Here is a 259,823-nt window from a genome sequence, read left to right on the forward strand (position 1 = left end):
GAGGGATGAAACCCCGAAACCGGTCCTAGGATGCTTGTTTCCAGTCCAGGGAGGGCCTTGCCTGGCAGTTCGGGCTCGACTGTCCCCATTGGGCGCAGGATCAAAACTGATTTTCATATGGCTGGGTCCAAACTGGAATGGCATGGTGAGCAAAAAAACGATGGAATTAGGCCCAGATCTCTGTACTGTGGTGAATTTATGGCATTGTTCTGCATTCTGTCCATCAATAGTTCTTTTTGCATTTGAGGATGATCGATACATCAGTCATCTTTCTGGACACTGGTGGTCTAATTAAATTCAGCACAGGGGCAATACAGCAGGCTGTTAGGGTATACCAGCCTCCCTGTAACTTTGGAGTCCATGAAACCTGCTAAGTTATTTACGGCCATATGTATCAAGGTACCAATTTGCGATTCATTAAAAGCGATTTTTAAGAAATCGCTATTTCAGAATCGCAAATTGGTATGTATCAAGAAAATCGCAATTTTTTAACGATTTCTTGATATTCCTTAATTGCAATTAAGGAATACTTTCCCATTCATTTTTATGGGCCAGGAGGCCCATAGGAATGAATAGGAAGTTATTCTCAATTTGCGATTCACAATTTGCTAATCACAAATTGAGAATAATTTCAAGGGTGCAGGGGTGTCCAAAGGACACCCTGTTGCAGCCCTGAAATATGCATGGGTGCACATGTGGCGCACATACAGGCTCTAAGGGCATGTATGTGCGTCACATGGCACTTTGAAAAATGCAAAAATGTGCATTTTTCAAGGAATTCACAACTTACCACCAACTAGAAGTTGGTGGTAATTTGCGATTCCTTAAGGGAATTTTGCAAATTTTTTGGACTACATAAATTGCATTTAAGGAATCGCAAAATTTGCGATTCCTTAAATGCAATCGCAAAATAAGGAATCGCAAATTGTGCGATTCCTTATTTTGCATGCAGATTTAGGTGATACATACCATTTTGCGAAAATGCGTTCGCAAACGCCAAAATTCAGCGAATTTCGGCATTTGCGAACGCATTTGGGCATGATACATATACTTACTTCTGCAGCAGCTTTGTCAGAGGTTCTGCCAGCTCATTGAGAGTAGCAGAAATGTCCTCAAATTTCCCAAAGTGAGAAGAAAGCACGGTTCAGGTCCTCTCGTGCTTCATCTTAACTTTCCTGGGTAACAGCATGAAATGATCCACCATGTTCCCAATGTAGAGGATCTCAATCGTCACTGAACCCTGAGATCATTCTCCTAACCTATAGAAACGCAAGGCTTTCAATTGAAAAGTTCATTAACAGCCATGCTTAACCAGTAACCTCCACAATCCACTGGCTGGTGCCAACCATCACTACAGTTCCCTAGAATGTCATTGCATTTCTATCCAGCTGCCTCTGCATATATAATAGTCTTTCCAGTTCCTAGCTATCACCATTACTATACAGAAGAGAAGAGTTTGCCAGAAACAATCTCACTGATTTAAAATGTCAATATTGTGAGTTTGGCTATGTACCTACAGTTTCCAACATAAACTGTTCTCTGATTAAAGTAATTCCTGTGTGCCCTTAGCCCATCTGTCAAAGAAAAGTCAATTTTGATTCATGGCTAGCGAGTGAGCTTTACTTGCCAATACTTCAAGGTTAATGCTATTGTTGAGATGCGAGTGGACGACCGAGCTTGTTCATCTACTGTGAGAATTGGGTAGACATTACCGGCAATACAAGTTTACGGGGTGCACATTATACATTTTGTGCTCCACACTCTACATAATACATGTTCAGTTACTAAGCAGCCATTTCAGTTTACTGTTATAGGATCCTCTGAACTTTGAGGAGAACACTACTCTGCCCACAAAGGGAGATATATTTTATATGACATTTTTTGTGTAGAACAGCATTTCCAAATTATGTGGCTCCTTGGCGATAAAGTTCTCAGGGACATACAGATGTTTTTAATTTGTTGGTTTTCCAGAGGGACCCAGTGATGATCTGAGCGGAAGTAGTCCTCAGAAGTGGATTCTGTTGTTCATTTCGACCTTTGTCTGTTTCAAGGTTTTTCAAAACGAAGTTTAGTGTCTGCTGCAGCCTGCCCTCTGCACACATGTACCATATATGTTGTAGAATTGTAGTAAGGACCCAATCATCATTAAAGCACAGAATCTCAAAGCATCAAGAGCCTCATTTATGAGAAATGATGCATTGCTGCCTGAAAGCAGCGATGCGTCACTTCTCAGTGCGCGCTCCTTGCGACATACCTGATGCTTCATATTTAATGTATGACGCATCATGTCACAAGGAGTTACAGATACATCAGTATTTCTGACGTATCTGTAAGTGCAAAAGTGACGTATTGCTGGAGTGTTTCACAAAAGTGATGCAACTCCAGCAATGCGTCCTTTCACATGGGGCAAGCCCCATGTGAAAGGGCCTGTGTCAGTCTTACACCTGCTGTGAGGCAGGCGCAGGATTTTGACACAACGGCGACCTAGAAGTGACGCAGTGAAATCTCATAGATTTCACAGCGTCACTTCTACAAGGCTTTTTGCGGGGGAACGCCCCCCTGTGTACAATATACCTGATGCAGGTATAATGTAGCGCAGGGGTTTACAAAGTGACACATCTGCTTAGATGAGTCACTTTGTAAATAGTGCGTAACAGGAGGCATGTTTTACGCCGCCGATGGGTCACAAAAAGTGACACATCGGAAGCACAAAACTGACTCAAGGCCTCATAAATGAGGCCCCGAATATTCCTAAAAAAGTGACAACTGGTTATAGGAGGACCAACTGCCATGAAATGCAGATGTGTGATTAAATGTTTTTTATACTTCGTTTACAAATTGAAGTTGTTTCTGGAGTGTGAATAGCTGACTTCTCAGGTTCGGTTTACTATTTGTAATGTGCACACAGATTAGCACGAACGATAGTTTCTATCACACAGCAAATCCCACAACATATTAAACCAAACAACATACAAGACCAAACTTCCCAAAGGCGTCCCGTGAAATAAAATGTCTGAATACAAAAGCAGTCAGAATTCTTTTCAGAGAAGATACGTATTCAACAACCTTTGAACTCTGTGAAGTATGAAGAGCGGTGGGACAAACAGCACTTTATTCTAGACCTTAGCCCGAGGAGGAATTTGAGCATGTGAAAGTTGAAGATGGAGGACACTGGGCTAGTGAAGATTCCAGACAGGTATTTGGTAGGATGAGAGATTTTGTTGACAATGGCTAGGTCTCTCTGATCTTTTTATTGGACTATTTCAGACACGTATCTTAAAAGCTGTTACTATGGGCTCTTGTAGGATAAATGCCTCATTGTCACGCCCCCTGATTTTAGTGATGAACAGCAAGGCAGGGCTAGAGCCTGATATAAATTCTTGAATATTCATAGATGTTGAGAGTACTTTTGTTAATTGATCTCTCACTCAAAGCTATGCGAAAGGAAAACAGGACTTTGGAGGTGGGCGGGAGTATATAGTGGAGAGAGTTCAAGGAGAACGCTACCAGATGTTTCATATATCGGCTTGAGGATGCTCCATAGAGCTTACAGAAAGATGACATCTAGAGCGGCAGGAGATCAGCTTCCAGGGGCATCTTCTAATGTTAGATGTCTGTCCTTTAGACAAGGCTTCTTTCTATTTATTTTAGTAGCATGGGGTTACCCATGCGGCCTCCACTCCACTGAGTAGAGGGAACTAAACCTCCAGGCCCCCTTGCGTTCCTTTCATCCTAGGTGTATAAGGTTTCGAAGAAGGTCTCTCCAATATATTAGCACCAGTGCTGCTTAACCAGGAGAGTCAGGAAAGGGATTTCTATGAATAATGCCATCCAAGCTTTGTCAGTAAATAATCAGCTCAAGTGTTTTAAAGAGTCACCCATGGGCAAATGAATGGTGTGGCCACTGCTATATATGCTCGATGGAGTCCACTAGGGAACAAAGCAGGGAAGCATAACATGGGGAGCACAGTGGGAGCAGTAGAATAGGTGCTCTGTTGACTGCCCCCAGGAGTGTAGGGGTTCAGCCCAGATAGAAGGCAGACCTAGTAGTAGAGTGGGCACTATATAAGAGCCATAAGGAATCAACTCACGTAGAACAAAACTATACCAATAGGGGGCCTGCTTTATCGGAATAGCCACGGAGTGACAGTAGAAAACCCCACAGAGACTGAGACCACAGCTATCACAGTTACTGCTCTGTGGGGTGCACCCAGGGAATATAGGAGAGTGATCCATAGGGTAGATGCTCAGTGGAGTTCACCCAGGATTGCTAGAGGAGCACTTTGGGGTACAACTGGAGACTGCTAAGAAGAAGGAAGGAAGAGGCGTGAGCAGGGCTGGAGTTCTGGCTCTATCAGACCAAAAAAGAAAAGACACCACAGGAAGGCACACTTCACCTCTCTGCCCTTTATCTGGATCACTGGGGCTGTAAAGGGTAAGCATATACTGTGACATGTGGGCAGTGCTATCTAGCCACAGACACAGATGGAGAATACTAAGTCTTAGCTGTGGCCATGCAGCTGCAGCGTCAAGTGGAAGGGCTTCTCAGAGTCTCTAGCCGTCCCTTCTAACCTCTAGTGGACAGTCAAGTATGAGAGAGAGGGAGGATGGCTGTGGAGAACCACGCGTCCGTGCAGCCATAGGTGACGCTGCTCCGCCCTCAGCAATGGAGTCCGGTGTTTAGGGTGAGCACCTTGCGAAGTGTTCCCATGTCATGCTTTGGGACCCGCTGAAGTGCTGCTGGTGTCCTGACCGCGGTGCCCGCGGAAGTGGCGCCCTCCTCCTCTTAGCGTTCGGCTGGTGATGCGCCGACAGTGAACCGAGGCTTGCGGACTGCATGGCGGATCAGGTGTCTTGAGTGATGCTGCAAAAAATCTGAAAAAGGCTGGAAAAAGCTGCATGAGTTCCCGGTGAGTGGAAACTTTGGTGCACAGTACAGTGCAGTGTTGTGGTCGTGCCTGCCTTTCGCTTCAGCGGGCACTGGGTGCTAGGTTCTGCCTTCCTTGACAGGAGACTTGTGATGCCACGCAGCTCACATAGATACATGCTCAGGGACGTCTCGGCTGGATTGAGCCTTGTTTGCTGAGCCAGCAAAGTGGTACTAAGGTGTGATGGTGGGCAGCTGGCCTGGTGCTGAGGTGTACCAGTGGATATCGGAGATTTGAGGTCTTCAGCCATATTAATGAGACCGGAGCAAGACTGGGGGAAGCTATCAGATGCTAATAGACGCTATTAGATGCTGTCAGATACAGTAAAAGGTCTATTGAACTGGTCTGAGAGTACTGCTTATGGGAAAAGGCTTCGGAGGCATCGGAGGTGTTCAATCTAAACTGATAGGATTTTTAAATACCATATGATCCTACAATGCAACGCTGACGCCCAGCCTTTGAGACCTCTGACTTCTTCTAATGTGCCTAAAAGCTAAAATTCGTTTAGCTCAGGCAAAGGCCACTGCGTTAGTAGCCAGAAATGAACACGGTACAATTTTTCCCGGCCTGAACTCTAGCTTTGAAAGTTCAGAAGAAGAAGAAAATTTGTCTCCGGTTCAGTTAGATGGTGAGCCAACTGAGGTTAAAAAAAACATGGAAAACACACCCGCATCAGCAAAGGCACAACAAAGTGCCAAAGATTTTCCACTCTTCCTAAAAAAAAGGCATCTTTATTTGCGCTCCCTAACCCTTTAACAAAGTCTCAAGAGACATCAGGAGGATTATCAAAGGTTACATCTCAAGCTCTGCTGCCCGCACCAAGACCTCAAATGTTTGGGCAGGTCTATCCTGTTTCTTCAAAGGGAGGTATGGCAACGCTAGGCCAGGGTAACTTTTTGAATGATCTTGTTGCATCATCAGCCTTAAAAACATGCACAACGCAGAATCATACTCAACTAGCGCTACTGCCAGAAGAAATAAGTTTACCTTCAATGGAGGCTCATAAACAGCCTCAGGCCCATCTACTACCTCAAATACAGAGGGGACTGTCAGGTAAAAGCAGCCCGGAGGTGGAGGGCTTACTAACCGGAAATCAAAAGCCTAAGCAAAATGCCTCTCAGGTCAGCTGTAATCCATTGGCAGAAGAGAGTTTTTCACAACAGATGGAGATAAAGGATATGCTAAATCTCATTCTGGAAGAGATTAGGGAGATGAAAAAAAGACAAGAATTTGAGTTTGCCTCACTCCATCAATGGCTCGGTAAAATTGAAGAAGCTGTGACTTGCTTTCCAGTCAGACTGCAGGAGGCGGAAACAAGAACCGCATTGTTAGAAGATCAAATGAGCGACATGTGTTTGAAGATGAGTGAAGCGGTGAAAAGTAAAACATTTCTAGGAAACAAACTTGAGGAACTCGAGAAACACTTTAGAAGATCGAATCTTTGAATAGTGGGGGTCCCTGAAAGAACTGAGGGGGCTCAGACTCTTCAATGAGCCGATACGTTCATTAAACAAAACATCCTACCAGAATTTAATGGAGATGTAACAATTACAAGGGCACATCGAGTTCCTGCTCACCCACAACCAAATTCAAATATACCACAAACATTTTTATTGAATTTTGCTGACTTTCGTTTTAAAGAGAGAATTTTAGCGAAGGCCAGCTCTGAATTTTATCACAGAGATAGCATGCTATCAGCAACGCTTATCTCCAAAGCAATAAAATTCAGAGCGCAAGCTGCCAATTGTGCGATTATTGCTGGAAATACAGCGATAATCACACAAGGTTTGGCGAAAGCTTGTTGATAGGGCAAGGCATACTTAGCCATAATATCCAACTTCCATAGGATATCATGACTAAGTCAGTTTTGAAGCAGGCGTAAGGAAAGTAGTGATAACAGAGGTTATTGCTACTTTGCTTGTCGCTCTGCAGGTTAGCGAGCCCATTGATAATTGGAGAAATGTCGCTTAGCGACATTTCCACAGTTATGTCAGGGCAGGAACGCCCACTTTGCATCTCATTAGAGATGCAAAGTTGGGCTTTGGGGGAAAGGGCGATAATGCAAGGATTTACGCGATAGCGTGACCTTGCGGATTAGGCAATACAATTATCGCCGCTTTCCGTCTGAAAACGTACGCTAAAGTGGCGATCCTTTTATCTCCTGGGCTTGATGATATGCTCCCTAGAGTGTAATTACATGACACCCAACAGGTGTGTAGGGTGGGCTGAAATGTGGCTAGCGTGGCTAGAGGGGTTTTCCACATTTCTTGGGGAGGGCGTGCAGGGTGGTGGGGGGTGAGAATATAGCAGTAAAATTGAGCAGGAGAAAAATTAATTGCATCTGTTATGTATACAAGTTATGAAGAGATTGTATAGAGAGGCGAGGTTTATTGAAGGAAATTTCAGAGCAGACAAAGTAGGGATAGATTAATGAGGATGGATCAAATGTTGAAAGATATAAAAATGATAACATGTAATGTCAATGGATTATTCAATCCATGTAAAAGTTCTGCTTTTTTCAACTGGCTAGCAATCCTTTCTCCCAAAATAATATTTTTGCAAGAAACACATGTTGTAGGCTAACTTTGTGTTTTCCTATTACACTTCTTGCTTGTATTTTTCTCTGGTGTTTTTTTTTCAGATGATGGTCATATTAAGGCTACAGATATGGTGGATGTGGTGGAGGGGTGAGGGAGCGGGAGGGGGAAGGCTGGGCAGGATATGGGGTGTTATTCCAAGACACCTCTATGGTTGGGGGCAAAACCCGGTGGCAAGCGTGGGGGAGAGTAGTAGGAGGAGGGCCATGGGTGAAGGGGAAAAAAATTGAAAAATTGAGGTTGTTTTCAGTAGATCTGAATGTGGTAAGAACTTACATGTTTTGTACTCTGGTAGATATTTTAGCATATATATGCGTAAATTAAGTTTTTTTTAGATTAAAACTTTTGTATTTCTTTCTGCAATTAATTATGCTCCATGTCGTTTAATACGGGGTTGAAATTGGTATCCTTTAATGTGAATGGTCTGAATAACGCTAGAAAAATGTGTGCAATAGAGTCCTGGATTAGAACTGAAAATCCAACAGTGATCATGTTACAGGAGACTCATATTGCTGTTTCTAAAAAAGAGGATTTCAAGATGTTTAAAACATGGGCTTCGTTACGGGACTTTTCGTGCGCTATGGGTTCACAACGAGGTGTCGCTCTATTTTTAAATAAAAATTTAGAGATTGTGATAGTCCAGACTGAAAATGATTCTTCAGGCCGTTGGTGCTGGGTTTCATGTAAAGTTAAAAACCATCACTCTTTAATTACTTTTGTTTGCTTCTATGCCCCTATAGAGGATAATCCCCAGATTTATGATGCTCTGTTTCAATCTCTGCTATTGGTAGGTGGAGATATCATTATAGGTGGCGATTTCAATATACTCATGAACGCTAATTTAGATTCCACATCATCTCTTAAGAGGCAGTCTAAGCCTAGATCTCTTAAGACTATTCTAAATTATATATATATTTTTGGTTTGTGTGACCCATGGCGTGTGAGAAACCCTCAGAAAATGGAGTATACCTGCTGGTCAGGAAGGTTTAAATCCTCATCTCGCATAGATTTTTTTCTAACTTATAGACAGCTTAAATTTAGCTCTCAGAGATTTTACCATAATGGCTTTTCAGATCATGCCATGGTAGTGGTTAATTTTGATTATGCTGAGATTACTAAGGTTTCGAAAAGATGGATGTTTAATAAAATTTATTTACAGAATTTGAACTAGATATTGGCATTAAAGCTGGAGATAGCGGAGTACATTAACCGAAATATAGGTACGGCCCCTCTTCATGTTATCTGGGATTCGTTAAAGGCTTTTTTACGGGAGATTCTTATTAGTAAAGATGCGGCTGAGTGGCACGTTGTGAAAAGTACAAGGAACTCTTTGAAAAATTCAGGATTTAACATTAAGCCATCATCGTCAACCAAATTATGCAGTTGTAAATCAATTGAGGGAAGCTAAACAAGCGCTTAGCGCTCATTACTATGAACAAAGTGAAATGGTATTTCGGAAACAATCACAAAAAGTGTATGAAGAGAGTAACTTCTCAGGGAAATATTTAGCCTGGCAAGTAAAAGAACAGGCGGCTTCAAATCTGATCCATTCCTTCAAAGACCCTCTTACTCATATTGATACATTTGACCAGGCTGAAATAAATACTATTATGCTTAAACATTATGATAGTATTTACTCTATAAAACATATTTTTGATCATCAAAAATTATCAGAGTTTTTAGACCAACATGAAATTTTTCCTTTGAAGATCAGCGGTATATGCAAAGACCTTTTTCTAAAGCAGAATTGGAAGAAGTTGTAAAAAACCTTCCATTAGGTAAGGCTTGTGGTCCCGACGGCTTCCCTTCAGAATTCTTTAAAGTTTTTTTAGTTCCTTCAGTGACTTATTTTTGTTATTGGTGAACTCAATGCTGGAAGGAGGGCAAGTCCCGGAATCCTTCCATGAAGGTACAGTTATTAGTTTTTTTTAAAAAGGGAAAGAATCCAAAGATCCGAACTCTTACAGGCCAATTACTTTATTAAACTCAGATTATAAAATAACTACTAAGCTGCTCTCACTCCGTCTTAATGATCAAACGGCGGATTTGATCCATCCCGATCAAAACGGTTTTATAACAGGCAGACAATTATTTACTAACATACACTTTTTAGTTGAAGCATTAGATCACTTTGAAGCATGTGGGATACAGGCCTTGGTTTTACTTTTAGATGCAGAGAAAGCTTTTGATTTGGTGGTATGGGACACCCTTTTTCTTATTTTATCTAAGTTTGCCATTTCTCAACGCATCATCAATCTGATAAAGAATTTGTATGTGGGCGCTAGCGCAAACATAATTATTAATAAATCATTAGCAGGCTCAATCGTAGTACAACGTGGCACTAGGCAAGTCTGCCCTTTATCACCCATTCTTTTTGCTTTTTTTATCGAACCGTTAACCATTGCTATCAGGAATTGTTTTCAAATCACATCACCAGTTACCTCCATGGCCAAAATCAAACTCTATTCAGATGATATTATGTTACTTATTAAACCTGATTTGGAATCACAGACATATATTTTTCAAATTTTTGAAGAGTTTGAATATCTGGGAGGTTATCAAATCTTTACGTGTGCAAAGGGGGCTGAGTTCGATGGAGAGAGTATTCGTGGTTGCCTGGGAGCGGTATTTGAATGGTTTCAGGGTAATAGTCTTAAGTGTAACCCTGGAAAATCTGAGGTGCTCTTTTTTGGGTGCCAATCTGACCCGAGTTGGCAGGAGTGGTGGCCGCATGACATGTTTCCACCGGTATCTTCCTCCACCGTGGCGAAAAATCTGGGGGTCAAAATTGATAACGGCCTGACGATGAAAGCCCAAGTTCTTGGCCTTGTGGGCGTTTGCTTTGGCCTGCTTAGGATGCTTCGGAGGTTTCTCCCTCTGCTCTCAATTGACCATCGCAAAATTACCGTCCATGCCCTCATTGGCTCGAGGCTGGACTACTCTCATGTTCTCTACCTGGGTCTGCCCGACTACCTGTTGCAGCGTCTTCAGGTAGTCCAGAACTCGGCGGCCCGCGCCATTTATGGTCTTCCCCGCCGTGCCAGTGCCTCTGACCTTTTATCCACCTTGCACTGGCTCCCTGTCAGAAAGCGCATTGCCTTTAAGACCCTTACTTTGGCCCACAAGGCGCTCTATTCTACGGGAGCAACCTATATTCGGAAAAGGCTAGCCTTTTACAAACCTACTAGGGCCCTGAGATCAGAAACTCTCTCTCTTGCGGTGGTGCCAGCGGTGAAGAAAGCCCGGACTGGTGGACGCTCCTTCAAACGGCTTGCTCCTCAGCTCTGGAACACTCTTCCCTTATCACTCCGCAGCACTGCCAATTTGCTTGCTTTTAGAAAGGGACTTAAAACCTGGTTGTTCTGTCTTTAGTTTTTTTGTTTTCTTTTTTGCCGGTCCTATTTCCTGTTGTGTTGTGTGTTAGCTGCTGACCTGTTGGTCTGAAAGCGCCGGGACACTCCTTTGGAGTAGCTGAGCGCTATACAAAACCCCCCTATAACATAACATAACATAACATAACAAAAAAAAAGACTGAAATTTTGGTCTGTGGGGGTGCAGACCCAGTTTTACACAAAGATTTGCAAGGTTGTATTAACTCAAAACCAAAAAGATATCTGGGGATTCTGTTCTCTTCTAATATTCTGGATTTATATACACTCAACTTCGTTCCATTAATAAAAAAAGTTCAATCAATGTTTGCTCATTGGGACCCCTGCCTTTAACTATTCTTGGCCGTATCAATTTAATTAAAATGTCAATCCTTCCTCTTTTTAACATTTTGTTCGCATCAATTCCAGTCTATTTGCCTGGTACTTTTTTTTCTAAAATAGAATCTATGTTTTCCAAATTTATTTGGGCGAAAAAAACACCCAGATTAGACGTACGGACTTTAACTGCAGAAACTGAATATGGCGGTCTTTCCCTACCAAATTTGAAAGATTATTACTATGCTTATTTTGCGCAGTACTTAGAGAGATTTAAGAATATAAATGCAGCAACTGGTTGTTTTATAAATTTTTTCTTTGATTTGATATGTTTAGAAATTCAAATTCCATCCCCTTTGTCTGTGCCGAAATCACTCAAATTCGTGTGGTATAGGATCCTAAACTGGTTTTTTAAACGACGTGATGCAATGCTCAAGAGATATTCACTTCCTCCCATTCAATTACTAACTCCTTTAATTGGCGTGTTTTCCTTTTTAAGGATTAAAATCAATCCCATTGTTATAGAAAATTGGGGCCGGGCAGGGTTTAAAACATTAGCGGATTTTTGGTTTAGTGGGACTTGGCTCACTGTCAATGAGATGTCAGGTCGAATTTTTGGCAATTTTTTGCTAATTGGTTCCTACACTAATTTAATTTATCCTATGTTGGCGCAATTAGATCCCGGCACCATTTCGAATTATACTTCTACTCTTGTATTAGATCTTTTTGTTAATAACTTGGAGAAGAAACCTGGAGCATGGAAACAGTGTCTGATACAAAGTCGGGAGGTAGAGCTGACTTCTAAAGCTATCCGTAAATGGTACACTCAGGAAAATTTAATATTGTCATCGGAAATATGGAAAACTATTAATCAGTTTAATTTCTGTGTACTGCGTGGTGCCAATTGGCGCCGGATGTTGTATTTTAGCAAATGGCTATTATATCATACACCAATAATAATTGCTAAAATGTATAACAATGTGTCTGCTATTTGTATGTTATCAGTTCCATGCAATGCAACAATGTTATTATTTGGTTATGATCCTGAATGTACATTTTCAAGTCACTTGGCAAAATTGATTTATATTATAATGGCCGTTGCTAGATCTTTATTATTGCAGAATTGGCTTTCAACCTATGTCCCGACGTTGCAGGAATGGTTGGAAAAAATGAAAAGGGTTAGGAAAAGCAAACTGTTGAACGCTCAAAGAGTTGGGTGTATTAGAAAATTCGATCAAATTTGTGGGTGTTATTTTGAGTAAATTGGTTTGATATTACGTTAAATTGAAAACTAATGTAATTATACTTTGTTGCGATATTTTTACTTTATGATTTGCGCTGCATAAATCTGAATACAACTTCAATAAAAAAAAAAAAATTAAAAAAAGACACCCCAAAAATAGCATTACCTAAGAAATATTAATTGGCGTATTTTTCATCAGCAAATTCAGCAGTACGTAGAGTGGGAATCCTCCTGTCAAATACACTAGATTGGGAGGTTGAGGAGGTTTTGCACAATGGATTGGGTTGAATTCAGTGAATTATTATGGCCCGTAGATGATGATACTGTAGCACTTGAGCAGACTTATCAACTCGCAGTAACCACAGAAGGCATACTGATTAGGCCTGGGTGGTAAATTCCATTCCGCTCGCGGAATGTAGGTAATTTTGCGTTCCGTGGAGATTGCGGACTTGCCAAAAATTCTGCGATCCGCGGCTTTGCAGAATTTTTTGCTTGTTTGCGCTTTAAAAATGCGTGTTCCCAGGATATTTCTCCCCGAGCACGCAAACAGCGTTCACAAACAGGCAAAAAAGCATTGCGAATGGGTGGAACAAGCAATTCTGCGTGTTCGTGCAACTTTTCTGTGCTCACAGAGATTTTTTACCGTTTCTCAGAGCTTTGCATAGAGCGACTACGCAAATTCTGCCCACCACGAATACTGATATTGGGGGGGGGGGATTTTAATTATATACAGAATCTGGCATTAGATACTTCAAATAAGATAAAACAACAGTTAAAATCTAAGACTGCAAAGCTAGTAAAAAGGCCATTAAAGGATTTTGCATTAACAAACCCGGAGAGGCAAGAACACCCCGGCGTCGCTCAATTTACAAGGTATAGAACCGCTTGGATTTTTTCTCATTGATAAACTGCTGGCTAACAGCAAGTCAGAGATAGTGGTTAACTCTTTTTCTGATCATTCCGTAGTTTCCTGTATACTAAAACTGAGGATGAATCCAAGAGAGAGAGCAAGATGGCAGTTCGATAAATCCTTATTGGAAGACAACATTTGGGTGGGGAGACAAAAAATGTTATCCATGAGTTTTTTCAGTTGAACATAAATACTGCCCCATTTTTTGCGGTTTGGGAGGCATTCAAATCCACCTTCAGAGGACAGACGATAGCCTATAAGCTCAGGTTAAATAATCAACGCAGGCAAAAGATCTCGGGATTACAGCGTGCAGTAGAGGAGGCAAGACAAAGCCTAGATTTGATAGGGATTCCAGAACATAGGTTTAAAATATTAGAGCACGAATTTATAAAAGCAAAAGATCGCTTGAAATATTTTTTTTTGTTAGAAGAGATCACAGGTAGTAAGGCATATCAACAAAAGGTCTATGAGGAGGAGTCAGCAAATTGGCAGGTTCCTGGCTTGGTCTGCGAAAAGTAAGAAAGCGACGCAGACTATCAGCCATGATAGAAATCCTTCTACCAATCCGTTAGAAAAGGATAAACAGGCAATATCTGGGGTATTCCTTTCTCATTTTAAACAAATCTATGCAGCCACAATAGTAGTTGAGGACTCAGAATTACAGTCCTATCTAGAATTACTGGAGTTACCCCAGATATCACAGCAGGACACTGAGGTGCTGAACAAAACAATAGAAAAATCTGATATTTTTAAAGTATTAGGGAGTATGTCTAACGCAAAGGCTAGAGGATCAGATGGGCTGCCGGTCGAAATGTTTAAGGCATTCCAGGAAGCACTAATCCCTTTTCTGAATAAAATGTTTAATCAAATTAAGGATGGGATGGATACCCTTAATAGTTTAAAGGAGTATGCTCTTGTACTTTTTCTGAAAAAAGATAAAGATCCTAGCGATCCAAATTCGCCCAATCAGTCTCTTAAATACAGACTACAAACTGTTTATGGAGATTTGGGTTAAAAGGATTGCTCTGTGTGCCCAGCAAGTAGTTCACTTGTATCAAAATGGTTTTCTTCCGGGACAGCTAATGGGCACTAATACATACTTTCTCATGCAAGCAGTTGATTTTTTTTCGGTTAATAAAACTAAAGCGGCTATCTTAATGATGGACGCGGAAAAAGCTTTTGATTTAGTGGATTGGTGTGCTTTATTTGCGATTTTAAATAAGTTTGTTTTTCTGCCCAGCTGAATGCTAAAAAATCTATATAGCGAGGCGGAAGCAAAAATTGGTGCAGAGGCCGGGAAAGTGAGTATTAAATGAGGCACGCGTCAGGGGTGTCCTTTATCTCCTGTTTTGTTTTCTCTGTTTATAGAACTCCTGGCTGCAAAAATAAGTAATAATTTGTTGATTGTGCCCCCTATCGAAAATATGCCCAAAATTAAGTTGTATGCAGCCGATATAATTTTATATCTTAAAGCTGAAGAGTCTTGCATACAGAATGCAATGGAGGAAATGCAGAAATTCACATGGGTAGGTGGATATAAAATCAATCAGGCAAAAACAGAGGTCCTTACATTTAATTCAGCTCCATCTGATCTTCCCGCATTAATATGTACTTGACAGCCACACCTTATCAGATACTTAGGCATCTATGTCACAAACAACTATGACCAACTCTTTTCCCTGAATTATACGACCATGTTAGGAAAAGTTAAAAAATGATTGGAAAAGTGGACCTTTCCGAATTTATCTCTGACAGGCAGAGTTTCTATGGTCACGATATCAGTGCTCCCGCTATTTCAGTTTCTTTTTAGTAATCTTCCCATGAAAATTCCAAGTGCCTATTTTAAAGAATTGGACGGAATGATTAGGAAGTTTGGATGGAATAATAAGCACCCCAGAGTCAAGCTGCCCATATTACATTTGGATGTAGCGTCCGGGGGATTAGCGCTGCCACATTTTCCAACTTATTATCAGGCTTCCCTGCTTAACTCACTTTCACAATTAGGAGAAGAGAATTCGGTTTTTGATAATTTCTTTCTAATACAAATGGTGAAAGAAAGCACTATAAAACTCCCCATTTTTCTGCGATCAGCAAAACTACCTAAAAAGAACAGGTATTAGATTAGTTCAGCATTGGTAACTAGGATTGCGCTGTTTTATAATTCAAGAAAAACTCCAGCATATCATGCTTATACCCCCATACAAGATTCTGTAGCTGGAAGTTTAGTGATGTCAAAAGAACTCTACCAAGAGTGGCAAGAATTAGGTTTTGGCCTACTTGGTGATTTTTATAACCATCAAACTTTATTTACATCGGACTCAATAAGTCTATAGTTTGGTAACTTAAATTCTGCTTTTTTTCTAAGTTATCTTCAGCTCACGAAATTTCTCGAAAATAACTATACTGTGTTGAGTGAAAAGTGCTTCCAATAATCAAGCAAATATTAAATAGAGTCACGGGTGTGGGAGTTTGGTATTGGCTTCTACATCTGTAAGCTCATAATGAACAGATTATTGAGAAGGATCTTCAGAAAATTCACTCAGAGACAGGTTGCAAGTTCAATATTCAAGAATGGCAACAATTAAGCGAAATCTCGAATAAAGCATTGCGTGGAGCAAATTATAAATGAATGAATTTACTATCAAGATGGCTAGCATATTATACTCCTCAGAGACTGCATAAAGTGTTTTCTACCTGCTTGAATCAATGTTTTAGATGCAATAAATGGGATGGAGGAGGTTGGGTTCATACATTTTATGGATGTAATAAATTGCAGCAATTTTGGAAGGATGTTTTTGTTATGATTTCTCAGTTTTTGTCATCAACTATTGATCCATCACCAAGGTTGGTTTTATTTGGTATCACGCCAGAAATGCAATGCTTTACGAAATATCACCTGTATTTTGTAATAATATCTATAGCTGTTGCCAGGTCGCTGGTGCTGCAAAACTGGAAAAGCAGTACACAACCCAGGATTAATCAATGGATCAGTAAAATGTGTAGGACCTATAGGTCCAAGAAGCCTACGCAAAATGTATAGGAGCTACAGTAAGATTTATAGCTGTCTGGCAGATATTCTGTATAGTGGAGTTAGAGTAGGTTTTGAAAAGCTCGCTGTAGTTGGCAACGAAGTATGGGATAATATTTAGTAAAATTGATGTTGACTGTCACACCTGCACTTTATAGAGTACCTGGACAATTGCATTATCTCCTTCTTTGTACTTAAGGAACATTTAATCCTAGTTGCACATGCACTTTAAATAATGCTGGATGACTGTATTTTCTTTTTCTGGGTATTTCGGAAATAGTTTTTCCTATTTGCGCAGGCACTTTAAAAAATTCGGCCAATAGGGTTGTGTAATTTTCTATTTAGATCTAGGCGATTGTATCATGCAGAAATAAGATACCATAGAATATAAGCTGCTACAGAACTCTGGGGCATTTTACCAAGGGCCTTATCGCCGCTTTAGTGGGAATTTTTTCCGCTAAAGCGGCGATAATTTTATCGCCCTATTACCTAGCTGTCGCTAACACCAGCTAGTAGGAGATAGCGAGCATCTTGGGGCCCGCTTTGCATGTCAGCGATAATTATCGCTAATGACATGCAAAGTGGGCGTGCCAAGATGTTAGCGACTGGAAACAGTCGCTAACATCGCTATCTCCTATTACCAACTTTTGGAAATATTCGCGCTAATATCTCCAGAAGCTAACGCCTGGCCAGAACAGTTCTTAGCCATGTTATCCAATGGTAGGTGGATACCATGGCTAAGAGCATTAGCTCGGTAATGCATGAATATCACTGACTTTTTAGCGATATTCATGCATTTTGGCCGATTTTTATCGCTTAGGAGATAAACCTTAATAATAGCAAGGGTCCTAGGCGATAAAAATAGGCGATGCACGGCGTTAAAATAATAGCCGCTAACCAAGCATAGCGATAATTATCGCTTATGCTTGGTAATATGCCCTTCTGTTTTTACATATCCCTCCAAAAATGTGTTTTTTAACCTTTCAATGTTAATTCCGAATAATATTGCTATTGTATGCATTGTGGTGTAATGGACAGTGTTTTCTTACTGCTCTTAATAAAAATAATATAAAAAAAAGTATGAGAGAGAGGTTCGACTAGGGTGGCATCGGCTGGACACAGCAGCAACTGGATACGGCACTAGAGTCTGGTGTCTAAATCTGCCACCTAAAACCAGTGCACAGAACCCAGTCAGTACAGTGGCAGAGAAACACCAAAATGTGAAAGAACATGTCATTTTATGAGGTTACTGGGCAGTGCCTGGTTACCACATCAATCTACGAGTTTGGCTTTGGGATAGGCAGCAACATGTCGAAATGCACTCAGTTTTATATGGATGCCTTCCATGGATATGAAATATTCAATTATTTTAACACCTAGAGTTGTTTGGTGTATATTTTCAAGTGCCTATTGTAAATCGCTCACCCATGATCCTTTCCAGCGAACAGCCAAAATTCCCAAATATGAACAGAGGACAACTGTACAAACACAAAACTGTTATTTTATTAGGAGGCAATATTCATAATATAATTATTAATAATACAGTTACGAGAATCATCTCCCAACAACAGAAAAAGGCATGAGCAGACCAAAATGAAAGAGACGCCACATTACGATTTTGTAAATAAAAATAGAAATCATAGAAAATATCTCCTTGTGCAACTTTGCAAAAAACAAATGAAAAAAATGTTGAATTTCCGAGTTTTGACGTAAACTGTCCAAAGCTGCGTACCATAGTTGAATGGGGTTCTTGAGTAACATATAACATAGGAGATTTCCACAAGAAAAAAATTCTTGAAACGGAGTTGGTCTGCAGCAGAGGGTGAAAACCATGGTTTCTTCCTAGAAAGTCCAGATGTTTCTATGTTGCAACCAATCTTTCGTTCACTGGACAAAGAACATTTAGAGTGTTCAAATATCAAATACATATGTACCCTAAATTAGGGGTTTTGGAGCCGAGCCACATATGATCAGTTCATTCTACTACTCGTATTATAAAATGTGATCTCCTACTTTATGGTAGTAGTATAAAGGGAAGTACTTAATCAGAAGGTCTCTACATCCAAAATTGTCCTACTAATCTGAAAAATCACAAATGTAAAACTCAAGACGGGAACTGTTCTCCATTTTGCTTTGAGCGGCAGGACTCAAGAAAGGCCTCACAGAGGAGAGCTGTTATGTCCAAATATGTTGGGTTCCTACACGTCACAAAGTGTTGCCTTTGTTGCCTCCTGCAGCTTGTCCTCTGTGTCCCTAATAGACTACGAAAAGGAGGTCAGGGGTGAACTAATTTTCCAGAATGCAGTATTTCAGTTCCAAGAAGCATCTGCCATAAAAAAAAAGAAAAAGTCTATAGGAACTAGGCTGAGTGACATTTATAATGCTTCTGAATATTTCCGACAATTTGCTTGATTTCGTTTCCATCCATCATGTCAATGCTGTCTCTTGCATATGTCTAGAAAGGTAACCTGAAGATGTTGGTGTGATGTCCAAAGCATCCTAGAACTGATGATCAGAGATTTTACAGAAACAGAAAAAACATTTCCACAACTGGTTATTCAGGACTGCTCTTTAAAAGCTACAGAGATGTTCTACTGTGTGTTTTGTGTACATTATGACCATCAATGAAGATTTTATGGCAGCAGAAGTGTCCAGTGCTGACAGGAGACAGCACATGGCATTTGATGATTGCCAGACCTACCCAAGTAAACTGGTTGGCTTCTAGCCTTCTCAATGTGTTTGGCAAACTAGGCACATCATACATCACAAAATCAGTGATCCTCAAAAGCCACACATCTTGGCAGCAAAAACAATTTTTTTCAGGGATCCTATTTGGGAATACTTTAGAGTTGAGTCAATTCTCAGGGTGGAAATTGACCTATGAAGGTCACGTGAAACAGTTATGCATCAAGCCTCAACCACAAGTCAAGTCCTGTGTGACTCTTATTGACAATTGTAAACTGGGCACTAGAAGCAGAAGGTCATATTATTTTTCAATATATTATTTTTATTATTGCTCAATGAAAGTCACGGGTTAAGAGATGAGCAAAGAATTATTTTCTTCATGTGCATAGGGGCTCAGACATTACTCTTTGCCTCAATTTTTACTTTTAGACATCAATCATGGGCACAATGGCAAGTGTAAAACACACACACTTGGTGGCCGACGATGAACTACAGGCAGACCATGACTCGAGTCACGTGACAGGACAATGTCAAGAGTATATTACTGTTTCAACAAGCATGCCCATAAATGGGGTCACTTTAACATATGTGCCTCTTTATTTGTTATAACAATATGTTTCAGGCTATAGTAATCTATAGAACATTATCACTACTATATTTCGATAACCTGGCACCAATACCCAGCTGCCGAAATCTTCAAATACTGTGTGTTTGTGATCCTAACAAAAAGGTGTGGTGTGGCTCAAAAAACAATATGTCCTCCGATATTTTCTCAAATGCCCAAAATTGGTACATTAAGAATAGCCCATGATCCAGTTTTTATGCTTCAGTCAGTCAATTTTAGTGCGAGCTTGATCGTTTTCTTATCTTAAATAAAAAAATTAAAATATATATACATTTATATATATACATCCAACGACAACTGAACAGTGCAAAAAAGAAGGAAGGAAGGAATGAATGAACAGGAGGGGCAGGAATATGCTTTCTTTACAATAAAAACTGTAATTAGAACCTTGGATAGACGGGAAGGATGGATTCCCTAAAAATAGCAAACTAGAGAGAGGGAGGGTCAGGAAAGATAATGAGGGGTGGGAAGAGAAAGAGAGAGAGAGAGAAGAATTTGTGAAACAAGGAGAAACATTTCTTCGTCGTTTTCCTCGAGCCAAGGCTTGTGGATGTTGGCCAACTGGAAAACTCCTCAGCTTCTCCGGGATTTTGAGTGCTGGATAAGCCACTGCAGAGTGATGTCTGGAATGAAATAAAGTGAAAAATGAAACTAAAGGAGCAATGACATCTATAAAAAAAGATATCAATTTTTCCACTCAGTTCTACGTGACCAATTGCTTTTTGATTAGAGCACAACTAATTTCCTCTGCCCCACTGTTTCTTAGCAATCATAGTTCTAGAGCATAAAACATTTCAGAACATCAGAATACCTCTTGCAATGCCAAAATGTTAAAGAAAATGGAAGCGCCTGATTCTAGAAGTATTTTGTGCCCTTCAATTCGACATAGGTCTGCAAACAATACATTTGTATGCTCACATTTTCAATTCCTGCTACATAATATCGAGATGATTAAAGTATCCTTGCAAACATAATTTGCTTTTGGAAAGCTCATTTAGACTTTGGAGGGTGAAGCACTGTGCCAAAATGTAGGTGGATATACCATATACAAACACTGTTATCTTCAGAGGAAGTGCTGTGTTTCTGATTATGGAGCCTATGCTTTCATCCTCTGGAGGAATCCTTTTATCAATGGCCTCTTGGACATTGGGTCGTCGGCCACATTACCTCGAACATCCTTCCCTATATTTAAGTTTATGTTCCAACATTCAATTTTTCCTGTTTTGCACTACCAGGAATTTCACAGTGTTCCCAAACAGGAGACCTAAACACTGACACCCACATTCAGAGTGAAAATTCCCAGTTTGACAGGGATATTTGATTTGTCTTTTTTAATAACAAACTATCATTTGGGGAGATTGTTTAAAAAGAAAAAAAATACTTTGCAGAGTGGGTGTATTAAACATGGCATCTGCTCAGCAAAGAGTTTGTGTCCTCAGCAGATCCACTGTAATGGGGGCTCTCCTGAAGGCACAGGGATGTCCAGCTGCCTTGCAGGAGGTCTCTAAGTATGGTAAATCGGTCTACCACCAGTGGAGTAAACCCCTTCCTTATCCTAAGGCTTCAATGGACCGGCCACCACACTCTAAATGTCAAAATCTGGAAATTGGGCCAGCCTGTGGGAACATTCATAATCAAAATGTTTAAGGTAAAGAGCATGTTTGCGGGCATTCCAGGGAAGTGGTACCTGCAAAAGTAGATAAACAAACACAAATGTGGGTACGTATTCCTATAACTCTTCTAGGCAGTTGCACAATCTTGAAATAAACTTAAATGTGCTCCAGTGCAAGGCCATACAAAGTGCACTTCAAGAGTGGAAATTGGGATGGTCAGAAGGGGGTTCCTGCACGACAAATATTTTTATCAAGGAGATACTTCAAAATATACACGCAATGCACAAATTCACATTTCTGCTGCGTTACTAACTGCAAGTGATTATTGTTACACCTGGGAGTACGGCTAGACATCTTTTTCTAGTGTAGTTTTCCAGGAGTACTGGGATTCTTTGTGAATCCATGAGAAGTCAAAAATTGGCAAACATGGATGTCTAATCGACACACACAGAATACTGTTTTCTTACTTTTGCTTGGCCTTTTAAATAGGACCAAATGTGTGCATTTATGGGCATGTATTGTATAGTTAGTTATTCATGGGAAATCAGTCTCAATTAACACACCTAGATTTGTGCCCTTGAGTAACCCGGTTGGTTTCCTTTTTGCTTCTGAGAGACTGAAAGGTTATGAAGGTGGAGCATTTTACGTTTGACTGAGCCCTCTTGTTAGAGATGTTATCTCTGATTTCTTTTTTCCCCAGTTTATGAAAGTTATTTATTTACAATTCCATATAAATGTTTTGCAGACACTGAAACCACCATGATTCTTAACTTTACTCCTGAACTTGATAAACAATGGGCCCAATTTACAATGAAAGTGATTCAGTGCATGCCGCAAGCAATTTGGCTGCACCCCACTGAGTCACTTTCAAAGCACAGGGATGTGACATATTTACAATAATATGTTGCATCCTTGTGCTTTCCCCTGCGCTGGCGCACAATTAGCTGCTCTGCGCTAACGCATGCACTCTTACACCATGGTGCAAGGATGCCTGCGTCACGGGAATGATAGCACACACAGAATTTGTGAAACGTCATTTATTTCAAGGATTGTTTATGTGCAGGAAAGGACACCTTCCTGCACATAAACAATCATGAGAGGTAATTTCCTCGTTCTATGTGTGCTGCAGAATGCAGCACGCATAGAAAGAGGAAAAAACGAGGAGAAATTAATACATTTCTCCTCGTTTCGCCTCCAATGGGGGGGGGTGTAGAATTCAGACACGTTTCCAGATTTACGATTTCTCATAAATCTGGAAAAGTGTCAGGTTCCATGGGTGTTGCGTGGGAGCACCCACAGGAACAACCATGGAACACCCCTTTCACGCAAAGTGCTGCTTGTAAAGGGGCCGAATTTACAAGGATAGGAAAAGCCACGCAGGGTGGGTTTTCCTGTCCTTGTAAATATGGTGCAGAAAAATGCACTGCTGGTGCATCACAAAAAGGGACGCACTGACGTCGCAAAGGACTTGTTGATCGGCCCCAATGTTTTTACGTGACTTAAGCTCGTTCTTGCACAGCTAACAAGTATCTCTGTCTCTACATACCTGGCCGCATGGCAGGAACAGAACAAATGCACTGTGCAAATATCTGTCATGTTAAATAAGGAGAGGCTTTAAAGTCACTAATGGTCACTTTTGGTTCAGAAGTCTATCAATCAAAGGGGGGGGTGAACTAGGAGCTAGTTGAGGTTCAGTACCCATGCTCCATGTAGCAATATAAATCCAAATAATGGGTTTCTGTTCCTATGAGGACACGACTAGAGTCCAGAGAAAAGAAAAATAGGGAAAGGAATTTCTAGGTTCTGTTATCTTAAAGTGAGACAATCACAAATTATGTCTTTTGTTGCCCGCTTCATCATTAGGAGTTGCTACTCGAACGGCCAGGGCTGCAATGCCCTATGGGACCCCCAAAGGGTCTCTTCAGCGGAGATCTTTTTATTTTGCCGTATAATGGGTGAGGGTGGGAATTTTTATGAGGGGTTGTGAAAGATGAGTGAGTGGGTATTTAAAACTGGCTAGGAGATACCTAAAGGAATTTTAATGTGTTACCCTAGTAAGTAAAAGGTCAACATGTTTTGCGCCCTGTAGTGGTCAAAACGATCCTTGGTGCTTCATCAAGACCTAAAACGGTTATTTATAGTTGTGAAATTCAAAAATAGATAACCCCTGTATACTGATGTGGTAGAGCGGTCCCCCTTGTGTTTAGTATAGGGTGGCGCCAGCTCGTAGTAAACATTGGTATTACTGACCTATTAATATTGTTCAATAGGCTTCAAAGGCTATCACATGGCCGCCCGCACCATAACAGGGGTTTTTGCCGGGTGCGCAAGTCTGCTACACCTACCTTCGCATGCGTGCCTGGATGTATAATATGAACAATAGTAATAGGGCGGTAATACCAGTGGTTCTTACGAGCTGGCGCCACCCTATACTAAACACACAGGGGACCGCTCTACCCCTGCAATATACATGGGTTATCTATTTTTGAATTTCACAACTACACATAACTGTTTTGGTCCTGAGGAAGCACAAAGGATCGTTTTTCCCACTACAGGGTTCGAAACATGTCGACCTTCTAGTTACTAGGGTACATAATTACCCCACCAGTAATAACAACCTACGTTTTTTTTTTAGTTGACAGGGGAACCAACACATTAAAATACATTTAAGGTATCTCCTAGCCATTTTTAAATACTCACTCACTCACCTTTCACAACCCCTCTTAAAAAACTCACACCCTCACTCATCATACAGCAAAATAAAAAGATAGAGACAGTTCGGGGGACCTGTAGGGTATTGCAGCCTTGGCCCTACGAGGAGAAAAACCCAATGAGGAAGCAAGACATCCCTTGGGATGTGTGAGGGCAACAAGAGACAATATTTGTGATTGTCTCACTTTGAGATAACAGAACCTAGAAACTCCTTTCCCTATTTTTCTTTTCTCTGGATACTAGTCATGTCCTCATAGGAACAGTAAAGCATTCTTTGGATTTACACGTGTGGTTCAGGACAGATGTCACTCTTGCGTACTGGAAAAAAACATCCTGACTCCAAATATATGTCCTGTATCAATAGTAGCAAACCAACACAAAGGAAGACAGATAACTGAAAAAAACAAATTTAGAGAAATATACTGTGTGGCAGATAACTGATTCGAAGGGCATCATCATTTTCCTTCGTTCTCAGCAGACATTTTTTGGGCACGTTTGAGGATACAATAAAGGTGGATTTTTAAATATTGTCCAGCAGATGGCAGTATAGCAACGCATTTAAATTTGCGGGCGCCTTGCATGCTTGAAACTATCTATTTTAGTACAAGAACAACACATACTGGTCGAACTGATGTTATTAATTTTTTTTAAGCCACATGAGGATATCAACAATTGAAGCCACTAGCCGCAAAATCCATCATATTCACATCAGGGAAAGTCTCACAAGACCTTCCGTTTCGGACCTTTTGGGCACCAAAGACTACCCGAAACCAGAAGACAACGGAACAGTTTCAAAGAGAGAAAAGTACCAGACTCCATCTCAAGGTTCAATTACCTTATTAAGACTCCCTTTCGTTACCATGGGCCGCGTTGACCCCGCTACCATCCAGGTGAGGAACCATCTTACCCTCCCATCTGCCCTACTCTTACTTGCCCAGTAGCTACCCTTACAAAGTTTGCTCCCTCATCTCCTCCGTTACTTCCGACTAAATTCTTGCTCCCCGTTTGTTTCCAAATCACAAAGACTCGAGAATGCCATCGCCAGACAGGGTTTTAGCCCGAACAGACACATAAATGCCATTAGAAGGGGGGGGGGGGGGGGGGGGGGGGAGTCTCGATGTTTATGCCTAAAGTAGCTTTATTCTAGCTGCTTAAAGCTTGAAATTATCCTGCTTCAATAGAAGTCAATGGGAAATACTGCAAATGCTACTTACCAGTATGCATCTGTTCTTGGCATGTAGGGCTGCTGACATTCATATCTGTGCATAGTCCGCCACCTAGTGTTGGGTCTGGATGATTGCACATTCTTGTCCTGGAAGAGTCTTCGAAGTATCACGAGATAGGTGGCTCCTCCCCTGGACTACAGTGCGCATGGGCATCGCCTCCATCCCCAGATTGTTTTTAGCCATTGGCAGAGATGGAGTGAAGAAAGTGAGTGATGACCATGCTATGAGCATATGTGTGTATATGAATACATACTGCAGCTGCTACAGGCACCGGGGAGGAGGGTGGGCGATATGAATGTCAGCAGCCCTACATGCCAAGAACAGATGCATACTGGTAAGTAGCATTTGCAGTTCGAGGCATGTGGGCTGCTGAATTCATATCTGTGCATAGAATACATAGCAGTCCCTCCATTAGCGTCGGCCGCCCGCGCCAGCTGCAGCAGTCTGAAAAAGCGTTTTTAGAACAGCCTGACCAACAGCTGCCTGTTGTTTGGAATGCACGTCTACACAGTAGTGCTTAGTGAAAGTATGAGTGGTAGACCATGTGGCTGCTCTACAGATGTCTTCTAAGGGAATGTTACCTAAGAAAGCCATAGAGGCCCCCAACTTCCTAGTAGAGTGGGCCCTCGGTGGGATAGTGAGAGTGCGCTTAGCTTTAGCGTAACAAATCTGAATGCACTTTACTATCCATCTAGCGATCCCTGCTTTGGAGATTGCATTTCCCTTGTGTTGTGTGGCAAAAGCAACAAAAAGTTGTTTTGTTTTGCGGAAATCTTTTGTCCTGTCCACATAGTACATCAAGGCCCTCTTCACATCAAGGGTGTGGAGCATACGCTCCGCCAGCATCTCTGGGTTTTGGAAAAACACCGGCAATTCAATTGTTTGGTTTATGTGAAACTGTGAGACCACTTTGGGTAAGAACTTAGGGTTAGTGCGGAGCACCACCCTGTTAGCATGTACCTGGAAGAAAGGTTCTTGGATGGTGAGCGCCTGCAGTTCGCTAACCCTCCGTAGCGATGTGATTGCTACTAAGAACGCAACCTTCCAAGTAAAAAACTGGAGCTCACAAGAGTGCAGTGGCTCAAAGGGAGGACCCATCAGCCTTGTAAGAACCACATTGAGGTTCCATTCTGGAGCTGGTGGAGTCCTTGGTGGAATGACCCTTTTGAGTCCTTCCAGAAAAGCCTTGATAGCAGGGACCTTAAAGAGTGACAGGTGCTGCCTATTCTGAAGGTATGCTGCCATAGCCGACAGGTGAATGCGGATGGAAGAGTAAGCTAGATTACTACGATACAGGTGAAAGAGGTAACATATGATGTTTTGAATGGAAGCGTCTAGCGGGTCAATGCTGTGGTCCACGCAGTAGATGACAAACCTCTTCCATTTAGCCGCATAACAAGCTCTAGTAGTGGGCTTCCTTGCCTCCCGAATGATGTCCATGCAATCGGGAGGAAGATTGAGGTAGCCAAACTCTAGGACTTCAGGAGCCAGATCGCCAGGTTGAGCTGTTGCGGATCTGGGTGCTGAATGTCGCCATGGCTCTGCGTCAGAAGGCTGGGAGTGAGATGAAGCCTTTGATGCGGTACCACGGAGAGTTCCAGAAACGTGGTGTACCATGGTTGGCGAGCCCACGTTGGAGCAACCAGGATGAGCGTCATCGAGTGTTGCCTGAGCTTGCGTGCCACCAGCGGTATCAGAGGTGCTGGGGGAAAAGCGTACGCAAATCTGCCTGACCAGTTCATCCACATCGCATTGCCCTGTGATTGGGGGTGTGGGAATCTGGCGGCGAAGCCTTGGCATTTTGCGTTCTCCTTTGTGGCGAACAGGTCTATCTCTGGATGACCCCACCTTTGGAAGTACGGTTGGAGTACTGATGGATGTATCTCCCACTCGTGCATCTGATGGCTGTGCCTGCTGAGCAGATCCGCCATTTGATTGTCCTTGCCCGGGAGATGCTCTGCCATGAGGAAGATGTTCCTCTGAATGGCCCACTTCCACATGCTCTGAGCCAGATGAGACAGCTGTGGAGAGTGTGTACCTCCCTGCTTCTGGATGTAGTACATGGCCGTCATGTTGTCCGTCCGGATCAACACGACCTTGTTGCACAGATGTACTTTGAACGCCTTTAAGGCCATGAAGATTGCCATCAGTTCCAACACATTGATGTGCATCTTCCTTTGCTGAATTGTCCATAGTCCCTGCACAGTGTAGTGGAGTACATGCGCTCCCCATCCCCGGAGAGAGGCGTCCGTCGTCAGGATGATCTGTGGGACAGGCTCTTGGAATGGTCGGCCCTTGCAAAGGTTTTGTGGATTCCACCAATGCAGAGAGTTGTACGCCCGACCGCTCACCAACACTAGGTCTGTCAGTTGCCCATGAGCCTGAGTCCACTGACGTGCCAGGCACTCCTGAAGCGGACGCATATGTAGTCTCGCGTGCGGGACAATGGAGATGCAGGAGGCCATCATGCCTATCAACTGCATGAACACCTTCGCTGGAAGCGAGTGTTGGGGTCTGAATCGTTGGATCAGCGCCTGGATACTGGCGATTCTCACTGAACTCGGCTGCGCAGTGGCTGCCAGAGTGTCGATTGTCGCGCCCAGATACTGTCGCACGTGGGCGGGCTGGAGATGGGACTTTGGGTAGTTCAGAGAGAATCCCAGATCGTGCAGGAGGTGAATGGTGCGTGACACGTGGTCTACGCACTGCTGTTCCGTCTTTGCCTGAATAAGCCAGTCGTCTAGGTATGGAAAGACATGGACGTGCTGGCGACGGAGATGCGCCGCCACAGTCGCTAGGCATTTCGTAAATACTCTCGGTGCCGTGGTGACCCCGAACGGCAGGACTCTGAACTGGTAATGCTGGTCTAAGATCGTGAATCTGAGATACTTTCTGTGGGAAGGATGCAGGGGAATATGAAAATAGGCATCCTTCAGATCCAGCGTTGCTAGGAAGTCCCCCTGTTGAAGCAGGGGAAGCACCTGCTGCAATGTGAGCATATGGAAGTGCTCCGAGTTGATGTCCTGAGGTCCAGGATCGGCCTGAGTGATCCGTCCTTTTTGGGGATCAGAAAATACAGGGAGTAAACCCCCGTTCCCCGTTCTTGCAATGGAACGAGCTCTATCGCCCCTTTTTGCAGCATGACTAGAACTTCTTGCTGCAACAAGGTCAAGTGCTCGTCGGACATAGCACGGCTTCTTGGCGGTATGTCCTGTGGAATGGACGTAAGTTCTAGACAGTACCCGTACTGGATAAGAGACCTCACCCACCTGTCTGTGGTGATGGACCTCCACGCCGGCAGGAACTGCTGGAGTCTCCCCCCGACAGGTGTCGTGTGATCGGGGGGAAGTGACAAGACGTCACTGCTTGTTGGTGGTGGTGGACCTGGAGGCATTGTTTCCACGTCCCCTGCCTTTGATATTATTGCCTCTGTAGCCACCCCTGCCCTTGTTGTTGTTATACGAGGACTGGGTGTTACCCTTGTAGTATTGTGTGGACTGGGATGCCTGGCCCCTCGAGGTGCCTCTTGAATTGGAGCGGCGAAAGGAACCACCCCGAAACTGCTGACTTTGTAAAGCCCCCATAGACTTGGCAGTTTCGGTATCTTTTTTCATCTTTTCTAGGGAGGCATCCACCTCAGGGCCAAACAGATGGTCAGGATTCACTGTTTGACCCAATATTGTGGTTTGTATGTCGGGTTTGAACCCCGAGATTCGAAGCCAGGCATGGCGTCTAAGTAACACACTTGTATTGATAGCCCTGGAGGCAGTGTCTGCCACATCTAGGGCACATTTGATGGATGCATTTGTAATGAGTTTACCCTCCTGAATGAGCATCTCCCCCGCCTCCTTGTATTGGTCAGGCAAGTGTTGCAGGATGGCCTCTAATGTGTCATAATGGGCCCTATCATAACGTGCAAGCAGGGCTTGGGTGTTAGAGATCCTCCAGATGTTCGCTGCCTGTGCAGCAATGCGTTTGCCTGATGCCTCAAAGATCTTGGACTCTTTGTCTGGGGGAGGAGCGTCACCAGTAGTCTGCGAATTCGCCCTCTTTCGAGCGTTGGAAACCACCAGGGAGTCCAATGGCAAGTGTCCCTTAATATACGTGGGATCCGTGGGCGCCGCTTTATATTTCCTGTCGATGCGAGGATTGACCACCCGCGCCCGGGTGGGTTCCTTGAATACCTCCTGTGCATGCTTCAGCACCCCTTTAAGCATCGGTAGTGTCTTGACTTGCTTTTCGGCTACCGAGAAGGTGTCGACCAAGAAGTCCGCATCCACGGGGTCCGAGTGCAGTTCGACGTCATGGTTCGCTGCAGCTCTCTCTATTAAGGCATTGAAGGCCGCCGAGTCCTCTGTCGGGGACGTCTTTGCGGCGAAAAGTTGAGTGTCCTGACCCGACTGCGGGTCGTCTGCGTCGCCTCCTGCTGTCCAGGGCACATGCTCCTCTTCCGGATCCGAGTACGCAGGATAGGTGTACTCGGCCTCATCCTCGTCCACATCAGGCGCGGGGGAATGGGCCGGCGAGTGTTCCAGGGCCTGTGGAGACAGAGGTTCCATCAGAGCCGAAGAGTCCGCAGAGTACCTCTTGTTCTTGAGTGGAATCTTAAAAGGTTCCAAGGCCGGCTCCGACGTAATCTTTCGTTTGAGGAGCGACAATTTTCCGGTGTTGGCGTCGATGATCACCTCACGACGTTCCTCCACCGCAAGCGGCTGGAGCCGAAGCTTCGACACCACCAAGGCAGCTTTCGGCGTCAATACCTCCTGTGAGTGTCCGCCCTGTTTAGGCGCGAAGGCCTTCGGCGCCGACTTGGGTGGAAGGGTAAAACGAATGGGCGTTTGTTCCTTAGCAGGCTTCGGCGTGGGTCTAGGCACTACAGTGTCCTGATCGGGAACCACAGTGGACTGTTGGATCCGCTTTAAGGATTCCCCCACCTTCCTTGTAAGGGATGCCGAGGGCTGAACCGTCTCGAGCGACTCCTCGTCTCCGAGAGCCCGATCGCCGGTAGGCCTCTTCTTCGGGGCCGACGCCCCATGGCTAGGCGCACCGTCGGCGTGACGCTTCTTCGAAGCCGTCTTCGGGTCCACGACCCCTTTCGGCGCCGACGCAGCCGCGTCGGAGGCCTTCACCTTCGGCGCCGACCCAGAGGGCTTCGGGTCGGCCATTTTGGCGTGGCTCTTCAGGTCGGCCATTTTGGCGTGGCTCTTCAAGTCGGCCATTTTGGGTTTCGTGGAAGTTGACGCCTCCAGAACCTTCTTCACCAACGCCACTTTCAGTTTCGGTTTCGCATCCGAGGGTGCAAGACCAGTTGGCTTCACTTTCGGTTTCTTCTTAGAAATGTCCGTGACCGGGCCCGGAGGCGGGGACGTAGGACTCATAGTTAGATCTTGGGTAAGGCCCGAAGGCGATCCCTCGACCTGGGCCGTATGACGGGGAGTAACCCCGGAGTCTGGTTGGGGATGCTCATCCTCCGAGCTATCTCCCATCGTGGCACAAGCCAGTTCGTCGTCCCCTACCTCGTCGGAGACTTCGTCGTAGGCCTCCTCACCCGCGTCGTAGGTCTCTTCCTCGGACGCGGGGCCAGAGTCCGACCCTTGTACGTCGTCTTCTCCCTCGACAGATTCCTGGAAGATGTCATCAGGTGGGGGTGCCGAAGCCGACAATTGAGCCTGGAGCCGATTAGCCCGGCGAATCTTTAAAGTCTTCTTACTTCTAAATTTCGAACACGCCATGCAGGTGTCTTCACGGTGATCCGGTGACAAGCATGTATTGCACACGGGGTGCACGTCGAGGTGTGAATATTTAGAGTGACACAGCGGACACTTCTTGAATGGAGTCCGCTCCATAGCAAAGGGTGTAGTGTAGGCCCGTCCGCGTCGAAAGCACGTGGAAGGGCAGTAAGAGATCGGAGCTGAGAGTCAGTAAGAAACCCGAACGCAACTATACCGACGCCCAGCCTAAAGACCTTTTGGTCTCGAGTAAAAAGTAGAACAACTATCGGTTCCGATAGAGGGAACCGAAACACATCCGAACCCAATGGCGGAAAAAAACAATCTGGGGATGGAGGCGATGCCCATGCGCACTGTAGTCCAGGGGAGGAGCCACCTATCTCGTGATACTTCGAAGACTCTTCCAGGACAACAATGTGCAATCATCCGGACCCAACACTAGGTGGCGGACTATGCACAGATATGAATTCAGCAGCCCACATGCCTCGAACATGCCCCGATTTCTTTTCAAACATCTCCCACTTTCCTGTTCTGAAGTGCTGGCATGTATGACACGTGACCACATCGCTGCCCTCACAGTCCTGTAAGGCGCGGCATCAAGATGACTACCCCTCACAGCTCTCTGCTTCGCCCGCCAGGAATATAAATCAACTTGACCAGCTTTTCTACAACCTAATTTCAAACTTCATACAAAAAGGGATCCTCAGACTAAGGGCTGCACCACTACTAACAATTTCACAGTAGATGGTAGCTCGTTCCCAGTATAAACATGCAAACAATGGCACAGCTCACCTAAAACAAGCATGGGCATAGCTAATAGGTTTTACCTAAGTGATAGCTATTAGCTTTGTCAATGTCTTTTAGCCATGTTTTACAACAGCATGGAGTGGAGTACAGTAGAGTAGAGTGGAGTGAAACAGCATAGAGTGTGAGTGTCATAGAGTGCAGTAGCGCAGAGTGACTTGGCTTGGAGTGGAGCAGAGTGAAGTGGCGTAGAGAGGAGTTGTGCAAAGTAGAGTGGAGTAGAGTGGTGTAGAGTGGAGTAGACTAGAGCAGCGTAGAGTGCAGAGGCAAAGAGTGGATTGGCAAAGAATGGAGCTGAGCAGAGTAGAGTGGCGTAGATTGGCGTGTGGAAAACTAGTGGCGTGGCGTGGCGTGGCGTGGAGTATTGTAGAGTGGAGCAGCATGGCATAGAGTGAACTGGAATAGCATAGAGTGGAGTAGAGTAGACTGGAGTCGCTGAGAGAAGAGTGGCATAGTATAGTACAGTGGGGTAAAGTAAAGCAGCATAGAGAAGGGTGGCATAGAGCAGAGTGACATTGAGTGGAGTGGGGTAGAGTTGTGTAGAGTAGCACTGTGTGGAATGTCATGGCGTAAAGCACTGCAGAGTGGCATAGAGTGGAGTGGCATAAAGAGGCATGGAGTAGCATAGAGTGGAGTGGCAGAGAGTGGAGTGGCATAGAGAAGAGTGGACTGGGCTAGAGTGCAGTGGCGTAGAGTACAGTGGCATGGAGAAACGTGGTACAGAGTGGCTTGGAGTGCAGTGATGATTATTGTAGAGTATAGTAACATGGTGTAGAGTGCAGCGGTGTAGTGTGCAGTGGCTCAGAGTGGTGCAGACTAGGGTAGAGTGGCATATAGGGCAGTAAGGTAGAGTGCAGTGTAGTGGAAGAGAGTAGCATGGAGTGCAATGGCATTGAGTAGAGTGGTGTACAGTGCAGTTACAGAGTAGAATGGTGAAAAGTAGAGTGGAAAAGAATGCAGTGGCTTATAACAGAGTGCAATGGCATAGAGTGCAGTGCCATACACCATTCTACATACTAGAGTGCAGACTAGAGTGGTGTAGAGTACAGTGGCATAGAGAGCAGTGGCATAGATTAGTGGTGCAGAGTAGGGTAGAGCGGCATAGAGTGCACCCTTAAGGGTCTCAAGGCACTGGGAAGAGGCAACTACTGATACATCAAAGGTGCAGTGGTTCAGTCGAAGAGCCAGGTCTTGAGGTCCTTCCTGAATTGCGGCAGTGACTGTGATTGCCTGAGGTGGAGAGGCAGGGTGTTTCAGGTCTTTGCTGCAAGGTAGGAGAAGGATCTTCCTCCGGCCATGGTCTTGTGGATACTTGGGATGGTGGCCAGGGCCAGTTGGGTGGAGCGAGGATTCTGGTGGGTGCGTGGAATGTGAGGCGGTGGTCAAGGTACACAGGTCCCGCGATGTGTAGGGCTTTGTAAGCATGTATGAGGAGCTTGAAGGTGATTCTTTTGTTAAACTGGGAGCCAGTGGAGGTCTCTCAGGTGGCTGGTGATGTGGCTGTGGTGAGGGATGTTGAAAATGAGTCTGGCGGAGGCGTTCTGAATGTTCTGCACTTTCTTGAGGAGTTTCTGGGTGATGCCGGTATAGAGTGCATTGCCATAGTTGATTCTGCTACTGAAAAGCGCGTGGGTGACCGTCTTCTTGGACTCGGTGGGGATCCACTTGAAGATCTTCCTAGTGTGTAGAAGGAGGATGATGAGATGGTGTTGATCTGGTGGTTCATGGTGAGCATGGTGTCCAGGATGATGCCAAGGTTTTGTGCGTGGTCTGTGGGTGTGGGGGGCTTCCAAGGGCTGCAGGCTACCAGGAGTCATCCCAAGCAGAGAGGGGGAGCCCAGGATGAGGACTTCAGTCTTCTCTGAGTTTTTACTTGAGGCAGCTGTTCTTCATTCAGGTGACAACAGCCTTCATCCCATCATGGAAGTTGTTCTTGGCGACTGGATTCGTTGGTGAGGGAGAGAATCAGCTGGGTGTTGTAGGCTTAGGAGACAATGATGAGTCTGCGGTTCCTGACGATGGCTGCGAGCGGGGCCATGTGGTTGTTGAAGAGAGTGGGGCTCGGGGAGGAGCCCTGAGGCACTCCACAGCTGACCTCTTTGGGCTTCAGTTTCATCTCAGTTGAGGAGGGTGCAGACGTCGTCTGTGACAGTGAGGAGGGTGGTCTTGGTGCTGTGGAAGGAGCAGCTTGATAAACAGATAAAGATGGCAATTAATAGATTAAGGTGTAGTAGGCAGGACACTATGGGATAAGGCATGGCTGGAAGAAGTTCTTAGGTCATCCTGAGAATATTGAGGCATATGACGGTGACCTTTAGTTAATACTCATAAGGAGAACGATTGGTCCGAACTGTTGGACACTGTTCCACACACTTTTAAAAGCATACCATATAGGGAATCGCCTTCCACAATCACGTACAATTGGTACCTGACCCCACACCATCTTCGTAGGATATGACTTCAAGTTTCCAATAAGTGCTGGAGATGTTACAATGAGGTGGACTCCATTCTGCATATTTGGTGGGTTCATGTGTATATACCAATGTTTTGGGAAGAGATACTAGGCCATAATAAAGGAGCTTCAGGATTCCTGATAACTGAACACTGAAGCTTGATTTTGTTGGGTGGCAGATTGCCTCAGCTGAAGGGCCTACTGAAACGCTCCAGTTCCAGATGCCTTGTGCTGCAAATATGCTGATTGTATTCATCTGGAAATTACAGGTATCACTAGAGATAGCTTCTGATCCCACAGACACTGGCAGTTGGTGGTAATGCAGTAACTATGACTTAATGGGTACTGTGCCCAAGAACAGAAAAGTTTGGAACTCTTATTGCATACGACTTGAATACTATTGCTTTGCAAGAGTGCACCTAAAGGTCCTTCAGCTTGTTTCATAATCATCTCATAGTGGGGTAATCAATGCAATAAAAAAGCTAAGGAAACCCCACCAGCAGTAATACTTTGAGGTGAAGAGGGGAGATGGCCAAACTCTTTTGACCATGAGTGTCTGTGTATCAAGTCTCTAATAGGCCAATGTATCATCCAGGGGAAAGAGGAGAGCCAGAGAAGAGATGTTAACGGATGGCATAACATGTTGATCTGTAATTCAATGAAAAATAGAATTATCAGAAATGTCCATAAAAATGTGGTTAGATACATAATAATCAGAAGAGGGAAGAACACAGAATCTTCAAGTCCACCACATACAGCAGACACCGTTTTAAATGTGAAAGGGGTGGATATTGCAGTTCAGGTGCCACTCTATTCTGGGACCTTGTGTCTTAAGCAGCCTCAAATTGTCCCATGGTTGTGATGGTGGCTAAGTGATCCAAAAGAAAGACCATGCCAGTTCTAATCCCTCGCAACTGCTTTTCAACAATTGTGCAGCAGAGGCATGCATTGACTTTGCACTACTTGTAGTATGAAAACCTGCCAAACAAGGATCCAAATGGTTATTAGCTTCTACGTACTGTTGGGAGGAAATTAGAGACTGGTTTCTGAATCAGTTCTGGTTTCTAGTGGCACTGGAATGAAGCATCATTTTCACAGTGAAGCTTTACTGTTAAGGGCAGGTAAGGCCATCTTGCTAATGCTGTGCATTGAACACTGATTAAGATGAGAAAGCATATTGTTCTAAGTCACAGTAATGAGCATTGACTACCTCAATATCTCATCAAGGTAAGCAGAAGGAGAGGAGCATACATTTATTATCCTTAGCTCCACAGTTATCTACCTTGCCGAAACAGTAATATTGGATATTGGAGATTAGATTTTTTTGTAGGTCAATATTTTGACCTCCCAAGAAACATACATCCTAGTGACAGAAAGGGATCCAGTATATCCTTGAATCTTTTTCCATAACTAAGAAGCGTTTTAGTTGATGCCAAGTGTTACTTTTGGGATACAGAGTAGACGGACACCAGAATAGCACTATGATCTGTTTGCGGACCGTGATTTGTTCTCTTGGTATTGGTTTACCACCTACCTTTCCAACCAACATCATTGTGTTCATCCACTCACATGGGCACCTCCAGATCCCAGGAGATCTCTATCACCTGTGGAGTCCCCCAGAGTTCCATATGATCTCCTGTCAGCTTTAACCTTTACATGGGGTCCACTTGAAATTGGCTCACAGATAATAGGATCAAAATACAATAATATACAAATAATATACAATTCTACTTCATAGTCTCCTCCGTTTCAGACATTCAACACCTCAGACACTGCCTGCACATCATCCAAACCTGGATGTTCAGCACCCAGCTGAAGCTGAACCTCCCCAAGACAGATTTTCTCTTATTTGCCAAGAATTTTAGGAAATAGTACAAACCTTTCTCAATAGCATGAAACTTGCTGGCATAAAACCCCAACTTTCACTGAATGCCAAGTTTCTTCGTTCCAACGTCGACACAAACCTCACCCTCAAAAAAGACACCGGCAGATAAAGCAAATAAAGCCTGATACTAAATCTGTCTTTTCAATTAAGTGATACTCTTTCTATCAGGGAGTAATTTCAAGACTGATGTTCAAGCCCTCATACTCTTGCATCTGGAAGGTGGCAATGCCCTGCTCCATTGCCACACAGAACTCCACAGTGGTCCCCCTTAGGGGCATTCTACACGCTGTAGCATGTCTCATCCAGGGCCTGAAGAAATAGGACCACACTACTCCTATCCTGATTCCTGATGGATCTCCATTTGATGCCCTTGCAAGCCCACAGTTTCTTCAAAACCATCAGTATCATTTACAAAGCCATCACGACCAATATTTTGAAGATTTCAAGAAAGTATTGTATCATGTCAGTAAAAACTGAACAACTAAAAACTTGAATTTCCACAATATTAAATTGGACTGGTGTAGAATACAAATATAATAAGCTGCCTGAGAGAGACTCGGGTGGAAACGGAGATATTGGGGTAAATTCATTGATTAGACTGAAAGCGGTTGTTGAATGGATGTTTTTGATTTGATTTGTATTCTAATTTATAGAGTGCACGAATGCCCTTGGGCGTCTTGACACTGACATTAACCAATTTCCTGACCTGAAGCTGCAGGGGGAATGAAGCCTACACAGAAAGAGCGAACAGCCTGGATATCAGATGTTTCCAAAAGCTTGTCATTTTGGGCTGACAAGTTCATCATGTCTGGTGGTTCCCAGTACACCAGGAGCTAGAACACAATCAGGTTGAAAACTCTGAAGTGTAATGAAGAATAAAACATGGCAGCAGGGCTTTACCATCTAAGCACCCAGTTCCTGGAACAAGATCTCTGTATCGATCACGGGTGTCCCAATGCTGCTCCAATTCAGAAAAGAGTTGTAGGCACACTTCTTTAAAGAACACTGCCTAAAGTGCAGTAACAGTTCATTTCAGCTCACAGAATTGAGCAACCTCTCTAGTCACTCATTGCCTGTATGCTTGTCTTTGGCTCTGTGCAGTGCTCTGCTCTCTTTTGGATAGGTTCAAGGTATACAATTACAAAAATACACACATGCTACTGCAGATATAAAAGTAGCATATAGTCTAAGGTGCATCCTGCTCTCTGGGTAAAATCTAACTTTCAAGGTCCAGAGTACTAATCATGTCTAGCAGGATTAAGGCATGGGCATGCATTCTAAACAGTGCATCAGGGACTTCCATCAGTTTTTGGCAGATGTCCCACCTCAGCCGCAACCCATTTTAAAAAAAAACGTTTGGGGAGTTGACCCAAAGGTATCAAGTATCAGAGCGCGTTACACAAGCACCAGTTGTGTTACACAAGGACACATTCATGTTTGTTAGGCACGGGAAGATTAAGTGATTTGCCCAGAATCACAGGATGTTGAGAGTCATTACAGAGACTCGAACCAGTTCCCCAGATTTGAGGTCAACCGCCCTAGCCATTAGGCCACATCCTCTCCCCATTAAATTAATTATTTAATTAAATTGGGAAGCAAATACGCTTCTCTTCTCCCTCATCTACAATTGAACTCATGGTGGGGTGACCGTTAGACATTATTCCCTTCATCTGTCTACTGATTTACTTATTTACATATGTTTTTCTGCCTCGAAGACTGTGATTCTTTTCTACCCACTTTCCATCCTCTTGGTTTCTCTGCTGTCTTGCCATATTTGTCTAGTCCTTCGAGAATTTTAAATAATTTGAAGTGCTCCTCAGCTCAATGTTATTCCATAAAATTGTATCAATATTTTGAAGATTTCAAGAAAGTATTGTATCATGTCAGTAAAAACTGAACAACTAAAAACTTGAATTTCCACAATATTAAATCGGACTGGTGTAGAATACAAATATAATAAGCTGCCTGAGAGAGACTCGGGTGGAAACGGAGATATTGGGGTAAATTCATTGATTAGACTGAAAGCGGTTGTTGAATGGATGTTTTTGATTTGATTTGTATTCTAATTTATAGAGTGCACGAATGCCCTTGGGCGTCTTGACACTAACATTAACCAATTTCCTGACCTGAAGCTGCAGGGGGAATGAAGCCTACACAGAAAGAGCGAACAGCCTGGATATCAGATGTTTCCAAAAGCTTGTCATTTTGGGCTGACATTTAAGGTGCATAGGCGGTCGATTCCAAAATTGAATGGTGGGTGAACAAAGCTTCTGCCACCCCAAGAAGCTTTCTTAATTTCTGGAAGAATGACTGATTTGGAAACTGCAGACTGCAGCAGTTAATTAGGAATGCACCACACACATTTCTTTTTCAGGGACTCTGATTAGAAGCCATAAACTGTTTTATGTGCCAGACAGAGAGACTTAGAGGTCATTCTTTTTTTAACTGGAAGCCAGTGAAGCTTCGATAAGGCACCCAAGTCAGACTTGAACTTTGGCACTTTCTTAAGAAGGTGACCGGCTGCATTCTGCAGAGTCTAAAGCTTATTTAGAGAGCATTGTTTTTTGCCCAAATAGAGGACATTACAGTAGCCCAAACTGGATAACACTAAAGCAATGACAACCAAATTTCTGCAAATCAAAAGGAATAAAAGGCTGAACTTTCCTCTAAGTTCTCAATCAGAAGAAACATGACACAGTCAATATGTTTATCTGATTCATGAAAGACAGATCAGAATCCCGAAATATCTCTAAGTGCCTAACTTTGGAATCAGGTACTGGCATAGGAGAAGGATTCATAGTACAATGCTACCAAGATTGATTCCAGAAAGAATCCTTTCCAAATAGGAGAAACTTTGTTTTTTTCAAGTTCAACTGCCACACATCCAGCTGAAAATTGCACACATGCATCTGCAAGAATGGTCGGCGACCTCTTCAACATTGATGAAGATCAACACTACAATTTGAGTACGTCAGCATAAGTACTGTTAGCGGGTATATGCTTCTCAAGTACCTTCACCAGAAATGATAGACGTGAAATGGGTCGATAGTTTTTCTCTTTCTTAGGGTTAAGTCAGGGTTCTTCATTAAAGGAAGAACTGAGGATTTTTTATACTCAATGGGGAAGATACCTGCTCTTACAGTGGTGTATCAATAGCCCCACAGCCCCTGTGGTGCGCAGGAGGTCCCTGAGCTCCAGAGAACCCCTTTCGGCACTGTGCATGAGCAGCGGGCCCCTGGCTGAGAGCTCCTGACTGATTCCAGAGCTTGGGGGGCCCCCTCCTTGTACTTTGCAGGGGGTCCCCTCTAGTTTTGTTATGCCACTGTGCCCTGATAGTGATGTTTAACAAAGTGGTAAGAACCGTGGCTAACTTATCAGCTATGTCATGTAATACTTGGGGCGGACAGGGATCTGAGGGGGCTCCTGATTTGGTGTGACCGATTAACTCCAGCACTTGAGCAATACTGAAAGGTGGAAAATTGCAGAGCTCACTATTATTAAGGCTTGAGTAGGCAGTCTCCGTGCTTGGACCCATAAAAGATCTGGTAGAACCAAATTCATCATATACTGCCTCAACTTTATTTTTGAAAAATTCCACCAGCTTATCACAAAACATCTGGCTCGGAAAGAGGTCATCGGGAAGATTAGGGCTAGAGAGGGCCTGAACGGAATGATTTGTTTTCTCCACAAAAATACATTTTTAATATTCCTTAATATATTCATTATACCTACATCATTGATTGTATTGCTGCTTTTAAAACAGACTCTATCATAAGATTATATAATATATAATTGCTACATACCAATGTTGTCCTTTTCTTTACAAGAAATGGAGTAACAGCAGATCTCTCGGTCCTGGATTGCTGATAAATTCCTGTTGATAAAAAATAAACATTTAGTAAAAGTAGTTGATACTTTCAGTGTCCACCTTTAAAATTCACACACACATGTGAATTCCTAGAAAGAGATACAATGGATTGGCTAAGCAAGATTATTCCACAATAATTAAAGAGGACAGAGAAAGAGTCAACACACAAAAAATGCCACTAAGGGATACACCCTTTATTAATACACCAATAATTAAAAAAAGCCCAATGATTAAAGTTGATTGGTCTGTCTGATCCTCAGTGATCTTTTATTTTAACAGTTTTTTTTCCTTGATATGCTAAAGAATATCTTACCCCTGCTTCAACACTGAAAGTTAGCAATGCTACTGTTCACCTTAGAAAGGACTTAGGGCCCTATTATGATGGCGGATGGACTTGCGTCCGTCCGCCACCCCTGAGTAAGAGGGACCGCCCGCATGGGCAGCGGCGGTCCCTCCATGGCATTTAGGATGTGACCGCCACCCTGGCGGTCACATCTTGTATTTTTTACGTTGCGGCGGGTGCTGCTCCAAGGAGCACCCGCCGCAATGTAAAAAATGAAAGCAGTGCATTTGCATGCACAAAGCGGCAGGCACTGTGCGGTGCCTGCCGCTTCGTGCACGCAAAGGCAGGGGAGTACCATAGGTACCCCCCATGTGCACCCCCCACCACCCCTTCACCCAGGGGGCCCGCAACGGGCCCCCGAAGTGAATGTCCGTATGCTTTTCCATGGCGGAAAAGCCGCAGTGGAAAAGCATGTGATTCCCTCCATCCTAATATGGCTGGCGGTGTCTGATAGACTCCGCCAGCCATGTTAGTGCTTTTCCGCCGCGGTCGGAAGGCGACCGCGGCGTAAAAGCTGCAGACGGAATTCAAGACCCACCAGCCATCCTAATTTGGCGGTGGGTCTTTGGAGGCTCCGCAGCAGTTTTCCGGTGGCTTCCGCCGGCCCCGAGGATGCGGGAAAACCGCGATCATAATCAGCCCCTTAGAACCTAGGTTTTAAGTGGGGGTGCTTAGAGTGTCAATCCAGCAACTCCAGATTGTTCAAAACACAGCAGTTAACCTCTAGTTGTGCCTGTATCTCTGAGACTGGGCATCTGATCACATGTACTGTTTTCTTGCTGCGGATCACGTCATATTTAGAGTTCTCTTTATGGCTTTTCAGCGTAGAAAGCGAATGCTCCATAGGTACTCGGTACTACAATATGTTCCATGCCATCTGCTGCATTCTTCATCTTTGTGTGGCCTACTTCATGTTCCTGAGAATAAGGAGAAAAGGGTGGGTCGCCACATTTTAGCGGTCTTATTTAATCAATCTGGTGCTCTTTGTTGGCGCATGTCTTGCCTCTCACTACCTTCATTTCAGTTAGTAGTTTAACACCTAGATCTTCAGAAATGACATTGTTTTAGGAAAGTTGTTGAGATTTCCAGCAACACAGTGCTAGCGGAAGGACTATGCATTGACAGAGCGCACTACTTATAGCAAAGTCAATTCAAACCCCACTAATGGATTATGTGAATAGTAGATGGATCCGGGTTTTGTTTCTTTATAACATAAGGAAAAACGATGTATCAGGCAGTCTGAGGCCTTGTGGAAAAGTGTAGGACTAAGAACAGACCTTTGAGGGATGCCTTAGACATCAGCCCTCGGGAATGAGCAGATAGAAGGGAGAACAACGTATTGCATACAATGATCAAAGAAAGATGAAAACCAAGCTAGGGCCTTCTCTTGAGTTCCTGAGGAGTGTAAGCGATGCAGCAGAGCAGACTGAGAGGTAGTGTCAATCAAGGCACTTAAGTCTAATTGCACCAAACCTGCACTGTCCCCTTTGTTTAGCATCTTGGGGATGTTATCTGCCACTACCATGACAGTGGCGCCAGTGCCATGTAAAGGAAGGAATTCTGACACCTGCAAGCTCTTTGGAGTTGTATCCAAGTTATGAAAACTCTATAGATGCTTATTAAAGCTTGGCTCGCACTGGAGGGCCGGTTGTTTGATAATGATGTAACACCATATTGCCCAAGTACTTGATAACGAGTTCGAGAAAAACGATGGGTTATTAGTGTGCCCCCGAGTTACAGAAGAACGTGGGGCTCAATAGTTTGCAACTAGTTTGATTGTTGGTCCATCTGTTTGGCGTTAGGCAAAGGGCTGTGGTGGTTAGTTAGTTTTGTACTTACAAAAGCAAAACTGGTTAGCTTAATGTCAGACGGCAATTCACGGCTCAGTTGGTTGGGATAGGTAAACTCGGAGAAGACAGGATGACTTCACCAATAACTAGATTTACAGTAGCCGATCAGTCAATCAATCAATCAATCAGTTTTTGCCATTTTGTAAAAAAGGTTCTGAATGAATTAATAGTTTGGAACCGGTTTTTGATGAAGTGAGTGAGTTAATGGTTTTTATTTGTCAAGACATCACTGGCAAAACAGGGACAAAAAAGTAAATTAACCCATCTATCCAAGATACCAAGAGACCCACATCTAGCTATAAACAGAGGATAGCCACAGTCTCACAAATGTGTCTTCTGGAGCAGAATCCGCACAGACTCACTTACCCCTGCTATGTTACGTGGTCTTGCAGCTGTTGCTGATGGCCAAATAAACAAACGCGTAAAGGTAAAAGCTCCCTGACGAACGGTCAGCGTGTTTATGGTGGTGTACATTTTGATACATTACAGCAATGGACAATATCACAGATATTTCCTTGGTTAATTAATTAATTAATTAATTGTGGGTTTATATAGCGCTAGGATAGACTCCCGGAGGAGTATCTCCGCGCTTCGACCGCTGCGAAACCCTTCCTGGCTTCCCTGAGAGATGGTCCCTTAATGGGTATCTCCAGGGTGAGACCAGGCATCCCCGGCGGTCTGGTGGGGCCGTTAGTGCAGATGAGGCAAGCTTATGCCCAGAGTTGCCGAGTGTGATCGCTGATCAGAGTGGGCACCGAGGCGAGAGAATTATCGAGTCCGCTGACCCTGGTCCAGAAACCTGCCGCGTCGGGAATCGAACCCTGGTCCCGGGCCGTCCTCTGCTCTCGGGTCTGCCGCCTCTAACCGGTGAGCCACACTACTGCAGTCCATTTCCTGTTGCCTTACAGCCACCTGCAAAGGGCTGTACCGGTTGTTCGAGGCCAGGAACCTGAGTTATAAATAATGTGGGAAGAGGCCTTTACCACCAGGTACAGCCTGAGACAGAAGGGCTACATTGCTACTGGAACATTCCACCCACTAAGGGTAGAACCTTCTAAATTAAAAAGGAAGAAACATGAAGACAAATATTGGAATGCTGGAGCTCCGGGCTGCGTGGTAAAGACCTGCGTGGTAAAGACTTGCATGGTAGTGTCGCCTGCGTGGTTATGTCTGTGTGGTAAAGGCATGTTGGGATCTAGCTTTGTGGTAAAGGCAGTTTCCCAACAATGAATGCTGCACACTGATGACTGGACAGGGGCTGATAGCTTCAGATGTTTTTTACTCCAGTTCCACATCATTTTATCTGTCATACTGCACATATGACTCATTCTGTACAATAGTCATCTATCGTCTTAACCACTGGTATGAACTACCAAGCCGCTGCATTGCAATTTACACAACACAAAACATTTAGAGAATAAAGCATGTTCAGAAATCTCACACATGTACATGGCGTAGCAGGATGCCATAAAATGTGGCTTACCTGTAATATCGGTTTGCAGCTTTTAGTGCTGTTAATTTACATGGTTTGCACATTCTTGTGACTAGGGGCCATATGTATCATCAAACCAATTTGCATTTCCAAAATAGCGAATTTTAAGGAATCGCTATTTTGGAAATGCAAAATGGTATGTATGAACAAAATCGCTTTTATATAGCGATTCCTTACCATTCCTAATTTGCGATTAGCAAATTGCTAATCGCAAATTACCCATTCTTTTCTATGGGCCAGGAGGCCCATAGGAATGAAGGGGCAATTTGCGATTAGCAATTAGCTAATCGCAAATTAGGAATTTTTTCAAGGGTGCAGGGGTGTCTCAAGAACACCCTGCTGCACCCCTGAAAAAGACATTTGGGGGCATATGGCGCACATACATGCCCTAAGGGCATGTATGGGCGTCATATGGCACCTTTGGTTTGTTTGAAAAAAGCATTATTAAAAGAATTCGCAACTTACCACCAACTAGAAGTTGGTGGTAATTTGCGATTCCTTAATGGCATTTTTTGCATTGTTTTTTTTTTGATACATTGCATTTAAGGAATCGCAAAATGTGCGATTCCTTAAGTGCAATCGCAAAATAAGGAATAGCAAATTTTGCGATTCCTTATTTTGATGCAAAAATGTTTGATACATACCATTTAGGTATTTAGCATTCGCAAAGGCCGAAATTCGCAGAATTTCGGCCTTTGCGAATGCTAAACAGCTTGATACATATGGCCCTTAGTGTTAGGCACAGATGATGACTGTTTTTGTTTGAAGTATGGGTGTCAGTTCAAGGTGACTTGTATCCTGGTGCACTATAACATACGCTCCATATCACATTGCATTTTTCGACCATCAGGTTCAAACATACGTTTCAGAGCTCTGGGACTGTGACACTTTACACAGATTGCTTAGAGGTAACCAATACACAGTGCCACAAAGGATACACCACGTCTCTCCCCTTACTCAAAGAAACAATTCAAAACTAATGGAACATAAACATAACAACATATGCATTGCAAAAGGCCTGAAGATGACTACAATACATGATGTACTTACGCAACCACTTGAACGCCTACTCAGAGCAAATATGATAAGCATGATGAAAGCACACATTCCTCCGCATTGAAATTAGCTAAGAACTGTTAGACCTGGCAGCCCTTTGGGTGGTCCCTCCTCACTATTATTTATTTTATCCTTTTTCTTTTTGGCCTCCGATTTGTTTTCTTAGGTGTCCACTATAATCTTTTGTTTTTTTAAATTGGTGTTGACCCTTGGACTCTGGGCGCCTCCTCATTACTTAATAATGATGCAGCGCAGGTGCTGCTATAAAATGGAGGGAGAGTAGGGAAACATAAAATGGTGGTCTACACAAATCACCTCAGAATCTGGGGCCATAGGTTTGTATGAGGATTTCTAGAACCTTCTGGACCCTTCTGGACTCACCTGGCCTGGACTATAAAAGGTGGAGTGGGGCTGCCATTTTAGGTCTGTGGTTCTTGCGAAGGAGTGAGAGAGAGGTCAGGAGTTGAGGCTGCCTGTGGGGAGGACGGTGCACTGAGGAGGGGGGTTGTCTATTACTGGACTCTCTAGCCCTCTTAACTGACACTACCCCCTACTGGTCGATTGAGCCCTGAACCTTTCAGACTTCTTGGGGTCACCTTTCCCCTTTGACTCTTGTGAGTAACCCTGTTTTCGGTTTAGCAAGTGAAGGACATCTGACCCGGGAGAAAAGGAGGGGCGGAAGAAGCCGGGTTGCCGTTGGATAAAGGCTCATAATCCCCGCCCGGGCTCACCTTAATTTTACTGTTGCCTGGAGTTAGAGTGCTAGGAGCCTGTCAGGTGGTTCCCCCTGCAATCCTACTTGAACCACTACCACAGAACGTGGGGTCAGGTAAATCACCGCCACACCCCCAGAACTTTTGGCCATCTAATTGTTGGAAGAACCCCACCTTAGAGCGGCTGGCCCGCTGAAGTCCCTGCCGCTGGTCTGCTGCCTCTTGTCCAGCGCTGGTGATATCCACGTGCCCCCGCTGAGGAGATCCAGAGGTGAGGGGGCCCAGTTTAGTCAGCGGAGCGTCAGTTCCCAGGAGGCGGCATCGCGGAAGACAGTGAGCGCTGTCAAGTGAGCGCCGGAAGAAGGGGCCGGGAATCAGAGGAGGCCGGCCCGTGTACAGTACCCTCCCTCTCTGATGAGCGAGAAGAGGGCGGGACACAGAGCCGACAGGAATGCCAAGGGAGTTGCTGCGAAGTCCCGGCCCGGTCAGCTGTTGGGAGCCTGTAGCGTTGGGGCAGAAATCGCATTAGAGCTGCTGAAACACGATCCGGGCAGGGAGCAGATGAACGACCTGACGGGGACAAATCTGGCAGAAACCCGGTAAGATCGTTGAGGTGTTGTGTGGGGCCCCAGGTGCTGAGAGGGCCTCATTGCTGCCTTCAAAGCTTTAGTGGGGGCACTTGAGACAGTAGTATTTCCCCACACCGTTCAACAGGAGAGGGAAGACAAATGGCAGGAAGTGCGAGTTGACTGAGAACTGCCGAATCAACCCAGGCTTTGCCGACTATTTGGAAATAACAGTCTGCCTGACTTTACTGTTCCAGGATGTACTCTTTAATAATAATAATAATACTGAATTTTATAGAGCGCGAACAGCTACCTCTCGAGGAGGTGTCCCGGCGCTAAAAAGAGTACTGCAGCAGGGCAAGATGCATGGTGAATTGCTTAGGTTTTCTGTGAAAAAAGCCAGGTCTTTAGAAGCTTTTGAAAACTAGCTTCTGTCGTGGCAGATTGGATGGCAAAGGGAAGGGTGTTCCAGAGTTTCGCCGTGCCAGCAGAGAAAGACCTGCCCCCAAGTCTAGCTTTCCTAACTCGTGGAGCAGCTAGCTGAAGCAGGGAGTTAGAGCGTAGGTGTCTCTCTTGATGGTAGCGAGGGAGTCTGAGTTTTAGATAGTTAGGGCAGGTCCCTTTTAGTGCTCTAAACGCCAGGGTGAGAGCTTTGAATTTAATTCTGCTCGCCACTGGGAGCCAATGCAGTTCGTGCAGATGCGGAGAGACATGATGTCTGAAAGGAATGTGTTTTATCAGTCTCGCAGCCGCATTCTGCACGATCTGCAGGAGTTGCACCAGATTTTTTGGCAGACCAAGGTAAAGGCCATTTGAGTAGTCCAGTCTGGATGTGACTGTCGCATGGACGACCATTTTCCCACACTCAACTGGTAGAAAGGACAGAAATTACCGGAGGTTTCTAAGTTTATGGAGGCATCCCGTGGTGACCTGTTGTATGTGAGAGGAGAAAGAGAGATTCTCGTCCGATCTGACGCCCAGATTTTTTGCACTGGTTCCGGGGGTAGGTGCTGGGCCCATTTCGGGAGGCCACCATAGGTCGGGGGAGGGGTGAGTACTTTTTCCAAAGAATAGTACCTCCGTTTTGCTTGCATTCAGTTTTAATTTGTTGGTGTTCATCCAGCTGGCTACATCTCGAAGGCAGCCCCTTATTTTACTGAAAGCTGCCTCCGACACCACCGCATAGGGGAAGACTAATTGCGTATCATCTGCATACGAAATCGCCTTGACCCCCCATTTGGCAATCAAGGTGAAGAGTGGGGCTAAGTAAACATTAAAAAGTAGCGGGCTAAGAGCGGACCCTTGGGGGACACCACACCAGAGGCGTTTTGGCTTAGAGGAGAAGGTGCCCAGTGCCACTTTCTGAGAGTGGTCTGTGAGATACGAGTGCAACCAGCTCAATGCCCTATCTTCCAGACCTATGTCCTTCATCCTTAGCAGCAATCTGCCGTGATCCACTGTATCAAATGCGGCAGATAGATCCAGGAGCACCAGCATAGCTGATGCTCCTGAATCTAGGGACCACCTGATCGACTCAGCAACCTCGATAAGGGCCGTCTCGGTGCTGAAGCCGGACCTGAAACCTGACTGTGTTTCATGTAGTGTTCCTTTTTTTCGATAAAACTGTTGAGTCGACGTTGAATCAGCTTTTCGAGCATTTTACCTGGGGCTGCTAGCAGGGAGATGGGGCGGAGATTACTCAAGTCATCAGGAGCACCATTTGGCTTTTAGGGAGGAGATAAGTTAATTGACTTAAATTACACTGCTATCCTGCTTTAAAATGCTTTGACTAAGAAAGATTCGCTAGAGAAACGAAATATTATGTTACTGTGAATGTTTACAAGGGCAGGGAACTCAATTGGGATGTCAGAAATGTAAATGAGGTAATGGTTTTGCAACTGAAAGAAACGCAAGAAACTAACTAAAAGAAAATATAAAGATTTTCTACCTTTTCTAAATACGGTGTGGTGTAATTTTTGGTGGTGAAACGCTGGGGTACTGCATGGGTGGACTACAAGCACAGCACAGCATTCTGGGGGCATAGCCGAGACCACTTGAGCCAAGCTACCACAAGTGGACCAGAAATTCTGAGTCTAACAAGAACTATAACGCAAACTACATAAAACAGTCCCTTTTACAGAAACAAAACACAAAAACACATTGAGGACAGCAACACATCATGGATGTATTTAAAAACGTACATTAAAGTCCAATAAGTACATGCATATCACACACACACAATCAGTAACTAATGCCGCAAATGAAATCTGAAAAAACAATAATTTTCTTGAGGAAAGCAAATGATTAATTGAGTGGGATGGACTGAAGTGTTTCGTGCTGTAGTGGAGTAGTGTTGTAAGATATGGGCTCATTTGGGGTAGTGTGTTATGGTGTACAGTGGCATGCAAAGAAATGAAGTGCATGTGAATGCATTACATTGTTTGGTGTTTGGGGGAAATGTGGTAAGAAAATCATGCAGCACAAACATGAAAAGTGTGAAATAGGTCAAAATGTTGAATAGTACATTGATGTGGAATCAGATGGCAATATGTGATGTTGTATTCATTTTGTTGGGAAGTGGTGTGTGCTGCTGATTTATTGGGGAGTATTGAGGTAAGATGGTGTTTGGTGTGATATGGTGTGAGAGCTCAGTACAGGGGAAACCCACACTCCAAGAAGAGTATATGTTGGGGAAGGATGGGAGAAAGGTAAGTGTCTCACTTGCTGTATGTGAGTGTGGTGTTCACACATACATGCATGTACATGTGTGTGTGTGTGTAACAGTGCCAGTATGTGCACCTGGTGTGGTGTCCCTTCCTTATGATTTCCCTTCTTGGTAATAATCAGCATGATATGGGTTCACCACTATCTTCAATGATCTCCCTGGTGTGCAGAGATAATTTCTGACATGCATGATAGTGACCATTCCTAGAATATTGCTGGCGACCACTGGTATCATTGTGATGGCTTTTGACATATGTTTATCCAGAGGGAAATCATTGTCATCTAGTATGACCATCTTACTCCAGGTAATTTGGGACAATGTCTACAGTCCTGAACTTTTGACTCACAAATCTTTGTTTTCTGGAATGTTAATCTAATAGGTTCATTGGAAGATAAACAAACCTACAACACCCAGCATGCATTAGGGTATCATAAAAAAAGTCCAAGACTGTAATGATTGTCTGTAATGCTCTAGTGGGAGGTGGCCAACCTATTTGCATCCCTACTTAGAATTTGTAGGACAGCAGTGTAGTCAATGAAGGCTGCACCAGTAGATTAGTTCTCATATATAAATATAGAATTAGAATGCTCAACTTTCCGTGACCCCACCTCTTAGAAGTCACCAATATACGGGAAAGAACTTTTCTTCAAAAAATCAAGTAATGAAAAGGAGCATACAGTAAAGCATAATTCATTTATCAATTATAAACAGTCTCTCCAGATCAACGAAATTCACACAAAATGTATTGTGCAGGGAGACTTAAAATCTCTTTTTTTAATCAATTATTCTTTATTTTCTTTTTCAGTCAAATGCATCAGCCCAGCCAACGTGTTTCGTCCAAACATACACTTCCTCAGAGTTGCAAATTATCTCTTAAAGATAACTGAAACAATCTTCTAATAAACTTCATTAGATGCATACGCTGGTAGTCCCCGTAGCGTCTGTTTGGTCAAGAAATTTTAAGGATTATTGCCTTCTATCCATACTGGCATGCTCTCCGCTTGAGTATAAGAAGCCGTCTGTCTAAAGAAAAACTGATGTGAAAAAGAGATTTCAAGACTCCATGCACAATATTTTTGTGTGAAATTCGTGGATCTGGAGTGACTGTTTATAATTGATCAATGAATTATGCTTTACTGTATGTTTCTTTTCGCTACTTGACTATTTGCATCCCTGGAACAATGATGGGCATTCTTGATATATTGTGAGCATCCTCACCCCAATTGTGGCACACCTGTCATAACGGTGGACATCCTTGATATATTGTGTTTGTGCTTACATTAAGGTGTCCAGCCTGGCATAATGGTTTCCAGATTGGCATAACGGTGGCCCTCGCATAAGGGTGAAATGTATCTTTATAATGGGAGGATCCTTGGGGACGTGGCTTGACACTGATAGAAGATGGCCGCTCCTTGAGGGGGCTCCGCTGCAGCTCGGAAGGAGTGTCTGCTTCTTCGAAGGACCTATACCTCATAGCCGCAAACTGATGAAGTACTTGGCGATGTGAAGGACTCTGGAGATGTTTTCAGCCCTTTTTCTCATTTAGTGAGCGTTCTTTCTAGTCAACTGCAGCCGGCGCGTCTCTCCTCACGGGACTCGCACCCGTCATTGTGTCATTGCAGGTTGCTGCATATTCTCCTGAGGGGTCAAATACTGCAACTCTCTACTCAAAAACTGTAAATCTCTACTAATATTTCAACTCCTGTTTTAAACAACCAGTAAATAAGTATTGTCTATATGGGATGTTAGGACAGGGAACAGTATTATAATGGAACTCTTCTAATCACCCCTAAATGCTCATAATATATGCATGGCTGAAACGAATACGGTGTGGGACGATATGACACAGTGAATCTTAATTTGATGATCCGAGAGTCATAGAACTGGTTGTTTGGAGAGTATTAATTTGCTACGGACAGTGCTTTTCCCCTCACAAGTTTAGTGCCTAACATTATGGTCATCATGGTCATTGTGGTATCATTTTGCTCTACAGCAAAGTAGCAATAATATTCAAGGTTTCATTTTGAATCTAAACATACAACCTAATATTCACTGAACCTGCCACCTCTTGACTTCCTGGAAATTGTTTCTGATACTTCAATGGCAATATATGGCAATCTCAACAACTACCGCCCAATTTCTCTACTCCCCTGGGTGAGCAAACTCCTCGAGAAACACATTAACATCTATCTAACTATGTTTCTCGAGAGCAACCATCTGCTCTATGTCACCCAGACGGGCTTCTGCCCCAAACATGGGATGGAAACGGTCTTGTTGGTGGTAACAGAGGAAGCCAGGCGGCTCTTGGATCAGGGGGGATCAGTGGCAGTTATCCTCCTTGATCCGAGCGCTGCGTTTGACATGGTGAACCATAAAATCCTCTTACGCCGTCTCTACAGTCTAGGAGTGTCAGGTAAAGCTCTGGCCTGGTTTAAGTCCTTTCTAAGTGACAGGACTTTTCAAGTCTTTGAGGGAGCTGTGGGGTACCGCAGGGCTCATCCCTGAGCCCTACGCTATTCAATGCATATATGAGACCACTGGCTGAGATCGTCCGTTCTTACGGCATTAAGATCATTACATACGCAGACGATACTCAGCTAGTGGTCTCTCTTACGCAAAAGAACTGCCAGCAAGCACAGATTAGTCTGACTACCTGCTTGGAACAGGTCAAGAGCTGGATGACAAGGTCACGTCTCAAGCTCAGAGGGGACAAAACTGAGCTTATGCTTCTCGGCCCACCAGCTCTTTCTTCCATGGACCTCTCATGGCCCACCCAGAGACCACATAAAAAGTCTTGGGGTGTGGCTGGGCAAATCTTTGACCTTCAACACCCAAGCAACCAAATTATCAGCGACTTGCTTTGGACTCATCAGGATGATGAAGAAAATTTTTCCGCTTCTACCTTTCGAAGCCAAGCAAATTGTTATGCAGGGCTTAATTCAATCCCACCTTGCTTTTAGCAACGCCTTGTATCTAGGGGCGCCTGAGTACTGTCTGCAAAAACTTCAGCGGATTCAGAACTGTGCAGCACGCACATTGCTCAGTCTTCCACGTAGAGTCTCGGTGGAGCCTGGGCTGAGAACTCTGCACTGGCTCCCTGTTAGGGAGAGAATGAATTTCAAGTCTATGCGTATCTCTCACCAAGCATACTGGAAATCTGGCCCAGAAATTAGCCACTCCCTGATTACCCCCTACCATTCCAAAAAACAGCTTCACTCCACTTATGCCTTTTTGGCAGCAGTCTCCTGTGTCAGAAGATCCAGAGCTGGAGGCCGGACTTTTTCCTACAATGCAACCAAGTTATGGAATTCACTCCCTCTCTACCTAAGATCTAATCCTAACTTGAACAGCTTAAAACCTTCTTCTTTAACAAATCAGACTAGCCTCTGGGGTGACCACACTGGGAGGTACTAACCTGGTTCTTAGCGCTTGGACGCCCCAGACCAGCAGTCGCGCTTAACAAACTCCTTTTCATTTCATTTCATTTCATTTCAATAAATCTTGACTGTTGAGAAAGGTATATCAATTGTATCCCTACACACTTTTGTGTCCTTGCATTGAAACAACGCCTTCCATATTCTCCGGTTGCTGTGCTTTCACTAGTATCAAATCTTATCCAGAATTTTTTGGGTGAACGAAATCCACATGTCGCATTGTAGTCTCTCTCTTACTGTTTTTATCTTTGGCAGACCACAATCCTTATTCTGTTGTTTCAGCAAATATGGAAAACTCTGAAGGCAATATACCACTCCCCCAGATGGGAACATCGGCAACATCATCCAGTACTCTACCTTCCACCAACAATCTTTTTCCTAAATTGACCACCTCATCTACTCTACCTTCTGGTAAACATGTCAAAAAAGATCCTCCTTCACCTGCTACGTCTCCTCCACCAAATGCTATGGGTGTGGTTCTTGAGAAAATACGTGCTCTTCGACCCATGGAGGAAACAAATAAATGACTTCAAGCCTTAGATGACAAGTGGTCTACTATGAAAAACAAGGTCATGTAAATTGAGCAGCAAGTGGACTCTGTCCAGGTTGTATTGAGCCAAGTTCCTTCAATGAAATCCAAAATTTAATTTCCCCAAAAACAGGTGGAAATCTTGAGAACTGCAATCGACACAATAACTTGCGTATATATGGTGTGGCAGAAGACTTGGAAGGCTCAGTTCCCATTTCATTTTTTAATCATTCCTCCCATAAGTTCTTGATATTTCCAATTCCCCTGTCTTGAACATTCAAAGAGCACATAGTTTGGGTCGCAGTCCAACTATGGCGTCCTCTTCAATCAAACCTTGAGGTTTGATATTTCCTAGAATATACAGATTTATTGAAGGTCCTGCAAGCAGCTTAACTCAAGGGCTGCATCTCGTGGCAAGGTTCTAAAATCTTTTTATCTCAAGATTACGCCAAAGAAATAGCAGATAGAAGGAAGACATTACTGTATATGAGACTAGCTCTTCATTCTCTTAATGCTAGATTTGGCCTCCTCCATCCTTGCTTTTTCAAAGTCACATTTAAAAACAGAATTACGAATAACGAGCATCCTGCTTTACTACAAAGATTCTTAGATCACTGCAGAGAGGAGGATATAGAAGTGTCTAGACTTGCCTCTGCTTAATTTTGGGGTGCCAACGGCTTAAGATGCTCTCTCTAACAGAGTTGTTTGTTCTCGTTTTTTCTAGCTTCCCTATATGATTCTCACTTGTCGTGTTTTTCTCCTCTGTTAGAAGCGGTCATTTTCATACATGATTTCTATCATCCCTGGTCTGCTTTGGATGATGTCCTCCCTCCCTGGTCCACCTTGGGTTGCCTGTTTTATTTATTTATTTATTTTCATTTTTTAAACTTTATGTATAATGCTGACAATCATGTACATTAATTTATAGCATTTATTGAACAATGCAATGTCACAGTTGGCATCACATGTATTGACAACACCCTGTGCAGCATGAGCTTATAAACAAGGGTCCTCCACTTTCTGATCACGCAGCTAAGGGTGATCTTATGGGTTGGTGGTCAGTTCTTGATGGTGCATATAACTGGTAAAGGGTTCCCAATTGTCTCTGGGTCGAGATCTCAGAGGCATTAATTCACAGTAATTAGATAACTGTTCATGGCGGTAAGACCTTTAATCCAGTCTCTCATTTGGGGCACCGGGGTGCCACCCCAGCACATTGCGGTTACAAACCGTGATCAGGGACAGTTTCTGTCCGAAACGTGTAGGTGGGGAACCTACAGAAAATAAACTAAAAGATCAATATTCGAAGCAGTGTGCGGCGTCTTCTTCATTGAAGGATTGTTTGCTGATAACATTATTTGCGAGGGCGTCCTAACCCTCGCCACCGGCACCAGCTGTAAAGCTGCTCCTCTCGCTTTGGGACAATTGCTATTATATATATATATATATATATATATATATATATATATATATATATATATATATATATATATATATATATATATATATATATATATATATATATATTATGTATTAAAAAATAAAATTGTATGTTTTTTAACTTAAATTAATTATTTAATAATTTTAAAGTTATTTAAGTATTTTAAGTATGTTTTAGTTAGTTATATTTATTATTTAATTAATTGTAAATTAATTTTAATACATTTAAAAAAAATCGATATTTTGACTAACTATATTTTTTAACACAATATTTTTGATTCAATATTTTTGTACTTACCTGTTTGTAGATAGGAATTCGATATTTTTGCATTCTATATTTTTTCTTCGATATTTTGGTAATTCTATATTTGTGTATTCGATATTATGTCAGTAATCCATAATTTTATATTTAAGGAGCTTTTTATGACATTAGATCTAACAATCCTAACTAGTAACATATGGGGCCCGATTCCGATCTGGTAAAATTACAGTCCGTACGACTCGCATCCGGAGCCATCTCCGTACGACTCCTACACACGCCGTACGACCAGACGAGTACGATCCAGACCAAGGGTATCAGATACGAGTCGTACGGTCAACGTCAGGTAAGGGTGATTCGTACGGAAAAGCACACAAACACATACACACCATACAGCGCGTACCCCCATGATCGCAGGGGTATGCGCCGTACCTCTGCGATCATGGGGTTAAGCGCCGTACACCCAGCGTACATGGGGTATGCGCCGTACACCCAGCATACATGGGGTATGGGGTAGACGGTGCGTACCCTCCATGATCGCAGGGGTACGCGCCGTACCCCTGCGATCATGGGGGGTACGCGCCGTACGGGGGGCGTTCCGTACCTGTTTCGGCGCGAACTCTGCTTTTATGGCTGTTTTCAGCTCCCATAGGAAAAGGGTTGTACGGTGCGTACCCAACACGAATCGTACTTGCCGGATCGGAAAAAGCAGCCGCGAACCGTACAGATGTTGCGTACAGCGGGTTCCGAGTGAGACTCGTACGGAGATTAGAGTCGTACGGTCTCTGTACGATTCGTACGGAGTCCAGCTCCTGGTACGAATCGTACTTCGTCGTACGTACGGGGGACGTTGCAGGGTATGATTCGTATGGGAAAAACGCTCCGAACGGCTATTCGGAGCGATTTTTACCATATCGGAATCGGCCCCATGGAAGTCAGTATCGGAAATCTCATCTCTGGTGGTTTATGTTGTAGTACCCCATGTACGCTGGGTAGACGGTGCAAACCCCCCATGATCGCAGGGGTACGCGCCGTACCCCTGCGATCATGGGGGGTACGCGCCGTACCCGGGGGGTGGGGGGGGCGTTCCGTACCTGTTTCGGGGCGAACTCTGCTTTTATGGCTGTTTTCAGCTCCCATAGAAAAAGAGTTGTACGGTGCGTACCCAACACGAATCGTACTTGCCGGATCGGAAAAAGCAGCCGCGAACCGTACAGATGTCGCGTACAGCGGGTTCCGAGTGAGACTCGTACGGAGATTAGAGTCGTACGGTCTCTGTACCATTCGTACGGAGTCCAGCTCCTGGTACGAATCGTCGTTCGTTGTTACGGGGGACGTTGCGGGGTATGATTCGTACGGGAAAAATGCTCCGAACGGCTATTCGGAGCGCTTTTTACAGGATCGGAAACAGCCCCATGGTAGTCAGTACCTGAAATCTCATCTCTGGTGGTTTATGTTGGAGTGTTTTCTATTTGGGCATTTTTAGCTGCTTGAGGTGATTTTCGCTCTCATAGAAAAAGTTGTAGATACCTTGTCTAAGAAGGCATCTTAGATTGTTGCAAATGGGCCAGAGGGGTGTATGATGTTATTTACAGCAGAGGTAGGAAGTACCGGCCCATCAACAAGCGTTAACTCAAAAATGACTTCAGATTTGTTACCATATAGCCTGAGGTAAGATCAGTCCTTTTGCTCTTTCAGAAAGCAGAGGCCATTTCTTAACCCATAGAATCTGTCCTGCGACTGCAGAACTTCAAACACATCTGCATATCATCTATGTGGAAGGTGAGGCTGTGGTGATGCAGTGTGGTCAATGAACGGAGCATGGAATGTTGAATGGTATGAGAACAGAAGACAGGCTTTGTGATACTACTGAGGTAATTGGAAGATTCTATAAGATGAAAACAATACACGAGACCTGTTGAGAGTCAGGGCCGGACATGGAATATGATCAGATCAGCCCCCCAGTGGGGCAAGTGTGAAGCACTGCTGCTTTTGTTACCACTGCAAAACCTGCCCCATCACTCCAAAAACGGCCCCCATCCATCCAGCCTCCCAGGGAAATGCATGATGCCTGCTACAGCCTGTCCGGCACTGTTGGGAGTGGTAGCTGAGGAAGTAGTTGAACCACTCCAGGTTGGACTCTGTGGCACCTAATGCTATATATTTATGTTTTGTCAAGTGGGATGAAGTGGTGGGGGTGTTGAAGGCCATTGAGAGGTTGGGGATAATGAGCACAGCTGTGGTATTAGAACTGAGAAGAAAGTGTTTTAAGTTTGACCCTGTGCGATATGCTTTCAGTACTGTGTCTCAGTTGAAAACCTGATTGGCAGAGGTTGAAGACCAAGGGGGCCATTAGGATGACGGGCGGACTTTGTCCACCCGCCATCCTATCGGATAACGGGACCGTCCGCCATAAGGTCGGGGGTCCCATGGGGGGTATTAGGATGCGCCCGCCATCCTGCATTTTTAACACTGTGGCGGGCGTTGCTTTCAGCACCGCCAGCCACAATGCTAAAAATGGATGTCGTGCATGTGCATGCACAACATGGCAGGCACCACGCCGTGCCTGCAATGTTGTGAATACACATGTAAGGGGGTACCATAGGTACCCCCCATGTGCCTCCCCCACACCCCCATCATCCTGGGAGCCCACAACGGGCCCCCAAACTGAAAGACTGCATGCCTTTCTGTGGCGACAAGGCCGCCATGGAAAGGCACCCGCCTGCCTGCATCCTAATATGGATGGCGGTGTCTAGCAGACACTGCCACCATATAAACCGTTTACCACCCCGGTCGCCTTGCGACCGGGGTGGAAAAGCGCCGGACGGTGTTTCCATCCGCCGCGGTCCCCCCCGCCATAGTAATATGGTGGGGGGGAAATGGGTGGCGGGCGGGCAAGGATGTCTGGCGGATCGCCACCGCCCGCATGGCGGTGGCGACCTGCCCGACATCCTAATGGGCCCCCAAGCATCAATTCCAAGACAAAGTGGCATTCCAAGATATGCTGAAGTTTGCAAGTATCTCAGAGGGCTAAGTAAAGGGATGACTGGACTTTGTTTTCCATTGTAAAGGAACTGAGTGAATCTTTTTTAGGACATCTGTGGAAATGGTCTGCTTACACCTCAGAAATTCAGCCACCGATTGTAGGTGTAACGGCTAATTTGTACAACCAACCTTTAAAACGGATAAAGAGTAGGTGGGTAGCTTCTCCCACTAATTTTTGGTTTTCAATCAATATATTAGACAGTTGTTAAAAGCTCTGACTTTGCACAGTCCTCAGAGAGGGTGAGCATGAAATTCTTATTCTGCAGTGCATATTTCCGACTGAATCACTGACAATCAGAACTCAGCTTATTACTTTTTTCAGTGCTTCCTCTGCTGCTGAACTTAAAGTTTAGCTAAAATTGCTCTGTTAAACCACACTGTTACTATGCCTATCCACCAGGAACTAGACAAGGATCCCTTTGAATTAAGAAGACAGATGGATAATGGATTTGAAAATGAGGGTTCAAGGAAGATGTAGGAAGAACTGGAAAAAACAAATATTTGCATCAACTACTTACATTTTTTCAATGAGCTCTTTCTCGTCCAAAGCACCTGGCAGGTCTCGCTTATTTCCAAGGACTAAAACCTACATGAGGGAGATAAAAATCATACACTGTAAGAAAGGTAGTGAAATACTACATTCTATACAATATGATAGGCAAGGCGTTTGTTAGAAGAGCCCTTCAAGGAAAAAACAAACCTTTTAATTTGAAAAGGACTGAACACATTGATTTGAACTGCATTCCCTAAAACATGTAGCATTTCTAAGAATCTAATTAAGAATTGGAAAAGGATATAGGGCTCAATGTATGACCATTCCATTTTGGGGGTCACAAATTGCAATTTTTTGCTACTCGCAATTTGCAACTCACAAAATGGAAAGTACTAATTTGTCTTAGACACATTTGCGATTTACAATGAGGTCGCAAATGACCTGCCTCATCAATATTCATGAGACAAGTCTCAATTTGCAAACCCATTGGGAATGGGCAATAACACAGGGATGGTGGTATGCTGGGGACAGCAGACCACCATGTCTGTGTTTGTTTTTTAAATAGAGCCACTTTTTTTCAAATGCAGATCGTTATCCTAAAATGAAACTGGAGGCATTTAAAAGAAAAAAAAGTTTTCATTTCAATTTTTTAGAGTAGGCAGTGGTTCCATGGACCACTGCCTGCTCCTAACAAATACCTTCACTTCCAAACACAATGTTTGTGACTGGCTTACCACTAGTTTGAAATTGGTGGTAACTGCGATTGTTTTGCGACCACTTTTGCAGTGGCAAAACAATCATACATCTCCCTGTGACATGCTATTACGAAGGGATGCCCTAGGCATGCCCCTTCCTAGTACCAACTCGCAAACACTATTTTGCGAGTTGGTAATAGGTTACCGACGTGCAAAATAAGGTTTGCACATGCTACAACCCTTTTTAGCTGACGTAAACGGCCTGATTTTCTGTTTGCGACCGCTAAAGCAGTCATACACCTGATCCATAGTTCTTGTGAAAGGTATTATGAGGAATAATGCGAAAGTTTACTTTAACGTGCAATTAAAAACATTTTGAAATACTTTTGTACAGCAGCAGCTCCTGTATAAGGACTCGGGGGCACTACTATGGTATCCTAATAAAAGAACTTATTTAAATAAAGACAATTCACACGAAGGTCCGAAACGTAGGAATTTTCTGCCATTTTTACTAGCCCTCTGCACCTTTGAGAGTAGGTACCTGATTGAGAGCTGCTAGGGTTTACCCACGCATGGCCCTTGTCTTTTCTCTCATTGTTGTGACGTCACTTTCATTTCTCGACCTTCACCTAGAGCGCCGATTAAAAGCAGCCTCTGGCGTTATGCTTACAAGCCCGGGTTATAAAAGACTGCATGCCAGAAAAGGACACCTTCCTACACAAAAACAATCGCAAGTGGCTTTTTCCTCTTTCTATGGGTGATGCAGAATGTAGATTGCAGTACCCATAGAAAGAGGAAAACACGAGGAGAACTAAAAGTATTTCTATTTGTTGCGCCTTCTTACACCTCCCCTGGGGAGGCGTAGGATTCTGGTGCATTCCCAGGTTTACGAAATGTTGTAAATGTTGGAATGCAGCAGAATCCATGGCTGCTGCGTGGGAACACCCACAGCAACACCCATGGCACACCTCTTTCACGCACAGTGACGTGTGAAAAGGAGCCATATTTTGCGCTGCCAGTGCGTCAAAAAAAGTGATCCACCGGCAGCGCAAGGGGCTTGAAAATAAGCCCCTGGTTTATCAAAGGGGTAGGACAGCAACAGATGAGTTGGAGAGGGTACTCTCTGGAGCGCGAGAGAGTGCATGGGGCAGGAAAATGATAGGGAGCAAACAGATGAGGAAGAGAGCAAAAAAAGATATACATTATCATCAAGTGGGAAATTAGAAAAAGTTGTTTCCTCATGTCCGTAGTGGAAAAATTAAACTCATCCAGTCAAAATGAACTATAGGTAAGCTAGGCTCCAGAGGTGGGATAGTAACAAGAATAGCGTGGAATGCTACTGTATCAAAAGCTACAGTATGTGATAGACAAGAAAGCAACCCAATCTCGAGGAAAGGGCTGTCCAAAAGCCAACTCTATCTATTGAATTGTTCACAAGTTGAATTGTCTCTAGGGGAAATCTAAAAGAGGCTGGCCTGGCGTAAACCAATCATCTTTTCCTAGAAGAGCACAGCAATGTTTGTTGCCCCAATGAAGGAAGGAAGGTAGGTAGGCCTATAAGAGGCTGTTCACAGGGGCTGTGAAGAGACGAAGATGTAGTTTAAATGAGGGGCCACATGGATTTTATGAGCACCTGACGCCCAGGTACCCAGCTGTTAAATTAAACGAAGCAACAGAACCACGAAAGGGACATAGTGAAGGTGCAGTTTCTTGTACTTCAAAATCCTTCACAGGTGGTACCTGAACCCATGGAGGTTCCACTGGCAATACTATTCCCCCATAACCACTGCTAAGGTACTCAGAAGATGACTGCGACCTCCACCCTATACTGTGTCCAGCCCTAGTGGGTGGCCGTACGGCCACACATGCAATGACTCCACACACACGCAGTGAAACCTTCTGCCCATTTGCCATTACTCCATGACATTCCTGACACTCCGAGCTAGATACCCTGTAGTTGGAAGGGTGGCCATGACGCTACCAGTAGTGTAGCATATCATCCTTCATCACTGGGGTCAACCCACCTGCACCACACCCACGGAATGGACTGTAGAACTCCACACAGTATTCTTGCACAAAGGTTAACCCATAAAGTTGCAGATAAATTGGAGACCTATGAAAAAGGTCTGAGGTGCCTTTCTGAGAGATGTATTTGGGTAAGACCTGACAGGATCTGTCTGAACACAGCTTCCCCACTCTCTCTGAACAAGAGATCACCTGTGTCACCCCCAAACACCTTACTGCTTCGTCCACTGCGAGTCCGACAGAGAACCGCTTCCTAACATAGAGCTGATCAGGCACACTGCTGACCCCACTAAGTCCCATTGCCCCACAACGGCTAAAACTTGGCCTATATTGACCCAGTCGGCCACCTCTCCTATCCAACACTGACCTTGGGTCACTTCTCCTTGGTTATGGATGCCCAGCAGCCCACCTCAGTCACATCCTGCAGCAGATCAGACAGGGTAGGCCACCGAGGGTCTCTGCCTACAAGTATTTCTGCTGTAGCACATTAGATCATTATTTCTGTTTTTTCTCTCGTTTTCCCCGTCAGCTTCCTTTTTAGTCAAGAGTCAAATACACTTTATTCGATTATTTTAAAATCATAAAAGTATGCTATACATTCATTTCTGATCACAACGAAAAAAAGAAATTATAAAATACTTTAAAAACAGGAATTCGTTATGTACAAATCTTCAATGGTGATCAAGGTAACTATACAAAAATTATATACAACTACATAATTTTTAGAACCACTGTAGATTGTTCTGATCTTTCAAAGGATTTACATAGTTTGTACATTAAATTTACTACAAGTCTATTTACAATTCTATTTACAGTTCTATTTACAATCAATTTACAATCAATTTTCAACCATAACCTGGCGAGGTATGCAGACTTTGAGGAATTCAGAGAATTAAGTCAGATGATAATAGCCTAGAGAAATTTCGGTCAAAATGCCAATTCCCATACTATCAGGCTAGTGGTGGTCGAAGTCTTTTTTGCCTGGACCGAATAGACATTATCAGGAAATTGGCTACCCCGTACATTACTAATGGTAATTCCATAAGCTGCAGGAACAATAAAGCCGGTTAAACTTGCATAAACTCTTGGTCCTTCAATATAGGCTTAATAAACTTCTCCCTGGCACTTTTAAAAAAAGGACAAAAAAACAGAAAATGCAATAAATCCTGATCAGAGAAATCATCACAACTGCAGGGAGCATTCTCGTGGGGCCTACACCACTTATCGTATTCACCCAGCAGAAAGTGAGCTTGATTAAAACGAAATTTCGTAAGGAGCCACCGGTGATATGGTTTATTTACTATCATCAGATATGGTTGGATAGCTAAAGTTGTAATCGTCATATAGTGAGATCTTACAGTTGGCTTCATTATTTCACATGACTCTCTTTCTGCTTCCCTTTTCTTTGTAAAGTGGGACTTGGCCCAGCTAATGTCTTCTCTTTTTAGACCTTCGGGTTTAGTATATAGATCAGGGCGGCCCAGATATCCTGCTGTTGTTTTGATATGTGTTAGCCACTCGATCTCAGCCACTCTGTCCCGCCCCATACAGTCTCTAATGATCTTGTGATTTAGAGTTAAGTTGGGATTAAGCCATGTTTTAATCCATGACAAGAGTGGGGCCAAGGACATCGTGTCTTCAATAAACCCCATCCCCAATTCCATATGGATTGAAAAAGCAGGAGTAGATTGGGGAAGACCCATATGAGATCGTAAAAACATGTTCTCCGCTCTTTGGATACGGGACATGTTTTTAAAACCCCATATTGAGGCCCCGTACCTGGCTATAGCCAGGGTTTTGGCTCTATAGATAGACAAGATAGCCTCGGCTGGTTTGCCACCAAGTCGTTTTGCGAAACCCAGAATAGCGGCAGACGATCTTTTTACTGCCGCTGCTTTATTCTGGATTTGTGGTGCCCATGTCCCTTTCTCATCAAACACCACTCCTAGATAGGTGAAAACTTTGACTTTAGAGAGCACAGAGCCATTACAAGAGAGGGTTTTGATGTTATTCTTGCGATTGCCCACTGCCATGACATGTGATTTCTCTGTATTTATTACTAAATCCAGATCTTGCATAAAAGCCCCAAATGCATTTAGTAGATGTTGTAAACCATTAGTGGTTCTTGACAACAATACCGTATCATCGGCATATAATAGGACCGGCATCATGGAACCACCCATGTGCGGTACATCAATAGAGGCCGCTTCCAGAGACTCTCCCAGTGAGTTAATATAAAGAGAGAAGAGCATGGGGGCCAGGATGCACCCTTGGCGCACCCCCTTCCAGATTTAAAAAATGCGGTACAGTTTCCCTCCTGGGACATACGAATAGTTGCCCTTAGATCACTGTGAAGTTGGGCCAGAAAATTCACAAGTGCTCGATCCAGTCCCTTATCAAGGAGTATTGTCCACAGCTTTGACCTATTAACTAGGTCAAAGGCTGTGGACAAGTCCATGAAAGCCAGATACATCATCCCCCTTGATGCTACTGTATATTTGCTCAGTGTGAGGTATAGATTTAGGCATTGGTCTTCTGTGCCTCTGGCAGATCGAAAGCCATACTGAGCCTCACACAAAATATCTTTATTAGTGGCCCAAGCTGAGATTCTTTCTAGGATAACCTTACCTAGGATTTTAAATGAAGAATCTAGCAATGATATGGGCCTATAGCATCTTGGGTCCCCCCTTTGACCCTTCTTAAATATGGGGATAATGATGGATTGTGACCATGTAATTGGGGGTCTTGTCTTATCTATACTGACTACATTAAAGACATTTGTGAGTACAACTGACCACATGTCCGAGTTTGCTTTGAACGTATCGGCAGGTACGCCATCTGGGCCAGGGGCCTTCTGGGCTGCCGTGTCCTCAATTGCCTTCTGTACCTCTTTAATAGTAAAACTTGGTAGAGTGTCTTGTATGTCAATCGGTATTGGTTCTATAGGTCCTAGATTAAGATTACTGCCATAGATCCTTTGGAAGTGATCCAGCCAGTCCTGCTCTGGAATATTTACCTCTAGTGGCGCATTTTCTTTCCCATTAAACAAGGGGGTATTAACAATGGTCCAGAATTTTGCGCTATCCCTCAGGGTAGCCTTCTCGTACAAATCATCCCAAGCCTGTCTTTTTATTTCTTTTTTTCTTCTTAGAATATCCAAGTTATACTGTTTCCTAAGCCTGGCCACCTCAGATCTATCTCGGGGTACCATTTTCAAGGCTTTATGTAATTCTCGGTGAGATTTGGAGCATTCATTATTAAACCACCCCTTTACCTTTTTTCTCCCTGTTTTTCGTTTTGCATTTTAGATCATCTGCTGCCTGGCGGCAGAAGGATTCAAAAGACCGGATTATATTCCCCTCAAATTTAAGTGGTTCCCTACATATGTTAATTTCTTTACCCACTTTTTGATTTAAGGAGTGGAAAAAATCCTCTGGGATGACGTTGCTCCATTTCACCCGCCTCCCCTGGTCCCTTGAATTAAGTCTGCAGAAAATTCTGCTTTAGTATTTTTATTAAATAAAAACAGGTTGTTATCTTGTACTTTCAACACAACCGGGTTATGATCACTAAATGTAGTGTGTATAGCATTATAAAAAATAACATTATGTAACATAGCCGGAGAGAGGAATATATAGTCAATAATAGTGTTGCTGTCCCTGGCACTGTAAGTTGGGACCCTTTCATTACTATTGAAGAACTCTGGTTCAAATAAATCATTCTCTAGAAGAAGTTCTTCTAGGGCAGACCCTTTTACAGAATGTTCGAAGTGTGGGAGTGGCAACATATCTATATTTACAGTATCTCTTAACTGGCAATTCTGTTGACATAAATGTACATTAAAATCTCCCATCAGGGTGAAATATACCGGAGTGGTTTGACCCTCTTTAAAATTACACATGAACTCAGTCAGAGAGTTGATATTTTCATTGGCACCTGTATTTTGGATGGCATTATAAAAGTTGATATAAACACATTTAGATTTATTAGTCATTGTGACTTCCAGAACTAAGTAGTTTTGGGATGGTGTGTGTAATGCCTTAACAGTTCCATTCACTTTAACTGAAATTAAAAACTGCAACCCTCCTTTATTTCGGCCTGAGCTCGATGTCTGTGCAGCTAAAAAATAAGATGTATATCCATCTAACCAAAAATCACAATCCCTATCCCATGTTTCCTGTAAGGCTACCACATCATATTCTTTTAATAAACCCAGCCATCTTGTGTCATCCCTTTTCGAGCGTAGTCCTGCGATATTCCAGCTCAATATTTTGACAACATTACCCTTTTCGTTTCTAGTAGGCAGTGTGGGCAATAGATGGCTACAAGTATTATCACAAGAAGTCAGTTAATCGTTTTCCTCTAAATTTGATAGGGCAGAAAACCTATTTGTAAGCACCAGACTACTTCTTGCTTCGTTTCCCTGATTATCATGGGTTTTTGGTAGCATGCCAGTTGTTTGCGTTGGCCAAGAGCTGGAACAGGAGATATTAATGGGAGTAACGTTGCGAGTAACCCTTCCTGGAAGCATCTTATGTGGTGCAGGTGGTGGGTAGAAAAAACCTAGGGGTACCGCTCTAATCCTGTCTTCTTTGACCTCTGTAGCATCCCAAAATAAACGCGAGGCCTCATGGGGTCTATTAAAGTTGACGATCATACAGTCACCAGCACAAAATTTTTCTGTGTATCCCACCCAATCAACCCGTCTACCAGTCTGAATGCACTCTGATATATTATTCGGGCCTGTACAATTTGCATCACACCACGTCTTAATATTGATCAGCTGTGTACCATTTGACTCAAATTCACCCGGTTTTAATACAGGTATATTCACCTGAACAGCGACATAGGGTGTAGCTTCTGGGGGAAGGTGAACGGGAGGTCTAGGGCGCTGTCTCCTAGGCCCTGCTGAGTTATACTCATCTAAAAGGGGTGCCATAGGCTTAGCCTGAGGAGGACATGTTTTACTTATCAAATGTGCCCTAGATGTAATTTTACTATCTATTTGCCTAGTACCACAACCTTTAGACTCTAGTGGTAGGGTGGATGGAATCAAAGGGCATGTTGGTACAGTATTCCCCTGCTCCATAGGGGATTGGGGTTGCCTCTGTTGATTAAAAAATGGCTGTGATGTAGTTTTTGATAATGGACCCCGAGAATCTTTCTCAAAAGACGTTATGTAATCATTAATCCTATCACATTTCCCCAATATTTCAGTAACACATTCCTTAAGTGTATCTATAATGTCAGTGGAGATTTGTATGAGTACCCCTTCAAGTTTGTCTACAAGGACCTTCTCCACCATGTCCTTAATTGAGATTTCGAGGGCACTCAATGGAGTTCCTTGTTTCTTTCGAGAAAGTGCGCCTTGAGCCTTAGATTTATAAAGAATCCGTTTAGGGCGCTTAGTAGTCTGCGGTTCAGGCTCCTGAGTACAATCATGTATGGGTTGCTGAAGGACTTGATTACTGTTCACTTGATCCTCTTGTTCCGGGGTGTTGGCTATATCTTGTTGCCTAATAATGGGTGCATTTTCAATCAGTATTACAGGTTCCAGGGGAATAGGTAGTCTATTTACTGTGGGCGATGGTTGGCTATCCAAAAATATTGGGTCCAAACCCAGTTCGCGTTCTTTGTCAGCAATTTCTTGATTCAATTTGCCCACAGCTGATGTCAAAAATGTCATAATATTAGATGATGCTGTAGCTTTTCGCGCAATTTTAGCTTTAACTGTACCCCCATTACTGGATGTTTGCAGTTTGCCCTTACCCATTTCCGTAGTGCAGATCGAAGGGGGGATGCCCGTCCCGTCCCCTGTCGTCCCCGGACGGCCACAGACGGCCAGCCCACTGCCCGGGCTCAGCCCGGCGACGTCCGCGCGCGTCCGCGATGCGGAGTAAGCTGTTGTCTTTTGTGCGCCTCCTGGCGCTGGAGACAGGAAGTGGGCCCTGTTGTGGTGGGGCAGGCTGGGAACTGTGGTCCGCCCCACTCTGCGGCCGTGCGATGGAGCTGCTCGGCGGCGGGGGCGACCACAGCGTCAGGAAGCCAGCGGTGCGGCGGTGTCCAGGCAGGTCAGTGCTGCGACCCCTCCTAGCGTTAGTCTTCGCTTGTTGAGCTTCCTTTTTATCACACCTTTATTTTCTTGTGTAATTGTTCAATGCACATACCCGTCGGGGCTAAAGGGAAAGGAATGGCCCCAGTCTGGGATGGCTGTGATCGTCAAACCTGTCGGACTAAGGACAATAGCAACTTCTGTGTTCAATAGCATGCTTGATCATTGGAATGTTCCATGGCTTATGCTCTGTGTACCTCTATCTGACAAGTCCTCTGCTCCCCTCTTTTCCTTCCCTTTCCTCCCTTCCACTCTCCCATCCCCCACAGATTTTCATGTTTATTTGATAAATTTTTATATAGCGCAAATTTGACCCGAAGCGGAAGCGCTTTACATAGCACCTGTTGCATTACATGAGGATACATTATATTTTTTGTTAGTCACAGGGAGAATAAGTGATTTGCCCAGAATCACAGGATGTTCAGCGTCATTGCCGAGACTCGAACACAGTTCCCCAGATTCGAGGTCGACCGCCCTAGCCATTAGGCCAACTCCTCTACCCTATCAATGACCTCTATCTACAGCCTAACCCCATACCTCAATGCCCCTCCGCAGAACTGAGCAGGATTGGATTAAGCAGACAGGATTCTCCAAGAGTCAGTTGCTCTTATCACTACATGAAATTAGTAAACCATGGTTTGATGCAGAATGCCGTAAAGCAAAGGCCGCTATTAGAAAGAGTGAAAGAAGCCTTAGGCGTAGCTATAATGACGCAGCATTTCTAGCACTTAAGAAATTAAGGATAAAATACAAGGCATCTATAAGAGGAAAAAAAGATTGTTTAAAGAAAATTGCTGGAAGAACCTACTTGTGGCAATTGAAGAAAAAAATGTCAAAGGCTTCTGGAAACTGATACAGGAATGTACGGGGAAAACAGCAGGGTCCTTGCAATGTTCTGTCCCAGAGGATAAGTGGGTAATCTATCTTGAAGAGATCTACGGCAATTGGCCAAGGAGGGAGGTGATAGTACCATCTAGTTGGCCTGGAGTTAGGGAAGAAGTAATGGAGCAGTTCTCTCAAGGCCATATTAAAACCGTGATAGGCAACTTAAATTTAACACGAGCTGCTGGCCCAGACAATCTACCCGCCATTATTATAAAAAGAAATATAGATTGGTAGGCTGATTTGTTCTCAAAGACGTTCTTAATAATACTAAAAACAGGAACGTTACCAGATAGCTGGAAAGGGGCCATCCTTAGACCCATACATAAAAAAGGTGATGTAAACTCCCCTAAAAATCATCGCCTGATAAACCTCTTGGATATTGGGGGAAACGTTTTCTCTAAAATTATTTTAGGTTCGCCAAAAAATTGGGCTGAAGATAACTGTATAGTACCCCCTGAACAGGGGGGATTTAAAGAAGGGCATTCAACGGTGGATCATTGTTTTGCCCTCTGGGCGGTAGCGCGGAAGTCTATAGAGCAAAGGGGTAACCTGTTTTGTTCTTTTGTTGACTTCCGCACGGCATTCGACCTTGTAGGCAGGGAGCAGCTATGGTCTACCTTGGTGGGCTACAAGATACACGCAGACCTGTTAGCCCTTATCCAGGCCTTACATACAGACAACAGGGCCCAGGTAATCCTGGACGAGGAGGGCGGATTATCTGGGAGGATCTAGATTAGAAATGGCCTGAGGCAGGGGTGCGTATTAGCCTCGTTGCTTTTCTCTCTGTTTATAGCAGACCTACCTCGGAATCTAAGAGAGGTTAGAGGGGCTAGTCCAAAGCTAGGAGGTAACCACATATCTTGTCTGCTTTATGCAGACGATCTGGTGATCATGGACCAGACGGAGATAGGCCTGCAGAGGAAACTAAATATGTTCCATAAATACTGCTTAAATAAAAAACTGGTAGTAAATATGGAAAATACCAAAATACTATGTTTCGGTAAAAGCAAGACCCGGTTCCCTTGGCATCTAGGCATGGAATTACTTGAGAGGGTAACGGAATATAGATACTTGGGAATATGGTTCACGAGTAACTTGAATTGGACCACCCATCTGGAAGCATTAAAAATTAGGGCAACAGCTTCTATAAAGGGCTTAAAAAGATGTAATAGCTTCTACGGAGACATGTCGGATGGGCTGGTTATAAAGGCCTACCTAGCGATGGTCCCGGCACAATTTCTATATGGATCAGAGGTTCTCCTCCTAAGTGGGAAAAAAGGTTGGGATAAAGAGGAGGGTATGATCCTGAAAAGCTTGTTCTCGTTGCCAAATCAGCAATGGTACAAGCAGCAAGACTGGAGCTGGGAGTTACCTCCTGGGCAATTACAACTAGGATGGCACTAATACGGTTTTGGGAGCGTCTGGAGACAGGGGAGCCCCCCAGAAAAATATCACAGTGTTGTAGAGAGGAAATTGCCTCTAGTGAGTTATCTTGGGCAAAATAAACAAGAGCCTCATTAAAAGAAGCATATGGGAAGCTAGAAAACGAACTAGATACGCAGCTAGTACACGTCAATATAGGTATAAAGGAACTACGGTATAAGCAGAGGATATGGAAGAAACCCATTATCTCAGGGGCAGACAATGTGGAGTCTGCTTTATCTAAGTTTAACAAAGCTCTCTCAGAGGTGGTCGAACTATTGGCTCCTCTAAAACTACACAAACAGTACCCCACATAAAAACAAGAGGTGTGGTGCACTGAACAACTTAGATTGGAGAAACAGGGGTGCAGGAAACTTGAGAAAATATGGAGGAAAACCCATACTGAGGAAAGCAAGAAAGTATACTCCGATGCTTTGTCTACCTATCATAAAAGTATCAGGTTGGCCAGGAGGAATTGTCTCACCTTACAGTTGGCAGAAGCGGACAACTCCTCCAAAGAACTCTATAAGATTCTGCAGACCTTTGTGAAACCGGTAGCCTGTGAGAGACCTGATGATTTTTCCCAATCTCTCTGTGATGATATCTCTCTGTTTTTCGAGAATAAAATAGAGTTGATTTATGAAAAAAACACTAAGACCACTAGACTCAGGAGTAACGTCATTACTGCTCCCCCATTGTCATTAACACATAATAGTGGCTCGCTAATTGTGTTTCCGGAGGTCAGTCATTCTGATGTCACCTCCCTGATTAGTCAAATCAAAACAGGTTCCCCTGCGGATTTTCCTGCTAAAATGGTTGTCTCTCTAGGTAATCTGCTCTGGCCCGAGATTCAGTCAGTAATAAATCTCTCCCTCAAGGAGGGACAAGTACCCCAAGAATGGAAGAAAGCCGCAGTGAATCCCATCCGGAAGAACGCAGCTTTGCCATGGACAGACCTTTCCAACCTCCGCCCCATCTCTCTTTTGCCCAATCTAAGCAAGATGACCGAGAAACATGTGAATACCCATTTGTCTAATTTCATCGAGGCAGCGGGAGGTCTTGACTATACTCAATCAGGGTTTAGACCTGACTACAGCACCGAATCTGCCCTCCTCTCCGTGACCGATAACATCAGGATGGCACAGGATAGAGGGGGCTCTATGATTCTGGTGCTGTTAGACTTGTCCGCTGCCTTTGACACGGTATCACATGATATTCTTCTCGGTCGTCTGCGGAAGGTGGGGATAGGAGGTTTGGCTCTGTCCTGGCTTGAGAGTTTTCTCTCGGGCCGCTCACAAGGTGTCAGATTGGGCTCCCATTATTCCATCTCTAGGGAGCTCACTAAGGGGGTTCCACAAGGCTCATGTCTAAGCAATACACTCTTTAATGTGTATGTGGCCCCCCTGGCTGACATTGTGAGAGTGTATGGGTTCACCCCAGTGTCGTATGCTGAAGACACTCAACTTTTGTTTCCATTCCAGACCCTCACACCTGCAATTAAACAAACCTTTGCCGAAGGTATGAGAGCGGTGTCTGATTGGATGGCCTCTAATTGCCTTCAATGTAATGTGGGCAAAACTGAGGTCATGCTCTTTGGGGAGGCCCCCCTTCTGTGGTCACCAGAATGGTGGCCACTGGACTTAGGACCGGTCCCATGTCCTAAGCAGGCGGTGAAGAATCTAGGGGTGCGGTTAGATCAGGCACTGTTGTTGAAAGAGCACGCAAACCAGGTAACCGGGTCCTGCTTTCGGGTTATCGGACTCTGGAGGCGTGTGTTCCCGTTTTGCCTGACAGATACAGAAAGACCCTTGTCCAGACCCTCATGGTCAGCAGGCTGGACTATTGTAAGGGCCTCTTTATATCTGCCAATGAGGAACAGCTTAGCAGACTACAAGTGGCTCAAAATACTGTGGCAAGACTGGTCCTCAATGCCCCAGCTAGGTCACCCTCACGCCCCCTCCTTGAGAAACTTCACTGGTTGCCCATTCGGCAACGGGTCAAATTTAAAATCTGTTGTATAATACACAAAAGCCTCTTTGGCTCGGGCCCTAAATACTTGGCTGAAAAATTCAACCTCTACAAGCCCGGACGTCTTCTGCTTTCTAGTAACCAACTGCTGCTTCAGATCCCTCATGTTAGGAGGGCAAGACAGGAAGGTCGAGCACTGTCATATAAGGGTCCCACCCTTTGGAACACGCTCCCCCTCACACTGAGGCAAAACACCAACCTTCAGGCCTTTAGGAAATCTCTTAAAACACACTTGTTCCTGACATCCTAATTTTGTGCACCGCCTGGCTATGTTTTGGGCACCCTAGATGAACACAAGCGCGGAGATACCCCTTCGGGGGTCGAGTCCTACGCTATACAAGCATACAAATAGATAAATAAGCGATCAAGAGTATCTCCGGCAAAAAATATCAGTGTCCCATATGCTCCAAGTATGGATTTCAGAAGACCATTCCTACCCTTACTTGGACAGGTTGCTGAACCAGCACTTAAGAAGAGAGGTATTAAAATTGAGAATGGGAATAAATCCCTGTTATGTAAATAGGAGGGTTAAAAATCTCATAATAAATAGTAATGGCAACTGTACTTGTACGTTAGGTACCTCCTGTGATATTATTCATATTTTATTAGACTGTAGGATGGTCCTTGATATACGTAAGGAGATTTTAGGCCTGATATTCAAAAAATACAGGACTATGAATAGAAAGCAAGCTGCAGACCTTCTGGTGGGAATGTCTAATCTGGATATAGCCTGTGCTTTGGGGAAAAACATGAGTAGAGTTAAGGGGTTTCTCCAGAGTACAGAGTTATAGGTGTATGTAACCCACCTTTTATAACAAAAAAAATATGAGATTGCATTTTAATGTATGTATTGTGTTTACTCATGTTAACTCATGTGATTTTAACAACCTAGGAGGATACTGTTTAATAACAAAGGTGTCGGGGTTATCTTCCGGGAAATTATTGAGTTGCAATTTTACAAAAGTTCCATATTATGTGTTTTTATAAAGTTTTATAAATGTATAGTGTATACTTTTATGGTTGTCACAAACTAAATAAACTTTTAATGACTGACAGTTGCTCTTGAGGCCAGAGAAGGACTGTCACCTTTGTACTAAAGACTCCACCAGCTTTTGATTCAATGATATGCAAGCACCTTCCTGACAGAGTCAGTCGCTGTCTACTGCCTACTATGTTGTTTTTGAGAAATGCCAATAAATAAAGCTTGCAAAAATAGAGGAGGTTGCAGAGTCAGAGAATATTGATCTGACTGGATGAGAGGTTTTACTGCAGCAGGTACAATAAATGACACACGTCTTCAGCAATCCCCAGGACCAGCAGTGAGGATGCAGACGCACACAGAGGTGAATAAGGGAGTCTGTATTGTAGAAAATCAACTCTAATCAAGATTTCTAACTGGTAACTGGTTAGTTCTGGCAATCTGTCCTTCACTGCCAACTTCTAGGAAATTATGTATATGCATTACTTCTTAGTGAGATTGTAGCCCCATCCCAGCTAGCCTTTGAATAATTATTATATGCAGTATCTGCATATTCGTCATCAAACACGCTGTGCCCTAAGCTCTTCTTTTCGATGCAATCTCCCATCTCTGACTCAAGTACACACTTAAGACACTGCTCTAATCACAGATTCTGAATCTGATTTTCTTCTTGTAGTCTACAGCGCAAGGGCGCATTTTCAAAGTTGCTTGAAGTGAGCCTAAGACCACCACCTGCATTTAATTGATGCAATTTTATACTGCTGTTTCATGGATATAGTTATTATATTCTTCAACACTTATTTATTTTCTTCAATGTTACAATTTGACTCAGTCCTTATCATTTGATGCGTGGATGTGTGGATAATTTGTCTGCTGTCGCTTATATTGGGGGATGTGCTGTTACTGAGTTTACAAGGCCCTTCAAGAAGGACAGATCAGACCAACACTAGTGATACATCAGAATCAAGACTTGTATCTGATCCCATCACTTCTTTGGCTAAGGAAACATCCAAACACTTGCTGGCTCCTTGCGGGGCACAGACCTTTGTATCTGCACTTCAGAAATTAGTCAGGGGCTGTTTGGAGTTTAACAAGGCTTAGAAAATATCCAGACACCACCTGGCCCGTCGCTGATGTACATACCCACAGATCCTTCCTCTTAGCATGCTTCCCATGAACAGAGAAGCACTGGGAGCTGAGGAAGCTGATGAAACAAACCAGAATAAGAGACTGGAAGAGGAGGGCCAAGAACAACCCTAGACTTCTCCCCCTTTCTATTCCTGCCTCCTTGGTCATTTCTTTTGGTGGTGGGGAGGGAGTGGTTGCTAGAAGCTGGGCTGCTTCTAGCCCTCCTCATTGTCTACCTCCAGGATTGGATTGGGCCTGGGGCATGGCAGAGATAGATGACCTTAGTCCCTCCTGAAGCCCTGCTCACCATCTGGATTCTGCGAAGAACCTGGGAGAAGAAAGGGAACCTCACCCTGTCCTTCCTAAATGCTGCGATGTCACAAGTCATGTCACATGCATATTAATGAGCCAGCCCCGAAGTGAACAGGAGGCCACCTCATTTCTGAGGTTCGTTGGTACCCACAAAGGATATGAGCTAACTACTCCTACAGCAAAATGCAGATTGTTCCCAATTGGGGTTGGGGGAAGGACGAAACATTTGGAGCCGGGGAGGGAGATGAATATCTACCTTATAAAAGCCTTCTAGGACACCTAGTGACAACGTTTCCTGGAGACTGTATAAGTCAATAAGGCAGATAAAAGGTTAAAGGCAAATGGGTGGAAGCTTTAATAAAACAGCCATTCTGTGAACTCTATCAGTGATGCACCAATGCCCCCAGTTCTCATTCACAGAATGGAAGCTGTCCCTCAGGGACAGATCCATTTTGACAATCAGTTCCACCTACTTTGCAGTTCACAAAATCTGTAACTGCAAACCTGCAAGCCATCAATTTGCGATTGCAGACTTTGCAACAGCAAACCATTAGAATCGTATTTGCTGCTTTGACCCTCTTTACGAGCAGATTAGTTTCCTGTGCAATAATCCTCACACATGATAAATTCTGACACTGAGGTGGTGGGAACTTTTCAGATACAATAAATATTGTCGGCATGTTCCGGTATTTTCCGAGCCCCTTTTCTCTGGATTAAACTGACAGAATGTGGTTGGTAATGCAGATTTTGTCGCACCCTGTATTTACCCAATATTTACAGGGTGTGATAAAATCCACACATTATATGGGCCACTTATAATGAGGGCCTTAATGTTTTATTGTAACATTGAGGAAGCGAGGAATTTCTCTGTCGATGCATCTCTGGGTGTGATAAAGGCTATTACTGATCAAGGCAGTGTCGGATCCTCATAGGTGAGTTTGTCACTGATTGCATCATTAATAGAGCAATTCATTTGAAACTGCACTAGTATACGCAAAATTCTGGATACTTGTCTAGGCACCCCTACTGCACAATGTATTTCTCTTTGTGGTGCTCAGAAACCTGAGTGAAACACACTTGGAAACACTGCAGTATACTCTAGGGGAGGGCGTGTGGCCAAATATGTTTCAAGCCACAAACAGTTTCTTTGACAGAGCGTTGTGCATTTCACGTAATGGCATTAATTAGATACTATAGATCTGGTCACTGAACAGGTTTGTAGGTACTAAGCATTACGGGAACAGCTGCAGCTCAGGTTTGAAGTGCATTTAAAGAACTGTTTTGGTGTGTGGGTTGCTTGCAAGGCAAGGCCAGATTCCAAAGCAAAATCAGGCACAGTGTGTGGGTGTCTCAGCACTGGAAGAGTACAGGATGTTTTTAACTTTAGTACAAAAGGAGAAACTGGCTTCAGATTTATGTATGAGAAAGTCATAATAGAATTAGAAAAACTAAAAGTGATTACGGCTAAATGGGATGCAGAAAGAGGGTTTCAGTGGTGAATTAAAAACAAAAATGATGTTTTACCACATTGACTTGTCAATATTTAAATGGTAATGTCAAATTCTGAATTCCACATCTCTAGAACATTAGAAACACATTAGAGGCAGCTGAGACGATAAAAGGCAAGATAATTCAAAATCTTCTCATCATATTTTTGAACAAAGGTCGTAGAAGAAAAAGTACATATCAGAGACGTTGAAGTCATTCTAATAAATACATTACATGAGACAATACAGGCCAGAGATCAAAAGAAACAGAAGAATGTTCAAATCGGATAAAAAAAAGCCTGTTAGAAAGCTCTAGAGTAAACACACTTCGAGACAAAAGACAAATCTGAACAATGAGTAAAGCACGTGATGCTCAAGGATAGAGGGAAGTGGACACAATGGCCACAACAGTAAAGAGAATGGTACTTACAGGGATGCCTTGCAGCTGGGGCTTGTCCAATAAGTTGTGAAGCTCGTTTTTGGATGCCTCTGTCTTCTCCTGGTCTGCTGCATCCACCATATAACTGCAATGATACATGCGGCGAGTCGTAATTAATGCATTTTTCCACCATGAAGCCACCACTTTGCCAGTATTTCAATTTTGAATATTACGTTGTCAACGAGCTATGAATAAGGCGATACTTAAAGTGCACAGACTCATGGCAAGAAAGTGAAACACTTTTTACAAACTAATGCCTCCTGTCTATTGAATACCAATGGATTTCTAATTATATATGTCTGTCCTTTCAGGAAAAGTATTCACGTCCTAAAACTTCTCTTTCAAATGCATATTTTCGTCACAGTCCTCTTTCCATTCTTGATAGTCTTTAGCTTCAATAACTGATTTCGATATATAGTTTAATCTCTCCTAAAGCTTTATTTCTATATGGATAATTTCATGACCCTCTCAGATCTTTCATTCAATGAATATTTGGTATTTTAATTTTCATTATTTAATCATTAATGTAGATTAAACGAAACTGCATTTGGACTGTTGCTCCTAGGGACTTAAGCTGCTGAATGTACTGGCCTAGTTGCCATTGCCTCTCTTGCGTTGTCTTGGATATGTCTGCTCTTATCCTGTAAGCCCAATCTTTGATCTGGAACGAGCCTACTTTCAGGCCCTCGCTCAAAATTCTTCCCTTTAGGGTGATGCTCTTAAAATTTATGAGGATTTTCCTTGGGTTCTTTCTGATCTTATTCCTGCCGAACGGGTCCCGATGGACTCTCTGAATATCCTCTGCCAGGTCTGCGTTTTTTGTCCCTGGTAGCCTGTCTTCAAGTAGTTTGATTACAAAGGTTTTGATATCTTCACCTTCTAGGCCTTCCGGTACGTTTAGGATTCATAGATTATTTCTTCTTGCTTGGTTTTCCATTGCTTCCAGCCTGTGTATACAACTTTGTCTATTTTTTTCAGAGGTCTTGAGTTGGTCTATTTCTTTTTTATTTTCTTCCACTTTTTTGTTCAAGGCCTCAACTTCCAGCTCGACTGAGGCTACTCTCTCCATGAGACTGCTTATCTTTTGATCCATTTCTTCGCACACTTCCTAGATCTTTACCTGGTTCCTCTCTGATTTCTCAAAGTTCGATCTCATCTCTCCTATCATGGTAGTCATCATGTTTTCCAAACAATCCTTGTTCCTCAGTGGCAGTGTGAGCCCCTCTGGTGCTTCTATACTTGCAGGGTCGTGGGCATCCTTTTCTGTCTCCTGCTGATTCATTGTTTCTAGAACCACATACCTGTTGCTGGTGCTTATTTGTGACATTTTTGCCAGTGTCTCTTCGTTATATGTCTCTTTCTGGTTTTCGGACCTGATCTTATTTTGGAGTTTTCCCTTTACCTGTTGTCTTTCAGGCTTTCTTGCACTTTGAAGAAGGACTTTAGGGAGGGGGTTATCTTTTGTTTTATCAGACCGGGTGATATTAAATTGGCTTGGTTTGCTCTAGATGTGGGATATTTCAGCTTTCCAGTTGCCTTTGGTTTCCTCTTCTTTTTGGTGCTTTTTGGGACAATCGGAGGGGATGTACCTGACAATTTTCCTACTTCTGTGTGGCGTACTACGCCTAGTTTTTGTTCTCGATGCTGATCGCCTGGTAGGGTAGTTCTGCTCCTTAAACAGTAGTTTACACTTTCCCCTTGCTCTTTAGTGGCCTTTTTGTGTCCAAAAGCCCTTGAGGGGGAGTTAGTGCTTCTGAATTCGCACTTCCTTTATCATTGCTCACTCTCACCTCAACTGCCCCTTCTGCCTCCCGCTAATCCAGCTCTCCGTTCTGCTCCCCCCTGCACCTCCTGCACTTCGCCCTGAGCCCAAGGGTTTTCTTTACTTTTCGCAAGAAATAGTATAAGGGTGTGTTTGTTGTGCCCTTGTTTAGGAAAACTTTCTACAAAATAGCTTAGAGCTTTATCTTCACTTACCCCAATGAAATGGGAGTCTTGTGGTCCAGTTCTCCCTGGGGTCGCAGGCTGCTGAGAGACTCTTACCTTCTTTACCAGTCTTGTAGTAATACTCCTGCTCTTCTGGAGTGCTTTAGCTGCTTCAGACCACACCTGGAAAGCGTGGTCACGCTGGGATTGCTGCACCTCCACCTTCTCCTCCGATCTAATTGCTGCCACTCAGCTTAGAAGTGCTCCTGAGAAAAATAATGCCAGGTTTTCAGCGCCCAGAGCCCCACGTGGATTGGGGTACACTTGTGCCTCACTCCTGTCTGTTTTGCTGTCTGCGCTGTCTGTGCTCCGCTCGCCCCTCGCTCTCCTCACGGCTGTCAACGCTGCCTGTACATCGCTCCATTACTGTGATAGTAATGCAGAGAGTGCTGTCTGCAGTTTTCAGCGCCTCACATGCTCTCCACTGCTACTTGTCTCTGTCTGTCAGCACTGCCTCTGTTCCACTCCGGTATTGTATGAGGGAAAACAAAACAAAACACGCGGATAGTGCAGAGGGTGCAGCCCGTAGTATCAGCACTTTATATGTCTCTCGCACCGCTTCCTCAAAGCTTCCGCATGCCACCAGCTGTTAGCGCTGCCTTTGCTCTGCTCTGTCCCACACCGGCAAATGTGAGAGGAAAGGTACACTGAGAATTCAGCCGCATCAACGGCACTAACGCCTCCCACGCCTCGCACACCACTGTTGCACATTGCTTGTCACAGCCACTGTCTCTTCCCGCTCCGACCCGTAAGGGCAGTGTACGCCTCGCACTCTGCTGTTGCACACTGCTTGCCACCGCCGCTGACTCTTCCCTCTCCAACCCAGAAGGGCAGTGTACCCGCCCCCGTTCACGATCTTCCTCGCTCACTCCCCTTCTTGCTCCGAAACCGACTCGCCTCGCTCACCTCACTCGCCTTCCCTCCCGCTTTCGGAGCCGACTCGACTGGCAACTCGTACCCGCTTCTGGCCACAGACTGAGCTCCCACGTTGGACTCCACGCCATAGGTGAAAAGCTACTGGCAACTTTTTCTGGTGAGTTTCTGCTGAATTCTCACGATTTATTTGCACGCCATGCCGCTCTTTAGTGTAGGTTCATATTTTGCTGTAGGATCTTTGATTTTGTTATGCGCTAATTCCTCTTTTCAAGGTTCATCCGCTGTTTGGGTGAGTAGCTCACGACCGAGCCTCTTAGCCGGCAGCCATCTTTTCCTTGCATATACTCTCTTACAGTGGGAGAGTTTCACACCTTGGCGCAGTCCGGGTCTTTGGGTGTGAATCTTACACTTTGGGGCACCATCTCCTTCACTATGTGAGAGATTCAGCTCATGAGAACACAGTCACTTCCTGTGTGAGTTCAAGTCTTAGAGCACAGTCTCGCTCATTTGGTTTCAGTTTCTAGCATAGGCATTATTACCCCTTTGGTGTGAACCCCGCACCTTGGATTACATACACTCTCACTCACTGGGGATATGTAGCATTTCTTACACTTTCGCAGTGGGTCCATTAATTTTAGCAAAGTTGTGCACAAGGAACTATGCTAACTCATAGCTCACTTCCTTGGCTTTGAGGGCTCTGCTCAGGCACTATCTAGTGTCTTAGGGGCAGTAAGTATACCTCTGGAATGAGAAGGGATCATGCAGCTGAGATCAGGTGCAGGGTTTCAAAATGCTCTTCGAATTGGTGTAATCAGGGCATCAAAAAGTGAGTTCTTGCTGAGAAGTTATGTAACGCCCCACTTTCTGTTAGTGCCCTGCTTTAGGGGCAAAACTCCTGTTTACAGACAGACTGAAGGGTGGGAAAACAAGATGGTGGCGGAAAAGTGAGGTTAGGGCTAATGAGGGGATCACCCAAGTAAAAGACAACCGGCGACTAATGCCACAAATAGGCAGTTGTGTACTGAGGGAGGGGCAAGTTTAATCTTTGTCAAGGGTGCAGGTAACATGGACCCGCGGAAAAGACATATCAGATGGAAGGGTAGAAATAAACTGTGACCATTGTCACAAATGTTGGCTGTGGTCCGCACAAGGTGGTGAAGGGTTAAGGTATGCTGAGTGTGCGAATTAGCAGGGGACGGAAGAGGAGAGGTGGGTTTTACAGGGGAACAGCAAATACAGAACCAACAGCCTATGATATGAAAGGGTGCTGCTGGCAATAACAACATAAAAAGAGGGCGTACGACTGTGGGGAGAGAGGGGTGTAGGATTTTAGAGGAAAACGAAGCTGACCAAGGTCTATGATCGGGAAGCAGAAGTCAGGAGTGGCGCTATGGACATAGCGCCTACAACATATCAGGTGCCTTATACTGCAGAGCACAGGAAATGAGGTCACTGAGAAACAGCAGAAGTGGGGTATGTGAAGGGTCACGTGTGTTAGTGTTAGCTTACGCTACTCAAACAAATCTGCCCTGGGCTTGTTTGCGTTATCATAAATATTTTTATCCACAGGGCTCAATGTGTTTCCATTATTATCCAGGTCTTCCCTAATCCTAAATTCTGTATGAACAGGATATAGCTATGCACTCATTCTTAAATCCTTGCTGGCCATTACTTGTATCCTCTCTTATTTTACTCTTTTCTACATACTCCTCATCACTATCCTATACCTTTTCTTCTATTCACCTTTACTCCCATTGCATTCATCAGTCCCAAACCTCTCTAAGAAATCTACTCCAGGTTTTTCGGGTTGAAACTTACTTTATTAAAAGAAACAGAAATGGTAAATAGTATAACCACTCAAAACCTCCATGACAAACAGCATACGCACAACCAAATACAACCCAGACAAGAATGGGAAAGTGAAAACCACTGGGAAGGGCGTGCAGCAAAGAGCTAGAAAAAGGGGTGGGGCTGGGGCGCAGCACCACTCCTGGCAGCAGGTATGGTAGATAGTGGAGAATCTGGTGGCCTGCAGAACACACTCCGCCAGGGGGGACAGGAGGGAGAGAGAGGGGGAAGTGAGGACATAGGGTCCCAATCCTGGTCCGTACCAAGGAGAGGGTGCCAGGGGGGAAAAGGAGAGGGTGAGAAAGAAAGGGTGGGAGCAATTAATAACAGGGAGGGCTGGGGGAACCAAGCAATGAGAAAGGTACTCAAGATACCTCTAGTCGACAGCAGAGAGGACGGGGCGCGGACCATCGATTGCTCTGAGCAAGGTTGGGGAACCAACTAGTGGGCAAGGTGGGCAAACATGTCCAGGAGAGGGGCCACGGTCTAATCCAGGAAGAGGCAGAGCGGGGAGTAGGGCCATTCAAACACTGAGTGGGCAGGCAGCAGGCCGGGCTCTCCATGTTTCTGTAGTTGGTTCAAAGTAGACGGGGAAAGGGTAATATTAGTAAGTAGTCATATGACGCCACTTGTAGGTAACACTACAACGGAAGAACTTGCCAATTGCTTTTTAAAACTCAGAGGACATTTAAAAAGTGAAACATTTAGCTTCAGTCAGAATGAGGCGTTTTGAATTAAATAAGAAAAGCAATTATTGGAATAGTATTATAAGGAATGGAATTTTGGGCGGTATGTAGCCAGATACAGCAGAAATGCTCGCTTTGCAAATTTTCTGTTTGGTACAGTGGTGATGTAGTAATCAATTCTAGGCAAATGTGTTCTTAGTAATTTGGGAAAATACAGGTTCAGAAGTTTTTGTTCCTATCATACTCCTTCTTCTACAACTAGGATTGTGGATAGAGCTATTAACTAAGGAGTGTATACCTAAGACCCATGCAGGACTGAAACTGAATCTTTTGATTTTTTACAATAAACAGGATTTGTCAAAGCCAACTGGTCTGGCCTTTGAAATCCTGCAACTTTTACTTTATTTTTGCAATAAACCCGTAAAAGAAATTAAAAGTAAAAATGCAGAAACCTAAGCGTTTCAGGCATTTGCTTAAATAAAATAAGCACAAAAGACTTGAAGCAGAAATATAGTGCAAAAGCATGACATGAAAGCAGAAATAAAAGCAGGTATTTGCTTGACTCCTGGCGCTGACAGTAGTTCTTAGAAGGGCGTGCACAAGCAGAACCAATACCTGAAGCGGTCAGATCCGTTGCCCCATGCTGTATGCTCTGGCAGGCAAAAGCAAAATGTGAATGGCACTTGTACCGACCAATAGATGAAGAAGCCCGACTGAAAGCCTTCGTAGTTATAAATATATATGACATTTTATATCATAGCTTATTTGGAAAACATGAAGCTACAAACACAGCCAAACCTTTCTCTATTTCAGACATAAATCAGAGATGGTTTTGATTAATGACTTTTTTATTGAATACATTTTTCAAACACAGTCAACATGCTGACTGCAAAATTGCAGACATTTTAAAAATTGGGCAATTAATCCGTGAGCCTATTCTGCAGGGGGCGGCATCATTTTGCGTTGCGCCACTGCAGAAAACATGTCAGAGCTTAAATCCATCAACATCTGAGCCTCTCATGATGCAGTCCTAAAACAGGCAAGTGCATGGGATTAAATCATACCTCAGTATTTAAACAAAATGTCAATTCCGTCTCAGATCCGAGAGGATCAATTCACAAAGTCATTTGTTCCGTTAAGTTCAATTTAATTGTCCTGATTTGCCAGTGTAAATGTAATGTTGCAATTTACAACATTTTGAAATTGTCTCAAAAATCAATTTACCCCATGTAATTTTGCGATTTGTATAGTAAACACAATCTTGCAGCACCGAAGTAATATTACGTAGAAGGAAACCTACTCAGAAAGGCGGGATGAGAGCCTATGGCATTTAAAAAGTAACAATTCCAGAGATTTTTGATGTTCTCCAACATTTTAAAGGTCCGCGCACAGCCTGAGCTCATCTGGAGATTTGCTCCTTTCAAGGACATGGGTGAATCCATAGACACAGAAGGAATGTGGAAGGAATATACCAAAGTTGGGAAGATCCCAGGGAAAGGGCTTTTTTCTAGGGGTAAAAACATTTTCCTTACATATACAAGCATAATTTTGGAAACAATTCACACACTTGGAATTGTACACTATGTACAAATACACATATGTAACTACTTATGCATGTGAGTACTTCTGCTACGCTATGCCTAAAGCAGTGTACCGCTAATGCTCCTGTAATTCTTTGTGAATTTTTTAATTAAGTTTACACTCAGACATAGATGAAAGTGTGAGGGGCTTGATACATTATTTATTTGTTCGCAAATTATTTTGGACACCTAACTGCAAGTAAGGAGTACAATGGCTTTTATTTTATTTATTTTACAAATTCCCATTTTTTTTTCACTGAAAGTACACTTGCAGAAATGATTTTCTCATGTTACATTATATCAGCATGAAGCTGTATTACATGTGGGCTTATCTACTCATTGCGGTGGAGAGCGAGTGTTCTAGGGAGGGGATGTCCTACAAAGTAGGTGAAAACCCACACATGGGTGAGTTAGTAATCATTCTTCAACATCTGTAAGGTACATTCCCTCCACCGACACTTTGGAAGACTTACTTCTGTCAAGGACAACAGTCAATCTTCATAGAGGGTGGGAAGGAAAGAACACATCAAATTTGTTGGAATGTAGGGAACAGTGATTTTAGAAAAGGAACAAAAATGTTCCCAATGAAGAAAATAATCAAAGCACTTTAAAGTAATGTGCAAATGCACTATTATAAAGTATTTGTAATTGCCAATCGTGGCAGGTACATTACTGCGGAGGGGTGATGCCTACCACTTTGCAGTTGTCACTTAGAGAACCATAAAGTAAGCTGAGATCTGGGGTGTGTGCAAATGAATGATTCCCAATTCTCTGCATAAGGACACTGCACACAGGAGAGTGGCTACGCTGTTGCCCTCCTTCATTATGAAGTTTAGCTGGGTTCACTCTATCACTCATTCAAGTAGAAGCACGTGTTTACCTTCTACCATTTTAATGTACACCATTTCTATGTATAAATATACTGTGTTCTGAGAATAAAGTTAGAGATTCTTCCGATCCTCCTCAGGTGACGGAGCTCTCCCTTAACTCGAGTTACTGAATAAAGACCCTGAAATCGAACAGACCATGGACTCTGCTGCTCTTCATACTTGACCCTATTGATATTATGGAAATTCTTTTTCCACAATGCAGTCACTTTTTTCCTTGATTTTTTTATTTCCTGATCCAAAATGATGAACATTACTTGAATCTATAAATTAAAAAAAAAATAGTTTTGCTCAAAAGAGCTTTTAGGACTACAGATCAACTCGGCAGCAAATGACAGCTCCAGGTCCTTCAAAAATGTAATTGAAACAAACAATGATTTAAAGGACTGGCAGGTTGGGGGATCAATGGAGTCATGGCTGCTGAGTGGGTAGGAGAAGCAATGGCAAGGGGCCAGGAGTCAAGTAAGCAACAAAGGTTTTGACTGTACAGCAATCCTACTGAAAATGTCAGGAAAAGAAAATGAAAGCATTTCATTATTCAATGGACAAGGGAGCACTAAAGAGCAGGTGGGGCAGTGGCTGAGCGGGAGGCAACAGGGAATGAAAGGCGGGTATTTGATGGGGGAAAGCAGCCCACTAAAGACAGCAGGACAACACATGCACTCTCACAGAGCACTAAATGATAAAAAAAAAGTTCCTAAAAAGTGAAGAGTGAAAGCATACAAGTCAGCAATCAAAAGGACGGTAAAAAAAAAAGCTATGCTTCAAAAGAGGGGCACTCACAGAATCAGGAAACAAGCCATTGAATAAGAAGCAAATGAGAGAATCAATAAACCGTAGAAATGTTAAACAATTCGCAGGCTCAAAGCACAATTCAGCTTTTAGGATAGTCCACAGGAGGCCTTTCGCAACCAGCCAATTTACTGTAGTCTGCTAGGCAAGAACTACTAAGGAGATTTCAATTAGCAATCTTAGAATTATCATTGAAAGCTTTGAATGAAGGAAACAACCTTCCCTCATTCCTGCATGTATTTTAGCAGCACTAAAACAACGCTAAAGTTACAAGTTATATAGATACCATTCCTTAAAAAAATAGTTTATATTAAGTGAATTTAAATATTAAAACAACACTAACATGACAAAAATCAGAAATGGGGATTAGGAGTTATGAATTTTTCAAGAAAAGAAAATCCAAAATAAATTTACCAAAAAAAAACAATGGAAAGAAAGATCTCATCTACAATCTATGAAGGGCTGCTTTTCAAAGTAACCACTAGAGGGTAGAAGTGCATTAGTGTTTAGAACCGAAGCACACGAAAGTCTCTGATAGAATCGTCTTAAAACAAGCATTGGCAACATATCTGACTTTAATGTTCTACACCCTTCACTCACACAAGCATTCCTCTCACCCTGCTCTTAAGCAGGCACAACACACTTTATAGTTACAAGGACAGATAACTGTTTTCACACACGCATGCTATTTGCCCTGCACACTCTCAGGCACCACTGACTTTATATCCTTAGAGGCAGACCCCCTGACCCCGCACAGTAATACACACTGAAACTAGCATTCTGGAACACTGCTCAAACTGCACTCACAAAGGCACACCGCTCACCATTCAGTCACATTGGTGCACCTTACTCTATGCATGTTCAGACACTCCCCCCTTCACTCACACTGACATCCTTCCTGCCCTGCACTAAAACCTGTCACTCCACTCATCTTGAGTCGCTTATAATACACACTGAAAACATGCACCCAGGCACTCCACTCACCTTGCCCACATGAAGGAACACCTTTCACGCTTCCTTAATAAGGTACATCACATTCTATGTTCACACAAACAGACACACAGAAAATCCCCACCCATCCTACACTCACAAACTCCACTCACCTTGCACTCAGCCACGACCCGTGGAGGGAGTTCGCTGGGGCGGAGAGGAGGGGCGGGAGAGGGGCAAGGTGTGGGGTGCTAAAAACTGGAGTATGGATAATTGAAGGTAAGTAAACAATTTAATAAATAAAACGAATTTCGTAGCGCACCGTGTATTGCATTACCCATACTCCAGTTTTTAGCACCCCCCACCCTGCCCCTCCCCTGCCCCGCCTTTCTTCCCCACCGAAACTCCCTCCACGGGCTGTGGCTGCTTGCACTCACACAAACACTGCACTCACATAGCAATACTCTCACTCTATACTCATACAGAATCCCCCATCTCTCCACTATCTCAGGCACACTGCTTACCCACCATGCACTCACACAAGAACATTGCTCACCCTGCACTTACACAGTCCACTCTCATTGCATTCACCCAAGGATTCCCTTAATGCTGTTCTCATATGGTCAGAGCCCTCACTTGCACCCACACAGGCTCACTACTTACTTAATCTGCAGTCATGTCACTCAATCTGCACTCACAAACACTCCATTTACTCTGTACACATACAGGCACAACCCACTGTATGCTCATACACACTCCTTCCCAGCATTTGAATAAACACACTGCTCACCTACCCTGCATGCCACTCACCCTGCACTGAGACATGACTGTCACAATGCACCCATGGCGCTTGTGCGCCTCAGAGGCTATCTGAGTTTTCTGCAATGTCTAGTGTAGACTTTCAGAGGTGACTTGATGAACTTATAAAGAAATTCATATCAGTCCAAACAAGTGAGACCTATGAGAGCCCAGTAAGGCGGACCCAGTGTCAATTAGATACCAGTCTCATGTGACAAAGTAAGCGCTGTCTGAGCTTCAGCCACGTCTCCGCCCACCGATTTAGAGTGGGTGAACATATGGCCAGTTTTCACTTCCACAAAAGAACAATTGATGGACAGAATGCAGAACAATGTCATACATTCACCCCAGTACAGAGATCTGGGCCTAAATCCATCGTTTTTATGCTCAACATGCCATTCCAATATGAACCCAGCCATATGCAAATCAGTCTTGACCCTGCGCCCAATGGGAACAGTCCCACCCAAATTGCCAGGCCAGGTCCTCCCTGGACTCGAAACAAGCATCCTAGGACAGGATTGGGGTTTAACCCCTCATCAGCCAGGATAGCTGGAATCCTGTGGCATGGAGAGCATGGGGCAAACGTCTGGGCATACCTGTCCCATTCCGGGTGACAAATGCAAAAAGAACAATTGATGGACAGAATTCAGAACAATGTCATGCATTCACCCCAGTATAGAGATCTGGGCCTAAATCCATCGTCAGGCAGTGGAAACTGTCAAATTCCCTCCTTGCCATTGGAGAAAAATTTCAAGGCACGGTGGTGGGGGCATTGTTTTTTTTATTTCCAACACAAAACCCCACTTTGTTTTTTTTTAAGGAAAATAAAAAAAACTTTGCAAGTTTGTCATTCATCATGGCTGGCAGTGCTGGTATGCGCATCTGAGAGTGGGTACTGCACCTTTTTGCCCTATCACCGTTTCTCTGGTTTGCCCCTCCCATCCATCACTTGGAACCTCTCTTCACTTTGTCACATCCTTCTATCTATGTGTCTTGCTCTCTTCCTACTCTTCTTTCTTTCTTCCTAATCACATCTTCCCCCATTTCGCTCTCCTCTTACTCCAGCATTTCAAAAAAAAAAAAGCTTTCCAAGCTGTTTCTCTTTCAATCTTACTTTCTCATTCTCTGTCTGAAAGAGAAAGTAGGGCCCTACACTGCTGTTTTAATTGTTTCTCATTGTTCAACAGGCAAAAGGAAGAATCCTTTTTCTATCCTAACATTAGGGCCCATGATAATCTTTCAATACCACTATAGTCTCACTCTATCAGGCACTTGCTCTGCTTGTCACCCTCATTATCTGATTGGCTGTCTGCCCTCTCCCACACACGTATTCTTTTCTTTCCTCCCCCCTCCACCATTTCTTCCTCTTCCATATTTTCTCCTCACCCCCCTCTGTCTCGCTCTCCATTTTGCACAAATCTTTTTCCTTACAAGCCTTACTTTTTCATCCCTCAGTCTGATTCATGACCTGGTAGCAGTACCGGGCTTGAGTTTGGGAAGTGCCAGCAATGCAAGCAAAGCCTCGCAGTGAGGGCACAATCCCCACCCTCTTGGAAGATGTAACACATACCTGCACTATCAACAGACACAAGAGCTGCAACAGAGGACCTATAGGGGGTGGTTCACCTCTCTATCCCACGAAGGGCTGTTGCTCTGTTCTGCTTGGAGATTTCAAGGTTAAAAGCTCATAGCTGCCAAGGTTTCAGATTGCTATGTGTGATATTTTCATAATTTCAGCGTAATTATAAGTGACATTTCAACGACTATGAGTGACACTTTCTCGCAGCAAAATCAAGAACCGAAGACAAGGGAAACAAAAATATCAAAAATAACACCTGTTCGAGCAACGAGATCTCTAAGATCTAAAAAGGGCTGCAAAAGGGCTGCAAAGCTCCAGATCCCCTTGTAACCTGATTGTACTGCAGACAGTGACTCACTGTGCAATGGAGAGGTCTCAACTGTAACGTAAGGCTGAATGGCATGCTCCTAAAAGTAAATTATATTAGGAAGCCGTGGTGAAGAAGATTATAGAGCTGCTAAGTTTTCACTTTGCTTATGTGTGGCATTTCCATAGTTTCAGTGTGTACACAGGAGTGACATTCTGTAGCCAAATTTGTGACACTTTGAGTTTATCATGGCAAAGACAACCACATGGTATATGTGCTCAGGATCAACATATGGGTAATTATTATGAATCATTCACCGTGTGGCACCAGAGTTCATGCGACCATGGTATGTGCCTGTGAAAACCTCTGCACATTTCTACTACACAAATTCCTATTATGAATAAAGAGTGAATGAAATGCCTAATAACCGCAATGAACCAAATCGCAACACACATTATTAAACAATGTTCTCTTTAGTTCTGCACAGATGGAAATAGAGCTATGGTGCCATGACAATGGTAGAAAGTGCTGTACAAATACCAGCAATAAAAGTGATTTCAAACAATGTGATAGAATCTTCATAGCATCCATGATTCCCAGTTCCATCTATTCCAATCTAGGGTTTTCTTTGAATTCTGCGACTTTTATTCCTATTTTATATTGGAGTGAGCAAGACTACAAGTCCCAGAATTTAAAGAAAAAAATAAGACTTGAGCACCACATCACACATGGACCAGGAAAAAAAATAACATGGTAGGACTGAATCTTTGTTGTTCACTTGCCCTCTGCCGATTTAGATTTGTTGATTTAAAGGGTCATAGTGCCTGAAACTCAGATTTTTTTTTTTATATAGCACAAACTCAGTATTGGTGCAGTTTGCATGAGCACCATCAGCTACATTACAGATGCCACTTTTTTTTTTCGGCCCAGCGAGATTAAAGGATTTGCCCAGAATCACAGGATATTGAGGGGATGCCGAGACTAGAACTCCAACAATTGTTACTGACAGGAACTGTGCCTTGCAGAGCGCCAGTAAGAAATGAAGCTCATTGAATTAGATTACATTCGATGTAGGATGGCTTGGGAGGCACTCGTAGCAAAGCTTGCTTTGCAATGGTGTTATCAAAAGGAATGCGGGGGGTTAAACAGACCGGCTCTGCTCTCCTAAGTGTAAAATTCATATTTAAGGTATTATCAGTCAACCCAGCCTGTCGTGGTTTAAACCTGGATTAAACTTGTATAAACCAATAGCTGTGGCCATCCTCTGTCAGCGACCACTGCAGGTCACTCACTTATACTAATTTCTTCTTGTGGATGGTGACAGCCACTGCTCCGCGCTGGTGCATCTTTTGCCGCTCTTGTGTTCTAAAGTGCAAGCAGTAAAAGAGTGACGTGACAAGACTGGACACAGGGAGCATAAGCAGAGGGAAAGAGCCAATTACACAGGGAGCTACTGTGCAATGGACAAACAGACACACGGCAAAGGGCTGCACGCTCCCTACTGCAAAGTAAACAAGCGGGACAGAGTCTCTGCACACCGCACTGATTAGAGTCATGATGATCATCGTACTACTTACAGCTGCATATTGAACGAGCCTCGTAGGCAGTTCGGGGGAACAGTGTGTGACACTCTGGTCTCACCCCGGCACTGTCCGGTGTCCGGGCAGCGCCATGGTGCAGGACACCCTGGTAACTCTCGCGACATTGATTCATGGCCGCCGTGCAGGGCAGCCAGGCAGCCTGCTGAGGCCGCACCACCATTCTACAGCGGCAGCTTAGTCCGGTCATGGGTTACCAATGTACGCCAGACGGCGCGCTCCCAAAAACCACTTAAACTCTGCCGCGGGCTGCAGGGCCAGCCTGCCTAGAGGTGTGTGTCACGGAGTCAGTGTCGGCCCTGGCTCTTTCAGAGAGTTATTTCGAGCGTGCTACATTCACATATGACTGGTAAAAGATAACAGGCTCAACGGAGTCTGAAGTTTTCTGTAGTAAGTCGGTGGTCTGTAGAGGTCACGCACATGCCTCACATTTGCAGTTGGCTGCGACGGTCTTGCGCACCTCGGCCGGGTGAAGTCAGGCGTGGCTGCAGTCGTCAGTGAGTGACTCAGCCGCGCCCGGGAATTTTCCAGCAGGCTATTAAGATACATTGTAGCCAGGGTCGGATTGGGATCACAATTCGGCCCGGGCACTGACGAAAAAAGTGGCCCACATTCAAGAGGCGTGGCCCATATTTAAGGGGCGTGGCCCACATTCAAGGGGCGTGCCCTTTCATGAAACACTATTTGCACAGACAAGGAATGAAAGTGGGAGGATACTGTTCTTGCACAGGACACAGGGCAAAGGTGCAAATGGCCTACATGCTGAGCAACTAAAGAAAATAGCAAGGCCCCTTTCTGTCACAAAATTATTCCAGCCCTCCAGCACAGGAGCACCTGAAAAGCAGCAAAGCCCCTGCTATTACTAACCTACTTAGCCCTCCCCAGACCTTCAGCTCAGGAGCACATGAACAGAGGTAAGGCCCCTGCAATTAGTAAATTAATCAGCCCTCCAGGCCTCGGGAAAATGTCCTGGCAGGGGAGCACAAAACACAGCTTTCTGGGTCATCCAAGGTAGCCAGGTAGCCAGGGGGGAGGCTGAGGTGAAGCTGGTGCATGGGAAGTGCCTTCCCAGTGTGTTCTGGCAGTTTGAGTGTTTACCATTTACTGTAGTATTACCCTTGTACCTGTTAAACTCCAGAAAAAACTCCAACGAATCCAGAACGCTTCAGCCAGGCTCATATTAGACATCCCGCGTAAAGAACATATCTCTGGTCACCTGAAAAACCTCCACTGGCTCCCCGTCAATAAGAGGATCACTTTCCGGCTCCTAACCCACGCACACAAAGCACTCTACGAAACCGGACCCGAATGCCTCAACACACGACTGTCCTTCTACACCCCCTCACGCCAGCTACGATCATCCAACCAAGCCCTTGCCACTGTACCTCGCATCAACAAAACCACCATGGGAGGTAGATCCTTTTCCTACCTGGCAGCTAAAACCTGGAACTCACTTCCCACTTACCTTCGCCTTACTCAGAACCACCTAGCATTCAGAAATCAACTTAAAACGTGGATATTTGACAAGTAATTCCCCACCCCTCTGCAAGCGCCTTGAGACCCTCTGGGTATGTAGCGCGCAATACAAATTTTTGACTTGACTTGACTTGACTTGTATGGTACCCTTTTGTAACTTGCACACGTCACTTTTCTCTGGTATCACACTGTATGCTACCTCTCACTTTTGTTTGCTTTAGATACTTGCACAAGTGCCACCATTGCCTATGTAACGTTTGTTCTTGTGCTGGAGTGTCTGCCATTTATTGCAGTATTATACCTCTACTTGTACTTTGTACGCTTTTGTAACCTGCACACATCACTTTTTCCTCCTGTAATGTACCGATTGCTACCTCATGTATTTTGGTTGCTCACTATTGTCACTTTTGATTCATGTAACGTAACGTTTGTTTTTGTAATTTGTCCACTTGTAATTTTTCTCCTCATGTATTATTGCTGTTCCTTGTGTGAAGCGCTCTGACACCTTCGGGTAAAGTCCGCGCTATATAAAATTGAATATAATAAATAAATAAAATAACAAAATTCCAAACATCACCTGGCCCCCACAGCAAGTCCCATTCTTCCTCGTCCACTATGCCCTGAATGTGAAGGGCTGTGGGCGAGGTGCTAAGAATAACACCGTTTCTGGGCTGCATGGGCCGCAGGGGGGCCGAGGTGAAAATGGCTCAAAGGCCTGAGAAACACCTGGCCCCCAGGGGGGCCGATTCTTGCAAACAATCACCCCTCCCCAGCCCAGCCTCAGCTTGATTGCTTGGCAGGGCAGGGGTGAAAAAGAGGCCACAGCTGACAATCGCTGTCTGGCCGCACTGCGAGGCTGCTTTCATTTTCTCTGTCTGTCTCGTGCCCTCCGTGGGCCGTTTTTTTTTCTCCCCTTTCCTAGTCCACTCTCTGTGGACTGGGACAGGGGAGAAAAAAACAGCCCACAGAGGGCACTGAAGCACCGGCCCTTCGGCCCATTCCTGAATACCCGCCTTGCCAATCCGCCCCTGATTGTAGCAGCAGTGCACTGGTGGCAGTGCCCGGGCTGCAACGTCTCCCGGGAGCAGCAGAGCCGGCGCAGGTGTGACAGGTGCGCACGCTAGCAGCCTGTCGTGGCCAGTTACTCAGCACTGGGTACAGGCAGCTGAGAGTCAGTACTATGGCATTAAATGTGTTAGAGTCACGGATGATGCGTGATACGTGCCAGGCCTGAAAGCAGAATATGCACCCAGGACCCATGAAATGGAGAGAATGCTAAATTATGGTAGGGTGTTAGAATATCGATTACAAAATATAGCTGACATAAATATAGTTGTAAAAATATCGTTTACAAAAATATCGACACCCTATACTTAAACAGGTAAGTACATAAATATCGACTCCAAAATATCGTTGTAATTAATATAGATGTAAAAAACATCGACTTTTTAAATTAATTAAAATTACATTAAATAATAAATAAATATAAGTACTATTAACAAAATACATTACATTACTTTTATTTTTTAACTATTTAAAACAAATTAACTACACTTTTTCATTATAAACTTAATAAATGTGGACATATACATATATTTAACACATTACTTTATATAACAACAATAATATATACATATAATTAAAATATACAATATATTATTAGTTAAAACATTTGATAGCGTAGGAGTAAAAATTACTATTCCCACTCCAGAGGGTGCAACAGTAGGGAAAGCGTTGGATAGCGTAGGGGTAAAAATTACTATTCCCACTCCAGGGGGTGCAACAGTAGGGAAAGCGTTGGATAGCATAGGGGTAAAAATTACTATTCCCACTCCAGAGGGTGCAACAGTAGGGAAAGTGTTGGATAGCGTAGGGGTAAAAATTACTATTCCCACTCCAGGGGGTGCAACAGTAGGGAAAGCGTTGGATAGCGTAGGAGTAAAAATGACTATTCCCACTCCAGGGGGTGCTACAGTAGGGAAAGCGTTAGATAGCGTAGGGGTAAAAATTACTATTCCCACTCCAGAGGGTGCAACAGTAGGGAAAGGGTTGGATAGCGTAGGGGTAAAAATTACTAAATGTATTTAGTCATTTATAAAATATATATTTTTTTTTTAATCATTAATTAAATAATTAATCAATTAAAATGTAATTAAGTTACATTTTCACTAAACAATTCCAGTACACACACTTAAAATTAATAAAAAAATTAACATAATTAATTACATAATTATTAATCAATTAACTAATTGAAATTAATTAACTATTATTTATTACACTATTTATATTCATTTAAAACATTAATTAATCTATTATTTCATTATATTTAAATTACTTCCCACCCTACTCCCCTATAAACCCACAACCCGCTACGGAACTATTAATACTAAATTCTACATAAAATACATTATTAACTAATAAAATACTACTAAAAATACTACTTTGACTACAAATACTCATTAAAAACACTACATTACTTATAATTATTTAAAAAACGATATTATTGTAAACTATGTTTTTGTAAGCGATATTTATTACAACTATATTAATGTTATCGATATTACTTACCTGTCTGTCGATATTCTGGTCTGACTATATTTTTGTCATCGATATTTCTTCCTGTAGATATTTTTGCAGCGATATTTAGGTAAGTCGATATTTTTGCAACGATATTTCCGTTCTGTACCCTAAATTATAACTCCTTCACCCCAGGACCCCAACCCCACAATTGGGAATGGTTTGGCTCTGCACTAGTACCTCCTAAAGTTTGTTAGCAAACAGTGCACATACTGGGGTCCCCATCCATCGAGAGATGAGAAAGTTCTGCATATTGAGAGGGTTGCTGTTACACTCATTAGCTGACAGGGTCCTGCACGTGTTTTGGTGTGTGTGTGTTCAGCTTGGGCCCATAGCTGCTTGTATTTTATTGCAGCTTTCTTCACTCCCAACTCCTCCCATGTCGCTCTTCACACAAGTATTTTTGTGTTTCTATTAATCAGCGCAGCGGCTGCTTCACGGACGTCCCGCTTCATCTTCCAGCATGATCCGCTTCGGGAGGTTACGCCCTTTCTATTTTTTTGCACGCTTCTAACTTTTAGCTGATGATCACCATGGCGCCAGCTTCATGGCAGCCGCACTTCATCTTTTGGCATGCGACCGCTTTGGGGGGGCCGCACCCCTTTCTTTATTTCTGCATGGCATGGCGGCAGCTTCGGGAGGCAGCACACCTATCTTTTAATCTGCACGCTTATTTCCTCTGTGAATACAGACAGGTGAAGGTTGTTTCATTACATAAATCGAATTAGATTGCCCTCTTTCTGCCCCCGCTTTTGTTTGTTTGTATTTATACTTTCAAAACTGTAGCAGTACACCTGTTATAACACTTCAAAGAAGTTGCAAAGTCAATCCTCCTTACTGTTGTTTTCCATCTCTCCTTTTACATTCAATCCTCTGACTCTCCTTCCTATCTATTCTGCGGCCCTCTCTCATTTGCCACCTTGTTTCCCGCGTTTATGCCTTCCCTCCCCCATCGCTTTTCACTGTGGCTTCTCAGCTTGCATACCAAACCTCCGCAGCACTGCTGACCTAATAAATATTTTCCCCGGGTGACAGGCCCAGCCTGATTTGTGCATTGCTCATTGCTAAGATCTGTCAGTTATTCTGTTGTTTGATAGATATAACGGCTCTTTCTTCCTGCTTCTCCACAGTTTACTGGTGGCAGTGCCTTACTACTCATACCAATCTAGTGTGTGCCCATGTGGGAAAGTCTTCCCTCCATGTAATCTAGAGTGTGCTGATGATATTCTTCTAGTACCAGCCCCTCCATAGAGTCATACAATTGTCCATCTATCCCACAACTCTGTCCAGGGCACCAGCTGCTGGAGAGTTCCCAGGTGGAACACATTCTGGGGTTCTTTGCTTTCGTCCCTCTCATGTAGCTTGCATATAAAGGTACAGGTTTATTTAAGCAATCTATAATGTTCCTTTTAGGGGGGTTCCTGACATCCTTCCCTTTTACACAGTGTGCTTTTATCTCCCAACTCAGCTATACCGGACCAATGTAATGCCCCAGTACAGAAAAGTTGTGGAGATAGCCTGCCACTTTTTTGTAGATCAATACAGGTCTGTGTTTGCCATTCCAAAACACATATTTAAACACAACAACACAATCACACAACACACCACCTACATCCAATCCACACCAGAGAATTCTACATCATACCACAAATTTCAAAAGCACATCACATAATTAAACTCCACTACATACCACTCACAACATAAAATCCCATTCCACATAATTACACTCCATGACACATAATCCCATTCCACATAATTGCAGTACACTCAATACCACATAATTACTATTCACATAATTCCACTGCACATCATGCCACATAATTCCACTACACAAATCCACTCCACGTCACACAATTCCACAACTAGAAATTCCAATCCAACCTACATAATTCCACTGCACACCACATACATCCACTCCACTCCATAACACATGGGTGTAGACATTGTCATACACAGGGTCATTAGATCTCTCGCAAAAGCGAGACCTGTTGGCTTTGCCAATGCTTCTTGTACTCTCTCTTGCTTCCATCTCCCTCACTTCACGATATCCCTGCAAACACACCCACTTACCTGTAAGCACAATCTTATTTTTTTCTTTTGCCCTGTCAATATTTGGGCAGCTGCCTCCCATCATCACACACTTTCAACTAAAATCTCAATTACGTAGGACACAGTTGACTTATGCTCTGTTGGCTCTGCTCTGCAGGGAGGTCAAGGATTGAGTGAGAGTGTATTTTGAACACTTTTGTGACTGGCAGGTACTTCTCTCAGCCCCAGCTCCAGATATTTCAATTGTGTCCTGTCCTAAGCACCCATTCACCATCTGAACTCACATAGGCACCTAGACGTGTCTCAGTTCACAGTACACCCTACACAAGTCAAATAACCTGCCCAAAAAAGACACCAAAAAAAACCTAGCATTCCGAAAAAGCCAAACACTCTTAGGGAATGCAAGATTGCTTAAGCAAGTGAAATATAAACAGGGACTGCATCGCTGACGTGGATTATCTTAATGGTTCTTACAGTCTTTGTTAAGAAATCATTAATTATTTTTGCCTGTAGAGTTAATGACATGAACATAGGGCCTGATTAGTGCTTACTTTGAGCCAGTGGTTTCCGGTGCTCAGCACCAGCACTTAATTGCCAGCACTGGCTCTAGTGACCATCCACCATATGGTGTCGCTGTCTGAGATGTGCACAAAAGCTGTGTTTATTAAGTCAAAAGGCATTGAAATGAATTATACCAATCTCTCACACCATTCTTAAAGCTTTGTGTGGCCTGAAATAGTCTGCAATGTCATACTTGTAGGAGTGCGATGGTTAGTTGTTATGTTGGTACTGTCATTGGCAGTGCTGGCAGGGGCAATGAGTGGTGCAGGCTGCAGTGGCCTTCCGAGAATGGCCCTTACAAATTAAGCTCATGGATGAACCCATTTTAATGCCATTAGGTCGAGCTGGGCAGTGCATGTGCTGCTCTGCGAGGCATGTTGTGTTCGAGAATAGACTTTAAGCTCCACCCACCCTCCGCCCATACTTTTCATTGGCTTGGGTCATTGTCCTTTGTAAATGTTGGCTTCTGATTCATTAATCGGATTGTTAGTCCCTCCTTAGAACTGCCTTGTCTTCATTTGTAACCTCCCATGAGGACTGGCCCTTTTACTTCTGTTGTTACACGACATGTCTTATTTACTCTGTAAGCAGTATTTTCTTGAATGTGTTTCACCTACTGCAGGCATGACATGCTTTCCTGCTACATTCAGCGAGCCATGTATGCTTTTGCTTTCCGAGCAGCCCGGGACAATAGCAGCAGAGGTCTTGCATGTATAAGAGTTTGAGCTATTGGCATTGTAAATGACAATGCCTTTTATTTATGTGTTAATTATCAACACAGAGAAATAAAAGGCATTGTCATTTACAATGCCAATAGCTTAAACTCTTGCAAATGCGAAACCTATTGCATTGCAACTGTTTGCTTTTAATTCCTGCTGAGTCTGAGAAGCAGAGGGACGCAGCCCACTTAGAGCCCTGATAAAAACAAAGAATTCTCTCAAAGAACTTGTACAAAATCCGGAGAGGGATGATAACATGGGTGAGTGTTTATTTCATTTGTGTCTGTTTAGTTTAAGACCAACTGATGCAATACATCTTGTTTCTGCTGAGCACACTAAGGCTGCCCGGCAGAGGAGCAGCAACAGGATGGGAGCAGCATAGAGGACATGTCAATGGGGACATTTCGCTGGTGGCGAAACCCACCCACTGAGCTAGCAGAACACATTTACAACATCCTCTCCTGTGTGGTGAGGGAAGCTTAAACATAAAACGAAAAAGAAAAAGGTGTTGAGAGATGTTTCCATTATTGTGTAGGCCACCATGTTATTATGCTTCAATGCACCAGACATCTTAGGTGAGGGAACATCTTTCATGAACCAATAGGAGTGCAATCAGCTCCCTTTCAGCAGAAACATACTCATTCTGCCCAATCAAATGTTGTATTCAGCTGCAGAAGCAATATATAGGCGAAGTCAGCACCTCTCCCTGGTAGTGTTTTTTCAAGTTATGTTAGCTGGTAATTATGTGAGATTAGGGGACAGCTATGCTGCTGATAGAGCGCAGTGAAATTCTGGAAATTGTAGGGGTACAATATATTCACGAATAGTCCATACCTGCATATATTCTTATGTGTGTTCATTTTAGTTAGTAAATTGTGTTGTAATAATCAATGGTAAATGAAGTGTTAGAATGAGTCGTGCCATTCTAGAAACATAAATTGGCATTTAGAGAGAATCGTATAATTCTCGATGATAATTGCAAATGCTTAACAAAGTAGCTCATGTGTAACTTAATGCATTAGATTTAAACATGCATCATATTAAAGTCTGCACACTTAGAGGCGATTAATTGTGCCTTAAATGTGATGAAATGTAGTGCTTGCAGATACAACATTTCTAAATGCGTGTTTAATTTGATGTCAAAGGCCGAGATGGAGTATTTGCTCTTTCGTGCTATGAAAGGCCTATTTGTATTTCTGGTTTATGTAGGCCTGAAATGCATGTTTCCCTGGTAAAGCTCTCATTTGGAGACAGTCAGCGAAATTCATGTGTGTGCAAGGTTGTTCTGTTCTCAGTAACCTGTTACAGGTGCAAGGACACCGTTCTTGTTAACGCCTTTGTTTTAGGAGTTAGGTATTGAGGAGACCTGTTACAAAGTAGTCCGAAATGCTGATAATTGGGAGCCGATATTCATTCTTGCTGAAGAAGCCTGAGACCCAAGGACACACCAACCGTTGTTGGACCGAGTACAAGTTTTGTTGGAAAATTACCTACGAGAGGTGCTTTCCCAGAGGAGGTGTTTCAGGGGCGTGTTCTATCAATTGTGCATTTTGTATTAGGGACAGTGCCCCAAGGGATGAGTTAGAAGAGAGCCGTTAGAAGGGTAGAAGGAAGCGATCGATTCTTAGAAGGAAGACTTAGAACGAACTCTGTAATTTTGGCTACTGACCCTTATGTGAGTGTACTTTCTAGGAAGTCTTCATGAGCTGACACCTTTTCTTGAATCTTGCCTGGGAAATGTTAAGTAGGGATGCCCCGTTAGTGATAGTGTAGGGATAGATTAACGGATTTCTTTTACACCCACTAATGAAGACTAATTTATTTATTTATTTAGTTTATAGAGCGCGACAGATACCCAAAAAGGGCTTCCCGGCGCTAAACAGAAATTTGAACTGAAGGGACAAAAAGGGTTTAGATGTTGGGGTGGTTATTGTCTGTTTAGTAATTTTTGGAGTTGCTCATTCCTTTTATGCTACACCGGATTAGACTGATTCGAAGGATGAACTTTGTATTAGTGCCTATGTATTTTTACAACCTCATCATGAAGTGCTTGTATGTTCCGTTATTGTTGGCTTTGTAATAAACCCCTAAATTGAAATCCGGATTCAGTGATCCATTCCAAGTTTTACTTAATTGGTCCATGTTAGATAGTCATGAATGCATTGATTTTCCCCTTTACACTTCTCAGCAGGTAATAAAGGTCCAGTCGACCGAGGATTCTCAGTAAACTTTTATAGTGGAATCTGGCGTTATCACTGCCAAGCCAGACCTAAACAGTTCAGCTACCTAGATCCACATACAGGTCATCTAGATTGGTGGAGACTGAGGGAGCCCGCTCTGCCTGACCACAATTGCCAAAATGTTCCTACGCCCAGGTAAGGTGACAGGTTGTAGGAACACAGGGTCAATTTTACAAGACAGAAATGCTGTCCAGTAAAATTGAGTGTTAATGACTGCAGGTACAAATGCAGCCCGTCTTGCACCCAACACCCTACTGTGGCACAGGGTGAGCATGTTAGGCTGCCAGCCCCCCTGCCCTAGATATCCTTCTTGCCCATCCCGCCGAATCCTCAAAAGAAATTTCATTTCACTCACCACCTGACTTTGCAGGAAGGAGAGCTTAGCAGCTTCTTTAAAGGTATACATTCTTCCATCCTTTCAAGGTAGGTGAACTCAGTACAACCAATTTAATCTGCTGTTTATAGCAGATTTTAGAAATGGCACAATGAGGTAAGAAATTAAGGCACACCCCAACCTGGCCTTGACTGTTTTGAATAATATCCCATGATCTATGAAAGAGATCAACAGCAAGTCTAGGAGGATCACAGTCAGTGGTCTGCTACTATCCTGTCAAAGTCACTGAGAAACAGGAACCATACAAGTAAAAGAAGATGCCATACTCACACAATAGCGCTGACTCCTCGACAGTACCTCTCCCACATACTGCGGAAGCGTGGCTGACCTCCAATGTCCCAGAGCTGAGGAAGGAAGAGGAAAAAGATGAGAAGCAGATCACTCAACTAAGCGTCCACATAATCTTGTCTCAGTTTCTATTTCTTTGCTAAAGCCATGCTCTGGCTCTAGGCTTACTGTTTCATGGGCTATGGGTTGTTCAGTGTCAGTATGAGAGGCTAGGATGATTAGGAGAGATTCCATTAAAAATGTCTGTGCTGATATACCCCATTGCCTTTTACATGCACATTTAAATTACATGAAAGTGCTTCGATAAAGGCCAATTTCTCTATGTCACCTTGTGACTAATAATTCAAGGAAAAAAATCCTGTTACACAAAAGTAGCTGAGTGATCCTAGAGTTTGGGGACACACTATATAATTTTGCATTAAGGACGTCATTGCAAGCGTCCCAGAGCAGGGCATTTTAATTCATAAATCCCAGATTTCCTGATACCAGGTATCCCATAAACTCCAGGTGTGCGGAATTAACTAGGTTTGCAGCTTGAACACTTAGGATCCCCAGTGTAATGAGGAATTACCACAGGAAATGGTAATTCACAGAGTACTTTTCCTGGCAATTTTTCATTCTCTGCCACAGTTTACACATAGAGGTTTTAGCTGGTATTATGACAGGTCCATGATAAATTAGTATTAACACCCCTATATGAACCTACTGGTCTCTCACAACACAGGCATAAATGTAAAGGGGGCTGTAGGTGCACTGAGAAGCCCTTCCGAAGTGCATTGTAAATCTCACTGGTAAAAAAGAAATAGAATAGATCCAATTGAACTGCATAGGTAGAGACTTTGGGCCTTATTTAGATCTTGGGGGACAGGTTGCTCATCACCCTCGTGACAGATATCCCGTCTGCCAAAATATATCCCATTATATACTATGGGATCTATATTTCGGTAGACAGGATATCCATTGACGTTGTGAAGGAGTAACCCATCCGCCAAGATCTAAATCAGGCCCTTTGTTTAAAGACCACTTCAGCTGGAGTTTATTTTGAGACATTTATCCTGCAAGTTTAGAATCTATTAAAGCCAATGCCTACCAAATAGTTCAAAAGGTACCCCACACAAGTTCATTGGCTTACATGCGACCTAACTTCTCTAAGACTGAGTTACTAAGTACTATGAATGGTATTAAAAATGCCAGTCCTTGAAGACCCTCAAAGCTTGTTTGTTTTTTAAAGACCCAAATAAATATTTCTTCGCTCCACAATCCCTGAATCCATAAAAGTTTTTCGATGTTAGATACCTGTTTTATGCATGCCTTCTTCTAGCCACCTTAATTTCCAGGGGCATCGGACCAGTGATTTATTATGTAGAAAGAGAAAGGCTTCAGGGGCGGCCTTAGGCATTTACAATCTGTGCACCTGCACAGGGCCACCAAACCCCAGGGGCCACCACGCCAATATATATCCTTAATATAATAATCCTCTGAGGATGGATACATATTTGCGTGGTGGCCCCTGCACCGGGGTAGCTAGGGGGGCGGTCCTCCCCAGGCGGCACTAATTTGAGGGCGGCGGACGCGATGCACTGGCCGATTGCGGCGGCCTTTATAATTTATTTGGGGACACTGACTGACACTGTCCCCAAATAAATTATAAAGGGCGCCGCAATCGTCCAGTGCATCGCGGCCGCCGATTCAAGTGCAAGCGCTGCGCAGCACCTGCATGCAAAAAGCAAAAAAATGCTGCCTGCAGCGCACGCACCACAACAGTATGTCACCATTGCCTGCCAGTGAATGGACAGGAAGCGTGCACGTGCAGCCTGAGTCTAATTGGCCATTGTGTGCACACTTCATTCTTGAACCATCGGAGGCTACAAAAAAGTGTACCTTCATATTTGGGTGCCAGGGCCGTCAATCTGGTAGCGTGCGAAAGCACTAACAATGACGGCCCTGCAAACATTATCGTCCAGAGCCCGCTCTGGCACACTTGGAAAGCTGTGCTCCTGTCAATTAGCACGCAACACGCATGCACGTGGTGGTGTGCGTGGCTTCAGAGACTGACTCAACAGGCCAACGCAAGTTCGGGAACCAAACCAACTCCCAATCTCGGGGAATGAGGGAGTGACTTGCTGCACTTGTCACTCTGACTGAGTGAGTCGGTTGGGACTCGGACGATGAGCAGGTCGTGAGAGTAAGACATTGACTCTCAACTCTCCTTGTGGTGCTGCGTGCTGATTCTTGGGAGATACGGGAAACTACAAGTAAGTTTTCTATGTGGTTTGTACACTGTTTTTGAAAGGGCCTTCTGAAAAGAAAAAGATGCGTGTCACTCTGGGGGTGATGTTAGGGAAAGGAGGACACGGCACCGAAGAGAAGTGCTTTCTCTGTTATGAGTAGAGGGAGTGGGTTGCAGGCTCTGGCCTTGGACACAGGGACAAACAGGCAGAGTAACAGGGGCAGTGTTTTAAACGGGCCTGCACTTCAAAATACTCTTCTCTACAGTAAGGAACTTTTGTTTCGCAGTTTTGTAACAGTACAGTCAGAGGTGTTAAAAGTACTACAATGTTCCTTATATATTGAGCAGTTTTCGGGCAACACACAGTGTCAAGCAATTCTGGTGATTAATTTACCTGCTGGAAAGAGAGATGGGAGTTTCATTTAGTGGCAGGTTTCATTTGTGTGAGGTAGCGCAGGTGGTTAATATCATAGCTGATTAGTATTCACATTGCTAATGAGACATTTTCATTGATGCAGTGACTTATGACATACATTCCACTGCGAATGTTATGTTTTTTTCCTAGTCTTTCGATCCTGATGTCGGGGTAACTATTAGCAGCGATATTACGTGTCTCTCGGACCTCTTTCAGGTGCTCGCCGTCCATTTTCCCCAGCACCCCCCCCACCCCCAGGGGGCGGCAATCTGAAGGATAGCCCCGGGCGCCACAAGCTCTAGCTAGGCCCCTGGGACACTGGCAGGGATTTGGCGGCCTCCTGCTCTGTTCCACTTTCAAACACCCTGACCCCCCCACTCCCCTCCCCCTCTTCACTGGCCTCCACGCTCCTCCCCACACGGACCCCCTCTTCCAGGGCCCCCTACCTACGCTCCCTGCCCAGGGCCACCATAAGCCTAGAGCCGCCCCTGAAGGCTTGTTTTACGTCTGAGACATCCTACAGCCAGATCATATGTTGTAAGTCCTAAAACCACCTCAGCATTAATGTTCATAAGTATTATTACCATACCTGATTTTTCCAGTGCCCACGGTAATAACTAATGATGAATCAAGCATTAAGATTTGTGATTGGGAAGCGTTGATAGAGAAGGTTCGCTATATAATTAAGGTGAGGGTAACATTCGATTATGTATATATGAAATAACATCTCTTCATTTCTTCTCTTATCATCTGTCAGAGGCTATTTTGGACTTTTATGAAAATATCAGCAATATGTAGAAACCTTTCGAAAATTCTCAAAAATACGAACCACACACGTGGTTGGCTCTTAGTTTTCCCAGCCCGAATGAGTCAGTGAGTTCTTTTCTCTTATGGTATTAAGTCGGAGCTTTATTTGAACCTTACAATTTTGTAACTGGCGACGATTGCTCTACAAATACTCTGCATTTAATTTTAAACGTAACAATCGGGTAGAAGATAACTGTTTTAGAGTTGAATATTAAAAATATCTGAAATACTTAGAAGCTAAGTTTAGATTGTACTCTAATACATTTGCCAATTTTGCATCAGGTTAGATAATGTGAAACATGACCTGATTTCCGACACTGCATATTCGAGAATTTACTTTTGCCAGTTTTAGACTTACGAAAACGAAATCCTTCCTATTCATGAATGAATGTGCATTTAAAAAAAAATGTTTTTCAAGAATAATGTATATTAGTAGGAACAATGGCATACATTTGCATTTTGTTGATAGGAGAATTTAGAGACAAGTCCATGAAGGTTGCTTCCTGGCAAAGCGAGCCCTATGCACAACTTATCAAGATAGTTGAAGTCATCTTCTCCTGAGGACAGGCAGTCATGATTTTTAGGTGAACGTGCTCTCTGATTTTGGCTTTAGACACGTGCTGGGTGTGAGGCATGCATGTTCAGTTACAGCATGCAGGGTCAGCTTTAGCGCTGGTTGTGCCCGCTGCAACAGTCATTTTTGGCGCCCCCACAGCCAATGATCGCCTACTCGGATTCTCTCACTACCACCAGGCAAAAGTGCCCCTCATCTCTCCAATCATAAGTTATTGCTTGCTTACTTACTTCCCCCTGAGGTCAGTGCACCCTCCACATGTCAGCGCCAGTGCAGAGGCAACGGTGGCACTGCCCTAAAGCCGGACCTAACAGCATGCATATACAAGCATAAAACTTTTAGCAATATCGTCTGATCTGTTACTTATTACAAAAAAGCATCACGATAAAATATTGAAACTGCACAAATTTAATAATTGGCTGAATAGGCAAGATTAAAGGTGGAGACTGTATACTGTCAATGTTTCGAGAGTGAGTATGGAAGTAGGGACACTTCACAGTCTATGCGGTCCTGACCTGCCATCGGGATGATAAACGAGGTGCATAATAGCACTGAAAAGTCCATCAAAACCCTATGATGCTCAGATGCAAACCAACGTATGGCGAATGTGTACCAATGCAGACCTTTTTATGAATACCCAGACACCCGTGCCACAAGTATACTAGATAAGGTACTCAAGGGCATAAAAGGGAAGATCAACATATGCTTCTCTGATGTGTGAGACATTTCTAAGAATAGGGATCCGCAGTGACAGACTGCCCTAAACAGAGTAAGGGTCTCTGTGTTGTTAATATCTGCACAGGGGTATCCAGTCACTCAACCACACAATGGGCTCAAATGAATTGCAACTGCTCCCATCCTCGTGGAGGTCTTCTGGTCACTCATCAAAGAATGGAGGGGCACTCGCTAGTGAAGATGAGTCAAAGGGGAACCGACACTCCATGTTTTTGTGCTCCCTGTTCCTCTCTGCAACTGTTTTCATGCACTGGGAAAAGCATTTTTTTTCTGGCAAAGGGGCACACTGATGCATGTTGGTGGAAACTGGGGCTGAGGCACCCTGTTCATAAAGTTATACAGTTTAAAAAGCAGTCCACTGGGTGTGCAACATTATGGGATAGCAGTTGCCTTCCCCAATTACCTCTAAATGGCACCGCTACTCAGAGAGTGGGCAGTGCTACTAGAATGATGGTGAAAGGCTGGATCTCATTACTCCTTACCGTAATGGCTACTACCAGCAAGAACCCACACGGGTGAACCACAGAAAAGAAAGACTAGGGAGGAACTGCTGCTGGTACTCTCACTATTTTAGAAATAGATGATGCATGGGTGTACGCCAAAAATAAACTCATCATTGGTACTGGTACAGCTATGATGAAATACATGGCTATAGCATTTATATAGAATAATGTAAGCTGCCGTTCACTTAAATTGTAAAAACCAGTACTAAACATCACAATTTTCTTCTGCATTAATTCCATTTAAAAAAAGGCAGCAACCCTTCAGTGGTCACAGACACCTGTGATCCCATATTTTGAATCATTGTTTGTTTCAAATATGTTATGAAAAACTAAATAATATCACTCTGAAAGCTTCCTTGGATTGTATTTGTTTGTCCATCACACAGGGAGTTTGGTCCTTGTAGTTAACTATTATACCAGTCGGTGGACTACCTAACCCTTGTCTCAGATCAAAGTGCATTAAGGCTACCAAACAGTGTTTTTTTCACTTTAGAAAAACAAATAGAATAAAATACTATGTTTTTTTTTTACAATATTCTGAACGAGATAGAAAATAAATTGATGACTTTAGTATGAAAGGTCTGAAGTGTAAAAGGATCTTCCCCAGCTGGTGTAATCCACTGGAAGAAAAAAGACAACACAGGGAGAGGTCGTTAGCAAGCGGAACCCCTAAATGTTAACTTTAGCTGCTGGCTTAGAGGGGCCTCATAGGGAGGAAGGCCAAACTGTGTCATGCCATTGATGTTAATTTCTTCCAACGACTAATTGCTGGACAACGTTAGAAATGTGCAGGTCATCCACTATTGGATTTCTCAATGGAACTTCTTTAGCTAAGATGATGTATGCGGGGCAGGCTTATTGGTGGTGCTCCTTTAATGTCTATGGGAATGCAACACCCAAGGATTGTTTTGCGAGTGTCAAGGTTAAATGTGTCACGCTACTGTACTTTTAACTTTAAATTAACACTTACCTCAGTCAAGGATGATGGTCTGCAGAAGTCTGAGCTAACTTCCCAGAGCAGAATATTAATTAATAAAGAATGTATTTCTTTGTGTACTCTAGCAATACTTGAATCTCTCACCAGGCAGTCTGTCTCATAATGATAACATTGAGGATAATTAATCATTTTCTCACATTAAGACAGAAATCTTGACTCTCTTAATGGATATTTAATACTGGACGCCAAGTTTACCATGATTTCTAGACACTTCATCTTTGTCATGAAGATTATACAATCACTTCTAAATTTTTCTGAAGGCCTTACTTCATAATCAGTAGTCTGCTGAGATAATTTATGGGTCCTCAGCCTGGTTTGGAAGCAAGACATCAATGTTAATATTATTCTTTAAAAGTGAGTTTAGCATAGGAACATAGAAATAATTAGTACTGGGTTGATAGGAATATATAGCGTATTAACCTATAGTTTCACACATGTTTTGGTGACAGTGGCATTGATAGGTGGAAAGCTATGCATAGGTATGTCTATATCTCACGTCTCGTTCAATCTCATAGTGCCGGAGCACGGACGCTAACCAAGAGGCTAGGCATTTTATTTGCTCAGTCAGCAAATTGATGAAGGAGCATTTTAAGCTTGCAGGGGATCTGCTTCCCAGGAAATGCATTGCTACGATAAAGTACTTGAATTCTAATACCACCAGTGAAAGTTAATCACTTGCAGTAAAAGCAATTGGAGTTGCACTGCTCTCTGCCAGGTGATAGGGAGAAAGGGATAGCGTGAGACACGAAATTATGAAGCCCACTGCAGAATGTAATGAGGGGACCCTGAGCCTCCCATATCTCACAGATATTGACTCGGACTGTATGGTGCCCGTGAAGATTGTGGAACCCCATTAAGGGTTGGTGATCCCCCTGCACTTGAGAAGCTACAGGATCCTGCATTACACCCCTGGAATGGAAAGATTCTGCACTCTCTTGAGTAACTATACAATTCTAAATTGACAAAATTGGAAAACTTACATTAAAGCTGTGCAGAGCTTACTTATTACTGTTACCAATAAAACAGTTTCCAACCAGATGCAGGTCATATGCCTTTTAAGAGGATCCTAAAGCGGCCTTACAGTTTTACGAGAAGTCACTAAGGGCCATATGTATCAAGCTTTTTAGCATTCGCAAAGGCCGAATTTCGGCCTTTGCGAATGCTAAATACCTAAATGGTATGTATCAAACACTTTTGCATCAAAATAAGGAATCGCAAAATTTGCTATTCCTTATTTTGCGATTGCACTTAAGGAATCGCAAATTTTGCGATTCCTTGAATGCAATGTATCAAAGAAAAAAAATGCAATAAATGCCATTAAGGAATCGCAAATTACCACCAACTTCTAGTTGGTGGTAAGTTGCGAGTTCTTTTAATAATGTTTTTTTCAAACAAACCAAAGGTGCCATATGACGCCCATACATGCCCTTAGGGCATGTATGTGCGCCATATGCCCCCAAATGTCTTTTTCAGGGGTGCAGCAGGGTGTTCTTGAGACACCCCTGCACCCTTGAAAAAATTCCTAATTTGCGATTAGCTAATTGCTAATCGCAATTTGCCCCTTCATTCCTATGGGCCTCCTGGCCCATAGAAATGAATGAGTAATTTGCGATTAGCAATTTGCTAATCGCAAATTAGGAATGGTAAGGAATCGCTATATAAAAGCGATTTTGTTCATACATACCATTTTGCATTTCCAAAATAGCGATTCCTTAAAATTCGCTATTTTGGAAATGCAAATTGGTTTGATGATACATAAGGCCCATAATGAATATCATGGATGGTAATCTCTGAGTCAGATGTAGCAACCTCTAGGCTGACTTGCTCTAGGACACCCTTGGCTCTGGCACTGCTTTCTCCCTCTGAACAGCAGCCATGAAGGCACCAGCAGAGCTTTACTTACATCTTTACTGTCATGCTTGCTCTTACCTTAGACTCTCAGCAAGAGGAAAGGAGGTTGTTCTTGGCGGGAGGGAGGCTCAAGCCTGTACTGTCATTGGGTCAAAGAATGTGTGATGTCAGGTTTGTGATTCGCAGTCCATGGGGAACATAAATAAATGTATTCATTTTCTTTTAATTTTTTAGATTTATCTTGATTTGTTCTATTATGATTATGTTCGAATGCTCTAAAAGTCTCTGGAAATTATTCAGACATAAAAATGCAATTCTGTATTACCAATTTGTTGATGAGGAGATGGAATCTTAGATTGTATTGCAGGGTGTTGCTGTTTAAAGCATGCATGTAGCTGTTTTAATATTAGTGATCTAAGTAATTATTTTACAAGAATAGGGGAATTTTAGTTTTCATTGTGAGCTGCTTCATATGTATTTTCTCTTTTGAAATAGTACTATTATTAGCCCTACGGGAAAAATATATATTATGTGTAAATGAGATGGGACATTCCTTGTTGTGCTCCTTCTGTGCACTGCTTCCCTTGCACAGCCTAAGGGTATGACAATGAACAAAATGATGTAGTCCAAATCCTCAAAGTTTGTACGATGAATTTAAATTATGAGTTTACAACAGTGAGAACACAATTTCAAAGCAATTATTAACTATGAACTGTTTTGCTAATCAATCCAGCCTTAATCATAAGGAAGTGTCCAGGGCCAGAATGGTCGTTTATTCCATCGGTCATTACACTGATGAGCTGGAGCCCTAGGAGACTGGTTTTGGATGCCACTGGTGGTGCCTGATGTAGTGTCCTGCTGGACACGTTTTAGTGTTCAGGATTATGATGTACCTACACTATACACCCACCCATCATAGAAGGTCAAGGGAACCTGCTAGTAAAACTAGGTGGGTGCACGTGCCCTGGGTCAGTTATCAGTACCATACTACTGTGTGAGTGTGCATTATTTCTAAGTATGTTGGCCTAGAGCCCACTACTTTACAATGGGGACAAGGGGGTCTTGATGTAATTTGGCAGTGATTGGGTTAGCATTAGCAGAAGCCATTCTGTATTTAGAGGCTATCTTGTCCGTTTTGTGGAATCCATTTTGTATTTCTGGCAGCCATTTTGTTTGCCATATGCTACCACGTGTATACCATGTGCTCTGTCCTATCTTGCTGTTGTCTGCTCTTGAAATCTGCCTAGAGACAGGTTATATTTAGCCTCTTCCACTTTGCACATGCTCAGTTGAGCTTGCAGCTGTCCATGCAGCTGCTGTTAGTCTGTAAATGTCAGGATGTGTTCAACAGAATTAGCAACTGTTAGCTACTCCCACTTGTTGACTGTGCATTTTCTCTATGACCCTATATGTGCCTAAAACCTACTTCTTGTACTTCTACTGCCTTCTTTTGAGCCCCTGTGTGGGTATAAAAGGACCAAGCTCCTTCCATTCAGTGTGCTACTTCATACATTGCCGAAGGGTGCTGTGTGAATGTAGTTCCACCTCATGAGGTTAATAAACTTTGTATTTTCTATTCCAGTTTCTGTGCCAATTTCTGTCCTATTGGTCTGAGAACTTGTGCAGAGAAGGGCGAACCCCTTGCACTGGTAGGCCTTGCTGAGGCTCACCACCACAAATTGGTGCCCAACACAGGGGGCTCATCAGTGACTCGGATGCCCGAAGGAGTGGTCGAAACGGAGGATTGGAAGCTCGCTTTGGATGATCACTGCCCGAGGAGACCCACGTCTTGGCAACCACAGTGTTTTTCCTCTCTTTCTGATGTGACCCTCCACGTGGTGCCGGTCCTCGACTGAGATCTCTTCTGTTGATTCGCCGTGCAGTGACCCGTTGGTCGATTTGAGAACTTGGCAGTTGGAATCTGGACACCCAGTGATTGGCAAGAGTCATTATGCGACACTTGCTGTTGGTTTTTGATGCCTGGGATTGGTAAGGTAGTTTAGTAACGCTTACTGTGGCTTTGGAATGTTGGAATTTGTGTTGGCCAACTTTGGGTTTGTATGGCATTGATATATGAATTGCAATTTATATAGGCAGGTAATGAGGAGAATTTTCTCTGTTTTTGAATGATTTGTACAGCACAACGTACTACACTTCATATTATGCACTATTTTTGGCATGCCTGTTTCTAGCACACTTCGTAGGATGTGTTGCTTTTGTAGTGGCACCAATTTGAGACTCGATGGAGCACAATCGGCCCCCTGGAGGGGACGCCTATTAGGGACATGCATATTAAATATGGTATTTCTTAAATAATGTACATCACGTTATGGAATAAATATACTCGTAAGGATCCTGAGTTGCGTTGGCCTATGCATGGGTCATTTGATTTGCGAAAGATTCAGTATGTGGAACAACGAATGTTTAAGCAAAAGGCTAGACAAGACATGTTTGACTGTGTACGAATGTGGTAGAAAGAAGTGCGTGAGCGAATGAAGCGTGAGCAAGCCTTGATTGAAAAAGAACAGCGTAAGAGCATTCATGTGAAAGCATTGGAAATGAAAAATAAAGAAATGAACGAACTTAAAGAGAGAGAAGATAGGGAGCGTAATGTACAGGTAAATGGCCAATACGCTGTTTGTAGACCTCTTTATCATATTCTTAATAAACCCCAAGATGATTCTCTCGTTAGATCGTTCTCCACCTCCGTATACTATTCCCTCTTTTCCTTATGACTCAGATGAGGACTCTCCTGCAGATCAGGAGAAAGCACGGGAAATTCGTTCTATGTTGTCCGCTGAGCGTGCGTCTCAGCTTAGATCTACTGCTCGTAAAGCCGCCCGTAATATTGATCCTGCTTCTGAACTTTTAGATGATATGAAGGATTGGCAGGAAAGGGAGCAAGTATATTTTACAGAGGTGTTTGCTGCAGAAGTTGTTGAACGGTTTAGGAAACATTCTGACAATTTGGATCCTGTTGATATAGCAAATGATTGTAAACAAATGTATGATGGTCTTTTTGTCTTTTCTCAGGTGGCTGACTCAATCAGGCGTTAGGTTAAATTACGTGTTGAGACAGTCCATTTGCGGGAAGAGAAAAAGGCAGCAGACGCAGCTGCACAAACATCTCAGACCAGCGTGGCCCAAGCTTCTATCTTCAGAACAGATAAGACAATGATAGTTCATGCGAAATCTATGCGGGAAGCCGCACCTTTGTGTGTTCCTCCTAAAGGAGCTGGTACAAATGATGATAAGGCTTCTACTGATGCAAAGGACTATTTTATTTATAATTGGGTTTACACTCCTTGGAATAGAGCGGATGTTATGGCTCTTAAAACTGCATTACCTGATCCACGAAAAAAAATCAGGCAGCCTTTTATGAAGACGTTGAGGGTGCTATTAGCTCTTGTACTATGACTTCACCCGATATTGACCTGTTTTTCGGTTTGATATTACCCCCTGATATGTGGAGAACTGTGCGTAAAGTTGATGATCGTGCGACTTTTGGGGCATTATGGAAAGATTTAGAACAATTAGATGAAGAAAGAGAACCCGGACAGAAACCATGTCAGTTAATATTAGATCTTCCAACAGCTATAATAGTAAAGCTAAAAACGATTATTCCCTTCTAAAAAGATAGATTGGACTTTATTAGCATCTTGTAAGCAAAAGACAGATGAATCGGTTTCTGACTTCTTCACGCGCTTTGACGAGGCATTCCACAATTTTAGTGGCCAGTCATTGACCGATGACACGGGCAGGCATCTGTTCGTCGATAAATATGTCGCAAACCTGTTGACAGGAATAGCTAGTCGCCTAAAGGCCAGCGAGAGTTCATGGACTACCTCTTCTCCGGTTTCTCTTTTAACTATGGCTCAGTATTACGATTGACAGGAATTAGAAGCGAAAGGCAATGAGGATAAAAAGACTAAAGAATTAAAAATGAAGGTTATGTTGGTTCAGGCTAATGGTCCGCCTTCTAGAGTCAATGATAGAGGTGGACGGGGACCTTATGGTTCGTCCTTTTCTTCTTATGCTCGTTCGAATTTGTCTGTTGACCAGTGTGCGTATTGTAAGAAATTTGGACATTGGGCTTCTGATTGTCCGGCAGTACGTGCTCAGCAGTATCCACATAGTCGGGGACAAATGAGAAATCGTTCAGGATATTCAGGGCCCAGAGGAAGCACGGATGATCGTGCTAGGTTTGATGCTAAGGCACATGGACATGATGGGTTTAACACTTTTGATAGACGAAATCAATATCCAAAGTCTGATTATGTGTCGTCTGATTTTAAAGTTTCTGTTTATGCATAGGATTGCCGAGGATGGGGTAAGGAATCAGTTGAAGTTCCAGTAGATCAGAAGGGTCCCTATGTTACAGCACATGTTTTGGGTTCTACTGATCAGTTTCTGGTTGATACAGGAGCTACTCGCAGTGCCTTATCTAAACACTTTGTTCCAAGGGCTCCCCTGTCTGGCTTAACTATTACATCGATAGGTTTCGATGGAACACCTTCCCTTAGCCCATTATCACAACTGCTTGCATTTCATTTTGATAAATTTACTGCTCCATGTCCATTTTTGCTTTCTCCGAAAACACCAGATAATATTGTGGGACTCGATATGCTCAAGCATTTTAGGGCTACGATACGATGTTTTCCAGAAGGAGTACGGGTTATTTTGAATGACAACTATCCTGTAATGGAGAGATCCTGCATTGTAAAAGAGGACATTGCATTAGCTTCACTCCCTAGTACTTTGTGGGCTACTTCAGACACAGATGTAGGGTAAATGGTTATTTCGCCAGTGCATATTAGTGTCAAGGAGGGTGCTTCATTGCCACAATTGCCTCAATATAAAATTTCTCGAGAAGGTGAATAAGCACTTATACGGATTGTTCATGATTTGATTAAAGTGGAGGTTGTGGAGGAAGTTCCTTACAATGTTTGCAACAGTCCTATTCTTCCTATCTTAAAAAAAGATACTGACACTAGGATTTACAGATTCATCATTGATTTGTGAGAAGTCAACAAGATTGTAGTACCGCAGTACCCTGTGGTTTCGAACATAGCAACATTGCTTAGTTCCTCCAACAGCAACTACATTTTCTGTGATTGACTTGAAGAATGCTTTCTTCTCGATTCTTATTCATCCTGATAGCCGATATTTGTTCGGTTTCACTTTGAATAATAAATCATACAGATTTTGTAGAATTTGTAGCGTCCGAGCATTTATAGTTAAGCGTTGAAACGACAACTTGATTCCTTTACTTTGTCTGAAGGAGTGGCTCTCGTACAATATGTCGATGACATCTGTTGGCAGCAGATACGCCTGAGCAGTGTGAAAAATGTACTTTGTCTCTACCTTCTTTTCTTGCTACACACAACCATAAAGTGTCACAGAAGAAATTGCAATATTGTAGACCGAAGGTAACCTATTTAGGTCACCTTCTGTCTAAGGAGGGCCGTGCACTTACACCAGATCGCATTCAAGCAGTTATAGATACACCTGTACCTTCTACTCAGAAAGATGTTCGTGCATTCATTAGTTAGACTTCGTTCTGCAGGCAATGGATATTAGGATTTTCACACATTGTTAAACCCCTGCTAGCGCTTTTGGCTAAAGACACTCCAGTGCCCCTTCCATGGACAGATGAATGCCAAGATGCTTTTTGTCAGTTACGACAAGTTCTTTGTTCGGCACCAGTGTTAGGTACTCCAGATTACACAAAGGCTTTTACACTCTATGTACATGAGAAAGATGAGTGTGCATTGTCAGTTTTAGTACAGGCACACAGTGACAAGCAGGGTCCCTTTGCATATTTTTCAGCAGTTCTTGATCCTGTTGCTCGAGCATTGTCTGGGTGCTTCCGTTCAGTTGCAGCAACAGCTGTGTCCATACGTCAGAGTGAAGGGATAGTTTTGTCACATAAACTGTTGGTGCTAGTACCCCATGCAATAGATGCGCTTTTGAATCAGACCAAGATGCAACACTTGACTAGTGCTCGTTTAACAGGATACGAGTTGACACTGTTGGCCCCTCACATTACTTTAAAGAGATGTGTGACACTGAACCCAGCTACTTTGTTGCCATACCAAGCGACTCAGGCTCAGTCTAAAAAATCTAACGATTGTATCTTCCTTACTGAGCAACAGACAAAGGGTCACGTCGACATGCAAGATACGCCCCTTTCAGATGTAGATGGAGAATTGTGGGTTGATGGGTCCTGTTTGAAGTTACCAGAGGGTACGACCTCAGCTGCATATGCATACTTTAAGAGCAGGTGGCTACCCGAGTGGGTGTGGATTGACACACATGTGTCCACCCTACAACTAATAACGGCAAGGACATTAGCAGGAGACACGTTTCCTGCAAATTATGGCAGAGAAAGACACACTGTCCTTCACAGAGAGCCATATACAAAATGTAATCGCTTCCTCTCCTTTTTCTAACATATCGCTAAGTACCTCAGATAAACCGCAGAATGAGGCAGAGAAATTGACCCGTTTACATAAAAAACACATAAGAACCGAACTCCACGGTTACTTCCTTCTACAGCATTTGCGAGCAGGCACCATCCCATGGGGACTCCAAGTTAAAAATATTCCGGTCATCTTTATTGATGACTCTGAATACAAGAAAGGTTTCAGTTTTATTAATACAAAATGTAGTCGGGATTTAATGGTACACACCATAGAAACTGCTCAGAGACTTTGCAGCCAGGAAAAGAGGGAAATTGAGGAATTAATTAAGACAATTTCGGATAATAAAACTGTGACAGAAGCTAAAACTCTATTGGAAAAAATTGAAAAAGAGATCCAAATTTTCAAAGATAATACGATTAATGCTAAAACTGCTCAATTTGAAAAAGATTCAAAAACTTTCAATATTGAACAGGTTTACCCATTCCTAAAAGAGGACTATTACACATTGGCAGAATCAAGAAGAGCTTTAACTTCCTTTCAAGGTAGATCCAGAAATAGATTTACTACCTTTTCAGAAACTTCGACTATCAACTATTACACATAATCAGAGTGTGATCTAGTACACCTGTTATCTATGATGTAATACTAAATGCTATACTTAACGGTGGATTAATTCTGGCAAGGCTCCCTTGTGAAGCCATCTTCAATTGTTTTAAGCAATTTACGATTGAATTGTCACTTCACCTACCCACACCACTCCTGATCACTGCACTACCTTCCCCCTTCCCTGTACAGTGGGCACTGTTAAGATGTGAATTATCTGTTTGTATTTATAACTAAAAATTAAAAAATAGTGTTTAACGTATCGACACTATCTGAATAAACAATAGTGATCTACGAAGAGAACTGTCAATGAATATTTATCTTATCATTTCGAATTACTCATAATTGGTCAGGGACCACTCTCTCTATAGCACATAATTACCCAGGTCCCTATGACTACCGGGTTGACCCCCTTTCTGTACTCCCCCCTTTTCAGAAACTTCGTCATCTGATTCCTCACCTAACTCTAGACCAGGCACCTCTAAAAAACAAGGCCCTGCTTCCTCATCGTCGTTTTTTAGACAAAGGCGGACAACCACGGGTTCGTTTCAAACAACCCTGGGAGATGAGAACAAGAAGCAGGTTCTACAAAAACTAGACAATTCAACTATAGTTAACCTCTCGGACAAGCAATTAACAAAGGACGAAGAAATGATTTTGAGCTTAGGACTAAAATTCGTCCCCCACAGGCGGACTGATTTTACTAAATTGAAACTAGAGGCATTGGATTTTTGCCTCAAGATCAGGTTAAAAACCTTTTTTGCCAGTGCTGAAGCCACATCAAGAAACAACTGGACTGAGGGTAAAATAAAAAAAAATTCCCAACACAAAATATCCCTAAACGAATTCATGCTTTTGAGCAAGCAGTTTTATCGTCCATTACTAAATAGGAAAAAATGAAAACCTTTGCCAAGAATAACATCAGCAAGGGACAAATAACAGCTATTTGCAATTTAAAGACGGACACCTCGATTGTGATAAAACAGGCTGACAAGGGCGGGGCAGTAGTGATCTGGCCCGTCCTATGTATGTAACTGAGGGCTGGCTTCATGTTGATAACCGAGAATGGTACAGATCAGTAAAAGAAGTTCCTGTCCATGAAAATTCAAGACAAAATTGCCAAAATAATTAGAGTGGGTCTGGAGGAAGGTTTCTTAGGCCCGAAAGAGTTTGAATTTTTGAACAAAAAACTGCCAGGAACACCTATATTGTATTTCCTGCCGAAAATACATAAAAAGAGTAAAACAACCCCGGGAAGACCGATCGTTTCGGGCTGTGACTCTGCGCTAGAGCCAGTGTCAAAATATATCGACTTTTTTCTGAAACCATTCTTGCAGGGTGTCAAATCCTATTTAAGAGACACAACTGATTTCATCACAAAGATTGAAGGGAAAACATTTGATGATGAGACACAGATAATGGTGACATTAGAGGTCGCCTCTCTCTATACTCAGATCCCTCAGGACGAGGCACTCCAAGTAATGGAACTGTACCTAGAATAGAGAGAAAGACCTCACAGGGTTCCCACCTCATTTATCATCTTGCTGGCAGAAATATCTCTTAGAAATAACTACTTCAAATTTGAAAATGACTTTTTTGTCCAAATCAAAGGGAAAGCCATGGGTTGTCCTTATGCACCGGAGATGGCGGTGCTATGCATGGCACAATACGAGGAAAGATTCATTAACAATAACAATCCGTTTACCAGTAACATACTACAATGGCTCAGATATATTGATGATATCTGGCTCCTGTGGCAGGGGAGCCAGATGGAGTTAAACCAGTTTCATGACTGGTTGAATGCTAGGCATCAGGACATTAAGTTTTCCATCCAGTCCAGTAAGAGTAAGATGAAGTTTCTTGATGTTCTAGTAGGCACTGACAAACAAAGGCTAACAACATCCCTGTACAAAAAGGAGACAGATAAAAAAACTATTCTCCATTATAAAGGCTCACACCCTCAGTGTCTTAAGGAAAATCTTCCTTATGGTCAACTGTTAAGGATAAGGAGAAACTGCACAAATCTGGTTGACTTCGAAAATCATGCAACACCATTTTGTAACGAAATGGAGACGAGAGGTTACCCCAAGAAACTACTGAAGCATTCCAAAAAAAGAGCGAGATTTACCCCTAGGGAAAGTCTCCTACAGACTAAAGAAAAAGGTGAGTTGGATAAACTAGTTTGTGTGACTACATATGGGTCGCACACAAACAAGTTTAGACAAATCATTTTGAGAAACTGGCACCTTTTGGAGAATTTAGAATATCCATTACAAAACCCCATTTTTGCAATGCTCAAAAATCAGAGTATTGGCCAGCAGATCATTCGAGATGACAGCCACATACCAAAACCAAAGAGTGACTTAATTGCACAATGGAACCTAAAACCTGTAAGTGGACATCACAAATGTGGTAAGTGTGTAGCTTGCAATTCCACTATAGAAGGAAATGAATTTATTCATAATGAGATTAAATGGAAACATGAATTGTTTACCAACTGCAGGACAATTTTTTTTATTTATGCTGTGATATGTCTGTGCAATAAAATATATATTGGGAAAACATGTCAGCAAATTCACTCAAGGATCACACAACACAGATCGAGAATTAAGAGAAAGGTATTGACGGCACCAATGGTTGAACACTTTATGACTGAAAACCATACCGAAAATGATTTCCGTTGGACGGTCATAGCTGGGATTGATCCCAAACTTCGATCTCCTTGTGTTGAAAGTGCTGTGCTACGCAAAGAAGCGTATTTGATTATGAAATTGGACAGTATTAACCAGGGATTGAACTGTATGAGTGAACTGAACAGGGTATGAAATCCGCCTTGGGAAACTTTAAGATGGACTTTTAATCATTTGTCCAGTTAGCCAAATAGAAGATAGCCCACCTCATTCACAACCTAGTCATTTTAGATGCACCATAGTTATGAAATACACATTAAATATTACAAATTCTACAATGTATTACGTATAACTATGTAAAATGGTCAACCAACACTACGAATCCCAAAATGCATCATGCCTAAAGAGAACCAGATGCTTTGTTTTGATTGGCTTAGTGGCAACCATTTAAAAACATGGCGTTTTGACTAAATCGCCATTCTTGCTCTGCCGATTACTGATAAAGGAATAAGGCTGTTGACATGACAAACGTGGAGGCTAAGGTGAGAATTTTTTCCCCCCTTGGAATCATAGAACTTTATTTTAATTTCCGACCGAGCCTAGCACTTACCGCATATTTTTTTGCTTTTTGCAGCTTTGCACGCAAATAATTCCATAAGCGGCAGCCGCACTATTTTTGAACAAGGCACACCCTTTAAACAGTGAGTATTCCCCCCTTCTCTCGCACGGTTAAACTGAATGTGTGCTCAAAAGCCATATCGCAATTACCTTTCTCCATTCAGAATCGCTTGCTTGGGTTTGATTCATTCACATTCGGCCAAACCGAAAGAAATACCGGCAGCTATCCCCATTTATGTCTGATATTTTACGAATGAGGTAATGATATGAACAGAATCCTTGTCCATTCCTTTGATTGAAAGCAATTATTGACGTGACACTATGAGAGTAAAATCTGATTAAAAGTGCATTTTATTGCAGAACTATGCCATCAGCTTTTTCGACATTTTAAATCCACTAGCTTTGTGAAAATATGAAGGTATTTTGTTTTGACTTATGCGAAATACACAACGACAATCTTGAATAGGTAGAGGCAGCTTTCTAAATAAAACCCTTTTTGTCATGAATAGTGTTCTAATGAAATGATCAATACAGCCCTGATGAGAGTCTGGTGAATTCGAATCAGAACTCGAAATGCGTCGGCAACGGCATTCATTCCACGAATAATGAGATAATAGGATACATATTCCTAAAGTTCCTTGATATATTAGCGACAATTAACAGGTTTATTACAATAAGGCTATGAACAAGGCTTTTCCAGTTGTCAGGAATTTGTGTTTATTGGGCAACTGTATATGAAGGATCTCATACTTAACATGTTCATAAGAAATGTTCGTGACATTCTGTTTTGTTTGTTTTTCAAATATATTTAACACTTGTATGATTTATTTATAGGTTTGAAAATGTACAATTCACTGTTGTTGTTTGTAAATATGTTGTAAAAATGTGGTATCCTGTGATAAGGATGATGTGTCTTTCTTGATGAATTAAAACATCAAAAATTATAAATAAGTATCAAAATAAAAGGCATAAATAATTGCCAAGATAAACGTATACATTTTTGTTTATCTTTTCTCACACTAAGAAGGCTTTTGAAGTAATTTTGAGGGTTAGGCATTTTCTCTATGTGTTTATGCATATGCAATTACAACACTTAAGAGTAGTGGGGACAGCTCGCATACCACAGAAGTCGGCTCAAGCAGCTGAGCTAATAGCTTTAACACGAGCGTGTGAACTTAGCACTGACTTACGTGTGAACATCTATACAGACAGCCGCTATGCTTTTGGAGTGGCCCATGATTTTGGCCTACTCTGGAAGGAAAGAGACTTTCTTACATCCAACGGGATGCAGATAATGTACGGAGAACTAGTGCATAATCTTTTGACTGCACTTAATTATCCAAAGAAAATTGCTATTATTATGTGTAGCGTGCACAAGAAAGTCATTGATAAGATAGGAAAAGGCAATACCTTTGCAGATCGCGCAGCTCGTGACGAAGCACTACATCCATGTACGTAGTGAAATCACAAGCTGAATGTTGGCATGATGCTAGAGAAGAAGTATTAGATATACAGAGATCTGCCTCTGTGAAAGAGCTGGAGCAATGGTCTAAAGAAGGAATGTTAGACGATGGGGGCTGTTGGCATAACAAAGAAATGGATCAGTGGAAATTGCCTGCTGCTTATTTACAGCCTATGGTTCAAATGGCCTATGGGCCGGCACATGTAGGATCTATAGCAATAACAAAATTGCTCACACAAGTCTGGGAACATCCAGAGATTGCTGGTACAGCTATGGGGAATAGTACAGTCCTGTTTGATCTGTTGGCAGTATAATCCTGGTAAAGTGACACGAACTCCTACGGGAGGGTTTGCTACACCGACTGCACCTTTTGATGTTTTGCAGATGGATTACATCCGACTTGAATGCTGCAATACCTTAAAGTATGTCCTAGTGGTGGTATGTGCCTTCCGTAAATGGATAGAGGCATACCCTACGAAGGATAATACAGCTCTCACTACAGCGAAGGTGCTTCTAAAGGAGTTTTTCCCTAGATATGGTGTTTGCAAACTTTTGTGGAGTGACAACAGACCTCATTTAATTCACAGTCTGACCCTGCGTGTTTGCTGGACGCCGTTTTGCTGCTGTTCGTAGGAGAAAAGAAAGCCAGAATATAGGGCACCCAGCACCTGCTGCCAGCGCACCAGTACCCGAGGCATGACAGGGTAAGAAGGACCCAGAGAGCTGGTCATACCGTGTAGCCGCCCGCTGTTCTGATCAGCCCTGAGTAGGGAGAGAAGAGACTGTTCATCTCCAACAGTCAGATGCCCCGCTGCCATCCACCTACTACGAGGCTGAGAGAACTGGTAAGAAGTTCAAAGAATCCCATATAGCTCTGTCAGCAGGAAGTTCATGAAGCAGGCACCCTGATCCCTCCAGGTATGACCGGGCTTACACCTTCATGCCCCTTTCTGAGAGACGCCACCATGCTGCCGTCTGTCCCAGCATGAGAAGGAAAGGCGCATCCCTCCGAATGAGTCATGTGTAAAACAATAGTGAAGCCAGCTCACAATACAAGGCATGACAAGAGACGCTCTCTTGCAGCAGCCACAGCAGGATCAGAGCAGCGCGCCCACACAGCAGACAAAGCTGAAGCATTTGTAGCCCACATCCATCACTGCCTGTATTGTCTCAGAAGTGTGCACTAACACTGCTTCCCCTGAGCCTAATTATCCAGTACCAGTGTTGCCCACAGCATCAACACAGCTGCAGCGGCTGGAGAAGAGCGGTGTTTGCAGCACCACCTAGCGGTGAATCATCGCACCGCACCAAGCAGGTGACTGCAAAGGAGGGCAGCCCCGAAGGCGTTTTAAACACCTTTGAAGATAAAAGCCTGCCCCTCTAGAACTATGTTTAAAATCAGCACCAGCATAAGGTGAAAGGTCCGCAGCATCAGGAAAGCTGTGGCAGACTGAGTGATGTAGTGGCTGAAGCGCCACCTGGCGGCAGTCCTGTGGACCGCACCAGCACTGTCTATATGCCTACAATGCCTGCGACACTGACTGAAGTAGTGCATGTTGAAGTGCCCGCAGAAAGGCACGAGGTGCTGTCAAGAATGACCCACAAGATTGAGAAGGATGCCGCGGCCTGTGAGAAGTGACTCGAATATGATGGCCCCAACTTCAGCTCAAGGATAAGCAGCCCTGCTGCACCACCACATTGTGAAAGCACTACACTGGTGTTTCCAGTACCCAGTAAGTGACTGACAAGGAATGCAGCCCAGGCGAAGTGCCAGCAGCAACTGTCACTGGGCCCAGCAGCTCAGCTCACTGCAGCATTGAGGATACTGAACACCCCATTCATACAGACTGACGGTGCCGGCTAGATGGCGCACTCCGAAGTACACCACAGAGACTGACCGAGTGATCGCCACACATCCCTGTGGTCTGCCTAGTGTCTGAAGGGAGAGGCTGTTAAATCCCGCAGGGAGCCCAAAGTAGAGGAAAGCTGTCCCAGCTAAGAAAAGGACAGCCAGATTCAGTGAAGACAATGGCCCCTGTTCCTCTGAAAGGAGACAGGCGGACTGTACACAGGCTGTGGCACTACGGAAAGAAGGCACCAAGGAAATTAAGAGACTGCTAAGAGTGCACGACACGCCCGAGGGGTGCTGGTTATTATTTGAAGGGCATAGACTGTGAACCCCTGTACAGAGAGACTGCTGACCCCACATGATGCCCAAAGTTGTCGAGCCAGGAGAGCTGCGAAGCATCACGTGAGACAATAAAGGTCCAGCGGAGGTAATGAAAGCAAAAGCAGCCAAGTAGCAAGCCCCAAAACAGGCAGAAGAAGATTGTGAACTGCACATGTGTCTGAGGCCACCGCAAGAGAGGAAATTGCGCCAAATGGCCCCAGTGGTAAATGGACACCGCCACAGGCCAGCAGTACGGGCACACAAAGCACCAGAAGAGGGTGACCTTGAAGAAGGACGAGAGCACGAAGTCAGAGGTGCGCCGAAGCCTACACCTGGAAACGTTGGAGTAGGTGCAGGAGCCTGGGAGACAGAGAGCTCTCAGAGAGAAGGAAGAAGCAGAGAGAAGGAAGCTCTCAGAGAGAAGGAAGAAGCAATGATGAACGAGAGAGGCTTTCCTCTACTTTGGGCTCCCTGCGGGATTTAACAGCCTCTCCCCTCAGACACTAGGCAGACCACAGGGATGTGTGGCGATCACTCGGCCAGTCTCTGTGGTGTACTTCGGAGTGCGCCATCTAGCCGGCACCGTCAGTCTGTATGAATGGGGTGTTCAGTATCCTCAATGCTGCAGTGAGCTGAGCTGCTGGGCCCAGTGACAGTTGCTGCTGGCACTTCGCCTGGGCTGCATTCCTTGTCAGTCACTTACTGGGTACTGGAAACGCCAGTGTAGTGCTTTCACAATGTGGTGGTGCAGCAGGGCTGCTTATCCTTGAGCTGAAGTTGGGGCCATCATATTCGAGTCACTTCTCACAGGCCGCGGCATCCTTCTCAATCTTGTGGGTCATTCTTGACAGCACCTCGTGCCTTTCTGCGGGCACTTCAACATGCACTACTTCAGTCAGTGTCGCAAGCATTGTAGGCATATAGACAGTGCTGGTGCGGTCCACAGGACTGCCGCCAGGTGGCGCTTCAGCCACTACATCACTCAGTCTGCCACAGCTTTCCTGATGCTGCGGACCTTTCACCTTATGCTGGTGCTGATTTTAAACATAGTTCTAGAGGGGCAGGCTTTTATCTTCAAAGGTGTTTAAAACGCCTTCGGGGCTGCCCTCCTTTGCAGTCACCTGCTTGGTGCGGTGCGATGATTCACCGCTAGGTGGTGCTGCAAACACCGCTCTTCTCCAGCCGCTGCAGCTGTGTTGATGCTGTGAAGTAGTGTGGCTCACTGGTTAGAGGCGGCAGACCCGAGAGCAGAGGACGGCCCGGGACCAGGGTTCGATTCCCGGCGCGGCAGGTTTCTGGACCAGGGTCAGCGGACTCGATAATTCTCTCGCCTCGGTGCCCACTCTGATCAGCGATCACACTCGGCAACTCTGGGCATTAGCTTGCCTCATCTTCACTAATGGCCCCACCAGACCGCCGGGGATGCCTGGTCTCACCCTGGAGATACCCATTAAGGGACCATCTCTCAGGGAAGCCAGGAAGGGTTTCGCAGCGGTCGAAGCGCCTTGGGACCCTACGGGTATGTAGTGCGCTATATAAATGCCTATACATACAGAGGCTGCGCCAGCACCAAAAGGCTACCATTGGTCCATCATTGATAGTTGTCACAAGAAGTGACCAACCCTGCCAAGCATGCCTGAATGGACGCAGGAGCAAGCACTGTGACGGCGCACGCTCAAAGTGAAAGTACTTCGCCCTGGGAGATGGAAGAAAGGTGACCCTCAATCCAGGGAGTGGAGCACAAAGACTCATTGCGAAAGAGTTAAATAGCAGAAGAGAGTGTCACTATGCCAAAGAGTGAACAACCACCAGAGGTCCACAAGAGAAAAGGGTGAAGAGCGATGAGACTGAGGACTCATGCCACTACCGGAGAGTGCATCTGTCAACACAACCCAGCCACCGCGGAACAGAGACGTAACTAGAGATACCAAAAAGCATGAACCGATTCCAGGCCCCATGCTCCACAGTGCGACTGTCCAGTCACCTGTAACCAGCTGCTTGGCACAGATGACATCCCGGCTAGCAGTGGCATATACTGAAGAATAACTTCAAATGGCTACGAAGTTCGTTCAGTCTTCCTCGTTCCAAGCAAGGCATCGACAGCTACAGCTATAGCCCAAGTGTAAGATGGTAATCATCATCATTTCCAGGTTCATCACCAGAACGACCTACAGTTGGTGGATCCTAATGCCGAAAACATCCAGAGATCAACAATTCCAGGTGCCATGAGAGGCTGGCCACCCATAAATCTTCTGTATGCCCCTGTGAACCTGGGACCTGCCGAAAAGAGCATAGTCAACCATTTGACCATCCACCCTTTGGGTTGCACGAGGCTTGCCCATGGTCCTGTTGGGAGTTCTGCAGTGACCCGTTTGTGCAGTTTAATGGAGGTCAGCACAGCCCATGCAGTCCCATAGCAATCCAGGGACTAGGGCCTCAAGGGAATTCCAGTGAGAGGAGAATCCCTACAAGAGAGATGTCTGCAGCAGCTCTACGACAGACACCTGGAAGCACTGAGGTCACGGACAGAGACTCAAACACTATCTGATGATGACCCATGCACCTGAGTCCTGATGGTCAGAGCACACATACCCTGAAAAACCACTCTTTGCAGCTGCAAGAGCAACTTGGTTGTGGTCCTGTTGGCAGCTCCTCAGCGACGCCTTTGCGTGGCCCACGAGACCCCACACAGTCCACACAGTCCTGTGACAGCCCAACAAAAAGGGCCTCAAAAGGATTCCTGTGAGAAGGGAGCCCTGGCATGAGAGAGAAGTCCTGGCATGAGAGGGAAGTCTGGAACTGCTCCACCAGCAGGCACCTGGAAGCATCATGGCATTCAAGCAAGACTGATAAGAAAGGTGCGCACATGCATTATGAACGCATCCCTGCCATTGGGCACTCCTTTTAGTTCTTCATAGAAGACTCACGTCAAATAAGGTTAATTATTATTTTATTGTTCAGATTAATTAATTGATACTTTACTTCGATATTTTCATTTCATATCAAGTGAAGCTTTCAGATAATCCTTATTTTCAATATACATATCATTTCATTCAACGTTGCTCCAATGCATTTCAGGCTCCATCGCCCTTTATCAAGGAGCTCTGCAAACAAAGAATACATAATATGTAGTCCATCATATCAATATACAAGACTGGTACAGTAAGGTAACATGCATTCAAATTCATGCTGGTGAGTGACTGTATATCTATGTCGGCGGGTGACGGGTGTTAAGTGCACAAGTGTTAGGAGCGGCTGTGATACAGTGACGGCTCTCTACGTAACCGTGTGAGAGCTCAAAAGATAAAATAATGACACTTACGTGGATAAGCGTTTGGGGAGCTAGGCTACAACTGCAAAACAAATAATAATATATAAACGCTTCAGTTAGTGGTGCCTCCACGGGCAAGGATACACGTTATTCAACTCACGTCATGCCGGCAGGTTTCGCGCCGACTTACTGAAATGGTTGCGCGGTGACTGCAAGCGCCGGAGTCCGGGCTCGTGTCGTAGATGTCCTCACAGGGGGTGTAAGCTAACCGGATGGATGTTAGTCGGTATCCTCACAGGGAGGGAAAGCTAACCGGACGGGTGTTCTGACTTACTCTCGCGGAAGTGAGGGAAACGAGCCTTGATTGGTTCAAGGACCGCTCACGTTTTTAGTAGTAATAAATGATGGACTATGTACAAAAGAACCGGGTTGAGTGATCGTGGCCATGTTGAGTGTGTACGGTGATGCGTACAATTCAATATACATTCATAGAGCAGGCATGGTTATTACAGTCATATATATGTAGTGATACCAGGCGGCACAAAATCGTCAAACGCATTGCATCAAAAACGGCAGCGTGCGAGAAACGGATGAAAGAAATGGGTTCCAGATTCCTGGAAAGAGGATACCCGTTGGAAATAATCAAAGACGCCGAAGAACGAGCATCCAAAATACCAAGAGACAAAGCATTAACCAGGGTTATGAAACCTAAAGATACCAGGATGGTATTAGTCTCCAAATAATCCACACTAAGAATTGCATATAAAAAAATAATATTGAACCACTGGCGAATCTTGGCATCTGAACCAGAATTCAAGGACTTGTTCAAATCACCACCCATATTTGCTTATACTAGAAATAACAACCTTAAGGAAATCCTCTCTAAAGAACCCATGATCCGAACAGAGGCTAAAGGAACTCGTCCATGTTTTAACTGCAACAGTTGCAACAACGTGATTAAAGGCAACTCCATATGCCACCCTATGAAGGGCAATATTATCAAACTAAACGTCAGTGCAACCTGCGATTCGTCTAATCTAATTTACATGTTGAAGTGCCCATGCGGGAAAATCTATATTGGGAAAACGGAAAGGAAAATTAAAGTGTGCCTTAATGAACATAAATCAAACATCTGCGCTAAAAATGAAAAATCGAACATTGCAATGCATTTTGTGGAACAAAAACACAGTATTGCTCAACTTAAATTTTTGGTACTGGAGGTAATTGACAAAAAGGAAGGCAAGGACAACAACAAGGTACGACTACAGCGAGAAATAGCCTGGATATACCGCCTTCAAACTTTAAAGCCATTTGGGCTCAACGACCGAACTGAATTTAGTTGTTTTTTGTAATCACCATCCTGGTGACAACCTATTGCATAACGATTTTGTGCCGCCTGGTATCACTACATATATATGACTGTAATAACCATGCCTTTTCTATGAATGTATATTGAATTGTACACATCACCGTACACACTCAACATGGCCACGATCACTCAACCCGGTTCTTTTGTACATAGTCCGTCATTTATTACTAATAAACACGTGAGCAGTCCTTGAACCTATCAAGGCTCGTTTCCCTCACTTCCGCGAGAGTAAGTCAGAACACCCGTCCGGTTAGCTTTCACTCCCTGTGAGGATACCGACGAACACCCGTCTGGTTAGCTTACACCCCCTGTGAGGACATCTACGACACGAGCCCGGATTCCGGCGCTTGCAGTCACCGTGCAACCATTTCAGTAAGTCGGCGCGAAACCTGCCGGCATGACGTGAGTTGAATAACGTGTATCCTTGCCCGTGGAGGCACCACTAACTGAAGCGTTTATATATTATTATTTGTTTTGCAGTTGTAGCCTAGCTCCCCAAACGCTTATCCACGTAAGTGTCATTATTTTATCTTTTGAGCTCTCACACGGTTACGTAGAGAGCCGTAACTGTATCACAGCCGCTCCTAACATTTGTGCACTTAACACCCGTCACCCGCCGACATAGATTTACAGTCACTCACCAGCATGAATTTGAATGCATGTTACCTTACTGTACCAGTCTTGTATATTGATATGATGGGCTACGTATTATGTATTCTTTGTTTGCAGAGCTCCTTGATAAAGGGCGATGGAGCCCGAAATGCATTGGAGCAACGTTGAATGAAATGATATGTATATTGAAAATAAGGATTATCTGAAAGCTTCACTTGATATAAAATGAAAATATCGAAGTAAAGTATCAATTAATTAATCTGAACATTAAAATAATAATTAACCTTATTTGAAGTGAGTCTTCTATGAAGAACTAAAAGGAGTGCCCAATGGCAGGGATGCGTTCATAATGCATGTGCGCACATTTCTTATCATTAATTGAGAAAGTATATGGATGGATACGTTACCTGCTGGAGCACCCTACCTTTACAAAACTCAACTGCTAAAACCTTTAAGTTTGTGAAATCACTGACCACTGTGCTGTGCACCTTGCCAACCCCCCTTTGGTCTACATTCAAGCAAGACTCCCATTCACCAATGTCGTCCTCAGTCTTTGCAGGTTTTCCATCTGAAGGAGCCTGAGCGCCTTCAAGAAGATCTCTGCAGTGGACTCCTCTACCGCTTCTGATACACCCTCAAACTGAACTATGTAAATAGTCTCCATACCGTGAGACCAGGCCGGTCAGGTGACATCGCTGAAGTGGACTAAAACCTCATTGGCATCTGGTCAAGAGACCCAACACTGCCCGGCAGATGGACTGTAGACAATCCGTAGTGCTCTGTTTTGTTGTTTATTCTTTCCCACAGATTGAACTTATCATGTCTTTTTCAATAAAGTTTGGGAGGGATGTAGTGTCCTACTGGACATGTTCCAGTGCACAGGATTATGTTGTACATACAGTATACACCCACCCATCACTGGCGTCACCAGTCAGGTGACCAGGCTAATAAAAGGGGATGGGCACACGTTCCCTTGGATAATACCAGTACCATACTACTGTGCAAGTGTACATTATTTCTAAGTATGTGGGCCTAGAGCCCACTACTTTACACATCTGTCACTTGTCCCTGCTCCCCGAGGTTATTTGCAGCAGGCACAGTGGGCATCAAGAGAAAAGGAGAGTGGGAGAGAGGGATGGAGAAATAGCACCCAAGTGCCAAGTTTTCAGATAGTTTATGTGTGACATTACTGTAGTTTCAGTGCGTCCATGAGTGACATTCTACTGTCAAATGTGTGACACTTTGAGTGACACTTTCTTGTGAGGAAATAAAAGTAATGATCTGTATTTGAGTGCCTCTCTGAGAGATGTAAGTCACTATATCCAGATATAACACAGCTAAGATCATCTACGTAAAACAAGCTAGACCTATTGGTGTCACCAATACTTATTAGCAGAATCAGATCAGAGAGTAACACCAATGATTTTGTTAATAATTTGAATGGAACGTTTCAATTCTGAAAGTATTAGACTGAACTAAGCCATTCTTTGCCTATTGAAGCAGTGGGAGTATTTGGTGTAATTTAACCACTCATGTTCTCTCATTTACACCATTTTCCTCTGCAGTTTCCCACTATTAGCCACTTACCAGGCAACATACAGACTGGGGTGCATCGTATTGTGCTGATTGCACGCAGGCTGAACCTGATGCTTGCCAGAGAAGAAGCCTGCTCTTGGACTTAACTTATGGTCTGACCACAGTGCTGTCTCACAAGACTGCTCCACCATAAGGGCAGCTCTGCTGGACCCTTAGCTGCTGGGGTGTCGTGCTGCTGGTAGTAAGTCAAACTGCGCTCTGTGTCTCTTTCGGCCTCAGGTTCCATCGACAGAGCAAAGGGGGCTGGTCAGCAGCTGTATCTGTAATGGGACAGCACACCCTAACACAAGTGGCCAAGGGCAGGTAGGGAGTTGTTCACTAGTTTCACTAATAATAATTAATTAGAGGTGGGTGAGCCAACACATTAACAGCGATATGAGCTGGTCGGTTATGGCTCTAAGAGGCCATGCTTGAGTCGAGCCTTGAAAATATTTGGCTAGTAAATTATGTAACAAACATCGTGTTAGAATATGATACACTCTCATCAAAATCTAAAATAGTGTATTTTTTAACACACATAACGGTTTCACCCTAGTACATCAAATTATTATCTATAAGAGGTTTTAAAAATGAACTGGAGAAATATTACTGCCTCACCCTGATGAAAATGCTAGTGGACTAAGAAGAAAGTCTGTTGTTGTGTGCCCCGTATGGGGCTTCAATCCTTAGAAGGAAAGCCTGGAGCAGCACTGTAGCCTTTTACATCGAACACTGGAGCTGTTTTCATATGGGGCACATCTGAGGCTCACATATTTGAAGGAGGTGTCTCACATGAATCATGATGGTGGCCAGGAGGCTCGGTATTTGTCTAGTATCATACAATTCGGTCACTGTGCAATTCAGCCATTAGAGGGTGTTTTTTTCCCACATCAAAGGTTAATGTTTTATACTTAATTGCTTTACGATGAGATTGGAGAGAGAGTGACAAGCAGATCTGTATTTTATTGTTGGCAGTTTTATATGGCGCGAACTTTGCACAGGGGCATCTGAGCGCTTCATAACAGACTCACTCTAGATATAAGTTTTTTTCTGCCCAGGGAGATTTATACGGGATTCACAGGATATAGCATTATTTTTACTAGTGCCAGGAAAGCCTCACCTGTACCAACATGGGCAGCTGGAAAACCAATAGGCGGGCTCTACTGGTGCACTTGCTGATGTGTCAGAAATCTGGTAGAAGGTCAGCCATGGACAGAGGGATAATGTCGTCCCGTCACCCAGGTATGTCACTCTCAGAGGTGGAAGAGCTGCAGCCTGCAGGTCCCATGGTATTGTTATGCCAGAGGTGGCGGACATCCACAGGTTGAATGACATAGCCCTGTGCTTTCCCCTACACACCTGATAGCTGCAAAATGAATATAACTGTCCTTTGGTGATTCATTTGGCGATGAAATGATGTTTGAGCAGCTTACGGATGTGGCTGGCTGGTCAGGAGAGATGAAACTCGAGCCAGTAAGGATAAGAAACCTCCTACCAGCACAGAGGAGAGGCAGAGAACTCAGGTTCGAGCTGGGGTAGGCAACTGCAAAAAACACAAAGCAACCGCTGCTGTTCTGAGCCGATCTGCTGCGTGCGTGGTGTAGACTGAGGGGCAGATTTACAAGCCCCTTGCGCCACTTTTGCGTCACTTTTCCCATTTTAAAAGTGACGCTAAAGTGGGGCAAGCGGCTTGTAAATCTGCCCCAGAGTGCCTTGCTTGAAATTAAATAACAAAAGTCAAAGCATCGCCGGATTCACCCACGTGTGGCCGCACTGTCCTCCTCCATATTCGGGCAACTGTAGTTATTTATCACTTCAGCACCATGTAAGACCAGGAAGAATGAGACAGTGAGGGCTTCTTTGGAAGTGCTCATGCTCCCCACCGCCCAGTTCATAGTGTATCAATAAGACAATTGATTTGTTCTTGGCAGGTTGTAGCTGCACTACAGGCACTTCCATGAAACCACTCTAAAGTGCTCTATCTGCTTTTGATATGCAGCCTCGTTAGCACCTTATGGGGGGTTTTAGGGCTATAATGTGTGTCTAAAGCATTTTAGTGCTGTAATCCATCCACCGGAACTAACATGCGTTAATCTGACCTCTGATGCGTGATACTCGGCAGGGATGTGGAGAGCAGTCGGAGAGTGGGAAGAGGAGAGAAGACATGGACTGATGGAAAGAGAGATAGCTAGGTGAGGAAAAGAGGCGGGATGGTTTGAACATTTTTGTCAGGGTTGCTTTTGGCTGAGTCCGGCTCTGGAATTGGCCTTTACAACTCCTGAAACCAATAAACAAACACAGAAGGAACCCAAGAAGGCACTTTCCCTTGCCATACCTCTGGAAATAATAACACCATTATGCCAGGTTATATTGTACCCCATTAAACATTAGGAAAACGATGAAATTGCTTCATGAAGCAACATCTACACAGCCCCTGTTTATACCCATTAAATGTGGACTAGTACATAGGAAAGGCAGAACGAAAGATCAAAACATGCATAAGGCATAAAGCAAATTCAGAACAGAGAATTCCAAGTCGTCCACATCAGCCCATCTCACGGAAACCATATTAAACATTAACAAAGTGCGATACCTAGTTATAGAATTTATATAAAATAAACATAATGGAGACCCCAAAAAGTAATTATTGAAAACGGGTTGTGGCTTGTGTTACAAAAACCGAATGACTGATATCCAACAGTCTGAATGACATCTGCAAAGTGCTTGATTTTATAAACCTGACATAGGAAAGCACCTGGGACCTGATAAGATACCGGGAGATGTTTACATATCGGAGCATCCAGATATGAACACCATGTATAAATAGGTTATAAAATGCCCTTCCGAGTGGAGTAGACTCCTGGAAAGGGGAAGAAATAGGGCCCATTTACAAACAAAGGGAGCAAGGGCATGCCAAGGAAGTACAGGCCTATTAGTTTGATAAATAAGCTTTAAAAAAATTCAGCAGACACATTTTGGATCGTCTCCAGGAATTGATGGAGGAGTCATTCATTCTATCCAATTTCCAGGAAAGATTCATAAGTAGGGTTAGCACAATAGGCAAGGGGTCTGATTTATATCTGGGCGTATGGGTTTCTCCGTCACAACGGTGACAGATATGCCGTCTGCCAAAATAAAAATCCCATAGGATATAATGGGATTTATATTTCGGAGGACGGGATATCCGCCACCTTTGTGACGGAATAACTCACCCACCAAGATCTAAATCAGGCCCTAAGTCTTCCGTCTTGTATTATTATATTGGATATGTGTGAAGATGAAAAATGAACATCTGAAACTGTCTTTTGTAGATCCAAGCGAATCATTTGTCCTCGTTCCCAAAGCAAAGATGTGGTAAATTTTCAAACAAATTGGTATACCACATAACAATGATTCCCAAAATGTCCTAGAAGTTAAAATAGCATCATTACTATTGGCTGACGATAGCATCCTGATCACCAAGATACCTACGGGCTTACAGACCTTCCTTAACCCGTTTAGCGCGTCGAACATTCCGCCCCAGTGCGGACGTTCGATCGCGCTAACGGGATTCGGACGTCCAACGGTCGTGCGCAGCACCAGCGAGGTAGTGCACGCGACGACCGTTGGACGTTCGAAGCACGTAAGGGGTTAATGGTTCTTAGGGTTCTGTGAGCAACAAAAGTTATGAATCAATACAAAGTGTATGGTTTTTAAATCCCCTAGACCAGTGGTTCCCAAACTTTTGACTCCTGAGGACCCCCATTGAGTCACCACTGGAGCCATGGACCCCCAAGCAATTTGTATGGGTTGAATTTCAAATATTAAAACAGTAATTCGGAGAAAATACACACGGGTGCATACAAAACAAATAGTCAAAGTACTAAGGATTTTGGGGCCAGATGTACGACCACTTCATTTAGCGCCTCGCAATTGGCAACACATGGCAAGTGGCAAATTGTGAGTCGCTAAATGAAATGTACAACAGTGTGTTTAACACTGTTTGGGATTCCCAATGGGGTCGCAAATTGTGAGGTTCATTAATATTAATGAGCCTCTCGCAATTTGCGAGCCCATTGGGAATGCCAGCCCTCCAAGGTATTTATTTATTTATTTATTTATTTATTTATTCAAAGTTTTATATAGCGCGAACAAGATCCTTACAGATATCAGAGCGCTTCACAATGACAGGGTAGGGGCAGTAGGAATGAACAGAGGTAATGGGAGCAATGTAGTAGTCACTAACATGAAAGGATAATAATAAAATACATAAAACATATCAATATACAGTCAGGTGAACAGGTAATAAAACGGCACAAGTCATTGATCCCAATTACAGAGGTGTTCCGGTACACCTTGGGTGTGTGGCAGGCTTATACCAGTGTTTTAGTATAGAAAGCGCACTGAGTGAGGGCATCGGGAGGGTGAATCATGGTGGCCTGCTGGGCTCTGCAGGCCACCATGTCTGGGACAGCTTTTGAATAAAGCAGTTTTAAAAAGAAAATGTAGTCCATTTACCATGCATTTAAAGAAAAAGGAAATTAAACATTTTTGTTTCATTTTCTAAGGGCAGTCAGAGGTCCCTGGGACCACTGCCTGCCCTTAAAAAATAATTTTGCATGTATTTGCAAAGGGGAAGGGGTCCCCTGAGGACCCCTTCCCATTTGCAAATGCATTACCATCTACTTGAAGTAGGTGGTAATTGCGAATGTTTTGCGACCACAAAACATTTGTACATGGTTTTGAGACTTGCTATTTAGAAGGAAATGCCCCTTCCAAATAGCAAGTTGCAAAACGTTTTTAGCGAGTCGCAAACAAATTGCGACCCGCGAAATAGGCAATGCACATGGCCCAATAGGTTTTTGCATGCGCAAACGGGTTCGCGAACCTGTTCGCACATATAAAAACGGATCATACATCTGGCCCTTAGTATTTTATATTGAAGAAATAGCCCCTCTGTCACATGCATTTCATTTGTTTTATAGCATCTCTCATACCATTGTAGGATGCGAGAGCACTTTACATCACACACATATAGAGACATTGAATCATACATGTAAATCAGAGTGTTTTTTTAAAATGTTTAAAGAGTGCTTGGTCTGGAAAAGCACAAACACAGGATTCAGAACATAACACGGTGGCTAGCACTTACTTTAACATTAAAAATGTATTTCCACCCAAATAAACCTTTTTAGCAGCATCAGGATAATGAATAACTGGGGAAAACATAAGTTACTAACTGGTACCATGCAGTTTGCAAGCAGCTCTTTGATGATAGTTTATAGATCCCTCTGCTACATTACAATTGACACTTGTGAAGTGAACAGTATCGAAAGAATCTTTGTGACAAAAGCAGTAACCACGAACCTATGCATATAAAATACTGCGTTTTAAAATGCATGTTACACGTTCTTTGCAGTAGGCACATTAACCCTCTGTGCTACATTAGTTAAGTCAAAGCTGCCACTAAACAAAATTCTCCTCACGCTCCAGCAGGTACATTAATCACTGGCATGATCTTGACACTTTTATTGTTGCTGGAAAGCTGCTAATTATACTAGAAACTTTTCTGTGCTTTTAAAACTGTTGCCTACGGACCCCCAGGGCATGTGTCACGGACCCCTGGGGGTCCGCGGACCCCAGTTTGGGAAACACTGCCCTAGACCATTTAAAGGGGTGTGACACTGAGGGTAACGTCTCTTGAGAGAGTTAACATTTTTAATTACCTGGTGGTTAAATTAGCCAGCACACGCTTCTGGTTCCGGCAAATTATGAAGAGTTCCTTGATAGTGCAACATAGAGCAGCGGCTGTCCTGACGCAGATTGACAACTTTCAGGCCAGTGTCAGCAGCCTTACAAATTTACAGTGCAAAGTTTCAGGGGGTGGCGCTCTATGGGAGCAGATATTTGGAGGAATTGCAAAAGGGATACTCTAACTAGAACAGAGAAAAAGTTTGTTGATCGGGTTGCCACAGAACACTCCTTTGCTCTTTTTGTTTCTTCTTCTAGGGGTCAGAAAGATAGCCCATTTAGCTAACCTCAGACATTTACTTTATTGGTTAAGACTCTGGTATTCTAGTGAACTCACCTTCTATAAATATGCAGTTGTAGAGCTGAGAACCCTTTATGAAAATTGTAGTATACCATGGTGGAACACCTACTTTTTTCTGAAAAGCATATGAGAAAATCAAGAAAAAATTGATTCACCCAGGCTGTAGATTATTGGGAGTTAGGCAATATTGCATAGCATTGAAGATGCTCAAGTCAGACACCAGTGAAGTTGTTTTTGGCCTGACAAAATTCTTGTTCCCTGCTTGGAGTCTTAGGTCAATCCTTCAGAAACAAGATGAAGGATATAGTATTGCAAATAAATGATTCATAATGTAAACACCATAGCATACTGATTAAAGTGTGATACTAAGAGATGTTTTTAGTTGATGAAGCCATAAATCTCTTTATGACTTTTTTATTGGTATTTTAAATGATGCATATTGCAAACATATATGTGCATAGTGCATGTACAAATTGTATGTTCATTTTGTCACTGTATTTGCATGTATTTATCACTATGGAAACAATTCACCTGGTGTTTTTGCATGTTTCATGGGGTAATCCCAAAATAAACCTGAATAATGATAAATTTCGACAGTTACAATATGTAATCCATAATAACTGTTGAATCAAGTATGCAATCCATGAGGTACGAACCAAACATAATCGAAGTGAAAATCACTAATGAAGTTATCATTTACACTTTGAGACATCTTAAAATCCAGTTGAAGTCATATAGCACTTTACAACACCTTCTGGAAACCCCACAAATACAATTTTTATTATTATTTCTATTGTCATTGCCTTGGTCGAATTTCCAAAATGAAACCACTCACCATTATGAATTCTTTATACCCATCCATCTACTAAGCCATTGGTTTTTGTCAATAGGAACCCAAAATAAAGAATACAGAGGAGGTTTGAGCTAGTCATTCTAATGTAGTGCTGACTATCATTTAACCACTAGCCTGGTAGACATGAATATGCTAAACGTAACTTTCTTGTGAACTTTCTCTTTTTGTGTCCTCATATCCCATGAACTTTCTTATTAATTCCTGAATTACTCTATCCTTTGATAAGCAAAGCAAATGTCTGCTGCACTTACAAGTGAAATAGGAGGGTTTCTTATTGAATTCTTGTTTCAACATTAGACTATCACTGGTAACATTTGTAATGTGATGGAACATCTGTAATAGCAATAAGTGGCACTACCAATTGACTTAAGGCTCTCTGCCACCTTCTGCTGCATTTCAGCTACATACATATCAGATACATACATACATACAAGTAACCTGGGGTTTCAGGGAAACCAACAACGCCTTTCCACAGCCACAGCATTTCTCTTTTGAGGGAAACCAACAGTTCTTGAATAAAAGGTCCACTCTACCAAACGTCATTCAGGACTAGAAGGACTCAGAGGTAAAAGAGACTTAAATATGTGGGAGCCTTAATTTAGCTCCCTTTTTTGCCTATAAAATTAATCACCCAAGATCTTCAGTTGAGAAGCAATGTTTGTAAATATACACTCAGGGCCCGATTCACAAAGGCAATCTGAAACAAAAGCCTAACTTTATGACTTTTGGTATTCACAGAGGTGATTTACGAGTCGTATCTTTACGACCGCCCAGGCCTTAATCTCCGCACCTGAGCCGGAATCTCCACACCGATGCTGGAATCTCCACACCCGGGCCAGATGTTACACAAGGGAGTAACACTACAGTCAACACTAAGGGGAGCGCAAATTGTGGACTGCATGTACCATGATGCAAGAGAGCAAACTTTTCTGGGATGTGATGTAGTGTATGGCCACACCCTTTTCCCTTCCCAAACTCATTTTCATGACCTCCTGTACCATTTATCTTACATTCCTAATGTTCCGTTTTGTAAGAATTGCGTTCCGGCTCATTGATTACACTTCATCCAGCCCAAGATGGAGATTCCGGCCCAGGTGCGGGATTATGGCCCAGGTGCGGGATTATGGCCCGGGGCGGAGAATCTAGCCGCCTACGGACGTAAAGATACGATATGTAAATGACCTCTGTGCATACCAAAAGTTGTATAGTTAGACTTTTGTCTTGGAAAACGGTGTTTAGAACGCTGTTCCCAGAACACATGGCTTTACAACGCGGTCGTTACAACGACTGCGTTGTTACCACGAAAGCCATTACATCGCAAGTCGTTACAACGACTTGCTCTAGGGGGCGTGCAACACCAGGTAATGAGTGGGATTTTAAATCCAACACCTACCCTGCTGTTGCACAAACTGAAGTTGGAATAGTAATTTATACTATTCCTAAATCCAGCGTGCCCCCTAGAGCAAGCGATGTAATGGCTTGCATGGTAACAATGCGGTCGTTGTAATGGCCGCGTTGTAAAGTCATGCGTTGAGAATGTATGCGTAGTAACATCATACATTCTTTTGTCTCAGATTTCCTTTGTGAATCAGGCCCTTTGTTAGCAACATAAGGATTACACCATTAATTTAAAATCACATTGTAGTTTTCATTATACCTATAATATCAAAATATTTTTTGCTCCACATTAACCATTATAAACTATTTAGAATACTGATTGGCATCTACCATTTGATCTCAATGTCACGTCTGCATAGTTTGTTATTAATAGTCATGTTTACAGCCTTTATATAACAGCCTTTATGGTTCCCTTTTTTAAGATTTTGTTTTGATTACGTTTATTTTTCTGCAATGCTATCAGGAATTCCCATGAAGACAAACATTTACTTTGCACCTGACGATTGACAATGGGCCAAGGATGTAATGAACACTAATGAACCAGTGATAACTTTTCAGATAAAAATGTTCAAATATATTTTTATTTATAAACTTTTTTTTTAACTGACTCTGACAATCAATATAAAAATGTCACATAGCAACCATGGAGTGGACTATATTCATTTTTACACCGAAACACTCAATAGTAACCCTACAAAGGGAAACTTAAGTAGTGCATGTGAAGGCAGTGGGCAGCAGAATCAATGGAAGGGAATTTTATGATTCCCACAACTAGTGGGGATTTCCCTCTGCATGCCAAATAATCGAAAAAAGTAGAATACTCAAATGTCACAAAAAGAGTGTGCACCTGGAATATCACAAAAATATATCAAGACGGATTGTATGTTCCCGGCGTGATCTTGTTTGTTCGAAGATGTTATAGATGTATTTATGTGGCGAGGACAGAATTGATTTTAATCATGTATTCCAAATAAACAACATTTTACTTTTATTAGTCTTAAGCTTAATAAACAAAAGCATGGAAATCAAGACTGTGTCAGTGACGGCATTAAGAAAAATATAGCAGGCAATCATTGCTCAAGTTTTCCTTGTATATTTACGTTTTGGGTACGCTGCAGATTTTACCTCTGATGGAGCATGGTGCAGAAACACACAGACATCAATGCTAGTATAGAAAAAACTAAAGAGTTATTAAGGTTGACCTAATTATGCAGTACCTGTGATGGATTTACATGTATCATATTTGACATTGTGATTGCTTTAACTTGCAGTTGTCATAGGTGCTTTGTGTTAGTCTTTGAAATATTAGCTACAGAAAGCAATACATCATTGTGTATATATATATATATATATATATATATATATATATATATATATATATATATATATATATATATATATATATATAGATATATAAATATATATATATATATATATATATATATATATATATATATATATATAGATATATAAATATATATATATATATATATATATATATATATATATATATATATATATATATATATATATATATATATATATATATATATAAACACAAGGTTGCCCAAGTGAGGAGCTACACACGCAAGGACACACACCACTCCACAGGCGGCAGTGTGGTTTTCCAAGCAGCACAAGTTTTCTTCAGCCATACACGTTTCGAGCTATTGACGCTCTTGTTCACTGGCAATGAAAGGCAGGAAGAGGAATGAAGAACTGCCATTTATTACAATACAAAGTCCCGCCCCAGTGGGCGCTCATGGCATGCTGGATAATGTAGTCCCGAAATCATGCCATCACTAGACTTCGAAGTTCACTCGCCAAGTGGCTTCACTCCTGCCCCTCAAATAATAATAAAGTTCTGTGTATGCTGGACTTCCCGCTGCCAATATCTCTGCGGGCGAGGCTCCTTACGTCCAAGGAGCGCTGATGTTGTTCAGCACTTCGGGTCCGCCATCCGGCGTCGGAGCTCCTCGCGGCCGGACTAGCCGCTATACAAAAAAACACCAGGTTGCCCAAGTGAGGAGCTACACACGTAAGGACACACACCACTCCACAGGCGGCAGTGTGGTTTTCCAAGCAGCACAAGTTTTCTTCAGCCATACGCGTTTCGAGCTATTGACGCTCTTGTTCACTGGCAATAAAAGGCAGGAAGCGGAATGAAGAACTGCCATTTATTACAATACAAAGTCCCGCCCCAGTGGGCGCTCATGGCATGCTGGATAATGTAGTCCCGAAATCATGCCATCACTAGACTTCGAAGTTCACTCGCCAAGTGGCTTCACTCCTGCCCCTCAAATAATAATAAAGTTCTGTGTATGCTGGACTTCCCGCTGCCAATATCTCTGCGGGCGAGGCTCCTTACGTCCAAGGAGCGCTGATGTTGTTCAGCACTCTCTACTGGAGCATATTCCAGGGTTATTGTTCAACACATGAGAAATTCCCTGTACCCTCATTTAGTACAAATAGACAATACACAAATAAAGTCTCTAAACACCCATCACGGGCACACTTCACCATAAATTACCTGTGGTTAGGGGGACCCTGGCTCACTAGTTACAGTAAATGGAAATCTCATCTTGATTTTAAGTTTGCCTTTAAAATTATTTGAGACAAGATCATTTTTTACACACCCTCTATTATTTTAATGAAGTGATGTTTGTTGTTTCAATACAGAACTTGGTGATTCTTAGTGCAAATCCAGCATGGGAATGACTAGGATTCATTTACTGTCCTTTAAATATCCTTTTCTTAAATATTGGAATTACATTATTTCCAAACACCATGACAACTGAGCTTACATACCTTTTTTATGAGATGGAAAATGTACCCTGTGAGCTAATCGAGGGATATACACTATTTTGATGCAGCGTCTTCAATGCAGTAAATCTCCCAAACTAGCTTAAACCTTTCCAGTGACAATTTAGATAGACAATCACCACCATTTCTCGTCTAATCGAATCTTCTTATAATCTCAAATAAGAGAATATATTAAAAAACCTATACACACTTGCTGCAAACCCTTCCCAAACAGCATAGATCTCAGCATTGATGAATGAAGGAACCAGTGAGACTTACCTTTATGGTCACATTGCCTTTGGTGATTTTCCGCATGTTGAATCCTACTGTTGGGATCATGTCTTCGTTGAACTGGCCAGACTGAAAGAAACAAGGCCCCCGATAAGTCACAATCCTCATATGTTATGAATCATTTGTAAGCACCCAGTTCAGTAAAAGTTAAGTACAAATATTGGAACAATGTTTGACATGCACCACTCATTGTCTGCAAAATGTGTGCTCCCAAACACCATTTCGCAATCTTCTATTGCATGGACATTGCACAAGATAGGGTGAGCCTTGTGTATATGACACAGAGATGGCAATTACCAGTATAAGGCAGTTTTACAGCCCTCATAACCGAAGAGGAATCTAAGGATATCCATCCCCTGACCCAAAAGTGTCTAGGGCTTGAGGCAAAGCAGTATGATCCTTACGGTTTTCATTGTTTTTACAGGAATGGATGAGGATGCAGCCTTAATACTTAACAGTGACTGAGTAATTCAAGTATTCAAACAATTACTTTTAACTTTCCTCTCTTTATCCATGGTAAGCAGACACATGGAGGGTAAGTGATAGTGAATAAAAATATGGAGTATTTTGTGGAGTTCTTAAAGTCAGACATATTAAATGTTAAAGACAGCCTGGACGCCGTTCAGAAAATGTTTGCATGTTTTAATCCAGAAATGCTATGAGATACAGGGTGTATGATGCACAATATGAAATTGAACTCTTAAAGAAAATAATCAAAGGAGGACAAGAGTAAGAAAAAACAAAGTTTACATTGAAAAACGTGCAGTGCCTGTGAGCCAGGGATAAGTAAAAGTGTCTCACTTATGAAAATTACCCTTTGTAGTCCTCACACCTCTCCTGTAACAAACCTGCAGTAACAACATGCTAAAAAATAAAATAATGATTCCTTAAATTCTTTTAATTGAATCTTGCACTGCTAAGTCAGTCCCTAAAGGACGCCCCACTTCCTTGTACCTGCAAGCTGCATGCAGCCACAGCCACTCTCAGTGCAGCAGCACAAAAAGCAATTACTTAACAGCAATTACTTAGTATTATGCACTTAAATGTTACCAAAAAATACAACCAGTGAATAATGAAGTCTCAACCGTGTGGTGGGGCACTGGAGAACAGCCATCTCGCATAAGGACACACTTTAAAGCAATACAACATTATGGCAGAGAAGAGATACAATAAAATACTGTGCTACACGAGTCGGCAAACAAGTAAAAAATGTTGAACAGCTCCCAGAAACTACTGGAGCTAAAAATGACCGGAAAGTTTTCCTTTCTATGACTCACAACAGCACCACAAACAACTTCCATCATCTGCAACTTGAAACCCATGAAAATCCAGAAAGTCGTAGCCCAAAATCCAGAGCCATTCTGCCTAACTCTGTGTGGTGCAGCCCAACTCGCAAATATTCTCATCATCCATTTTCCTGCATCCAAATCTTGATAGTTTCATAAAGGCAGCAGCTAATATCAGTGTCACATCTGACCGTGGCATAGCAATGTTTCTACATGAACAGAAGTAAGCAGGTAAATGCCCCTTGACAAAGGAACTGAAAGAAAGTCAAAACTGGGGGTGTAGTGAGCCTCTTTCACTTCTGATTCCCAGTGCCACCACACTGATATCTAGGATCATGAAATGTAATCAATGACCAGTATCTGGGCCAATAGAATTTCTCAAATTAGATGAACGAGTTAGGGCTATAGGGATCAAATCATGTACCAATTAAACATTTGATACAATAAGACCACTTGTAAGTAACATAGCTTACTTCAACTAACTTGCTAATTAAGAACTAAAAATGTACATGCATTACCAAGATCCTTGAGATAGACGTAACCAAAACAACTTCAGGTATCTGAAGGATTATACAACAAGCTTTGTGATCATCAGAAGCACCTGATGGTCTGTAATCACAATGGCTGAAATTTATGAGGACTTTGTCAACCTAGATAAGGAAAATGTACCGGCAGTGAAACTCTTCAGCCTGCTTTTGACCTACAATATGATAGACTACTCTACGCCACTGCAATCTACCCTATGCCACTCCACTCTGCACCACTCTACTCTCCGCCACTGCACTCTATACTACTCTGTTCTATGCTCCTGCGTGCTATGCCACTGTACTCTATGCCAATGCACTCTACACCACTTTACTCAAAATCAATACACTCTATGCCAATCTACTCTGAACCACTTCATAGTACACCACTATACTCTACTCTGCAGCACTCTATTCTATGTCACTGCACTCTACGCCTCTGTATTCTAATATGCACCACTGCTCTCTGCTCCACTTTACTCTGCACCAGTCTATGCCACTGCACTCTACATCAATGCGCTCTACACCACTCTTCTCCACATGACTGCACTTTGAGACACTCTACAAAACTGCATTCTCCATCACTCTACTTTGAGCCACTCTACCATGGGCCAATATACTCTGCACCACTGCACTCTGTGCCACTGCACCACTCTACTGCACTCTATGCCAATGCACTCTATGCCACTGCACTCTATCCCTCTGTACTCTGTACCACTCTACTGTTTACCAATGCACTTTACCCCACTCTACTAAGCACCACTTTACTCTTTGTCACTGCACTCTAAACTACTCCCGTCTAGACCACTCCACTCTGTGGCACTCTACTCTGCAACACTCCACTCTATACCACTGCACTCTATGCCACTGCACTCTACCCTACTCCTCTCCACGCTACCCTGCACCAATCCACTCAACACCACTTCACTCTACTCTGAAAGAATTTACTCTATGCCACTACACTCTATGCCACTGCATGCTTTGCCACGCTACTCCACTCTGCGCCACTGCACTCTATGCTGCGCCACTCTATGCCACTCTACGTTGCTCTTCATCACTCTACTCAGTGCCACTGAGCTCTACGACACTCTACTCTAAACCACTGCACTCTCTGCTAGTTCACACTACTCCACATTACCCAAACACAGTGCACTCTACTCCACTGTGCCCTATGCCAACTACTCTGCACCACTGCACTCTATGCCACTATACTCTACTCTGCAACACTCTACTCAACTGCACGCTATGGCTCTCTACATCCATGCACTCTACTGACCTGCACTCTATGCTACTCTGTTCTACTCCGAACCACTGTACTCTACACCACTCTGCTCTGCACCACTCATAGCCACTGAACTCTACACCACTGCACTCTACGACACTGCACTCTATGCCAATGCACTCTACTCTACACCACTGCATTCTACAACACTCTACTCTGCAAGATTGCACGGTCCGCCACTGAACTCTTTGCAACAGTGCTCTGCACTACTGCATTCTATGCCACTGCACCACTCAACGCTACAACACTCAACTGCACTTTACGCAAATACACTCTACGCCACTCTAATAAGCATCATTTCACTCTAAGCCACTCTAGTTTACACCACTGCACTCTACCCTGCACCACTCCATTCTACCCTAAACCATTCCACTCTATGCCACTTCACTCTACTCCGAAACAATATACTCTACGCCACTTCACGCTACTCCACTGCACTCTGCGCCTCTCTACTGTGTGCCACTCCACTCAACGCCATTGAAATCTATGCTGCACCACTCCACTCTACTATACTCTGCACCACTCCACTCTATCCCATTGCAATCTACGCCACTCTACTCTATGTCACTGCATTCTACACCAATGCACTCTACATAACTTTACTCAAAACCAATACACTCTATGCTACTGCACTCTATGCCAATCTATTCTGCACCACTGAACTTAACGCTACTCCACTCTAGACCACTTTACTCCAATCTACGACACTCCATGATCCTCCACTCTATGATTCTCTACACTCTACTCAATTAAACTCTACTCTACTCTTACACTCTATAACACTTTATTACACTCTGTGCCACTCTATGACAGTATTCCACTCTACGACGCTCTACACAACTCCCTCTATGCCACTCCATGCCCTCTTAAATCAATCTATTATATGACATACTAATCCACTCCAGTAATCCACTCTATGCCACTCCATTCCATGCCACTCTATGCCACTCCATACCACTCTATCCCACTTCACTCTATGGCACCATACTTGACTCTATGCTTTTCCACTCTACTACATTACCCTACTTTATGCCAATTCCACTCTATGACAATCGTATCTGCTCTCACCACTCTATTCTACAACACACTACTCCACTGTATGCGACAACAGCTACACCACTCCACAACACACTATGCCACTTCACTCTACGACAATCTACTCCACTTTATGGCATTCTAAGACACTTTATACCACTCTTAGACACTCTACTCTACCACACCCCACAACACTCCATGACACACCACTCCTTGGCACTCCATTCTACTGTATGCCAATCTATGCCACTCCACTTTAAGCCACTCAACTCTAAGACACTCTATTCCACTCTATGCACTTCCACACTACAATATGTTACTGCCGCTAAAACAGCGATAATTTTAACAAGGTTCTTGCTAATATGCCCTACAATCTTTAAAAGGTCCAGAATTCACCTACTCTTCTAAGCTGAAACAAGGAAACATTTTTAGCAGAGGTTCACATCTCAAGCCCCTCTCATGCCCTGGAAGCCTTCTGAAGGGTCCCAAAGGCGGATGCGTCTCAGCCAGGCGAGCTGTGGTCGGATCATGCCTCAGATATAAGCCAGACCTGCACACAAAAGGGTGACAGAAGAAGTGTTGTGGTAGGTTGCTGCTAAGACAGCACATAAAGGAATCAGCCCATCCATGCTACCGTCCTGTATCCACCCCACCAGGCAAAACCAATACATTTTCTTAGATGCCAGAGACCTTTCTCTTTCTAGTTTTTGATCTGAGGTATACTTCTGCTCTTCTACGGTATTCTCCTAGATAACTTTCATTATTAGTATTGAATGACATTTCATATTTAAAAACAAACAGTCTGGTTAAAGGAGACTTACCCTACATGCATTGTTTCATCTAGGACAACAGTGTGAGAAGAAAGCTGCCTTCATTTTTCAGAAGGCCTTAAGGTCAGCAGATGCACAAAAGCACGTTTCCTCAGTGCAGCCAGGGGCTAATTAAAAGCTGTGCTGGAGGTGAGAAGGGGTTGCTAGGGCAGGGAGGAATAGCAGGGGTCGCAATTATAGTGAAACCTGGGGTGACGGGAAAGTGTGAGCAACAAGTAAGGGCCCAAACGAGGGAAGAAAAACATCAACAATTTAGGACAATGGTCAGAGCCTTTGTTACAAACACTATAGCAGGTGGGGCGCAGAGGTAGCGGAGGTCCAATGCACCAGAATTATGTTTGTCGTTTAACACCTAGCTGGGAGTCAGGAGGACCCATTTTATAAAATTTGCATTAAAGAGAGTCCCCCTCTAAACCGTGGTTTACACCCGCTTTGTGAGAACTCAAACAGGAGTGTAAAAAATTGGAAAGTGTGTAGAGGAAGGACTACTGCCCAGAGGCTAAACTTAGGTTGAGATATAAACAAAAAATGCATTACACTGCCACAACTCATGCCAAAGGGGTCTACTATGCGACCTGCATTGTTTCCGCCAGGAATAACTGTTAGGAGATTTTCTCCATAGTCCAGAGTTTTCTGACTCCCGAGGCACAAGCGAGTATTCTTCCCTCTTCCAACTCCTGGTGTGAACAACTGTACAGCTTCTTTCTGGAGAAAATCCGCTCTATTCAGGGGTCTTTTCCCTCCTGCAGTATGGATTCAGGTTTCCCTCTCACAGAAAGAGTTTCTATTCCTCCCCCTCAAGCCCTAGTAGCTTTTTTCCCTATTGATCTATTGAGTTCCCTTAGAATTGTTAAAAGCCTGAAGTCTGGCTCACCATCAGATACATGTGCTGCTAGACTTTTGGCCACTGTCGCGGAAAAGTTCAACCCTGAAGTCAACAGGCTTATTAACATGTCCCTTCGGGAGGCATGTTTCCCGCTAACCTGGAAGCAGGCTTAAATCCTGCCCCTCTTGAAAAAGTCTTCTCTTGATCCTATGTGCCCTGGGAGCTATCCCCCTATTTTCCTCTTGCCTAGCATGGCCAAAGTGTGCGGAAAAAGTGGTGACCAGGCAGTTGACGGAGTTTATAGAGGGTGCTGGCCGGCTCAATCCGGCCCAGTTAGGATTTATGGCTTACCATAATACTGAACTCGCCTTGGTGGAAGTCTCAGAGGCTATCCTTGAATGCTTGGATGCTGGTGGTGGTGGGAGGGCAGCCTTGATTATGCTTAACCTCTCAGCGGCATTTGATAAGGCTCCTCATTCACTGTTGTTGACCCGATTGGCTGAGATAGGCATCACTGGCGCGGCTTGGGGCTGGCCTAAATCTTTTCTGGAGGACCGCATGCAACAGGTCTGGCTTCCTGCAGCCTAAGCCCTCTCCTCTTTAATATGTATGTCACTCCCTTAGTTCAATTGGCGGAGGACCTGGGTGCAAAAATCATCACTTACGCTGATGAAACGCAGCTTCTGTTTACTTGGAGAAAGAATGAGGACTCTGTTGACGCTGCCCCAAAATGCCACAATTCAGTCTTTTATTGGTTGTCTTCTGAGCAACTCAAGTGCAACGAAGAAAAATCCAAAGTCCTTCTCTTTGGGAAGTTTGCCTCCAATTTTAGAGAAACACTCTGGCCGCCTGGCTCAGCCTCACCAGTGTCGACTGGCCAACCCATAAAAAATCTGGGGATTTGGTTTGAGGAGAACCTCACCTTCTCAACGCAGATTAAGAAGCCGGCCGGTACATGTTTTGGGCTTTTAAAAACTCTTATAAAATGTCTTCCCCTCCTGCCCAGGGTGCAAGGGAAACTGTCACCCTGGCTCTTATTCTATGTAGGATAGATTTTGCTAACGCGCTCTATGCTGGCATTCCAGGCTATGTGTTAAACAGGTTGCAGGTAGTTCAGAATGCGACTGCCAGGATCCTACTCGACATTCCCACCAGAAATAGTGTGAGACAACATCTGAGAGCACTACACTAGTTGCCTGTTGCTGAGTGGGTGAAATTAAAATCCCTTGTTATAGCCCACCATGCGCTCCACGCCTTAGGCCCAAGCTATCTCCAAAACCGCTTTTCCTTTTATGTTCCTTCAAGACTACTCTGTTCTACGCACCTACTTTTGTCCACAGTTCCCCGGTTTCGGCTACAAGGGTTGGGGGGGCAGCTCACTTAACGTGAAGGCCGCTCTGGCCTGGAATGCGCTTCCGCTTGACCTTCGTAGCATCCAGGATCTTGCCCTATTCAATAAAAAATTGAAAACCCTCCTCTTTAACTAGGTTGACTATGTACCTCCTCTCAAGGTTCGCGCCGGGACACTTTTGTAGTATCTGAGCGCGGTATAAGTGGAAATAGCATAACATAACATAAAGCCAATAGCATCCTTCCTACTTCAATGACAACAGGGAAGCAGAGTTAGTATTGCATGACAACCTTAGCTGTATGCACTGTGATGCTGACTTTTAATGCAGACTTTTAATGCAGACTTTTAATTATAGCGGATCGAGAAGTTATTAATCAGACTTACTCAATCTTTCTAGGTTATTCGAGTTATGAGAGAAAAGCTTTAGTCATAAAATGAGGGGCGGCTCCTCTGCTATGGGGGAGGAGAGTAATTCCCTGCTGAAATGGAGCAGGCAGAAGAAAAATAAAATGACAATAAAACGATTTTATTGTCATTTTATTTTTGACTTGCAATCCTTGAGTCAAGGGTGGGGCGGAGCCAGTCACGTCAGCAGCAAGGGGGGGAGGAGTGGTAGGCACTGAAAGTGTGCATTTTAGTTTGGCCGGCAAAACCGACATGCGCACTTGGATTTCTAAGAGATCTAGGCTGTTCCTTGGAAATATTCGCAGTGCTCTGGGCACAGGCTCCCAGTCCCAACTGGAGCATGAGACGGGTCCACTCCGCCCAATCCCATAGCTGCTCTTATGCTGGGAGTTTTTAGCATGAGAGCAGCGTGGCACGGTTGAAGAAGATTGTAGCGGCCGCCAGGGAAAGGTACAGTTTTTTTCCCCCACGCTGCCCCCCGACCCCCCTCAGGTCGGATTGGCAGCAGCTAAAGCTGCATAAAATTACTTTTTCCATTTTGAAAACATTTATGCAATAAATGTGCGAGCAGATTCTCGTACTTGACGTCATAAATGTATTTTTATTGTGTGACTCGTACTCTTCAATTAACATCAATTACATAATTTATTTCCTTAAATTAAGGAATAATACTTTCCGGGATGTGAGCGGATGGAGTGTGACTCAAACATAAATACACTTATGAAGGAACCAGGGAACAGCGGTTAATTTCTCGACTGAAGACGCAGATGATGTGTGTTGCAGTTGTAGCTTCCAGCTTGACACAATGATTCTTGGCAAATTGCTTCATTGCGGCCCCCGGGGGAAGCGAAGGTCGCAGACCAGTCTTCCCCCGGGGTTTTCGCACAATTAACGGAAGGACAAGGTGGAGGGCGGGACTACAGGGGTTAAAGGAAGGGGCGGGATAGGTAAAGGCATATAAGGTGTCAGGAGAGGAAGATCCGGCCTCTTCCTGACACCTGAACATCACCGGGAGGGAGTTTTAATTTTGTGGAGCTGTAGGGAATTTTCGAATGGGGGCCGATTTGTCGATCGGCCTTAGGGTTAGCGTCAGTATTTGGACCTGCAACTGCGAGGAGATGCCCTTGGGGAGTCTTTCGGCGTGGTTGGGGGTCTTTCGCCCCGAGGAGAGTGCGGTGCTCGAACTGCAGAGAGGCTGCGGCGGTGGGCGTGTCCATCAGGCGCGGCCCCCGGCCTGGATGCGGGTCTCCCCGTGTAGTAAGTGGTGCGCGGGTGGGGGTCGGCCGGGCGCGGCAGCGGGAGCGGGGTTTGGTATGCGGCCTTACTGCTACTGTGCAGGGGGGGGGGGGGGCGCTGATAGAGAGGGGTTTCCCTGTCGGGGAGCGGGCGGGGCCCCTGCGCCGCGCGCGCCTGGTCCTCCTTTCCCTGAGGCTCCTCCGGGGTTCTTGGTGAGCAGCCTTCGTCCGCGAGGGGGGGTGGGGGCACGTGTCCGGTGCGAGGGTGATGGGGGCCCGCAGCGGGGGTGGGGGGGGGGCCCGCAGCGGGGGTGGGGAGGGCGGGTGCACTTGCTTCGCTCGCGGTCATGTGGGGGGGGGGTCTGCTGCTGAGTGCCTGGGGGGAGGGTGGACAGGATCGGCCCCAGTTTGGCATGGGGTGGGGGGTTTGTTCATGGCTCCTCCCGGCTTCTGGGGGCATTCCTTCCTTTTACTGACAGGCGGGCCTTAGTTTGACGGTCACTTATTGACAGGGGCAGGCAGTGGGGCGGGGCGTTGCGTGTTGTCTACGTAGCACGGAGCTGGCTGGAGCCTCGCTGCCCCCTTCCCACCCCCCCCGCCTTTTTGCTGCGGCTTTGGGGGGGTGTGGGCCATCCCTACTGGGAGCCTGCGCTGCCCGGGTTGGTCTCGGGGCAATGTTGATAGCTGGGGGCGGGGGACGGGTCCGGGCCCCTGGGGAGTTGGTAGGAGGCACTGCGTAGGGTATCTGGGTCATGTGTGAGGGAAGGCCATGACGGCATGAGGCCCGGTGGTGTTGGGCCCACCTGGTTCTGGCGACCCGGTGGGGCAGGCGAACTGCGGATGGCGGTCCAGCTCGGCAGCAGGTGTGACACCAGCGGGGCGCACTACGGCCTCCTAACGCTGGTCCGAAGCAGTAGGGGGGTCCGCGGCGGCCTGCCCTCTGTCGGGGGATTCGCGCAGCATCCAATGCAACGTTTTATCCAGACAATGTTTACATATGTACGGTGTGACCTGTTCAGTTTGTGAGGTGTGTGAGTCGGTATGTTCGATGTAATAGAAATGCTGGGGGTAGGTGGGTGTGATGGTGAAATGAGTTGTGGGCGTTGTGTGGTGGGGATGTTGGGTTGATTGAGAATTGGTGCGAGCGGGGCTGGGGCTGTTTGGTTCTTTGGAGATGGGCATGGCGCCCATGAGCTAAGGGGCGTTGTGCTAGAGCAAATCTTGGGGACACGTTTGCGTCTGGGGCCTGGAGAACGGGTTAGTTATGGGGGAGCATGGCGCTTCTGATGCGGGGCGCTGCAGGCGTGGGGGTGTCCTGGGGGATGCCAGTGCTGCTGCTGGACGGAGTAATGATGGGACCCAGTGTGGGTGGCGAGTTTCGCAGTGGATACTACAGCAACGGGGTTGACAGGGATGGCCGGTCGGCTCCCATGTGGTTATTTGGTGGCGGGACATTGGTTTTCAGGCGTTGGGGCTCCGGGGTTGGATGTTTATTCCGGGGGGAGTGTTCCGCGAGATACGACGCTGCCTTCCCGATGACGGGCGGGCCGGCGTGGCGGCGTCACGTGGGCGCCAGATTGGAGTGGAGAAGGTAGAGGCGGGGGCTAGATGCTCCTGGGGTGGTGGCCAGGTTTGGGTGTACCGGGTAGGTTGAGGACTGCTTCACATCTTGCCTTAGCGGATGCGCTGGGGGAGTGGCTGGTTAGGAGGGGGCTGCTCAGGCATGGGCAGGGGGATGGTGGTGCCGGGTTATGCCGGAGGTTCGGAGGTTTAGTTTTCAGGATTGGGTGGCATGGTAGTTATGGGGTTGGGGGGTCTCATGAACGGAGTGCAGGAGGGACTGCACAACCTATGTCGGTGTATGCGTGTCTAACAGGGCTGCGTGGGGGTTCTCGTGGCTCAGCCCGGCTGGCTCAGTCGGTAGAGCATGAGACTTTTAAGCTCAGGGTCATGGGTTAGAGCCCTACATTGGATGACTAATTTTTGGTGAGCGTCGTAGGGGGACGAGCGTCTGCTGCGTCCGATACAGCAGGGGGTGCTGTTTGGGGGAAAGTTTCTGGGAGTGGCGTGTTTGGCGGTAGTGAGGAGTTCCCTGGAGGTGGCGGGGAGCTGTAACGTGGTGGGGAGGTATTGGGCCGCGGTGTGCTGAGGTCTATGTGAGTTTGGTTTTCAATTTGGCCTAGGGTTTGGTACTGCACGCCAGGGGGTTGGAGTGTGTGGTTCATAGTTGGATGCAGGTTGTGAAGGTACTGTGGGGAGATTAGGTCGGGATTGCGACGGGGCAGTTGGTAGTGCCAAATTGGGGCTTCGGCTTTTCAGGGAGCATCAAGGGGATGGTGTAGTTGTGGTGGAAGTGTGCCCGTGTAGGAGGGCAGTGGGGGCCGGGTGTGGCAGCGTTTTGGTCGATCTGTGCGGGGGCAAGGGCATGTGTGGAAAGGGCGCAAGGGACTGTGAATGGAGGAGGTTTGGAGTGAAGTAGAGGTTTTCAGCAAAGGAGGAGACATTTCTCCCGGTTTTGGCCTGGTGCGTACCCGGGTTGTGCTTTTGGGACAGCCTGGCGGAGGAGTGTGGTTTCTGGGATGCCTTGGGGGGCCGTGACGGCTGTGGTCCTTGGGTGGGTCCTGGGGGGGGGGGGCGCTGTCGGGACGGCGGGTACGGTGAGGTGTTTGTGGCGACGGGGTACTGGGGGTGTGGGCTCTTGCTTGCAGCAGTGTTTTAGGCTGGCGGCCTGTAGTATTGCACATCTTTGGAAGATAGAAGTTAGAATGTGAGAATTGTAAGATTGTCTTGTACATGATTCTAAGAGGGTTGACTGGACCTGACCTCTAATTCACGCTGGCAGCACAATTCATACCTGCTTCCTTACTTTACTTGGAAAAGCCATATGGGGGCTGGGGGAACACCTTGCATTTCTGCAGTACTAATTCTTCGTTTCTACCTTGGGGACGGGATGTAGAGCAGGGCCAGGGCTGTCGCCTGGAGGGGGGTGACTTTTCTCCCGGCAGGTGGTCGCCACGGGAGGTGCGCTAACGGGGGTTGGCCATGTTGGGCAGGATCCCCAATGTTGGGTGCTGATCGGTAGGAGACGGGGCGAAGGACATTGGGAAAGGTTTGACGCCCCTACGATTGCCGTACTGCGCAGGGAAGGTAAGGTTGCCCTGCTTTAAGAACACGTGGAGGAGAGAAGTTGCTGGGATATGTCAGGCTGGCAGTATCCTAAGGTGCCTGGCAGGGGATGTGTTTCCGGGGAACAGAACATGGTGGCGTCCTGGTCGGGCGCAGGGTTTGTGCTTGGGGGGAGACAGTTTTGGGGACTGAGGATTTGGAGGTACGGGTCATGACGCCTGGGTGAGGGGGACTGTTCAGTGTGAGATTGATGGTTGGGGCCTTTGGTCAAAGGGAGCCGCCTGTCGCGGTCCGAGGATGGTGGGGGACTGTTGCTCACGTGCATTGGGGTAGGGGTACAGGCAGTGGATGGTCGTCCACTTGCCTAGCATGGTCAAAAATTTGGCCAGAGACCGTTTTGGGTACGGAAAGCAGGCACGGATTGGTGAATTGTCGTTCACAGCATGTGGTGGGAGCCACTGTATGTTATCCAATGCATGGGGTATATAAGAGATGAGGTGTGGATGACCATGCAAGCTTTTGGTTCTTAACAAAGATCGATTTTGGTTTGCTTTGTGATTCCTTTTCTGGAACGCGAACGGTCTACAGATGTTATTATTTGCCAAGGGATGCAAAGGATGGAGGTGCAAGGGGTGGATGGTCGTCCACCTCGAAAATGGTGGGGGGACACCTTGGGTGACTGATGAATGGCCCGGGCTGGTTGTTGGTTTTGTGAGGAAAAGCTGGTTCCCTTGAGAACTATACGGAATGAGCTAAAACTTAGCCTTAAGACAAGAGAATAACATCATGAACTAGTTCAATCTATAACATATAGTATAACAGAATGGTTTTGTGAGCCAAGTACGTGTGGTGGACGGTCATTTGCCAAAAAGGGGGGCAAGTGTACGACGCACATTGATATACAGGATGACACGAGGGACACAGGGAGGGTTTTATGCTTACCTAGGTACAAAGTTTGTTGTCAATGGCATCACATGAGCATCTGAAGTTCGCGTCACACTCTAGTATGCTTCTTTGTCTTCATGACCTTCTAAGGTTGCTCGTTCTTTACAGAATTGATGCAATTACATACAGGGGGGAAACAACTTACATGTTACTCTGCATTTGGGTGGGGGGGCTCCTTTGTGTGGGCCAGGGGCCGTCAGAGGATCTCATTGACTGCCGGAGGGGCAACGGATGGTGGCACAAGGGGTGGATGGTCGTTCACCTCTGGAAGGGGGGCACATTGGATGGACAATAGAGTGGTCCAGAGCGGTTGCTTGTCCTGCTGGATATGAGTACGGGTGGTGAAGGCAGGCCAGGTGGTGGTTGGCCGTTCACTGCGGGGGGGACAATTTTCGGTTCACAGGATTGGGACCGGACATGTGGCTGGTTTATTCGGGCATAGGTCCAGGTGGTGGATGGTTGTTCACCGCGTTGTGGGGGGTGCTGTTTTTTCCGGCTGGGGGAAGGCCCTACGCAGGGTTTGCTTACCCGACACGCAGGCAAAGGCGGGGGGTGATGGACCATCACTGCTTTGCAAACAACTTTCATGGTGGGGTTTGTCCCGGGGACCATCCTGACTGGTAGGGGACGCATGTTGGGTGGACAGTCGTTCATCAGGTGCTGCTGAGGGAGGCTGCCTTTCAGCACAGGAGGGACGGGCGCGTGGGCCCGTTCTGGAAGGGCACCTTTCGCGATTCATGTTGGTAACAAGAGGGGTGCTTTGCTGCAGGACGCAGGGTGAGGTGGTGGATTGTCGTCCACTGGGAGGCAGCAAGGTCGCTGGTAGGAGGCGAAAGGTGCCCAGGGCAGTGGGGGGTGGGGCAGGTAACCGCCCTCCGGGGGTTCCCTGGGTGGCGGTACTTTGGAGGGGTGGGGAGTCACATACGGGCGAATCCACCCCTCGGGTGGGGGGAAAACGGTACACAGGTGACTGATAGTGGGGCATGGGAGGCAATGAGCAATAAAGGCAAAGTCAACAGAGGATGCTTGGAGGGCAAGTGAAGGTGAGAATGCGGAAAGGAAGGAGGTTATCGAGTGAATGGGTGAAGAGTCAAACAGGTGAGATGGTTTTGGAAAGGCAGAATGGAGAATGCGTGGGTAAGGGATGGAAATGTATATTTCATGCATTGATGTACTGTTAATAAGTCTAAAATGATTTTGGAAACGTATATTTCATGCATTGATGTACTGTTAATAAGTCTAAATGATTGCAACCTTGTCCTAATAAATGGCATTTTACGCTTCAAGTAACAGCGTGGAGTGTAGTTATTGCGCGAATCGCTTATTTAAAAGAAGCAGTTTGCGCGCACACCCACACATCTCCCGCTCCCCCGCCTCTTATCAGAGGGACTTTCTACTTTGACTTTAAACATCGTTTACTTTTGCAGTGTCCAAGGCAGTGAACAAGTTATCAGAGGCTAGATGTGTGCGGTGGTGGTGATGATGATGATGATGGACACTGTGTGAGGCAGGATACATTAAGTGGAGATGCCAGAAGCGTCCTAAAAGGTGTTTGACATAGCAGTGTTGAAGACAAGGTGTGTTAGTGATTGGAGGAGTGACATCAGGTGGCAGAGTGAACTGATTCTGCTATAAACTTTGAGGCAAGGGAAATCAATGGTTTGAAGCAGTGAGGGTCTACACAAGAGAAGGATGACTATCTGAAAGGTTGAGTTCGGTTGGAGAATAGGATGCTGGGAAGAATTATATATATATATATATATATATATATATATATATATATATATATATATATATATATATATATATATATATATATATATATAATTCTCCAACCGAAATCAATATATATATATATATATATATATAATTCTCCAACCGAACTCAATATATATATAAGTCTTGAGGCTTGCATCATGTGATTAACTGGCTTTAAGTCACGAACTCTTTGTGAAATAATACCTGCTGGATTGGAATACTGCCTACTTAAGGTAACAAATCGAAGCACCATTTTAAACGAGGACTTGAACTTACTTAAAGGAAATTAATCTTGCATCACGGACTACAAGTCCCACAATCACCAGTGACATTGTCTCGTGTATACGCCCACTGGGGGGCCTGTAATGAATTAAAGCCAGTTAATCACATGATGCAAGCCTCAAGACTCCTTTGTGCAGCCCATGAAGAAGGGGTTGTAATACCCTGAAACGCGTCCGCAATGTATTCAAAGGTGAACAAGCATTTGCAATGCAATAGGTCTCGCATTAGGAAAGTTTGAGCTATTGGTCTTGTAAATGACAATTTTTTTATTTATGTGTTGTTTTTGAAATTATCTAAATTAATAGCTTTGTCATTTACAATGCCAATAGTTATAACTTTCGCAAACGTGACACCTATAGCATTTGTAATGCAACATGTTTTGTATTTATGTGACTTACATATATTTGATATTACAAATAACAATGGTTTTTAATTTTTTTTAAATAATTAATACTTAAATAAAACTGATTCTAATTTATAATGGCAATAGCTTAAAGTTTTGTAAATAACTTTTGTGAAGATTATGTTCAGTGTATTTTATTGTGACGAAAATCAAATAACAGGGTCTTTTAGATTAAAATATGCTTCTCTGACATCGATTTTAAATGTCTATACTATATCAATACTGTACTGATAATCGATGCCTCAGGTTTACGGTTCGTCAATAAACGTCATGCCAACAAACCGGTCTCTGCAGCCACAGTCACGTTCTTAGCCGTCACAATGTTTACTTCTTTATCATCGCAACAGAATCGACCATTCAATAAAAAAAAACCACAGCCGTAGCCATAGAGCGCCACCTAGAGGTAGCACCAAATTGGTACAGAAGGCATAAATAATTGGACTTTTTTCAGATTATGGGTAGCTTTCATCATTCAAAATGTTATATTGCTTTTAGAATTTACAATGCTTGCACAATTCCTGCAGTTCAGATCTGCTTTTGCAATTAAACCATGATTCTTATCAGTACAGACAAAAATTGTGGAGATTGTTCTAATTGCACCATCCAATCAAATGTCTAAGCTTGGTTTTTGAAAAACACACTTTACAGCTGTGAGGTACAGACACTGTGGTGGACGAATTTTGCAAACACCGGGGTTCTACACCCTGGAACTGCCTCTCAACTCACCCCAGGCCGTATTGTGCCACTTTTGCTGATCCCTCCTAGGGAGTGACGTCTAAGGCAGCTCCTGCAGGACCTGGTCCATGCCCGACTCTCAGAATGTACACATGAGAATAGTTTACACTGAACAAATCTAAGTGGAAGTGATCTACAAAGTGCTTGACGCAGGAGTCTGGCACGGATCAGGCCCTCCTGGACCTTTGTTGGACACCACAGCATTAGGTATTCTTCTTATGTGTGCAGGATCTTAATGCAGCTAAGAGTCTCCCCCTGAGTTCGAATATGGGTGACCTCTTGGGATGCAGACATGTCACCCGAGACTGCACCACAGATGCACTGCACTGCCCCACGCACAGATACCGCACACACTTAAGTCTGTGCACCGGGTGCAGAGTGAATGTGTGAATCTGTGACAGCACTAGCAACAGCACATTAGTGAAACATAGATCAGCTACATGAAGGTGCTGGCCTGCCTTTCACTGTGCAGGCACAAACCGGTCTCACTTTTAAAGGGGAGCAGAAATACCCTGCAGATGAGTTCAGTGAGTGTCAGCATCCCTCTGTGGGGGTGCCTTCTGGGTCCCTGAGACCTCTATTTCCCGACTCTAGGAAGTGCTCACTGTGTTTACTGATTGTGTACCTCTTTGATAGGATAAAATGTCGGTGCACCCCAAATAGTCTCTTTGCCTGCCCCCTGCACATTACCACCGGCATAGACCTGTGATACAGAAGGGGTTATGAAATGATCTGCAGCCCCTTGGGAAGGGTTTCAACACGCACCTACAAGATCCCGTTGTGCTGTCTGGGCACTGTGCATAACACAGCCCCCGACATAAACATAACGCCAAATGGCACAAGGTGGCTGTCGCAAGGGCACACCACCGATAATGTATGAAATATAGGAAAGGGCAATACCCATAAATTGTATCAAATTTCACATCTGTTAAACTAACACAACTTGGATTTGGAGGAGGAAGAGGTATATGCCATGGCCCCTGCGTAATTAACGATGAATTGCACATTTTCCGGAGCTTACCCGCGCACGTTTGTCATTGCTTAGAAATGTGTACTGGAGAGTCAGTATCTACCATATATACAAATGCTAAAACAAGACACTGCTAGATCACCTTTTCACAATGGTGCAACGCTGTGCACAAGTGCAACCGATGACATCACCAGCACCTGGCTCTTTGTAAATTTACTGCATTTTTTCCCACCATTCGCACAATGAGTTCTGCAGATTTGCACAGGGAGCTGCCCGGACAGAACTTTGATATGTCTGCTCCGGGGTTATATAAAATAGACGTCCTTAATTGCAAAGCACCCCCCTCTATGGGTTTCACTGCACCACTCTCTTCACACATGTGTCGGCGACGTCGTTAGTGAGGCACACAATGTATCTGAAAAACCATTATACAAACTCAAAACAGCATTACCATTTAATAAACAGACAATGTCATTATATAAATCGGGTTTGCTGGTTATTTGCGGAGGGCACAGCTCTGGAATTCTCCGGCAGCCGCAGGCACCTCTCGCAGAGCACACAAGCGCGCCCGGCACTTCAGAAAGATGCATTACTTAACAAGACGTGCAGGGCGAGTGCCGGTCCGGCGAGAAGGGGCGGGACTGCGAGATCAGATTCCGATGCGCGCCTTCTGATTGGGCTGTGCGACGTCACATGATCTCCTTCAAACGTAGTTGTTATTATGTCCCGGGCGGAAGTCAGGCAGGCCGGGGGCGGGACGTGAAGACACACCGGAAGCCCGGGCGGGCTCCCGTGAGGTGAGAGCCTCGCACGCACAGAAGAATGAGACCGCCGCCGCCTGCAACGAGCCCTCGCCTGGAGACGAGTACAGGTGAGTGGGGGCCTTTGCTGAGCTGCGAGGGCGGGGGGCATGTGTGTGTGCGTGGGGCGGCGGGGGGCTCTGTATGTGTGTGAGCATGCGTGTGTGTATGTGTCTTGGAGTCTGTGTGTATGCGTGTGTGTATGCGTGTGTGGTGACTGCAGGGGGGTGGGGGGGGAGAGTGTGTGTGTGTGAGCGAGCGAGTGTCTGTCTGTGTGTATGCGCATGCATGTGTGTATGTGTGGTGATGTGCACGGTGAATGTGGACGGAGCCGACGTGCGCGTGCACGAGGTCAAATCCACAGGCTAAAGCGCGTGGCACCCTCTTGTCCTAATCCCCCCGAAGTCGATCACTATAGTTGTCGAACTGGACTGGAGCATCCTACGGATGCTAGTCCAGCTCGACCTAAAAACGACAGCAGGCAGCAAAATTATGCAGGAGTGCAGAGCGCTGTTGAGTGCTTCCTAAGCTTCAGGGCATCTTGCTAAATTATCTATACACACTGCAGCCTGGCCGTGAGGAAGGCACCATCACCGGGTGGAGAGAGACATGCCTTTCCAGCCGGATTGGGCTGCAAGTCACAAACTGCTTTGGGACTGAAAGCGGCACAGCGCTCTTTGCGAAATAATTCCTGCTGGATTGTAAGACTGCCTACTTAAGGTAACGAATCGAAGCACCATTTTAAATGAGGACTTGAACTTACTTTAAGGAAATTAATCTTGCATCACGGACTACAAGTCCCACAATCACCAGTGACATTGTCTCGTGCATACGCCCACTGGGGGGCCTGTAATGAATTAAAACCAGTTAATCACATGATGCAAGCCTCAAGACTCCTTTGTGCAGCCCATGAAGAAGGGGTTGTAATACCCTGAAACGCGTCCGCAATTTATTCAAAGGTGAAAAACGACAGCAGGCAGCAAAATTATGCCGGAGTGCAGAGCGCTGTTGAGTGCTTCCTAAGCTTCAGGGCATCTTGCTAAATTATTTATACACACGGCAGCCTGGCTGTGTGGAAGGCACCATCACCGGGTGGAGAGAGACATGCCTTTCCAGCCGGATTGGGCTGCAAGTCACGAACTGCTTTGGGACTGAATGCGGCACAGCACTCTTTGCAAAATAATACCTACTGGATTATAACACTGCCTACTTAAGGTAACGAATCGAAGCACCATTTTAAATGAGGACTTGAACTTACTTAAAGGAAATTAATCTTGCATCACGGACTACAAGTCCCACAATCACCAGTGACATTCTTGTGCATACGCCCACTGGGGGGCCTGTAATGAATTAAAGCCAGTTAATCACATGATGCAAGCCTCAAGACTCCTTTGTGCAGCCCATGAAGAAGGGGTTGTAATACCCTGAAACGCGTCGGCAATTTATTCAAAGGTGAAAAACGACAGCAGGCAGCAAAATCATGCCGGAGTGCAGAGTGCAGAGCGCTGTTGAGTGCTTCCTAAGCTTCAGGGCATCTTGCTAAAATATATATATATATATATATATATATGAAAATTCACTGAAAAAACCATAGGTTATAGACCATATATAGTTAGGAATTCGCATTTACAAAACCTTATTTTACTCACACAAAACCATTGAAATTCCATATATAGTTAGTTGCACTAACTATATATCGCGCACCCGCAATCCACTGCTGATGATGTCACATATTACATCATTCATGACATGGTCAGTGACATCACTGATGACATCACTGATGACATCCCCCATGAAGTTTGGATAAAACAGTGCTCTTTTTCGAGAGTTAAAACTTGGGGGGTTATTTTGATAACACCGACAATGCATTGTGAAAAATACATCCGTTACTAGACCGTTCTGCTCAGAATAATTATCAACCTTATTTCTTTTTTTTTCTCCACATTTTTTTTGACTTTTTAATATGCGACATACAGAAAACAAGCATTGAAAATGCAATAGGTCTCGCCTTTAATTAAGTTAAAGCCATTTGCTTTGCTAATGGTAATTTATTCTAGTTTTGCATTATTTAGTGTATATTTGTGATATGTTGTAGTTGTATGCAGTTAGAATTGTTTTGTTAGCTGTGTAGTATTTTAAAGCATAGCGTTAGTTGGAAAAGAGCAGTTTTTCAGATTTGGGAGGTGAATGAATAGAATAGTATGTGTGTTAATTTCGATTAGTGAGAATGACAATAGCATGAGGCAGAAGAAAGGGGTGAGGGAAGACCAAATATATGTTCATATCACAAATATACACTAAATAATTTAAAGCTAGAATACAATACCATTAACAAAGCAAATGGCTTTAACTTAATCAAAGGCGAGACCCGTTGCATTTCCAATGCTTGTAATGCATAAGAACTCAGAGTTGTAGCTCCTCCTAAACATACTTGGTTTTAATATGCCCAGGCACTCCCATAGCCTAAAATGCAACAAATGTGTTGGCTGCACAACAAGAAGCATAAGAAACAAACAAGCACCAAGTGTAAGTGGCTACGGTGCTGCCACAGCAACAACCAGACGCCCAAACTTGATACATACCCACGAACAATATGTGAGAGCAAAATATAAAACCGTAAAGTGCTTTGTGAAAGTATATGCCAGCAATACATGAAGACCTCTAACAGCATCTGCAAATCCCACAATGTAAACCATACTAAAGCCCTCACACTGCAAGTCCACTGGCCCGTAACACTCTGCAAATCCTCCGATTCCTTATAATCACTGCAAACCCTTTTGACCTTGACATAAGTGCTTAATTTGAGTCCGTGGTTGCAGTTCGGGCCAACCTGCGGTCAGCTTTGCGCACCAGCACACAGAGCAAGAGAGAGAAACAAGTGTTGCATGGGTAAACATTTATAAGGTCCTAAACGTGATACCTTTTGGCTATGCCAATGCATGTTATTCTTTCTCATTTATACCGGTGACGTGTAAATATGCAAAATTCAGTTTATATAACGTACTTGGTTCTATTGTGAAGCGTCTGACACCATTGGGTAAAGTTCTCGCTATATAAAAATGCATTAAATAAATCAATAAAATAAAGTGTGCCTTCAGCAGTTGGAGCCACTGTCCCCCTCACGAGCATTATCCCTGCACAAAGCTGTGCACTCCAACTCCGGCCTCCTTCGCATCCTACCCCATAGACAGTGACTCCCACCCGGTGGTGGGCCATCCAAGCGCTACTGTGGGTACCCCCCGCCATCATTCAGAAGGAACACAGCAATCCCTGCAACTGGCCTTCGAAGAAGGAAAGGCGGAGTGCCAGGCGAACTCCCGCAGGCGCCCTGCCAGGTATGCAAGCAAAGCACAGACAGACCCCCGCGAGTACCATCCAGCATATACTTAGGAAAAAATATGGTGCCAATTGGGTCTCCTGGCCTCACCGTCAAAAAAGGCTAATTCTGGCTGGCCGTCACACGCTTCTTACATGCGGGACTCGTCAGGGATATCCCTGCTTACCCATTGTTCTTTGCAATGTATATTGATCCTTTCATTAAAAGTCTTGAAACAACCAACAAATCCCAGCCATATATAGACACAGCTTTGAAACAAAAATCATGGCCTAGGCGGATGACCTAGCTTTTGTGACCTCGGACCCAGGTAAAGCTATAATAGCTATAGAACGAGAGGCCCAGAATTTCAGGGAAGTTTCTGGGTATGCTCTAAATAAAGGAAAGACACAGATAATTGTGAATAATAAAATCAACTAGATTGATAATAGAGTGGTCACTAAAGCAAGATCTACACAAGATTACGACCATCAAAAACACCCCGTGCACCCCGCGCCTGCATGTGGCGGCCTTATCACGACTCTGCTGAACTCAAAGAACCAAGACGACCCAAGGGCATCCGAGGTCACCACACTGTGTCCAAGTCCCAAATCTTAGTTTTAGTGGCAAATCTAAAGGACTCCGGTTACAGTGGAATGGCCAAGCCCGCTCCCGCGCCCCCTGATGTACCCCCTCCACCCCCACAGACTAGATCTGAGGGAACGCCCGATCGCTTACAGCCAGCCCCTACCCTGTTCTCGTCTCCCGCCCCATCCCTGTGTCCGCCAGGAGGTGCCCCTCTGACTGCCAGTCTACTTGTAATTGTACTGGCCAAGATTCAGACTCCAGTCCCCTTCTCCAGAGCAGGCTGGTCCGAGCCTCGAGCCCCCTCTTGCCTGCGCCCACCTACAACATGAAGAACTCCACCCATGCCCCCCTGCGTGCCCTCTTATGCTCCCACTCCGATACTTAGTACATCACCCCCAGGCCAGAGACTCCACCTGTCAACCAGAGGACATAGACGCATCTGCGCAGGATCACAGCATGTCAAGTCAACCTCCCGTTGGTCGCCCTGCCCACAGGGCTGCATCGCTCCCCCTTCTGGTCTCCGCCACTGCCCCCTTCGGGCCCCACTGACTGCTTGCAAACCTACACCGAGAGACCAACCTCCCCCAGACATTGCCCCCCTCCCCCATATCCACACCGGTGACCCCCCCCCCGTTGCCAACCGCGGGCCCTCACCTCCCGGCCCCAGCGTCTGTCCCGCCCATCGCTGCATGCTGGGGGCCAAAGCCCCCACACCCGTCCCTCGTCAACGAGTGCCCCAAATCCCTGCTGTCCCCCCTCCGCCCTCACAGAACAACACCCATCTCCCTGACTGGACTCCTAACCCGCTGAGCACAATGCAGCCTCATTTCCGCTCACACCTCCATCAAACTCTGCAGGGCTAGAAACTCTTCTTTTGTACAAGTTCATAGGCAGGCGGTGCGCTGTAGTGCTTTCATTGTACATTACACACAGATCGCTTGTTCTCCGTCCTTTCTTCTGGTTATGTTGTGTTTCTACCCACTGTTTGTATTCACCTTCCTTGCCGGCACATCTTGTTTTCAGGTTCAGCCTCCATACGTAGTGACACCGGACCTTCTGTCTGGTCATTCTTATAAACCCACATAAACGAGTCCGCTGTCTTGTGTCCTTCATACTGACGGCCCTGCCACAGACCCCCTGCAGGCCACAGTGGACGTGGCACTCGTCCTTCTGCTTACGGTACTTTCACCCCAAGCCCCTCTCACACAATGGAGCAGCAGCGCCCCCCTCCTCTGTAATATCAGGAGAGAGAGGGTGTCGCGACCCGCGCCTGTGCTGAAATACCCACCACACTCCCCCCTCACACACTGGAGCAGCACAGCAGCGTCCAGGAGAGAGAGTGTGTCGCGACCCGCGCCTGTGCTGAGATACCCACCAAACTTCCCCCTCACACAATGGAGCAGTACAGCAAGCCGGTGACATGTTGCGTTAATGTTTCGTTTTCCCTCGGCTGTGTATATTTTAAGCGGGATGGGTTGGTCGGCTTGGGTTATACTCCTGGGATCCAAGTACAATGCATCACCGCAGGAGTAGAGCTATACCACTAACAGAGATGCGTATCCACTTAGCAGAGGCACTGGTGAACAATGGGGCAGGCTATCAATGTTCCCGACCAACAGTGTTAGGTACATTGCTGTCGCCAAAGGTGGATAACCGAACCACCAGACAAACAAATAAGGTTTATGACACAAACTTTTTGCTGACAGGCAGGCATAGGTTGGAGGCCGGGAGTCATACCCGATTTGAATGTGGGGTTTTCTTGATAGAGGATAATGGGCTACAATTCTATTAAAATAGGACTTTGGAAGCAGCTGCAAGTCCATAGAGAAGAGTAAAGATGCAGAGACTAATGTAGAGATAAACACACGGGTCAGGGAGGGAGTCCTAATGAGATCGGTGGCGTTCGAGCGGGTGAAATAACTGCAGGGAGTGGGGGGGATGGAATGCGTGCGCGTGAACTCTGCAACACCCTCTTCTCAAATGGACGCTACCAGCAAGCGCTAAACAAAAGCCATTGTTTTCTCGCTCTTGATGTCCTGCGTCTAGAAAAAGAGCAACAATCTTTGTCATCGGCAGCTGAAGCCCAGGGCAGAGAGCACCGGCCAGTGAGACGCCTCCCCTTGCGAAAGTGCCGGCCTACTGCTTGCACCCCTAACCAAAACAAAACGTTTCTCTCAGCTAGTTAATCCCCGCGAGACGTCACTGACAGTTTTCAGCTCATGTGCTTTCAGATTCGTTTCCTGATTCCCTCTGCAGGCAAGTGCGGGCGGGGCGGGGATCTGAGGTTTTTGATTGGGCTGGCAGGTAGAGAAGACGGTGACCTACGGGAATTAACAATATTTTTTCAAAGGCAGGAGGAAAATAGAATACAGAAAGTTCAGTCCTTCTAAATGTTAAAATACATTATATGCCAAGCAGGACGCTTGGTTTAGAGGGGCATGAGTGGCAGCAACAAGCACTCGCCATGACGCTGAGTTTTCTGTTTTTCTGACGTCCCACTTGGAAGGCCTCGGCCTGCTGGCATAAAAGGTTTATTATCTTCTTTATGGGGCCATCTGTTTGACCCCATAAAGATAACTAAGCTTATACGTCAGCAGTAAGTCAGGGGAGCCAGTCCAAGTGGGATGGCTCAAAAAGAGAAAAGAGTATGTCACAAAGTACTCTTTCCCAATAGCCAGCCACTGTTTAGCCTAAACTGTGACGCCGGCCAATGGGAAAGAGGGGCGGGGCTTAAAGCCCGCTAGTGAATCTCCCTCAAGATCATAAGATCTCGCCAGCGAGACTGCACACGCGCAGCCATCGCAGGCGAAACCTAAAAAAACAGAGCAGCAAGATTCAAGGTCTACCCTCCCTGCTCCACCCTAGCCCACCCGATCCAGCATGATCAAAAGAAGAAAACAAACACATAATTTTACATAAAACCAGATGTATAATTTTAAACCATCAAAGACATAAAAAGCATTATTCGTAACACCATCCTGCAGGGCCCAGCCATTCAAAAAGTGCATAAATTGCAAGATTGTAGTTAATCAATTTTCAGATATACATACACAAAAATAAGATAAAGTGACACGGGCAAAAGTTCAAGGTGCATGGAGGAAGTGCAAAAGAATCATAAAGGCTGGCATGGCGGGCAAAGCCATTTCTCTGGTCTTTGAAGAAGTAGGCTAACCCTTCCTCTAATAGTAGGCCGGGGAAGCTCAAAAAATGGATAGGGTTTGTTAAGGGTTTGTCTGACAGAGCAAGCTGGACAAGGATTCCCAGATTCAAAGCCTTTCTTTTTGGCCCAAATTCCTTTCTTAGCATAGATAGCTTTCTCAAGGTTATTTATTTAGTATAGCCGGGCCAACCACTGTAGGAATGAGGGGAGATTTGGGCCTACCCAGTTATATGTTATACACAGCCTATAGATTGCCTGAGCAATAAAGGTTAGAACCCCGCCATTTTTCCTGTCTAACGAGTCTTGTACACCCAGTAGAATTGTTGTGGGAGTGAGTAGGATATCTCGGGATAGAACTGTCCTAAGAAAGCCTTGTATCTCAGTTGACAAGTGACCAAGATTCTCTCATGTGGCAAACATATGAACAGAGTCTGCGCTATATTCAGAACACCGGGGGCAGTTGGTGCCTCTGCCGGTTCCCCATTTAGCAATTCTGCTTGGTGAATTATAAAGAAAAAGAACACGTTTTGTAGAACTGGGCTTGTGAATTAGCTGATAGTAAGTCACTTTGAGCAAGTTGAAGGGCTAAATGGAAGGCGTTATTGAGGATATCTAATTTGCATTGCCATTTCCCAGAAACCTTGCCCAAAACCTCAGGCATTAAGCTGTTAAAGGTGCCAAAGATTGACCCGATTCGGGGAATTGCAGAATCTAGCAATATCTCAATAAGTTTGCATTTCATAAACCCAGAGGGCCCTCCTGCCTTACATGATAAAATGTTCCTGATGGCTAGATACTTAAAGGCCTCCTTATGACTCAGACCAAATTGGGTTTTATGAACCTCAAAAGTCCAGACGCCCTCGATTGAATACGGAGCCCGCAATTTATTGATGCCGGAGTTGCGCCAATTTTGAAAATAGGATCCCCCAAATATATCTGGTGGGTTCTTGTTGTTACTATCAGGAGTTTAGTAATTCAGTCTGCCAATCCCCAATACCTTACGCACGGCTGTGAAAACTTTATAGGTTCCCTTAAGGTTCTTAAACCTTACCTTCTTACAGTACCCAAATATGAGCTGGCACCAAAAGCACCCCCAAGCGACTGACCCAAGTAATAGTTTGAACGGAGACGGGAGTTCCGTTGTAAATACTGAAGGCCGGCCTTGCAGCAATACTGGGCATATCTGCAAGACAGTGGCCTAATAATAAATTTTCAGATTTGGGAGCGCCCAGCCACCTCTCTCGTGGGGAAGATCTAAATGTTTACGGGATCTCCTTGGCTGTGAATAAGCCCATATAAATCATGAAGAAAAGAAGACCATCAAACTTCTTTAAGATTGTTTTGGTGAATTCGATGGGGGATAGCCTCCAAAAAATTTAAAATGTTAGGGGAAAAACATTTTGAGAACATTGCACCGGCCGACCATTGACAGATGTAAATTATTAAGCTAATTCAATGCCCTCTTTGTATCTGAGACTAGCGGGACTAGATTTTCCTCAACTATCAAATTAGTTTCGGCCAGGATGTTCACCCCAAGATACCTTGCTTTAGTGACCACTCTATTATCAATCCAGTTCATTTTATTATTCACAATTATCTGGGTCTTTCCTTTATTTAGAGCATACCCAGAAACTTCCCTGAAATTCTGGGCCATCTCGTTCTATAGCTATTATAGCTTTACCTGGGTCCGAGGTCACAAAAGCTAGGTCATCCGCCTAGGCCATGATTTTTCTTTCAAAGCTGTGTCTATATATGGCTGGGATTTGTTGGTTGTTTCAAGACTTTTAATGAAAGGATCAATATACATTGCAAAGAACAATGGGTAAGCAGGGATATCCCTGACGAGTCCCGCGTGTTATAACAAATTGCTCTGTCAGTTGCCCGTTGAACGAAACCCTAGCCGTGGTTTTATATATAGAACCTTGACTGCCTGGATAGCCCTGAGCTTGAACCTCATTCTCTGCATGGCGCTTCACAGAACCAGCCAGAAGACCCGATCGAAGTATTAATGCCATCGGGTCCACTGTGGACCACGTTTTGTCAAACAGGGTGATGGTCCTCCGGATATGGTCGGTAGTACTTTTTTTGGGAATAAACCTGTGTTACCATTTGGAAACAAGTTTTCAGTTCTAATAGATAACCGGAAAGCAAGGATCTTGGCGTAAATTTTCGAATCTCCATTGATAAGCGTTATAGTGCGATAAGAGCCCATTTCCAAAGGAGATTTATCCTTCTTAGGAACAATAATAATTTGTACCAAAAGAACGTTATAAAATTTAACCGGTATACATTCAGTGCTGGATGCCTTGCCATCCCATAAGCTTGACATTGCCATGGAAATCTCTTCCCAAGATGGAGTATCTTCTGGTTGTTCACAATCTTCCGAGCTAAGGCATGATATCAAAACCGGGTCTAGAAAATTGTCAATGGCTTTTTGTCGAAAATCTTGCGAGCCAGCATCTTCCTCAGTATATAGATCTTGATAAAATTGGAGGAAGGCTGCTTGAATTTTGTTCGGCTCATTAGTAGTCTCCCCTGACAGGACCGGAATAGCAGTGGCGTAACGGACACCCCCTTAGCCCCCGCAGTGCGGGTGGGCCCTCACTCTACTATATATGAAGTGGGGCCCCCACAGCTTGTTTGTTCAGGGTGTGTGTCTCCTGTAAAGCAGATGCAGTTTGAAGCCTGCTTTGAGCTGCTCTGTGCTTGACACAGACTGACTCATAAGTGAAGTGAAACAAAATTATTATTATTATTATTTGAATGTATACAATGCATAGCTGCTCCAGCAAAGGGGCGTCCCAGCATTACCCAAAGATCAAGTGCCTAGAGACCACTCAAACAAACAGGAAAAATATGCCAGAAAGAGCCAGGTCTGTATAGCCTTTCGAAAAGCCAGATGATTCTGAAGCCCTCAAATGGAGATCGGAAGGGAGTTCCATAGGTGGGCCGCCTGAACCTTAAAAGAGCGGCCACCTACTCTTTGAAATTGGGGGGCACAAACCAACCCCGAGTTGGAACAGTGCAGCGGGCGGTTCAGGACATACTGGACTAACAAATCCGCTAAGATTGGAGGGCCTTGTTGAGTCAAAATTTTGTGGGCCACACACAAAGACTTAAACTAAATTCTTTTAACTACTGGCAGCCAATGAAGCCTAGGCAAAAACTTAGATACCGAACATGGACTTGGGAAGTGCCAACAAAGCATGTGCTGCAGCATTCTGAATTCTTTGGAGGTGTGAGATACAAGATTTGTTGGTGCCTAGATAGAGAGAGTTGCCATAATCTAACCTGGCTAAAACTGTAGCCTGAAGAATGGTTTGGCGGATTTTTGGTTCAAAATATCCAAGCAGAGGTTTCAACCCCTTTAAGAGTCCAAAACAGGACCCTGCTAAAGCTTTTGTATCAAAAGAAAAATCACTATCTATCGAAAAACCTAAATTCTTGACCGCCTCTTTAGGCAGCGGCGCTGGTTTGCGTTTATCAGGCCACCACTGTTCTGACCAAAGAACACTATCTCTCCCCAGCACAAGAATTTCAGATGTGGCAGCATTAAGCTGCAAGCAATTTGATATCATCCAGTCAGCAATTGCTAACAAGTCCTCTTTCAATTTGAAAAGGTTGTTTTTGCATTTTTTAGAGAAAGCAATGACTAGCTGGGTGTCATCTGCATAGGATACCAATGACAGCCCTCTACTTTTTGCTACCATTGCTAGGGGTTGGACATAGATGTTAAAGAGTGCAGGGCTCAATATCTAACCCTGTGGAACCCCATGCTTGATGGCATACACCTGCGAATGGTAAGGTGGCACAACAACTTGAAAGGTTCTACCTTCCAAAAAAGAACTGAACCAGGCCAAGGCCACCCCCCTAACAAATTTTGTTTCTCTTTCACTCCGAGCCTGCCAGGCCCCTTACAGGAGCAAATACAGCCCTCCCCCTCCCACACTTATTCACAGAAAGCGTCTTCCTTAAAGCACTGCTTGTCTGAGATGGAAAGAGACTGCACAGAACTTATTGCGGCAGAGATAAGGTTGCTACCTTTAATTGCAAGTTGCAACAGACAAATATAGCCATCTGTTCACAATTTAACATTCTGCGAAAAAGGCTCCAATATGATTCTGAAATAGAACTTTATAAGAAATCATTGTTATTTATTTAAATATGTCCGTTCTGTCTTTGTCAGTCAGAGGTCACCAGGGCAGCTGTAGAGCATACTTAAAGTGTTTTCTTCTTACATTGCCTGCTCAAACAATGAACTAATAAGGGGAAAAATACCAATCTTATGTACCGGCCAGGACATTAAAATACAGCACATGCCCATATGAAACCAGTTAAATGGCAAACATAGAAAGAGGATGTGTGCCACTGCAGAAACGTAACCAGGACTGTACTTAGAGACAATGGAGGGGCAAAATATAGCTGGAATGTTGAATGAGTGGTGAAGGATGTGGAGGGGTGATTGCATATGAGTGATTGTGGTAGGTAAGCGCTAAGGAAGTGGACCCCTCTCTCCCAAAAGGTTCTCACACAACACCAGCCTTTTTTCTCAATGACAAGCACAGTTGTGCCTTGCACTGGGATCTTGTTTCGTTAATGGTCTGCTGTAAGGGGACAGGGATAGCATCTTTTAAAATAGTTAAATGCAGGCATGCTGTCCTCAGCACCCGAGGGGAGTTGTTGTGTGCAGTGCTTAAATAGTAAAATATTAAGTGCCAGGGTCCTGACTAGGAGGCCATTGCAACTTGCACCAACCATTGCTCCTGTCATCGTTGCCAAAACAACTAATAGACATCTCTCTCGCCAGCAAGTGCTACAGTTCAGATTATTCGAGGTCCCCAAAGCTAAAGGAATTACTATGGAGGCAGATATTAGTAATTTTTAATGTATATTGTATTTATAAACAACCGTTGTCTTCTAATCTCTAAATTAGGTGTTAACAATCAAGTCATTTGATTTGATTTTGATTTGATTTATCTATTTGTAGAGCGCGCGAATGCCCAAGGGCGTCTTGGCGCTGTGAGATACTGTTGGCTCTTGAAGATGTTACTTAGGGCTACGCGGAGAAAAGCCACGTTTTAACTTCCTTTCTGAAGGATTTCAGAGTTGGGCTGTTTTTTATGTTTAGTGGTAATTGGTTCCAGGTTCTTGCTGTGTGCACCATGAAGCTTCTTCCGCCCCAGTTTGCTCTCTTAAATCTTGGGACACTGATTATTTTCATTTGGCTGGATCTAAGAGGTCTGTTCGGCTCATATAGTTTTAAATGGGTTTTTAGAAATTGTGATCCAGTTCCATTAATTGCTTTATATGCTAGGCATAGTGATTTGAATTGTATCCTTTTTACAATTGGCAGCCAGTGGAGATTTTTTAGTTTGTGGCTGATTGTTTCAAATTTTGGTATCCCTAGTATCAGCCTGGCTGCTGCATTCTGCAGGCGTTGGAGTTTGAGTAGGATTTTCTTTCTGGCTCCGGCATATAGGCCGTTCCCGTAGTCCAATCTGGATAAGGCTAATGCTGTCACCACTGTCTTGCATGAGTCTTGTGGTAGGTAAGGTAGGATTTTCTTGATCATTTTTAGGATGTACCAAAGTGATGATGCCAGCTTACTGGCTTGGGCATCAAAGGAAAGATTGGTATCTAGAGTGATTCCCAGATTTTTTACCTTTTCTGATGGTTCGGGACATCTTCCTAGTTCTTTTGGCCACCATGAGTGGGACCATATTTTTGTGTCTCCTCCTAGTATCATGACTTCACTTTTGTCCCGGTTTAGTTTTAGGCAGTTTGTTCTCATCCATTGGCTGATTTGTACCATGCAGATTTGAAATTGTTCTGCTGTGTTCTCTATGTCTTTATTTATTGATACCACGATTTGTGTATCATCGGCGCAGGATATTGGGGTGAAGCCGCAGTTTCTTATTATTTGTGCAAGGGGAGTTACGTACAGATTAAAAAGAGTTGGGCTCATCGAGGAGCCCTGCGGGACTCCACATGGTAGGTTGAATTGATTAGATTTTGCCTCTCCCGATTCTACTGAGAAGGTTCTGTTCTCTAAATAGGAAGCAATGAGGGCACATGCTGAGTCATTTAGTTGTGCTGTTTTCAAGCGTGATATGAGGATCTCATGGCTGACTGTATCGAAGGCCGCCGATAAGTCGAGTAGTATCAAGGCGGCCTTCGATCCGTTATCCAGTACTTGCCTGAGTTCCTCCACTGCTGAGATAAGGGCAGTCTCTGTTCCATGTCCTTCACGGAAACCAAACTGTGAATGAGCCAACCAATTGCCGTCCAACAAATATCTGGATAGCTGTTTATTTAATAGTTTCTCTAAAATTTTAGCGGCAAAAGGGATTCTGGCTATTGGCCTATAGTTGTTCGGGCTTTCGCAGTCTAAATTAGTTTTTTTTTAGAAGTGGCCTGATTGATATCGTTTTCCAATCATCGGGAAAGATGTTGGTGTTGATAATTTGGGGAAATAGTTTTTCCAGTATTATGCTCAGCTGTTCGGAGCAGATGTGCATTATTTTTGATGGACAAGGGTCCATTGGGGTGCCTGAGTTAATGGTGTGGATCTCTTTTTGGATCTGTTCTGCTGTCGGGGGAGTGAAGAGGAACAATGTAGTTTGATCTGGGTTTTTATTCACTGGGGTTGTTGTCTGTAGTTTGTCCCTTTCAGCATCTTCTGTGCTCTGGTTTTTAAAGGAATCATAAACTGATGAAACTTTGCTAACAAAAAATTCACCTAGCACATTACAGAAGTCTGATGATAGTTCTTCTGGATTGTTGTTCTCAAATTTTGATAATTTTTTGACAGTGTCAAAAAGGGTTGTGCTGGAGTTTTTAGATTCGTTAATTTTATGGATAAAATATTTACTTTTTTCTGTTATTATTAATGCTTTATAGCATGCCAAGGTAGCTTTGTATTCTTGTTTGAGGTAAGTATCATAGTTCGTTCTCCACTTTTTTTTGGTACGGAGCACCAGAAACTAATTAGGATATAGTGTTGAGCACCGGAAACCACCGGCTCACATTAAGCACTGGTTGTGTGGGGCCGTAATATATTTCAATCCAAGCAAGTAAATTGAAATGGTAATTAAATTACAAGTATTTTAAATGTATTACCCAAATCAGCAATTACCCATGCCTGCGTGGACTATCACAGACATCTGTACTATTTTCTCTATGCGTTTTTTATTGTATGCATTGTTTAGATTATCACTAGTGGAACTATCTGTAGTGTCCTTAGAAGCAAATTGTAGGGGGGCATACATAAGACCATAGTTAAGCTGGTGGCTGTACTTTATGAGATAAAGTAGCCCCTGCCATACATTATAGGGATGTTGCAACTCACTGAGGAATTCCATGACCATATAGCGGAACGAGGCCGAAGGTGACTTACAATATCATTACCATCTATGGCACCAGGTACCTTATTCTATGTAATACATGGTCACCATCACCTTTCCCACAAGCCACTTAAATCGTTGGTGTGTAGCTAGTGGTGAAACAATAGCCTCCGCAGCACCCGTGGTGCAGTGTCCCCTGGCTCCAGGGTGCCACCTCTTGCACTGTGCACAGGCAGTGAGGTCCCTGTCCTTAAAGCTCCTGGCTGGGTCCAGAGCATGGGGGGCCCCCTCTGTAAAATTTGCAGGGGGGGCCCCTTAGGTTTCGTTATGCCACTGCTGAATAAAAATAGAGTGTAGTTGTTTGTGAGGTGCTGCCTAGTTCTCAGGGCTAACTGGTGGACGATTTGCTTGCTAAATTAATAAATCTTATTGCGTGCAGCGGCCCACTTGGCTGCAGCTTTCTCGGCCAGGACTTTGCCAATTTCTGCTCTTACAACTGCAACTTCTATAAGTACCGGCTCAATTTCCTCCCACTTCTGGACAGTACCAATAAGTTTTTCCTCTGCCTTTATCAACTTTATTTCTACTGATGCGAATTCCAACTAAACATTGGACTACTGCAGTGACCATATTTGTTCAATTCAAATTTAAAACTAGCCTAGCTTCATAAGGCTCAAAATGCAGTTTGAAGTGGCTCAGAGCTGGAGAAACAAATACCACATTTTGTGTCCTAGGACAGTCCTCTTATGGCTCTCGGTGGATTCGAGAAAATTATTCAAATTTATTTTAACACATGTCTCCATAGAATTTCATTGGTTTTTAGGTCTCGGCCTGCGTAGGCTGTGCTTGCGCAGTCGCGCTGGGCGAGAAACTACGTCTTAGAGTAGGGAGGTAAACGAGTCAGCTCTTCTCCATTGGCTGGCGGCCTAAACGGCGGCCAGCCATTGCAGAAGAGCTCTGTCTGTCCCTTTAAGCCCCGTCCGTTTTGGATTGAGGAGCGTGTTTTTTGCTGTTTTCTCTCCGTGAGGTCATCCGTCACTCAACAAAAAACACCCCCCCCCCCCAAGTCTGAAAAGGACGGGGCTTATCTGCAGCTGCTGCCACCATTTTGCTTAGAGTTTCGGGGACGGCTAGCGAAGCTCGACGAGGCGTTATGGAGGTTCCGGTTTGTGTGTGCAGCCGCCCATTGTCAGTTTGTGTCAGCTCGTGTTTATTGCCTCTGTCTGCTGAAAACCCAGGAACTCATAGCGAAGGGTTCAGGTCGGATCATGGCCAGGCGCGTGATGGCGGTGACGAGGCGGGCGTAGCTCAGCAGTGACATCATTTTTTATACATTTGCACGTGTGGGGTAGGCTGCGTCACCTTTCCCTCAGGCCTGCCGGGTGAGTCCTGTCAATCCGGTGCGTCCTGTGACGTCAAACAAGGTATGCCTGCCTGCTTTGGGACACCCACAGTCCATGGGTATTTGTTTCCTTGTTTGTGAAGTTTTGGGTGAGGAGAGGAGCACGCAGGAGTTTTGCCTGCTGTCCCCTGCAGTCCAGCCAGCCCGATAGTTATCGTTTTCGACAAGGGGTCAGTTACCGAGGGTTCCGGACATTACTGATTAGCGGGAGCTGTGTCAGGTAGGCGCTGGTTATTGCAACATCCATGTTATATACACATGAGGGCAGAGCTCTGCAAGTTTTAGGCATCCCTCCGCATATTATGTTTTTGTCCTAGTGAAACGTTAAAAACGTTCAGGCTCGTCCTCTTTTTCTAGATTTTCTTTCTTATATTCCCCTCTCACATTCCCCAATGGTCGATCTTTCCTTTCCCAAGTATCTTTTTACCTGCCCGCTTTCGGTCTTCTCCGGCCCTTTCTTCTCCCTTCAGTATATGTCCTAAGTTTATATAACATCTCTCTGCCTTCCCTGACAACTTCTCCCCACCCTCCGTCATGTTCCGCCATCTCCTCTTCTCATCCACACTGTCTACTTCTGTCTTTATCCATCTGGAGATAAGCTTCCCTCCGAGATTCTCAAAAGCAAGAAAAGGCCGAGGAATTGGTGAACTATGCGAAATATGTAAAAAACGAAATCTCTCTGCCTTCTATTTCTCTATCTATAATCTTTTCCCATTTCTTTAATTTTCCTCCTTTCTACCTCCGACCTTTTTTTTCTTCATGTCCACTTCTCCTTTCCTTTCCTCCTTCTCGGTCTCCTGCTCGTTTTACATATTTTACAGTGTCACTGAGAACAGATGCTCTTTTAATCCGCTTATTGCTGCATGGGTCACTGCCTGCAGCTTTGTTTGCTCAATGGAAATACTCCTGGACGTTGTAACATGTTTTTGGTCCTTGTGGTTCAGCTGAGGTGCTCAAGGACTACTGAGGATGTAGCTGCTATTAACAAAGCAGGAATGGTGATGCCAGCCAGGGCTCTGAAGAACAGACTTCAGGTGGCCACCTCACTCTGTGCAATCACATTGTTTCCATTGTTTGGCTGTGTGTGTGTGGGGGACTCTGTGTGTGTGTGTGGGGGGGCCCTGTGTGTGGGGCTCGGTTTGTGTGTGGGGGCTCTGTTTGTGTGGGGCTCTGTGTGTGTGTGTGTGGCTCTGTGTGTGTGTGGGGCTCTGTGTGTGTGGGGGGCTCTGTGTGTGTGTGTGGGGCTCTGTGTGTGTGGGGGGGCTCTGTGTGTGTGTGTGGGGCTGTGTATGTGTGGGGGGGCTCTGTGTGTGTGTGTGGGGGGCTCTGGGTGTGTGTGTGGGGCTCTGTGTGTGTGTGTGGGGGGCTCTGTGTGTGTGTGTGGGGGGGGGCTCTTGTTGTGTTCTAGTTTATTTACGCCTGTGGCGCAACAGGCGTGCAACGTGGCACCACGTGACTCGTATAATAAAAGGGGTCCCCGCACGTACATACGCCAGTTGGCAACGACGTGCAGAGCCACAAACAGCACCCTAGTGTCCGTGTGTTTCATTATAGCCGAAGGCCACGTGTCAGGCCTATAGATCCCCAGGTTACCCCTGAGCGTAGTCAACCCTGTGGGCCCCCTGCTCAAACAACAACCCCGACGCAACAGCTGGCGACGAGAGTGGGCGTACCCTCGCTGTGTGTGTCGCGCCTACTCAGCTGGGGCGGCCGCGAGCTCTGTCATCGGCTCGTGGCGCTCGTGCCCTACAGATCCGCCCGGGGTGCGGCAACGCGACAAGGAACTGGACCGGGCTGCTCGGTGGCTGCGCTCTCTACAGGTGAGCCACAGTGCCCTGCATGTGCGCACGTTTCACAGGACCGCCTCCTCGCCGCACCTTGTCACACGGGCTGGGCCCCGAGTGAAGAGTCGTCAGGTGCCTCTGCCAGCCGCTTGCAAGTCCTGCGTTGAAAGCCCCGGGCAGCGCGGCATACCGGCAGGCAGCCGATGCGTGAAGCGCGCTGCCGGGTGAAGCCGCGAGGGAGGGTCCGCGCTGCTGCTAGGTTCTGGCCACGCCCCCTTGACTCCGCGCAGCCCGTGAACAAGGGCCCTGAGCCACGTGCACTGCTCCCAGGCCATAAAATCACAAGGAGAAAGCTCAGTGCCTCAGAAGGGGTGGAACGGAGCCCCACGTGGTGGGGGAAAGCCCAGCATCACAGGAAGGACCCCAGGGGAGCTCCACACCAAAGCACATCACAGTGGTACAAACTCAAGGAGGCTACCCACACACACAGGAACAGCGTGTCAAGTACACTCAGGCCCAGCAGCCTGCAATAGTCAACAAGCATTGGCAAAATTCAACTCCCATATTGGTTTGTGAAGCCAAGGAGTGAGTAGCTATCACACACGCACTGCCTCCGTCCACTGCACGGCGCACTAACGCCTCAAGTATGGCCACAATACCCCCAATCGAGCGTTCCTGGTGGAGGGTTCACCGTTATCGTTGGCCCCGAAGTGGAAGGACCGGGTAGACCGGTTACTGATTTTCTTTGAAGCCACCAAAGTCCATAAGGACCAGAAGCGGGCCATGGCCCTCCACCTAGAGGGAAAAGATGTCCACAATATTGCCAAAACCCTAGTGGAAGTCCCGCCGAAAAATGACCACTCACTCATAAATGCCCTGAATGCGTACTTCGAGCCCATGGCCAACCAGGACTATGAGAGATTCATATTCCGGCAAGCCAGGCAGCTGCCGGAAGAGTCCCTAGACACGTATCACACACGGTTGAAAAACTTGACGTCAACCTGTGGGTTTGTGGACGTCACGGAAGAAATACGAGGACAGCTCATCCAAGGATGTGCATCTGCCAAACTCAGAGAACGCATTCTGGAAGAGTCCACCTCGCATCGAGAAGTGGATGCTCCAACTCCAAGACTATAACTGCCGAGTGGAGTACCAGCCCGGGTCCAGGAATCCCGCAGATTACCTATCACGACACCGCGAGCCGCCACTCGGGAAGAAATGGAGGACGCGGCAGATACCGAAGCATACGTGAGATGTGCCACTGCCCGATCATGCCCGATGCCCATGTCTTTGGAGAGCATTGCAGAAGCCACAAATGATTGCCTACAAAGAACCAGAACAGCACTTCGGAGTGGAAACTGGCACCGGGCCAAGGAAGAATGGAAGATATTAACACCTGAGCCGCAACGCATCATGGAGAGCCTTCATCGCGTGAGAGAAGAACTCAATGAAGATGACACTGGATGTCTGCTGCGAGGTCACAGGCTAGTGATACCGTCGGCTTTAACAGCCCAAGCAGTGCAACTGGCCCATGTCGGCCACCAAGGAATGGTCAAAACAAAATCCAGATTGAGAACCAATGTATGGTTTCCCCTCATGGACTATCTTGTGGAAGCCACGGTGAGATCGTGTGCAGCCTGTCAGGTCACTGGGGATGTACCGTGAGAGGCACCCGTCATAGCTGAGCCTTGGCCACAACGTCCCTCGGAGTGCATCAGCCTGGACTTTGGTAGCCTCCCCGATGGGCGGCACACCATGGTAGTCATCGACGACCACTCCAAGTATCCGGAGGTGGAAATAATATCCACCACCAGCGCTACAGAGGTCATTCCCAAACTCGAGAAGCTCCTGGCAGCGCATGGATTGATGAGAGAATTACGAACAGACAATATCCCTCCTTTTCAGGGACAAGAACTCACCAGTTATCTCAGCATTTTAGGGATCCGGCATCGCAGAATAACCCCCCCATTGCCACAGGCTAATGGCGAAGCGGAGCGGTTCATGCGAACCCTCAACAAGGTGATTAGGATAGCCCATGATAAAACACAGTCATTAGAACTGGCGATTTTTACATTTCTGAGGAGCTATCGACAGACCGCTCACACGACCACTGGGGTTGCTCCGGGACATGTTCTCAAGGGGCGAGTGGTTGCGGATTCTATTCCCCATCACCCCCACTGGAACCCAGAGTCATTCAACGAAGGCCTGATCGAAGCCCGACGTCGGGATGCCTATGCCCAAGCCAGCAAGCATACGAGAGCCAGAACATCACAGATCACCCGGGGAGACCTTGTACTGCTGAAGAATCGGGTCACCAACGGAAAATTCAGGTTGATGTATGAGACGAAGCCCTGGAGGGTGGTCAACGTGAAAGGAACTCGTGTCATTGCAGCCCGAGGCCGAGAGGTTATGACTCGCAATGTGTCCCACTTCAAACTGTTCCATCCCGAGACAGTGGCCGTCTCCCCGCCTGAGTTGCCGGAGGTCGGGGCGCCAGCAAGCCCGGTGACCGTCGGGTCCCCGGCATCTAGAGACCGCTCCCATGAAGAGGAATCTCTGGATTCGACAAATGGTGACGGTCCTTCTCCAGAAGTATCGGAAGGTGTCAGCATGGAGCGGAGCGGAGAAGACCCTGGAGTCCGTAGCAGCGATTCACCATCCCTGGCTGGGGTTGGTGTCACTCCGAGCAAAGGGGCCTCTCAATATCGACTAAGAAGAAACCCGGAGCCGTCCTGTCGTCTCTGAGATCATTTCACGTAAGACTATTCCACTGCATGCTTACTCGAATTATGAATCAGAGACTGTAGAGTGAATCCAAGAGACTGAGATTGGCTACCTGCAGTATTCCTACATATGTCTTTGTATATCTTGCTCTTTTTGGTTTTTTTTTGTGGTTGGAAAGAAATGTTGTGTTCTAGTTTATTTACGCCTGTGGCGCAACAGGCGTGCAACGTGGCACCACGTGACCGGTATAATAAAAGGGGTCCCCGCACGTACGTACGCCAGTTGGCAACGACGTGCAGAGCCACAAACAGCACCCTAGTGTCCGTGTGTTTCATTATAGCCGAAGGCCACGTGTCAGGCCTATAGATCCCCAGGTTCCCCCTGAGCGTAGTCAACCCTGTGGGCCCCCTGCTCATACAACACCCCCGACAGAACAGCTCTGTGTGTGTGTGTTGGGCTCTGTGTGTGTGTGGGGGGCTCTGTGTGTATGGGGCTCTGTGTCTGCTAATACTCTCTACTACTCTCTAATGCTCACCTATTGCCATTGTAAATGACAATACCATTTATTTATGTTTAAAACAAATGAAAAAATGCCATTTGAGTGGGGGCGCTAGAGGGCGCCGAGCAAGACGGCCGCACGCATGTGAGGCTCTGCCGGGACCGTCTAACATTTGCTAAAATATCCTGCATATCCCGCCTATCCCCGGCTCTGTGGCAAACGACATCCGAAGCGACTGGGCAACAGGTATGGCGCTTTTCGTCTGCCAGAGAGACTGCGAGAGCTGATTTCTAAGAATCGCCGTACCACGCTGGACCCGCGACCGGAGGGGTCCGGCCCTGCGACCTGTGTCTCGCGGACGCTTTGGGACCGGACGGCCTCTTCCCCTGCCTGTGAGAGCGACCAGGAAGAGCGGGGGCCCGCTCTGAGGGCGGCGACGACAAGCTGTGGCGAGCGGAGAGTGCTCGAAGACCGAGCGGCCTGGAGCCTGGCCCTGCTGGCGGCGGTGAGTGGGGCGGGGAGCTAGGCGAGCCCGAGGCTGCGGAGGCGGCGCAGGGCCGCACTAGGCCACGCCGCGCGAGCTGCGGCCGGCGGGGACGCGGGGGGGACCGGAGCACGGCGGCGTGTAGAAGCTGGGGGAGCACTGACGCCCACAGGATCACTGGGGGCTGCTACCTGAGGTGCAATTGGCTATAAAGTACGGGACCGTTTTGGTGCAGTGTCTCTGGCCTACAGTATTGGTGACTCTGCCCCTTGCTGAGGGATAGCTGCGGAGGTAACGGGGGCGACCTGGTGCATTGTTACCCCACCACACCCTGGGACCTACTGGTGCCCACGAACCGGGAGCACTTTTGACTACACCTGCCCCACGAACTACTGCGACTAGGCAAGGTCACAGATCAGGTAGGCGCCATGGGCAGGCCAGAGAGAAACCAACAAAAAATAACATTTGAAGCCAAAAAGACAGCGCTATCTTCCTCGCAGGCGCCACGAGAAACAGAGACTATGGGGGCGGTTGGGGGCACCCCGAACCTAGAGGCCACATTGGTGGCGATGCAAAAAATGCTGCAATCCATAGAAGGCACCATGGAAGGGGTCAATCATCGACTCGATCACATGGCGACACAATTTGACCGGCAAAATGAACGGATGGGAGAGGTGGAACAGAGTGTCCGCCACGGAGGATGGGCTGGCTACGGTCACGACCAAGGTGTTCAATATGGAGAGGGTCTTGGTGGTAATACAGGCGAAGAATGAGTAGTTGGAAGGGAGGTCCAGACAAAATAATATACGCGTTACGGGCCTGCCAGAATCCACGAATGTTGGTCGGATGGAAGACTTCATGGAGAGCATGCTGGTAGATATTTTTGGCTCTGAACAATTGTCCCGAGTCTTCATCGTGGAGCGTGCTCACCGCTCTCTGGCGAAGCGTCCAGTACCTGGGGCCCAACCGTGTCCTATTATTGCTCGCATCCTTAACTACAGGGATCGGGATGTCATACTGCGTCTTGCACGGGAGAAGGGCGCTATTGAGTACCAGGGCAACAAACTGGAATTCTATCCCGATTTCACCATGGCGGTGCAAACGGCACGCAAGGAATTTACCACAGTGAAACAGCTATTACGCGCCGAAAACATCTAATACGCCATGTTGTATTCGGCACGTCTTCGGATAGGGCCCTCGTCGGACAACAACATTTTCGCCTCCCCTAAGGCGGCCATGGACTATGCAAAAAAACAGAAAAAACGTAAAAGGGACTCGAATGTGCAGCACGATGGGGAGGAGGACCTGCAGGAAGAGGTGGTCTAGGGAATTGACTCCTTGCTGCTGTACTGTTGCTGTTGTTCATACATTGAGGAGTTGGTTGCTGCTCTGTTACAAGTTGCCCAATTTGACGCTAGTTATGATACCCTTACCTTAGGCGGGGCGACCACTAGTTCATGAAAAGGACTACATGAGGATGTTGATATTCACTGTATAATGTGGTTCGCACCTTAGACGGCTAGCAGAAGATGGGATTATTGAGTGGGTCTCATGTGCTCCAAGCGTTATCATGGGCTTACATGGGTATTGCAGGCACTAGGAGATGTGCTATTGTACTACAATGACTGTCTGCGACATGTTCTAAGCATAATGGAAGCTTTGATGAGGCACAGTTGGGAGAATGAGTGCCTCTATTGCCGAATGCCGAGTGTATTTTACTTGCTGTAATTCTTATTGCTATGGAGCTGGGGTGGGAGGGATGGGATTGTCCAATGGTTTGCACGGTCTGCACTCTCGTTAGTTTCCTGACGGGAGTTGTGTGCCACTGCGCCCCCTCATATGGGAGATCCCCACACACTTTTGTATGTACTGTTGGGTTTTGTGGGGGGGGGGACAGCTTTGGCAGGTTGGGGATGCTGAAGTGGGTGGCGGGGGGATTGAGGGTTTCTGGAGTTCTTGGGAAGGGTTGCTGCGTTTCCTGGTCTACGGTGGGAGGTTTGGGTGGTCTGAAGGGCGGTAGGAGCACTACTGGTCAATGTGCTGCTTGACTTGCAAAGCATTTTTTGTTGACACTCGTTTGATGGTGTATAGTGTGTGTCATATCATTGGTAAGCTTTTGGGATGGTTCTGCTGTCTCTGGGGTATATTGCAAACCTGGAAGTATGGATAGGAGGGGTAAACTTACCTGTATCACTTGGAATGTCAGGGGTTTGAATCGTCCGAAGAAAACTAGACAGATGCTGGCGTTCCTAAATAGGCATGGTGCGCATGTGGTTTTTCTTCAGGAGACGCACCTTAGGGGGAGGGCGGCAGAAACTGTGGGTAAGCAATGGGCGGGTGTCAGACTGGCGACGGCCTATTCATCTTACGCACGTGTGTTATGATTTTAATCAAAAAAAATGTACCGTTTGACATACTACATGAGGAGATTGACCAGGATGGCCGGTATATTATAGTACAAGGTAAATTATGTGGGACACTGGTCACCCTCCTTAATGTCTATGGTCCAAATGTTGATGACCCGGACTTTTATGTTAAGCTTTGGAACAAAATTTACATGCTACCTCCATCGGCTGTAATCTGTGGTGGAGATTTGAATGTTACTCTGGATGGAGAGATGGACAAAAAACAAGACAGGCCTTGTGTGCGCAAGAGAGCGGCTGACGCAGTTTGTGAAGGTATGACTGGCCTTGGGCTGGTGGATGCGTGGCGATTGAGACACCCTGGCAGGCGGGAGGGCACCTGTTACACATCGGCGCATGACACATGGTCGAGATTGGACTATTGGCTGGTGACTCGTGATGTGAGCGGATGGGTGATAGATGTGGATCATCTACCTCGCACGATATCTGACCATGCGCCAGTTCGCTTGGAGGTGCGATTGCCGACACATACTGCTCCTTTCACTTGGCATCTATCGCCGGGAACGTTGACTGATCAGGTGCTGCGCGAGCGACTTAGAACGATCATTGAGGAGTTCCTTGATAAGAATGTAGGGTCTGTTGACAATATGAGTACGGTGTGGGAGGCATTTAAGGTGACTGTACGTGGGGCATGTATTGGCCTCCAGTCTGGAGTACTTACGTCACTGAGAGATTCCATGTCCAGGTTGGAGAGAGAATTGTTAGCGCTGGAACGACAGTTGGAAGAATGCCCGGAGGAGACGTTGTTGGCAGACATTAGATTGAAAGTTACAGAATATAACGAACTAGCTGATCAGGAGGTGAAGTTCCTGTCCAAACACACTAGGGCAAGATAATATGGCGAAGGGGGTAGGCCAGGGAAAGGGTTGGCGGATCGTATAAGGGACCCCTGGGCTAGACACTGTACTGTGCAGGAAATAGAGGACGGGGAGGATATCGTGACTAGCACGACTGGCATTCTAGATTGTTTTACGAAATATTATAAACAGATGTATGAGCACAGAGAGACGGCGGGAGAGGAAGAAATAGCTCAGTACTTTGAGGACATAGCATTGGTGTGGCTATCGAGGGGGCAACAGGAATTCCTTATGCATCATATCATGGAGGGGGAATTTAGGGACGCGATAGCTGCTCTTCCAAATGGCAAAGCAGCTGGCACAGATGGATTGCCCTCCGAATTTTATAAAGAATACGTTGATCTTTTGCTTCCACACTTGGCGATGGTGCTGGAGGAAGCGGTGGACCAGGGCCAGTTACCGACTACAATGAGAGAGGCACTACTTGTAGCGTTACCTAAGCCAGGCAAACCTCCTAATAAGTGTGAATCATACTGCCCTCTATCCCTCATGAACACCTATGTTAAAATTATAGCTAAGGTTCTGGCTACTAGGCTGCGGCTGCTCCTCCCAGTCATGGTGTTGCCTGACCAATCAGGATTCATACCACTCCGGTCTACCACCCACAATCTGCGGGCTCTGTTTGCGGTGTTACATCTGCTCAAGCCGGATTTGGCTGCGGTGGCTGTCATGCTTGACGCCGCTAAGGCCTTTGATTCAGTTGCATGGCGGTATATGATAGCCATACTGCACCGGATGGGGGTGCCTTTTTTTTTACGTCACTGATAACTCTTCTATATACCAATCCCATAGCACGAGTAAGGGTCAATGGACATGTCTCAAGCCCGTTTCCGGTGCAGAGGGGAACAAGACAGGGCTGTCCTCTTTCGCCTTTGCTATTTGCTATTGTGATGGAACCACTGGCCTGTGTTCTGAGGCAGAGGTATGCGGAAGCAGCTTTGAAGTTCCCTCTTTGGTGGCTGGCGGTGTCCATGTATGCTGATGACATGGTTCTCTATGTGCGTGAGCCTGCTCTATATCTTGAGGCTATACTCCGAGAGTTCATCAGATTTGGTCGTCACTCGGGTCTGACCATCAACTGGGAAAAGTCTGTTATGCTACCTCTCACGGATGCTACTCTTCCCTTACCCTTAGAATTCCCACTAGAATTGTGTTGAATTGTGTTTTAAACTTTAAACTGTCACAGAACACTTGTGTAGTTTTTAAAATTTCACTCACTTGTTGCTAGCAAGCAGTCACAGCGTAGCAGCGCTCCCTCGCGCCCTCGCCACGAGCGGAGGCCACGCCCCCTGCTTAGGCCACGTCCCCAAGCCGCTTAGGCCACGCCCCCAAGCCAACCAGTACAAAGGCGTCGATTTTGGGCGCCAGGCAGATTTCAGAGTTGTGCTCCTGAGGCGGAAAGCCGGGAGCGAGGCATCCTTTTTTAAAACTTTGAGTGTCACAGATTGAATTGTGTTTTAAACTTTAAACTGTCACAGAACACTTGTGTAGTTTTTAAAATTTCACTCACTTGTTGCTAGCAAGCAGTCACAGCGTAGCAGCGCTCCCTCGCACCCTCGCCATGAGCGGAGGCCACGCCCCCTGCTTAGGCCATGCCCCCAAGCCGACCACTACAAAGGCGTCGATTTTGGTCGCCAGGCAGATTTCAGAGTTGTGCTCCTGAGGCGGAAAGCCGGGAGCGAGGCATCCTTTTTTAAAACTTTGAGTGTCACAGATTGAATTGTGTTTTAAACTTTAAACTGTCACAGAACACTTGTGTAGTTTTTAAAGTTTCACTCACTTGTTGCTAGCTAGCAGTCACAGCGTAGCAGCGCTCCCTCGCGCTCCCTCGCGCCCTCGCCACGAGCGGAGGCCACGCCCCCTGCTTAGGCCACGCCTACAAGCTGATTAGGCCCCGCCCCCAAGCCGACCACTACAAAGGCGTCGATTTTGGGCGCCAGGCAGATTTCAGAGTTGTGCTCCTGAGGCGGAAAGTCGGGAGCGAGGCATCCTTTTTTAAAACTTTGAGTGTCACAGATTGAATTGGGTTTTAAACTTTAAACTGTCACAGAACACTTGTGTAGTTTTAAAAATTTCACTCATTTGTTGCTAGCAAGCAGTCACAGCGTAGCAGCGCTCCCTCGCGCCCTCGCCACGAGCGGAGGCCACGCCCCCTGCTTAGGCCATGCCCCCAAGCCACTTAGGCCACGCCCCCAAGCCGACCACTACAAAGGCGTCGATTTTGGGCGCCAGGCAGATTTCAGAGTTGTGCTCCTGAGGCGGAAAGCCGGGAGCGAGGCATCCTTTTTTAAAACTTTGAGTGTCACAGATTGAATTGTGTTTTAAACTTTAAACTGTCACAGAACACTTGTGTAGTTTTTAAAATTGCACTCACTTGTTGCTAGCAAGCAGTCACAGCGTAGCAGCGCTCCCTCGCCACGAGCGGAGCCCCTGCTTAGGCCACGCCCCCAAGCCGCTTAGGCCATGCCCCCAAGCCGACCCCTCCCCCACCTGCAACGGTACAAATTATGTGCATATCTCGGTCGCGCAGCGGGCGAGCGCAGCGGGCGCGCCGTTTGCGCGCCGAAGGCGCGCCTAAGGCAAGCCCGTCTGTGCCCGTCCGCGTCCAGAACGCGGCCAGGGCCGGACACGCTGACGTGAGAGCGCTCAAATAAATAGAGTTGTCTGGTCGAGCGATAACCTATGGTCTCTCAATACTTTGGCGGAAACCTGTGCACACAGCATCGATCTTGGGTCCTCCACTCTCCCTTATACCTGTAGGACATGTGGGCTACAACTAGGCCTACCGGCCAGTACTAATGGTGAAGGATCTACTAAATCCAAGCCACCAATTAGTAAAAACCTTAGCGCGGGACTTGTGAACTGTAGATCCCTTGCAAAGCATGAAGATGATATATGGCTGCTGTTGTAAGGTCACCAATGGGACATATTGTTTCTAACAGAAACCTGGCTTAACGATGATAACATGACTGCCATTGCACTGGCTATCCCCTCTGGATATAAAATTTGTTTCTCCAATCGACTAGGTGATAAAAGAGGGGGGGAGTGGCAGTTATATTTAAAGAACAGCTCACACTCACCTCCTCCGCCCACATATACACCCAGGGTCTAGAGGGACTACACTTCTGCTTCCAGGTGGGATCTCAGCTATCCCTAGCAGGACTAGCTATCTACAGGCCTCCGGGGGGGAAAGAATCCAACCTCACTACTCTGATGGATATGATCATACAAAGCTCCCTCCTTCACCCTCAGTTTCTTGTTGTCGGTGACTTCAACGTTCACATGGACAGGGCAGATTGTCCTTCAGCAAATTTATTGAGATCTACATTGATCTCAGCTAACCTCAGACTCGTTAATAAGGCCCCCACACACAGAGCGGGCCACACGCTTGACCTAATAATAACCAACATTCCAAACGTGTCGGCAAATATACCGCTACCTCTAATTTGGTCAGATCATTTTCTGATACCATTCCTAATCAAAGTAACAGTTGATAAACCGGCGCAAAGCAAGTGCTCTTTTATGAAAAGACAGTGGAGCAAACTAGTCCCCGATATCATGGGTCCAGTTCTTGCCCAGAACCCTCCGACCCTCACCTCCAATGTGGAGACGGATGCCCGGCTACTCAATGACTGGATTGGCAATATGGTAACAGATATTGCCCCGGCGACGGCCGCTATATCTAAACGAGACTCTCCATTTGCTCCCTGGTTCTCTCAGGAGCTTAGACTACAAAAATCAGATTGCAAAAAACTGGAACGCTTATGGAGGAAAAACTACGAACCTCTACAGAAGACTTACTATAAGGAAGCATCCAAAAAATTGCATAGAGCTATTAGGAAAGCAAAAAAACAGTTCTATGCGAACTCTATTCAGCAAGCTGAATACCCAAGCAGGGAAACTTTCAAAATAGTACAGTCTTTCTTTAAACCTATGAGTGTTGAGAGGGATGTCCTCCCATCGGTCTCATTCTGTAACAGCATCTCTGACTTCTTTGATTCTAAAATAAAGAAAGTCTATGAGTCCTTTGACCCAGAGAAGATCACGGAAAAAACCGATCTAGCTGGCACTACATCGGACCGCGTTATCTTGACACAATTTGCTCCGATAGACCTGAGTACAGTTAAGCTAGAACTCAGCCGATGCAAATCGGGCTCGCCGGACGACCCATGCCCTCCCAAACTTTGGAGTCGCATAGCCGACTTCGTGGCCCCCACTATTCAGCATATATGGAATTCATCCATCTCTGCGGGGACATTCCCGAATATCTGGAAACATGCTACTTTACTCCCCCTAAAGAAAAAACCAAATGGGGACCCCAAGGACCTCAACAATCTCCGCCCGATCTCCCTCCTGGCAGCGCCAGGCAAAATGCTTGAGAAAGTTATCCAGCGCCAATTGAATCAATTTATTGAGCAAAACAATATATTACACGAGACACAATCAGGCTTTAGACCCGGTTTTAGCACTGAAACAGCACTAATTGAGGTGGCCGAGTCAGTGAGGTGGCCGATGGATTCGGGAGACTCAGCTATATTGGTGCTCCTGGATCTGTCGGCCGCCTTTGATACGGTCGACCACAATATTCTGCTGTTGCGACTGGCGAAGCTAGGCATCCAGAGCCAGGATTTGGAGTGGATACAATCATACCTGACTCAAAGGACTCAGAAGGTGGCTCCAAAGAATGTCTCCTCTTCTCCAAAAGCCCTCAGCTGTGGTGTCCCCCAGGGTTCGGCCCTGAGCCCACTCCTATTTAATGTTTACCTTGCTCCACTCTTCACGCTAATTGCCAACTGGGGGATCAAGGCAATTTCATACGCCGATGACACCCAGCTGGTGTTTCCATATTCAGAGGTGTCAGAGACATCCTTTCTGAGTCTGAAGGGGTGCCTACAAAACGTGGCCTGCTGGATGAACACCAATAAACTAAAACTCAATGCCAGCAAGACAGAGGTGATCTTTTTCGGAAAAAGCCCCCCTCCACCATCTGAACTATGGTGGCCGGCAGAGATGGGACACGCCCCCTCTCCCAGCCACTCAGCAAGAAACCTTGGAGTCCGGTGGGACGACAAGCTGTCCTTTGCTTCACACATCCAGCAAGTGGCAGGTTGCTGCATGAGCAAATTGAGAAATCTTCGCAAGATTCTCCGACTTTTACCAACTAGCTGCCGAAAAACTGTAATCCATGCCACAGTTACTTCAAGGCTGGATTATGCCAATGGCTTGTATCTGGGATTACCAAAGTATCTTATACGACAATTCCAAATGGTCCAAAATGTGGCTGCGAGACTTTTAATGAGGATTCCTTACAAACACTCTATCTCTCCGCATCTCCTTTCCCTTCACTGGTTACCAGTGGCAAGCAGAATAAAATTTAAAGCACTCACCCTGGCTTTTAGATCTCTGTTCGGCAACTGCCCAAATTACCTGAAAGCTAGACTACCAAGATACACCCAAGCCCGGTCCCTTAGATCCAACAACAGTGTTCGCATTACAGCCCCTAGAGCAAAAAGAGCCAGGTTAGGTGGACGCACCTTCTCGGCCAATGTGGCGGTACTATGGAATTCGCTACCCCCTGCTCTCCAACAGGCTCCATCCGAAGCATGTTTTAAGTGATTACTGAAAACCTGGCTGTTTGCCCAACCACGCTAGGCACCACGTTAGACTCCAGCTCTTCTACCTAAACGGGCACAACACTGTTGCTATAGCGCCGGGACACCTCCTTGTGAGGTAGCTGTTCACGCTTTATAAAACTCTGTATTATTATTATTATAGAATGGGCGACGGATTCAGTGCGTTATCTTGGAATTTGGATGCATCGAGACAGCCAAGAAATTATCAGGGCTAACTATGGCGTGGCTATCTCCAAGTTGGAGGATCAGGTAGCGCGTTGGACTCGGCTCCCTCTTACCCTGGCAGATCGTGTATCTCTAATTAAAATGGTGGTACTGCCAAAATTTCTATATCTTTTTGTTAACATTCCTTTCCCGCTAAAGTCGCACTTTTTTGCCAGGCTGCGGTCCTTGTTGATTACTTTAACCTGGGCTGGTAAGAAACCGCGAGTGACGTGGGATGTACTGACTAAGCCGTACGAATTGAGGGGTTTTGCTGTACCAGATATGAAATTGTATTATTTGTGTGCACAAGCGCATTTTGCCTCCTATTGGCTGTCGGCTCCTCCGTATACCCCGCATGTGGCGCTTGAGGCCAGTGCTGTTCTGCCGAATCCGCTGAGAGCCATGATAGTAAATAATCATTCAGTGTTTGACAAAGGGGAAGTGGACACGGTGGAATTCTCTGCTAACGCCTGGCGGGAACTGGGCAGACGAGCGGACAGGTTGCCATTGTATGCACCTGCTATGCCGCTTCTGTATCACTCGGAAATCTCGGTGTCGGGCGAAATTGGGGGATTGCAGGTCCTACAGGGGGCCGGACTGCATACTATGGGGGATCTATTCCCTGGGGCCTCATTCCTCTCATTACAGACTATGACGGACCGCTCTGCAAACACAGTTATGTCTACATTTATATATGTCAGACTTAGGGCTGCCGTACATTCCTTATACCCTACGTATCCGGAAGAGCCGTTGGCACTCGGTGCCTTGCAATTGCTCTATACTACTACAGATAGGGTTAAGCTGCTCTCTAGACTATATCGAGCTGCACAAGAGGATGAGGGGGGAGGTGCGGTACTGGCTAGGGCTAGATGGGACGGGTGTCTTCCAGTGCCACTGAGTGACGATGAGTGGACTAAGTGCTGCTCCATGACCGGAGGATACGTGGCCAACGGCAATTTTTGTCTTCTTCATTATAAATTTGTACATCAATGGTACTACACGCCAGTCCAGCTGGTTAGGTATGGTCTTCGCGCAACTGCTTAATGTGTCCGGTGTGGTGAGGATGATGCTGACTTTGTGCACCTGGCCTGGGGATGTTCACGTGTGTATGCCTTCTGGGGGGCTGTGACTGAGGCACTAATTACAATGACGTCGACTGAGGTTGTGTTGGATATACGCCTGTGCCTCCTGGGAATAGCCTCTGGAATACCGGCGAGAGTGCGGCGCTTAATTGTGTTAGCATTACAACTTGCTAAACGGAGAGTCGCTATGGTGTGGGGGGGGAGGAGAGCACCTGATGTCCAACTGTGGCTGACTGACATGGCATACTGCAGGTATGCCATGCGGGTGCCGCTCGTAGCTGACTGAAGAGACTGCGACTTTGCTTTTTCGTGCCCTTGCCTGCTGAGCCTTGAGGAAAGGTGAAATCATTCTCCAGGAGTGAGTGAGGCTGTTCCAACAGGGGCCGGGACTGCGAGACCCAGGGTTCCGCGCAGGATCATCGCAGCGCACCTGGAGTCTCTTCCCGCCCCCTGCTCCTCCCTGATTGCCTGCCTGCCTTCTTAACTGCTCGCGGCCCCCGCTTTGCGGGAGCCGCTCGTAGCTGACTGAAGAGACTGCGATTTTGCTTTTTCGTGCCCTTGCCTGCTGAGCCTTGAGGAAAGGTGAAATCATTCTCCAGGAGTGAGTGAGGCTGTTCCAACAGGGGCCGGGACTGCGAGACCCAGGGTTTCGCGAAGGATCACCGCAGCGCACCTGGAGTCTCTTCCCGCCCCCTACTCCTCCTACAAAACCGTGCCACTGACGCATAGCGGGACGCGTGTGCGGGACGCCGGACGAAGCCCGGACAAAGGGCGGACAGTCTTAGACAGTCCGCGACAGGCCGTGACTGGACTGGGCACGTTATACTGCCCCTGCAGAACACGATTTGCCCGGCTGTTGTAAGACTTTTTGTTCTTGATTATATTTCCTTCTTGGTCTCACCTGTAGAGTAATTCCTGTGCTCTCTTTACTAAACTTTGATACACGAGTTAATTTTGGTATCTCTATAAATACAACTGAGGATGCCAAAAAAGATTCCAGCTGTTGGGGGAAATACCATGGACAATTACATGGTACATGTAGTATCAAAGATCAATAATGAAAGGAGACAATCATTAGGCTTAAGCCAATCCCCTAATCTCTCCCCCCTGAGCCCACCTCCAAACTCACCGTGGGTAGATATACCATCGCAGGTCGTGAGAAATGAAATCCCAGATACAGACATACACAATAGTGGGACACCAAAGCAGAGTGTTCTCATAGAATCTGACCATGACCTAGCCCAGGATAACGATACCGAATCCCAGGTAGACGATATAGAACAAGATCTCCTTGTGCAGGAGGGTACACAGGAAAATATCGTAGACGTAGACACCCCTGCCCATGCCTCAGTTACACGGGCGTTTAGAAAGTGCAGAAAACCACAAATGCACCGGGGTGGATCTCATTCTGGGAGGAAGAGGGCTGTGTCGCCACCGAAAATCAAGGATAAAAATAGGGGGAAAGGAGATGATGCTGTGAAGCAAAATGGGGACGATGAGTTCCTATCCAGGATAGCTGATATGATTGACTTTAAATTTAAAGCACTCTTTAAACCAGTAGTGGCTAAACTAGACAAATTGTCTGCTGATGTAAAGAAATTAGGCACTAAACAGAAAAAGTTAGTGGAAGAGGTGACAAATATTTCAACTATAGTCACAAATTTAGCTGCTTCTACAAAAGAGCTAATCGCGATAGGCACGGAGGGAGTCATGAATAATATACATGACAACCCTACTGAACAGACCCCAATAACTGCGCCTAATCAATCATTGATAAGAGAGGTTCAGCCCCCAAACCCTCCAGTATCGACCATACCAGGTATAGAAGAAGATACAATGCACTTCCTAGAAGACGCATCACCCCTAGTGCTGGTACTGGCAAATGTCCCCCCACTAGCAACAGGTCAATTAGAATCCCCCACAGCACTGACAAGTAAGGCCCTGCACTGGCTATCTGGAAATATGCAGTTGGCCCCTTGGGGGAAACAACAGCTAGCAGGAGACATTAATTCAGCCAGAAGGGTATCATGGATAGGGCAAAACCCCAAAAAATTTAAAGGTGACTGTATAGTTTTAAACCTTACAAACTCCGCTGTATTACCAAATATTCTATCAAACATTCTACCGCCACAGCGTAGGAGAGGTACCATCGTTCCACTTACTTTAGAATTTTTGGGTAAAAAACAGCGTAGTATGACATACCTTAAGCTAACTCATACTTACACTAGGCCAGTATGGCCAGGAACAACAAATGGCTGGGGCCACGGTGTCCAAACTAACAACTGGGGGTATAATAATGTAGACAGATGGGAGTGCCCACAACAGATACACCAACAAGAACATCTATACCCTAACCATTTCAACAACCGGTTCAATATTCCCATCTCTAATAGGTTTGATGTCTTCTATGATCAGGGAGGGTTGGAAGGGGTTGAATGACTACTTGATACATCACTTAACCTTGCTCATAATGTCTGCTTGCAACGAGATGCAGGACTAGTAAAAGATGTTCATGTACCTGTATTGCAAGGTCCTAACGAGATGATGATGGGTTCTATGGCCGAGACAAATGGACCAATAAGTTTATATGAAGTAATAAATCTTGCCCCTACCCCAGTTCCCAATAGATATAACTTTGTAGAAGCAAGGGCAAGCTGTAGTAAAGGTATCATGCCCCCTATCACATGTGAATATGTAAATGCTGATATAACTCAATGTCCACCACAATTATGTGATGAAAGTTTAATATCTTGGAACATAGACGGGCTCCATGACAAATTCAGTGATAATGGTTGGCTATCTTTTGTTAAGGAACACGCGGTAATATGTCTCCAAGAAACATGGTTGGTGGAAAAAAACGTACACATTGAGGGGCATCAAAGCTTTTTTATTCCAGCAGTTCCCTCAGCTAGCGGTAGAGCAAAAGGGGGCTTGGCAATTTATGTTAATTTGACTCTTATATGCCATAAAATTGAACATCACTCTGGTAATAGAAATATCCAGGTTTTAGAGCTAAAGAGGGGCAAAACAAAGCTTATATTGATTAATTTTTATAATGCAGTGAACCGATCTGGCGAGTGTAACATTCAGCCTTTATGTGAATTCTTAAGGGAAATTGTCGGCTCTTTGCCTCGCCAAAAAATAATAGTAGGTGATTTTAATACACACCTATGTGGGAATCCTGGTGAGACTACTGCAGGTGAACTGGGTTGTAACAGCCTGGAGGGATTTCATTTTGATCATTCACGGCGCAGTATAGAACTAAATGCGCTAATGAATGAAAATAACCTTATTTCAGCAATGTCCACAGTTTCGGACCAAACGGTCTTTCCTATTCCCACATTTAAAGGCCATGCAACAGGTTCATATATAGATCATATCTTACTATCGGCAGACCTTGCCAACGTTGTTCAGGACTACTTCATTCAATTGAGCATTTACAGCGACCATAACCCTATATGCATTAAAATGGGAGGGAAAACATTTGAAAAACGAAATCCACGTGTGGATCGTGGTTCCACTAAATGTATAAACGGAAAGCGTCGCTTAAAATGGTCAATGGTGGATTGTGAAAACTTGTACACCTCTATTAACAATATGTGTAGCCCTGAATTATCAGTATGTATATCTCCGGTCTCAGCCCCACAACAAATTTTAGCATCTTTTAAGGAGGTCGCTAAAAAAGTAGAGTCACTGCTAACGGTACCAGTCAAAGGGAAAGTAAACCTAAATAATAATCCAAAATGGTTTGATAAAGATTGTTCCAAGGCCAGTCGGGAGCTCAAGAAAGCACTAAAAATAAAACCCAGAGATCGGATTCTTATTAAGGTTATGCGGTCCAGGTATAAGAAGTCCCTCGCATACCGCAATAGAGTTGTAAAAAAAGTGTTTGGGAGACCTTGCTAGAACCTGAAACACTGAAAAACAGCTCGAAGTTTTGGGACATCATAAACAAACCCTTATTTGATCAATCATGTAATTTTGCTGTGGGTACTAATATCCCAGAGGAAGAATGGGTCAACCACTTTAGTTCTATTTTTAAAAACAATGAGTCGCAGGCAGAACACACTCTAGTTGATTTTAAAGAAAATTTGTTAATCTTCTCAATTGATGAGGTTGTGAAGGGAATTGAAGGGCTGACAAACAACAAGGCCCCAGGTCCGGATGGACTTCCTCCTGATCTATTTAAATCCCGAATAACACTTTGGGCACCAGTTCTTACGGCCGTACTTAATGCGGCTGTGACTTGTGGATGCCCAAAATCATGGGGGGTATCAACCATTGTGCCCGTGTTCAAAAAAGGTGACCGTAATAGCCCCCTCTGCTATAGGCCTATGTCGTTAATTAATTCTGTTGCCAAAGTAGTGGGGGAAGTAATTTTAAATAGACTGGTCACATGGGCAGAGGAAAATAATATATTATCCCCAATCCAATATGGATTTAGGCCTGGTCACTCTACGATTTCCCAATGCTTAAATTTATATCTAATCATAGGGAAGTATACCAAGGCCTGACAAGGAACAATTCACATGGTGTTTATGGATCTTTCCTCTGCTTTTGATTGTGTGAGTCGAGGGAAGCTCTGGGACGCCATGGCGAAAATGGGTGTGGATCAGAATTTAATTAACCTGCTAGAAGATATGCATTCCGATACGAAAGCGAATGTTAGATACACACAGGATCTAAATGTGACAAAAGATTTTGGAGTGTACCGGGGAGTTCGCCAAGGATGCGTCCTGGCCCCGTTCCTTTTTAATTTATATGTAAGTGAACTGGAGGAGTATCTTTTAAGTACTAATACAGATTATCCGTACATTGGCCGTAAGGGACTGCCAGTTCTGCTTTATGCGGACGACGCAGTCCTTTTATCTAGAACCGCCAATGGTCTTCAAATTTTACTAGATTCCTTCTTTTCCTTCATGAAATCCAGAGACTTAAGTATAAATAACTCTAAATCCTTTGTAATGAAGGTAGGCCAGGGGAAAAAAAAGCCAAATCGCCTAAATGTTAATCCCTGTAACAAATACATTCTCCTACCTTGGAGTCCTGTTCGACAGTCAACTGAACTGGGGACCCGTAATACAAAAAAAGAAGGGAGAGGTAATTAGGACAAATGCTGCTATATTTGATTTCTCAAGAAAAATGGGATGTAGCCCAGTAGCTGCATGTTATGTTATGTTATGTTAAATTAACTTATTGAGCGCGCTAACACCATTAGGTTTCTTGGCGCTATACAGAGGGAGCAGGGAGGAGAGACAGAAGATAACATAACACAGAATGACGGCTAGTAATAAGCTACAGTGAAAAGGTGAGTTTTGAGGGAGGATCTGAATGTGGTGTAGGGGGAGGGCAACCTAAGAGAAAGAGGTAAGGTGTTCCAAAAAGACGGGGCTAAGAAAGAAAACCTGAGGCCACCGTGTTTCTTCCGCTTGAATCTGGGGACAGAAAGTAAGGCCAATTGAGATGACCGAAGAGTGCGGGAGGGAACATAAGGATGAAGCAAAGAAGAAATGAAGGAGGGACCATGACCAGTGAGGGATTTAAAAATGATGCAACCAAGCTTAAAGTTGCAGCGGGCAGAAACCGGAAGCCAGTGGAGACTTTTTAGGAGAGGTTGGACGTGCTGATCTCTAGGTTGATGATAGATCAAGCGGGCAGCTTGATTTTGGATCAGCTGGAGTCTCCTAAGTTGGTATGCAGGAATGCCTACGTAAAGTGCATTTGCGTAGTCAAGCCTAGACATGACTAACGCAAGCAGGGCCAAAGTGAGGGCATCGGTGGTAAGTAGGCGGGAGATTTTGCATATTTTCCTGAGCTGGAAATGGCTGGAGGAGACTACAGCGCTGATCTGGGGTGTCATAGAAAGGTCGTTGCTTATGACAACTCCCAGACTTTTTGCTGAGTTGACAGGGCAAGGGGGGCTGCCCAGACTGGCAGGCCAAAAGGAAGAGTGCCAGGGATTAGAGGGCCCCCCGACAAGCACCAGCTCAGTCTTGTCGGGGTTAAGTTTCAGATGGTTTGTGCCCATCCAATCGCTGATGAAGCAGAGGGTGTTTTGGAAAGTGGAGATGGATTGGTCACTGGAGTCGATAGTGAAGACCAGTTGAATGTCATCCGCGTAGTTGAACGCGGAGACATTGAATTGGCGGAGGGAACGGATAAGCGGGGCTAGGTATAAATTAAAAAGGAGAGGGGATAAGGAGGATCCCTGCGGGACTAAGCATGAGCGAATTTTGCGGATCTCGCGTTCGCGAATTTTGCGGATTTGCGGATTCGCAATCCGCAAAATCCGCGAATTCCCGCGAATTTGCGGATTTTTTTTTTTTTTGTGTTCGCCCGTGTTTCTGCCAGTTCGCGAGGGTTTTGTACACTTTCGCAAATTGCGAACTTACCTGTCGGGTCGCAAGTTTCGCGAACTTGTTGTTTCTACGTGTCCAGCCTGTTTGGGACACTCTTCTTCATCACTGCCACTCTCTGTCACCACTGCCACTCTCTGACTACTCATGCCACCCTCTGGCCCACCCATGCCACCCTCTGTTTCATCACCACACCCTCTGGTTGTCCAGTGTACATTATTTTCGGCAAAGCAAAGCACACCTTCCCTGCCTCAAGTGACCTGAATTAATTTGGGGCTGATTCATGTGTCACAGAATATTTTTTTAGCTGGCACCTGCTTCCTTAGTGCGCCCTGATTAGTGATATTTTGCACTTGCTAAGTGCTTTCATTGTTGCAAAATTAGTTACAACACCTGCCCTGCCCCAACTGACAATAATGAATTAGGGGCTGATTAATGGATTTTAACTTCCAGCCTGGCTCCTGCTTGTCTCCCTTAGCTGTAATTCAGGACCTTTGTGGCATATGTGTAACTATTCTGAGGTTCAGAGCAGGGTCACATAATAGTTTCAACTGGCAACTGAACTCTGGAGGGGCCCCTCAGGAAGCACTCCAGGAAATGGCTACTAATGATGAGCCTGAACTTTTGAACCTGGTAAGTAGTTACTTTCAGTTTTGCTAAGATCGTATTTCTGCAATTTTGCACTTATTCGCGGGGCGCGAACTCACGCGAACAGTGCGAGCAGTGCGAGCAAAATCCGCTGCTCGCGGATTTGCGGATTTTGCGGGAAATTCGCAAATCTCGCGGATTGCGGATTTCCCGAAAATCCGCAAAATCCGCGAGCGGAACGGATTTTCCGCCCACGCCTATGCGGGACACCACAGGTCAGCTCGACTTGAGAGGCAGAAAACTGGGACAGTCTGACAGCTTGATGGCGGTGAGTCAGAAAAGAGCGCACCCAATCCAGGGCAGTGCCCTGGATGCCAGCCTCTCTGACACGGTCGACCAAAATATCGTGGTCGACCGTGTCAAAGGCGGCTGACAGGTCTAGAAGAACCAGGGCCTGACAGGTGTTAGAGTCGGCGCCCCTGCGTAATTCGTCCATCACAGAGAGGATGACTGCTTCTGTGGAATGCGCAGGTCTGAACCCAGCCTGCTGGGGGTCCAAAACACAAGAGTCCTCAATAAAAGAAGTAAGGGTTTGAGTGACATGGGACTCCAGGACTTTGCTAAGGAAGGGAAGGAGGGAGATAGGGCGATAGTTGCTCATGGTGGACGGGTCAGCCGTGGGTTTTTTCAGGATGGCGACCACCTCTGCCCGTTTGAAGGAACCCGGGACCACCCCCGAGGTTAAAGAGTTGTTTAAGAGGGCTAAAGGGGGGTCCGGGCAGGAAGTAAAAGCTTCTCGCAGGGCAGAGGGGGGGCAACAGTCGCTAGGGGAGCCAGAAGAAACTTTGAGCAAAAGGGAGAGAAAAATCTCTTCTGGAATGAGGGGGAGCTGGGATAGGGTGTGGGTGATGGGGTGAAAGGAAGTGCTGGGGGGGAAAGAAGTGGATGAAACGTGAGCAGAAATGCTGGTTTTGATTTTAACAATTTTGTCCACGAAGAACTGATTCAGGGAGTCACACAGAGGCTGGGAGGGAAGCGGGGCAATGGTGACTCTCGCCGGGTTAGATAATTCCTCAACAATAGAAAAAATGTCTTTAGATTTGTTAGTAGAGTTCAAAATCTTATTGGAGAAATAGCTGGATTTAGCCCGGGCTATAGCAGACTTGTATTCCCTCAGCTGAGAAGAGAAGACAGCTTTTGTCTCGGGAGTATATCCTCGACGCCAGCGTCTTTCGGCCTGGCGGAGACTAAGTTTCAGTGCCTTGAGTTCCTCGGTGAACCACCTATGGGCGTCGTGACTGCGCCGCATCTTAACAGGTTTTAGAGGTGCCACCGAGTCAGCGGCGGAGACAAGCCATTGGATAAGATTATCAGACTGAGAGTCAATGGAAGTGGGGGGTCCCGTAGTAGAAGGGGCTGATGAGCTCAGGAGGGAAGTGAATTTGTTGAGGTCGGCCTTGTTCCAATTACGTGCCAGGAAATTAGATTCTCGGGTAATATTGGTCGGGGGAGGCTTAGCAAGGGAGAAAGTGATAAGTAGATGATCTGACCAGGGGCAGGGGAGGACAAGGGGAGTGGAGATGTCTAAAGAAGAAGTCCATACCTGGTCCAAAATATGACCTTTAGCATGTGTGGGTGTGTGTATGTGTTGAATACAATTGAGGCCAAGCATAAGGTCGGAAAAGGCGAGAGAATCCGGGGTTTCGTGAGGGTCCGATGGCCAATAATTGAAGTCGCCGAGAACCAAAACATTAGTGTTGTTGATAGTCAGCTGGGAGATGAGCTCCCCAAACTGAACTGAGAAGTTTGGCATGGGTTGAGGGGGACGGTAAACTAGGACACATACAAGAGAGGACCCAGGTTGCTCCAGCCTGAGAGCAAGACAGTCGGTCATAGGAATGCTGGGGATAGGTATAGGGGAAAACCTGATTGAGTGGCTAATGATGGCTGCGACCCCGCCGCCCACTTTGCCAGAGGGGCGATTACTACAACTTTACCAGGCCAAGAGTGTTACTAAGGCATGCTATGGTAGTGAGATATGGGGATACGTCCCTCTGGGAGCACTAGAGATTGTTGAAAACAACTTTTTAAAGCAACTTCTAAGGGTGCCCAGGGGAACAGCAAATTTTTCTGTGCATGAAGAATTGGGTATTCCTTTCTTATGCGATAAAATTGCAGTAAATCCCCTAATATGTTGGTTAAACTGCTGGCTAAATGATAATATACCACTTACACAGCTTATACTGAGAGAAGCACTTACCTGGGAAAATAGGCTGAAGGTTCCTTGGTTAAAGTATCTGAGCAATTGTTTTTCTGATTTAGGCCGACCTGAACTCTTCTCACATCCTGATTCTATTACTAAACCAGATGTCATTACGGTTAAGAAGGCCTTTATTTCTTCTAGATATCAAGACAGGGAAACATGTGAATTAATAAAAGACAGTGTGCGAAATCATGTATTAATAAAAAGTACCCTGCTCATAGAACCGTATCTAACATGGCCAATGTCTAGTTACGAACGATTTTTACTGACAAGGTTCAGGTTTAACCTATTTCACTTACTTTTGGCTGTACCCAAAGGATCTCATCATGGACAAGTGTTGCCGGCTTGCGGCTGCAACGATAAGTCTCCGCAAGACCTGGCACACTTTCTGTTTTTTTCTCTTTTTTGATATACCGAGGAAGATATACTTAAAACCCTGCCTAAAAAAAATGAACTTCTCCCAATTTAGACCAGCACTTTACTACCTTCAGCTGCTAAGAATTGATTGTACCCTGTATGTATGTAGTTTTTTAAAACAGGCGATGAAATTTAGAAATAGTATGGAAGGATAATAATAATAGAATTGTTAATTGAAATTACATATTTTTAAGATATTTGAATGTTCTTATATATTAACCTGAATGTGTAGTGTGCCTGCAACTTCTGTGTGTATTATTGTCTTGTTAAAGTCACTTTTTTTAATTGGCTCCATTTTTAATGACAAAATGTAATAATATATGTAAAATGCTAATTTCTTTTATGGTTGTCAATAGAAACAACCGAATAAAGTTTCTTGACTTGACTTGACTTGAACTGACTTGTTACTATGAGGGGCTGCCGGCGAACTCGTGACATTTGGGCCCCATATACAACGTATATGCTTTCCCTGGCTGATGACGACAGCACTGGTGATGAGAGTGGGAGTCCATTGGCAGGAGGGGGAGGATCTGAGTGATTACCTGAATGTGTAACTATAATGTGAAGATAACTGGTGTATGCTGCCTTTGCTCCTGAGTGTGGGAGGTCTTTTAGAACTTGACTATCTTCAAATGTAGACATTCCTTTTGTCAGCCAATGATTAATGATACATGATGGGTTTGGAGGTCAGGGGCTGCATGGCCTGATCGATTGCTTTCTTGCATTTCAAAGGTTTATGTATAGATTCACCGTTTTGCGTTAATGCCACGGGATCTTACTGTGACCAAGAACCAGGGAAGACTGGGTGGGGCGTTGGGGGTTGGTGTTGTTGGGTTTTAAAAAACAAATCACAAAATGAGACCGAGATTCCATATGTGTGATACAGCTGCAGGATTAGCGATGAACCTGAAACACTGGCTATTAATGACTTTGCATCTTTTCCTTTTTGCATGTTCTTGCTGGATGTTCTTGATTGCAGGTTCTGTATTATTTGCTGTTGCACTGGTTGCGGCCGGCCCTCCCACTGGGTTGTAGGCATACTGCTGTGTATATGTATTATTTGCAATAAAGGTCTCCCAAAAAAAAAAATGCCATTTGCAATGCCAATAGCTCTAACTTTAACAAAGCCGAGGCCATTGCATTATAAATGCTTGTTCTACATTAGAAGGTACTTGTGTATGTAATTCAGAAAGAATTTACATTTCTCCAATAGAAAGACAGCTGCTCACTCACCTTTCTACTTGACCTTAATGATGGGAAGGCACTTGATGTACAGAGAAGCTTGGCTCTGAAATGTGCTGCTTGATTGGCTCAGGACTGAAGCAAACATTCAAGAAGCAAATGTTCAAACACCATTAGAAAACATACTCTTTCTAATGCCTTGCCTCTTCCTTACTTTCGTTTTTCACCTTTCCCTCCCCGCCACTCCCTTCTCCCTCTTCATGGAGGGAACGCCCCTGTTCGATAGCACACTACACACATGTAATAATGACTGCCTGACACCTACAAATGAGAACACAGAGAACACATTTTAGTGTTCTAGAGGGATTATGTGTTTCACTTTCAATATGAGTTAAATTAAATTAATTCTAAATTTACAGGCTTAGCAAACTATGGCAAGAATTATAAATTATAGGAAAATTATTGTTTTTTTAATAGTTTCTCTGGGCAGTCCTTAAGTAAAGCGGACACAAAGTTGCTTACTGTTAACCAAAAGTAGATAAGCAAGGCTTTCAATGAAGTTCTTTGTTCGTCCTACTTCACCACCACTTTCGAGGCGCCTGAAATGTGCAGGATCCACTTAATTTACATTAAGTACTGCATGCTGGAGTTGGCCAGAGAAACTCCTGCTATTTGTTTTTGTTAATCCATCAATTAAGCACTATAAATACGTCCAGGGTGGTATCTCGAACACAGACGATACCAACGCCTTTTGATTCTCTGGTATTTGTCATATTTTTGCTGATTCAAGTGCTAAAAATGAAACAAATGCTCCCACTTTGAACACTGTCCAGTAAGGGCAAACAAGTAGAGACTACCCACCTTCCTCCCCACCGAGGAGGAGACTGGGTAAACAAAGCCCTTGTATGGCGTCTCATAAAGCCAATGACAATCAGCAAGCAGCCACAAGTCCAAACAAGAACAGACCCTATTCGTCCGCTATGGCGGAGGAGCACTGCCCCCCTGCTGAGAGCCAGGCAGCTGAGGGACACAGGGAAAAAAATATATAATATAACCATTTTATTCTCTTTTAATTTTTCTTTCAGCTGAAGGCAGCCAAGTCAGGACGGGCAGGGTCATGACAAGAACAGGGGGAGAAGTAATGTACACTGTAAGTGCGCATGACGGTTTGGCCAGCTGTCTAAGGCCTGTCAACCCATCATGGACACTTTGATCTCTCTCTACAAGAGCTGTGTTGTACAGCAGGGTGGATTAGAGGCACAAGCTCCTAGGACCTGAGCGAGTGTTAAACAAGTCCATTCAAGCCAATCACGGCGCTGCTCTCATGCTGTATTACCAGTGTGATAGCTGCGTCTTGATTGGCGCCTAGGAACCTGCGCAGTGTGCAGGGACCAGAGTCGAAGAACCCAGAGATGGCGGACGGCAACGGCAGTTAAGTTCTTTTTTTATAAATTGTGTACTCCCCACACCCTTTTGCCCCACCACTTGTTATGAAAGGGAGCTGCTACTGCCATACCCTCCTATGAGCAAATCATTATCTCCCCAGACAGCCCACATCACCCCCCAGTCAGTGGCGGCTCCTCCGCAATGGAGGAGGAGCGTCGCCCCACTGACTTGCCAGCAAACGAAAAACAAAATGACATTGTTTTATTTTTCGTTCACCAACTTGTGCATGGAGGGGCGGACATGGGATGGTGGAGGAGGAATGTGTGTGCCCTCCCTAAGTGCTCACGTGTTTTTGGAAAGTCTTCTTAGGCCAACCAAAACACACATGCGCACTTAGGTTTCTCCAGCCCGGCTGCATTGAGCAAACCCTCACAGACTCCCTGGTCTGTGCAGGGCATCTTTCCTGCCTGCTCAGACTATTCTCCGTGCTGCTATGCAGCACAGGGATTGGTTGGGAGTCTGTCTAGTGGTGAACCTCCCTGCACAACCACCAGATGGCATAACAATGCACAGCATGTGAATCTAGAAGGGCTTTGCGATGCAAATTTTCTGACTGTTGGCAGACCCCTTGGAAAATCCTCACAATGACTCTCCCTGAGAGAGGTGCATTTACAGAACCCCCCGCACCTAAAAACATTACCACAACTCTCCAATATATGGTAAGTCCAACACAAAGAATACCTTGTGCAGAAGAAAGACCTCCTTTGATATTATGAAGTCTTTAGCAAGGGAGTTCGCCCAGAATTGTGTTCTAAATAGAAGATATAGATATGCAAATGTATACTATGGATCACCCATGTATCTAAGCAAACATCTACTTTAAAGTCTGAATCGAAAAGAAGTGGCTCTTTCAAAGTGACTTCATAACCAATGACAGACATATCTCTAAGAAGGTCAACAATGAAGGAAATTACATTACTCTGACTCTAAAATCACACTGTGGAGCTTACAACATGGTGAACAAGTCGATGAGGAACATATTTGGCAGGTTACTACTCTCACTTCTGCTGCTCAGGCCTTGAATATATATTATACATAATGTTTCCGAAGGTTTAGTTACGATTCCACATTACAGCGGATAGTTTATCCTACTTTTGTCATTCACTATTTTAAAAAATGCCTTTGAAATAGACTGAGCAAATGAAAATAAGTAATGTATTTTGAGCTCAATAAACGACAAAAGGAAAATCATATGAGCATGCCTCCGCAAATAGATTTTTTAAATAAAACTTCAAAGAAATTCTTATTTAAAAAATGAAACAAATAAAAGAAACACATAATATCCAGTTCAAAATACAACCACGGAATTTGCGAAAAAATGAAAAGCATATCTTCAAAGGTTGTACATTCCTAAAGATAGGTTAATTTAAAGCAAAACCTCAAATAAATGTTTTTTATTTAACTGCTAAAAGTGCTTGATGTGCTAACTTTGTTCCATTAGGCTAAGACAGATAAGAACTGAGGGTGTGCACCCTGAATATCGACAGCAGAATATCGAACGGTGTCTAGGTTTTTCTTTCCTAACTCCACATATATGCAGCTGAGCGTTATAAGCATCTTAAAGTTAAGCAGATGTGGAGCTAAGAATAGCACATCTATACTTCCATACATGCACTTACATTTCAATATTTTGTCCCATTATAGTCTTTCTTCGATATTAGTCTACCACAATATTTTGGGAGGTCTATATTCAGCAGTACAACCAGAAATAATTCCTTTTATTTAGGAAACGTGACATTGTTCAACATATAGTGGCCAATTACGATGTCGGGCATAATTGTTTCTGCTCGACATCGTCTCGTAAATGGGACCGACCGACTGCCGGATTGGATGCGACCAAACACTGTTCAGTCGCATTCCAACATTTCCCTATGGGAGCATGTGTTACGGCCATAAAGCGGCTGTAGTGCATGCTCCCATAGGGAAATGGGAGGTGGTGTTTATCCCTACACCCCAGGGTGCCTGCCGGGTGCCTGCCACAGGGTTCAGGGATTATTAGGGGGGGCACCATAGGTGCCCCCTCGACCCCAAACCAGAGGCGCGCACACAAGGGGGGCCCTGCCACCCCCCAAACACGCTTTCGGACATGGTTTCCATGTAGGAAAGGCCAGCATGACAAGCCTGCTAGAAACCGTGCATCGTAATCCTAAGGGTGGAAAGACCGCCCTGTGGGATTACGGGCTGGCCTCCGCCTAGTTGATGGGCTCCTTGAGCCCGTCGGAAGCCAGCCAGAATTAGCGGTCAGTTTAACTTCTGACCAGCTGATTCATAATCAGCCAGTCGGAAATTGAAACCGACAATGCTTTCTGACCGCCATCGTAATAGGCCCCATAATGTTAATAGGACTGTATTCAATTCCAAACCTATTTATTCTAACCTATGAGCTCGACTAGAAATAGCATCATGAAAGTGGAAGCAAGCAGTCTCTATTACGATCTTCCTGAAGACAAATTCTGGAGGCTGGGCTTTGCATATCTATCCACATTTCAGACATGGCACTCAAAATTACGACATATCTGGTGGTGATTCCACTTCAGCGGGAATGCGGGTGAGCGTCAGGAAGACTGCTAGTCAAGCATGAAGAGACCCCAAGGTCACAGAGACAAGAATCTCAATTAAGGCACTATAATCGTACTGCAATTGCCTGAAAAACCTCAGAGGCCAATATTATGCAAAGTGCATTTCTCTTCAAAAGCACAATTTAAGACATCAATGCATTTGGCTTTTGCAACAGGAATTGATTTTCCACACTTGCAGTGTCCCCTTTACTGCACCACATGACTCTCTACTACTGATTTCACTCTCTCCGTTATCTTTTATAACGTTGGGCTGACCAACATCCTCCTTTGCGAATGTTTACTTCCACATCTAGGCATTTAGAGTAATATAACACTGAGTTTTACGTTTGTTTGGTGAAAATATTTTCTCAAAAATCACTTCCATACAAAAAGGGGATCAGCATCAAGGGGATCAGCAGTGCATGATCAGCAGACACGTGGAGCAGGTACAGAACAACAGTAGAAATGTAAGCTTTGTCCATACCCATTAGAGATACAGTACAGACAGCAGCAGAAGCACAAGCTGGCCTTCAACACATGTCTACAGTAAAGACAGGAGCAGTACAGGATGTCCTCTGTAAGGACGAAAGTCCCTTGTAAACTGTGCAACTGTTTCATCATGGCTTTTATCTTATGCACCTGAACTGCCCCTCTCTGTTTTTGACTGTAGTGTTTGGGGCCCAGAGTCCTTAAACTTGGTGCTCCACAGAGACACCATTGCAGAACCCTCCGAGGAGAGTCCATCAAATGATCTCCCCACTTATAGTTTTTGTGGTGCTGTACCTGCACATAGGTGACCTGCATATTGGGGTCTCCATGAAAGGTCCTGAGGCTTTGGCCCACAGAGGTAACTTTGTGTGATTCTCTTTGGTATGCTTCAGTTGTTTGCAAATATTAGTGGCTTAGGGCCAGATGTAGGTAGCCCTTTACCGATCGGAATCGGCCGAAAATACCGATTTTCGGCCGTTTCCGATCGGTAAAGGGCTACCGAGATGTAGGGGCACATTTTCGGTAATTTTACCGAATCGGTATCATTACCGAATCAGTAAATTTACCGATTCGGTAATAAGTACTGAATCGGTAAAATAATTACCGATTCGGTAATATTTACCGATTCGGTAAAATTACCGAAAATGCAATGTAGGTAGCCAATTTACCATTGGCACATGGCTTACAGAATCGGTATTTTACCATGGAATCCAAATCCATGGTAAAATACCGATTCCTGTGTACATGCACATCTGTGCATGTACACATGTGCCATGTGACAGACAGACGTGCCCTTAGGGCATGTCTGTGTGCCACATTGCACACATGCCCGTTTTGGGGGTGCTAGAGGGTGTCAAAGTGACACCCCCTGCACCCTTGACAAAATCGGTATTTACCGATTCAGTAAATACCGATTCGGTATTTGAATTGAATCCTATGGGCTTCAAAGGCCCTTAGGATTCAATAGCAAATACCGAATCGGTATTTACCGAATCGGTAAATACCGAATTTGTAAGGAATCGGTAACGATTCCAGATGTTGGGACCTACATCCCATTTACCGATTTTGAAATACCGAATCGGTAGCATTCGGTATTTCAAAATCGGTAAATGGGATTTACCTACATCGGGCCCTAAATGCCATAACTAATTGTAAACATCGTATACACATAGTAAATGCTGCACAAACAGTATTGGTGCACCTGTTGTCATAGTTACCCTTAGTAACTCAAAAAGTGTAGATAACCTGCACACCTAAACTTTCCCAATTACAACCAAATGTAATCAACTTTTGAATCAGTTAACTGAAAGATTACTTTCCGCAAACAGCTAAAAACCCTGCTGTTTAATGCCTAATAAAGTAACCTCATGAGGGCTTCTTCTGTTTTTAGCGCCTGGACGCCTCAGGGCAGCTGCAGCGCTCTACAAGTCACATTTTCATTTCATTTCATTCATTTCAAATCTTAAAATGGTCCTGCCCTTAACAAAACCTGACTGGCCCCGCCAGATATTTCCGAAAATCAAACAAAACCTGTTTGAACATAAGGACACACTTTTCACTTGCCCAATACGGTGCTCTTTAACATTCACAATTATTTTTCAAACTGATTTAAAATGAATTAAAAAATAATTATACATGCATTCTCTGACTTTATGTTATGCTTTGAATTGGTAACTTTGGATATTTCCGGGTGATTAATTCTTTGCAATAAAATACGTTAGGACTTACATTTTAGTCCTCTGTGTTAGGCAATTTGGCTGTATCCTCCTAGCCCCCATTTTATGGCCTAATCATCAACTATGTGTTGATGGATGTGAATCTGGAAACATTCACATAGATTTAAGTTATTTTTCGAGGTGTGGTCCAGTCATGATATCAGGACCTGTTACATACGGGAAATATCTACACAGATTGAAGTAAATTTTCGAGGTGTGGTCCAATCATGATACTAGGACCTGTTTCATACGGGAAGGCCTTAGCTAGTGAGGAGTAACTAAAACCGGATTAATTTTGCGGATTGTTGTGAACTCTTAAATCATTACCCAGTGCGCAGAAGCGAGGGAGCAGTGTGCACGGCTAATATGCATGCGCCGCTGCTTGGCTGTGTCGCACATGCACAATTTAACACTTCCTTGTGAGGCTTCACCGTCAAGAGTTACCGCCTCTCCCCCCACCCAATTCCATTTATTTAAACTCTGCATTTTGCCACCTTTAATTCATTCTCGGCGAGCGTTTGGACAGGGGTAGGTGTACTAGAGGCTACACCCGCATTACTTAGTAAGTGCCATTTCAATTAATTCCACCTTACTCCACCGGTGCTTTTTCCCTTGTGCTTATGTACCTGGTCTGTGTCTATTGTTTCCACAGCCTGACTTTTTGCGGGCGTCCATTCCCTTGACCACTGGAAGAGAGCTTAAATTAGTATTTGGTAAGCATTTTGATGTGAACTACCCGCCTCACGGTTTGGTACTTTTACCAATTTTCAACATTGGCAGATTTCTGCCCCATAGTTGTTATACGTTTAATAAACCCCATACAGCCAAGTTTAGTTGCCTTTTAACACCATTATAAGCGTTATTTGAGCCAAAGGGCTCCTTGAATTAGCAGCCCCCGACTTACTGTGGACTAGTCTTGTGTGCCCGCGTAATCTTTCTATTTGAAGCGCTGTGTACACATAAGTGGCACTTTGTGATGCATCAAGTTGTTACTGACGCTCACATGCGGCTTACTTTGCTTTCTCTTTTTCTAGGTATCATCCAGGAGCAGCTTCTATGTAGCAGCTATAACCCCATAGTGGGGACACAGGTCCTTCGACCCGCCCTGGCTGAGATAAGAGTGTTCTCATTTTAACTTTTATGTATTTTGTTCACGTGCACTTCACTGTTTTTGTTTTTGGTCCTGAAGAAGCGCCAATGACCTACGAGCGATAGGGGCGCGAAATATGTTGACCTCGACTAGTGACACCCAGGCATAGTGGGCCTTGTGGGGTCAGTCATTTTTTAAGCAGTACTTTTAACTGCCACGGGTTACCTAGACAATCTTGTCGCTGCTTCCATATCCTTGATTTTACTACACTATCATGTTTGCACGTAATTGATTTACCCTCCCTTACCCTTCCCCACACACCCGCATGCAACATCCGGCTAATCCTCTAAAAGCACTCCTACAAAGTGACCCTTCTGGGGACCCGTAGGGAATTGCAGCGCCGGCCCAACGAGGGGCAAAATGCCCGATGATGAAGTATGACATCCTCTGGGGTGTGTGAGGGCAGCAGAGGACATAGAATGTCGTTCCCTCTCTCATTAGGGTACTTTTTACCTAGGATTACTTTTCCCCATTCTTCCCTGTTTTTAATGTATGGGTGACTGCTTGCACCCTGATACGTGGGTGACTTTTGCACCCAGGTATAGGAACTTTGTCCTCTTTTTGCGAACAGGTTGCACAGCTCCCCTTGGAGCATGGAGATTGGTGTGCGGTAACTTCAGACCGGTGTGGGAACAGAAGATTTGCATTTGACACAAAACTATCCAAAGACAGTTGGGGAATTCAGAAGAAAGTTCCATATGGTAAAAATGTCTCCTTCTTGCACAGATCTCAAAAGAATGATCTAATCTAATAGCAAACGTTTTGGTGTCATCATCAGCTTTCCTAGTGGCAAAAACGTACAGCCACCTTTACTATGAAGTTATAACTCGAGACTGGCTCAAGTATTGTTCACATACTACTCCAGAATCGAAAGTGAAGACTACATCTTGTATTAGGAAAACATGATTCAACGGGTTTTGATGCATTTCAACATGTATAGAACATTATATAACTGTCAGAGAGGTGATGATGTCTCACACATAGTTATTTTAAATGCTATTTGAATCCTCCTGTGACGCTTCTAGGACTAATTCCCATGTATTTTGCCCTGAATAGAAACCAGGAGCACCGCTAGAGAACGCTATAAAGAATGGAGAGCTGTCAGCTAATACTTTGACAAAAAGTTGCAATTAATACCCATTGTTAATTAAAAGTGATAGGCTCAACCAGATATGTGCTTTAGGGGCTTGCGTTTTACTTTAGAGCGAACTACACCCAATCGTATAGCAGGCTTTATGGACCCCACCAACATCTCGAAGTAACAGCACAAGTTGCAGCCGGCATGATGGGTGGGTGCGCAGTCGAGAAGCAGAAACATAAAATGGTAGTTTTACCATTTTATGTTTCTTCTTCTCGCACTGTGAGAAAGAAGTGGGGCAATGCCCCTCCGCCCTAACAGAGGAGCCACCCCTGTTTACCACTAGTTTTAAACAGGTGGTAAAGTATTTCAGTTTTTCAACTGGAATTTCTTTGCAAAACAGTAATGCATACCAGACCGATTCCATATTTTGAAGGAGCGCCCCATCTAAATTCCAAGTCGCTAAAACAAATTAAGATTTGTCAACATGTTAATGAATCGCTATTTGTGGTTTTGTAGAGTTATAAAAGCATTTCAAGTCATTTTCCGACTTCAAAAATGCTTTATACATCTGTCCCTTTGGTCTCTAGGCTTATGGTGCTCTCAGTTGATCAGACAGTGGCATCCCCTGATCAACATTTTGCAAGGCGACACTATATAGATCCTAGGTACAAAGACATCCCCATTTAGAGCAATCAAATTCACTAAGCCAAAACCCCGGATATATGTTTATCTTACTGGAACCATTAAATGCACTTTTCAAACTCTGAGCAGTGCACATTACCAACTCAAAAGAAGTAACTCTATTTATTGTAAAACCTATATTTTGCAGTCTATTTATCATTGTCAGATAGAGATCATGATAATTTATTGTTTGAGACCATTACTTAATCTAACCAGTTGTTTTGTAACAACATTGTTGTGTTTTTCTTTGCTGGACTTTTGTGATATTTGCCATAATTTAGTGACAGTGAACCGATAACTGAGTGTCAAGCCAGAGCCGATAGACTTACAATTTTACTGTACTAAAACACTGTGGCCATTCTGTCCTTTAATTTTTTTTATTTGTATTGTAAATTAATTGATATACTCAATTATTAATAAAGTCTCTGATTGACATCTAAATAGCAATTGTGAAAATTGTGCTGCACTGTACCTCAACTTGCATTTACAGCACTCTTCTTGAGTAGGGACATTACACTCATTTGCATCTACAGTGACAGTCCTGGAGAATAAGGGCCAAATACGAGAATTTGGCAGAGTGGTGGCGCAAACCGCTGCGCCCCGCTGTGCCCCCCGCCGGCCAAAGCTCGCCCTGCCCGCCTGCCAGATTACGACTAACTCGTAGTCTGGTGGGTGAGCGACAAGGCAGTTCCGCCCTTGTTATGTCCCTTGTTATGCCCCCTGTGTTCATTCACATATGTCTGAGGCACAGGGGGCCCTGTATAGCCCCCTTTGTTTCCTCACTGCCAGGCTTTTTTAGAGGTGGAACTGCAATGGAAAGCCTGGCAGAGAGGAAACTCGTAAAATGCTTGGTGGGACCCTGGTGGTCCCGTCAAGCATACTGCGGCCTCTGACCACCGCTCCTACCACAGGGAAGAGGGGTTCCCTGACAGAGCTAGTGGTCCTTGTGAGTTCCGACTGCTGGTAATAGGGTGGTCGGACCGCAGGTGCGGTGGTGCCTAGATCTGCCACCACTGTGGTCTGAGGACCGCCAGACTCGTAATCTGGCCCTTAGTGAGGCCACATTTATGTAGCAGAACAAGTACCGGGTCTGTGACTAGTAGAAATCTCAACATGCTCACTTTTAGAGACCTTTGTGGTCCCAGTAGCTGTGGTCACCAGAGAAAACGCCTGACACCCACAAACGTACAGTGGTTATGGAAACAATCACTGATCATTGAATTTGCATCCGTACACACAGTGGTTTCCCTGCTTTGTTGTTTATAACCGCTGTTGTTAAAAGGCTCACTATGCAGAGGTGATTTTCTATGCAGTTTCTCGGAGACTGCATATCTCTGCACAGACCTGTATAGCTGGACAGAAGACCACAGCTTCTGTCAAAAGAACAGAGACAGGGGTGTCCAGTTGATCAGAAGAAAAAAGAAACCAAGCTTTTGCATGGTAAATAGGTCTAACTTGTATTTTGAGCCATGACTAAAATATTTTTAATAAGCGTGCAGCCATGAAAAACTAAAGAAAACATCTTTGCTTTCTATGTACAATGCATCTAAGAGATGGAGATTTTAATACATGATGATTCAATGTACTTTTGAGATGTAAAACAGTACCACATGCAATTGTCAACGAAGCACTCCACAGAAGATAAAATGCAACTGACTGTAAATAGCATGTAGTCAGAAAGAAATTCTCTTCTTGGCAGTGCTAGAACCTACTCTATAAGTATGGAAAATTAGCAACAGTTGATCATGGAGACAGCTGTGCTGTCAACCAAGATTTATATAGGAGCTTCTGTGCACAGTTACTTGTCTTTAGTAGTTTTCTGAGTGTATGTTCATGCTTTACTACTGGCTTAAGGGGACTCCAGTGCCTTGAATGTGTTCTTAAATGTATCTACTCTCTGTATTAATGCCATAGTTTTCTCTGTCAGATCATATACCATATGGGTGACCTAAGGTCACACATAGGTATGCAATATGAGAACAGCTTCCATAAGCATCAACTAGGCCTTATCAAAGGATCAGAAGACTTTGAATTTAATTCTGAACAACACTGTTAGAAGTGTGGCTCACTGGTTAGAGCAGGCAGACCCTGAAGCAGAGGTCAGACCTGGGACCAGGGTTCAATTCCCGACGCGGCAGGGTCTTGAGCACAAATGTCCATGGACTTGATAATTCTTGCTTCGGTGCCTGACCTAATCATGGGTTCACACTCTGCAACTCTGGGCATTAAGCTTGCTTAATCTCCACAACGGCCCCCCCGCGGCGGGATGCCTGGCTTTCACCTTGGGGATGCCCTGTAGGGGCTATCTCACAGGGAAAAGCCAGGACAGGTTCCCAAGGCAAGCGCGGAGATACCCCTTCGGAGGTCGATTCTGGCGCTATATAAGAAACATAATAATAATAATAATACACTGAAGGACTTGTAGAGAAGGTTTTTATGTACTCCATATTTTCAAAATGTAGGGGTGACTTTGTGTTTTATAATTCATTACATTGAAAACATCTGTGATTCTCACAGAGTTTACAAAGTTGTGAAAAAGAAAATAAATCAGATGAAAAATCACTAAAAGTATGGACTTGCAGGAGAAAAACAAACAATGGCAAAGCCAAGAGGTCTCACCTTGTCGACCTCTTGACTTTGTAATGCTTTTTGCAGATGCTGGGCAACTGAGGGATGTCCCACTGAGCTAAGTAATTCCCCCACAGGACAACATAGTCAGGAATCATAAAAGAAGATTCATCATTTTCCATGTGAACAAAAATTAGTGTAGTCTCAGTTTCCTGTTTTTTTCAACTTCATATTTTAAAACGCCTACTGAAGGTTTTTAATTTCCTCATGAATCATCAGCAGTCAATGTAGATGGCTCCTTCATGGCTAACTAGAGCAACACAATTTATCTATTATTTTCAAAGAGTCTAATAGGATGATTTGAATGCATTAACAATGTAGTGTTGTGAGACTATGTGCACTAGGACCCTTGCGGTTCTGGGTAGACTCAGCATGGAATTACTTAATTTGCTCAGAGGTGTTGAGGTTTGGCTATTAATGGTTATGACGTAATGAGAGTTCAGTATGTGATTGTATGGAGTGGAATAAAGACATACAATCTAGAGCTCCGTGTGTGGTGTATTCCAATGCATGCTCCCGGGGTTGGAGAGGACACTACAACTGGTGATGAGTAAGGGATCTGTGCACTGAAGAAACATGCTCTCTCTAAGAGTTTGCAATGCTACAGCAAACTGCTCATGCATGCAACAAGTGCCTAAGTTGATGAGAAGCATTTCAAAGTTGGCATGTGTGGAGTTCAAGCTCTGCTCCAGACCATTTGCGGCTCTCAAAGGCACTGCGGAGGAACGCTTTAGAAAAGCCCACCAGAAAAACCTTGGTAAGGCTAAAAGAAGATATATTGCAACAGAGCTGTCATTGATACAAAGTGAGACGCTAAAGTCAGGCACAATCACGTACAATGCAGCAAGCTAAAGACAGTGATGAACAAGCACAAGAAATGAAACCTTTACTTACTGTCAAGAAAGAAGATAGAGCTTTACCACCTCCAATCGGGCATGACAATCCCAGTACAAGCACATGGCCAGTGCTTACAGGAGGTACTGGCCCAGAAGAACAGCTGCCATCACCAGAACAGCATATACTCTTAACGGCAGTAGAAAGGAGCGCGAAGAATGATGCAGCTGTGTTTCTGAAACCACTGCAGCTATTTGACACTGCTAAGAAGCAGAATATAGGTGCCAGGTGGACTGGACGGGTCGAGAAGTTTGATAACTTCATGGATGCCCTGGAAGAACTAGATGATAAGAAAATCATTAAATATTTAAAGAACCTTGCCGGTGATGTAGTAAAAGAAGTGCTGAAGAAAATCTCAAACACTGATGTGATATTGTACCGTGAGGTCAAAGAGCATTGGGAACTGAGTTCATTCTGATGCCAAATGTCGAATATGAAAGGTATATTTTCAATCATGCTACACAGCAATCTAGTGAAACAATGGATGAGTTTGCTGAAAGACTTAATGTGCTTATCAAACCCTGCAAGTTTAGTTAATTTAATGATGAAGAAGACATACATCTCTGACTTATCAATGGCTGTCTTTCAGAATCTTTCAGAGGCAGCACGTTGAGAGAGACACTCAGTTTAGAGAAAGTGCTAATGGCTGCAAGAGCTAAGGAAAGAGCATATCAACAAACTGCTGATATGGAAGCTGGAAAGTACTAGGTAGATGCACGCAAGTCGACGCCTTCAAAGAAGAAAAGGCTGTATCTGATGTAGGTTTTCATTTCCCCATGAAGGCAAAAGTCGAGCCTTAGGATAAACATGCAATGGTTGTGGTAAGGAAAACCACTTCATAACAGTTTGCAAAGTGAAAGCAAAACTAACTATGTCACAGCAAGAAGAGAAAATGAATGCCAGAAAGTTACAGAAGCATTTTCGCCACTCCCACAAAGCAAAAAAGACACATCAGATACGACAAGTAGGAACCAGACAAAGTTGATCGTCATCAAGCTCATCCTACAAAGGCTTGTCAACGTCATATCGAAAGCCAGTGTAGAAGATGGATGTGCAATGACGGCATCAGTCAAGGAATGATAGGCACATGTAGGTTTAGCAGCTTGCAAAAAAAGAACAAAAGACAAAGGTGAACCACTACAGAAAATAACAGAATTCATATCGACATTGCCCCAAGATTACAATAAAGGTCAATGGTTTCCCCATTACCTTTATCATGAACAGTGGCCCATCGACAACATCATGCCGATTGAATAGTTGAACTGCCTATATCCAGTGCCTCGCCTCAACTCATCAAACACAAAAGTATACATATGGGCTGCATCTAAACCGTTGCAGAATCAAGGATCATTTATATTGACGATGAGTCACAAAAAAGTATCAGTGCAAGCTACAATTCACGTCCTTCAAGGAGCCTTGCCAGTGCAAGCCTACTCAGTTTTTCCACCGTTGCTGACATGGGACTGATATCTCTCAATTACCACCCCCGCAGTCAACCTGAGTTTGTGAGTCAGTTTCCGACGTTATTTCATAGCCTAGGCCGACTCAAGACAATGAAAGTGCGAGTGCACATCAATGAGGGCATTCACCCTATTGCACAGCAACATCAACAAATCATTTTCCACTTGCAAGAAACTGTTGAGAAAGAACTAGAAACGATGTTGAAGAATGACATCACTGAGCACTCCCCAGGTCCTATGCCATGGGTTTGGCCCATAGTGGAGGTACCCAAAAATGACAGTGGAGGTGCAGTACGCATCGGTGTTGATATGCGCTAGACCAACAGCGCAATTGAGAGAGAAAGATATCCTTGTCCACACAGAGTGGACATGATCATGCAACCAAACGATTCCAAAGGCTTCTCTTGCCTTGATCAGAACAAGGGATACCATCACCTCGAGTTGGAAGAAAACTGTAGGTACATCACTACTTTTTCGACTCATGTTGGTTTGTTCAGATAGAAAAGGTTGAGTTTTAGAGTGTCTTCAGCTGCAGAAAAATTTCAGGACAGTATATGTTAAGTAATTCAATCTGTCATGAATGCTTTTAATTACAGTGATGATATACTGGTATTTGGAACAACGCAAAAGAAGCATTACAGGGCTCTTACACACAAGTGTGCCATTTATTTGCTAATGCAGGTCTCACTATAAATGCAGCAAAGTGTTAGTTTCACAAGACCAAACTCAAATTCTTTGGGCACATATTCTCTGATGGGGAATGACTCCTGGCCCAAATAAAGTGTGAGCACGGTCAGCTACCTGCCCCCTAAAAGATGTCACCATGCTGCGATCCTTCTTAGGCATGGCCATTTATTGCTCAAGGTACGTTTGTGACTTTGCTAATGTGAGTACCCATTGAGAAACTTCACAAAGTGAGATGTCCCTTTCCAGTAGTCTGCTGATTGTGATCAAAGCCTCAAAGGAATAAAAAATGTGTTTGGAAAGGCAGCCAAGATGACCTATTTTGACCCTAAGTTACATACTAAGATCACAGACGATGTGAACCTGTAGGGCTGGGGGCATTCCTTGCTCAACATAATGGTCATTCAAAATGCTCAGACACACATTGTGGCCTATGCCAGTCCAGTTGAAGCCTGTCTGATACAGAACGTGCCTATTTCCAGGCAGAGAAAGAGAATCTAGCTGTAGTGTGGGCCTGGAAACATGTTCATATGTTTATATACAGAAAATGCTTCACTGTCATTACAGATCACCAAGCACTGCTCACTATTTTTGGAAACCCAAAGCCAAGATGCTCCCTCACATTAAGAGGTGGGGAATGTGACTGCAAGTGTATGACTATGTAGTTGTACACAAGCCGGGTATTTTTATTTTACAGAGTTTGATAAAGCACAAACTTGACCCGAATAGGGTATCAGAGCGCTTTAGATAGCACAAATTGCATTACATGAGGACACATTCATTTTTTTTTGTTTTTTAAGCACGGGGAGATTAAGTGATTTACCCAGAATCACAGGATGTTCAGCGTCATTGCCGAGACTCAAACCCAGTTCCCCAGATTCGAGGTCTACCGCCCTAGCCATTAGGCCAACTCCACTCCCAAAGACCAGGAACCTGAAACCTGCTGATTACTTTTCACGAATACTCTTACAGTGGCACAGATCGACATCCAAAACAGCTGAGGAGTACATTAACTTCATTGTGAGGTCCAGCACCCCAGCAGCCCTATTCCTTGAACAGATCATTGCTACTACTAATGCAAATAAGAACATGCTTATCCTCAAGGACATCATTTCAACTCAATCAAAGAAAAAGTATTCCCGCCATTTGATGACAAACTTAAATTAAAAAAATTAAAGAATGTACAGGAGAACTGTCCACTACCAAGGAAGGTGTTGTTTTAAGAGGCTCATGAATCATCATACCTGAGAGCCTTAGACAGCAAGTCATTGAATGAGCCCATGAAGGACATTGTGGCATTGTAGCCTCCAAAATGTCAGAGCATGCAGCTGCGCCAAATTTAGCAGTGCCACAGTCCGTCATTTTCAAAATGCAGAGTTGCGCGGTATTCACAAGAATATGGCGCACCCCTTTGTTTTCCCTAGCGCTGGTGCTAACTTTAGCTGCCTGTCACCAGCGCCGGCAACCATGTACCATTGTGGCGATTTGTTATCTCTATGTGTGCTGCAGAATGCAGCATGCATAAAAGTAGCAAATCATCATTATTTATTGATTGTTTATGAGCAGGAAGGGAGACCTTCCTGCAAATAAACAAATATTAGAGGTATTTTGCTCTTTAAATGTGTGCTCCAGAATGCAGCACACATAGAAAAAGTAAAAACTAGGAGAAATAAAAGTATTTCTCCTTTCGCCATTCAAAAGCTCTTGCACGGCGTTTGACGCTGCCTCAGATTTACACCTCCTTGTAAATCTGGGGCAGCATCAAATGCAATGGGTATTGCTGTGGAATGGCCACAGCAACACCCATTCACACTCCTTTCACACTAAGTGATGTATGTAAAAGGTCTTTATTTACAAGGCGGCGTTAAGCCACTAAATGTGGTTCAACGCCGCTTTGTAAATATGGTGAAGGGCATCTTGTCCCCAGAACATCGCTTAAAGGGAAGTTCTGGTGGCGATGACCCCTTGCAAATATCCCCGTGAGTGCGGTTCCCACGCCTAGATGAACAAGTAGAGAGGTAACTACAAGACTCTTGTAGTCTCTTCTTTTACCCATAGCGTAGTGTCCAGTTAATTAAGGTTCCCTTGAACACTTATAGCTATTTTTATTACATGCACTGCACCCACTCTACTCACCACTTTATGCCCCTCTACCTCCAGACATAGGGCCTCCTGGTGTTCTACTCTAAAGACCTCTGGCAAGGAGCCCCCCAGCTGGGGCCTGTTGGGCATTGCAGCACCAGCGCCAACGAGGAGCTGCCTTATGATGAAGCATGACACCTCTCGGGCTGTGTGATGGCCCTTGCTGCTTATTGGAGCTCTCCCCCCCTCAGATCCTTCTCCTACCTGGTTCCCTTTCCTTTCCCACTCCCCCCCCCTTTCCTTCCTGCTCCTCCTTCTCTTGTCCCTAGGAACTGTATACCACTCTTAGATCCACATGTTATTGGGCATGTATGCTGGACCTGTCTCTTAAAAGCCCTTGTTCCTCTATTCGTTGTTGGTAACTAATCGACTGCCAATTCTGCAACTGCCTTTCTCCCAAAGCGACCCCCAAGCTAATGGTGTTATGGAAAAAAATCATGGAACGATTCATGGGTACCCTCAAAAGGGTAAATCAATGAGCATAAACTAAGTAAAACCAGGTCCTTTGTCAAGCCCTCCGTGCCTATTGTTCAGCTCCTTACTCCACAACTAGATGCCTTGCTATTTGGGATAGCCATCAGAACCAGCAGAACCAAACGGACACAGTGGACAGTAGACTGACCCTTGAATGCTGACAATTTTTGCGTCACGGACAGTTCTCGGAAGTGCCAGATGAAAACATATATCCATCGTCAGCGAGGATAACCGGAAACATCCTTGTATGAAGCTGACTGGGCCCCTGGTCAAGCAGAAACTAAAGCGGAAAACAAGCACTCCGTTTGATGTCGATCCTCTGAGAGTTGTGAGGTGCAAAGGACAGATGGTGACGGAGCATCTTCCTGGAAAGTCCATCACACAAGACTTGTCACACTTTAAGCACCTACCTCAAAGGTCATGAATGAAGCAACCTGCTTCACGGTATAGATCAAGCATCAGAACCTGTGCAATTGGTGCACAGTCAGGGTGTAACTCTACCATCTCGTACCACTCTATCTGTCCGACTTGTGTGGGAGCCTCAACGACTTATTGAAGAAATATGTTGTGAGTATTGTTTGTACTCTTTATTTAACAAGGGTGAGCTGTAGTGTGAGACTATGTGTGATAGGACCCTTGCGGTCCTGGGCGTGTGCGTGTTAACGGTTATGACGCATTGACAGTGCAGTATGTGATTGTATGCTGAGCAATAAAGAAGTCCAATCCAGAGTTCCATGTGTGGTGTATTCCAATGTATGCTCCCGGGGCTCGGGTGGATGCTACAGACAATACTACTCACAGAATTCTTTTGAACTTGCGATATACAGATAATATTCACCCTGCTGTGGCCTCTCTTTACTAGTTACTGGTGGAGAAAAGGATAAACATTTAGACACTATGCCTCAATCATATCACTAGGTCATTGCATCTATATATAATCTTTTTTAACCGGGCCCTCTCTATGCTTAGGTGTCAAGAACAGACGGACAGTGAAAGAGACGAGGGTTGGTGGAGGTCATTCTCTGTGCCAGCAACAACTCTGTAAAACACACTCAGAGGGACTGTTCGGATGGTTCCTTCTTTATCCCACTTTTGAAAACGTTTAAATCTATCTGTCCCAACTGAGACCCAGCTGGGTATGTGTAATAACTGCAGGCCAGCATATTCTGCCTTCAAAAGGATCAAGAAACCCAAGGGCATATGGGAACTCAAAAGAATACATGGAATACCACCTTACTGAACCAACCCTAATGAAGCACGTCCATTCTCTTGCAGCATCACTGCCTCATGCACTAGACATGTCATTTTCTAACTAATAAGGTAACTCACCTCCTGAACCAAATATGGGTGCTACTTGTGCAGTAAGTCGAATCATATCCAGTTCTTTCCTTTTGAAATAAGTCACATAGCATGTAGCTGCTTCGTATGTGGTATGAAGTGGCTCCCATTAGTCCCCTTGCCTGTGTAACAGAACCAAGTAACTTCACTGCACCCCCTTTGTCTGGGAGTAACCCTAGTTCAAGTGCCACTGCCTGCAACTGCTACTCATTGCTTCAGCTTCATCCTGAGGCTGCAGCCCTTCCTCGCAAGAAGCCGGCGGCCTCAAGCTATTCAAGCTCCCTGGCCACACTGAGTCCAAGAGAGCGTCCACGCCCCCTGGAACTCTACAGCAGCGACTGCAGACTGAAACCAGGCTTCCAGTCCTGCCAAGTACTACGCATCAGGGATTAGACAAACGCATTTCAGTGTGGTGGTCCGCATCACTGCACTGAAATGCAAAGTCGTGCATTATAGCGCCTCCTCAGCTGTTAAGCCAGAGCACTGCTAGATAATAATGCAGGAGGGGGCATAGCCATTATTTACAACAAAGACTTTATATGCCATTTTGAACATGCAGATATTCCCAATTGCGAAGCAGCATTTTTTAAAATTACCCTCAATCCCAATTTCACTTTTTCTGGTTTACTGATTTACCGACCACCAGTTTATAATCCCTCTTGGTCTGATAATTTGGTAAACTTTATCCTACCTCACCATCTGAAAGCTCAAAATTTTACAATACTGGGGGACTTGAATCTCCACTTGGAGGATGAGAACAATACTAACTGTAAAAACCTCATTGATGATCTCTTGGCGCTGAATATGACATTGCGCAATAAGGGTCCCACCCATAAAGCAGGACACCTGCTTGACCCCATCATCTCTAATATGGAAGAACTATCATGGTTGAACACCACCCCTATATGCTGGTCAGACCATTTTCTCATACTCTTTGTCATCTCTCTTAAACCCACTAAATCTCTTTCTACCACTTCTTCTGAATCTCTGAGGAGAAACTGGAAAAGATTAAACCTAGATGACCTTAACAGTGCATTGAACAAAGACCTCCCATGCCTTGATGGAGACATGGAAAGCATAGCTGAGGCTACACAAGCATGGCTTAGTGATGCAGTGAATGCCTGCCTCCCCTTATCCCGTTGTAAAGGAAAAGTACACCGTCCCCCTGCCCCCTGGTTTACAGAGGCCCTCAAGAAAGAGAAATCTACTTGCAAGAACTTGGAGAGACAGTGGCGGAAGAACTATGAGGCTCACCAAAAAGAGATCTACCGCAGGGCCAGAAACAGCTATCATTCGGCATGCATGAAAGCTAAGGCATGCTATGTAACCTTGACTATAAATTCAGCGGCTAATAAATCCCAGACTCTTTTTAACACGGTGAAGGAATTGGCTGGTGAAAATACAAGAGCGGAGGCTCTCCCTCTTAGTACTCAGCAATGTCAAGACTTGGCATCCTTCTTTACTGAAAAGATCGAGAAGATCGTCTCCCATATTAACATAAACAGTACTACCTCTTACAACCAAAAGGACTCCTCTCAATGCTCTAAAGGAAACTGTCATCTCGAAGCCTGGCCCCCCTTAACACCGGACAAAACGAGGAAACTTCTTAAAACTATCAAATCGGGTTCTCCCCGTGATCCCATACCCATCAGTATTATCAGCCAACTGGAGGATTCTACCCTGACGCCCATTACGGACATACTCAATGCGTCCATGGAACAGGCCTCAGTTCCTGCTATATGGAAACACGCCATAGTCAGCCCTTTGCTGAAAAAGCCAGCCGCCGATCCTACGGTATTGGCCAATTATCGACCAATATCGTTACTCCCTGCCTTTTCCAAAATGCTGGAAAACCATATCCATGAAGCTCTTTCCACATATGTGGAAAATAATGAACTACTTCACCCTTCCCAGTCCGGATTTAGGAGTGGGTATTCCACTGAAACTGCCCTGCTCGGAATCACGGAAAAAATTAAAGAGCTCAGAGATGATGGCCAAACGGTGGCACTGGTCTTGCTGGACCTGAGCGCAGCCTTCGACACCATCTCTCACTCCAGACTACTTTGTAGGCTGGGGGAGAGTGGTGTCGAGGGCAAGGCGTTAGAATGGATCAAATCATATCTATCCTCCCGAACCTTCCAGATCACCTCCTCTGAGGCTTGCTCGGATGTTTTCTATTCCCCGCACGGGGTACCACAGGGATCTATTCTGAGTCCCCTTTTGTTTAATTTGTATCTTCGCCCACTAGCCACCCTTGCAGAGAACTTTGGTCTTATTTTGATGACTTATGCAGACGATTCTCAGATTTTATTTTCATTATCCAAATCTGATTCGTCTGATTCTTCTGCACTTAAAACAGGCCTCCATGAAATTTACTGTTGGATGTCGGACAACCAGCTTAAATTAAATGGGGAGAAAACAGAGATCCTCCTCTTAGGGAACAGTAAAAATCTCTGGAGCGATTCCCATTGGCCAACCTCATTTGGCAAGCTCCCGACCCCTGCCACTCAAGTCAGAAATTTGGGAGTCATCATTGATGACAGCTTATCTATGGTGCAGCAAGCCAACAAAGTGGCTGGCATCTGTTTTACTATTCTCAGATGGCTACGTAAAATTGTCTGGATGTTACCATCGGCCACCCAGAAGACCGTAGTCAATGCCTTAGTGACATCTCGGCTTGACTACGGCAACATCCTGTACCTGGGTGTAAATAAAGCAGTAGTAAGACGCCTACAGCTGGTGCAGAATGCTGCGGCCAGACTGCTTTGTAGAATTCCCAGATATGCCAGGATCACCAAATATCTCAAAGACCTGCACTGGCTCAGGGTCGAAAATCGGATTCGTTTTAAAACCCTGAGCTATTTGTTCCAAATCAAAGCTGGGACTGCCCCCAAATATCTTCAAGACCTTGCCAAGCCTTACCTTCCAAACCGCAATCTTCGCTCAATTACATCTGCGAAGTTTGCGGTACCAAGGTATAAACGGGCTAGAGTGGGCGGAAGATCCTTTGCATTTTTGGGCCCAACTCTGTGGAACTCGCTGCCTACCCAATTACGCAAAGAAGAAAACTACAGGAGTTTCAGAAAAAGCGTGAAAACTTGGCTGTTTGATCAATAATCCTTGCCTTAGGATCTGCTCTCTCTCCAGTTGTGCCTTGTGTCTTTGCTGATTTCGGCGCCGGGAAACCCTTTGTGGGTAGCTGTGCGCCTTACAAATGCTATTAAATAAATAAAATATACAAGCTGCAGTGGCAGCGCACAGCGCATGCTGCTTCCGGCAGACTTGGCTCAGCTGCTAGAGCTGCACAATGCTACAATGTAACTCTTAGAGCACCCAACACATCAGGATGGCTCCAGAAACATTATGAGTCAAGGCAGAAGAATTTACAGGTGAGTCTGCTCCTGCTTCCGGCAGCGCGGGCAGAGGGCAGGGCAGTTCTCATAATGTTTTAGTTGTCTGCACTGAATGCTGCTGGGGTAATGTCAGCACAGCTCGCACTGCTTGACGGTATACCACAACGGTCCCGACCCCATCGGTGATTCTTTGTATACCTCCTGGAACACAGTGCTACAGCTGGCAATATCGCAAAGAGCTCGCTGCGGCAGTGCTCGCATACCGTATCCCACGACCGAACCCGACCCCATCAGCCATGGTTGAGACTGTATGTGTGCTCAGGGCTGAGCCAGAATAATGCAAAGTGTGGAGTTGTTGCAGCCATGTGACCAACCCACTACACTTAAATTATAAAAATGTCACTCATAGGAATTTGAAACCGTGGCAGCTATGGGCTTCGAACTGTATGATCAAACGCGCGCTGTGAGCACACTTTGTACTGTGGCCTATTAGAAGATGACTAGGCCTACTAAAAGCACCTTTGCTATTTGTGCATAAAGTAAACACAGTGAGTGACAGAGCAGCAGAGGTGTTGTTTCAGAAGCATGTTAAAAGCCATTACAGCTTCTGGAGGTTACTGTGCCTATTTTCTTAACTTTAACTACAGGTCATCATACCTTTCAGTCAAAGAGTAACGCTGTTTGAAGAATTCTGTGAGTGGTCTGTGCCCGGAGAGTCTAGACGTTAGCCCCACACCATCCTCCGAGAGTAAACCTTGAGAGTTCACTTCATTACCTCAAAAGTCAACGCCTAAAAGGAGGTACTTCACATTTCAGTTTTCTCTCAGTATGACCCTGTGTCTGTCTCCAGGGGCAGTGGCAATGCTTGTTCAAATGACTGCTCACCAGTCACTGTATTGTGCAGGCCCAGACAACTGGCTTGACATCAAAGTTTAAAAATAAAAATCTTCATGATCGCATTTCTTGGTTGGGTTTGTATTATTCTAGCTTTCTGCCTCTATTCCTCATTTTAACATAATCCTACAGCAGGCACCATAACAACTCGGGTACCAGAACCACGGCTGGGAAGGCAGACCCTGGCGTAAAGAGACAAGGGGCAAACCCTTGCATACACCAAAGCTTTTATTGATGGAAAGCTCAGAGACGAGTGCAAGCAAGGAGACACACGTGACAGCGGACAATAGGGACAGCGGGCTTATGTCGCTAAAGAGATTCTCAGAGTAGGCGTCACCTGCTCGGAAGCTGCAACTTTCATTCTCATAAAGTGATAGTGCCTTCATTCGGACCCATTCCCATCACATTGTACATATATATGTACTGAACATTGCCGTGTGTGACAGTATTGCTAAGAAGTGAGTACCAAATGATACAGTGGAATTAAAAGGGGAAGACCCTCTTTTGGAGCATATCAGCATTGATTTCAATTGATTAGACTGGCGCCACGAGCCAGCTACTGACTACTTGCCGTAGCCAGCAGCCTTTGTAGAAGGAGGAGGAAAAAATTTGAGTGTGGGCAGAGGGAGGGGGAACAAAGTGGTAGAAATCCAGTGGAGAAGTTTTTATGAGGAGGGAATTAAGCAAATGGATGGAATGGAGACAGATAAAGAGGAGAGCTTTGAGGAGTGTTTTAGATCAGGACGGGCTGAACTGGTGAGACTTGAGGTGGAAATCTTGGGGTCAGACCTTCTAGTCCCTGTTCGCAAAAAGAAAAGCCAATTGGCAGCTATGATAATTTTTATCAGGCACAGCTCGTACTGACGAAACGCATTTAAAAAATGCCCTCTGTACTTAAAATGTATTTTAAAAATGGATCACTTTCTATTTGCTATGGTACAAGAATATGATAGACTACATATCCTCTGACAAAAATATCGTGTCCTGGAAATCAGATACCAAAACCATCGCCCCATTGCAATAATAATTAATAACAAAGTTTGACCCCAACAAGATGATGTTTTTGTAAATGATATTTGGGACAAGATATGAAGCCAGGCAATATTTTGTCAATAATTGTTTGACATTCTCTCTTTAGAAAGCATGCAAGAGATGTAGGATGGAATGTGACAAAAAAAGTTTGATGAATTATTGTACTTTTCAAATGTAAAATAGTCACTCATTCATTGCCATAGGAGGAGGAATGATAAACCAAACAGCCAATAAAAGGAGGAAAGAAATATTTGCTCTCCTGAACCCATTTACTTACATTTTTAAGGCTGGTGGTGACAAAAATCTGGCAAACAGCTGTTCTGTAAAACCAAACAGTAAAACCATGCTGCTTAGGATGGCAGCATGTCATGGTTCCATTGCATAACCCGCAACCACGTGAACCCAATTAGCGTCATATCCAAGGAAATAAGAGAATATTAGACGAGGACAAGACTCCAGAATATATGACACCCACTAATATGGTAGTAAAATAAAACCACTGTAAATTCAATGTTTAAATGATATACACTAAAAGTTAACAACATTTATAGGCAAACATATATTCAGAGTGGTGAGATCAAGACTTCAGAGAGTGATGTTCAGAAGTGTAAAGATGGCTGCTCAGGAGAGGGAATGTCAGAGCTTCAAGAAAGAGTTGGGGTTTCAGGGCACTCAGGGCATTCGAAGAGGTCGCCATCAGGACCTTAGAGAAGGATGATCAGAGTATTTAGACGACTTTTCCGGATGGAGTTAAGTGCATGTCCTGTTGTCTAAGGAGTAGTTCCAGGCATTGGTGAAGGATGTGCAGGGTGATACAGATGTTTAAGGGGTTAGAAAGATATATTCACAGACAAAGAGATGGTACATCAAGGATTCTGTGTGTTTAGGGAGAGCCGATCAGGAGTTCGAAGGAGGGCTATCATGGGTTCCGTGAGAGGCGATCAGGGGCTCACAAAGGACCAATCCAGACTTGACGAGGGCTGTTTTGGGGTTCGGAGAGGGGTGATCTTGCATTTCATGAGAGCTGGTCAGGGGTTCAATGATGGTCAGCCAAGGGACGGTAAGAGGTAGAAGTAGGTTTGAACCTGGTCCAGTAATGGCCGATCCCGGGCTCCACGAATGACGGTTACGGCTTCAGACCCAGTCTGTCAAGGTTTCAGATGCATGACGTAAGGGCTGGACACAGCGGTCGATGAGATGCTGTCCTGCATCCCTGGAGCAGGAGCCTATTACAGGGCATAATGCACTGCTGAGCGGTCAGCTGACCGGTGGATTTGCATTTCAGCAAAAGAAATGCCATAAAATGTGGCTCACGTAAAATCCCTCTATAGGAATAAGCAAACAGCGAGAGCTTAACTTCCCCTCAAGTCCCTAGCAACCAGCCTTGCAATAAATCTTACAGTACAATGGACCAGCCTCTTCCACATTAGCCACGGTCTCTCGCGCGCCTGGGGCTAGAACAGAGACACAAAATAGATATAGAGTGTAGGTTTACAGAATAAAAAATCCGAATCAAAGGACTGTAATTAAACGTTTCATGTTGCTCACTTGATTTGCTGGCATAACCCCAACCAGGCTGAAATCCGTCATAAACTGTACATCTGCACCACGTGCTATCAAATACTCTCTAAACAACTTGGTACTCTGTGCAGCGCAAGCCGCCACAAAAATGACCTTTATGCACACAGAAACAATCATAAGTACTGGTTTTACCTTAAGAAATAACTGATCACATAATTGTGTATTTTTTTTTCTAAACTCTATTGCAGGGCTGACAATAAAGGTAGAACAGCATGAACGCGTTTGGAGCTGGTCAGCCACTGTAAGGTCGGTAGGACTGGACTAGAGATGTAGCATATCATGTAACTGGATCTGCCCCACCCAACTCTAGGTCTGTCCTCCTCTGTCTATTATTGATTTTATTTTTCTTTGTTTCATTTAAAACATGCGCTGTGCACAGGGCCGCCTTAACAGCATTGTAGCAGTGCACTGGGCCCTGCCTACACAACCACTCACAGGAATAAATAAGTTTAACGGAACATTTGTGTTAAATTCTGGTCTTCATGGGGCCCCTATGCCCGTGGAGCCCCCGGCCAACAGCCCAGCGTGCCCATGTGTTCAGACGCCACTGGTTGTGCACTTGTGCACACCGATTCATCTTCAAGGAAGCGTGTTTGAAAACATTAATAGCTAGGTTGACTAACAAAGAGGCGTGCACAAGAATGCACATAGAGACACAATTTCACACACTCAAATGCACACAGACAAAGGCTCATAAACAGATAGATACGCGTTCACACAATTGCACAAACGTGGGTGAGCCATTAGAAGCTCGGCATGGCCGGACCTGATGCCAGGCTCAGCTCGACGTACTCTTGGACCCTGTAGGCCAAAGCGAGCCTGTCTTTAATGAGGCTTCTGACTGCCAATGCTGCTCAAGACCTGGCTCTTCAACTGAACACCTAAGCGCTGACGGACCAGCAGCCACCCCTCATCCCAGCACCTCGAGACCCTCATGGGTGAGTAGCGCGCTTTACAAATCCTGATTGATTGAGAGGAGACGGGAGTGTTGAAGAGTGGCATAGCGAAGAGTGGAGTACAGTGTTGTAGAGTGGAGTGGCAGAGAGTGTTGAGTATTGGAGTGGCAGAGTATGGAGTTGCGTAGAGTGGCATACACTGCAGTGGCATAGAGTAGAGTGCATTGGTATAGAGTGTTGTAGAGTATAGTGCTGCAGAGTGCAGTGGCATTGAGTGCAGTGGCATTGAATTCAGCTGCCTAGAATGCGGCATCATAGAATGCAGTGGCATAGATTTAATGGGTGCAGTGGCGCAGACTGAAGTGCGCAAAGTGCAATTGCGCAAAGTAGAGTAGAATGTATTGGGGTAGAGTACAGTGGCATAGAGTGCAGTTGTATAGAGTAGAGTGGCATAGAGTGGTGCAGAGGGCAGTGGCATTGAGTTGAGTTGAGTGATACCTAGGGCTGTGGCGCAGAGTTGAATCTAGTGGCATAGAATGCAGTACTTAGAGTACAGAATAGAGTCAAGTGGCATAGAGTGAAGGAGTAGAGTGGTGCAGAGTAGTGTAGCATAGACTGGTGCAGAGTGGAGTAGTGCACAGTAGAGTGGCTGAGAGTGCAGTGTTGCAGAGTAGAGTGCAGTGGTTTAGAGTGAAGTAGAGTAGCCTAGAGAACAGTGCCCTAGAGTACAGTGATGCTGAGCAGAGTGCAAAGGCGTAGAGTGAAGTAACATAGAGTGCAGTTGTGTAGAGTGCATTGACATAGAGTGCAGTGGTTAAGAGTAGAGTGGCATAAAGTGCAGTGGCATAGAGGGGAGTGGCATAGAGTAGATTGTTTCAGAGTAAAATGAAGTGGTGTAGAGTGGAGTGGTACAGGATAGAGTGCAGTTGCGTGGAGTGGCATAGAGTGTAATGGCGTACATTAAAGTGGAGTAGCATGCAGTGGCATAGAGTGCAGTGGTGCAGAGTAGGTTATAGTGGCTTATTATTAATATTATTATTAAATTTAATTTGTAATGCGCACAGATACCCAAAAAGGGTTTCCCGGCGCCTAGCACACAAATTGCTAGAAAGCTAGAGGTTCAAAGCACATTTACTGCTAAAAAAGACAAGTTTTAAGATTTCTTCGAAAGCTCAGATAAGACGAGTCATTTTTCAAAGACACAGGAAGAATTGGTGTAAAGTGCAGGGGCAATTGGGTTGAGTGTTCCAGAGTAAAGTGCATTGGCGTAGAGTGTATTGACACAGAGTGCAGTGGTGTAGAGTGCAGAGTTGAAGAGGGGCGTAGATTGCAGTTGTGCAGAGTAGATTGGTGTGGCCTAGACGGGAGTGCTGTACAGTGCACTGGTTAAGAGTGCAGTGGTGTAAAGTGGCAAAGAGTGCATTGGCATAGAGTAGAACAGGGCAGGATAGAGTAGAAAGGCATAGAGTGCAGTGGCGTAGACTGGAGCAGAGTGCAGTGCGGTGGAGTGGTGTAAGGTGGAGTGGTGCAGAGTAGGGTGCAGTGGTATGGAGTGGTGCAGAGTAGGGCGGAGTGTGGAGTATTCAGGGTGTGATAGCACACTGCCATTACAGGCAACAGATTTTAAATTGAAATGACGAATACATTTGCACAGAAATGCAGTTTTAAAAATAAAAGCTATACCGTGCACAGACGAAAATGTGTGGAAATTGCATCACCTAGTGTAATGATTTGTTTTGATCATATTAAAGTATTTGTTTCAACAACATTTCAGAAATAACAAACAACGGGCTTCATTTGTGTTCCTAATTCTGATGTACTCTGAAATACTTACACTGTTCACTTAACAGTTGTCATGTGCTAGAAAAAACAACCTTTGCTACCGCCAGTATCCAGCAAGATTATCTCATAAATCATCTCACTTTGAAGTCAAGGAAAGAAAAGTAACCAAGCAGCCTTGAAAGACAGCACATGACATTTGACCTCAATCTTTGAATGCACAGCAAATGTGACTATTTAAGAACAAGATTTACAGGCCTGTTTACAGAAAGGGAGCACGCAGAAGGATACTGTAAATAAGGTTTGGACAAGGCAGGGAAGGTACAAACTCGAGCTGGACAGCCCAAAACAAATAAAGCCAGCAAATGGAAAGCAAGAAAAAATGAGTTACAAACCACAAAGCCAATGGCAAGCAAAGGGCAGAATGCATTTCTAGGTAAACGTTCTGACTGCCTCCGAAATGTCTTTAGCAAACAAGACCCTGCGTTCGAAAAAAAAATTAAAATGTAATGAAGTAATGCTATTACAAAATGCACTGCATTGTGCTGTATAATTTGCCTTTTCTTGACACATAAGCTAGTCAACCCTGCCACATAATTTAGTCCTTCCCTACAGCATGATTCCAGTGGCCCTGATTACAATTTTGCTTCATCTGATAAGGTAGGCCACCTATTAAAGAGTACAAATGACAAGGGACATGTCCCTTAGTTCACCAATGACATTGTTTTCAGGGTGGGGGCAAGGGGCAGGAACGTTTATAAACTATAACTGTTAATAAAAGCCTCCCAAAGCAGTGATATAATCAGATGTACTAAGGTGAAACGCTTCCACGTGTTGAAGAAAGACACTTTTTTGAATTTTGAAGAAACCTTATCTTATTTTTACATGATGTTTGTGGAAAGATTTACATGGCAAACATTTACAGGCCTCGACTCATGCACGAGCTCTTACAGCCGAGCCAGACCCTTGGCTCGGCTCCGGCTCAGCGCTTCCTTTTAATTTGTTGGCTCGCCCATCTCTAATACAGAGTACCAGACCCATAACCACAGGGAAACAAGGTGCCTCTTAGGGCTGTGTTCTGTTAACCCATCCTGCTTCATTTAGTGTTCATAAAACTATCCAGCCTTTGGTAAGAATAACACTTACAGCCAGATGGTGAGTGTAGTGGCCTTATGTACAGTAATAGAGAAAGGCTGGCGTATGCCCTCTGGAAGGACAGGGAAGGGTTTTCAGTAGAGGGAGAAAAGAGACACTAGAAAAGGAGGTGGAAATATATCACAGAAAAGAGGACAGAGGTGAGCTTATCCCACGGACAGAGAGGTGGGCAAGTACCACAGAGAGGTGACATACGACATAAAGTGGATACATACACAAATATGATAGAGGATTGAGGAGAGACATACATCAAACCCAGGGTTACAGCAGAGGTGGCATTTTACTCAGAGAAAGGATAGAAATGTGTGTATACCATACGTACAGAGGATTGAGGTAGGCGTATACTGCCCCAAAGATTTAGAGGGCGAGAACGAGAGAGGAGGACTTAAGGGTGGACACACAAGTACCACACACAGAGAGTGTGTGAACAAGTATTGTAGAGAGAAGGCGCCTGGAAAACACCAACACGAGGGAGACCACACCTGTACAAACACAGACATAAGGCAGAGTTTGGCACAACCAAGGGGAGGGTACTTAAAGAAGAGAAGAGGGGAGCTGTACCAGGCAAGACAGGAAACAAACATACTCTAGAGGGAGGCCAGCGCATATCTTAGGAAGTGGGCAGGGTGGTAGGTGAGTATACTCTAGAAAGAGGGGCAGCGGGGCAGGAATAATGAGTAAGAATTTGGTCCAGGCGGAGGGTGAGAAGCGAGTCATTGAGGGTGTGAGCAATTACCCCCACTTATGATACAATAAAAGGGCATTTTTTACTGATTTAGGGGGAGTTACTTAACTACCGTAGAATAGAGGGGCTGACTACTTCCGGGGAAGGAACAGTGCTTGTATGGGCTTCAAACTCTGTGCCAAAGGAATCCGACTCACTTCCAATTTAAATATTATTTTTTTGGACCTCTATGGCGTCCCTGCCACCGACCCTCGACACGTACCAAGACAGCAGGTCATTCATTCACAAACATCTGAGTCCTACTCCCCATATTTATGGGAAACACGTGCATTCCTTGCAACCTCTGACAGCTTGCGCGTCACGTGCGCATCCGAGCACCCATCAGCATCCGCAATCTGTACTCGGAGTGTCACTGCTGAAAGGGGGTGTCTCCGAAAGAAAACGTTCTGTGAGGGCGACTCTGCACCCTTTGCGCCGTTAAAAAGAGAACTAACGGGCACACAATGTGTCTAGATGTCGCTGACTGGGGCACGAGCGCCGTGAAAATTACGGTTGTTCACCCCGACTCCCATCCCCAACCCCCACCCCCACGTCATTGTCAGCGGATGCCATCCCACCCGCTATCTCTTTGCACCCTTCCGCCCCCTCGCGCACATTGATGCCCTACCTCGCCCTGCTGCTGCTATGTAGCCCCTCCCCCAACATATGATCCCCGGACATGTACTCAGGTCGTTGCATCTTCCTCCCTAGGCCTTGACTAAAATATGCCAACACTGTTTACATTTCTATCATAAGCTCTATTATTCGCACTTTGCATAGCCTATGAATGTCCTGATCCCCCCGTCCACCTCATCAACACCCCACCCCCAGCCTTCACCTCCATGGCTGCTCCTCTCAGCACAGCCGCCGCCGCCTGTGTTTTCATGCGCGCGCCACATCCATTCAGTAAAAGACACGAGACCCAGCATCCTCGTGCAGGCAGACCAGACAATGGGAAACAGGCGCCGGCGTATCCCTTACCGCGATCACGTTGACGAAGGTGGTCTTGCCCGAGTACTGCAGGCCCACCAGTGTCAGCTCCATCTCCTCCTTCCAGAAGAGGGCCTTGAACCAGTCCAGCAGCTTGTTAAACAAAGCGATCATCCTGAGGCCGGACAGGCCGCGCTTCCGTCCTCCTGATCTCGAGGGTCCACCGAGTCCCACTGCAGACCCCCGGCCGAGAGAGAGCGGAGTCCCTGGGGTGGCGAGCCGCCGTCTCCTCCTCCCGCTGCTGCTGCCTCCTTCCTCTTTCCTCCCTTGCTGCTGTCGCTGCCTGCCTCCGAGCTGCCTAGGAACCAGCCTCTCTGCTTGGCTCGGTGATACACGTCCAGGGATGGGTGGGGTTTCGCTTCCCCAGCTTCCCACAGGCTGCTGCTGAAAGGGGACAATGCAGGAGATGCACTCAAACACAGTCACTCCCCACAATGTTGCACACACAGGCAGGGCAGATGCTCGCCCCCCCCCCCCCCTCCGTAAAAACGCCCTCTGCCATGGAGAATGCCTTTAAGGTGCTCATAGAGCTCTTCCACTGCCTGTGATACATTTTATTCTGCCATCGAAGTGTCAGTATTGTACTGTATTGAAATTACATTTATATAGCGATAACTTCCCCTGACGATGCGTCGAAGCGCATTACATGTCCCTAAAAACTCATATTCTCCGCTTCCTAGCAAACCATATTTCCTCCATAATTTTACTTAACTTTTTTGGGAGAGTAAATTGTAATATTTAATCGGTAAAAGTGAAGTTATTTAACCTTAATACTTCCAAGCACACATACAATCCGTTTAATTTACAAAATAGGTGAAAGTAAATAGGTAGGTGAGAATTTCTCTATTGTTGCATGTTTGGTATAAATGCTGAAGATGGACAGGATGTTGTTTGAGAGAAACAGCCTGCATAGACCTGCTTTGTTATTAGATCCTTTCATAACTGTCCAAAACATTAAACTACAGAATACACAATGACAGTAAATCACAGACCATCATAGATGCTTGCAAAGAAAAATGTGTCTGCCATAGCTTATAACAATATCTTTTATTAATGCCCACTAAGCTTCATATTTTTAACACACAGCATACTCGAAAGTCTTACATTTCTTATCCCCTAAGATATGTTCCTTTCGCCAATAAAACACATCCAAAAAGGGCTTACCTGAAGTCCTGATAGTGTAATATGACCTAAATAAAGCTTTAGTCTACCAGTTGTTTCAACTTGTCCAATCTAAAGTCAGACATATTATTCAGTGTATTCATTAATGCACTTTCCCAAACTGTGGATGGGCCGCAAGTTGATTTCTGGGAGTCACGAATGTCCAAACAATACATAAAAATGCCTTTCATTTCTCTATGCATAACGTCACATTTGCTGCGCTCCAAAGACAAAGTTCAAATGTCAGGCCATGTCTACTGAAAAATTGGTGATTTTTTTTTTTACGTGGGGATTGGTGTTTACAAACTCCACCAACTTTTCAGTCAGAGTAAGAAAAGCAAAGTGAGATATGTGACAATCTTGCTGGGGTACAGGGAGAGTGAAAGGAAATCAGGATGTCATTGTTTTGTAACACACAACAAAATGTATATACCTGTAATTGAATTGTACACATGCAAGGGTTAGGAAATAAAACACGAAGCACATTTTTTGTAATTTTGAAATGTGATGGAAACAAGGATTTTAATAGCATCAAATCAAAACACTTTACTGGAGATGCTCCAATGATCCATTTCACCTAAACACGATTTCCATACGTTATCAGCTTTGTGTAATATAGTTTTTTTTATAAACACATTTTTATTGATTTTACAAAGAAATACACCAGCAGTGCATCATAAACCCATGAAAGGTCTGGATTGCATATAAGACTCAGCGCTACCCATCGGACAATTACCGTTAAAATACAGTTATTTGACAAATAGGCAGTCCCTCAACGATTAGCCCACCTCCCCCACCCATTTCCTCCACACTCTGCAATATTTCCTGGGTCACCCACGTGCTTCATACATTACCTTCTCCTGCGTGGCGCACCAGTCCACCCCGGCCTGCCATCTTCCGACACTCAGGGGCTCCGGGCATTTCCATGAGGCCGCTATGTCTCTCTTAGCGACCACCAATGCTGTAGTTAGAAATACTTTCTCGTTCCTAGACCCATCTAACCTGTCAGTAATACCCAGGAGTGTGTGCTTAGGGTCATGGGGGACTTCCCACCCCAAGATTTAAGTAAGCTCTTCCTCTATGTCCTTCCAGAACTGCGCCAGGTCGGGCCAGGCCCACACCATGTGAAGGAAGTCCGCTGGGTCGTGACCACATCTAGTACAGGCTGGGGTCAGACTAAACCCAGACCGAAGGAGGCGCGCCCGGGTGAGATAAGCGGTGTGTAAGTAGTAGAGCTGGACCAGGCGCAGCCTAGCGCATGCGGTGACTGTTCTTGGGGCCATAAGGGCATCACGCCAGTCCTCTTCCTCTAGGGGGCCAACCCAGTCCTCCCACTGAGCCCACAGTCGGTCCAAGGAGTTGGGAGTATTATTAATCAGTGTACAATAAATACGTGAGATGCCACCCTTCCCCAGGTCCCCAAACATTATCTGAGCTTCTGGTGGGCTGTGGTCGGGGAGCTGTGTACCCGTTATAAGGTGTGAGCGTAGGGCATGTCGCAGCTGCAGGTACCTATAGAATTGTGGCTGGTGTAGTGAAAATCTGTTTTGGAGGTCTCCAAAGGCGCGCTAATGGTCCCCAACCCACACGTCTCCCAGCTGCGAAATACCTATGAGGTCCCAAGCCCTGAAACCCTGCAGTTCGTTCACTTCTTTGAGCCAGGTCCCATTCCACAACAGAGTACACTGTGATGTCAGCATGTGCGTCCACTTGGTGTGCCACAGGGTAGCCCTCCAGGCCAGCAACCCCGAGCGCGTCACATCGAGAAGGCAAGTGGAAATAGGGGCTCCATACATCATAGACTGAATCTTAGCAAGGCCCAGCTCTCGCAACTCAAGCCTGTAGGTCGGGTCCGACCAACCCTGTCGAACCAATCAAGTAAGTAGAGAAGTCGCGTAGCAAGGTAATATAAATAAAGATGAGTCATTCCTAGGCCCCCATCAAACGAAGGGATCCTACAAGTACTCAGCGCCAGTCGGGACCTACCTTTCTCCCACAAAAACCTGGAGATTATACAATCTAGTTCACGCAACCAAGTTTTAGGAAACCACAATGGAGTGTTTTGAAGAATGTGAAGGAAGCAGAGGAGGACCATCATTTACCATCATTTTCAAAAGGTGCAATATAGTTTTAACAGTAAAACTGAAAAACTGTGCAAATGTAGCAATCATTTAAATGGAAAAAGGGCTTTCTGTAAATGAAAATGTGCTAACCCACGATGCTTTAGTTACATTAAAAAAAATCTCCCTCCTCACGTCCATTAAAGCAGGTGGGTCGCAAAAGTTTGTTTGGGAAGCATTGCATTAATGGTCTTTTATAAAGCTCCACTCTAAAGTATGGCAGATTCAGAGAGCTTTGTACACATGTACTTTATACACAAGTGCGATATTGTTTGTGAAAGACATACCAAGAGAAATTATTTTTGGTGTAGAGCTCATTCACTGAATGCAGTTTCCTGCCCTCCATTAACTCAAATATAACGTGTTGACTGGTGATAAATTAGGAATCAACCCACACAACTTTGAGAAAGAGCAGGTATTCGGTTGCAAATGATCTGTCAGCAGAGCCATTAGCTATATGGTAATAGAAAGTTTCAGGTCATAGCTGGTTCAAAGAAAAAAAAACATGTTTCATTTGGTTTTCATAAGGTTAGCAATGAAACACCACGAAAAATGAAAGAATAGCGTAACTAACAAGAAAGAGAAATGAATGAAGCAGCCATGTACAATAAGTAGAACAGGCCATTCAGGCATATATAGGACATCATGGTCGTCTCCAAGGGCCTTCAGTAAAGCTATGGTAGCTTTAGACCCATCAACAGTATTGATGTTTTCAGCCAATGGCTCACATAAAACACATAAAGGGGCATTTGCTTGAAACCCCATGGCATTCCACCCAAGCCCTGCCAACATCAAGAATAATAGTCCAATGGCAATGAACATCTACTATGCCTAACAGCACATCCACGTTTGACTCCAAATATTCTCATGCCCCAGTAGATGTTGCCTCAATAGGTCAAATATGTTCTTGTGCTCGAGAGATAATGGGTATTAAGGCCATGACAATCATTGTCAGTAAACAGTTAGGGGCATATTTATTAGGGTCTTGCATCACGGTTGTACCAAACAAAGTGGTACATGCATGATGCAAAGCCCCATGTCATATTTATGAAGCCACACAAAGCCACCTTGTGCGGCTTTGAATGGCTTCAGAAATATGGAGTAATGCAACGCAGGCCAACTCGCTGCATTGCCTTACCTTGCGCAAGGGATGGGTCCATGGACATTGCGTTGGGTGTTCCCAGGCAACCCACAGAGTTTTTGATGCATTACCAGATTTACAAGCACTTGTAAACCTAGAAATGTGTCAAAATCTTACGCCTCCCAATGACAGACGTAATGAGGAGAAATATTTTATTTCTCATCATATTTTGCTGCAGCACACACATAGAAATAGGAAAACACCTCTATGGATTATTTTTGTGCAGGAAGGTGCCCCCATCCTGCACAAGACCAATCATGCTAAAACAGCGCCAAGAAAGGGGGAAAGGACAGGAATTCACCATTTTGGATAAATATGATCCATTCCTGCCCTTTTCCTGTGCCACAGGACAGTGCAGTAAGGTAACATACTTTGCTGCACTGCGACACCAATCCCATAAATATGTCCCTTCGAGTTTCACGGAAGAGCCTTACTCCTCCTTGCTAGTAGCACCAACATTGTGACAAATTGCCTTTTCTTACTGGGAACTTCTTTGACCCATCCCAGGAGATAAAATAGTGGAGATATGACAAGCAGCAAGTTGATCATTTTAATTAGTACCTCAAACATTTCTGACCAGTATTTCGTAATACTTGAACATTTCCAGGCAAAGTGTATGAAATCTGCCCTACCCCCCCACATACAGAGCACTTGTCATCTTTCTTGAACCACTTTATTCCAAGAGCTGCTGGTATGTGATTGAACTGGCATAAGAACTTTGTAAATGTAGCAAATGGTGTCTACTGCTCAATGATACAGTCTTAGTTTGCGCACATTAAAAGAGATGTTTCGCCTCAGTGATTTCTTCACCTATATCAATAACCCACTCCCTGCAGTAGGAAGAGGGACTGGCCTTACCCATCATGCTGACATCTTGATATATCAGAGAAATCCACCTGCCCAACCCCTGTGCTTGAATGATCTGTGTAACAATGTTTAATAGCTCAGGTTCACTAGGGTGCCAAACCATGCCTGACTTGAAAGTGTGAATTACCCTGAAAATTATGAATAGGTCCAAGCTACATATTTTACCTGGATTGTAGAGGTCTTGTGTTGATATAAACTTCCCATCACAATACTAGTGGCCCAGTAACAGGATCCCAAATATGTCCATTGTCCGATTGTTTATGTTCAAAGGTGACCTGGTTTAAAGGGTTGCAATAAATAGGAATCATGGGGAAATATATGTTTTTTAAGCCATAATATTCTGCCAATGTATTCCATACAGTGTAGCCTACCAGGTTCATATGGCCTGTGAGTCTGACATGCTTAACCCTGAGTCTGGTGGTCAGTGGAATTGGATCTGAGATCTCTTCCTCCATACATGAGGCTGCAGCCCAGTGCTATCGCCTTACCAATTCTTCATGTTGCGCTTGCGCCACTAAATAATATAGATTAATATCAGGCACCGTCAAGCCCCTGCCAAACATAAGGGAGAGTCAAAGTCTTTCAGCTTACATTGGGTTATTTACCTGCCCAAACCAGGTACATACGTGCAGATCTGAGTTCTTTAAGGAGCATCACTGGTTAAGAAGAATCAGGATATTGCAAAAAGGCAGTGAAGCAGACCCATTACTATTACTTTAATGAGAGCCACTCTGTCTGATATCGAGAGCAGTAAACTCTCCATGTCTCGATTATTTTTGTATATTTTATTTAAACTGAAATAAAAATGTTTTGTTGATTTGTAACGTCACTTATATATAATATGTGATATATAATGTATAATACATATGTATTAGATATCATAGATTATATATTTGGTAAACTGCTAATCTAAATGCCTCCATACTGACTGCAGAAAATACCAGTGCTATGTACAGATTAGAATTGAAAATTAGGTGTCCTTGAGATCCATAGATCATAGCGGAGATGATTAATATACATTGTTTCTGAACTGAAGCATTATCCTAAAGTTGTGTGTCTTAGATTGATGATCTTAATCATGAGGGACATATTGTCATGTGGAGCATGTCAGAAGGAAGAGCAGGGACCTCAGTGGAGGCACCTACCAGTGCCCTGCCCAAAAGCATTGCCAGTCAGCTAGTCAACAGAGCTACCATCACAATCTTCAGAGATATTATAAGAACACTCACTAGACTATGAAGAGGAGGATCTGTGCATGCGTTTAGCAATGATAATCAAACGAGGATAAAACATTGATGAACTTATGGCAGGATGTTAGATTTCAAGGCTCTAGGTGAGACAAATGGGCACAACAAGATGCTTTATATTGATTGGGTCCTTTCCACAAAGTCTCTATGAGGAAGGCGTGCACTCTTTGATCACTTTGGATTTTGATTCATCATCAAAATAGCATCATTTTCGAAATTTATAGTGAAGCCACCACCTCCCAAATCGAGGTTGACATAATGTATTTTGGGAGGATTTCATGACCGGTTTAATTGGCTTCTCCCAAAATTGCTTTAGAAGGTTCCTGAAGTCTAGTACCTCAGTTTAGAGTTCAGACTTGGGGTTGGAAACCACGTTCTTGGATGTGCAAAACTAGGCAAAAGTCTTCATAGGTAAAGCCAGAAAAAGCACCACTACACAAAGTAGAAAGCTTCCCCTATATCAAACAAAGAAGCAAGGTTTGAACTGTGCATCTAATCAACAGAAGCAAGCTCTTGTCAATCCACAGGGGTTAGCAAGAGAACATTACATCATACGCTACTCCCACTCAGTGGCGGTCGGTGATGGAAGTAGCTGCCGAGCGGTGATGTGGGGAGGGGGAGGGACAGGGTGGGGGGTAGTAATCTATGGATTACAGAGGATTATAGGTAAGTAAACATATAAATAAATAAAACAAATGTTGTTGTGCGCACTGCATCCCCAAATGCGATGCAGTGCACGCAACAAAACTTGTTTTATTTATTTACATGTTTACTTACCTCTAATCCTCCGAAATCCATAGATTATTACCCCCCCACCATGCCCCTCCCCCTCCCCACGTCACCGCCCGGCAGCTACTCCCACCACTGACCGCTACTGCTCCCACTCAAGCTAACAAAATGGTGGCTGACATGTAAATTTGTGCTGTGCTCTGCTCCACCCTGGTCAAAGTGTGTAAGAATAACATACGCGTTTGATGTATAATGCATTTCCAATGAAGTATTATAAATAATAAATTACGCTTGAAAAGTTTGAAAATTTCATATTTCTCTTTGTTGAAAATGATGCATATCCCATCAGATTTATAATAGCAAAATTGAGTCTTGTAGATCAATAATAAAAAGATAATGACAGTGCACTGTGTAACCTCCATTTGTTGTCTTCTCGTGGGTGAATCCTATATTTAGATGTGCATGTGGGTCATCGAGCTGTAAAAGCATGCAAGGGAGCAATAGCAGGTGCAGATTTATTTTGAGATGCAATGGGACTGGCACCTGGTTACAGCCTATGTGTCAGTATGTATCTGTGTCAGTGCCTAATTATCTGGCTTTCCAGCACTATGACTCTAACCTTACAGCGGGAATCATGTGCCAACAACATAATTATCAGTAGGAATCAATCTCATCTTTTCTTTCTGTTAATTTCGGTTATGCTATAACATGATTTTATACACTTGAACATCATTACATTTAAATCTCCTAGAATATACTCTCCTACCACATGTGCAGTAATCTAGAAGTTACTACCTGAGTATGTGTGTGTTGGCAGCTGACACATTATAATAAGATATCACTTCAAGTTGAAAAAAAACATAGAAATTCACTGAAAAAAACAAAGATTAAAGTGGAGTTGAATGTGCCTAAGGTGCTAAGATTTTAAATAATCCTAAAAAGAAAATTAGAAAATCACTGAAAAAACAAAGGTTAAAGTAGGGTTATACGTAGGTTGAGGCAATAATAAAAAACTACAGTTTGAAAACCAATTAAAATGCTGAAATTCACCAGTCCTGCATAATTGACATAAGTATATCTTGCACCATGATGTACTGCTTATGATCTCACATATCATATCACTGATTACATCTGTAATCTATGCAGGGTGGAGTTAAACTTATAAATGGCATACTACCCTATTTGCATCAAAATGCCATGGCACTTTTTCATGTGTACTTGTTTCAGTAAAAGATCTTTAAAACAAACCAGGAAGCAAGGGGTGTACTTTGGCAGTAAGGTAAAACCACATCGAACTGGTGTCATGACTATAAGACAAGATGCTTTGCCAAGTAATTGTTAACTGAAATCCGTGCGGCAGAAATCCATGTTTTTCTCACGTCAATTTTGCTGACATATGGCTATTGCACTTTAGCCAGTCTCTCACTCTCTCTCTCTCTCTCTTTCTCTCTCTCTACACACACACATATATATATATATATATATATATATATATATATATATATTCAATCAAACAACTTTGCCACCAAAGAAGTTACTCGAGCCCAGGTCCTTTTCAGCGTGCAATTTATTAAGTACACAGAGTGTCAAACAACACCCGACGCGTTTCGGTGCAGCCGCACCTTGATCACGGGTAACGGTGTTTACTCATGTCACAATTTTAAAGTGAAAAAAATTATATAAACATAAACGTAGGACTACTCGTCCTCACAACAGTTTCTCTTACCACTATATGGCAGCCATATTTAAATGTGTGGTGGGCACAGGCAAAGTATACACATATATATACACAAACCTTGTTGGGAACATTTTAAAGAGATTTTCAATAAGTCTTGTAACATTTGGGTAAATAAGTTACATGTGGATGCCCCAAAGCAAAATAAATCGAAACAAAGTCACGCATTTGCGAGTTGTAGCCCCAGTGGGCTAATGTACCTGTGCATTGATACATATATCGTGACAATTCTGCCCCAGTGGGCGTAATGTTTCAATGTGCTGAATTAAGCCCCAGTGGGCATGAGTGTCTCATTGTAATGTCCTCAAACTCACAAGGTTAGTCACAATTTTTCAAGTATATAGTCCTGTGGATCCATCCAAACAAAAAACAGCTGCAACCAGTGGTTTTACATCATCCCTGTGTGGCAACATGTGTGTCTCCTACGAACATAAAGAAATAGTGACTTTAAGACATATACAAAATATTCAAAAAACATCCAAGACAGCTTCACATTCATGTTTAAATTAATGCAGTGATTCTTTTTGCTAGAGTATTGTCAGTGCAGTAGGTGCATAATATCGGCTCTTAAATTAAGTGGACAGCTAGCTCCTCGTCCTTATTCAAACCCAGGGGTTGTACAGTGTCGTACTTTATTATGAACCTTGATTCAAGCTGTCGCAGTTGCCTAAGTCTATCACCTCCTCTTTCAGACGGTGAGATCCTATCCAACGCACAAAACTTGAGTTCATTTAGACTTTTTTCATGAAAGTCCTTGAAATGCTTGGCTATGGGATAATTCTTGTCCTCGTTAGTTATAGCCCTCATGTGTTCTAACACACGTTTTTTGCAAGGATGTTTTGTGCTCCCAATGTACGTAAGTGGACATGAACATTGGAGTGCATAGACACAAAAGTCAGACTTGCAAGTGAGGTGTTTGAGAATTTTAAAGGGTATGCTGTTTCTGGACAAAATTATTTCCTTTCTGTTGACACTATTCTTGCAGGCTTTGCAAGAGCGACAGGTAAAGAAACCTTCTATCTTTCTAGTGTCTTCTTTCTCCTTCACCATATTGCTGCAAAGCACATCTCTCAGGGCTGGACATTTCCTGTAGGTAATCAAGGGCTGATTACCAACAGCCTTTTTGAGTGTTTCATCTAACTGTAGGACATGCCAAAAATTTTTCAGACTCTTTCTGACCTGCCATGTTTGGTCTGAGTATGTCGTGATAAATCTAAGTGGTCCATCCTCACTGTTGCCTACTGGTTTGGATACGAGGAGATCACTCCTATTTACATCCCTGACTTTGTTACAGGCTTGGTCGACCGCTTTGGCCGTATAGCCGCGTTTCCTGAATCTGTCCTTCATGATGTTCATTTCCTTTTCAAAATCTGTGTTAGTTGCGCAATTCCTTTTGGCACGTAACAGTTCACCAAAAGGTATGCTGTGGATCAGGTTCTTCGGGTGACAGCTTGACGCATGTAGTATGCTGTTGCCTGCTGTAGGCTTGCGATACAGCTTACTGATGAGTCGTCCATCCTGAACTGACACCAAGACATCCAGAAATTCTATTGATTGCTGTTGGACCCGGCCCATTAGGCAGGTTCACCCCTAGACTTTTTGCGTTTTCCTAGCCTATTTATGGAACCTGGTATTTGTGATTTTAGGCCTCTGCGCACTTTTTCACTGTGGTACAGTGTAAAGTGCTTGAGCTCTCTGTGGATGAATGGTGAGTGACCTGCCCTCCCATAGGAATGAATGGGGAATATGTATGCCCATGGTAGTTCCTGATGCGTGGGGAGTGCAGGGGCGAGTTTGGTATGAGAGAACTCGTGAGAATGAATGCCGCAAAATGATGTATGCGACATGGCTGTGTCTAGTCTAGAAGTCCTACTTTTGGAAGTTGGCATATTTGTGCAAGTTGGTGCTAGCGTGTGATTGGCTGGTGAGCCTGGCCCAGAGTGCATGGGCCTGCTTGTGGATTGACTGTCTGGTTTGAGGATGACAGGGGCTGGAGAGCCCAGGAGGTTGTCTGAAGTCAGCCCATGGATGAAAGGCAGCATCTGCTGCCAGGGAAGTGGGAGGAGATGGCACCTGATAGTGAAGGGCTGTTCCTGTGTAACTACAAAGCTGGCTCCACCTCCCGCTGGGCGACTGACACCTCTGTCCCTGATACTGAAGGGGACGTCCCTCTAAACCAGTCCAGCTGGTTCTCACACTGCCTGCTTCAAAGGACTTCAAAGAACTTCAAAGGTTTTGCACTGTATAAAAAGGGGTTGTATCCCCTTCCAAATTGTTCTTGTTTTCAACTTGAATCTGCCAGGGGCTGCTGCTGCTTGAGCTAAGGGGAATCCCTGGCTCTGCCCAGCCCTGGGCACCTGATGGACTTTCCTGGACTCCTGGGGGACCCCTCTGCCTTGCTGGGCTGATGGGGGGGACTTTGCTTTGCCCCCTGGGACTCTCTGGACCTTTGTGCAGCATGGTGGAGCTGCATTGCTGGAAGGACCCTTTTTACTTTTTATTCTAGCGCTTTGGGAGCACTTTATTGCCCATAGCGCTTTCGAGCGCTTTATTTTTGATTCTAGCGCTGAGGAGCGCTTTGCCAGCCTGGCGAGTGCCCACCTCGCTTATTTGTTACTTTATTTAAACTTCGGCTGCCCACGCCGGTATTGCCGATCTTTTAAAATGCCTCCCCGCCTGCCTGCCTAAAGGAGAAGGGCCGCTGCGCTGCCCGCAGCGACCCGGAAGTGGATGGCCGGCCGGCCAATCCCAGCGCGGCCGGCCGGAAGTCCCGCCCCCGCAGCCCGAGAGGAGAGAGAGGCTGCCCGGGGGAGAGAAGGAGGACGAGTGATGGCGGCAGGTCTGCAGGGCTCCTGTGAGCGGAGGGAGCCCTGCAGCGGGAGGAGCGGTAGCGGGGGGGGCGCGAGGCACATTGCCGGTGCCTGCCCCCACCGCGAGTGGAGAGCCGCCGCCCAGAGGAGCCCCGCCTGCTGTCGCCGAGGAGTCCCGCGATGTGGAGAAGCCCCGCCCGAGGCCCGGTAAGTTAAGGGCTGGGCCGGGTGAGACGGGGGCAATGCTGTTGCTGCTCCGGGAGGGAGCAGATGGAGTTTTGTGTGCCGGTGAGGCAGAGTTGGTGCTCGGGCGGCCCCGGTTGGCAGTGGGTCGCCCCAACGTTACGCCAGAGCCTTGAGGCTCCAACGAAGGGGGCATTGTTGATGTTGAGCCCTGAGAGAGGCTCGTGGGGGCATTTTTGGTCTGTTTAGAGCCCGAGGGGCTCCCTGCCGCATTTTCTTGTGCTCGAGTCCCCCGTGAGGGACTCCAACGACCCCCGCAGTCTGAGAGAGCCTGTGTGGCTCAAAGGGGCCATGTCTTGTCCAGAGTCTGTGTGGCTCCAGCGTGGCGCAGTTTGCGCCTGAGGGCTAGTGAGAGCCCTGCCGCAGTTCTACATCCCAGCCGCCCAGCAATTAGTGGGCGGCTGCACCGTTTAGGCGCAATTTCAAGAGAGTCCTCCTGTGTGGGACAGAGAGGGCACAATGGTGCCCGGCCTTCCCAGTTGCCCAGCACTTTGTGGGCAGCTGCCACGTTTAGGCTTTTTGTACTTTGGACTGGCGCTGCATGGCAGCGCGCCCTGACATTGGACACAGGGCATCTTTGCCCCACAAGGCCAGTTGGCCTAGGGACTGCCACAGGTAGTGGCTTATGTAGTGTTGGCGCAATGTGATTTCTATGCTTTTTAATAGTTATTGCTTGTGTGAGTTTTTGCGCTATTGATTTATTATGCACCTCTGAATGTGTTACTGCATCATGTGTCTTCCTTTCCATGCGCTGCACCTCTGAATGTTTAGTCATCATGTGTCTTCTTGCGCTGCACCCCTGAATGTATTTTATTGCATCATGTGCCCTATTCTTAACACCTCTGAATGTGTTACTGCATCATGTGTCTTCCTTTCCATGCGCTGCACCTCTGAATGGTTAGTCATCATGTGTCTTCTTGCGCTGCACCCCTGAATGTAGTTTATTGCATCATGTGCTCTATTCTTACTCCTCTGAATGTAGGTTATTGCATCATGGGTAATGTGTCCTTTCCCTAGACCCCTAAATGCTGAGTGATACTTAGGTGGTTGTCTTGTCTACTCCTCTGAATGTAGGTTTATTGCATCATGAGTCATGTATTCTTTCTTAGACCCCTAATGCTGTGTGATACTTAGGTGGTTCTTCTTTCTTAGTACAGGTGGTCCTAGTAAGGTCCTGGTTCCTGTTACCAGTGGTTACTGGTTGTTACCTTTGTGATTACCATTTTATGTTTTATTATTTCTTATCTAGGAGTTCTATATCTGACTATGACAGTGGCCCTTGTGGCCCTGTCTTGTGTACATAATCCCTGTGAATATTGCCTGTGCCAGTTGGCACAATGTATATGTGTGATTTTATCTGATGTGTTTTTACAATACAAAAGTTATTTTTATAATAACCTTGTGTGGAGTCTCTTCTGTGGTGTGCCTAGTATGTTGTTGCTGTTGTGCGCTGGCGCAAATGCTTTACACATTGCCTCCGAGTTTAGCCTTACTGCTTGTGCCAAGCTACCAAGGGGGTGAGCAGAGGTTATCTTGGCGTGTGACTTCCTTGCCCTGACTAGAATGGTGGTTTCTGCCTGGCTTTGGCGTCAGCCTTAGCCTACCAGAAATAGCCAGTTCTAACATTGTTGGTCAGCGGTGCGGATTTTGGACTTGTGTTTGCGCAGTGCCATAGCGACAACTGGCTACATTACAAAACTCTGCAATTGTTTTTTTCAGATAGTCACATGTTTGGGATTATTGTTTTTGATTTTTTTTCCTCAAGAGTGTCATTTTCAAATGTGTTTCTGCACTTTATGTTTAGTGGCAGATGAGAGAAATTGACAGGGCGGGACGCCATTAGAGGGGGGAGGTTCCCATAGATTAGGAATCCCTTGCTGGGTCCCGTGTCCAATCCCAAATCCTGTCCCTGTGTGGGTAGATGGAAGAGAGGGAGTGTGAGGAGAAATGACTAGCTCAGGAGGGTGGTTGTTCCCTGAGTGTAGTGTGTGTGTCTGGATTCCCCAGTGTGGTAGGATCCAGTGGTGGCAGCTTTAATGTGTCCAGTGTGTTAATTCCCATTCCCCGCTCCCAGAGTTTGGTACCTGTGTCACGTGTGGTCAGGTTGAGTGATCAGGGGTGGTATTAACTGCCTTACCAGTCCGAGGGGGGGGAGTGTGCGAATGAGTGATGTGCTGAACTGGAGGAGTTGGTGTGAGTTTTCTTTTTGTTAAAGAGCTTGCATGAGAGGTGTACCTCTGGTGGTGTGCAGGAGGTCCTGCAGAGGCACTGGACAGGAAGGTGGATGTCTGGCGGTGTGCTAGATGTCTTGCAGAGGCATTAGGGAGTGGTTCCAAAAGGAGTGGCTTGTGTATCTGATGATCCTGTAAAGGGGAAGAGGTTCATGTGTAACCCAGCTTGGTCCCAGTAGTATGGTAGGGGTGTAGGGGCTCAAGCCCTGTCTCAGTGGAGGCGGAGTGAGTGTGGGACGGTGTGTCCCACGTTGGCCTGAAACCCTATCTCAGGGCCTGGAGGGTTCCTTAAGGGAGCGCCAGGTCAGGGGCCTAAGCTGTACATAGGTCATTTGAGGAGGATCTTCCTGTGTCTAGCGGACGGGGAGTGTCTGTAACCAGAACTCCGGCGGTCCTAGTGTTGGGCAGTACCGCTCCTAAGTGGAGGGTGCAGAAGTCCTGGCTCGCTGAGCATTTGACCGTCTAGAGTGCTTGACCATTTGTGGGGCCTCTGGAGGTCATTCCCCGAGGAGGGGGGAAAGCCAGGTTGGGGTGTGGCCTGACCTGGAAGGAGTACTGGAGGAGAGTGTGTCGCTGATACGCCGCTGGCGTGTGCTCTGTCTAGCCTGAGACATACTGGAACTGGAAGGGGGTGCAGAGGGACGGTGTCCTTACTTCTGACCCCGGTGCAACCTGAGGGTTTAGATCTTAGGTTGGGAGATTAGGAAACTTCTAGGTCAAGAGGAATCTCTACCAAAGTGGATCAGCTGAAGAGACTGAGGGGGCTGCCCTTGCTGTGTGTTCTGGGGCTCACCTGCAGTTTGTTGTTTCCACCAAGGTAGAGGAAAGGGGACTTTGCTGTGTGCTGTGTCCCCCCACCTGCTTGAAGAGGGACTGTGCTGTGTGCTTTGTACCTCAGAAGTGGAATAGTTTCCAGGTGGTAGACCAGTGATGGAGTGAGGTCCTGATCTGGTAGGAGAATTGTGTTCTGGTGAAGTGCTTTTCTGTGAGGGTGCGGAAACCCAGAAGTAGAGGTAGGGTGGGGCATTCTTGCCCGTGACCTCTGGTCAGCCTGAGGGTATGGTCCCTAGGTTGTTGGATCAGTGGTGGTTGTAGCTACACTGAGAGAGAGAGTGGAGCATGGCTATTGTGTGCCAGGGGTTACTACCCCCCACTCTGTGGATTAGTTAGGACCTGTGATTTGGATGGCCTATGGCCTGGTCTTGGCTGTGGATGACTAGTGTGTACCAGTGGGGTACCCTAGTTGAGTCAGAGAGTTATTATTTGGAGGAAACCATGTAGGTTCAGAGTGGCGCAAAACTGGACGGTGTCCCTGCGGTGCAAGGCCGTGTCCGTGGTTTTGTCGCCCAAAGCAGTGAAGTCCATCAGTGGTGTGATTGGTCTACCCTGCGTTTTGGCTGGAAGGGGGTTGTGTTGGACCCGGCCCATTAGGCAGGTTCACCCCTAGACTTTTTGCGTTTTCCTAGCCTATTTATGGAACCTGGTATTTGTGATTTTAGGCCTCTGCGCACTTTTTCACTGTGGTACAGTGTAAAGTGCTTGAGCTCTCTGTGGATGAATGGTGAGTGACCTGCCCTCCCATAGGAATGAATGGGGAATATGTATGCCCATGGTAGTTCCTGATGCGTGGGGAGTGCAGGGGCGAGTTTGGTATGAGAGAACTCGTGAGAATGAATGCCGCAAAATGATGTATGCGACATGGCTGTGTCTAGTCTAGAAGTCCTACTTTTGGAAGTTGGCATATTTGTGCAAGTTGGTGCTAGCGTGTGATTGGCTGGTGAGCCTGGCCCAGAGTGCATGGGCCTGCTTGTGGATTGACTGTCTGGTTTGAGGATGACAGGGGCTGGAGAGCCCAGGAGGTTGTCTGAAGTCAGCCCATGGATGAAAGGCAGCATCTGCTGCCAGGGAAGTGGGAGGAGATGGCACCTGATAGTGAAGGGCTGTTCCTGTGTAACTACAAAGCTGGCTCCACCTCCCGCTGGGCGACTGACACCTCTGTCCCTGATACTGAAGGGGACGTCCCTCTAAACCAGTCCAGCTGGTTCTCACACTGCCTGCTTCAAAGGACTTCAAAGAACTTCAAAGGTTTTGCACTGTATAAAAAGGGGTTGTATCCCCTTCCAAATTGTTCTTGTTTTCAACTTGAATCTGCCAGGGGCTGCTGCTGCTTGAGCTAAGGGGAATCCCTGGCTCTGCCCAGCCCTGGGCACCTGATGGACTTTCCTGGACTCCTGGGGGACCCCTCTGCCTTGCTGGGCTGATGGGGGGGACTTTGCTTTGCCCCCTGGGACTCTCTGGACCTTTGTGCAGCATGGTGGAGCTGCATTGCTGGAAGGACCCTTTTTACTTTTTATTCTAGCGCTTTGGGAGCACTTTATTGCCCATAGCGCTTTCGAGCGCTTTATTTTTGATTCTAGCGCTGAGGAGCGCTTTGCCAGCCTGGCGAGTGCCCACCTCGCTTATTTGTTACTTTATTTAAACTTCGGCTGCCCACGCCGGTATTGCCGATCTTTTAAAATGCCTCCCCGCCTGCCTGCCTAAAGGAGAAGGGCCGCTGCGCTGCCCGCAGCGACCCGGAAGTGGATGGCCGGCCGGCCAATCCCAGCGCGGCCGGCCGGAAGTCCCGCCCCCGCAGCCCGAGAGGAGAGAGAGGCTGCCCGGGGGAGAGAAGGAGGACGAGTGATGGCGGCAGGTCTGCAGGGCTCCTGTGAGCGGAGGGAGCCCTGCAGCGGGAGGAGCGGTAGCGGGGGGGGCGCGAGGCACATTGCCGGTGCCTGCCCCCACCGCGAGTGGAGAGCCGCCGCCCAGAGGAGCCCCGCCTGCTGTCGCCGAGGAGTCCCGCGATGTGGAGAAGCCCCGCCCGAGGCCCGGTAAGTTAAGGGCTGGGCCGGGTGAGACGGGGGCAATGCTGTTGCTGCTCCGGGAGGGAGCAGATGGAGTTTTGTGTGCCGGTGAGGCAGAGTTGGTGCTCGGGCGGCCCCGGTTGGCAGTGGGTCGCCCCAACGTTACGCCAGAGCCTTGAGGCTCCAACGAAGGGGGCATTGTTGATGTTGAGCCCTGAGAGAGGCTCGTGGGGGCATTTTTGGTCTGTTTAGAGCCCGAGGGGCTCCCTGCCGCATTTTCTTGTGCTCGAGTCCCCCGTGAGGGACTCCAACGACCCCCGCAGTCTGAGAGAGCCTGTGTGGCTCAAAGGGGCCATGTCTTGTCCAGAGCCTGTGTGGCTCCAGCGTGGCGCAGTTTGCGCCTGAGGGCTAGTGAGAGCCCTGCCGCAGTTCTACATCCCAGCCGCCCAGCAATTAGTGGGCGGCTGCACCGTTTAGGCGCAATTTCAAGAGAGTCCCCCTGTGTGGGACAGAGAGGGCACAATGGTGCCCGGCCTTCCCAGTTGCCCAGCACTTTGTGGGCAGCTGCCACGTTTAGGCTTTTTGTACTTTGGACTGGCGCTGCATGGCAGCGCGCCCTGACATTGGACACAGGGCATCTTTGCCCCACAAGCGCGTTTCCTGAATCTGTCCTTCATGATGTTCATTTCCTTTTCAAAATCTGTGTTAGTTGCGCAATTCCTTTTGGCACGTAACAGTTCACCAAAAGGTATGCTGTGGATCAGGTTCTTCGGGTGACAGCTTGACGCATGTAGTATGCTGTTGCCTGCTGTAGGCTTGCGATACAGCTTACTGATGAGTCGTCCATCCTGAACTGACACCAAGACATCCAGAAATTCTATTGATTGCTTATCTATAGTGCTGGTAAACTGTAGGTTGCAATCATTCTGATTTAATTCATTGACAAATTGCAAAGCTTCATCTTTGCTACCCTTCCACAGACAGAACACGTCGTCTATATACCGAGCCCAGAGAACCACGTTCTGGTTAAACACCAAGATGTTACTGGCCACCTGCTCCTCCCACCAGCCCAGGTACAACCCCGCGTAGCTGGGGGCGAAGCAGGTTCCCATCGCGGTCCCCCGGGCCTGGCAATAGACAACATGATTGAACAGGAAAAAATTGCTAGAGAGGCAAGCACGCATCATTGACACCAGCATTTTGGTGTGCATCAGATATTTCACATCCCTCTTTTTCAAAAAGTGTTGGTTCGCCTCCACACCAAGATTGTGGGGTATACATGTATAGAGGCTGTTGACATCTAATGTCATAAGCCACATGTCATCCTCCCACCGTATGGGGTCGATAATTCTCAAAAAGTCACGTGTATCTTGCAGATACGATGGTAATTGTTCCACATAAGGTCTTAAAAAGTGGTCAATGTATTTGGACGTGTTCTCATAAGTACTGCCCATGGCGGAAACAATAGGTCTCCCTGGGGGTATTTCAGTGTTCTTATGTAACTTGGGTAGAAGGTACAATACTGCAAGTTTGGGGTAGTCACACTTAAGAAATTTGTATTCGTCATCAGATAAAAGTTTATCCCTCTTCCACTCATGCAACTGTTTTTGGTAATCAAGATTATTCCTTTCATAAGCAGATCTAGAGCTTATTGCATAGTTATCTTTATCATCAAGTTGTCTCTTCCCCTCGGCAAGATACATTTCAATGGGCCATACCACAACATTCCCGCCTTTGTCAGACATTTTTAGTACAATGTTGGTGTTGTTTTTCAAGTCAACCATGGCCCTTCTTTGTCCTTTAGTTAAATTGTCATGTGTGGGTTTATGTGTTTGGTTTATCTTTTTGAACTCAGTGATGACACCCTTCTCAAACACTTCAATACTGTCACAGTGAATTTGTGGTAGGAACCTAGATTTAGCTTTAAATCCACTGCCACTTGGACAATCATACATCAGTTCCTCTCTGGATAGACATTCTAGGGTACCTGGGATTATATCAGTGTCAGTGCCTAGGCAGTTCATAGTTTTTAAAAGGCTAATGTCACCAATTGCAACTCCTGTGTTCTCGTCAGAAGCTGCCACCCCCAGGGACCTCTTATTTTGAAACCACTTTCTTAATTTCAATTTACGTACAAAATGGAATAAGTCAATTCTTCCATCAACATAATTGAAATGACTGGAAGGGCAAAATGTCAAACCCAAAGATAATACGTCAATCTGGTCAGAAGTTAAAATCAAGTTAGATAAATTTACCACTGTGTGGGTGTCCATCATTTCTTGGCCATCTTGCCTCTTGTTGTCACTCCCACGAAGGCATCTATCAATCCCTGTCTTTTGGCGCCTCTCTTGCTTCCTCCTTTGGCGCCTCTTCCACGACCTGGATTTGGGGACTCTGCAGGTCCGGGGCCAGGGCTTGCAAGCCCTTGTCTCCCTTGAGCCAGCAAGGAGAACTCGATTAAAATATTGTTTTTTGCTCCCTCTGCGGTTGTTGATTCACCGCTTGTTGATGGAGTTGTCCCATCCACCATCAAATCAGCATCAATGTTTGCATCAGTAGTTGAGCCCAATTGGTTTCCTTGGGCTGGTTGTTGCTTGTCTGGAGTCTTTTGTAATTTCTTATTTAGTTCTCTTAGCTGGTCAAATTTTCTTCCAAAGGTAAAAATCTGGCCCCTCTCATAGTCGAGCTGGTCGCGGTGGAATTTGCTCTGTTTCTTTAACTTGATTTCTTCTTCCGCCTTTTGTAATCTTAAAGACAGTTTTTTCATTTCTGATTCAAATTCACTTTCCGTGTACTGTCCCTTTAATTCTGCTGTAATCCGCTCGATTTCCTCTGACAGTCTTAGAGTGTCCTTTTGTGCGTACTTGATGAGTAGTTTAAGCATTATTGTTGAACAATTATGATTGTTTTCTACCCACTCCTCTATTAGCTCAGGGTCAGGGTCAGAGAATGTGGGAGTAATGAATATGCGCAATCCCCGTGGAACTCGTTTGCAATCCACGTATTTCTGTAAAGTGGTGGCCTCCCACCACTTTACCTGCTCCATTTTTGCGCTCCTCCACAATTTGTCCCAAAGTTCTCTTTTGGTTACCTTGTCACGAGCCGTGGCACTTCCTGCTGTACTCGCAGCTGAATCGCCGGTGAACGGGACAAACAGCGTTTCCGCCGCTTCCCGCCTGGAAGCTTGTCGGTTTGACAGATCCATGTTTGTTCGTATTTCCCACTGTCCGTGAGATGCTACAGCCGGTTCTTGGCTGTCCACGCTTTTCCAGTTACAGCAGCAGCCGCGGCCGTACTGGTTCCGCCTCCCGCTGCCGAGTTGAAAGCTTTAAGTCACGTTACCGAGCAACACCGGAGTGTCAGGACTCCGTCTCCAAAGCCTGTTGGTAACAACTAGCCAGCCGGCCAGTTCAGGACCCGTAACGTACGGGGAAACAGAAGATCGTCCTGGCGGTGTTGATCACGTGTCCTTGGTACTTCAACGGTCCACAGCAAAGCGGGTGAGCAGGGAGACTTTCCCAATGAGAAAGAATTCGTCAGCAAATGTTCGCCAATCTCCCAGCCTCACACGGCGGCGGGCTCGAGTGAGGAAGCGACCCTCACAAATTCAATCAAACAACTTTGCCACCAAAGAAGTTACTCGAGCCCAGGTCCTTTTCAGCGTGCAATTTATTAAGTACACAGAGTGTCAAACAACACCCGACGCGTTTCGGTGCAGCCGCACCTTGATCACGGGTAACGGTGTTTACTCATGTCACAATTTTAAAGTGAAAAAAATTATATAAACATAAACGTAGGACTACTCGTCCTCACAACAGTTTCTCTTACCACTATATGGCAGCCATATTTAAATGTGTGGTGGGCACAGGCAAAGTATACACATATATATACACAAACCTTGTTGGGAACATTTTTAAGAGATTTTCAATAAGTCTTGTAACATTTGGGTAAATAAGTTACATGTGGATGCCCCAAAGCAAAATAAATCGAAACAAAGTCACGCATTTGCGAGTTGTAGCCCCAGTGGGCTAATGTACCTGTGCATTGATACATATATCGTGACAATTCTGCCCCAGTGGGCGTAATGTTTCAATGTGCTGAATTAAGCTTAATGGGGCTTAATTCAGCACATTGAAACATTACGCCCACTGGGGCAGAATTGTCACGATATATGTATCAATGCACAGGTACACAGGTTCAATGTGCTGAATTAAGGTTAATGGGGCTTAATTCAGCACATTGAAACATTACGCCCACTGGGGCAGAATTGTCACGATATATGTATCGTGACATGAGTAAACACCGTTTACCGTGTGAGGCTGGGAGATTGGCGAACATTTGCTGACGAATATATATATATATATATATATATATATATGTGTGTAGAGAGAGAGAAAGAGAGAGAGAGAGTGAGAGAGAGTGAGAGACTGGCTAAATAAATATATATATATATATATATATATATATATATATGTATATATATATATATATATATATATATACATATATATATATATTACCTACTGGCGGTCGCCAGTAGGTATATATAGTTGGGATTTTTTCTCTATGGGACTTTTGAAAATTCTATGTCTAATAACTTTGGCGTTTGTGGACGGAATCGGCTGAAATTTTCAGGAAAATGGCACATTTTGTTTCTGAGCAGCCCCTGAAAATTTGGGGGGGTTTCATCAAGGGGGGGCCGAGAAAAAAGGGGGGTCCCAAAACGCATCTTTCCCATTCATTTTTCCAGAGGGCGTTTGGCCTCACTTTTAGCTCGAACGGCTGAATGGATTTGCACGAAACTTGGCAAAGTTGTAGGGACTGTTAGCCCGATGTGCCTTTGCTGGGTCTCAATATATGTGCTCCAGTAGATTTTGAGAAATTAACGTTTTAAAAAACAGATATATCTGTGACAGGGTCCCGGGTAGCGCTCCGGTTCGCGTACTTTTCGCGTTACGGAACTTTGCGAAGCGAAGCTGATTGGCTCTCCGGTATCTGTCAACATTCTAAACAGTCCGGAACGGCCGCCATCTTGTCTCTCGGTAGGATCGAGAGACAAGAGGAGGAGAAAAACGAAGGGGGAATTTAATGAAAGGGGCAAGGTAGACCCCTCTTGACCCCCTAGGAATGATGTTGGGGTTATTAAAGGGTCCCGTGGGGCAAATAAAAAAAAATTGATTTTTCGCGGTAGAACAGCTTCCCGGTTCGCGAACCGGGTCGCGAAACGGGAATTCGCCATTTTGTGTTTCGTTTTAATTAAATTACAAGATGGAGGAAAAACAATGTGAGAAATGGGTATAAGGGGGTACGGGAGACGTATCCTGACCCCCTATGTTTTCTGAGGGTGGCTGAGGATGCTCATATATGTTGATACATGTCTTCCAGCGGCTGCGCGTGAGCGTTTTTTTTTTGGGGCTGCGTGACATCTGTTAACGTTCGATTCGAAGGAAATCAGGAAGTGTTGACCACCATTTTGTCACTGCAAGTAAATATATTGTTAAAAATAATTGTTATAAATTAATCCGTATTGATAAACATTGTCTGTGCCATCTTGCCTTTTTTCCAATGCCACACTTTTGTCGTGCACGGCAGCCATTTTAGATGCCTTGACCAGACCCACTCTCTGCACGCCGCCGATCCTCAGCATGGCTCCCCACCCTCGCAAGCATCTCCCCCACGCACTGGTCACCCCCGCTCTCTCTCTCATTCATGGGCCATAAACCTCCCCCCATCTGCGCTGCTCTTCCCTGAGAATCATACCCTGTGCCCGCCCGACACCTCCCTTTCACCCTATTCACTACCGCACCCTCTGACACTCCTCTTCCTCTGTGTCTGATTGTCCAGGCTGGTCCCAGGCTATCACCTAGCCCTGCGGATGTAGTTTATGGCCCCAACTGTAAAGAATCTCCCCTCTTCAAAGGAGTTACAGTAGATCAAGGCCCCCACCCCATGAGATCCGTCACATCACACGCGTTCCTACTATCTGATAACGATCCTGTATTGTGATTGGGGAGGGGATTCTCATTGTAAGGGTGTGTGGGACCGAGCCTGAAGCGGAAGATTCCAGGGATGCGTTTTTGTACATCAAAGTCTTCACAATTATGTGTCACATTAAAAATATATAGCACTCCAACAAAGTAGTAGGATTATAACACTTTAATAACTTATAAATATATACAACGCTCCAACAAAGTAAACACGTTAAAAAAAAGAATTTTAAACAACTATTTACATGGCAGCCTGCTGCAACATCCATCTCAAAGCAACAATGGGCTGCTTTGGTTTGTCTTTTAGTCGGCAAAATCAGTCGGCCTGTGAGGTGGCGTCAGTAGCGGTCCGTTGTGCGAATAGGCCAAAGGTAGCACAACACGCCGAGATCCAGACGGCACCCAGGTGGTGTCCAGTAAGTTGCCGCACTGGTCTGGCCATCCTACAATGCTGCGCCGAAAAACGGCGTGGGGCGCCCCGGGGGGGGAGGCGGAACGAATGGGCCTCCCCCGCCCCCCCAGGTGGAGGCTCCTCTGCTGCAGTGGGGCGCCCTTTAGCATTTCAGTAGCCATTCAGCTGTTTAGCGCCCGCTTTTGCGGCACTGTGCCTCATCCGCCATTCAGCTGAGTTGCGCCAGCTCTTGCGGCACAGTGCCTCACCCGCCATCCAGCTGAGTTGCGCCCGCTCTTGCGGCTACAGCGTCTGTCCACCATCCAGCTGAATTGCACCCACTCTTGCGGTGCAGCGATAGGCGGCTGCCACAGGACTCTCAAAATGGCTGCCGGCTCTTCGGATTTAGGCCTAGTCCACTAAAATGGCCCTGGGACACATTTGAACGCGGACATTTGCCTGCTAGGGCTTGGGCCCCATTCCCGAAAGCGTCCCCTCAGCCTTGAAGATTCTACAAAAGTCATTGGGGCCCCCGACTCCCGCAGGCTTCCGGTGGGGAGCGGCTGCCATGATTGCTTGCGGAATGGCCACGATGGAGCTACGAGATGGTGGTGCTCTCATGCTGACGCCAGCTTCAGTCTGAAACATCCAGAAGCACTGTAGACTATCAATTCGATGAATTCCAGTGGAGCCCCAACGTGACCCGGTAGGGAAGAACTTGCCCTCCCCTCTTTTGACTGATGGTTCTTGTTGCATGTCCCCTCTGTTGTCATCTAACGGAACCTTTTTGGATTGCCGAGTGAGAAAAAAAAAGGTGGGGCTTTCATCATTTGGGAAAAAAAAATGTTTCGATCCAATGAAAAGTGTTATTTTTAGGTCATATGATCAAGCCTTCCATCATTAGGAAACCAAAAGTAAAATGAACCAATGAAAAGTTTTATAAACAAGTCACATGACCTGTTATGCGGCTTTGGGCTATAAAAAGCCTACAAAATCCGTTGGCCTGTGAGGCGGCGTCAGTAGCGGACTGATGTGCGAATAGGCTGAAGGCAGCACAAAGCGCCGAGATCCGGATGGCACTGAGGTGGTGTCCAGCAAGTTGTCGTACTGGTGTGGCCATACTACAATGCTGCGCCGAAAGACGGCGTGGGGTGCCCGGGGGGGGGGAGGCGTCGCGAACTGGCCTCTCCCGCCTCCCCAGGTGGAGGCACCTCATCTGCAGTGCGGCGCCCCTTACCGTTTCACTCGCCGTCCAGCTGAGTTGCGCTCGCACTTGCTGCTACAGTAGGCCGAAGGCAGCACAACGCGCCGAGATCCGGATGGCACTGAGGTGGTGTCCAGCAAGTTGTCGTACTGGTGTGGCCATCCTACAATGCTGTGCCGAAAGACGGCGTGGGGTGCCCGGGGGGGGAGGCGTCGCAAACGGGCCTCTCCCGCCTCCCCAGGTGGAGGCACCTCATCTGCAGTGGGGCGCCCCTTAGCGTTTCACTCGCCGTCACGCTGAGTTGCGCCCGCACTTGCTGCTACAGTAGGCCGAAGGCAGCACAACGCGATAGGCGGCTGCAACAGGACTCTCAAAATGGCAGCCGGCTCTTTGGATTTGGGCCTGGTCCACTAAAATGGCCCTGGGACACCTTGGAACTCGGACGCTTGCCTGCTAGGGCATGGGCCCCATTCCCAAAAGCGTCCCCTCTTTTGACTGATTGTTCTTGTTGCCTATCTCTTCTGTTGTCATTTAACGGAACCTTTTTGGACTGCCGAAAGGGGTTCTGGTCCGACCGCTGGTTGGTGGAGACATTTTGACTATATCCTGGACCTGCCCGGCCTCGCCCAAAATGGCGCCGGTATAAATGGGACTCGTAACTCTTTGTTGTGTACTGGTTGCCCAACCTTGATATCACGAGATACGTATGCAGTTTTGAAGCACATGGCGGGCGGGGACGAGTACTGATTGAACATTTGGACATCCCTATCGATATTAAGTTCTGATGTGTTATTGATTACTGTACTATTGAAAGTTCGAATTAACGTCACCCATGGTACTTGCCCGCAAATGTATATCTAGATAATTTTTATTGTAACTGGCCCTGTCGTACTTTAATTATAAAATGTACGTCCACCGATTCCGCAACTGTTAGACACCTTAGTTCTTGCAACCTAATGGCCCGCCCGTTACGTTCTTCTACAGTGTAAATGTCCCCTCATCATATACGATTCCAGTTTGCTCCGTGGCCGGCCCACGTTGTTATAGGCCCGTATTTGTATACTGACATTTTCACAATAAAGGTTTTTAAAACAAAACATGGTAGTAGTACCTAGAATGGTAAAGTTTTGAATAATAGCCACTGTTTTTGAATCAGTAAAAGGCAAGTGAAATAAAGCAGCCCGATTACATGACGGTTAAAAGGTATAATACGCAGGAACGCAGTAAAGACAAGCATTTTCAATGCAATAGGTCTCGCATTTAAGCGAGTTTGAGCTATTGGAATTGTAAATGGCAATGCTTTTATTTATGCTTTATTTTTCATAAATAAAAGGCATTGTCATTTACAATACCAATAGCTCAAACGCGTAAATTGCGAGACCTATTGCATTGCAAATGGTTGTTGTAAGCAAGGTATTCAGTCTCAGCCATGAAAGAATATTTTTCCCCTCAACATCGTAGTCTCTCCCCACATCTGTATCCACACCAGTGCTTAATTTGTAAAAGATGAAGTGCCTGGGCCCTTCTTGAAAAGCCACTACAGACTGCACTACCCTGCCTGCACTGCCAATGGCAGTACCAACACATAGCATCCAACCATCACAATCCTAAAAGTGTGACAATTCAGGCTTTTTCAGGCCACGCAAAGCTATAATTTTTTTTCTTTAAAACTTTATTTATTTTCGACAGAGACAGTCATTACAATTAAACATGAATAAGTTGTGATCACTCATTGTAGTAAATCTGTACATTCTGTATTGGAAAGCATAGCAGAAACTAGATAATGGTACAGACAAACATGTTAGTTTGATAATGACTGGTACCCAGGAACAAAAAATAACTCTATTTATACAAATGAATGACATTAAGTGGAGCAGCCTCAATTCAGCAAAACAATACAATCATTTATCAAAATCCAACATTTGTGTATATTACGTGGGGCAGATCAGATGCAGCTTGAATCAGTTTAGCTATCCTCGTGTGTGGATATGTGGGGGGCTAGCCACTAAGGGGCAGATTCCGCTACATCAGCCAGATTGTCTCCATTGCGCAGCCAGGTCGTGAATGGATCCCAGATATTTTTGGGGCGAGATGCTGTGGGCATAATGTCCAAATAGTTTGTAAGCTGTGCTTGAGCGTATGCCACGTCCTTTATCCAAGTTTTCACTTGTGGCCTTCCCGGGGAACCTCAGTGAATAGCTAAACGGCGACGTGCCAAGACCAGCAGCATCGCGGTGAGAACCCTATATTCTGGCTTAGTCTGTTCCACATAACCTAATAACGTAACTACTGGAGAACAATCTAAAATGTATCAGCCGTAGTTTATAGTTGTGGGAGAGATGTTTCATTTGTAAGTAAAAATAGATCCATATCTCCTCTGTAAGTTGATCTGGGAGGTCAGTATACCACTGTTGGAGCTCCCCAGGATCAGTCCAGTGGATATATGATTGTGTGCAAGTATACAGCCAAGTGACCAATTTCTTCGGAGATGGTGTGGTAAGTAAATTATCTAATGAGTGCAGGGGGGGAGGAGATGGAAAGCTAGCATGCTGCTTCTTGCAAGCAGCCTTAAGTTGATAAAATAACCTTTCGAGGAATGTCAATAACTCTCCTGCTTGTGTGGTGGGTTATTCAAGGAATGACCCACCCGGGAAAAGGTCATCCATTATTTTGAGTCCCATACAGTGTGCTCTACTTATGGCACCCTTGTCCTGCAAGAAGGGAAAGTGGGGGTGGTGTGCTAGCGGCACATATGGGACATAAAGTAGTGGCACCTGAGCTTGGCGTCTCAAACCGTCCCACGCCCATCTAACCATTTTAACCGTATTCATTTCTTTAGGGGACCTGTGATAGGGGTAGTAAACTGCTGTGTGCAGCGGGATCGTGTCTGCAATGTCTTGTTCTATCGCCGACATGCAGCTGGAATGGGGTTGGGTAGAAAGCTATGATAATTGCATGATAAGCTGATATTATTTTTTTCAGTTTCCGTGTATATTGACTCATCTCAAAATTGCTCATAATTAAGTGCCAATGCCGAGCACCGGAAACCACTGGCACAAATTAAGCACTGATCCACCTGTAGGAAATGTGTTTTAGATTTGTCTCGTAGACCAGCTAACTGACTGCATTGTATAAGGTAGAAACAACCATCTAGCCTACTGGCAAAATTGTCAATTGTTTAGCGCCTCGATACCCTATTGGGTGATTAGCTGCGCTTTATAAACCCTGATTGGTTGATTGATTTAGTAATCAAACAGACTGTACAGCCATACTTCAGCATAATGTTCTGAAAAAAGTAGACTGATTGGGAATGTGGAAAGGCATCATTTTAGTGTTAGCCCTTCTATATTCCATGCATGGGAAAGCCGAGATTTTGTTGGTGTTCTGTACCATGGTAGTGAGCAGTTTTTAACAACACAGTAATTGTATTTCCTTTGAACTCCTTTTCTGTGAAGCAACAGAAGCAAACGAAGTTTAAACTGCTTTGTGCTAAACCTGAAATCCTCCACCGAATGCACCATCTTATATTTAATGTGGCGTTTCCCAGTCTACTAGAAACTTTGTGCTGCGTGCTGGGATTGGTTAAACTGCATTGGTATGACGGGTTAAACTGCATTTGTGTCTGTTGGCACAATTTGTATACAGTGTAAACTGGAAGTCCTCAGATGTTATTGCTCTGTGATGTTGAGGGGATTCTCTACTGTGCTTTATTGTGCTTTGTTGTGCTTTGTTTTAAGCGTGAGTACGCACACGGAAGTCGGTATGTCTGTCTTGTGCGACTCCGCTAACAGTACGTTACTCATCCCAGCAGCATGACAAACAGGCACACGCACTCTAATTATGCTGCCTGGAAGACAGTGATGTAATTGCATCTCCGTCTGAGGAGCAGGGAGCAGCACAGATGTGCCACGCCAGTGTTCTGCGTGCGCACCAGGCGCGTCGTTCACAGAATCTGCCAGACGATTTCTTCTTGGAAAGCACTCGAAAAGCAAAATATGAAATGCTTCTCGATTGAG

The 259,823-nt window shown here is 44.9% G+C and overlaps 1 protein-coding gene across 1 annotated transcript; it reads right to left on the minus strand.

Moving 5' to 3' along the window:
- Positions 1–17,893: 17,893 nt before the first annotated feature.
- Positions 17,894–231,467, minus strand: ARL8A (ARF like GTPase 8A). The gene is made up of 7 exons (XM_086923124.1): positions 231,090–231,467; positions 139,848–139,928; positions 99,620–99,693; positions 75,458–75,551; positions 57,980–58,047; positions 39,945–40,015; positions 17,894–20,343 (listed from the first exon to the last, which is right to left on the minus strand). The coding sequence occupies exons 1-7, from the start codon at positions 231,210–231,212 to the stop codon at positions 20,294–20,296; spliced, it is 561 nt and encodes a 186-aa protein (XP_086779250.1). The 5' UTR covers positions 231,213–231,467; the 3' UTR covers positions 17,894–20,293.
- Between the last annotated feature and the right edge of the window lie 28,356 nt (positions 231,468–259,823).

The sequence above is a fragment of the Lissotriton vulgaris genome, chromosome 5, assembly GCF_964263255.1.
Source record: "Lissotriton vulgaris chromosome 5, aLisVul1.2, whole genome shotgun sequence".
Classification (NCBI taxonomy): domain Eukaryota; kingdom Metazoa; phylum Chordata; class Amphibia; order Caudata; family Salamandridae; genus Lissotriton; species Lissotriton vulgaris.

What these genes read in the sequence shown, in the direction of transcription:
- ARL8A (XM_086923124.1), bottom strand. Translation starts at nt 231,212, where the DNA reads ATGATCGCTTTGTTTAACAAGCTGCTGGACTGGTTCAAGGCCCTCTTC. An exon ending in CCTTCGTCAACGTGATCGCG is followed by an intron (nt 139,929 to 231,089) that starts GTAAGGGATACG and finishes TGTTTCTTTCAG; the next exon opens with TCTGGCCAGTTCAACGAAGA. An exon ending in CGAGGAGTCAGCGCTATTGT is followed by an intron (nt 75,552 to 99,619) that starts GTGAGTATGGCA and finishes GTATCATTGCAG; the next exon opens with TTATATGGTGGATGCAGCAG.